Here is a 288,358-nt window from a genome sequence, read left to right as displayed (position 1 = left end):
AGAAGGAAATATGATTCAAATGGATCAACCTAAGATAGACTGCAGTAGCTTTGGAATCTTTTCTGGGCCCGCTATTTTGTTATTGCTATTGTTCTGGGAAATTCCCCCAATCATAGAAGGGTAGATTCATTGTTCAGCTATATAAGAAGGGCTCTAAATACTCCCCAGCAAGTTACCGACATATAGCATTGCTGGACGCCTCTGGCAAATTATTTGCTAAAAGTGTACTGTGCCATCTACAGCAGTGGGTGCAGGATCACATTATTGCTCCGGAACAAGCTGGTTTTAAGAGGAATCACAGTTCTATGGATAACATTGTGGTACTCCAGATGGTAGTGGAAAAATACACCTTTTCTTGTAGCATGCCAGTATATACAGCGTTTATTGATTTCTCCACAGCGTTTGATAGAATTGACCGTCAAACACTGTGGAAGAAGCTGAGGGTCCTGCACCACCTTTTGGGTCTTATTATGGAGATTCATTCAGATACTTGGTGTCAAATTCTGATGGGAGGGTTGCAGGGTTTATCCCAGAATGTTCAAACTTATAATGGTCTTAAGCAAGGTTGCTTGTTGTCCCACCTATTGTTTTCTCTTTATACTTTTGATCTACCAGGCACTTTAAATTGCGTAAGGGGTAACCCGCCTAGAATTGGCGCTTTCTCCATTGACTCACTATTATAGGCCAATGATACAGTCATCATGGATTTACCCCAATTGGCTTGCACTACTGTCTGTTAGCATTGGTACAGTGTGCAGAAGTAAATTTTTTGAAGATTAATATGGCTAAAAAGTAAAGTCTTATTCTTCCGTAAGGAAGGGTGTAGACTAAATAGGAACTTTAATTGGCATTCGGGTTCTGAGAAGCTTGAAATCAAAGATGAGTATCTCTAGCTTGGGAAGGTCTTCTCTAAGAATGGGCGGGACACTGATCATATTAAGCTCTGTGCGAGCAGGGCCCTTTTGCAGACTAATGTCTTGCACAGGTTTTATAAAGCCTGTGGAAGGCAGTATATTTGGCACGTTTTGTCTGTTTATAGGGCCAAACTCCCCACTTCCTTGTATTATGTGTCTGAAGTACTGGACATAAGTTACTGACATTCTTTTGAGGGGATTGAAGGTAGATCTTTTGTCAGATATGGAATATGAACACACTTGCAGCCCCTCACGCTCTATGATTGGAGTTTGGTTTAGTATTGCTCTCATTGGCCACTGTTCTAAGGTGAGGAACTCTCTCTTGAGTGGTGAGGAGGGAACAATACAGGTAGCCTTGAAGGTTGACATTTTGTTCATTTTGACAGAACGGAGTGCATGTTTCAGGTCCTTTGAGCAGGCTAATGAAGCTTGTAGGGCTTATCTGTATGTAATGGGGGAGGGTGTGTGCCCAAGTCTAGTCTAAAGCGCCTGATCAAGGGCTCTGTGTCCCAGATAAGTTTGGCCAGAGATATTAACCCATGTCAGTTAAATCCACGTAATCAGGTAATGCAGGAAAGCAATCTGTGGAGTAAACATCAGCCGTATTTATTATGGAACCTACCACATGGGATCAGAAGGCTGATTCTTTTGCTGAGACTGTATTTGCTCTCTTTATGTATGATCACGGGCATTTGGGACAAAATTCCTAAAAAACACAAATGTGAGCTGTGCCAGCTGCACATTCAGGATTTTAATGTTAGGGTGACATAATATTCGTTGCCACTTTTTAAGGCCACTATTTATGAAATATAATATACATTCTGCTGTGGAGGCCCGCAAATTTATACTATCACCTGTGAATGAAAGGATATGTAATAAGATCTACCAATTTTTTTATCCTTTTTCAAAATCTATTAGGGCCATGGGGTAGGGTTGGTGAGTGTTTTACTCAAATGTCTTGCAAGTCACTAGTAGAACATTTACTAAGGCCCTTGGACATTAGTGGTGGGTGTATATGTATTATCACAATGTTGTCCCTGAATAAATGATTTGGATTTAGATCCATTTATTCATGCTCATTATTCTGTTTAGCAGCTCTTGATGGTGTATTTCTTGTTCGTATCTTTAAATACGTACTTCTGGTGTATTTTAATTGTTTGTATGTATGAGTTAAGGTTGCACTTATAGGAATATATTTTATTTACTGCATATTTTACATTTGTATGCTAAATTGTGCACGTTGCCCTTTTAAAAGGCCTGAAAAGGAAGTTATGGAATATGTTTTTGTATGTTATATTTGTTTTTCTTATTTCCTTTGGTGTCTATTGTCTTTTCTTCTTTTTGGTATTGTACAATGGATATCTTGTGTGCTTTATTTTATATATATTGTATAATGGATTATAATGTTTTTTTGTACTGATGAATGTATTAGGTTAGAGGTTTTATATTTTATATTTTCTAATCGTCATTTTTTTATAAGTATTATCCTTTGTTGTTTTATTATTGCTTTTGTTATGTGGACCTCTGTTGGAGTTCCGAGTCATAATAAATAAATAAATAAATAAATAAATACATGTGAATAAATGAATGTGTTTACAGAAGGAAATCAATTTAGAAAAAGACCTGTAGGAATTAGCAGTTGTGAATACACATTCTAAATTATGGGAGGTTCATGTCAAATTTTGCAAGAAGAAGCCTCATTCCAGGAGTTTGTTTGTGGACATGGTGCTGATTTTAAATTACCAGCTGACTGGAGGGTATTTGCTATTTAACTTTTTTATTTCCTAAGATGTAGCATGTATACAGTATAGATGCTTTGACAATAACACCTTCACACAGACATACATGTAGTATAAGTGATGGAACACAATTAGTTGGAGAAATTTTTGGAGCAATCCTTTTGCCACATGGGAGCTGTTTTAAATGATGAGAAGATTATAAAAGTTTCAACAGGAGTGGTGGACGGTAAGGCAGAGTTCCAACATGAAAGCCTTAATTTGGGTGATCAGTGTATGTGAAAACATTACTAACTAGAGGAGTGATAAGAATGCAGGGTCGGGATCAGTCAGAGATATCAATGATATCAGGAGAGCCCTCAAGCACCCAATGGGGTGGCAAGTTTCATCACTGGGCTATCTCCTCGTCAGACCATTGCTGCAATGTCTTGCAGACCACCCCTACAACCGGGATGGTACTAAACCGAAGGCAATTTGCCAGGTTGGGGTCTGAAACGAGTACTGACTGTGAAAGAGATATGTGGATATGTGTAGGAGAGATTGGGAAAGTTAAAATTAGCTCTGAGCTTTAAACATCACTTTAATGAATCAGGGGAAAGGTTCAGGCCAGGATTAAAAATCATAAGGAGTGCATGCGGGAATAATGTCCCGCTACACTCTTCAGAGGAAAAAAGGTAGTGTACCTAATCCTGTCAAAATATGGTCAACATGTTTCGCACCTTGATGGTCAACAAATGATCCCATGACGCTTCATCAGGACCCAGACTACTACTTCTCCTATTCAAAAATGCAATAAGAAGTGCTAAAATGTCACTTACAGAATGAAGACAAGTTGTCAACGTCAGTTGGTCAATCAGTCGCCCTGCATAATAGTGAAAGGAAAAATGTACATTAGTTCAAAGATAAAAAGGGATGCACAGTGTGGTGCAATCACAGCAAACAAATCCCCAGAGTGCCACAAACGAAAATTAAATATTAAAAGGATTGATTACCATCCCATAGTCGAGAATGAGCTTCCTAGGAACGCGCTAGCCTCAACCAAAGGGGAATTACTGATCCCGACCCTGCATTCTTATCACTCCTCTACCTTTTGGAACAGTGTACCTTTCTATCTTATAAGTTAACCTTGGGAGACTGTACACTGGACCATTAATCTCCCAGTCCCTCTTTTTGTATTAACTTTACTAACTACACACTAGGGGCCAGATGTAGCAAAGGTTTTTACCCATTCTGTGTCTATGGGAAAAAGTGTTCGTACATATGGCCCTAGATGTTATATGTGTTTTCATGCTTGGCCTCCCCGGTCTCTAGCAGCTTGAGATATAGCCATGTTCTAAATTACTTTACTACACAAGTCATGTTCTGAAGACAGGGGTACCTTGGGGGTGCTTCAGCAAACACTCTAATATTAAAGAGATATTAAAGAGACATTTTAAGAAAGGGGAGGGGTATTTGCCCCTTTATAGTAGCCGATTTCAGCCAGCAGCAGCGGGCTGCTTTGCTGTTGTTTGTGTGGTGGCTGACCCCTAGGGTGGGACTTCATCTCCCAGGATCCACCTTACGCATAGGCGGGGTAGCTCGGTGACATCCCTTCTCAACGCTTTTCAACTTGTCAAGGGCCCTGTGCCTAGGTTGGGCCGGGCCACCCTTCCTGGTCTGGGGGTTTGTGGAGTCACAGATTTTATTAGCTTGCTTTTTTTTAATGAGGGAGTCGAGACAATGGGGAAAAGAAAGGCTGTGGCTACAGTTCCAACGAGGGAGGTTATCACAACTCTTGATTCTTTTCTGATGCAAGCTGCAGGTGTTCTGCCTAAAGAAATTGAATTGACTGGTAACTATCATTGGAGCTAGGCAAGGATGACCCATATCCTGTGTGCCACCGGTAGCTATGGCCGGGGGGGGGAAATTCGTCGTCTTATGGAACACCGATGCCTACCTCCACTCTATTCACTATGCATGACTATTCTGTACAATTGGATTTTCCCCACTCCAATGAACTTAATGAACCTCCCGTAAAAAGGAAAAAGGCATGGACTGCAAGGAAAAAATCCCCTGCGTTAACAGTTTCCAAGGGGGCAAGAGTGGATGTGTCAGCTGCTGGGGCAGGCTCCCAGTTTGATTGTGATGTCCAGTGTGCTAGAGTACAGGTAATGTTGAAACTCTCTCTTAAGCCTTTGAAAGACCGGCTATTGAAATTATATTGTCATCTATAGTGGACCAACTCTCTGCTAATTATGCTGGCAGTGGCCACATTCAATTGAGTGAGGTGGTCATCATCCCTCTGGGTGCTCGTGGTCCCAGAGCTTGTACTGCACCCACATTTCCTGTTAGCAGTCAGGCCTGGCAGCAGCCTGTGGTTGGGAGGGTGGGGGACGCGCACTCGCAGATTGGGAGCCAGGGGCCTAATATACATGAGTGCGGCTACTGTCTCTATAAGGGGTGCCCTTATGGAGGGAGGTGGTCAGGGAAGAGGCTGGCAATGTCCCTCAAGTAAGTTCAAGGGGCCTGCTGACTTTGTAGCTCAGGGGAAAAGTAAAGATCATATGAGTCTCCAGTTACCTCCAGCTTACACCCCTTATGTGATTATCCTGGTAAATGTCCCATGATAATTACATATGGGGTGCTTAAGGCCAGACCAGTCTGACTCCACTAAGCATTGATAAGTCCGCAGATTGGCTGTCTACGAACTCCTCACGGATGTATGACATAATGCCACATATTTTGATGACTAGATGAGTGGACTGGATTGGTGTGGCCCCTAAGGTGTTTTCTGGGGACTAGGTTGTTGAATTTTGATGCTGATGGGTTGGTGGCCAGTTCATTGCAGCTACTCCCTCATCTTCTGATCAGCAGACCAGAATTTGTGCCGTCCCCTTAGGTTTCAGTTTTATACCTCGTGGCCTCTCTTTATACAACAAGGGTGGGGGTGAGGTTGTGGGGGGGGGACAGAGAGTTTCAGGGTTCTGTGAGCCAGTCGAGGTATGTTAGTTTCTCTCCTGGGGTTCTCCTCACTAACAGATATGAGATCTTGGAGGGTTTGGAGGGTTGTGATTGACTCTCTGTGAGGCCAGTTATCATGCCCTCTCCCCCCACCGAGCCCTTGGTTCTACTGAGGCAGGGGCCTAGTGCAGCTGTCCACACTGATTCAACAATGGTGAAGATCTTATTGTGGAATATTGCCGGGTTGGGGGGATGGACAAGCCTGTTTCGGTGGATTTGGTGACAAATTTTCATATTATTCATCATCAAGAAATATGGCCAACTGATTTGCATGAATGTCCCGCCAATTCAGGCAGAGCAAAGGGAGGGTTGGTAATGTTTGTAAGCAATGCTTTGGTTGGGAAAATAACTAAACAGTGCACTAGGTCCCCCTGCTCTTAATTTATCTTATTCGCTCTTAACTTAGGCTGGGATCTTTTGTTAATTATTACAACAATGTTTTTGATGGTTCTGCACATCTTGTCATTGATGAATTGGAGAATAGTATCTGAAGCCTTATGAATTCCATACAAAACTCGCTAGAGATTGTTTGGGTATGGGATTTTAATGCTCATTATTGTCCTATGTCTAGGGTTTCAAACTGTGGGCTTAGGGAATGTAGGGAAGACTCCATTACCCATTTTAAGCATGATGTTTATGGTAATGTTCTCAATAAGTTTATTGTTAAATTCAACCTAAGCATGCTGAATGGAGAAGTGGTAATTTGCTACTGACTATTTCAGGCTGAAGTCGACCGACTACTATTGATTACATCTTTAGTTCTGAGATAGTCGGAGGCTATTGGGGGATTTTCGGGCCACATTTTCTGGCTTTAGTGACCATGCTTTAGTGTCTTACAGTTTAAAGGGTATGGATCTGCACTAGATTTCATCCCACCTTGGGAAAGAAAAATGGTTTCACTTTTGAGTGGTCCACAATAAATTGTGCTAACTTTCTCCCATCACTACTGCATGATAATTATGGGGCCTTATCTATTTGTTTGCACCCAGATGCAGATTCCGGTATTGTCAAGGAGACTTTTGGGGGGATTATTAAGGCCATCAGTGGAGCACTGACTGCCCCTGTTAAGACAAAGAAATGTAATGTTGGGGGGGGGGAGGGGGTTGATTCTTCTTGCACAAAGGCTCTTGAAAGACTTCATAAGGCCCTATGCGCGGGGACAGCTCACAGATCAGACAAGTCAGGGTAAAGTACCGGTTAGCAAGGCTGACCCGGGTTACAGAGATAAGGGAGAAGGCTTGGGATGATCTTAATTGAGCAAGTCAGTTAAAGGATTGTGAGACTATTTGGAGTGCTGTGAACTCCCCGTATTACAAAGAAAAATTTGATTACTCTATGGACGTGCATGTCCAGGCTGCGCAATGGGTGGAGCATTTTTCTAATTTGTATTCGTCATTGCAGGAGCACATAGGGGTGATGGTCGCATCTGGCAGTCTGGTGTCTTCTCCGCCCCTGTTGCTTGACCTTGATAAACTGCTTTGAGGGGATCTTATTGGGGTAAGGCACCAAGACCCGATGGTGTACCAGTGGATCTCTTTATGGAGTGCCAGGATCTGTGGGCCTGCTCTTAACTAATGTTTTTAACGCATTTGCAAAAGTTGTATTCCCTGCGACCTGTTTGGAAGCTATTACTGTGATGATTTACAAAAAAGGTAACAGAGCCCTCACAGTGAACTATAGGCACATCTCATTATTGGATTTTACGGTTAAAATCCAAATTTTGCTTCATAGGCTGGAAGAGTGGGCGCAACTAAATAACATCCTTGTTGATGCGCAATACGGTTTCAAAAATGGAATGGGAACCATTGACCAATGTTTGAATTTGAGCTTAGTTATCTTTAAGTACGTTTTGGTCAATCAAGGCGCAGTGTTCATGGCTTTTATAGCCCTATCAGCTGCTTTTGATTGTGTAACCCATTCGAAGCCATGGGACATTATGGTGCTCATTATGACTTAGGCGGGGAAGACCACCGACTGCCATGCTGGCTGCCACTAAAAGACCTCCAGCACAGCAGTCCTCAGACCGCCATATTACGACTGCTGGTGGCTTTCTGCCATTTTCCAGGTGGAAAACTGCCAGCAGTCGTACTGGCGGTCAGAGGTGTAGTGGCGTTTGCACTGCCAACACGCCTGCCGTATTTCAATTCTAAAAACGCGGTGGCGGGACGACCACCTCGACGACCAGGTGACGGTCTGAAAGGAGGAGGGGGCATGTTGTGTGGGCGAGTATGGATTCAGGGTGAAGGGGGGGTGTTGTGTGTGTTTGTGTGTGTGTGTGTGTGTGCGAGTATAAGGGTGTTGGGAGTGTGAGTGAGGGACAGGGTGTGCGTTTGGGTTCATGCATGTATGTGTGGGTAAGTATGGGGTGCAGGGGTGTGCGGGGTTACTACAGTGAGCGGGGTGGGGGTGTTTTGTGTGTGGATTTGGGGGGTGTTGCATGTGCACGTGAGTGTCAGGGTGTGCATGTCTGTGGGTGCGTGTGTGTGTATGCGGGGGGTTAGTCGAGGGATCTGGGATGGGGGTAAGTACATGTATTCGGGGGTTACTACTGGGGGTGGGGGCGTTACTGGGGGGTTCGAATGTTGGAAGGGAAGGGGGCTCTTGGGTAGATGGGAGAGGTCGTTGACCGGTGACAGGAATGCTTATCTCTGGCCTGGCGGTCCAACCACCCTGGCGGTAGGAATGAGAAAGTGGCAGTTTGACACAGGCCAAACTGCCAGCCCGACTTGTAATGGGGGCCTATGTCTGAGATGGCTTTGGAGGAGGCTATTATTTCCTTCATTAGGCATCTGCATACAGGGAGCAAAGCCTCTGTACGTTATGGCAAAGGCAGGGAGTGCATAGACACTTATGAGATTAGGCGGGCATGAGGAAAGGATATATCCTGGACCAGTTTCTTTTTTCCTTGTATACAACCAGGTATGAGGCAGTACTTACCTCTTAGCCCAGAGATATCCCTTGTCTGGACGCCCGTCACTTTCCGATTTTACTCTATGCAGATAATGCTGCTTTAATAGCTAGAATAGGGCAGGCCCTGCAGAGTCTAAGTGTTGACTATGTTAGTTTTATGGATCAACTTGACCTTCAGATTAATGCGAAGAAAATGTTTAGGATGACGTGGGAAGTGTCAAAAAAAGATCTCACGCTTTTATATTAAGAATGTTTGAATTGAAGAGACACCTTCCTTTGCCTCTGGGGCTTTTATTTGACAGCAAAGCGGCATGGAAACCGACGATTGAAAACAGAGCTGCACTGTTAAAAAAATTGTAATGGGGCAACAATGCTTTTGCAAGAAATTAGGTGCAACTCTGGTTAAAGACCTCATGCCTGTCTATGATTTTACGTCTCTTTCAGTGGCCTGCTACGGGACAGGCATATGGGGGATTGTTGAACTGGGTCCGATTCAGAGAGCTGAAAACTCTTTTATTAGACATGTGCTAGCGGTGCCACAAGGGTGTTCCATGTTTTTGTGTCATGAGAAGCTGGGCATGCCCCATATTGAGGATAAAATTAAATTAGCTCCACTATTGCTGTGACGGGCTATCTGGGCAAAATAAACTGTTCCTTTGAATCATTTGATTATAATGGATTGTTTGGCTTTGGATGGGGCCCTTAATATCCCATGACTTGCTTATGTTAAATCGATGTTGGAGCAGATCTATCTCTTAGAGTTGTTCACCTCCCCTAAAATATGTAGCTTATTTTTAAAAAATAGTTTGAAAGAGAAGTTCATGGCTTGGAGGATGTCGGTGCAAGCTGTGACTAATCTGCACAAAATACTGGTTTAATTGTATAGGCATATTTCCTATCAGGAAGGGATTCAACCCTATTTGTGTGAAATACCAAATAGGCAGCACCGCTTTACTCTTACAAGGTTTTGCTTCAATTTCATTCCCCTGATGGTGGGTTTCCCTCCCAAGTGTAATTCGCATACCGATTTAGCTCTCTGCACTTGTGATAGTAGCTCTGTGCAGACAAATTTACATATTATGCCTTTATGTCCTCTGTATCGCACTCCTAGAAAAGAGCTCCTGTGCCCGCTGCTCAAAGCTATGAATCTTTGTCATCCTAAGTCAGCACTGACATTTTAAGAAGATGTTTGCCCAGTTGATCTTTGCCATTGATGTTTTTTAAAGTTAAGAACATGTTTCCGCTTTTTAGCTGTCTCTACATAATTTTATGAACTATTTATTATTAATTGTGTTTTATTTGTGATGTGCTTTTATGCTGTTGAAGTGCAGCGAATAAAGCTTTTCTTGACTTGAACCTTCGAAGGTAATGGACAAATTGGAACCAGTACTTCTGGAGAAGAAGTTATTTGTTAACACAGAATTAGTGTCTATTAGATCAACGGTATACAAAATCGCTTAACATTAGACGTTTTGCTTGCAGAGAAATGTGGAAGTCTACAAGATGCTGAAAACTCAGCATTGCTACTTACGTTCCTGTTGAGAGTAAAAACATTTAAGAATTTACAAAGAACATCTCAGAACTGAAACCCGAGTTAGAATCATTAGAAACCCCTAGTGTTCTGGAAAGTTTAGGTAAAGGATTTTTTACTATAGGCAATCGGCAGGAGAAGGGATTTTAGAAGCAATAATAACACCTACACTAATTTTTGGTGTTTTGTTTCCTAACCTTATTAGGGTTTTACAAAGGCATCAAATGTTATCTTGAAAAGAGAAAGAGCAGAGCGAGAAACAAACTGATAAAGAGGTAATTAGAATTAAATATTCACATCATTCACGAATACAAGAGTTTTAAGGAGTCTGAGAGTTTAAAGAGAATTAGGAAAGACCCCACTGAAGATGCGAGTTAACTTTGAAATATTAATTTGTGAAGAAATTATGATAGTTTGATAACCATCGGCAGGGTGAGGCTGCTGATGTGTTTTGCAATGTTGAGGGAATGAATGCAATAATGAGTAGAATTAACGTGTAGGCTTTAATGAAAAATAAATGTGTTAAAATGCAAGAATAGTTGTAGGCAACCATGTTTATTAGTACTAGGCCTGAATAATTGAATAATTAACATTTTCTGACAAACTGACATGACTAAAGAATGTTGGAGACAGGTAAACATCCAGCAAGTAGTGAAGAGGGTGGTGGGTAAAAATCTAAATCTGATTATAAGAACTCTCTTGGCTGAATCCCCCAGATCAGGGGAAGTCATGGATGCCATGCTCAGAATAAATGTAGCTATTTAAGAATATATGACTATAGCTGCTCAGCCTTCTTTTAAGTACCAGGTTGGATGGTACAGCAAGCCCTGCTATGAGGCTAAGAAATCCCTGAGGAAGGCACTAAGGGGGTCATTTTGATCCTGGCGGTACATGACCGCCAGGGCTAAAATGACGGAAGCACCGCCAACAGGCTGGCGGTGCTTCCTGGTTCATTACCGCAGGGGCCGACGGTTTCCCCACAATGGCCCCGGCGGTTTTCCGCCACAATGGCCCCGGCGGTAGTAATCCGCCAGGGCAGCGCTGCTAGCAGCGCTGCCCAGGGGATTACGAGTCCCCGACCGCCAGCCTTTTCCTGGCGGTTTTAACCGCCAGGAAAAGGCTGGCGGCAAGGGGAGTCGCAGGGCCCCTGGGGGCCCCGCCACTGGCATGGGTAGTGCAGGGGCCCCCTGACAGGGCCCCATGCGGCTTTTCATTTGGAGCCGGCTCCCATGTTGCTGCCCACATCTCCGCTGGGCCGGCGGGCAGAAACTCGGTTTCCGCCCGCCGGCCCAGCGGGGATGTCGAAATGGGCACCGCGGGAGTGCGGCCGCATTGGCGGCCGCACAGCGGTTACAACTTGAGGCCCCAAATGAACATCCAAGAGATAAGACCCATGTAAGAGACGCAAGGGCTCATTACAAAATCACTCTGAGGGCTAGGAAGCAACAGCTTAAGAAGCAGGCCCAGGAGGAATTGGAACGTGCATCGTATTGCAGGCCTGTTCCGGAAGGTTGTAAATAGGGGTTCCATCGAGACAGAAACATCTGAGGGTTTGGGATCTAATATCGCCCCTGAGGTTTGGGTGAGCAATTTTTGTAGGATAGTTTTGGGGGGCCCTCCTGGGGAGAAAATGGGCAAACAGTATGGCCACCCCCAAATGTAGCTATTAGGTTTACACCTGAAGAGGTGAAGGAGGTGTGCAAGGCAGTGCTAGCCATAATGCCCCGGGCCCCAATACTATCCAATGGATCTATACAAACACTGTCCTCAGTTGTGGGCACCTATTCTGCTCAATGTCCTTAATGCAGCAGTTAGTGCAGGAATTCCCACTACCTGGAGATCGGCATGTGTTGTACCCATTTATAAAAAGGGCAATCGAAATGACCCAAAGTCGTATCGTCCAATCTCACTTCTTGAATTCCTCAGCAAATATTTTGGGTCGGATTATCTTAAGGCGTATTGAGGACTGGATGTCTGAAAATGCAATCCTGAGCAGAGTGCAATATGGTTTTAGGGAAGGGCTTGGTACCCAAGAACAATGCTTAAATCTGCTTATGCTGATAGGCAAATACACGCAAGCCAAGAGGGGTACTTTGTATCTTGCTTTTATGGATCTCAGCTGCACCATTGATAAGGTTAATCAGAGTAAGCTGTGGGAAAGGCTAACCCGGTTGGGCATGGATTCCCAAATTGTGGAGCTGCTTTGCTACCTCCACCTAGGAATAAATGCAAATGTGAGGGTTGGGCCTAATGGGGAAGGCACAGATTACTTTGAGCTTAATAGGGGTGTACGCTAGGGGTGTGTTTTGGCTCCTACCCTTTTCCTTCTATACACAAATGGGCTGTACGATTTTTTAGTTGAAAGATGTGAAGATGCCTCTAAAACCAACGGCAAGAGTGTCCCGATATTGATCTATGCTGATGATGTAGTTCTTATGGCCTGCACCATGAATGGACTCCATGAGGCGGTCAAAGCGTACAAAACTTTTATGTCAGCCCTAGATTTAGAGATAAATTGTAATAAATCACATTTTATGGTGTATGGCAAACCACTGAGTAGGGTGGGAGGGCTGAAGATAAATGATCAAGTAATCAGTAAGGTAAAAGAATTTCCCTATCTAGGGGTAAATTTTGATGATAAAGGCACCCGGAAATCCTGTATCTCCAGGAGAGGGATGCTTTTTAATGCCACAGTAGGTGCCACGTTCGAGTTTGCTGCAAGGGTGGGAAATAAACCTATTAAGCCCCTGCTTGAAGTATATAGGTGCAAATGCCTCCCAGTTTTGTTGTTTGGGGCATCGTTTTGGGGCTATAAGGAAAATAGGGCCCCGTGATAGAGGAGAATTGTTTTTGTAGAAGGTTGTTAGGAGTTAGCCAAAACACCTCTGGGTTCAGTTTGCATGCTGAATTGGATTTGGAGTTTATAGAAGATGCCATCAAAATTGCTCCTTTTTTGCTGTGGATTTCTATTTGGACAAATGTGTTTGCTTCTTTAAACAGGGAAATCCTGCAGGATTGTATGCTATGTGATCATGCAAAGGATATTCCCTGGTTGAATTATGTAAGAAAAGTAGCCACTGCACTTGGGTGGTTAGATATGTTTGATGCACCAGAGGGTTTAACTATCTCTGACAAACGTTGGGCAAAGGAGAATTTCTTTAAAATCTCAGGGGCCAAGAGGGAGGAGGAGGAATTAAGGAAAAAAAACAGTGAGGGATTTTATAATGTTAAAGATGGGGGTGGGCCCAGAGGCCTACCTCCTGGAGATAAGAAATTTAAGGGAAAGGACTCTCATTTCATAATTCAGTTTGGGGATAATTAGAAGTAATTTGTGTTTTCTGTTAGGCCACTTTGATCTAAATTCTATAAAATTGTGCCCGTGTGATGGTGTGTCCTTACAGACCCTAATTCATTTTACTCTGTTCTGTGATTTTTATGCACCCTTTAGGCGGTGTTATTTACTCCCCCTGCTGAGGGCTAGGGGTTTTGTGCAATATCGCCAATCTTTTTTGTGGCTGCGTATGGCTTCCGATGTGCTGGTGTGGAGGGGGGTAGGATCCTTTTTAAAGGGAGCTATGAACAGTGTTAATCTTTTTTAAGTGTTTTTATAAACTTTTACCATTATGGAATTATTAATTGAGTAATGACATTTCGAATGTAATTTTTAAATTTCTTAAAATTATTTGTGGTTTTTGAGGTAATACATTTGGTAGTTTAATGCAATTCTTTTTTTAATTTTATTTAAAATTATATTTAAAAGTATTTATTGGTAGTGACTTTTTTTTAATAATTACTGTGAGTGCTATGTGATGTGTTGCCTATTTATTTGTTTTTATGGCTGAAATTTTTTAACCAAATAAAGTGTTTGAAGAAGAAACCAGTTGCTTACAGCTGTCTACAATGTCTATGCCCACCCTTTCACAGGGGGTGTCAATGACAAGTAAGGAATTCAGGGTAGCCATCTGCTTTTACCGTTTCTCCACTACTCTGGCAGATGATATAGATCCTGCAGAAAGTAAATGAGGATGCCCATTGCTCACAGCAGGTCCAAGGAGGGCTATGGGGCCCAGATACCAGTGTGGCAGAAGCCGCTCGTCGTTCTGCTCTTACATCAATTGGCGGTTATCCCTTACTAACCCTGCTATGTGGGACACCCATAGCTCACAGAAAGGACAAGGAGGAGAACGGGGCCTAGATAGCAGCGTGGCAGGAGCCGCTCGTCATTCTGCTATCACGCCAACCGGCACTTAAACCTTACTCACCAACCCTGCTGTGCGGGACATCCTAGCTCACTGCAGGGCCATGAAGAACTACGGGGCCCAGATAGCAGCGCAGCAGGAGCTGCTCATCATTCTGCTCTTGCACCAACTGGTGCTTAAACCTGACTCAGCAGCCCTGCTGTGCTGGATACACGTAGGATATGCCTGGAAAAAGCCCAGGCCAAGGGCAGGTCCGTCAGTACCCGTCAGCAACTGGAAGAGGATGGGCCATCACTTTTCACATGGTAGAGGATTTTCCATCACATTGGTAAGCGTAAAGCTCCAGTGACAGCAGCTGGGGGAAACACTTGAAGGGTTCCTAAAGAAGGCAGTCAGGGCTATTGAGGATGAAGTCCAGCGGGCAAAGTGAAGACTGTTTTTACTCTCATCTTTAACATCTCCTACTAGTTTGATCCCACTGGAGAGAATGTAATGGGGGCTGCACATACAGCCCATTTAGACCTGAGTAGATGTAAGGCAGCCCAATTAGTGGAGAAAGTCTTTAGTTACACTGGTTGCTTTGACCCAGGCAGTACCATCACCGCACTAACTGCACTAACTGCAAAAGCGGTTGGAATTAACCCAGTGTGCTGCAACAGTGGTAGAAAGAATGGCCAAATTGGGAAAAGGAAGAGGGTGGACTTGGGTGCGAAGCCTGAGAGACTATGGGGGTCATTCTGACCCCGGCGGGCGGCGGTTGCCGCCCGCCTGGCGGGAACCGCCATTTGGCCGCACTGCGGTCAAAAGACCGCTGGTGCCATTACAACCTTCCCGCTGGGCCGGCGGGCGCTAACATTGTTAGCGCCCACCGGCCCAGCGGGAAGGAGGCCTGCAACACTGAAGCCGGCTCCGAATGGAGCCGGCGGTGTTGCAGGTGTGCGACGGGTGCAGGGGCCCTGTTAGGGGGCCCCTGCACTGCCCATGCCAGTGGCATCGGCAGTGCAGGGGCCCCCAGGGGCCCCAGGACACCCGTTCCCGCCAGCCTCTTCCTGGCGGTGAAAACCGCCAGAAACAGGTTGGCGGGAAGGGGGTCAGAATCCCCAAGGCAGCCCTGCTTGCAGCGCTGCCCTGGAGGATTCTCCCAGCCGGGGGAAATCCGGCGGGAAACCGCCGGACCCGCATGGGCGACCGCGGCTGTACCGCCGCGGTCGGAATGACGAATGAAGCACCGCCAGCCTGTTGGCGGTGCTTCCGTCATTCGGGAGCCTGGCGGTCTATGACCGCCAGGGTCGGAATGAGGGCCAAAGTATGTCCAACCTTGGTTCACAACCGCAGTTAGGCACGGACACACAAATGGGGGGGGGGTCTATATTTAATACATCAAAGACTTTTAGGGGGTCATTCCGACCCCGGCGGTCAAGGACCGCCGGGGCCGGGGATGCGGGAGCACCGCCAACAGGCTGGCGGTGCCCCGCAGGGCATTCTGACCGCGGCGGTTTGGCCGCGGTCAGACCAGGAAAACCGGCGGTCTCCCGCCGGTTTTCCGCTGCCCTGGGAATCCCCCATGGCGGCGCAGCTTGCTGCGCCGCCATGGGGGATTCCGACCCCCTCACCGCCATCCTGTTCCTGGCGGCTCCGACCACCAGGAACAGGATGGCGGTGAGGGGTGTCGTGGGGCCCCTGGGGACCCCTGCAGTGCCCATGCCAATGGCATGGGCACTGCAGGGGGCCCTGTAAGAGGGCCCCACTTTGTATTTCATTGTCTGCTTTGCAGACACTGAAATACGCGACGGGTGCCACTGCACCCGTCGCACGTACCCACTCCGCCGGCTCCATTCGGAGCCGGCTTCCTCGTGGGGAGGGGTTTCCCGCTGGGCTGGCGGGCGGCCTTCTGGCGGTCGCCCGCCAGCCCAGCGGGAAAGCCAGAATGGCCTCCGCGGTCTTTCGACAGCGGAGCGGCCATATGGCGGCTCCCTCCAGGCGGGCGGCTCCCGCCGCCCGCGGGGGTCAGAATGACCCCCTTAGTGATGACTTGAAGACCTTTCTGGTGGAACAATTTGAGTTGATTTCTTCAAGCTTAGAGAAACTAGAGGCTAATCTTTACTGTTTGGGTTTGGTGTGTTAAGTGGATAAATTAACAAACACTGTCGATGTTAAATGTTGCAGATGAATTGACACCTTTGCATAAATTACCCAGGGATAATCAGGAAAGTAGTGTGTTGAGCAATGGCTCTGTTAGTATAGAGGCAATGCCCGCAAGTATTGGAGACAGTTCTGTTAAAAAACAATTCTAGGCCATCAAGTAATATTGTTAGGACTGTTATTGACAGAAAGGCAGGACTACTGTCAAATGATCTCAGGAGGACTGGGATTAAAGAAGATCTACCACCCTGCAAGGGGGTCAAATCGTCACCCTTCCTCCAACTTCCCCATGAGGATACACCGTATGTTCTGATCTTAACAAAATGTACAAGTTTTGCCCTCAGATACAGTTGAGGATTTTTATAGTTTAAAAAAATAAAACTATGAATTGCTTAACTTCTGTGGGAAGTCATTTTAGTGCATTATATGCTGACCAGTGGCCCAAGGTCATGGGGACAGCTGGGATATTAGGCCATGGTGCCCAGTGGACCCTTGGGGAATCAGAACCCACTGTTTTCAGCTTGGAGGAAACAAGGCGAGACCTCTCTACTCTATAGAGTGGGAAGGAGCGGGGTTTGGATAAAATCTCAGGTGACCTGTACCTCTCGGGAAAGGGACTATGGAGCGTTATTCTTAATCAATGGTTTAATGCCATTTTAAAAGGAACACAGATCCCCGACTATTGGTTGGGAGCGGAGGTGGGCCCAGTATATGAAAAGAGGGATAAAAGCAACTTTGCCAATTAAAGGCCTATTAGTCTCATAGATATAACTCAATAACTGTTTTGCAGGCATGTCTTAGGTAGAATATAGGATTGGAGAAGGGAAACAACATTCTTTCGCCCCTTCAGGCTGATCAGATGTTTAGATTCTTGAATATATTATTAAAATATGTGGTGATCAAACAGAACATATATAAGTGTTCCTCGAGGATTTATGTGCCGCTTTTGACCTTATTCCTAGGTGGAAACTGTGGGAGGTACTAGACCAGCTGGGTGTCCCGAACTACCTTCTGCAGTTCATTATATGAAATGAAATTTAGTTTTACATAGCGCAGTTTATCACACGTGAGGGTCTCGCGGCGCTGTCTGTGGGCACCAGGGGATCAAGTGATTTGCCTAGAATCACAGGATGCTGCGCAGATGCCGAGGTTGGATCCCAGATCTCCAGCTCCCGTGGTGGTCGCTCTGACTGCTGCACTACATCCTCTCCTATAAGGCTCCATCAGATGAATTATGCACAAATAAGATGGGGTCGTAATGGGGAGCCCACTGACCGCATTAAGGTGGACAGGGGGTGAGGCAAGGGTGTGTATTGGCCCGGCCCTATTCACTTTGTATATTAATGGGCAAATTGAGTCCTTGTCTGGCTCTAATAGAGATCTACCTAAGATTGCTGGTTGCCTTGTAGCATCACTTTTGTTTGTGGATGATACATTATGGGTATCAAGAACACCGGTGGGACTTCAGAACTTACTGAACAGATTCTCAGCGGCATGTAAAAACCTTGGGCTAGAGATAAATATCACTAAAACAAAGTTTATAGCATTTAATTTCCATCAATCCTTTAATGGTAAGGTAAAGCCGGATAGAATCTATTTAGAACAAGTTAAAGAATTTGATTATCTAGGAGTAAGGCTTTCTAACACACTAGCATGGACTTCGTATATCACCAAAGTCAGTTTACTCTTCAGCATATCAGCTGCACTCTATTAAGGAGAATGAAAATGCATAGGTTTAGAGCAATTAGTCCCATTATTGAAATATATCAGCCCAAAGGGCTCATTGCTGCACTTTATGGTGCAGACCTATAGGGCATACATAATCTGGGGGATATGGAAAAAGCTGTGAGTGGTTTTATAAGATCAATTGTGGGTCTACCTCGGAATACGCCCTTAACCTCTATTCGCCTGGATTTTAACTTTCGAAATATTGCTCATGCATTTAGATCATTAGCATATTGGCTGCTTGTATGGCATAACAGACCACCACTCCTGTTGCGAGAATCACTGATATTGTGGAGCTTAATTGTAGAGATAGCATCCCCTGGTTGAAACAAGTGAAAACATGGTTAACTACTATTGAAATGGGTGATTTGTGGATTAATCCACACAGCATTAACAAAACCTATTTGATGCTCCTCAAGGAAAGATATTGGGGCCATATACGTGACTCCTGGCTGAATGAAGGTAGCATGGGAGATTTGGCGAGTAGGTTCTTGCCCTTTAAAGATAACGTGCAATATGAGGAATTTATGAGTATGATGGAACCTCCTCAGGCAAAGTTGTTGCACTTAAAATTTAGATATAGCATCATGCCGCTAAATAGCTTCTGCAGTGGTTGGAATGGGTTAAATATCTCCACCATGTGCACACTTTGCCAAGGTAGCTGAGAAACTGAGGAGCATTTTCTATTTTTCACCCATATTATATCAAGATCAGGGGGTCTTGGCTATTGCCAATTTGCCGAACATAAGCATCAAGACAACTGCAGTTTACTATATGAATCCTCAAAAGAGATACGAGAGAATGGTTGGTCTTTGCTTTATCTAGATATCTGATGAATGCTTGGAGAGTCAGATGTATGTTCTTTCAGGCAAAATCACTAAATAAAATAAAACAATGGACAGAGTGTTGACATTTTTCAAACACTGACCTCCAGTAACAGATCTGGGTTTAATCCATTGTTATTTTGCTAGCCACATCACCCCAGTTTGGACCCAGCTGTATGCAAATCAGTCTTGACCCTGTACCCCATGGGAACAGTCCAGCCTGAACTGCCATGTGAGGTCCTCCCTGGACAGGAAACACACATCCTGGGACAGGTTTCAGGGTATCACCCTTCATCAGCCAGGCTAGCTTGAATGTGGCTCAGCGAGCAAGTGACCCACATCTCGGCATACCCTAGCCACTTAGGGCGCACAAAGCAACATCACAAAACAAAATCAAATTATGGACGGAGTGTTGAAACTTTTCAAACACACCCCCAGTGATGGTGAGCAAAAGAATGATGGATTAAACCCAGATCTGTGACTGGGGTGAGTGGTTGAAAAGTTTCAGCACTCTATCCATCATCCTTTTGTGTTGCGTATGTTCTTTCAGCCCACATACATCATATTCCGGCATGTTACTGAGGTGGATGCACTTAGAGTGGCTAGGCCGTATAAATAAATGAAACGTGTTGTAAAATCCCTGTTAGTATTTGTCTGTACTTTCTTTCAAGGATACTGATGAAATGTGTGTTTTATGATATGGTTATTATTACGTTTTTTATATTCTAATTTTTAAAATTTTATTGGGGTTGTGTATGTATTTTATATGTATATATGCCTTTATGTTTTTTATAAAGCTGAATAAAGATACTATTCCTACTACTTCTACTACTACTAAATGAGGCTCTTCTCATCTGGGGTCAGTACAAATAGGAGTCAAGCCTGGCAAAGGTCTTGTAGTGCCCCAGATGTCCTGCCAGGGGAATTTCATGAACCAGCCCCACTAGGAATGCCTTTTAGCACTGTGAAACCACCAACATGCATGCTGTTCCATGCACAGGTACCTTAGACTCACTATACAAGGGATCATTCTCTCAATGAATGAGGTGATCTCCAGAGGTGTCACCTGCTTCCTGGGCTTCTGCCTGATGCCCCATGCCCTCCAGGGTTGTGCACTCTTTCTGAGCCTTACAGATCTCCTCCCTGGTGGGATCACCCTCTACTTGCAATCCAGAAAGTTCAGGTAGGTCTACAAGGAAGTTAATGTCCCCCCATGAAAGCTTGGGCAGCCTCCTCTGGTGCCCCATTCATCTGCACTGTGGGAGTTTTAGATGCTGGTTTCCCACGCACCCTGCCCTTTCCTTTCTTGGCTGCTGTATGGGCCATTCTTCCAGGCTCCCGATTATCTTGATTCCCCTCCTGACAGCCATGGACCTGGTGGTCACAGAAACCCACTCAGGTAACCTCAACTTTTCCAGGTGTCACCTGAGCTCCACTTCCTTCCAGGCAGTGTGCTACGGATCACTTCCTAGCAAACAGTCCATGGGCATGGCAGGGCTCACAGCTACCCTAAGAGAACCACAGGCCCCCTCCCCCATATAAAGGGAATCAGAGCTACAGGGTAGAGGCTCTCCCGGTTTCTGGTGCTACAACTTGGTTGAATGTATTGGGTTTCACTTGCTCTGGGGACAGCAGATAACACTTGACAGCCCACCAAGACCAGGATCAACCAATTGCCTAAGGCTGTCTTGGGGTTTAAGGGCCCTTTCACAGGGGGTGCCAATGACAAGTAAGGGATTCAGGGGAGCCATCTGCTTTTTCCGTTTTTCCACTGGCCTGGCAGGTGAGACAGGTCCTGCAGAAAGCATATGAGGCTATTCTCACGCTGGCTCCTGTGTCCATCACTGCATCCACCCTCTGCCTATTGATGGTGACCCATAGCCTATACTTGGAAGTATTTGAATGCATGTGGGCTTCGGGTACAGTCTCTCTGTCAACTAGGGATGCTATGGTAAGCTCAGCTGTCTCCCCTACACTTACTGGGGCCAACTCCTCTCCAAGCACTACACTGGCCAACCTAGTGGTCTGCACCCTACAGGGGGTTATGCCCTCTTTGGACACTTAGCATCACTTTTGGTGTGCCCATAGATGCAACATTCATAATAACGGGGGACAAACTTCTCAGTGGCCCTATCAACAAAACCTTTTGCTGGTCAGCTTGGAACTGGGATCTTTTCCCCTGAGAACATTTGGGGGCCTTGAATGAACTCCCTCCTATTTTTAACCCTCCCCTTACTTCTTTTGGTGGGAAACCTGACAATCCTTTTGAGAGTCCCCCCTAGATTCCTTCTTGTGGTCCCTGGGACTGATCCTGCTGTCCACTTCCTTAGCAACCTCCCTGGGGTCAGAGACTTTACTATCTACAAGGTGTTGGTGCACCTCTGTAAAAGACTGAACTTAATTGCAATAGCAATCAAATTATACAGCTCTTTGTAATCACTCACTTCACTGCCCTTTCCCCAACCATCCCATGCCTTGCAAACATTATTCACAAAATCCACCCAGTTCTGCTGGGGCAGCTTCTGACTGCCCCTACATTTTTGCCAATACCTCTCAAGGGTGGACCTATATTTCCTGGTCAGGGCCTCCTTTATGTGGGGATACTTCATCCTGATTCCTTTCCTAATTGGAAAGATGCCTCCCGAGGCTGCCCCCAATCGTTTTCATGGACCCTGTGCATCTCGAGGGCAACCTCATAGGCCTTAAACCAACTGTCTATGTCATCTCCCACAACAAAGTTAGGAATTGGATCTTTTGGGATATGGACCCTCTTTTCTCCAATGATGCTACCAATATTGCTGGACTCTGCCTGCTTGTCTCTGATGTCCTGCTACTTGAGATTGAGCTCCTTGGCCATTCTCCTTTCCTCCATGTCCAGACTCTCCCTTGCGATTTTCTTGTCTGATTCCATTTTTACTTTGGCCAGCTGCAATTTAGGCTTCCACTCCGTCTTCCTATTCCCAAGCTCCTTTGGGGACAGGCCCAAGGCAGAAACACTGCTTCATGTTCCATCCTGGACATCATCTGGGGGTTAGCTGTGCTCTCCTTGCAGCTCATTACCCAGGTCTGGTTCCTCCATCTTCTCATCATTCACAATTCTGCCCCCCTCCTCCTCTGGGTCATCCTCCCCTGGGGTGAACTACCCACTTTTATACTTCCTCAAATGCTCTGAGGGCTACATGGAAATCCAGCATGGTAGCCTTACTGCCCACCCTCAGCCCTTTTTCTTTGCAAAGTTTCAGCTGCTCAGTCCTGCTGAGGGTGTCAAAGTTGAACATCTTCATGGTACAAAAAGGGAGGCAAAGAACTTACATTTAGGAGAAAACAACTTTAAGACATATAAGCCTTAGGGTGCTCCTTCTCCAAACGTTTTGTTTTACTCCTCTATATTTTTCTGATCTTGTTTTTGTTGTCTCTAGGTCTCTGTGCACTTTACCACTGGTAACAAGTGCTTAAGTGCATGTACTCACTCCTTAAAACATGGTAACATTGGGTCGTCCTCAATTAGCATATTTAATTTACTTGCAAGTCCCTAGTAAAGTGGTACCATATGTACCCAGGGCCTGTAAATTAAATGCCACTAGTAAGCCTGCAGCTCTTATTGTGCCACCCACTTAAGTAGCCCCTTAAACATGTCTCAGCCTGCCATTAAAGCCTGAGTGTGCAGTTTAAACTGCCCTTACAACCTGGCAAAAACACACCTTTTGCCAGGCACACACCTTCCTCTTCAGAACATATGAGTCACACTTAGGGGAGGCCCCGGACAGCCCAGAGGGCAGGGTGCAATGTATTTGAAAAGTAGGACATGTTCTTTTACATTTTATATATCCTGATAGTGAAAAACTCTTGGATTTAGTTTGCACTATTGCAAGGCCTACCCCTCCCATAGGATAACACTGGAATTACATTATTACATTTAATAAGCTGAAACTTCCAAATGGGACCAGGTAAACAATTCATGCTTGGTGTTTTTAGAATTGTAGTGAAAAAGCTCTTGTATAGTAAAGCTGGACTTTTTTTACAATTTTGAAATTGCCACTTTTGGAAAGTTGTCATTTTTCTGCCTTAGCCATTGAGTACCTGCAGCCTGTCTTTGCGTCATAAGACTGGGTGTAGTTGCCAGCTGGTCTTTGTACATTCCTCCTAGTCAGCCACACACAATAGTGAGCTTAGGTGTGCCTGGATGGGCCATCGCTGGCAGGATGGGAGGGCGGCGTTAAGCACTGCCCCAATTACAACTGAAGAGGATGTGTCTTGCCTTTTCACAAAGAATAGCATACGCACTGTAGTAGTCTGGAGCCACGGCATGGAAGGGAAGGAAACCTGTGCACTCCAAAGGCAATCCTCTAGAAACTTCTCCCACTTCACAGGAGGCACCATGTATAAATATTGGACCTCAGCCACAAACTCTTCAGTACACTTAGCTACTTGAGAAAGACTCTGCCAGGAACAAGGACTGTTGTGCTACTGCAAAGAGTGACATTCTGCTGGACTGCTGCCATAGAGGGCTGCCTGCCCTGCTATGGTGACTTGCTGCCTGGGTGAGAAAGATTAAAGCTGCAACTTGTACTCAGGACCACCAGAGTGACTCCAAGGGCCAAGTCTCTTGTAACTAGCACCTGGACTCTGCAACTGCGCGTCCTACCTGCCAAGTAGTGTCACCCCAATCCTAAACCCTTGGAAGTGGGCCTGATCCTTCATCAGCCAGCCCATCTGTGGATCCAGCAGAACCGATGCATCTCCTCTGCTGCACAAACCCGAGCAGAACTGACACATCACACTTGCTGCGTGGACTTTTCCCAGTGTCAAGACTCTGCATTGCAGCCTCACATCTGAAATTACGCATCTTCTCTGCTGCACAATGCATCCTCAATGCCAGACTTTACATCGCAAACCCTCAGGGGCGGGATCCTTGACAATGATCCAGGACCGTGCATCGCAGCCCCACAGTTATTCTGAACCTACGCAGGCCCCGGCTGCGTGACGCATTTTCGACATGGGACTTGTCAGCACTCCTCTACCAGGATTTAAGATACTGTTGTTCAGAAGACATAACTGGGTCCCTGTAGCTGGCTTGCACTCCATTGCGGTCAGAAGAACTTGTGACTTTGTCTCAGCCCAGCGCAACCAGATATAAACAGTTTGCGCTTTTTGGCGCTATTTCCACTAAAATCTCTAAAATTGCAAATCTCCAGTTCTAATGATTGTATTCTTGTCATTTGGGTCTTGTTTTACTATTTACAATGCATTCTGTTTTTTAAATTTGGTGTGGGATAGTTTTGTGGTGTGTTTTTTCTGTGTTACTGTTTGAAGTATTGAACAAATCCTTTAGAAATTGCTTCTCATGTAAACGTGAGTGCTCTTTGCCAAGCCACCCAAGGGTTGAGCACAGGCTAATTTAGGGTTTGCTTGTGACTTCACCCTGACAAGGATTATGGTTCCTGCTTGAGTATGGTTTCACCTCCTCAACCAGTGAACCAATTTCTTACAACAGAAAATGGAAACCTAAGAGATGTTTAAATAGAGGCCAATTGTGGTGTCAAATTATTTATAAGGGATTTGTGTGTTCTACAAACCACTGTAAGGTACTGCACAAACACAAGTACTGGAACCCGCCTCTGATCATCAATGTGAGAAATTGGGTTGTTGTTTGAATGGGGCATGACCCCATTTGAAGCAACAGCCACAATCCCGGGCAGGGTGAACCACAAAAGTCACTAAATTAACCTGTGCTTAACCCTCAACCTTTGTACAAAAAGCAGTCAGGCTTAACACAGAGGCAATGTGTGAAGTAGTAATGCAGCACACAAACAGTAATAAAGTGAGAATACAACACAAGAAAAATCCCATACCAACTTAGAAAAAAAAGAGTACATTTTAATAAGTTGTTTGGCACCAAACAACAAAATTCCAGTCAGTAAAACCGGAAGTTATACATTTTTTAAAAGCTAGCATCTAAATGATCAAAGCGCCAACCACGGACATCTAGTCGCACAAGACACAAGACAGAGTCAAAGTGGAAAAATATGGTTGACTGCGATGGAATGCAAGTTGAGTACAGGAAGTGGATTGGGCCCGGTTGGTGCTTACCTTCAGAAGAAATGTCAACAAAAAGTCTCTTGAGAAGGTAAAGTTCAGTGGGGCAAGGCTGCAGGTGGTGTCCTAGTAGGAGGCGTCATTGTTGTTGAGTTGCTGGTCGAAGTCGTGATGAAGACTTCTACATTCTGACTTAGGGCCTGATTTAGTGTTTGGTGGAGTGGTAACTCTGTCACAACAGTGACGGATATTCTGTCTGCTGAAATATAATTCCTAATATATCTTAAGGAATTTATATTTGGGCGGACAGGATATCCATCACTGTTGTGACGAAGTAATCCCTCTGCCAAACTCTGAATCAGGCCTCTTTTTTGGAGGTCGGAAATCTCCAGCACGACAAGGCTGTAGCCACTGAGAGTTCCATGAGGCTGGCTACCTCTCTGGCAAAAGACTGCTGAACAGGATTGGCTACTGTGGAGTGCAGGAAAGTACCCTCTCTTTGGCGTTGTTACCCCCACCTTTTGTCTATCAGTGTGTTTGGAACGTTTTCACTGAGATCCTGCTAACCAGGTCCCCAGTGATTGTGCTCTCTCCCTCTAAATTTGGTTGCTTAGGACTTTGCATCCCCCAAAAGTGGCATACTGGTGCCCCCTTATAAGTCCCTAGTATATTTTACCTAGGTACCCAGGGCATTGGGGCACCAGGGGTTCCCCATGTGCTGCAGCATGTATTGTGCCACTCATGGGAGCCCATGTAAAATGTGTCTGCAGGCCTGCCATTGCAGCCTGCGTGAAAAGCTGCATGTAAGCTTTTACTACAGTCTCTGCACCAGGTCACTGTAAGTCACCAATATGGTAGGCTCTCCTAGCCCTGAGGGCAGGTACCTGTGAGTGTGGGCCCCTCTGCTCTATGAACTTCAGCTCCATTGCACTGGACTTCGTAAGTGCGGGGTAGCCATTTTACCCATGTACTGGACACAGATCACTACCTATTTCCAGCTACATAATGGTAACTCCGAACCTGGGCATGCTTGGTATCAAACATGTCCGAATCATACCCCAATACTGTTTCCAGTATTGGCTGTATGATTCCATGCAGTCTGGGGGCTCCTTAGAGGACCCCCAGCATTGCTCCTACTAGTCTTCTGGGGTTTTCTGGATGGCCCGTACTGCTGCCACCCCTCAGACAAGCTTCTGCCCTCCTGCTCCTTGTCCAGCTCAGGCAGAGGAAAGGCAGAACAAAGGATTTCCTGTGGGAGAGAGAGGTAACCCCCCTCCCTTGGAAATAGGGGTTACAAGTCTTTGGAGGGATAGCCTCCCCAAGTCACCGTTATGCTTTGATGGGCACATTTGATGCCCTCCTTGCATAAACTGGATTGCACCAGTCCAGGGATCCCTGGTCCCTGCTCTGGCATCAAACTGAACAAAGGAAAGGAGAGTGACCACTCCCCTGTCCATCACCACCCCAGGGGTGGTGCCCTGAGCTCCTCCAAGTGGCCACTTGACTCTGCCATCACTAAGTCACGTGACATTCAAGTTTAAAAGCACTTGAATTCGATCATTTTAAACCTTTTCTTGTGATCAAGGCACATTTGCCGAAACCGTTACAACTTCAGTTGTGCAGGCCGCCTGTTACTTAGAATAAATGCCTAGGGTTTTTCTGAATTTGGGCTTAGACATTTTTTCCTTCTTGTGGATTTATATGGGCAAGGTGCTCCATCCCTGGCATCCGAAGATGCCCCGCAGGGTTGGGGGCCCCCGACGACGGAGGTGTTTTTTCTGGAATTTATGATGGGGGGCCATGACCTGCTTGCCGGCCTGACCCGGCACTAAACTGGATACATATTGTCATGGAGATGAGAAAGGGATGAGGAAACGATTATTTAACTCTCTCTGCATATTCAGATTCCCTGGCACCTTAAAGGACAATCAAGGCAGCTGCAATTGTTTCAAGGTTTGAAGACTGATATAAGAATATGACTATTATTGTTGCACACGGCCACTTTAATTTGAATTATATGTACCAAAAGAACGTTATGACTTTGATGGTTAAATGCTATTAAGCAACACTGAATGGATTTTATCAGCACTACTGAACATTGGGATACAGTGCAATGAAAATATGAAGTATAAGAACATGTCCGGTGCATCATGGGAGATGTATGATAGTATCACTGAGTCATGTGACATTCGAGTTTAAAAGCAACTGAATGTGATCATTCTAAACCTTTTCCTGTGATAAGGCACATTTGCTAAAATGCGTTCGGACTTCAATTATGCAGGCCACCTGTTACTATCAATATATGCCTGGGGTTATTCTGAATTTGGGCTTCAAGTTTTTTTCTTGTTGTGGATATTTATATATAATGCCTTTACACAAAAAAGTTAAGTATTCTACAAGTAAAATTAAAACTATATATAAATATATATGTATATATATATATACATATATATATATGTGTGTGTGTGTGTTATAATGCTTGTGTTATAAAGCCACTCATTATAATGGTATTCGGTATTCCGTCATATATTCGTCTAGTAGGTACATTATTGAGGTTTCAGACTGACGCAGTGGGAACACTAGGAGGGATGACTCTTAAGGCCCTCAACGAATACCTTGATGACAGGCATCTGAAAGAGGGAGGAATGCTCCCTGTTTTGCATGTATTTGGCTATGGCTGCTAAATGAAGGTGTATAGAAGTATACCCCATGCCTGATTTCTGAAGGTGGAGATAGATGACGATGTCTTGGACTGCAGATGTTAGAGGATCTAACTTTTTGGCAATGCAGTAGTGGATTAAACTTTTCCACTTTGCGGCATAACATGCATGGGGTAGGTCCACAGGACTCATGCAGGATGTTCATGCATTCCTGGGAGGAGACCAAAGTATCGATATTCTAGGTCCTCAGGTCCTAAATTTAGTTGCTTGGAATCTGGATGCCTGATATTTCCACCACTGAAAGGGGTGGGAGAGGCAGAAATACATAAGCAAATATCCCTGACTATTTAATCCTTATTGCATTACCTATGGATCGATGGTGTTGGAAGCTGGACGAAAGTTTGGTCATTTTGCGTTCTCAGGGCAGTGAACACATCTACATTTGGAGTTCCAAAGCGCTTGAAGTACTGGTGCAGGACTTGGAAGTGGAGTTCCCACTCGTGGGCTTGCTGGTTCATCCTGCTTAACACATCTGCTTGATCGTTGTCCACCCCTGGGAAGTACTGTGCCATCAAGTGAAGGCGGTGGTGAAGGGCATAATGCCAGTTTGACTGCGCCAGCAGGGAGAGGAGTAGATAATTAGTTCCCTCCCGATTCTGAAAGTAGTGCATTGTGGTCATACTGTTTGTCCTGATCAGGACAACTCTGCCTCGAATAAGTGGCGGTAAATAGGCTTTGAAGGCTTGACAAACCACCAAAAGCAAAAGATAGTTGATATAGTGGGTCTGCTGTTGTGTAGTCCACACAGCCTGAATTGTGTTGTGGTCAAGGTGAGCTCCCCACCTAGCCTGGGAGGCGTCCGTAGAGGTGGTGACTTGCAGAACGGGGCCTAGGAAAGGCCTGCCCTGCAACAATTTGTTGCTGTTCCACCACTGCATAGAGCGATGGACACTGGCCATTACCAGCAGTAGATTTTGCATCTGACCCTCTGCTTGTGACCAATGTGCAGAGGCACTGTTGTGCGAGGCGCATGTTTAGCCGGTCTTGGGGTACGATAGTGCTGCACGAGGCCATCATGCCCAATAGGCGCATATAAAGCTGTTTCTGAGAGGTGCTGTTGTAGCCGAAAGAGAGGTACAAACTGGCCACGACCCTTTGAGGACTTGGGTAGGTTCTGCAGGGGACTGAATTTAGAATGTCTACTAAAAAGGGTTAGATCTGAAGGGGTTGGAGGTGGAACTTTGCCATGTTTATGGTGGAGCCAACACTGTGAAGAAGTGAGATGCTTGCATGTGTGTGCTGTAGGCACTTCTGTCTGCTTGCAATCTTGATCAGTCAGTTCTCGAGATGCAGAAACACATGGATTCTCCCTCTCTTGAAATGGGCAGCCACCATTGCCAGGCACTTGGCGAAGACCCTGGAGGCAGTGGTGATACACTTATTACGGAATGCAGGGTAGTGCTGGTGAGCAAGATGAAATAGGTGTCCTTGAGGTCTAGCATGGCCATCTACTTGCCTTGCTAGAGTAGAGATATCACATCTTGAAGAGTCACCATGAGGAAATAATAAACATCTGTTTCTAGGCCTGAGAGAGCCATCTTTTTAGGGAAAAATAAATAAAGTGAATAAACCCCTGGATCCTGTTGGTGGGCAGGTACTGGCTCTATGACACCCTTTGGAGGAGCATCTGGGACTCTTTTTGTAGGAGATACAGGTGTTCGTGATGGCGGGGAGAACGTTGGTGGTGTTGTGAAAAGTTTTAGATTCTAGATGGTAGTTGTGCTGAACTATGCCATTCATCCACTAGTCTGATGTGATTTCTTACCACATGGGGGAGGAATTCTTACAGGCTTCCCAAATAGGCGTGGTATAGTCTGGAGGGAGTCACTGCTTAGAGGCCATTTTACCAGAGCTTGCCCATACCTCTATTGTTGTTCCTATATGTGCTTCTACAGTATCCCATAGGAGACTGTTGTTGGTAAGCCAGCTGCTGTCTCTAATATAAAGAAAGGATAGCTGGGTATATTTTATTGCCTGCCCTGTACTTCTGCCTGAGAAAGATGCCTGTAGTGCCCCATAGCCTTGGCTGTGTCGGTGTCTTCTTTGAGCTTCTCCAGCATTTCGTCAACCTGTAGACTGAAGAGGTGTTTACCGTCAAAAGGCAGGTTGAGCAAATGCTGTTGTACTTCTGGTTTAAAACAAGAAACATGAAGCCAGGCATAATGTCTTATAGCTATGCCAGTATTGATGTCGCAGGCTGCACTTTCATCAGCATCTAGGGTACAGTGTATTGTGGCATTTGAAACAGTTTTCGCCTCTGCCATCATTCTTCTCGACTCAGCCTGAATTCCTCTGGGAGATGCTTCTCATTCCAGATCGCCCTATGGTACTGGGAAAGCAAACCAGCAGAGCTGGCGCTCCTCCAGTGAGTAGCTGCTTGCACTGCTACTGTTTAGCGTCCACAAAAAGAAGTTTATGAAGCAGTATATGTCATTTCAATATGGCATCTAATCCCTTTTACTCCTTTGAGTATTCAAACTATCTCCCCGATACTTTTTTTATCAGGATATCCCCTAGACATATAAACAAACTTCTCTGCTATTGCACAATATTCCGTGCCCCTCGATCATTCCTCCATTGAGGGGGTATTTTCTGATCTCCAGTATTGTGCAATGTATCTTTTGGCTATTAAAAGGCTCATGGCAATCAGAAGTCTAGTGCTCTTTTTACCGCCCCATTTGTCTATCAGTACCAGTACCATCAGTTTAGGCTCTGGCAAAATCAGCCTCCCTAGCACCTGTGTTTGGATGACACTTATGTTGCCCCAGTTGTTTTGTATTATTGGGCATTCCCAGATAGTGTGGATGTACCCATGGCCGTTTTGCATCGCAGACAGTGGTGAGTCGAGACTCTGATTCATCTTGTGCAGTCGTGTGGAACTGCAGTATACTGTCTAGGTATTTTAGTTGCATGAGTCTTAATCAGATGGAGATGGTTAGCGTTCTTGGTGCCATTTTTGCCTATGTCCAATCCTCTTCTTCTAGCGTGCCTGTGTCCTTCTGCCATCTTTACCTCAGGGTTTCATAGAATCAAGTGTGTTGTTAACTAATGTATGGTAGATGTGGGTGATGCTTTTTCATATTAATTTAGCTAATATGACTTGTGCTTCCAGTAAATGGTTTTGTGGCAGGATCTGTGTCAGGTGTAATGATGCTTGAAACGTATGTCAAAGTTGCAGGTAGTGATACAATTGAGTGTGGCGCATCACAAATGTGTCTTGTAGGTTTTGAAAGGAGCATATGGTTTTCCCCTCCCACATGTCTCCCAGGTTAGAGATGCCTATGGTATCACAGGCTCAGAATACTTTGCTTATTTGTGTGGGGTAGCCACGTCCCAGTTCACAGCAGGATTTCCTCTGATGGCACCCTGTGCCATTTGATCCAACACAGTGCCAACAGACCAGAAATGTGTGGGCCGTGTGGGAGAGGTTGGCATCTACCCAAGAGATATAGAGTAAGTGAAGGATGCCGCATTATTCTAGTACTCGCATCTCCACGGTTATTGTAGGGTCGTTGCAGTCTACGCAAAGCCAGTCATTTATAGATATTATCCCGCTAGCTCAGTAGTAAGGCCTATTGTCCGAAATTCCTAAGCCCTCGTCACAGGGGTTGAGTACTCATTTGTGATAGGAGATGGATGGTTGGGGTCCGGCCAGAGGATTTTTACCAGTGCCATTTGCAGTCCTTGAAATAACTGGGGTGGCATGGCATATGCAGGGAGATCATTTTAAATAACGGTCCCCTGCCTGCTATAGTTAGAGCGAGACCTTCACATGCGTCCCTGTCGTATCTAGTCCCATCAAATAATGGGGCGATATAAATCCAAAGCCTGTTGCTTTTTCCAGGCTATATACATGCCCAAGTACTTGAGGTGACGGTCCAATCATCGTAATTGAGTGATGGCCCATATATCGTTATGGATTTTGGTCATGGGGATGTAAGCAAACTTTGCCCACCTAACCAGTCCTGAAGCATCTGAACACACTTACAGCATGGGCACCAGACTCAGAAGGGAAGTCTGAAGATTACTAATGTAGACAAGATCATCATCCAGGTATAGCAATACCATCCCTTTGGGGCAGTTCGGCCAAGTAAAGCCAGAAAGTTGTGTGTCCGTTCTAATCCATTCTGCCAGGGGTTCTACAGTTAGGGCGAAAACGAGGGGTGAACTTTGTTTGGTTACTCGTGCAACCTGGAAATTTGGGTAAAGTTCCCCACTGACTCTGACTCGTGCCCATGGTCGGGAATATAGCAGTGACACATATTTACAAGAACGTGGCGCAAATTCACCATTTTCAGTAAGCAGAACATTAACTTACATCTGACCGAATCGAATGTCTCCTAAAAGTCTATCGATAGCAGTACTCTGCGGCTTTTCCAGTCAGCGCTAAGACAGTATTAAGGCGTCTCAAGCAGTTGTGCGTGCTGCGCCCTGGCATAAATCCGTTCTGGTCTAAGTGTATCAACATCGCGAACACACCAACCAGTCACATCACTAGTTTTTTCGCCAGAATTTTGGTTTCTACATTAAGTAAGGATATGGGCCTGTGTGAGTTGCACTGGTCTGAAGATTTCTGAGGCTTGAGAATGACAGAAATCATGACACCTCGTAGGGCAGCTCTCTATGTTCCGGGGCTTCCTGGTACATGTCTAGTAATGGTGCAGTGAGGCGTGAGGAGAACCTTTAAAAAAAATTCCAGTGGGTATCCATTGGGGCCAGGTGTTTTCTCTGTGGATAGTGATTGGATAGCTGCCGAGAGTTTGAATGCCATGAGCGGTTCTTCGGAGCTTTGCCTGTCTGCGTCACCGAGATGTCGCAAGATCAAGTCTCCTACAGTTGGGTGTGATAATTATTGTGCCTGCACGTGCTCGTGCTGCTCCACATGCTGGTGCGCATCGTAGGCGGCACGTTCCTGCCCTTTCATTCTTTTTGGTTTATGATACTGTGTTGCGTGGACAGGGTGATGCTGGGGGCTCAGCATACGGCTTGTTCCCTGTTGGCTAACCAGTGCAGCAGTTTTCTCACTTTATCTCCAACTTCATATATTGAATAACCCCTTGGGCCTTCGCTGCTGTGTCTAATAACTTGTGGCGGAGTGCCACCTCTTCTTTTCTATTCCAATCTAGCCTGGTCACCTCCTGTTACCTCGGATTTCCCTGAGGCCTGCATTATGTCATGTTCTAGCTCTTCTACGTCGCTATGTCTTGTGTTTAGCTGCCATCTAGTAGGATGTTGACTGCACTCTCAGAACAGTTTTCATTTCCTCCCAGAGGGGGAATGGACTCCTGAGTCTTTATTAATGTCTAGCTGTTCCTCAATGTGGTGTTGTAAAAAGTCAGCAAATGAAGCATCTGACAGCGACCAGGCGTTTAGTCTCGAAAGTCTGAAGTGTGGTATTCCTCTGTTGCGTAGGATGATTATGCGGTGGGCAGCTGAGTCTCTTCTTTTTGAGCGGCATCTCCAGTTTCGTGGACCTCCTAGTTTAGGAAGTCATTCGGCGAAGAGAGCAGATGTTGCGATTGAAGCTCTCTGTCAAGAGATTCCCTGGTAGGGGTTCTACGCCTCAGTGACCAAATATCCAACCAGTCCCACATAGCTTGGGGCAGGGGCTCAAAGAAGTGTCTTTCCTTCTTGTATAATTGTCACTTTGGCTGGGGCCATCAGCATATACATGAGCTACATGGCTCTCAGTTTACATTTAACTTCAGAGAATGATTTTTGCTGGTTCTGCATGTGTAGTCTATAATCGGGGTTATGCTGACTATCTATGCAGTCTAGCCCGAGAGGGTCTCCAAAGTCTGCCGTATTACAAAATAGCGTCTCGATCAGCATGGTTAAAAACTCTGGCAATTATCAGTCACAAGGGGGATTCCAGGGGTGGACTTGTCGCTAGGGACCTATGTGCCCTCTCTATAACAAATCATGTTGAAAGTGCATCCATGTCTTAAGCAAGTTTGCAAGAAACACTTTCTGATGGGTGCCCTCCGCTTCCACTTGTATATCAACAAAGCATGGGTTGTTTTATCTTTACTGTCCCTACGCGTCTTCTACTCTGCTTTCAAAGTAGCTTACTTTTCCATTCAAGAAGGTGACATCTATTGTTAGATTGCAAACTGTTTCTTCTGTCGTGGACATGCGTTGCTCAGCTTCTGTAACTATCTGTGACTTTACGCAGGTCTTGGAGGTTCAGTCTCTGCACTAATCCAACCCATCCTAACTCTGGCTGTCCAAAGTGGAGCGCTTCTTGCATATAGCTTGCAAGAGTTTCTCGGGGGTGACTTGCAAGGTGGTGGCCTCTATTGGGGGGGTCAGCATCGCCTGGTACCTTCGGAGTGGAAGTGGCATGTCTATTTTGGTCTTCTAGGTAGTTGTCATTGCTTGAGTTTTCCCCATCCCTGGGGAGTTGTGGGGGTGGGGACATCTGTATTCCGGGAAGATTTCAGGAATTGTTCATTGTACATGTTGCCCCTTCTTTTTCACCACTCCCCTCTGCCATGTGATCATTCCCTCATTAGGGGTGTCATCCACTGTGATCGTGTCTCGCTGCGGCTCTGTTATATATGTGTTGGAGTGAGAGGGCCCCGAAGGCCTCAGCTAGCTTTGTTGCAGCTGGGATGGAGCAAGGGATTCTACAATTCAGCTATGCCAAGGCCGCAAGCCTCTCAGTCCTCTGAGGCTGTTGGCGGTTGCAGCCCATGGTGGGGAGGGAAGAGGGGAGGTGAACCCTGTCCATCTCGGGAGTCTCGGCCTTGTGTGCCCAGTAGTCTCTTCCAGGGCGCTCCATGCTCTGCTCTGAGGAAAAGCCCCCTGAACCCCCCCCCCCAGGGTTAGGGGGGAAGACTTTTTTTCTTTTGGGGTGGGGGAAGCGTAGGTATAGGCATCTCGGGGTGGGAAGGGTGTTCCAGCCACTGGCCTCTGCCCCAAGGCCGGGCCTCACTCTAACTGCTGTCCTCCAATTCAGAGTGCATCCTGCCCCGTGCTGCCCTATGAATCAGTGGGAGATGTGGGGGAATCTCTCTGCAGAGCCCTTCTTCATTTTGTTTCTGTTGCCGCTGTAGTCCCCACCCCTAAGCCCCCCCCCCCCCCCCCCAACACCCAGGCCATGACCTTGAGGGAGCCTACGTTGGTGTCTGGGTCCCCTGGTTTCCTATTCCTTTAGGAGAGCTAGTTTTAGGGGCTTCCCCTGGGACAATAGATGCAGCATCTAATGTCACCAGAATGGATCACAGCGTGGTTGCGCCTCACCTCTACTCGCAGCTTTGGTCATTGGGCCAAGATTCTGGGGCACAGGTTCTCAAAGGCAGCTGTCGGGGCCCCAGAGGGGTTCTCTGAGCCTGGCCACCCTCTTTCCATCGGGTGGTAACTGCTAGATCAGCCACGTTGCTATATATTTGTGTTCACCAGGCAGGAGCATACTCAAGCCGTGACTGCCATCATGCACGGCTAGCTACGCTCCCCACGCCCACTTTCCTGTCAATTATCTAAAGGGGGAGTATGCACAGCTAGAAACTGTGGTGGGAGCTGCCAGCAAATGCTGGTTGATATGAGAGGGTTTGTACTTCTTGACAACAGGGTGACACCCCTAATTTTGATAGGTTCCTTGAAGGTGACTATGGCCTTTAAACATGCACAGAGTAATTGTGTTGCACATAGAGTTCTGGCATCTGTACCAGGAAGTCATTCTCTTCGAGAAGAGAATGACTTCCTGGTACTTACGTTATGGTAAGCAGCTGTCCTCTGAATTACCTCGCAATAGGAGGTAGAGTCTTTTTGGGATGAGGTGGGCCTAGCTGGATACAGATCAGGATCTGTCTTGCCTAGGGGACCGATATTCCAATGGTACCACAGGTGAGGCACATGGTCATATAGTGTGGTGCAGGGGTCTATAACGTGGATTGGGCTACCTTCCCCATATGAAGAATGAGGTTATATCGTTGCAGAGTGGGGAAGTGTGTGGAAGGAGAGATGAATGGAGCAGCAGATGTGGTTGTGGAGAGAGGAGGTTGGTTCCCCTGTACATTAAAAAAAAAAAATGTATAGAAAAAAATCTGTTTTATTTGCATAAATATCACTAACAAAAGTTGCTCTGTTCAGATTCACAACAACTGTGCAGTACTCTTCAGATCCCTGCCCCCACCAATCCCCTATAACACCTGCAGGTCACTGCTTGGGTCCAAACAATCTCTTCCTCAACCTTCCAGGCCACAATGTTACCACCATTTCCTCCAAAGGTTTTCATATTCATACAGACAGCCTGTGGCCACGTATATTGTTTCTTTCATCTTGTCACCCAGTCCATGCCTTTTATCCATGACGCCATGGATGGGGCAGTAGGGAAGTTCTACTGACTAGCTAGGCCCCTCTTTGCCACCACCATTCCCAGGTCCAGTGTTCTATCTCCTGTGAGGCCCACCCACCCCCTACATCATCCAGTATACCCAGCAGTGCAATCCTTGGATGAACCTCAATGTGTGTTCCTATCACCCAAAAAAGGGCAGTCAACACTGTGGTCCAATACCTATATATACATCAGGGCAGGACCACGCCATGTGGGTTCTGGCGCCCATAGCAGGCAGGATTATCACAGGTTCCGGCCCTCCAGTCTGAGAGTTGAGGTATGCCTGATGGCGGCATCTGAACTGCACCAGAGCCTTGCTGGTATTGCTAGTGTACGGGGTGCCATGCATGTGTCCCTCCAATCGGCCTCGACCAATGCTCCCACCCATTCCTCCCACTTCTCCCTCAAGGTGCCCATCAAGTAGGGCAATACTCTGCCTTTTCCCAGATGACCCATAAGCAGCTTTCAATCCAGTGGGTTGTACTCTGGGACATCCTCTACGTCCCTGTGATATTCGCGAATCGCATGCTGGAGTTGGAGATACCGCAAAAAATTGGGAGGTTGGCATTTGGAAGTCTGCACTTAGCTCCTGGAATGATATTATGTGGTCCCCGCTGTCAGACATCATCCAGCTTTGATATCCCTATGTGGTCTCAACCTCTAAAGCCCTCCAGTTTTAAGACATGGTTCAACCACCGGGCAGCCCATGGGGTTTTAATTGGAAAACTGCGATTCCAGACGGTCCATCTCAGGGCTGCTCTCCATACCTGAAACTCCACCTGTGTCACCTCCGGGAGGGAGGCCGTAAATGGTGCTCCGTAAAGGATACTGATCACCCTATTCAAGCTCAGGAGGGACAGCTCACCCTGATAAGCGGGAACACCCCATGCATTGAATCATTGATGGGCAAGAGTAGGCTTGCCCAGTAGTATAGATGAATGTCTGCCATAGCGAGGCCGCCATCGTGGGGACACATTTGCCGAATGACACTCTCTGGGGTTTGCCGGCCCATATAAATCTATGCCCTAAGGCAGTCACAGCTCTGAACCAAGTCCTCAGGATGTGTAGGGAGTAGTTTTGAAGGATATATAGGAGCCTCGGGAGGACCATCATTTTGAATAGTGCTATCCTACTTAGGAGATTAAGGGGGAGCTTGCCCCATTGCGTCTTGTCCTCCCGAGCCCTCCGCGTCACCAGACAAAGATTTAAGCACCGGATAAGGCCCAGTTCCCAGCAGATGTAAATCCCCAGATATTGAAAACTAAGGAGACATACCACGAAGCGGGGATGCCAGATCTTGTCCCGACAGCCACCCCTCAAGAGGACCAGCAGGGGTTTGTCCCAGTTGACCTTTAACCACGAAGCTGCTCCAAAGACATCTGGGATACGGAGTGTCCATGTCTATTTTAAGCTTCAGAAGTTGTGGAGGCTTAAGGAGGTTTCCCCAATAATTTAGAGAGGTAACCCTCACATCACTAAAGGGACAGGGTTTATGTATACACACAAACAAAAGATTCCCTGTAGTGATATTCTTAGTATAAAAACCCTACTCTATGTTGCTGGCGCACACCTAATTTTACCGGGTGTGATATAATGGTAGTCTTATAGCCGATATAAACCTTATTCACAATAAATGTCCTTCTCCATTCTCATTTTGTCTGAATTTTTTTTTACATTCATTTTTATTCTCATATAAATATTTCAACAAAGAAAAAATGCAATCACATTATCACATTAAAATAAAGTAAATGACAGTTTTTTGATTTTATATGAAAGAATGTTTTTATCTGTATACAAATGTTTTTAGAAAACAGGAAAAAAAGACTATTTTTAATGTGATCTGAAATATTTGGGGATTGCATTTTGTATTTATTGCGTTGTTTTAATGAAATCAAGATTTTCTCTATATGCTAGCTGGAGAATCGTCATTTCATTACAAGACTGTAGGCTACCATTATACATGTTTAAAGCTCTCCAGTCCTACACCACTCACATGCTCACTGGTTTAAGACAAAAGGTCACAAATGTGTTAGCACTTGTCCAATCTGCTGCTTTCAGATTGTCTGCAAGAGTTCCACCTACCCAAAACACTTTACTGCCTATTGCCCCTCTAGGAGAATGAGCCACAGACTTGGATAAATCCCTGCTTCATACATCACAGCACTCACTCACAGTGAAATAGTAGCTGTTGAAACCACCCTGTAAGGCTTAACATAAGGAATTGACAGCTGATTCTCATTATCTGGTCGAATTTCCAGCATTATTTGTTCATAAACTCTTATGCAACTCACCACACACAACTTCTTGCAGTCATTACAATATGGGTTAAAGATGTTTTCAGACATGGTTTTGGTCCTCTTCTAAATCTCAAAGTGGACCACATCTGGGGAATAAAATCTATTGCAGACCTGCAATGACCTAACATCCAATACTCTTCTAAAAGCTATTAGACTGAGCAAAGTTGCCAACTTTTATGAAATCTGTCTCCTAGAAAAATAGGAATTATCAGTTTGTGAGATAAACATGCAAAAAATGCGATTAACATTCCATAATGAATTATACCTAGCCCTGGGTGGATACCTAGGCTTTATTCTCTTTATTACTCTGCGTATTAAAGGATCACTACCAATAGCAAAATCATTCACCAAGGAATGCCTAGCCGAAACACCAGATCTGTAATAGTTGCCAGTTCTATAAGACAGGCCTGCCTTGAACAACTGTGCGAAGTAATTCGTCACTTCAACTACCGGAGCCTCCACAGGATCCAGATTCCTATCCAAACACACCTCTTTCTCCATACTCCTGGGTATCTTTTCCTGGTACATGGTGCCCATGACTCATCAAATAGATTTTTAGCCTCTCCTGAAAGGACAGAGTATCTACCAGATCTCCTGAAATCCTCCAGACAAAAAGGTTCAAGTTTCTTTCTAATACTAAAAGATGCCCCCTCTCCTTTCTGCCTTTCTAAAAGACCTGGACTTCTTGGAATCATACGGGGGACTTCCACAGCTAGTTCCATTACTCCGGGGAACTAGACTTGCAAGTTTTAAAATGGATTTACTAGAACAATGCTGCAATGTTCTCTCTGGACTTTCAGTAACACCCTCTGGATCAGTGCGAAAGGAGGAAACACATACCAGTTCTTTCCCTTCCTAATCTGTAGCAAGGTATCCACTGCCAAAGCTTTGGGGTCTGGCTTCCAGCTGTAATACCGATCTACCTGAAGCATCAGTCTGATAGGCAAACAGATCTATCTGAAACAGCCCCCACAGGTTCTAAATCTTTTGGAAATACACTGGACTCAGCTTCCAATCACTGGAGCCCCTCAAAAATCTCAAATTCCACAGTCTGCTGTCTTGTTCCGATAATCCAGGTTTAAGTGCTCTCAAAATAAATTTCTGATTCCAACAAAAATACGAAATTTCCCTGGCTAGATCTGCAAGTTGTTTTGATCTTGCTCCCCCTAGATGATTGATATATGATACTGCAGTGAAATTGTCCATTCAGATCAATACCACACTGTTTATTAGAATGGACCCGAAGCTCACCAAAGTGTTCAGGCCTGCTAACATTTCCAAATAATTTATGGGTAGGGATAGTTCTTCCCTGGACCACTTCCCTCTAGTTTCTATCTGTCCTAACCTTGCACCCCAACCAAGGTTGCTTGCTCTACAGTAAATTCCAGATCATTCCCAAATATAGCCTTGCCATTCCAGCTGTCCATATTGCTCAACCACCACTGAAAGTCCTCTTGAGCCTCCTGAGACAGGGGAATTGTATTTGCTTACCACAGATCTTTCGTTAAACCTAAGCATTTCAGTCTCTGAAGTGCCCTGTAATGTAACGGTCCCGGGAGCAGGTGGCCTGAATGGAAGATGACACAAGTCTTATTACTCTTGCCAAACCCCTCATAGTTACCACTTCCTTTGCTAGAACATGAGCTACCTCATTGATCTTTGACAATTTTTTTCTGAGATGGACAAAGATTTGTCATATTGGTATCTACTTGAAACCCCCAAAACTCCAGGTTCTGTGTAGGAATCATGATTGATTTCTCCACACTGATAATGAACCCTAGTGCCTGTAAGAGATCTAATGACCACTTCATGTGCTTTGGCAACTTTCTCTACTCAGTAACCTGTTGTCTAGATAAATGAGTAAGTGTACTTCTCTCTTTCTCAAGAAAGCAACTACTTAACGCAGAACTTTGGGGAAGCACCAAGGGGCTGATGACAGACCAAAGGGAAGACAGGCAAACTGGTACAGGATACCTACCTCACCAACTGAACCGTAAATATTTTGGTGAATCTAGATCCATAGGGATTGTGAAGTAAGAATCTTTGAGATCCAGCTTCAGAAGCCAGTCTTTTTCGTGTAAAATAGCTTTCAAAAGATGGATCCCTTACATCTTGAAATGCCTGTGAATTAAAAACCTGTTGATTCCTTCAAGTTTATTTCAGGTCGCCAGCACTTGTCCTTCTTCACTAGGAAGACAGTACTTATAAAACCCTTTTCTAAGTCTGTGACCTTGCAAATTGGCACTTTGAGCAACATTTGTGCAACCTCTGTACCTACCAGGGTAATTTTTTCCTTATCTAAGGACTACATCCTTGGCTGACACATTTGGTAAGGAAACTGGCAAACTATTTTGAACCCTTTCACAGTTTGTAACACCCAAGAATCCCTTGTTATGGCAGGCCATTCTTTTTGCAAAAAACACATAACCTTCCTCCTATCTGTGAATGGGAAGAACCAATTGGATGTTAGAGGCTAACCTTGATTACCAGCTCCTAGGAATCAGCCCCAGTTTCCTCCTTGCGGGAAGAAACTGCTGTTTGCATGGAAATTCCTTCCGTAACCCCACTGGTCTTGATGGTAATACTGGGACCTCTGCAGCTAACAGCCAGGCCCCTCCTGTCAGCCCTTCCAAAAATTCTGTTATTGAAGATTCACCTCACGTTAGTTTGTGCCTTACTAAAGGCAGTAAATGTTGAAACATATTTTCCAAGTGTTTTAATAAAACTTCCCCCAAACAGGAGGCTATTTGGGTCCCCTGGTGTTTTTGTTTGCAAGATCACCCAGCTTTGGGTTAATCTTCATCAGGATAGCCCTCCTTCTCTAGGCAATTAAACAGGCATTGGCATTGCAAAGCAGGCATGAGGCCCGCTGGCTCCAGCCTTGGAGAAGCTCCACATCTACAAGCATGCCCTTATAGGAAGCCTCCTCCGCAATATTCAAAATCCCGGCCAACGGACCCAGGGTGTCTAACAATCAGTTTTGGCACTGCTTAAAGCAGGACTCTAGACCTTTACTAAGATCTTTCCAGGACTTAAAAAGTAAAGTCAAGAGTCCAAATTAGGTATTATTCGTGATTTATTATCAAGGAATGGTCTGGGACAATCAGTTCTCATGAGATTCCTCATCTCTATCAAGAGACTTGCGGATACAGAATTTAATAACGGAGGTAATGTGGTCCATAGGCACCAATCCAGTTCTCTTCTGTGAATAATGTGGGTCAGATTGAACATTTCCACACCCCAAGAGTCTTTAACAGCCTTTGAACTTAAAGGCTAGTCTAAATCCTCATCAAGGAAATCAGTTTCCAACATCTACAGAGGATCTAAGACATACTCACCCGCCTCGTCCTCTATTTTGTTGTAATATGAATAGTCATCATCAGTATCAAGATGGCTGTCTCTTGTGCCATGAAGGCCTCTCATTCTCTTTGTGCTGCGGGGACACCTATATCAATTGCGCCTACATTGTCGCTCTTGCTACTTGTGTTGCTATCGACACCATGCTCTTTTGTAGCACTCAGGCTACCCAAGGATTGTTCACGTTCTTTTGCAGCGCTCAGGCTGCCCAAAGAGTGTTCCTCATTCATGAGTTTAGTTTTTTTAGTTGCCTTTCCAACTGTTAAAGGCTCTGAGAAAGAGAAAAAAATCTTCCTCACAGGGGGAAGTTCTTTTCCTTTTTGCAAAGCGGCTTACACCACCTCTTTCAGGGAAGATTTAAATTCTCTGTCGAAAAGTCATCTTAGAATATCCTCACTGAGGTGAGGGTGCGGTATCTCCTGGGTACCGGTCTCAGACATTGTTTCAGAAAAAGGAATTAATTGTGTTATCTTTAAAATATAAAGTAGCTGATCCAAAACCACTCCCTAGCGCCCAGCTGTACGGAAACCATTGGTAGGAGCTCATGTTGCTATTGCAACCTGGTTCGCGCGTTGAATGTGTCTTAAAGACTCAATCCAAGTGAAGATGGCTGCTGTAATGCAGAGTCCTCTTTCTTATGACTCTGCCAAAGCGGGAGACTGGTGACTGAAGGCAGAGGCACTCCTCCTGAAACATGAGAGCGCGCCTCTAATGCCTTCAGAGTGTGCACCGTTCCCGGAAAGCGAGATTGCATTACAGAGCTTGAGACAAGAGTCTTAGTGGCTTGAAAACATATTACCCGGAGGCCGCAAGTAGAAACCTGGGCCCTCCGTAATAATCAGAAATATGAAAGGGCTGTCCCTTTTTCAGTCAGACTGTTTTTTTTTTTTTTTTTTACAATGAAGAAAACTTCACATACTTATAAAAAAAAGGGGAAACCCAACTGTACTAAGCTGAGTTCTGGTGTAGTACCCCCCACCCATTTTTTTTGACTGGTGTCAGTATGTCTTAGACTGTGGTGCACTGGGATCCTACTAACCAGGGCCCCAGTGCCAGTGGTCTCTTCCCTAAATTTGGTTGGTAACTTTTTACACCCACAATTAGCATACTGGTGCACTCATGTAAGTCCCTTGTATATAGTACTTAGGTACCCAGGGCATTGGGACACCAGAGGTCCCCCGTGGGCTGTGTCTGCAGGCCTGCCATTGCAGCCAGCATGAAATGATGCATGCACCTTTCACTTTAGATATAAAGCCTTATATCCGGTCACTGCACTTGGTCACAGTAAGTCACCCCTATGGTAGGCCCTTCAGCCCAAGGGCAAGGTGCATGTTGCTAAGTGTGATGGTATTCCTGCGTGAGCATAGGTGCCCCTCCAAACTGCAGATTCCAATACCTGGGCCTTGTAAGTGTGGGGAAGCCATCTTAAGGTATGTATTGGGCACTGGTCAACACGAGTGGTCCAACCACATAATGAACCTACGCATGTTTGGTATCAAACATGTTAGAATCATGCAAGTGCACTGATTCCAATGCTAGTTGCATGATCCCCTGTGCTCTGGGGGTTCTTTAGCGGATCCCACAGTTCTGTATGTGCAGCCTTACAGGATCTGGCTGCCAGCCCACACTGCTTTTGACCCCAGACACTGTTCTGCCCTCCTGCTGGTGAACCTGGCTCAGGCAGAGGAAGGCAGAACAAAGGATTTCCTACAAGGCAGAGGTGTGAACACCTTACCCTGTGTATTAGGTGTCTAAGGACTGGGGTGGCCTCTGAGTGCCACCAGACTGCTTTGAAGGTCACATTTGGTGCCCTCCTTTCATAATCCAGTTTGCACCAGTTCAGTAACACCAGGTTCCCGCTCTGGTGTGAAACTGCACAAAGGACAGGGTAGTAACCACCCACCCCTGTCCAGCTCCTCCCATACAGAGGTGCACAGAGCTCTACCAAGTGGCCGGTTGATTCTGCCATCTTGAAAACAAGATGGGCAGAGGCCCCTGGGAGCATCTGACTGGTTAGGCCAGGTGGATGACACCATTGACCCCCCTCTGGGTCACTTCAGAGAGTGACCAACCCCCTTTTAGGGTTACTTAAGGGCTGCCTTGAGGGTGAGCCCTCAGATTTGTCAACTTTAGAGACAGTGCCTTTTCCCCTCTGCATCTGGGTCCCCTGGTGTAGGTACTCATGTCTTCTGGGTATCCTCGAGTGGGGGTGCTCTCCAACCTTCCTTTTGTCTGTTGGTTTCCTCGGGGTCCACTGGGAAGGCTCTTGAATACCTTGAACTCCAGCCACTACTCCCTGTGTTAGCCTGTGGGACAACTGGGTGGGTATCAACATTGCACCTGGTCACGGGATACTACCAGTGCTTACCTCTGGTGTTTCTAACTACCCACCACACTTACCTTGGTTGGGTTCACTATTTCGCATTCCACTTTCTTAGTATATGGTTTGCACCCCCAAGTCCCCCCCGGGCCCTGTACATTTTATGCTATTTGTTATTATTTTGTGTATATATTGTGTGTAGGTGTCTCCAGAGGGAGCTACACCAATGCTAGTCTAGACTAGTGCTGTAATAAAGAATCCTTTATTTTTGCAACACTTGTGTGGTTCTTTCTTGTGGGTGAGTTCTGTGCTATTGCAAGTGCTTTACATTCCTCCTGGATAAGCTTCAGCTGCTCGCCTCAGCTACCCCTAATGAGCTCTTACTATCTAGACCCCTATTCACTATCACTAGGGGTTGCCTGTATTCAGTATAGGATGCCATAACATAGATGTACACCATAAACTGAACCAGCCTCCTATACCAACCATATATCGGAAGGGTGAAAGAATATCAACACCGACTTACCTTTGATATGCAAGGCTGTTTCCAATCTGCAAATCTTAAAAATAGATTAGATAAACATCACAAGTTGAGGATAAACAAAACCATTGTACTTAACTGTGCAGGAGCAGCGAAGAAAAGGGGAAGATCCTTAGTGACATGGAGTTATATGTTGTTTGAATATTCTAACTGGAATGTCATCTTTATGATGTATTTATGTTCTTTAAAGGACTACATGTTGGGGTTATTGCATAATGGTAGCCTCTGGCCTTTTAATGAAATTCCAGGCATTTCTCTACCTCTATCATACCAGAGAGAGCATTTCAACACAAACACAAGCTATTCCAATTGGTAGGTGCGCATTGGTTGTATGCTAGAGACTCATGAATGAAACTCTGAAGAATGTAAATGCCCAGAGTTTTCCAGGATGATGTTTTAGTCTTTGGGAAGGACAGTGAAGCACATAAGCAACCTGGGGAAGGTTGTTTCAACAAGAAGCTGAAACAATGACTGAATTTCACTATTACACGTATATTAACACTTACCTAGTAAAACAAGAATATCTAAATACATATCATCGACTGGCAAACGTGAAAACGTTTGAAAATAAACGACACAAATGGAAAATTTGAAAAAAATTTAATTCACTTGTAAAATAAAAAAAAATATTACAATAACGGTTCCTAAATCTTACTGGGAACATATTACCCCTCCTACCAATAAAATTTATTGAACAAATTATACTATGAAAATACAAATTATATCAACTTTATAAAAACAAGATGGAGCAAATCTGGATTTTGAATAGTTAAGAGGGAGAAAGATATATAGTGAGGATAACACAGCCACAGTGTTAAGTAAGTATGTGAAAGATATCTAAAAAAGGAAAAGTGAGTTCATATAACCAAAAGGGGGATACGGTGAGAAGAAAACTGAGAAAATGCGCAAAAGGTCATATATTTGAAAACATTCTGGAGCATGTGTGCTTTACAAATGTCACTGTTTAGCCTGCACATATTTAAACCATTGTTTACCTTCTCAAAGTGCATTTGCAACAATCCAAAATAATTATTCATCTGTTTGGCAAAAAAGCTATTGCTATGTTGCAAACAAAATAGGCTCCTGAATAAATATTAACTGACTTGAATTGTTTCAGGAATGATCCACATTCATATTTCAGTATATTAAAAAGGAGAACGATCCCCAAAACATTTAAAAAAAAAAAAAAAAAAAAAAAAAAAAAAATCACTTAAGTGCATTAAATGATGCAGCTCCATTAAGAGTATTTGCTCAATTGAAATGTGAATTTGAAAACCAAGCACAACCAACAAAGTGTTTCATCTATGTTGCTTACACCAATAACAATTTGCTTTCTTATGAAATTGAGTTCCATAATGTTAGAATTTAAATATTAGATTTGAAAGATTTGTGGCAATTAACGTAAATTAGACACTAAATTGCAAAGCTTCAGTCTCCCACTTCTTAGGTTACAGCTCTGTGCAACTTAACTACCTACAACTTAACTACCTGATCCGTTAAATGGAAAAGGAAAGACATGTTAACTGTCAACCCAGTTATTAGGGTCATGAATAGTAATTTAAAGTACTGCTAAGTCCTAGTCGTATAATCAGGCATCATGTGGTTTTCAGACCGATTTATACATTTCAAATGCAATAACCAAGTAATCAAAAATTTACAGCAACTTGTAAGACTAAAAGTACCTTCCTTCTCTGAAAACTCAATAACTAATATTTTAACAATGACACCAACATCTTTATTTATTAGCCACATGGGTAATGGACAAAAAGATAGGTCTATCAAAATCAAAGTAGACATGTTGCAGCCACAAATATGCTTGTTCAGTGTTACAACTCTTCACACACAATGGTGATTGGTTCCCAGTGGATTCTTGACCTGTGAGGTACTGTAAGGAAAGAAAAAAAAAAAACTTTATACACCACAAAGACCACAGAGAAAAGTACAATGTTCAAAAAAATGATGAGACTAGCTTGTTGAACAAACATGAAACATGGTGAACAAACAGGGTGAACAAAAGCCAAATACACATGGTCTCTACAAGAAACTTGCACAGTCAACAGAAAAAGTCATAAACATGCAGTAAAGTATTGATGGGTAGAACTTGTATGAAACCAAGCGGGTGGAGGAAATCCTTCAATCTAGGATCCAAGGTATGTGGCTATCTTTACTAAAGTTTCCAGACGAAGATCACAAGAAAAGAGATTGCCATGTTTGGAGTAATTTGTACTTCAATGCAGACTGGTCCATGGATGGGCTGTGACATTTGTGGTCAACCTGTTCTCCTGGATGAAGAGGGCCTAGCCATGACAGAAGAGTTCACCTACTCAGACAGTACTGTGAGACATGATGGAGGGGGTAGTGGTGACATCAACAGCTGGATGAACAAGGCCAGGAATGCCTTCTGAATGATGAACATTGTGTGGCGGTAATTTAAAGCAGCACCAACACTGAACCGAGGGTCTGCCAGAGCTGTGTGCTGTTCACACTCTTTTATACATCTGAACGCTGATGAATGAATAAAAACAACTGCACAAAACTAAGCCTTCCAACCACCTGAGAAGAATCATGCATATTTTCTAGACGGAAACCTTCTCCAACTACTAACTTTCTAACTGCTCCTCAGATGCAAGCAAGAGGGCATGGAAATCATCACTGTGAGAAGATGGATAGGACACACCATCAGATAAGAACATCACAAGAACAGCTCTCCAATGGACCCCAGAAAGCACATCTAAGAGAAGTAGGCCAAAGCAGAACTGAAAGGGAACTGTGGAAATAGAAATGAGGACCTTGAACCACAGCTGGGGCACCTTACAGAAACCTGCCCAAGACAGACAGAAGTAGAGGTCCTTCATTGCTGCCCTACATGCTAGCCAGCAACAGGCAGTAAGCAAGTTCCCTGGATCCATCTTCTCGAGTTTGATTTTACCTTTTGTGGCTGGAAACACACACCAGAGACAAAGGGTGTTCAGCACTCAAGAGCTAGGCAAAGCACAGGGGGATGGTTGGTATAGAGAAGTTGAGTCAACCACATGGGGTAGTATATCACCGCCACTTGCATGCTGCAGAGATGATGGTCTGAATTCAAAGGGAGTGCTGCCAGCTCCACGCACAGGGTACCTGAACTTGTGAGATAATTAGTAGACAAAATACTAATTTAGAACCACTTTAAATGTTGAACTATGCAGGGATGGTGACAATTTTCAGGACTTGCTGGATCGGACTGAGAATTCTACAAAGGCATATTTATGTACCTTCGGGTTGGTAGCAGTTCCTGGAAAGACTAATTACAATTTTCACTGCATAAAAACATTAGTAGAGACTGTCAAGTACAATGCATATTATGAGGGTGTCTGTCCCAGAATAAACTTTAGGCTTGGACGAAACTGAAGATTCTGTAACATAAACTATTGCACCACAGTTGGATTCCGACATTTAACAGCTGAGCTTCAGAAAGGCCATTAAAGTCACCAACACCTCTTGCATTCTCTGTAGCATAGGGCAAACTTTAAACATACATTCAGGAGAATTTAGGATCAAAACACAAGTGGGAACAACATCAAAAAACATTTATTTTGTCAGTAGTTTAATCCCACTGCATGAACATGAACTGATTCAAAATTATTTTTATTGCAAATTAAATGTAAGTGTAGGAAAATGGCTCCCTGTTGCAGTTACCCCCCACTTTTTGCCGGATATTGATGCTTACTTGACTGAGAAGTGTGCTGGGACCCTGCTAACCAGGCCCCAGCACCAGTGTTCTTTCACTTAAAATGTACCATTGTTTCCACAATTGGCACATCCCTGGCTCACAGATAAGTCTCTTGTAAAAGGTACCAGTGGTACCAAGGGCCCTGTGACCAAGAAAGGTCCCTAAAGACTGCAGCATGTGCTGTGCCACCCTAAAAGACCCTCACCTAACACAGGCACACTGCCATTGCAGATTGTGTGTGTTGGTGGGGAGAAAAAGGCAAAGTCGACATGCCATCCGCCTCAGGATGCCATGCACTCAAGATACTGCCTGTGGCATAGGTAAGTCACCCTTGTAGCAGGCCTTGCAGCCCTAAGGCAGAGTGCACTATACCACAGGTGAGGGCATAGCTGCATGAGCTATATGCCCCTACAGCGTCTAAGTCCATTCTTAGACATTGTAAGTACAGTGTGGCCATATTTAGTATATGGTCTGGGAGTTTGGCAAAAACGAACTCCACAGCTCCATAATGGCTACACTGAATACTGGGAAGTTTGTTATCAAACTTCTCAGAATATTAAACCCACACTGATGCCAGTGTTGGATTTATTACAAAATACACCCAGAGGGCATCTTAGAAGATGCCCCCTGTAATTTACCCAATCCTTCAGTGCAGGACTGACTGGTCAGTGCCAGTCTGCCACTAAGACGAGTTTCTGCCCCCCTGGGGTGAGAGCCTTTGTGCTCTCTGAGGACAGAAACAAAGCCTACACTGGGTGGTGGTGCTTCTCACCTCCCCCTGCAGGATCTGTAAAACCTGGCAGTGAGACTCAAAGGCTCATGCCTTTTGTTACAGCACCCCAGGGCATCTCAGCTAGTGGAGATGCCCACCCCTCTGGCCACTGCCACCTCTTTTGGCGGCAAGGCTGAAGGAGATAATGAGAAAAACAAGGAGGAGCAACCCACCAGTTAGGACAGCCCCTAAGGTGGCCTGAGCTGAGGCGACTCCTTCATCTTGAGATTGGAGGATTCCCCCAATAGGATTAGGGATGTACCCCCACCCCTCAGGGAGGAGGCACAAGGAGGGTGTAGCCACCCTCCAGGAGAATAGCCATTGGCTCCTGCCATCCTGACCTAAACCCACCCCTAAATTCAGTATTTAGGGGTGACCCAGAACTCAGGAAATCAGATTCCTGCAACCTGAAACAAGAAGGACTGCTGACCTACACGCCTGCAGAGATGACGGAAGACAACTGCTTTGGCCCCAGCCCTACCAGCCTGTCTTCTGAGTTGAAAACCTGCAACCAGCGATGCATCAAACAGGGACCAGCGACCATTGAGGCCTCAGAGGACTGCCATGAATTCCAGGACCAAGAAACACCTGTGAGCAGGGGCTCTGCTTAAACAACCAGCAACTTTCTTGCAACTTTAAAGAACTTCACTCTTCCCGCCAGAAGCGTGAGACTTCACCCTCTGCACCCAGCTTGAGATCCAGAGAAGAAACACCACAGGGAGGACTCCCAGGCGACTGCAACCCCGTGAGTAACCCAAGATGACCCCCCGGACCTCTACAGTGACGTCTGCAGAGAGAATCCAGAGGCTCCCCCTGACCGCGACTGCCTGTAACAAGGGACCCAACGCCTGGTCCAAGCACTGCACCCACAACCCCCAGGACCAGAAGCAACAGAACCTCAGTGCAGCAGTGACCATCAGGCGACCCTCTGCCTAGCCCAGGTGGTGGTTGGCCCGAGAAGCCCCCCTGTGCCTGCCTACATCGCTAGAGTGACTCCCAGTTCCCTCCATTGAAACCAATACAAAACCCGACACCTGCTTTGCACACTGCACCCGGCCGCCCTTGTGCCGCTGAGGGTGTGTTTTGTGTGCCTACTTGTGTCCCCCCAGTGCTCTACAAAACCCCCCTGGTCTGCCCCCGAGGACGCAGGCACTTACCTGCTGGCAGACCGGAACTGGAGCACCCCTGTTCTCATAGGCGCCTATGTGTTTTGGGCACCACTTTGACCTCTGCACCTGACTGGCCCTGAGCTGCTGGTGTGGTAACTTTGGGGTTGCCCTGAACCCCCAATGGTAAGCAGCCTATGCCCAGGAACTGAGACTTGTAAGTGCCTTACTTCACAATCTAACCAATAATTACCTCCCCCAGGAACTGTTGATTTTTGCACTGTCTACTTTTAAAATATCTTTTTGCCATTTTAACAAAAACTGTATATGTTATTGCTCTAATTCAAAGTTCCTAACTTACCTGTGTGGTGTACCTTGCATTTTATGTATTTACTTCAAATCTTGAACTTGTGGTTCTTAAAATAAATTAAGAAAATATATTTTTCTATATTACAACTATTGGCCTGGAGCTAAGTCTTTGAGTGTGTGTTCCTCATTTATTGCCTGTGTGTGTACAACAAATGCTTAACACTACCCTCTGATGAGCCTACTGCTCGACCACACTGCCACAAAATAGAACATTAGAATTATCTAATTGTGCCACTATATTACCTCTAAGGGGAACCCTTGGACTCTGCACACTATCTCTTACTTTGAGATAGTATATACAGAGCCAACTTCCTACAGTGAGCAAATGATAAACGAGCTTTAATAACAAAAGCAATTGTTGATTTAAGCTGCAATCATTTTACTGTGACATGCCAGCAGGTCAAAGAGGGAAATGCTCTCAACTGTTAATATTTACAGAGGCACTGTAACACTAAGTGCTGTCTCACCAGATATGATCAGATGGTTATGTTGGACCATCAGTAGAAGCCTGCATTGACATTTTATGTATACAGTGCATTTACCGACTGATGCTCCTGCTGCTAAAACGTATTTGGCTGGTGGCGGACTTCCAGCATATTATGAGGCTGGCAGACATCTATAGAATCAACCCGTATTACTGTCTTTTAAAACAGAACATTGTAGCAAAGTTGCTTTGATTTTTTTGTCATTTTCTGGACCCTAGTGTTTTGCTGGTTTTATAACTGCGTGCCCTGTAACACTACCATGCAGTGCATACGCTGTGCCACTGAATAGTTATTGTAAAAAAAAAAAAAAAAAAAATGGTTTCCACCAATTGGTGTACTTAAGTTGCTAGTCAGACCTTTGTAAATTGGTGCAGAAATTGTGCAGGAGGCAGCAAAATCAAATTCAATACGTAGATTGCAGCGTATATTAGCACCACATCTTAGCATCACTCACATGTATGATAAAAATCTAGGGACTTAGGGAAAAAAGTAACACATGATAGGGAAACGTTACTTTTCCACATAGGAAACCACATAACATACTCATAAGGTGTGTTTTTGTAAGTCCACAGGACTGGATTAATATATAAAACCATGGCATACTCCATTTAGGGAATTTCTTTTTAAAAAAAGAATCTACTTTTCAAAGTTTAAGTAACTCCGCATTTTCCAGTAACAGGCATGGCTATGAATAAAATAATTATGTTTTATCTTTCGCTTGAGAAAACGCCACAGAAATGATTCAGAGTTGCTCTTCATGTAGTTTCCAAAATCTATTTCAAAAGGTGAAAGTACATTTTTGATAACTTTAGAGGAAAAGTTACTTTAAGAAAACTGGCGTAGATCGCACAAAGTCTGGGAGTACTTCCACCCACTGAAAAACAAATGCTCACAAAGTGATTCCTAAAATGTGTAAGTACCCTTCCGGGGAGAAGCCAGAAGGCAATCCTTAACCCCTTCGCTGTCAGGCCTTTTCCCCCTCCTGTGCCGAGCCTTTTTTTGGCTATTTGGGGCAGTTCGCGCTTAGGCCCTCATAACTTTTTGTCCACATAAGCTAGCCAAGCCAAATTTGCGTCCTTTTTTTCCAACATCCTAGGGATTCTAGAGGTACCCGGACTTTGTGGGTTCCCCTGAAGGAGGCCAAGAAATTAGCCAAAATACAGGGAAAATTTCGTTTTTTTCAAAAAAATTGGAAAAAGGGGCTGCAGAAGAAGGCTTGTGGTTTTTTCCCTGAAAATGGCATCAACAATGGGTTTGCGGTGCTAAAATCACCAGCTTCCCAGCTTTCAGGAACAGGCAGACTTGAATCAGAAAACCCAATTTTTCAACACAAATTTGGCATTTTACTGGGACATACCCCATTTTTTACAATTTTTGGTGCTTTCAGCCTCCTTCCAGTCAGTGACAGAAATGGGTGTGAAACCAATGCTAGATCCCAGAAGCCTAAACATTTCTGAAAAGTAGACAAAATTCTGAATTCAGCAAGGGGTCATTTATGTAGATCCTCAAGGGTTTCCTACAGAAAATAACAACTGAAAAAGAAAAATATTGAAATTGAGGTGAAAAAAACTACAAATTTTCTCTACGTTTTACTCTGTAACTTTTTCCTGCAATGTCAGATTTTCGAAAGCAATATACCGTTACATCTGCTGGACTCCTCTGGTTGCGGGGATATATAGGGCTTGTAGGTTCATGAAGAACCCTAGGTACCCAGAGCCAATAAATGAGCTGCACCCTGCAGTGCATTTTCATTCTATACCGGATATACAGCAATTAATTTGCTGAAATATAAAGAGTGAAAAATAGCTATTAAGAAAGCCTTTGTATTTCCAAAATGGGCACAAGATAAGGTGTTGAGGAGCAGTGGTTATGTGCACATCTCTGAATTCCGGGGTGACCATACTAGCATGTGAATTACAGGGCATTTCTCAAATAGATGTCTTTTTTACACACTCTCTTATATTTGGAAGGAAAAAATGTAGAGAAAGACAAGGTGCAATAACACTTGTTTTGCTAATCTATGTTCCCCCAAGTCTCCTGATAAAAATGATACCTCATTTGTGTGGGTAGGCATAGCGCCCGCGACAGGAAACGCCCCAAAACGCAACGTGGACACATCACATTTTTTTAAAGAAAAAAGAGGTGTTTTTTGCAAAGTGCCTACCTGTAGATTTTGGCCTCTAGCTCAGCCGGCACCTAGGGAAACCTACCAAACCTGTGCATTTTTGAAAACTAGAGACCTAGGGGAATCCGAGATGGGGTGACTTGTGGGGCTCTGACCAGGTTCTGTTACCCAGAATCCTTAGCAAACCTCAAACTTTGGCTAACAAAACACATTTTCCTCAAATTATGGTGACAGAAAGTTCTAGAATCAGAGAGGAGCCACAAATTTCCTTTTACCCAGCGTTCCCCCAAGTCTCCCGATAAAAATTATACCTCACTTGTGTGGGTAGGCCTAGCGCCCGCAACAGGAAATGCCCCAAAACGTAACGTGGACACATCACATTTTTTGAAAGAAAACAGGTGTTTTTTGCAAAGTGCCTACCTGTAGATTTTGGCCTCTAGCTCAGCCGGCACCTAGGGAAACCTACCAAACCTGTGCATTTTTTAAAACTAGAGACCTATGGGAATCCAAGATGGAGTTACTTGTGGGGCTCTGACCAGGTTCTGTTACCCAGAATCCTTTGCAAACCTCAAACTTTGGCTAACAAAACACATTTTCCTCATATTTTGGTGACAGAAAGTTATGGAATCAGAGAGGAGCCACAAATTTCCTTCCACCCAGCGTTCCCCCAAGTCTCCCGATACAAATGATACCTCACTTATGTGGGTAGGCCTAGCGCCCGTGACAGGAAATGCCCCAAAACACAACGTGGACACATCACATTTTTTAAAAGAAAACAGTGCCTACCTGTGGATTTTGGCCTCTAGCTCAGCCGGCCTCAGGGGGGGCAGAAATGGTCTAAATACAATTTGCCCCCCAGGGGAGCGACCCTTGCCTAATGGGTCGCTCCCCATCTCTAAAAAAACAAACCAAGAAACACAAAAAAAAAAAATTGCCCTGGCGCCTAGAGGTTTCTGCCCCCCCCTGGGAGCAGATCGGCCTAATAACAAGGGGGGGGGGGGGCAGAAATGGCCTAAAATAAATTCCCCCCCCCCCCCCGGGCGACCTTGCCTACGGGGGTCGCTCCCCCTGCGTGACATTGGCGCCCAAAAAAAAATCCCCGGTGCCTAGTGGTTTCTGCCCCCTTGGGGGCAGATTGACCTAAAATCGGCCAATCTACCTGTGGATTTTGGCCTCTAGCTCAGCCGGCCTCAGGGGGGGCAGAAATAGTCTAAATACAATTTGTCCCCCAGGGGAGCGACCCTTGCCTAATGGGTCGCTCCCCATCTCTAAAAAAACAAACAAAAAAACACAAAAAAAAATTGCCCTGGCGCCTAGAGGTTTCTGCCCCCCTGGGAGCAGATCGGCCTAATAACAATAGGATTTTGGCCGAAATAGTGGTTTCTGTCCCCCTTGGGGGCAGATTGGCCTCATCATAATAGGCCAATCTGCCCCCAAGGGGGGCAGAAATGGCCTAAATATAATTTTCCCCCTAGGGGAGCGACCCTTGCCTAAGGGGTCGCTCCCCACACCTAAAACAAAAAAATAAACAAAAACAAAAGAAAAAAATATATATATCCCCGGTGCCCCTCTGGGGGTCCCCTTTTTTGCCAGTTTCAACCCCCCCAAAAAAATCCCTGGTGTCTAGTGGGGTTTGGAGGCCCTGTGACAAACAGCGCTCGCTCGCATGCTGATGTCACAGGGGGGGGGTGGGGGGGAGGGGTGAGTCTGGGGTGGAAGGGGAAGGGCTTCCCCTTCCATCCCTGCCTTTGGGGGGGTTGGGTGGGAAGCACACAGAGGGAGCGAGAGCGCTCCCTCTGGGCTGTTTGCTGAGGACGTAATGGTTACGTCCTCGGCACAGCAGCACTGTGCCGAAGGACGTAACCACTACGTCCTCGGCACAGAACCGGTTAAGGAAGATGACTATGTGTTATCATTGAAATATTAGGCACAGCATCAGCCATGGTAGAAGAGGAGCCCAGACACCTGAAAACTGACTAGCAGCCAGCACCTGCTACCGTTCCATTACAGGTGAAGCAGGATGTGAGAACGGCAGTCTACTGCACACAGTGCAAACCTCACGTGGTGTTGGAGGAGTAACACGTCCGGATAAAAAATTAAGCTGCAGCGGAACGAAAACTGGGAGCTGGACTGTCGGTTTCCACTTTTGTTATAATCACAAAAATATAAAAATACAAGTGTTAAAAAAGACAAAAACAACAAAACAAAACATGCTTTTTTACAGCCACCTTTAACTGTGTAATAATAGTATTCATTGACAGCCGCTTATTACTTTTTAAACAAGGACATTAAAATGACAACTGTGCATAAAAGTGAATAATTGATAATTGGTGTGTCCTCTGGTTGCAGGTCTGTGCTTCATTCAACGTTTAAACAATACCTCTGACTGTTCGCAGAGGGAACTAGCCACCTGCTGCAGGTTATTAAATTGAATAGAGCTACAGTATCAAAATGAAGTCCCTACAAACTGTTACATCGAAGTTATGGTTATGATTAGTTATAAGACAGTAATGTGTTTAAAAAAAAACTTTTGAACATCACTTAAAAATATCAACCAGAACTGTTATGAAAAACTACTGAAAATCACAAGTAATGACGTGCTCCATAAGCCGGCCATGCAAACCAGAACTTGCACTCCACATGCAATGCTTCCGACCTCACTAAATTTATACCAATAACTGACAACTAAAATCACTACTTTGTTAAATATTACATAGTCAAACCAATACAAATAAATATTAATACTAGGAGCGTTAATGCTGTTGTGATATGGAATCAACCTATAACTTTGTCATTTATAATTGAATGTACCACATCAAGGGAGAGGTAATGAGCACTGCATTTGATGTACGAGTTATGGTTTGCAAGGCTGTGATGTAAGTTCTGGTTTGCAGCCATAAACTTAACTTGTAAATTTCATTTTTCGGTTTTAATCTGTAACCATTACTGTAATTTGGGGATGTGGCCATGGTAGTGTCAAAAATGGCTGCCTGTCTGTGAAGCTCCGGAGCCTGCGGTCTGAAAACAACACGATCTGTGCCAGAATCCCCATCTAGATGCATCCACCAGATTGGTGGGCATGAGGCTCGGGGGCGTTGACAGCTGGGGCCTTACCATGCCTGTGGCAAATACATCGGGCCGCGTCACCCAGCACAGCCTCGGAGGCCCTACGATGACAGGGGCTGCAGACAAGCCCGAGGCTGAGACTACTGAGTCTCACTGGGCTGCGGCCCTGCCCCCACTTCCCGGAGTTCCACCATGGGGAGGACCTGCCCCTGCTGAACTCATGTGCCTCTGAGACCTGACCTGGCGGTCACCTACTGCCCTGATCACCATATGGCCATTTTGTGGAGGTGGAATGAGATCCCACCGGCGGACTGTTTAGTCAACGTAGCGGTGATTTGAGCCCTCATGACCTTCTGCTGGTGCGCCCATTACCTCCTGGGCCCTAAATGTAGGCTCCCTTCTCCCCACTTTATGCAAGACCTACTAACCCTATTACTGAAACCCAGCAAGGATCCGCACCTTTCCTCCTATGGGCCATTATTTCCTCCTCAACAGATAATAAAACCTTGGCTAAAAGTGTTGGCCACTCGTCTTTCCCTGTTAATGGAACAAATCATCTCCCCAGTACAATCAGGATTCATCCCCCACAGATCCACCTCCTTTAACCCAAGAACACTTTTTTGCTGTACTAAACAGAGTCTCGCCAATGACCCCCATTGATGGCGGCATTGCTAGACACGTTCAACTCCCAAGACGGGCTGTTCCAGAGAGCAACTTTGATGAAATTAGGTCTCCCCCGTCCTTTCATTACGCTGGTTATGCTACTTTACACCAGCCCGAAGGGGTGTCTGAGGGTGAATGGGTCTCTTACCGACCAATTCCCTGTCACTAGGGGAACCAGACAGGGATGCCCTCTCACCCCCTTCTTTTCAAAACTGAGAAGGACCCCTTAGTCCGACACCTACAAGAACAGCATATGCACTGTGGACTTCAACTTTTACATAGTACGCTCCTAGCATCACTTTAAGCTGATGACATATTACTATTTGTCCAGCACCCTGCTGATAATCTCCTCCCGCTGATTCGGGAGATCATATGCTTCGTTAGTCTCTCAGGCCTGCATATCCATTGGGCTAAATCTGAACTTTTCCCACTGACCAAAAGCACGCACCCAACTGACGATGAATATCCCTTGACTTGAACTACAGACTCCACCAAATACCTAGGCTTTCATCTACAATTAGGCAAAGAACAAATATTATGACTCAATTATGGCCCCGGCCATTGATAGACATACATCTCAAGTGGAATAATGGATAGTGCTTTCGCTTTCCATGGCCAGAAGGGTAGCAATAATGAAAATGGTGGTTCTCCCCCGTTTTCTATATCTGTTTTTAAGCATCCCACTAACACAACTCTTCTTCACCTCGCTACGAGGTCTTCTGACACAGCTTTTCTGGGCCGGACACCGACCTTGCGTTAAATGGGACACACTGACCCTCCTTTACAAGCGCGGCAGGCTTGGTTTCCCTAATTTCTATCTCTACTATCTAGCCGCACAATGTCAGTACTCACATCGCTGGTACCACCCAGATACTCGCATACCATATCTTAAACCTGAACGGGGCCAGGCTGGGCAACGATCACTCTCCTCCCTGTTACCTAACGGTATCCTTATTGACCCAATGGATGTCCAGACTCTGTCCGCCACCTGGTGGGCCTAGAAGAATTTCATCACTCCTTAGGGAGTCGCGTTCTTTCCTCCCCTGCCATTCCGCTGTCCTATAACACATGGCTTCTCCTCACGTAAGAAAAACTTGTTAAACATACCCTCCTATTGCATGATCTCCACACAATGAGCAATATTTTCCCAGATGGGCATGTTCTAGCACATGCTGAAGAGACAGTTTCCAGCACACTACATACATGGACCATTTTATATTACAAAGACTAAATAACGTCCTGCGTTCTTGCACACTCATATCCCCTGGCGCCAGCTGAGTTCCCACCTCTCTCACTTATCTCAGATGGCGATGGCAGTCACTTCACTTTCAGGTTACATCGCACACGTCTGGCTTTGAAGCCTGATTCCACTAAATGAGTAAGAAAGGCCTGGAGCACGGATCTTGGCTATCCTATACCTGACAAAGTCTGGGACTTTTGCTGCTCCCAAACAAAATTAGTGTCTGTCAATCACAGGCATAAACTTTTACATTTTAAGTTTTTACACAGAGCATACATCTCCCCCACGAATATTGCCAGATTTGGCCCCCGCATGCTCCTCACATTGCCTCAAATGTCAAACTCCTGACACTGATTTTGTGTATCTTAACTAGCCGTGCCCAGTCATCAGCTATTGGATTTACATTTTCTCCCTCCTTACCACTCACAGCGAGAAATCACTCTCCATTGGGGCAGCAGACACTGTCCCACAGAAGCGGCCTGGCTTAAATCCACGTCCTACTGCGATAAGTTCACTGACAACTGTGCACAACTCAAGCCCTCCCACGTCTAGGCCTAGAGATATTTGGCAACCCATTTGTACAATTCTCCTCTGTAGGAAGCTGGCCCTGTATATACTATATCAAAATGAGATATAGGCCCTCATTCTGACCTTGGCGGTCGGCAGAGAGGCGGCGGTCGGACCGCGAACAGACCGGCGGTATTAAAAATGGCATTCTGACTGCGGCGGTCACCGCCGCGACCGACCGCCACTTCCCCACTCCGACAGCCACGGCGGTCATGACCGACGGGCTGGAGTCTGCGCACTCCGGTCCGGCGGTCGACCCAAGACCGCCAACGGTATCATGACCCTGCTTACCGCCGCGGTTTCTGGCGTTCGGGAACCGCCATGCGAACCATGGCGGTAGGCACTATCGGGGCCAGGGAATTCCTTCCCTGGCACTGATAGGGGTCTCCCACACCCCCCACTGCCCCCCCGAGTCCTCCCCCCACACCCTCCACCCCCCTGCCACCCCCCAGAGGTGGTACGAACCCCCTCCCCACCCCCACCCCGACATGCACATACACGCACCCCGACATGCACACACCCCCAACATGCACATATACACACCCCCTACACACACACATACACAACGGGGACACATACCCGCACACATACATGCCGACATGCGCACCCGCCGAACTACACACATTGCCCATAGGCACAGCAGCACTCCCCGCCCGCATGCACGCACTCACACACCCCCTCTACACACTCACACGCACACCCCCATTCACGCACACATCACACAACACCCCCCCACCCCCTCCCCTCACGGACGATCAACTTACCTTGTGCGTTGGTCCTCCGGGAGGTGACAGGAGCCATGGGGAGGTGACCGCCAACAGAAGACCGCCAACAGAAGACCGCCACACAGAAATGTGGGTCGTAATTCTGTGGGCGGTGTTCTGCTGGCGTGGCGGTGGAGGTTGACCAGTCTCCACTTTCCCGCCGACCGCCAGTGTGGCTGCTGGCGGTTTTCCGGCGGAACGCTCCCAGCGGTCAGAATGCGCACAGCGGCATACCGCCGCGGTCGGCGGTCTTCACCGCGGCGGTAACTCGGCGGTCTTGCGAAAAGACCGCCAAGGTCAGAATGAGGGCCATAGTGTGCCCAGAGTACCGGGGTTCCCCAGAGGCCTAACAGAGGCTAAAGTAGATAATACTAATGCTCTCTTTTGTGGTAGTGTGGTCGAGCAGTTAGGCATTTCAGAGAGTAGTGCAAAGCATTTGTTGTACACACACAGTCAATAGAGGAAGCACACACTCAATGACTTAACTCTAGACCAATGATTTTTATATAGTAAAAATATATTTTCTAATTTATTTTTAGAACCACAAGTCTCAAGTTGCAGGTAAGTACTTCAATAGATTCGTATTTCACACATGTATCAATAGTACTTTCTTTGAAATCAATAAGTTATACAGTTTTTGAATTATTGGCAATAATCTGTTTTAAAAATGGACACTGCAATTTTCAGAAACAGTTCTTGGGGGGGAGGGGGGGGGGGGAAATATCAGTTCGATTTGCAGATAAGTACAACACTTAAAGTTTCAGTCTGCGGGTTTTAGGAATTCCACAGGTTGGGGTTCAAGTTAACCCCAAACACCCACCCACCAGCAACACGGGCCGGCCCGGTGCAGAGGTCAAAGATGAGCAAATTTAACGTGGACTCCTATGGAGACAAAGGGTACTCTGAATCAGGTCTGCCTGCAGGTAAGTACCCGTGGCTCAGAGGGCAGACCAGGGGGGATTAGAGGAACATTGGAGGGGCCACAAATAGGCACCAAACACACACACTCAGCAGCACAGGGCCAGCCGGGTGCAGGGTGCAAACAGGACATCGGGTTTCCAATTCTGGTCTATCAGGGGACCCCGGGGGTCATTCAGAGGCTGCAGGCAACGTCTAGGGGGCCATCTTGGGCAAACCACAGGCTGGACAGGAAGGAGAGCCGCCTGATGAATGTTGCTGCACCGGAGGTCGTGTTCTCTAAGGCCTGGGGGCTGCGGGTGCAGTGTCTTTAGGCATCGGATATCTTCGGCCAGAGCTTCGCGGTCAAGGGGGTCCTTGAGATTCCCTCTGCAGGTTGTGGAGGGGTGGAGAGATCAACCCAGGGTGGGCACCTGCTCGCAATGGCCTGGGGATCCTTTCTAGCTGGGTGGACCACCTGGATACGGGCTGTGGGCGTCAGGTGCAGAGTGGTCAAGACTCAAGCATTCAGAGTGAGGCTGGAGTCCTTGGCTGTTGATTTTTCTTGGACAGAGCCACTGTCCTTGGGAGTTCTTGGCCCTTTTGGATGCAGGGAAGTCCTCTGGGGCTTGGCAGAGGTCGCTGGATGCATCGCTGTTCTTTTGCAGGTTCTTTGAAGCAGGACACAGGCCGGTAGGGCTGGGGCCAAAGCAGTTGTCGTCTTCCTTCTTCTCTGCTGGGTGTTTCGGCTAAGCAGTCCTCCTTCTTGTCAGAACGCCAGGAATCTGGTGGAGCCCTTATATACAATATTTAGGGGCATTACAGGGGTCAGGGCTGTAGCCAATGGCTACTGTCCCTGAGGGTGGGTACACCCTTCTTATGTCCACTTCCTTTGGGGGGGGGTGGGCACATTCCTAACCCTATTGGTCCCTGTCCTCTGAACCAAGATGGAGGATTCTGCAAAGAGGGGGTCACTTCAGCTGGGACCACCTCTAAGGTGTCCGGAGCTGAAGTGGTCACTCCTCCTTGTTTTTCCTAAGTTTCCCACCAAACTGGCCGCCAAAACTGGGGCTTTGTCCCGGGGAGGGCATCTCCACTAGCTGGAGTGCCCTGGTGCACTGTACCACGAGGCTTGAGTCTTTGAGGCTCACCACCAGGTGTTACAGTTCCTGCAGGAGGGAGGTGTGAAACACCTCCACCCAGAGCAGACTTTGTTTCTGGCCTCGGAGAGCTCAAATGGCCTCACCCCATGGGGTCAGAAACTTGTCTGCTAGTGGCAGGTTGGCACAGACCGGTCAGTCCTACACTGTGTGCATTTTTTAATAAATCCCACACTGGCATCAGTGGGGGTTTATTGTGCTGAGAAGTTTGATTCCAAATGTCCCAGTGTTCAGTGAAGCCATTATGGAGCTGTGGAGTTCAAAATGTCAAACTCCCAGACCATATACTTAATATGGCCACACTGCCCTTACAATGTCTAAGAATGGACTTAGACACTATAGGGGCATAGTGCTCATGCAGCTATGCCCTAACCTGTGGTATAGTGCACCCTGCCTTAGGGCTGTAAGGCCTGCTAGAGGGGTGACTTACCTATGCCACAGGCCGTGTTTTGTGGGAATGACACCCTGATGGGTATGCCATGTCGACGTTGCCCTTTTCTTCCCACCAACACACACAATCTGCAATGGCAGTGTGCATGTGTTTGGTGAGGGGTGCCACAACACATGCAGGAGCCCTTAAGGATCTTCCCTTGCCTCAGGGCCCTTGGTACCACTGGTACCTTTTACAAGGGTCTTATCTTTGTGCCAGAGGTGTGCCAAATGTGGAAACAATGATACATTTTTAGGGAAAGAACACTTGTGCTGGGGCCTGGTTAGCAGGATCCCAGCACACATTCAGTCAAGTCGACATCAATATCAGGCTAAAAGTGTGTGTGGGGGGGGGAGGGGGGGGGAGAACTTTCCACAAAGAATTCATAACATCAAGTGAGAGGATCCTTTTTCCATGATTACCCTAGACATATTTTCATTATGTACGTGCACTGAACAGAAGACGGGAGTAGATGCATATATGTACTTTTTTTCGGGACAGACTGATCTCTTTTTTGAGCATGCTAACATGTTGAAACATATGAGGCTCTTCTGCTTAGAATAAAACATATTTTTGTTCGAAAATACTCTATATCTCCAACGCTCTGGAACAGCTATGGGCACCTTCTTCACCCCATCTTTGCAAACTTGTTCCTTGGCTGGTGGGAGGAGCAGGTGGTCTGGACACACACCAATGAGAAATATACCAACCACATCCCCATGTGGATAAGGTGTATTGATGACCATTTTATCATCTGGGAAGGTGACACCAAACCTACGGAAGAGTTCATCAATATGTTACAGTCCAATGATCTGAATTTGAAATTCACTTACAACATAAGTAAAGATCCTAGTGAATTTCTTGACATATCTGTCCATACAGAGAGAAACAGTCTCGAAACATTATTGCATCGAAAGGCTACTGTTCGCAACAGCATATTACATGCAGCAAGCTACCATCCCAGTTAAGTGGAGCATCCCTTATAGGGTGCTCCTAGGAGCATACCACAATTGTAGCAATGAAGGTGTGTACAGGAAAGAACAACAGAACATGATACAATGTTTCAGGGAACGTGGCTAGCAACCAAAAAATCTTAATCAGGCCAGACAAAAAGTTCAAACCCTGAAACATGAGGATGACCTATTTTAAGAAAATCTTAAAAAGTCAGACACTAATAACCCAGCTCACATTTATAACTACCAACAATAGGGGTTCATATAAAACCAGGAACTGTATGAGAAAGCACTGGGATCTTGTGATAACAAACCCATTCATGGGAAGAAGCATACAGGCTTGGCCCAAAATCACCTACAGAAAACCTAAATCTATAAGAGATATGCTTGTTCATAGCTATTCCAATCTGAAGAGAACAGATACTTGGCTCAGTGAGCAAAAGGGCTTTTCCAAACGTGACTCCTGCAAGGCGTGCAAACATAGTAAAAATCTCAAACAGTTTGCACTCCCCACAAGCTGATCTAAGTCCATTACTAAATGTATCACCTGTAGATTGGATTTCTCAGTCTGTGCAAACTAATGTACATTGGGAGCACAAAACTACCTCTTAAGGAGAGGATATTGGAACATCTTTGTGCCATAAAAATGAATGATCCAACTTATCCTGTTGCATGACTTTTGGTGAAAATTCATAACATTGTCAGTGATGTACTCACTTTTTTTTTTGCATAGACAGAGTGGTGAACCAAATCAGATCAGGTGACAGGGAGAGATATTCAAGAGTCCTCAAATCTTATTACATTATTGAGCTGAATACCAAATGGATGGCTGGTGTAAACAGTTACGAGGAATTAGCAATACATATCATACACTAATAGAGTAGTCATACACTCTTTTCGATGTAACTGAGCATATGTTTTTCAAAATCTTCACTCTGAGTATTATTTTTATAGCATACCCCCTACTTTTATTTCATTCTCACACTATTAGCACATTACAACATGTTTTGATATTTATTATGGTGTTCTTGTTTAGTTTGGACTTTGGAAATTTAGAAGTATTCTTGATCAGAGATTTTGCAATAGACATTATCATATTGGATTCTTTCTATTATGTAACTTATATGTCAACAAGGAGTTATTTGATACATGGCAAGTCGAATAGGCAATGCTGAGATATTCACAGCATTGGTGTCTTCTGGCTTACAGTTTGATTGTTTTGATATTGATCATGGCTACAGGTAGATAGGATGTTACCTGAGAGTACATAGGAAGTACATGTATGAGCATTAGCCCAACAAATGACCTGTACTTATATCCACCAATGTATTCATCAGATGTTTTGGATTATGCTCTTTGTGTGAGATATATTGCACTAATGTGATCAATAATTACATGAAAAGCACATTTATTAGAAATGTTGCATTGCGCCTTTTATTATAATCTTGAGATAAATGTGGTAATTCTATAACAGCATATGGTAATACGTAATTCCATCACCTGCTATAAGTTATGATGGTGAACAGAAGTGATTCTTGAGTGTGTAAAGACACTTGTGATAGTAATCATTGGAATACCTGATGTTGACTAATGTGATTTTTAACATTTTTTTTATGAGGATGAATAAGTGTATTTGAACGATATGAGTGACAAGGTACTTACTGCACTTCTTACTTGATTTTATTTTGTACTTTTTATTTTAATTATTGATATTTGTATTGAAAAATGCATTCTCAAATTCCTCTGCTCAACTGAGCAATTTATCAGAATAACAATGGCCATTTTGAGTTATTTATTGTAAAAATGTATGCTTTTATATGTGGTAACATGCTTTGAAAAAGTTATTCAACTATATTTTCAAGCATGTATTTATTATTCTGTGTCCTGCATTCATCGCATACCACTGCATAGTATGTTGTTGCTTTTCATGAACTAATATGTGCATTTTTAGAGGAAATCAACTGTTTTTATTTATTTTGAGAAAGGCTATGGTAGAGAGGTAGGGAATCCACACACCTTATTTCTTTATTTGCTGATGATGTACTGATCTACCTTAGGCAGCCTGTGGTGGCAATGTTGCTGACCCACCTATAAGACCTTGGTAGGATGGAAGGACTATGTACTAACATGAAGAGATTGCTGCTACTCCCTTTAAGGGCATTGAGAACAGTCCTGTAAGGGGACCTGGCCTAGTTAGGAGTACGCTGGGAGACGCAGGCATTCCGTTATCTTGGGGTTATGGTGAGGCATTCAGCCTGAAGTCAGCAGGAATACAGCATTGACCCGCTAGTGTGCGGGATGACAAAATCTGTCCAAATACTCTGCAGTTGTCGATGGCAGGCAGAGACAGCGGTGGCGAAGATACTGTTGTTTCCCAGGTGCTCTAAGAAATCAAAAACGCAATTTGTACATTGTTGCATAGTTTATTTAATACACTTGCCGCCTGATCTTGTTAGTTTGGGCCAAGAAGAGAAGCAGAGTGGCTTTGCCAATACTTAAGCAGGGAGGGTGGGTCTCCCTCACTTTGAACTGTATTATTATGCCTCCAAGATACAGCATGCAGGACTCTCGGTGGACCACAAGGATAACTGGGAAAACAGGCCTTTGCGGGGCACCTATGGAGATCACTCCTTTGATGACACTGTTGATGCGTGCCTCACAAACACCGCAGGAAGTGCCCTACTTGATTTGAAAAGTGGCAGAGCTCTGGGAGCGAGCTGTCACCAGAGTCTTGAAGAGGCTGCCATTTTCTAGGGACCTTTGCTTGTGGATGTTGTTGCCTTTTACCTGCATAAGTGAATCCTTGTCAATGGCTTGATGGAGGGAGGGGAGTTGTGAAACACTGGGGGACCTCTAACCGGGTGATTAGTTTCTTACCTTTGCAGAGGCGCAAGGTGCATTTGCGGTGGGGAATGGAGAATTCCTGCAGAATGCCAAGCTGTCAAACATGTCGTGGTAGATTTGGATGGGCTACCCACGCACTCCCCGACAAATAGACATATTACACCTGTTTTTTACAGTGGGATTGATGAGACATATGGTGACACACTTATATAAAGTGCTTAAAGAGGATAGAATCAGAGCGGTGCCTGCGGCTCGACAGGGGTGGGAGGAGGAGCTTGAGCTGCCCCTATCAGATTTGAGAGACTTGCGAACTAGCGCTTCCAGCACTCTGATGCCTTGTCGGTCTTATGCACTTTATAAATGTCAAATACAAATACAAATTTGAACTAGTGAAAGGGTTTTGTGTAACCCATGTTTCAAGTTAGCACATTTCAACTATGTACATCACACATTATTAACAGCCATCAAACTTAGCAGAATGTATGCTGGCATGAATGCAGACTACCCAAGATGCGGGGGGAAAGGGCTTCTTTTCTACATATGGCTTGGGGATGCTCCAGGGTACAGGGATTCTGGACAACTGTGATTGCGCAACTCTGGGTAGTGACAGGTATAACACTCGAGAAGGCCACCCAGGTGTACCTACTTGGCATTGTCAAAAAACCCTGGAGAGGTAAGATGCATTGGAGGGTTCTACAACTGGCCTTGGTGTTGGCAAAAAGGAGAGTGGCCTTAGATGGATGATCACTGGGCTCCCTTTGCTTCGCATTTGGTGTAAAGATATCACAGAGTGGGGACTGGCAGAGGAGGCTCACATGAAGCCAAATCACCGGGATGATAAGTTGCAGGAGAATTTAGAGATTTGGGCAGTACAACTGGAGAGCATGCACAGGTAAATGGCAGGGGAAGGCGAGCAAGGGTTGCCATTACAAGCTCCAGAACATAATGCTACATAGGATCGGGAAGACACGAGGGTGGTGGGGGAGGTGAACCGGCTGAGCTGGAGTTGAACAGGCTCACGGGTATTTAAGGGTGTACACCCACATTGGTCTGGATTATGGGAACTGATGTATCTGTGTTACTGGGTTACTGATTACTTCATGTTGACACTGATCAAGAGGGAAGCTGGAGCTAAGGCTGAGTACTGGGGCATGTGGCTGGACCACCTCTGACAACTGCAACTGAAAAGAATGTGCATCTACACTTACTGTACCACTGTTTACTGTAATTCCTTTTATGTTATACCATTTATTGTTTTGCAACCCTGGTTTGTCACTGGTAATGTTGCATGCATCCGACACATACTTAATACCTTCTGTGGCCAAGGTTAAGGGCTTGTTCATATATAAATGTCAATAAAGAGAATTAAAAAAACGATTGCAAAGTAAGAACACTGTAACAAATTTAAAATAAAGTGCTTCTCCATGCAGTGCCTAGCACCAGATTACTCGACAATTTAGCATATTTATTTTGCCAATTTATAGTGCACCTTGACCAATGGTGTGCAGTTGGCGGAACGCTATAACTTGTCAAAATATTTTTCCATAATGGATCGGAACTAAGATAATAAATTCACAGGTGTGCTTTACAGCGTGGATTACAGTAGTCTTATTGTAATAAAAGGAATGGTCATATTTTAAAGAACAGGCTTTTAAGAAAAGTTACATTACTGGGCTGAGGTCGGGGGTGTGTGGCTGCACCTCATTCTTAATTCAAGGACAGCGGGCATCTTCTCCATGTTAAACTTCCTCCCAGTCCATAGCTCTTTAATCAACTGTTAATTATCTGAAAGGGTGGTACTAAAGAGACTGAAGACATGATGATGATCTCCTTTGCTAACAAATACCAACACCGAGTTTCCAAACCTCTCTCTCCATCTAAAAAGCTCGAGAATACATTTACGACTTCAAACACATCCAATTCATGTACCTGCCTCCATCAATTTCAATCCAGTTTCTGACGTGGCCAGGAACATCCTTTCAGGGCATTCAAGCCAACTGTTTCATGACCTATTGAAGGCCCACAGTCAAAGACTAAAGACTCCCTTCCAAAATGCTCTTACGAATACAATTGGTATGCTTTCAGAAATCCTAAATCTGTCATCGGCCTTCTCAGTTCAAGCCAGCAAACTTTGGAACTTCCTTCAGATCAAGAACTTGTAAAACAAGTTTGCCTTCCAGAAGACAATAAAAGCTTGAGACCTTAGAGTTGCACCAATCAACAGGGACGTAGCTTGATGAGTAAGACGGAGGGGCTGTGAGCTTCACATTTCTCAACAGTCAAGCTGGTACATAGTGTTAAAACATACGACGCAGGGTGTACGCGAAGGGCTTAAGGGACAGCAGAAAGGGAGAGGAATGAGGATTGGTAGGGGTAACAAGTTTGAGAAAGCACATTATTTTGCGAGATAACCAACATTTTTGAAGTCTTTGAAAATAGAGAGAGAGGGAGAGTGTGTGCGGTTTTGTCTGTGTGTGCACAAATTCTTGGTGAAATCCGACAGACTTCACCATATTCAACTGAAAGCACTTGCACCCAACTATCTGTCACAAATATATTTATTTGGGGGGGCGAACACTCCAAACACACACACCCTCTGCTATGTCCCTGCCAATCAATCCCTGCAACACACCCATCTTCAGCACAATAAGCCACTCTAAAAAATAATGGCCATATATATAGAAGAGCTCCTGGTGAAATCCCATAAAATTACAAAGCTAGCCTGATCGCTCATTGAAACTATAGAGCTACACACTAGGTTTGGTAATTCATCGTTCTGGTATGATGAATAAATTATGCATGAAATATGCACAATCCCTTCTCACACATCTACAAAAAATGGCATACATAACAGCAGAGACAAGTTCACAGTGTCAAACTTTCACCCACCACACCAAACATTCAGGACATACACAACCACACACTTTTCCAAGCTTATAAGTAGGCCCATAATCGCTTCAGACAGAGTGCTTGGATGCCAAGCGCAGGGTAGTTGCATGCTATACAAATGCTAGATAACTTAACATTTACACTCTTGCTCTAAATGGTAAAATAAAAAATCCATCCATTCTGCAACAAACTGATTCTATAACTACCAACTAACCCATTCAGCAATCTTAATTTTCACATCCGCATGACTTCGAATGCACTAGAGGAGTTTACAGAGCCTTCCATGTGCCGGAGAGGTGGAAGAGGAAAGAGATTTATTCTAGCTTATGACAAGTAGTGCTAAATTGCTCTGCATAGGTGGAGATATGAGGAAAGGACTATCAATGCAGCAGGCAATGTTGGTGAGGGTCGTGGGTTGGCAGGGTGGAGCAGTTCCAAGCGATTAGATCTTCGGAGTCTCCAAAAGAATGTCCCAGACACTGGCTATGGTGCAACTACAGACCCCTTTGGCTTCTCGATGAAGCATTCAGCGCTCTGCTTCTGCCCGTTAAGGCCCACTGCCATACCAAAACAGAGGGAGGGGGCTTGACTTTCCAAAGCATGATGATAGTGCACTTTGCGACAAGGAGTGCTAGATTAGCAAGGCGAGTGGTTGTCTTTTTTTTTTTTTTTTTTAAACGTGTTTTTATCGTTTTTCCAACAGCCACAAAGCATGCTGTATAAATAATAGGCTGACATACAGATATGGAGTACAAAGGACATGTTAACGCAATTACAGCATGTGCATTTGGGAGAGACTGTCTTATCTCTCTTGGATCGTTTGTGTATTTCATGGCTGTTGGTATCTGTGAATATATAATGCATCCTTCTCTTCTTTTAGCATAGAAAATGCAATCCTTAGTGGGATAGTATAGTCGCAGCAGAGCCCTTAGCGCGTTCAGCCTGGTCCCCAAGCGTGCAGGATCGTCATCTTATGCCCTCATGTCGCAAGCTGACTTTCACTCCCTCAGCGAGCTTTGAGGGATGGCCAAGACCCATGCCTGGACTGGGCCCTCCAGAAGCTGTCAGAAGGTCCTGAAAAGAATCCGCAGCTGGGGCCAGTTCCCCTCCTACTGAAGTGGCAGATAAAGGCCCCAGCACGTTACAGAGATTCCTCCTCGTTCCTGGAGCTACATGCAGCACGCAACCAAAGGCCGCAGCAGTTGTTCAGGGTGAGTCCACGAGGCAGTCCCTGGCACTCGGACCCAGAAGTCAGCCTCCAAGGGACCAGTGGGTGACACCAGCGAAGGGGCTAAAGGTCAGAGTAACCCCCACTTGCCCGGGCACCAGAGAGGTGCTTCCCCTGGAGAGGAGGTGGCTCCGGTGGCAGCGCAACCCCAAGGGGGGCCAGATACCCATCAATCCCTTCCATCTGTTCAAAGCACAGCAGTGGGTTCCTCTGGGCCAGCCCTGGTACAGGTGGTTGGGCAGGTGGGAAATGCACAGGCCCCTATCCAGGTGAATTCCGTGGACGGGCAAGTTAGTGTTGCAGCACAAGTATGGACACCGGCGATACCCCCCTCGATCCCAACTATCACTGTGCAGTACCCACTATCGACCAGTGCATTGTTCCTTGGCTCCATAGCGCCCATCCTGACACCTCCTACGGCAATTGCCTGGCTCATTTCTGCAGAGACCAAGGAAAAGATTTATAAGGGGATGTAGACATGTTTGACTTGATTAACGCGGGTGTGGTCCCGAGGAAGGCCAGGTTGGGAAAGGAAGGGGAACTCAGACCCCGGAACGTTAGGTTGGAATGTCCTTGAAGAACTGGGTGACAGGATTTTCAATCTATGCAGCAATCTTGACAGAGCGACATCCGTTGCTGGCCCCTCAGCTGTTTGCATACATCCCGCTTATTCATAGTGTGGCTTCAGAATTTCAAGGTTCCTCTTGGCTTCAATACAATGTTAAGTTTAGGCAGACGAAGGCGGTCTGGCCAGAAATGAGATGGGATCAAAGGGAGGATAATCTATGGCACTCTAAATTCACCATGTCCCCCTAAGGGGCAAAAGCAGGGCAGCCCTTTCGGTCAGGTAAAAGTTTGGGGGACAAAAAACTCACCTGCTGGCAATCTAACAAAAAGGAATGCAGTAGGGGCCTGTCTGCAAATATAAACACATCTGCTCCTTCTGAGGGTCTCAAGGGGACCCTGAAAGCAAGTGTTTCAAGAAGCACGGAAAACCAAAGGAGTCACAGCTGCCCAAAAGCAGGCAGCAGCAAACATACCGGCTAGCTTCCTATGCCCATACGTCTTCATGTTCTGGCTCATCAACTTGGCAGGTACAAGAATTCGAAAGACGCCCATGTCCTATACCACGGTTTTAAAGAGTGATTCTGCATACTTTCTAGTGCCCCCCACCCCTACCCAGTCCCTCCTAGGAATCAGTTGCCAGTCCTGAGACAACCGAAGATAGCACATGAAAAAATCATGAAGGAAATGCAGGTAGGGAGGGTGGCGGGCCATTTTCCATCACCCCCTTGTGAGGGCTTGGTTTGTTTACCTCTGAGTCTGGGTCTAGGTCTGGTCTCAAAGAGAGAGCTAGGGATATTTTGCCTAATCCACAATCTTTCCTTCCCAGAATGTGCATTGGTCAATGATGGTTTAGCCAAAGACCTCTGCACTGTGCGGTACACCACTTTTGATGAGACCCTGGGCAAATTCCAGAAGCTAGGTAGAGGGGCCTTAGTGACCAAAGAGACATCGAATCAGCTTTCTGCCTCCTGCCAGTGCACCCGGAAGACACTCGCCTACTGGGGTTCACAACTGAGGGGCAGTATTTCTTGGATCTTTGCATGCCTATGGGATGCTCCATTGCATGCTCGTTTTTTGAGTCATTTAGCAAGTTCCTAAAATGGGCAGTAAAGGATGTGGCGGCCACAGACTGGGCAGTGAACTATCTGGATGACTTTCTGTTTATGGAACCATCAGGCTCGACAAACTGCGAGAAGGCCCTGCTGGGCTTCCAATAGTTGGCCTGAGCCCTTGGGGTGCCAATAGCAGCCGACAAGACGGAGGGCACGGACGACATTTCTGGGCATTGAAATTGACTCAGCAGCGGGCGTGTGCAGGCTCCCGGCAGATAAGGTCGCAGCATTCATAGCATCCACTGGGTCCTGTCTAGAGGGCAGGAAGGTCACATTGCGCGAGTTGGAAGTGTTGGTTGGGCAATTGAATTTTGCATTGCGGGTGACTCCTATGGGGAGGGCCTTTTCAAAGAACATTGCCAGGCATATACCAGGCCAAGCATCACCACACTCGGCTGTTCTCTGAGGTCAATGAGGTCTTGAGGGCCTGGAAGGGTTTTCTGGATAACTTCAATGGCACCCTCCTAAGGCAACAGCAGTTGCGGTCCAGCACTGAGCTTGCTCTGTTCACTGACACAGCGGGCAGAGTGGGTTTCAGGGCAATCTGTGGCACAAGATGGTGCATGCAGCATTGACCAGAAGAATGGAGGGCCTCTGGGCTTACCAGAAACATTCATTACCTACCTAGAGCTCTTTTTCATATTATTGTTGTGCTGCAGATATGGGGGGGGGGGGGGGGGGGGGCAACAGCAGGATAATGTTCTGTTCAGACAGCATGTCGGCGGTCATGGCAATAAATAATCAGAGTGCAAAGTGCCCATTTGTGTTATGCCTGCTTAAGGCCCTTGTCAGCAGTTGCTTGATGCACAACGTGTTCTCAGCAAAGCGTATCCAGAGGGTTAATAACGCAGTAGCTGACACCTTGTCTCATTCTAAGTTGACAGAGTTCAGAGCACTGCGGCCGCAAGCGGACAAGACAATGTCAGTCTTCCCTCAGGAGTTGTGGAAGCTTGTTACGCCATCAATTCAAACCTGATCGCCGCATCCTTGGAGCCCAAGACCAAATGTACGTATGAGTCGGCTTGGCAAGTATACAATGCATCCTTTGAGTCCCCTGTCGCGGCAGGGCATTTTCTCCCCGAGGATATCCTAAAGTTCCCGGTGAAGAAAAGGGAGGGTGGCAAGTCTCTGCACCTAGTACAGAGGCAGCTGTCTGCAATTGCCTTCTTTGCTGGGCTCACATCGGTGACAGACCCGACCAAAGATCCTAGGATGAGGAGGGCTATCATGGGTTGTTAACGCATGAACCTCCTTAAGGAAGACACCATATGGCCTAATGACGCAGCAAGGCTGGCACGAATGGTGGGAGTTTTGCAGGGGGTATGCCGTTCTCACTATGAACTTAGTCTGTTCCGCTTTGCCTACTCGCTAGCCTTTTTTGCAGCATTCAGGATCTCGGAACTAGTAGCATCCTCCAAAGCCAGGCAAGGATCCAGGATCAAACTGACCAACCATTTCCGGACTGATCATTCTCTTCGTGTGAAGGTCCAGAGATCTAAGACAGACCCGCGGGATAAAGGCACCTGGGTGTGTCTAAGTTCAGCCCCAGGGGCTATCTACTGTTCGGTGTGGGTTGGGGCAGGAAGGGGGTGGGGGATTGGGCTGATTGATGACAAGTGGCATACCCCGATATAATATTCTATATGATGTTTTAATGTGTTATACTGGAATTAAAGGGCTACATGTGGGTGATCCCCATAATTCAAGTTGTCACGAGTCTTTTTTTTATAGGAGGAGGGGGCGAGTTGCACGTTGTGCTCACACTATACCTTGGTGATCCCCAGTATCTGGGGGAGGGCCGCCCTTAGTTGGGTCACGGCAGAAAACCTCCCTCACCCCCATCGTGCAGGACCGGCGGAAGTAGCAGGAACAACAAAGAGGCTACAATGGCCTGGAAGCACGTCTTCTGGAGGCGACGGGGGGACCAGACGTGAGACTATTTTTATGGGGGGCTGGAAGCCGGGCCTTGCCCTCCTTGTCCCCTGATCTCAAGAGGTGTCCGTCGTCGCGCTCACCAGAAACGGATCCCACCCACCCGTCCCCCTAGGCTGAAAATAACAGTGATCACTTGAAATATGGACTCTTGGCTGGACTGACCCCTTAGCGGGTGTGATTCTATGGGCAATGGTCTGGCGAGAGATGAGGGCTGACTTGCTGTTGGCCTTTGACTATCTTGCCTGCCCTAGATGCCTGGTTGGAACTTTGTGGGCTACGCCTGTGTTTAGGTACCCCAGCAGGGAAAATGCGCTTTGTGGTGCCCTGGGATTTTATGGAGCACGCCGAAATGTTGTTGTGCCATTGGCGTTATGGTGATGTCCTCTGCTTAAATGCCCAGGTGGTAGTGCGTGTTGGGGCTGTGGTACTGAAAATTCTGGACCCGTGTTATAAACATCATCGTATCACAACGATTTTGGTATCAGCAGACCGAGAATGATTAGAATAGTATGCACAAGCATTGTATTCATATTCGGGTAACGAAATCACCCGAATATCAGAGTTTCCGTCTTGAACCCTCGTGTTCCATTTAAACGACAGCCATTTTGTGATTGCCCTCACATAGGCCAATGTCTAATGCTGAAAACGAGTCTGAAGGACACGTACACCTTTGCTGACTCCTCTGTGACCTGGGCAAGCTGACTCCACTGCCTGAAGCCAAACCTGTTCGGCCAGTTTCTTTCCCAGTGGCCGAATGAGATTAGTATCAAGGCACAACACATCATAAAACCTTTCATCACACACAAACCATGCCTAATCTTACACACACCTGTCCTTGTTTCTCTCTTTATGACTTGCTTTACAAGGAGGAGGTGCCTGTTTATATTGGGGGTCCGTCGATATCTGATGAAAGTACTAAGCCTTTCCGGGTAATTGATTGAGGGCTGGACAAACTGAAATATGGGCTTGTCATTATAAACCTGCTATTTCTTTGTAGTGAAAATATGTGAATTGTCAACTGTAAAATAAGGAATGTTTGCCTAAAGCATAATATTTTGTATAAAAGAGAAGGTTAGCTTTGCAAGAGGAGCAGTCTCCTGAGAATATACACCGTGTTTTACTTCTAGGATACCTGTTACTGGCTGCAGCCAATAAACAAGATCTTTGACTTCACCAAGAAGACTCTGTGTTTCTGTAGTCTGAAACAGGAAGGACTCGAAGTCTTAGGGTGTGTTCCCTGGCACCACTGGGTTCTGAAAAACCCAGTACTTCAGTTGGTGCCCAACGTGGGGCGATTTCAGCGGTACCAGTCCAAGCCAGAGGTTCGTGAGGAGCTTCGTGTGAAAATTCTGGAGGGAGGCCGCCACTTCATCGACCCCTGTATGTCGACGTGGTCCGAAAGTCTTTGCTGCGAGGTTCCCCGCTTCCCGACGGCTACGAAGGACTGCTGCCCTGACTATCGCCCTGTTTTGGACCCTTGATGATTTGGTAGAGCGAAACGATAAACGAGTCTTCTGGTGACGTCATCGATACCTCAGTTAAGTATAAGTGGAGCCTCTCCCAGTCCTTAGTTTGGTTCTTAGTTTGGTATCCCCTTGGGATCTTTGATTTGGAACTTGCAAGTACCAAAGCCGAGGGATTCGTGTATTCACAAGGCTATCGTATTCGATAATCCTTTGAAGTTTGAAGCTAGACTAGAGAGCGAAGATGCCTGGTCTTAGCAGATATGGAAATTTGTTTTGTCTTGGTTATAATAGGGATTCCCGATTGGAGGACTCGTGTCCGGTTCCTCCGATTGGAACTCCAACCTATGAACTATATGTGAAACATGGCATAGGCCCCCTCACATATAATGAAGTATGGATCCGATACACCAGGAAAGATGGTGTTTTAAAATGGCCCCAATATGGTAGTTTTGACACAGAGATTCTGAATAATCTGGAGGTTAAACTTTTCAAGAAGAAAGCCCGGCCGGCGATGTTCGACTCTTTCCGCCTATGGCGTAAGGAAGCCAAACAGAAGGAAATTAAATTAGCAAAGAGAAATAAGAGGGAAGAGGGTATCTCGATAATGCAAGCTGCCATGCAGTTTAAAGATGATGAAGAAGAACAGATGAATGAGCAGTTGCACAGGCAACGTAAATTGGTGACCGATAAATGTTATCCAGTTCTTCCGCTTCTTCAGCAAGATGCAGCAAAAGAACTTGAGAAAGATCCTTTAATGTCACACTTGTTGAGTTCGCCACTCCCTTATGCGCAGAATGCTACAGCACCCCCGCAACCTTTAGCTGTGCAACCTCCGGTTATTGTGCCTCAGGTTCTTTCACAGCCGCCAGCTCCTCTTCAGTTGGCTCCTACTACTATGGCGCAGCCCCTTCAAGGGCCGCCGACTTCGCTACCTGCTCCATCTGTACCTCCTGCCACTTTATGTACTACATCGACTGCCTCTTCTGGTGTTCTTCCCGATACTGCCTCTGCGTCTGCTTCTGCGTCTGCCTTGCCTCTCTGTTTTTCCTCCTGTTCTTTCATCAACTTCTCCTTCTGTCCGACAGAGAATGACAGATACTGTTGCCAGCCTTATATTTCCTCTCTTTGGGTCGTCTGGTGTGACCCCAGATTCGGAGCGTAAGCAGTCGCGTAGTCAACTGCCTAATTCTCAAGAGAGAAATGTTTGACCGTATGGCGCGTAAATGGGTTGTTTACCCTTTAAGATACGATGTAGAGTCTGTTATGGATGTCTTCCGTCAATGGGAAGCACCGAAACAAAGATACGTTTTTGAGAAAATGTGTGCTTTCCTTTGTGAGGAATTAGAAGATAATGATTTGGAAACAAATCCGCCTGATTTGTGCCGTGTACGGTTTGAGTTTGCAAAGGGCACGATTGTGGGTTCGGATGTTGAGACAGCAGTTGCGACGTTGTTGTCCTTTAGGAATAAGGATCCTTCTCAGTCATTGTTCCAACATGACTCCTCTGTTAAAAAAAAAGGTGCGACAGTACCCAATGAGAGAAGTCCCTCCGGTATGGAAGGACGCCGTTGCGGCTGATGTTGCTAATCAAATTGATGCTGTCCCAGCTCATTTTCAGCGTGTTTGGGTACATGTTCCGTGGAAGCGAGCTGAAGTTTTAGCCCTTAAGCAGACTTTGCCTGATCCCAGTAAAAACCCTGCAGGGTATTATAAGGAATTATCACAGACTGAAGACTCATGCATTATGAATTTAGCCGACATAGACATGTTATTTGGGAATGTTGTTCCACAGCCTTTGTGGGGATTGATTCGCCATACAGATCATGCACAAGAGTTAGGTGACTCATGGGCTAATATTAGTGCTGCAAATGATAGACAAGTTGGTGGTGCCAAGCCTGAGCCTTTGGTAGCAGAACTGCCTGCTAGGATCATTACTTACATGAAGACTCTAATGCCTGCGATGCGTGTGAATTGGGATAAATTGTCTGCGTGTAAGCAGAAGAAAGATGAAACAGTGTCTGATTTCTTCACCAGGTTTGAGGAAACGTTTATCGACCACAGTGGTCAAGATATGAGTACAGAAGGTGGTCAACGGTTGTTCGTCGACAAGTTTGTACACAATTTGCTTGCCGAGCTGTGTAAGAAATTGAAGGATTCAGAGAGTTCTTGGGCCGTTTCCTCTTCAGCACAAATATTGGCTACTGCACAGTACTACGAAAATAGGGATAAAGATGAGAAGGATAGAGCAGACAAGAAAACTAAAGAATTAAAGACGAAGGTTCTTTTACAACAGGCGTATCCGCCACGTGGTGGTCAGAGTAACTATCAGCAATCTCAACAGTTCCAGAGAAACTCGCAAAGGTTCGAGTTTTCTCAACCACGTGTTCCTGTAGGTCCCAAACAGTGTTCATATTGTAAAGAAGAGGGTCATTTCAAGTATAGTTGTCCTATTTTGTTACAGCGTACGAATGGTGCTTCTGGCGCAAGAGTCGAGGTGTTCAACAAGCTCCTAGAGGTAGAGGACGTGGAAGTTTTCCCCAGAACACGCGTTCCTTTCCGTCTCAAAACTCAATGAATAGTTTTGACCAGCAACATAACGCTTCTGGTAGGACGGCTCAGTACTATGCTGACGACTACTATGCAGAAGATGAGAACCTGGAAGGTAATAATTGCTAGGACAGCCATAGACGAAGAGAGGGAGTTTTTTTTAGTTCCAGTAGATCAGAATGGACCTTATGTTAAGGTGATTACCTCAGGTGTGTCGGAGCCTTTTCTGTTGGATACTGGTGCTACAAAGAGTTCTAATATGCACTCAAAACTCCCTGGCGCACCTTTGTCTGGCGAGATGAATGTTTCAGTAGGTTTTTCTGGCGCCCCGGTTAGGAACCCGATTTCTAGTCCTAAGTCCCTTTCTGTTGGACCTTGTGAATTGGAAGCACCCCTTATTCTGACGACAGGTTGTGGTGAAAACTTGTTAGGATTGGATTTGTTGAAAAGATTGTATGCGACATTATATTGTTCTCCTTCGGGAGTACAACTTACACTGGGTAGGAAATTGGTCTCTCCAATGTATTTGTCGAAGGATAAACTTCCGACCGAATTGTCGTTTCTTCCTGATATCATTTGGGCTACTGGTCCTAATGACGTGGGTCTGTTGGAAATACCGCCTTATGTTGTGACATTGAAAGCCAATGTTAAATTACCACGCATTCAACAATACAAGATCTCTAGTGAAGGTGAAAAGGCGCTGCTAGCGATCATTTATGATTTAATTGAAAAAGATGTAATTGAAGAGACAAGAGGCAACGTTTGTAATAGTCCTGTTCTGCCTGTTTTGAAACGTACTGACCCCTCTAAGCCACCTGTTTACAGGCTCGTGATTGATCTTAGAGAGGTAAATAAAATAGTTGTGCCACAGTTTCCAGTTGTTCCTAATATCACTGCCATATTGACTATGATTCCAGCTTCCGCCACCTGGTTCTCGGTTATTGACTTAAAGAATGCTTTCTTCAGCATACCGATTGCCGAGGAGAGCAGGGATATTTTTGGCTTCAGTTTAGGAGGCCGAAGTTTCCGCTTCAAACGCGGTCCACAAGGCTACTGTGAAAGTCCATCAATATATAGTCAGGCTTTAAAAACACAGCTTGATGCAATTGTTTTACCTGACGGCGCTACCCTTATTCAGTACGTCGATGATTTGCTAGTCGCTACAGATACTGAAGAGATTTGTAAAGAAGCCACCTTGTCGTTGTTGCGTCATTTATCTGATTTACATAACAAAGTGTCCCTTTCAAAACTGCAATATTGTCGACAAGAAGTGACCTACTTAGGTCATCTCTTATCGAAGGAGGGAAGGAAACTGACCTCAGAAAGAATTCAGGCAATTGCAAAATTGAGTGTGCCAAGGACACAGAGAGAAGTACGTGCTTTCTTGGGCATTACATCATACCGCAGACAATGGATACCAAATTTTTCTTTGCTGGCCAAACCTTTGGTGGCATTGACCTATAAAGATACACCGAACCCCGTTCCGTGGTCTGAAGATTGTCAGAAAAGTTTTTCCGAATTGCGTAATGCATTGTGTTCGGCTCCTGTGTTGGGTACCCCCGACTACAGTAAGCCCTTTACACTGTATGTCCATGAGAAAGAGGGTTGTGCATTGTCAGTGCTGACACAGTCTTTTGGAGACAAGCAGCGCCCATGCGCATATTTTTCGTCAACTTTGGATCCGGTAGCTAAAGCATTGCCGAGTTGCTTGAGAGCCACAGCGGCAGCAGCTGTTTCTATTCGACAGTCTGCTGGGTTAGTGATGAATAATATGTTGATTGTGATGGTTCCACATGCAGTGGACACGTTGTTAAACAGGACCAAGACACAGCATTTAACCAGTGCTCGATTGTCAGGTTACGAGTTGACACTGTTAGCGAGTCATGTGCACATAAAGAGGTGCAATACGTTGAATCCAGCCACATTATTGCCGATTTCAGTAGAGACAGATGATGTTGAACAACATGATTGTTTTCTTAGGACAGAAGAAGAAACGAAAGGGAGAGTAGATCTTAAAGATACTCCTCTTGTAAAGTGTGATGGTACCTTATGGGTGGATGGTTCATGCTTCAAGCTTCCGAATGGTGATACGACTGCAGCATATGCTGTCACAACTTTGCATACGATTGTTGAAGCTGCACGTATACCACATAATTCAGCTCAAGCAGCAGAGCTGATTGCACTTACGAGAGCGTGTGTGTTATCGAAAGGAATGAAAGTGACCATATATACCGACAGCCAGTATGCGTTTGGTGTGGCCCATAGTTTTGGACGATTTTGGAAAGAACGTGGGTTCCTGACTTCGCATGGAGCTAAAATTCAGCATGGTCAGTTGGTGAATGAGCTTCTTGAGTCACTGACCTTGCCATTACAAGTTGCGATTGTGAAATGCAGTGCACACAAGAAGGTTACTGATGATGTCGGTCGTGGCAATGCATTTGCTGACGAAATCGCAAAAGAAACAGCAAAAGATGTGATGAATCGAATGTATGTTGCAGGCCCCGCAAGATGGGTTGGTGACGTTGGAATATGTGAAGATACGATAGAGGGTGTGAAGTCTCTTCAAGCTGAAGCTTCAGAGAAAGAATTGAGTGTGTGGAAAGAGAGTACGGGTAAATTGGATGAAAATGGTTGTTGGGTTGACTTGTCAGAACATCAGCGATGGTTGTTACCCGATGCGTATGTGCTTGCAGTGGTGACAATGGCTCATGGAATGGCCCATATCAGTGTGAAAGGGATTTGTAAGTTGTTGGCTCCAGTATGGCAAAATGCTGGAATTCCTAAATGTGCAGAGAATGTGGTCACGAATTGCATGGTGTGTCTGAAATACAATCCTGGTAGGGGAACCCCAACTCCAGCTGGTCATTTTGCGCCTCCAACGTATCCGTTCGAGGTTTTGCAGCTAGATTTCATCCACATGGAAAGGTGCAACAATCTGAAATACGTACTCGTCGTTGTTTGTGCTTTTTCAAGATGGGTAGAAGCATATCCCTTAAAAGACAACACTGCCTTATCCACAGCTAAAGCCCTTGCCAAAGAATTCTTCCCTAGGTTTGGAATGCCGAGAATGGTCTGGAGTGATAATGGGAGTGAATTTGTGGGTCGAGTGATGAAAACAGTATGTGAAGGGCTAGGTACGCTGCAAATCACCCCCAATCAGCTGGACTAGTAGAGTGCTATAATGGCACGCTAAAACTGAAGTTGGCAAAGATACAAGCGAGCTCTGGTCTTAAATGGCCTGACGCTCTGCCTCTAGCACTCCTATCAACAAGAATAACTGTGCATTCGCGAGTGGGACTTAGTCCCTATGAAATTGTGTTCGGCCGCCCGGCCAACATATGGGGAGTGCCAAGACCAACAAAATTCAGTGAGATCGAACACCCTGTACTGCTTGATTATTTGTATGAATTGACGGCTAAATTGCGTGTTCTACACCAACAGGTTCACGATACTCTGCCTCAGGTCTCTGAAGCTCCAGGACATCTTATCGATCCTGGATCATGGGTGCTGGTCAAGAACTTCCAGCGGACAAAGAATGACCAGCCCCGTTGGACCGGCCCCTACCTCGTCCTTCTCTCAACAAGATCAGCTGTTCGAGTGGAAGGGAAAAAGAACTGAATCCATGGCGTACACTGCAAGAGGGTCCCTTTTCCTCTACCGTACGACCGATGGGACCAGGAGGGGATCGCTGACTCTGAGACTGAGACTGTGCCTCGTTTTTTGCCATTTAGCGATGCACGTGTAAAAGGAACAATTTCTGAACAAGAAAGGGACAATAATTTGCAAGAAGCTGTGCCACCGTCAATTCGATTGAACACTACAGAGCCTGAACTCTTGTTCCAGAACCAGACAGTACCTGGAAAAAGCCGTTATAATTTGAGACCAAGAACTAAGGACAAATAATTTTTTCCCGTTCCTTTGCTATTTTTTTTTTAAAGTGCGGCTCTCTCATCTGAGAAACGTTCTTATTTTTGTTTTTTTTTCTTTTCGAACCGCCATCCGGGTTCAGCTGTAGGGTCGTGGTTGGCCAAGTCTTTGGAGTGCAGCTGAAGACGTTAGGTCGACAGTTCTGGTAGGTCTAAGGGAGTTGCCCTGGACTGACAGAAGCATTCCCTAGCATAGAACACCCTACCACCACGAGCAGCAATTAGAGAGGATGGAGTTTTTCAAGAATGAGAGACCTGCCAGACAGATGGACTTTAAAGCCAGAATGGGTATAATAATGAAAAAGAAACGATTTTTGATATTATGTATTTTCATGTTGCTTAGTGTAATGACGTTTTTTATAGGATATGTTTTATTCTCTTTTCAAGTGACATTTGCACCCATTACTCAGCCCATACCTCCTTCTACTGTTTCCTCGCATTCTTTTCACCCCCTGCCTGAACACGAGTCTGCCAGAAGATTAGAATTTGTCAACAATTCATTCATTCATCTTCTACACCAACACCAATTAGTAGTGAACACAACTAACTGTTGGGTGTGTGGTCTTATGCCTCATACTACTGATAAAGGTATCCCTTATCTGGTCCTGCCTTTCAGCCATAATGGTTCTGTATGGGCATATAGAACGGTGTTCATATACGCGTATGAAGCCAACCCCCTACGTTTTGTGAAAGATAATCCTAAGAATAGTGCTCTAGCTAAGGGTATAGTAGATATGATTAGGGAAGATATTTCCTATGAGACTATCCCGAGAGATGAGACACTAGCATATATTGGATGGAACATAACAGGATATGGAGTTACTCTGAGTGGGAACCAGCGAGCACAGAGATCCTCCCCGATTTGGATTGTACCCCATCAGGGTCACCTATGTCTGCAAGGTAATGGCAAGAATCCCAGAGCTCAGTTAGGGAAAAGTATCTGCACTGAAACATATGTTTTTGCGTCTCAGACTTCTCCTTCCTTCTTAGCAGCTAAGGGTACCTATTTCATCTGCCATAACAGAGCCTATACATGGTTGCCTTCTGACTTCTCAGGCACATGTTTTGTTTCGTTCCTGTTACCTCCCACCTACACGGCCGCGGCAGATTACCATAAGACAAGGATAGTTCGAGGTGTCATAAGTAAAGAAGGCACTACAGGACAAGAATTTTGAGATTTCGCAAAGGGTTTTCTGCCGTTTTGGGGCCCTATGGTTAACAGCAGGAACATAAGGCAATTGACAAGGGTGGTTGAATCCACAGTAGTTGAAACCGCCGGTGCCCTTGGTAATTTGACTGCTGAGCTCCAGTCGGATCGCCTTATGACTCTTCAGAACAGGGTTGCATTAGACGTCATACTTGCAGACCGAGGTGGGGTATGTAAAGTGATCCAATCAAGTTGCTGTGTTTTCATCCCAGATAACGCTCCGACAGTCTACCAGGCCATTTACAAACTGCATAAGATCTCCGAGTCTATTCACGTGGATAAAGGAGATTGGTCATTGATGGGGTGGTTCTGGGAGCTGATATCCGCCTGGGGATGGAAGACTCTGGTAGTCATTGGGATGATCTTAGCCATTCTTTTCCTGTCCTGTCTGTGTGTACAGTGTGCTCCTGCAATATGTGGCCTCTGTGCTACATCGAGTGTAAGGAAACCTGTATCAAGGGACGAGCTAAGTAATAGGATGATGCTACAGCAACATCTCAACGACTTTATGAATATAGACCTGGACTCAGATTAGCGTGAGTATAGGTTATTGCCTATGTAAGGGCAAAAGGAGGGTCTGTGGTACTGAAAATTCTAGACCCATGTTATAAACATCGTCGTATCACAACGATTTTGGTATTAGCAGACCGAGAATGATTAGAATAGTATGCACAAGCATTGTATTCATATTCGGGTAACGAAATCACCCGAATATCAGAGTTTCCGTCTTGAACCCTCGTGTTCCATTTAAACGACAGCCATTTTGTGATTGCCCTCACATAGGCCAATGTCTAATGCTGAAAACGAGTCTGAAGGACACGTACACCTTTGCTGACTCCTCTGTGACCTGGGCAAGCTGACTTCACTGCCTGAAGCCAAACCTGTTCGGCCAGTTTCTTTCCCAGTGGCCGAATGAGATTAGTATCAAGGCACAACACATCATAAAACCTTTCATCACACACAAACCATGCCTAATCTTACACACACCTGTCCCTGTTTCTCTCTTTATGACTTGCTTTATAAGGAGGAGGTGCCCGTTTATATTGGGGGTCCGTCGATATCTGATGAAAGTACTAAGCCTTTCCGGGTAATTGATTGAGGGCTGGACAAACTGAAATATGGGCTTGTCATTATAAACCTGCTATTTCTTTGTAGTGAAAATATGTGAATTGTCAACTGTAAAATAAGGAATGTTTGCCTAAAGCATAATATTTTGTATAAAAGAGAAGGTTAGCTTTGTAAGAGGAGCAGTCTCCTGAGAATATACACCGTGTTGTACTTCTAGGATACCTGTTACTGGCTGCAGCCAATAAACAAGATCTTTGACTTCACCAAGAAGACTCTGTGTTTCTGTAGTCTGAAACAGGAAGGACTCGAAGTCTTAGGGTGTGTTCCCTGGCACCACTGGGTTCTGAAAAACCCAGTACTTCAGGGCCTGCAGGCACAATGCGCACTGCACCATTAGTGGCAAGAGACTGTCTCCACGAGTGCTGTAACCAATCTGCTGCCTACTGTCCTTGTAAACATTTTGAAAAAAGCTCCAAGACATATCCTTCATATTTCATCTGTCAAATTCTGCTGTCCCTTGTGGGGTGGGGGGTCTTTGGACCGATTGATGACAAGTGACATACCCCAATATGATATGCTATATGATGTTTTAATGGGTTATACTGGAATTAAAGGGCTACACGTGGGTCATCCCCATACTTCAAGTTGTCACAAATCTTCTTTCATAGGGGGGTACGAGTTGCACATGGGCGCACACTATGTCCAATCATGAGGAATAGGTTCAACTTGAACAGTGGTGAGGAGGTCTAGTAGCTGGGTACAGTAAGGCCCCAGGGAGGGGCATGACAAGAACATATCTGTAAAATCGGCTGCTGTCATTAAACAAAGAGGGCAACCGGCTCTAGACTGTTAAAAGCATGTGTTGAGTGCAGCAGGGGATAAATAGGTCCTATGAAGGATGAAATCCTGTATCAGTTTGAATTTGGCGTTGCAGAATACCCAGTGCAGAAAGGCTACTGCTTTCGACCACTCTTTTACCCTGGTACCGCCGTCTCCCACTTATCACAAAGTGGCAATAATGATGTTGAGAAATAAGTGAGCAGGGCCTTATAAAACCAAATGAAGTGCCTACGAGACAATCACCATGATGCGAAATGGTATATATTATTAAAAAAAAGGCTGAAACTCTCAGTGGTCTTTAAACATCTGCAAGTTTTCCTTATTCCACAGATCCAATTCAGTCAGCAGCATGCTCAAGCCCTTTGAGTATTAAAATGTCCAGTCTAAATGTGAAAGATTAAACGGCAACAGATGCACATTATACTAGGGGCCACTGGAATTATGGGATTGTGCGGCCACTGCATTTATCGCATCAATATCGATTTGCTGCGTTTGCCACATTATCCATCATCTGCTACATAATACTCATCTTAACAAAAAAGTGTTTCTTGCTCAAACGATTCGAAAGTTACCAAAAACAGATTAACGTGTTGCTGCGCAATCTAAGGCCCTTTTCCCAGGTTGAAAGGCCACCTTTCTGTTGCTTATTGGTATATTTTGGTGTTAAATTGACTGTAACTAATGAGGTGCTACCAATACTCAGAGAGTGTTAACAAATGTAACAAGAATAGGCAAAACCAATTGGCAATGCTTAAGCTACTGGCGTTTCAAATGTGGATGTGTTTTACCATTGAGAAACTAAAAATTAATAACAAGGAGAAACCTAAACATTTCAGGCCGAGCGAGAAAAGTAAACAATTATAAACATAATTTTTTTTTTAAATGCATGCTTAGTTTTAGCTGAAAACATTTAGGTGGATTTTCCAAAGTCTGTGTAATCGGGTTTTAAAACAATATGAATATCCATAGTGTTTTCAGTAGCAGGCTGCAACCTAGAGGCACTATAATACAGAAGTCTCTATTACCCACTACGCTAACCAAATTTCCAGGGTTTAGGCTAAGCTGCGCAATTCTTTATGAAAATTAAAAACTGAGGCTGTGCTCCAGTGAGCACAGTCTTTTTTATTTGAAACTAAAAAACCTATATGACTTGGCAGTGTAAGTTTTTATATCTGGTGCACTAACGATGACTACTGTGAAGGGAGCCAAGATAAGAGATTGTCATGCGACTGAGTGCTCATGGCCCTGCAATGATTTCAAGCGGTCGATCACCTTTGTGCCCCTTAAGAGTTAACATTTTATCTGGGTGGGAGAAGGCTCTGCAGGAGCCAGGTATGTTCAAATTCTTGTCTACTTGTTTATATAGTTGTTCGTATAGCAGCTGGCTGCTGGGGACGCCTCAACTCTGCACAAGAAAATTGAACAACGTGGCAAGAATTAGATTTTTAAAAACCACACAAATAACGTAAAATGTAAAGATTCGATATTTTTCAAGTTCCACAAATGACCTTAAATGTAAGGTAAAAGGCAAAAAGGGCATTCCTAAATTCCAAAGCCAGAGGTTAAAATAATAAGCATAAACAAATTAGGGTAGGGTTAAAAGTCACATTTTTTTGCCTGTGAAATGTAAAGTGAATTCTTAAAGTTGCGTGCTAGATGGGTCCATCATGGACCTTTTATTGCACTCGTGAGCGCAACTTCCTCTGATCATTGTGCGGCATCAAGGAAAACAGAACTGCCTCTCACTGCTTCAGTGTCTGCTCTGGGGAACGCCGGGGCCAATCCGATACTGCAGTCAAAGTGGGTCCTGCACCTTGCTGTAAAATAAAACAAGTATTTGCAATGCAACAGGTCTCACGTATGCTCGCGTTAGAGCTATTAGCGTTGTAAACTCCTAGCCGGACTTTTCCTGCAACATAAATTAATAATGAAAAGTAAAACAGTTTCACATATGCGAGCCGATGGTCACCATGAGCGTGAAGGAGACACAGAAAAGGAAACGGAAGTTTGCTCGCAGTGAAACGTATCGGCAAAAGTGCAATTACCCATGTTACCGGCAAAAGTGCAATTACCCATGTTACCGGCAAAAGTGCAATTACCCATGTAACCAGCAAAAGTGCAATTATCCATGTAACCAGCAAAAGTGCAATTATCCATGTAACCAGCAAAAGTGCAATTATCCATGTAACCAGCAAAAGTGCAATTATCCATGTAACAGGGTTGAAGTCATGCAAAGCGCTCGACTTCTGCCCAGCGAGATCGCGCTGCACAGGAAATGAAAACAAAGTAGTCCAGAAAGCAGGTGAAACCACGGAGCCTCGTATGTTTTCAGTAGTTTACTGGTGCGCTCGAGGAGGGATAAACACTGGAATAGGCAGGACATATGCATGCCTTTCACAAACTGAATCAATCAATTTTTAAAAGGCAAGCCCATGAACTAATGAAAGTGACAGACGTGACATGCGCGTGGTTAGAAGCCCACAGAGAGGTTGCAACATGGTCCAGAGCGCTTGCACGCGCTCGACCCCAAACAGGCAAAGCGCATACCCCTGATTATGGACATGACCACGAGCAGCGCTGATAGAAAGACACCAAGTAGTCTATGCACTATAAGCTGGGTGGTGCAGCTCTGCTTTACTGAACTGAATAGTAAAAATTAATTCCCGGGCCTGTGGGGCAGTACGTCCCCTAACAGAGTGTAGATGGGGAGCTAGTCAATACTGGTTCATTGTAGTTATGTTTACATTTAATTTGATCTGTAATTTAATAATTCTTTTTAGTTTCTGTTTTGATCACTGACTCTTTAAAGAAGGCTTCCCTGCAGTGGAGAGAAGTGGCAACTCAACAAGCAGCTGGTCTGCTCTTTATGCGTACATCACAGACTCTACTCAGAGTGTTGTTCAATGGGGGTGTGCTTGAGTGATGGGCCCGGTCTGTGGCAGTTGCAAACTGGGCAAGGTGTGGGGGACTAACGGGAGAGGGCAGGAGTGACACCCAGAGGTGTGGGCCTCTCTGCACTTGCAAGTGATGACGGTTCAGGAGGTTCCAGCGGGGCAAGAGCCAGCAGCTTTCGGGCAGACATGAACATACACCAAGGCATGAGCAGGACGAGAAGCAACCAAGAGAACGGAGCAGACAGCAGCTATTGAGTGACGCCCCCTGCTGGTGACTGAGCTGCCCGCACAGCCTCAAGCATGTCAACTATCTCTGCAGCGGAGAAAGTGGAGGGATTCATGCGCAAATCTGTGCACAAGGCGCAAGGCGCTCCCAAGGCTCATCACAGTTCTGCAGTCAAAGCTGTCGGATGGAGCTCTCACTGCTACAGCACCTCTGAGTTGAGAGGGGAGTGGGATAAGTGGGTCATGTGTGGGTACAACAAACACGTTAACCCGGACCACATAACAACAGGGGAAGTGTTGTAGTATGGTCTTTGCACAAATCACCAGATGTCAAAGGGCATTAAATGCAGGATTTATTATCCAAGGTTTTAAAAGACACAGAAATCGAGGAGCTCCCTCGCAAGACTCGGGTCCCCTGTCGGCTGTCAAGTAACTCCCGCCATCGACTCACCGGTCTCATCATTGGAATTATCGGCATGTGTTGCGTGGCAATAATTCCACGAGTAACAGGAAGCATCGACAATGGGAATAATAAAGGACGAGGGAAGAAGGAAAAAAAAAAAAAAAAAAAACAGATCTCGGTCTCTGAATGCACAGCAGATGTGACTATATAAGAACAAGATTTACACACTTGTTCACAGCGGAGCTCAGTAAACCATGAGCACTTGCCTCAAGTGCTCCAGATTAAAGAAAAGAGTAGTTCCTGAAAGATGTTAAAATGGTGACCAGTGTATTTATATAATACTTGGTCGCTGCTCTCGGAAATGGCTAACCAATGCAGGCCATGGACAAATGAGGAGAAAGAATAGGAGAGCAACAAAGGAGCCAGCAAATAGGAAGCCTATGGGCAGGCTGAAGCTCACAAAGTATATACAACACGTCTTGAAGAGACTGCGCAAACCATGTCTAGCCAAGACCTAACAATGACATAATAGTGAAGTACAGCTATCACAAAATGTGCCTTATTACGCTGCATAATTTTCCCATTCTTGCCTTATAATTTACTCAAAACTGCCACATAATCTGGCACTCCCTTGCCGCATAATTCCAGTGGCACTGATCATTCTGCACACCTCTGCACTTTATTATTTTGGCACATCGCGTGAGGAAATCTTCAAAATCACTCCTTGGAAACGTAAATCAAGGAATTATTTCAGTGAATTAATTCCTTTACCATAAACCCACATTTTTAGTTGTTGAGCGAGTTTTCCCAGGACATATGTCTCCACATCTAGTGTATGCCACTCAGTTCTGCATTACAATATAGTACACTGCACTACAATCAGATAACAGCAGATACAATCCATTTACTGTTGGTGTTTTCAGACGAGGCAGCCTTCTATTAACTCCTTTACACTAGCATGTGAAATACAGAACATATTATCAGATCTAGCAACATAAAAGTAAAATCCACATATTGAAGATGTGCCTTTAATCTTAAATATCCGGCTATTTACCTACCGGATATTAGTACAATTGGACTCTACAATAACTAGACCTTAACTGATAATGGCAGAGAAATTACAGTTTCCACGGTTGTGTGAAAAAAAAAGAAAAAAAAAAAACACAAAACGTGGCAAAGGCTAGCTTGAACTGAATCCTAGAATTAGAACGACAAGCATACAGGTCATAAATATACTCAAGAGAAGCAGAAGGTGTAAACACTTGAAGTCACATTATTCAGTTACCAGGTCTAGACATGAAGGTACTGCGAGCTGGAAAACGTAAACATGAATTTAGGCGTCGAGCCAAATTGAAGTCTATATAATTATTTACAAAGACACACAGATTATAATTACATTCTGAAAATGTAAACACGACATTTCAGGGTCTGAAACTCAACAAACCAGACAATATCAAAGTTTTTGATAAAATACATGGCTTTCAGACAGCTTGGAGAAACCAAAGGTGCCCAAAACACGTGTATAGTATGTGCCAACTGGACAAGTTCGAATTTCACAAACGTTTGCAAAATATGTAAAAATTACGTGAAATACATTTTTCTGCTAAATGGTACTTTTTCTGCGTGAGGGTAACATCGCACAAAAACGTCACACAAGATACCAGCAGGAGACTAGTTCAAGTGGAGTATGTCTGCCGGGGTAGAAAACATTTTCCACTCTGACCAGTCTCTGGTGGGCAAAAACATTAATGAGAAATGCCACGTTATGCAAACTTCAGGAATTACAGAGGAGTACATGGAACAAACCTTTCACACAGTCCTAGGCGACATGCTATCCGTGAAGGCCACGCCATTGATACTACATATATGGGACAAGCTCATGGAAGTATTCGTTCACATTGTTTTGAAATGATAAGGGGCCACAGCTTGGAGAGAACCCAAGAGGGACTGGAAATGTACTCACATACTACATACAAATTACTAAAAGAACGTAAAGTGAACATACTCCTACGACAAATTGTGCTTTTCCTCTTGAAGCGCGGGAGCTGCTAATGCTGTACTCTCGCAGAAACGCCGTTCTCATAGCCACCTTTGGACCGCATCCTCTCATGATACGCCTCGATCTAGAGAGGGGAAATATAAATTGGACCAAGGGCATTAGTTTGTGTTGCTCTTTAGTGGTGGGTTCCAGCTTTTACAGCACACACACGAAAATTGCTGGTGAATATTTTTCAAGGCTTGTACTCTTTACTAAAAGCAGTTTTCAATGTATTTACAGTTTTGGTATGTATAATAAAAAAAGTCTCTTTCTGTAAAACGAGCATGCTCTTTTTACAGGTAGACATTTCTTAACCTTCAAATTAAAAAGGTATACTTACGCCAAAATACAGACAAGCCCATAATCCACTTAAACTGTTATTACATGTTACAGTCACAATAAAATAAATTACTGTACTTTGGTGTAACCAACCCGGCTATTAACGGCAGCACTATGGTGCTTTGCAAAAATGACACCGTTTTTAACTAAGGTTTGTCACCCACAGATAAAGCTACTTGCAAGTACCGATCCGTGTCCTTGCTCCGCATACAGCTCACGGCTGCCTCCCAAACAACTAAACGGTATTTAGTTGTTAATGCATGTTTCCGCGAGTTCTACTCACCACCTTCTTGCTTCAAAACAACCTTTACAAATATGTTACTGTCAATGTTAAGATTTGTGCAACTACTAGCCCCCACCCCAAAACAAAAACCCAACCCCAAGAATTGATTTTAGTTTAGTTGTCCAATGCAAGGTCTGACGGCTTAAGAGTTCATTCATTCCAGCTGCACTATTATAAATAAAAACAAGCGATAACAAACCTGCATTGTCAAAGCCAATAGTTTTCACTTTCTTATAGCGAAACGCAGTTTTGTATTCGAGCAGACGCAGAGAATGTAGAGGAGTTGTGTGTGGGGGCCAGGGCAGGCAGAGAAAGTTGGATAACCCATACATGGAGTCGACCAATGAAACTGTAGCACAAGGTCAATGAAGGAGGCAGAGGGAAACGTATGGGAAGAGAGGGCTGCAGGAGGGGCGAGGGGGCAAGTGTGGGATAGAGGGCACACCAGTCGGGCAGACAGCCAGGTGTAACAGAAGAGGGCATCAGAGTACTGTGTGGACAGAAATGGATTTAGTGGGGTAGGGGAACTGCGCGCCTGACAGACACCCACAGTGCGCGAAGGGTTAGCAGGTGCGTGGTGCAGCACCCCTGGGCGGTGGGAGGCAGGTGCAGGAGGAGGGGGCACTGTAGTCGTGAGCACAGAGGGCTTTACCCAGCCAGAATCATCAATGTATGGTTACTGCCTGGAGTTGTGTGAAAGAGACAAACTCTGCTGAAATGAAGTACACCCAATGCGAACCCCCGATCGCCGAGTAAGCCACCCCCTATAAACGCTAGGTGACCAGTGACAAGCAGACTGTATAGGCCGCATTGCCTGCACACCTTACACCGAGGCTGCGTACTGGCCATCCCCTGCAAAGTTTGACTGGTCCCACAAAACTTTTGTATGTAATCAGCGTGTGTTTTGCATCAGCGATTTTTTTACTGGTTTTTATTTTACTCTTCATTTTGGAGCAGGCTGTCAGTCTATGGAGGATTTAACAACTGACCTGTCATTTTGTGATGGGAAATAATTGCTACCTCTATTTCAGACCGGAATATTATCCATTGCCACTTTCCCTGTGCCGTGAAGGGTGCAACCTGCCACCCAGAGCACAAAGGCCCCAATAATGTAATTTATATCCACAAGACCTTATCTGGTAATGACCAGCTTGAACTGCACTCCCTGCCTAAGGCCGGGAGACAACAGGGCAATGAAACAATGTACACTTTCTCGTCAGCAAAGGATGATTTAACACTAAAAAGAAAGCTGCCACCCCCACGAGCTCCGTATTTTCACCAGCACTCACAAAACTCTTCCCTTAGAGGTCTAGGGAACTGGTACTGTTAGCCCGTCTGTCCTTATTTGGTCTTTTAACACTTCGCTGCCAGGCCTTTTCCCCTCCTGTGCCAGGCCTTTTTTTTGGCTATTTGGGGCAGTTCGCACTTAGGCCCTCATAACGTTTTCTCCACTTAAGCTACCCATGCCAAATTTGCGTCCTTTTCCCAACATCCTAGGGATTCTAGAGGTACCCAGACTTTGTGGGTTCCCGTGAAGGAGACTAAGAAATTAGCCAAAAGACAGCAAAAATTTTGTTTAAAAAAAGGGAAACTAGGGCTCCAGAAGGCTTGTGGTTTGTCCCCTGAAAATGGCATCAACAAAGGGTGTGCAGTGGTAAAATCACCATCTTCACAGCTTTCAGGAACAGGCAGACATGAATTGGAACACCCCATTTTCAACACAATTTTGACATTTTACTGGGACATACCCCATTTTTACTATTTTTTTTCTTTCAGCATCCTTTCAGTTAGTGACAGAAATGGGTGATAAACCAAAGTTGGATCCCAGAAAGCTAAACATTTCTGAAAAGTAGACGAAATTCTGAATTCAGCAAGGGGTCATTTGTGTAGATTCTACAAGGTTTCCCTACAGAAAATAACAGCTGAAATAAAAGAATATTGAAATGGAGGTGAAAAAAAACAGCCATTTTTCTCCACGTTTTACTCTAACTTTTTCCTGCGATGTCAGATTTTTTAAAGCAATCTACCGTTACGTCTGCTGGATTCTTCTGGTTGTGGGGATATATAGGGCTTGTAGGTTCATCAAGAACCCTAGGTACCCAGAGCCAATAAATGTGCTGCACTTTGCAATGGGTTTTCATTCTATACCGGGTATACAGCAATTAATTTTCTGAAATATAAAAAGTGAAAAATAGGTATCAAGAAAACCTTTGTATTTCCAAAATGGGCACAAGATAAGGTATTGAGAAGCAGTGGTTATTTGGACATCTCTGAATTCTGGGGTGCCCATACTAGCATGTGAATTACAGGGCATTTCTCAAATAGACGTCTTTTTTACACACTGTCTTACATTTGGAAGGAAAAAATGTAGGGAAAGACAAGGGGCAATAACACTTGTTTTGCTATTCTGTGTTCCCCGAAGTCTCCCGATAAAAATGGTACCTTACTTGCGTGGGTAGGCCTAATGCTTGTGACAGGAAACACAAAATGGACACATCACATTTTTACATTGAAATCTGACATGTTCTTTGCAAAGTGCCTAGCTGTAGATTTTGGCCTCTAGCTCAGCCGGCACCTAGGGAAACCCACCAAACCTGTGCATTTTTTACAACAAGACACTTAGGGGAATCCAAGATGGGGTGACATGTGGGGCTCTGACTAGGTTCTGTTAACCAGAATCCTTTGCAAACCTCACAATTTGGCCCAAAAACACTTTTTCCTCTCATTTTGGTAACAGAAAGTTCTGGAATCTGAGAGGAGCCACAAATTTCCTTCCACCCAGCAGCCATCTAGGGAAACCTACCAAACCCAGACATTTCTGAAAACTAGACACCCGAGGGAGTCCAGGGAGGTGTGACTTGCGTGGATCCCCCAGTGTTTTCTTACCCAGAATCCTCAGCAAACCTCAAATTTAGCTACAAAAGTCACATTTTCCCCACATTTCTGTGTGGGATCACCGCACCAGGACAAATTTCATACCACCCAACGTTCCCCTCAGCCTCCCATTAAAAATGTTACCTCATTTGTGTAGGTGGGCCAAGTGCTTGTGAAAGGGAAGAGACAAAAACATGTCGAAATGGAGGGGGAACCAAAGCCGGTCCAAAAGGGCAGTTTGAAGAAAAAAAAAAAAAAAAAAAAGTTAGACTGACAAGTGAAACAGAAATTTTATCGGTATAGATGAGACAATGCTGGGTGGTAGGAATTTTGTGGATTCCTGCAGATTCTGGAAGGTTCCATCACAAAAATGTGGGAAAAATGTGTGATATCCAGCAAAGTTGGAGGTTTGCAGGGCATTGTGGGTAAGAAAATGGAGCGGGGTGCATGTGAAACACACCACCCTGGAATCACCCAGATGTTTAGTTTTCAGATGCGTCTAGGTATGGTGGATTTTTCTACATGGCAGCGTCCCAAAGTCCATAAAGTGCAGCCCGTCACCAATCCAAGTGGGACGCTTTTGAGAGTTAGCCAAACTCTCATGGCCCAAATGTAAAACCAAAACCCCAAATTATCAAATGTCCTCTTGCTTGCTGTGGGATAAGATGTTTTAGTGTGCGGGGAAAAGCTGAAAGACTGTTACCCCCTCCATTTGGGGAGGGGGCATAACCAGGTCCATACTGGTTGGTAGCCACCACCCCACCCCACTTCTTTTTTTTTTTTTTTTTTATTCCCTGGCATCTAGCAGACTTTCTGCCCCCCCTCCCTCCCCAGGGTGTGGATCAGGGGTAATTGCCCCATCTGCCCACTGGTGGGCAGAACAACTTTGGCCCCATTTATTTGAGATGGGGGTATGGCCATACCCCCACCCAATCTTCCCTGATCTCTGGTGGGCTTTCTGCCTCCCTCTTGGGGTAGATGGGTCTTCCAAAAATAGGCCAATCTGCCCCCAAAGGGGGCAGATATGGCCAACAGTAATGTGCCCCCATGGGGAGTGACCCTTACCCAAGGTGCTGCCACCATAAAGAAAACACAAACACACACACAAATCCCTGGTGCCTAAGTGGTTTCTACCCCCCCCGGGGGCAGATCAGCCTAATAGAAATACACCGATCTGCCCCCAAGGGGAGTAGAAATGGCCTAAAATAAATTCTCCCCCCCCCCCAGGGGAACGACCCTTGCCTAAGGGGTCGCTCCCCTTGCGTGAAATAGACGCAAAAAAATAAAGATCCCTGGTGTCTAGTGGTTTAAAAAAATCAGCCGATCAATGGTCTAAATACAATTTGCCCCCCAGCGGAGCAACCCTTGCCTAAGAGGTCGCTCTTCACCTCTAAAACAAAAAAAAGATCCCTGGCGCCTAGAGGTTTCTGCCCCCCCGGGAGCACATCGGCCAAATAACAATAGGCTGATCTGCCCCCAAGGGAGGCAGAAATGGCCTAAAATAAATTTGCCCCCCCCCCGGAGCAACCCTTGCCTAAGGGGTCGCTCCCCTTGCGTGAATTCGCCTTAAAAAAAAAAAAACTCCCTGGTGTCTAGTGGTTTCTGCCCCCCTTAGGGGACGATTGACCTCATCAAAATAGGCTGATCTGCCCCCAAGGGGGGCAGAAATAGGCTAAATATAATTTGCGCCCTAAGGGAGCGACCCTTGCCTAAGGGGTCGCTCCCCACCTCTAAAAAAAAAAAAAAAAAAAAATAAATAAATGATCCCTTGCGTCTAGAGGTTTCTACCCCCCGGGGGCTGATCGGCCTCATAACAGTAGGCCGATCTGCCCCCCCTACTCCCCCGGGGGAGGGGGGGGCAGAAAAGGCCTTGAAAAAAGTTGCCTATTTCAATTCATAAATAAATCCCTGGTGTCTAGTGGGCATTTCAGAAGCCGGATCACTTCACGATCCGGCTTCTGAAATGCTATGAGAGACTTCAAAGGGAAGGAAATTCCTTCCTTCCCTTTGAAGTCTCTCAGGCCCCCATCACATGATCGGAAGAGAAATGCAAAGCATTTCTCTTCCGATCGGGGAGGTGGCCTCTGATGAGGTCAGCACATCATCAGACGTCACTGGGGGGGTTGGGGGTAGAAGGGGAAGGGCTTCCCCTTCCGACCCTGCCTTAGCCCACGGAGGGAGCGCTAGCGCCCCCTCCGTGCTCATGGCTGAGGACGTAATGGTTAGGTCCTCGGCACAGGAGCACTGTGCCGGTGGAAGTAACCATTACGTCCCCAGCACAGAAGGGGTTAATGTTAATTTATAAAGGGACGCGTTATTAGGTTGATGAACCTTTGGACTATGCTTAGAGTGATTCCACCATAAGTCTCTACTCAGTGCAAATACATCATCATAATCAATAGGCATCAACAAAACTCTTTAGTCTCATTAATTGTCACACACCATGAACCATTTGGTCATGAATAACCAAACCATTTTAGTAAAAGTTAGAAGGTTTATTAACCTAAATTAACAATGCTAATATCACGTAAGTCAATCTCAAAATCAACTGATAAACATACACGAATAACACTGGTTGACCAAATCTTCTAAAGAATCTCAATTTAGCTAAGGCATTGACTGTCAAGCATTCTAGAATCACGGTACCAATCAACAACAAGAACTGTGTATTAGAAATAGCATACATTTAGATTCAGCAAATTAACAGTATAAATTCTTTTAGTAATAACTTTAGCATCTCCAGTTTCTCAAAAATCTATCCCTCATATTAGAAAAGCATGTTTGGGCTTCATGCAAAAATATTTTAGTCAAAAACTTAATTTTGAAAACATGTAACTATGGCTCTAACAAAATAGCGGTTGGTACATAACACAACTAAAAATCTACAACCAAGACAATAGTATTTTGTTATACCTCTCCTCATTATGGATAGTCAAGCTGTGATTCTTTTTGTCAGTTGGACATCCGTCTGGTCTTCTCCTTCAGCAAAGGGACAATGAAACGGAATGGCTCAGACACAGGGGTCTCTAAGCAATCTGAACCAATTAAGAAGCAACCTCTAAGGGGCAGCATCAAATCATTTAGCCATCAATCTTCAAAGTTTAAGTTATGAATAAAGTCATCAGGAAATGGTCAGCTCCCAAAACAGAACCTCTACATGGGAAATCAAAGTAGAAAAGGCACGCTTCTTCTTTGTGCAGCCGGGCTAAGTTAGAATCACCTAAAGAACTTCCCACATTATCATTGGTAAGAAAATCGTACGTTTACAGTCAATCCATTAAGAATTAAACACCAAATCCATGATATAACTAAACTGTCTTTCACATGTCAATGATTGGCTCCTCTTCACCTGTTCCCATCACCCGGCTACTCAGGTAACTTTCTTGTATCCATCCGTACTCTTGTCAGTGCGTCCATTGTTGGTTCCTGGGAACATCGCTGTCTCACATATTAAACTATACAATGTAACAAATACTAATACAGAGCATTCTAGCAAGCAGTTCTCAGGAGAAAGTTAAAGAATCCTGCTAACGCTTGTTGAACCCAATGGGAACAATACATCTCTATTTTCTGAACATGCATTATCACGTTTTATTCAGACATTGCAGTTTAATATGACGCTGTGCAAAACTAGGCCCAAACCTCACTAATTTAAGGCCTACAAAACCGCACTAACTTAAGGCCTCAAATCATTAATATAACACACTACTACAATATTTTCTACATATATACTTTGAATAAGTTATTAAAAATATTAAGTATTTGATGACGGCCACTCAAATGGGCATATTTTCTACATATATACTTTGAATAAGTTTTTAAAAATATTATGTATTTGATGGCGGCCACTCAAATGGGCATATTTTTCCAAGTCGCACATTATTTTCTATGTTAACTAAATTATAGGCAAATTCATTAACTCATAATACATAAAATCCATTAGTAATAAATTCAGCGTTCACAGTACTTCTGAATTTCAGAGATTGTTCACCAGCGCTGTTAAGATGTCTGTATGAGACAGGATCTTCGCTCATGGCTTTTATCCTCAAGTTTAAGAACAATCCTTGCGCACTAGAGAAAACCACTGATGCTTACATGAAGAGAAAAAGATAAAGGCCGACAACGAAGGGAGAAAATCATAAAGAAGATCCACACAAAGTAAAGATGTCTACAGTTCTGCTTACAGTAAATTTCACGAAGTCAGATAACTAGACCCAAAATGACCCTTATAGACCAGAATTGTCAACAAGTGACCAAGCATCTCCAAAGGTGCAGGAACTGCAGATACTCTTTCCCAAACTATTTCTGGCCTGTTATGCTCCAAGAAGCCCAATTATTTCGCACAACGACACAATTACACAAGAGGCAGACATATCGTACCCAACTTATCTATGTTGTGCTTCCCTGTGTTCTCTCACTCGTGTGCATCCCTCCACACCACCATGTTGTACTTACTCATGGTGCAGCGCTCTCTCATGAGCGAGACAGAACGTAAACCCAGAGTCAAGTGGGGTCCAGTGCTCTCCTCTGTGGAGTGTAAAATGGCTTTTGATGGAGAAAATAGAACGATGGAGGTTTTGCTCAAATTCATGAAGGGGTAAAGGGGTGGGGAAGTAGAGGGCTGGGACCCAAAAGGCACTCCCTTAAAAATCCAATAGCAGACCGATTAAAAATCGGAGGATAAACATCAAACTTACCAACAGTAATCACAGCGTCATACACAACTTTATTTGGTGCAAATTTCTCCAGCTGATTTGTTTTTTTTTAAATTAGCCAAAGGGGAGTGTCAAAATCTTTAAAGATGTGTGTAAGTGGGCTTGAACTGTGGAGGAATCTTTAATTTTGAACTGAATTGGCTTAAAATACCCCCACAATTTGCTCACACAATCATTCTACGTTTTATATTTTTTGATTCGATCCATGGGCAGAATATAGTACGACAAGGCAAGTTTTTAATTCACCATTTCATTGTTCTTTGTGAAAAGTGCTTCTTGGAGTCCACAGATAATGGTGGAATTACAATTCTTTGGCTTTTTTATTTTCATTTTTAAAGAAGCAGTGAGTGGACTCAGACCAGTAGTATGCCTTGTGTCAAGCAACAATTTCAAGTATTGGTTTGGGCACAATGCTTAGCTACAACCAACTTGTAGTGCCCAGCAGATATTATGCCGTGTCCCATGGTCACATCCTGAGGCCACTAATGTCAAGGGTGCTGAGCATAGGGTGTATTCAACCAACATTGACAATGCCAATAGGTCTCAGCAATCCAAGAGCTATAGGCTTTAGCAATGTTAATGCATCTGTGTTTGGCTCCGAGACTGGCTTTAATAATATACACAATGCATTAACATTGTCAACGCCGATAGTTTTTGGATCCTAATTCCTAGTGGGCCACAATCTCCTTCTATTGGTCCGTCCACGTGCAACATTACAGGATCTGAATCCTTCTCTCAACTTACCACCAAAGAAGCCTGGTCAAAGTGAAATCCGCGTGTTGTCGTGTTTCTCTCGCAAAATGCAGATAAAAAGCTCCAGGCGGCAGAAATCCACACGGTCTCAGGGAACCACTGCCACTGTAGTCAGCAGCAAGCAGCACTAGGGGCGTGATGGGGAGCATGGTGCATGCCCAGAGGAGCACAGGCTCTGTCGCAGACTAGACAAGGGAGTGTTTACACCATGATTTTAGAAGGCAGCCCAGCTTTTTCATGTGGCACCCGCTAAAGAGTACCTCTAAACCCCTCAAATGTGACTTAAGGTGTGCGAGTCAGACACTTCACGTTTGAAAAGTGTCTGGTTAAGAGCACAAACTCAAGTTCCCCCACAGTGTTGGGTTTCTTTTCAGCACTTGACGCTGTGGAGTGTGTTTTTTAGCTGCTCTGATGCACATTTTTTCTTTTGCTTTCAGTGCTTAGCACAATCGATTGTGTTTTTGTCCGAAAAACGGGGAAGACAGGCCCCCATGTACAGCGCTCGTGTTGAGTGCTCAAAAGAAACAAGGGGATGCGCATGGGAGCACGTAGTGGCTGGGAGCACAGGCGCTTGTGTGGAGTGCTGAAAACAAACTAAAAAACTAGTCCCTAAACACTAATCCAAACTTGGTCCCTGGTCTTGGGGGAGCGATAAAGGCAAGTAGAGGCAGGGGAACTGAGGATAACCACCCAAGATGGCAGCAGTGTAAATCTAAAAGCTCCGGACCTAGGTCTTCTAATCAGACAAAGGTGAAATGGGACAAGTGTTCTACAGGCGCGCAGTGTGAGGTATCATTATAATTTTGCCCCTGCTCCTCCTGTAGCAATGGTGGTAACTGAGTGGTCCTGAGGCCTGCGTATGGAACGGAGTGAGTAGACTAAGATAGAGGAAGCAGAGACGTGCCGAGGAGCGCTTTCCCCTGCTTCTGGAAAACACGTAGCACTGGCAGAGACTGCATCCGGGTCCCGGCCAGGGATGTGCAGCAGAGGAGGAGCATGACTAATAGGTGCAGGGAGGTGAGGCAGGTTGTAGGAAACGCATACAGGCCCGCCGGCTCACTATGACCTGGGCCTTATCGCTAATCGGCTGCCGCTACTGCCAGGCAACAATCCCCCGCCCCTCAGTTTGATAAAACTCCCTAGTGCTGCCCTCACTCTGCTGGCTGCACTGGGGCTGGTTAGAGGCCTAATTTATTGACTGAGGCTGATTGGAGGGAAATGGCCAGCCAGTGTAAGAAATGGCACTTTCGCATGCCTCTGCTGCTGTATGGGGCGCGTGACCGCGTAGACCGGAAACTGCAACAGGGCCCTTATTCACCTACTCTTGGAGACTTCAATTGGACCACAATCTCCCAATAAGGATACAATTGGGGGGCAGGGGTGCCCCTGCAGGACCACCTGAGAGGATGCCTGGGCTCTGTGCCTATGAGGGTTTGAATGAGGTTTCACTTTACAAACCAATTGCTGGTGTTAACACGTGGAGCGGTTCCCTTCTTCCCGATATACTCATGTCCCTTCAGACAGCTGCCAGTGAAGGTGGATACTGGTACCCCCCATGGATCTGTGCTACTGCTCAAGGATCCTGATTAGCCTGAGTGAAAGCCCGGAATGTCCCTAAGGACAGGGCCTGTGTGACATCTCCAGGACTGCCCAGAAACTTGAAGGCACCATTGGGGTGACCATGACTGACGCAAGGCCCAATGGGCGCTGTAGGAAAGTACCATCTTTTTTGGCATGGTTACCCCCACTTTTTGCCTGCTGTCAGTGTGTTTTGACTGTGTTCACTGGGATCCTGCTAACCAGGACCCCTGTGACTGTGCTCTCTCCCTCTAAATTTGGTTGCTTAGGACTTAGCACCTTCCACCCCATTAGCATATTGGTGCCCCCCCCCCCCCCAATATAAGTCCCTAGTATATGGTACTTGGGTATCTAGGGCATTGGGGCACCAGGGGCCCCATGGGCTGCAGCACGTATTGAGCCACCCATGGGAGCCCAGGCAAAATGTGTCTGCAGGCCTGCCATTGCAGCCTGCGTGAAAAGGTGCATGCACCCTTTAACTACAGTAACTGGACCAGGTCGCTGTAAGTCATCCCTTTGGCAGGCCCTCCTATCCCAGAGGGCAGGGTGCATGTACCTGTGTGTGAGGACACCCCCACATGAGCAGAGGTGTCCCTACGAACTCCAGCTCCTTTTCCATGGACTTTGTAAGTGCGGGGAAGCCATTTTACCTGTGTTCTGGACACAGGTCACCACTACCTATGTCCAGCTACATAATGGTAACTCGATTCTGGGCATGTTTGGTATCAAACATGTTAGAATCATACCCAAATACTGTTGCCAGTACTGGTTGTATAATTCCATCCACTTGGGGAGCTCCTTAGAGTAACCCCAGCATTGCTCCTGCCTGTCTTCTGGGGTTTTCCGGGCAGCCTGCGCAGCTGCCACCCCTCAGACAGGTTTCTGCCCTCCTGCTGCTTGACTATCTCAAGCAACGGAAGGCAGAACAAAGGATTTCCTTTGGGAGAGGGAGGCAACACCCTCTCCCTTTAGAAATAGGTGTTACAAGGCTTGGGAGGTGTAGCCTTCCCAAGTCACCTGTATGCTTTGAAGGGCACATTTGGTGGCCTCCTTGCATAAACTGGTTTGCACCAGTCCAGGGACCCCCGGTCCTTGCTCTGAAGCGAAACTGGACAATGGAAAGGGAGTCACCACTCCCCTGTCCATCACCACCCCAGGGATGGTGCCCAGAGCTCCTCCGGGTGGCCACTTGATTCTGCTATTGTGGATTAACCCACAAGCAGTACATTCAATCATGGGCAAGGCGCCCACTGAACGTGAGAAGATTCCGTTCTGGATAGCACAAAAAACTAACCAGCTGGAAGCAGTGTGTACCCATACAGGACCCCTAGATAAACATAGAAGTCTCATAATGTGCTTGCCATTCGGAATGGTTCTCTCAGTGGACGACTGCACCACATGGGGTACAGTCTCTGCTGCGATATATACTACCACGCATGGTACCCTAACACTGGCCAACTTACTAGAAGTGTTCAAACAAATTCAAAATGAACACGGGCTGCTCCAGCCCTATATTTGGGGATTAAACTGATGGGCAATTTCAACACAGTCTCCTCAATAATACTTAGTAATATTAAAGGGGAAGCAGTAGCATTGGCTCTATGCCAGTGACTCCGGGAGACTCCACAGTTGGAACAGGAGCATCAACTACCAAAAATAATTTCCGACACCTATACTAGTATAGGACGGGATAGCTTGGGAGTCAAGCAGAAGAAGCCTGAAATTTTGAGTACCAGCCCTAAGGACGGTACTAAACAAGCAAAAAAAGAGGGTTCTAAAAAACACTGGGATAAACAAAAACAAAGACAGACAAATCAGAGAGCAGACTCTCCGTATTTGGAGAGCTACAAAAGAGGATATCATTTCAGAAGTAGAGAAACTTTAAAGGCTTCCGACAGATATACTGATACACGTCCCTCTTGTTCCTTTCAGGACATGCAGAATAGACGGAGTGAGATAGTTGGCCAGTCAGGCAACGCACTGACTATGTAAAACAGAAAAAAAAAAAAACTCACAGCGTTCCTCAGACAAGAAAGAAGGCAAATCCCCACGATAAAAGCCACAATTTAAAAAGAAAAAGGTGGCAGCAATTTCAATAAAACATGCCATCAAAATTGAAAACATTGCTGAGGAACAAGACGTGGGCAGTGATCCTGCTGGACAGCGCAGCAGAAGTCACAATACGTCACCACAGTTTAAAAGATCATCTGGATGTGACAGAAACTAACTACTTTCTGGTAGTCAAGAGCGGGGATGGGCACGTTCTCCTACCCGAGAGGGTTTATGATTTAAATACTCAAATTGAGGGAGACATAAAGCGCACTCAGTGTAATTTTCTGGGAAGAACTGAATTGTGATATCCTATTGGCGGAAAGAGACTAACCACCCGAGTATGTCAGCAAGCTCCCATGTGGGGAAGATGTCATTTTGCCTTCTTTCTCAGATCTTGTTCTGGAAGCGGTAAAAGAAGCCTATGCTGTAGAATGAGCTTTGGCACAGGCACCCGCGATATACCGCCACCACATAGGGTGGGATAAGGATTCCCCTTACCACGTAATACCTATTGGGTCTACACCCCAGCCTCAACCTCAATATCCAGTTAAATACGAGGTTAAAGCCCCAGTGAGGGGGATCCTCACTCAACTCAAGTGCCAGGAAGTAATAGAGCCCTGTGTCTCTGCAATGAATAACCAATTATTCCCTGTTGCGAAACCAGACCATTCATATAAAATAGTCTTACATTACAGACATTTAAACAATTACACATGCACATACGCAATACAAAATACACACAGCAGCAGACTGATTAACAAAACAGTGCGTAAAAAATATAACACAAACCGGTATTTCTAACAGTTTCTTCTGCCAAAACGTAGCACATGAAAGTCAGGACCTGAATGCATTCTCATTTGGCTCACAAAAACATTTTGACATTTGCCCCAGGGCTACAAGAACAGCCCAGATTTGTTTTCTGCCTGTGTAACATCAGTACTGCATGATACTGATCCTGAGACGTTGTCCTATGTGGATGACATCTATCTCACAGATGACAACCTCAACATTTATCTTGACAGGGTCGACAAGATCGTCTTGAGATTTGCGGCCTTAGGCTACAAATTAAAATGTAAGAAAACTAAAATAGCATTTCTCAGTGTATTGTTCCTGGGATACAAGCTATCACATGAGGGCAAGAGCCTGGCCCGCACTTTTTAGAGAAATGCGCTCAGCTTCAACCACCAAATACCATCAGGAAACTGCAGTGACTACTTGGTTTCTTTAACTTTGGCAGAACTTACATTCCAAATTATGCACCACGCATAAAACCACTCTATGATTTAATTTGCCCGATTTTCTCAAGCAGACACTGAACAACTGAATACACACGCATCCTCAGAGGACAGCAGCAAGACATGCTAGGAGCAAAATACTTACACACACGTGACAACAAAACAAATTTGGTCATCAGAATAATTGATGGTGCCATTGGGTCCACCCATGTCACCTTTAATGAGGGCAACACAGTGGCCATAGCATACAAATCACATTTGTACTCAAATGCAGAACAACACTTTGCACCCACAAAAAAATTCTGACTGCAGTACAAATGGCTGTCAATTAAGGAGAGGCCACTTACTCAAAGTAAACGCATTATTTTTGTTACCCTGGTGTCAGCCTTAAAGGCTGTCACCAAAGCAAGCGTTCCTACGCTAAAGCATTACATTCACGTTGGATTCAATGGGCAACCTCTATTTTTCTCCACTATAAAGAGTTAAGTGTTAAAATACGAATACTAAGAAGAAAACTGACTAAGAATCGAGGCTTGAAAGAGTTTATAATATCTGGTCCTGCCATAAATTAATCATATATATCTGGACTCCATGAAACACAACCCATAAAGATGGTGGATGTTAAGGAAAGTATCTCTATATAGATTAATGTGGATATTGTGTATTGGCCCGTTTTGAGGTTTGAATGAAATACTTTGGGAAGCATAAAATTCAGTCCTGAAGAAGGTGGTGAGAAAAGTTTGGAAGCCCACCGAAACCCGTCGACGCTTTACTCTTACTGGACCCAAAGAAGGAGGACTCTATCGAATAAAGAATATTGATATTATCGATAGGTCGACCCCTATCAATATTAGGACAGTGCTATTTTATAGACGATTTTATATGTCTTTTGTCTGTTTCCCCTTTATGTGATTGCACTTTATGTCAATTTTACTATTTTGATGTTTTCATATTTATATGTTTGTTTTGCCACTGTATGTTCTGAGAATGTGCTTGGAACTTGATTAAATATTCAATTTTGATCTGTTGGATTTTTTTAGTTGAATAATAGAGAGATTCATTGTTGGTGTGAGTGAGGTGAGATTGGATTAGCTTGCCCGGTGGGGATTTTTCTATATATTTATTGCTTTACGGTACCCTATTCCCCCCGGTATTTTGTTTACAGGAGGGTCCCCTCTCTATATATATTTTTTTGGCAACCTCCCTGAGTGCAACTGATATCACCTACATCTTTGATCCAAAACTTCAAACACAAGAATGTCTGCAATACGGGCAGGAGCACCCTGCACCTACTAACATCTTGCCTTTTGACAGATATCAAACTGTCATTTACACCGATGGATCAGCACAACCTGCTGTAGGTACAAAACATCAATGCTCAGCCACTTGTGCAGCTGTGAGCGAAGTGATGAAGGATGCTGTTTTCCACCCTCAACATACCTACACGCAGACCCTGGAGGACCGCAACACTCTTTTGGCTGATCTTAAAGCTCTCATCTTGGCACTGAAACATACGGATCCAGGACAGCTCACATTGATTGTGTGATCTGTACTACTGTGTCCAGTCTTACAAGGATTATTCCCATCATTGGCGGTTGAACAGGTTCAGAGACTCAAACTGAACACCATTAAACACACAACTGTGTGTGTGTGTTTGGGGGAAAGGGGGCTGATCTTAAGGATAAGCTACAAGATGCTCATGACGTACATACACTGGGCTTTCAACGTGTAGGCGTGCACGTTGTAGGAAACACTTTGGTTGATGAAGCGGCCAAATCAGCAGTACCTACGGCTTCTGCTGCTGCAGTGACTTGCTCTCACATGAGATTGAATAATGAGATTCAGGCTGCCGTAAAAAGCCTCAGCTGAGGGCATGCCTCTTCCCACAAGAAGACCCTACAAAATATTCCAACCATATCAGTGCACATAATGTTGCCTCCGCGACAATTTCTTGGGTGGGAAATCAAGTGATACAAACAAGACCAGAGATTAGATCTCATCAAAGCAGCATTTGCCAGCAAATAAAGAGCTCCAACATCAAACGCCCACCACAGACATCTACCTTAATTTCCAACAGGCCACTACAATGTGTGTACCTGGACCATTGTGGTCCCTTACAACCTGATGGTGCATACAAATACAACTTAGTCGCTGTTGATTCTTGTTCTAGATTCCTGCAAATGCTGAGTCATATTATTTCAAATTACCACCTCCCAAAATGTGGAAGATTATGCTAACCAACACCAAATGAATCTATTCAGATTCCTTTGTTTCCCGGCCTGCTGTTGAAGGTTATGAATACTGGAAGAGCACTATTGATGTATATAGTGTATGGGGAACACAAGATTGGCAGATTCAGGGTAGGAAAGTTTTGTTTAGAGAATGCCTTATTACTGTCCAAATGAAATTTTTAAATGACAGTTCATAATATAATTTATATAATTTCACACTTTCAAGTCCCGGCGGGTGGTTATTGTGGCCTTTGGACACAAATGGGTGTCAGGCACGTTTTGGAAATTTCTCAGGGGGTTTCACAATTAGCCGGTCAGACCCTCTCTATGTCTCGGGGCAACCCTCATAGTTACCGCATACAGTATGGGAAAACTGTGCCAACAATGGTTACACACTAACACCTTAGCAGAAGATATTAGTCTTCTATCAAAGGAAGTAGACTTGCAGGATTTCTTGCTAGGTCCAAGAAAGCCACGCTCTAAATAATTCCTGTATGCCATATACAACAAGGTCTGGAAACTTTCTCAAATGGAAGTGACTGCACGTTTAAGGCAGATATATAAGGAAAATATGGAAAAGGCTTTAGCTGTTGCTGATAATGACATGAATACTCTGTCCAACAGAATACACACGCTTAATGTTCTGTCTTTTGCAACTGATATCATTCAGAATGACATGTCCCTATTACAACATGGGCAAAGTCAGCTGTATTCCATCATACAGCTGGGTTGGACACTGCAGATTCAGAAAAACAGCCGCGTCCCTTGGAAACACAAACAGTAGTGACTTGTTTGCTGCTTTTAATTTATTCTGGGAGCAACAGAAAATGGCTAAAAAAGGAAGCAAGTTACATCATGCTTAATATAGAAAAGCGGTCTTTTACGTAGCAGAGACACCGTCAACAGTATGGTTATACATGGGGTTATAAAATTTCCACCTTTCGTTTCACAAAATGCTTGAAACATTGTGCTGTGGGCAGACACGTGCGGCTAGGAGATAGCTATGAAAAAGAAGAGTGGGAGTTGCCTTTTGAGTTCAAGTGTCTGAACGGCGACACAGAGGCCTTTCTAAGTGGAAGCGAATGTAAGACTACTGCTAGTCATTCAATGATTTGCAAGCAGGTGTCCCTTCACAGTTTCTGCAATGCAGAGGTCATGACCTTGGCATTCTTTCTGATGGCTACTCCTGTGCCTTTGATTCGTCCAGCATTTCATATGGAATGGAAGTTATGCGGTCTTGAATAATCAGAGTTGCTAAGGAATGAAAACAGGAATTGCCTAAGCAATTTTGGTTTCTCAAATTTTGACTTGTTGTGGACATGTTTTATTTCCCCCAACATAAGAGATAAGAGTAGTAGAAATGTGGTCTCACATTGATACTACTAATGTGAATTTTGACAAGATGATCAGACTAAAGCCACTGTTTTAAAAACAGGAGACGTACACTCTCCAAATATCAAGATCATCTGCCAAGATACAATCCTTTTAAAATACCAACTTCCTCAAGCACTTTGGAGAGCTGGTCTGCAGAATTTGTAATGCCTCGAGCACTGCAGGGATTGTACACTTCTTTAAGGCTGTGGGGTCTGGATTTGTTTCCACCTTCAAGACCGTCTTCAGAGTTATTCCTTCAGCTATCCATTCACTCTTTTCGAGTGTGTTTGGCAGATTTCATGTAACTTTGGTGCTGATTGGCAGAATACTGCTGCTGCTATTCCTAATAGCAGTGGTTTTGCTTTCCCAGCTAAGCAGAGTGATGGAGCTACCACCAGTCGAGCTGTGCCGTGATCGCATGATGCAGTTCTTTGGTGTTCCGTTGCTGGAAGAATTGGAGCATGATTGGTCACTGTCATTCAGATCAGTCCTGTGGTGAGTGCAACCTGTCTTTCATTGCACTTGGTGCCTCTTCAAGTGTCTACCGTCGGTGTGTCTTGCTATACAGCCAGTTCCTCCTTGGTACAAGGAACTGCTGATGTTCCCAATGAGGGTTCATTCACAGTTGTGCCCCCAAGAGACCGAGGTTGATTTGTGAGGTGACTTATGAGCCACTGCTTGTGAACTACTTGGGTCAGACGACATCTGGCACTATGAATGGTGCTGCCTAAGCGGGTGATCCTGCGTCTGAGGCATCTGTGCACTTCTGTTCTGTGGATCCTTCTGCCAATCCTGTGATCGATTTGACATATGCTGATGTGGAGTCCTTCCTGGGCGCACTCCCATTTGATGACTTTGGAGACCTTCTACACGATCATACTGTTGTATAGCCATTTTAGTGGTGTCTTTGGGCAAAATATTTTTGCAACTAGGCCGGCTGCTTGTGCCCTTTAGCCCAGTTACATTTTATTCTGCTCCATTTCTATTATTTCAGATAAGGCCACAATAGTGGTGGTGTTAAATTTTCTTTATATAGTTGCTCCTTCAGCGAGGAAAGCATTATGTTTCTTAGCAAAACCTTCTTTTCACTTTGTGCTTTCCTCAATGCTGCAGCGATATATGGTTGCCGGCACAAGTGGTACACTGCGTTCTTATCTTCACAGAAACACCCACATCCTTACAAGGGGACATTTTATCAGAACATCGGTTGTTTCAGTATAAAAACACTTCTCTGCCCAATGCACGCTAGAGGGAGATTTCAGCCAGATGACCGCAACTGCATGCTGATTGACTTTGCTACAGCTGCTTGCCGAGAATACTGGTTCTCTGGCCTACATGGAGATGGTGTCTCTATAGAAACTAGGCTTCCTTACTCAGGTATAGGGGGATGATGTCTTTCCAGGGGGGAATCCTGAAGGGTAGATTAGGGCTTATCATGCTGAGCTCTAACATAGCTTAGGTAGGAACCACATAGATTACCCATAGTGACAATATGGTGGGACGTTTCCTGTGTTTCACTTTTCTTGTCACCATTTTGCTTCTAGCATGTTTCATCATTCTAATTATTGCATTTTATGCCATTTTATCTAAAACACAGATGTTTCAATAAATCTTATTGAACCATTTTCTGCATCGGTTTGTCTTTGCATGTGTGAGACTAATTTAACTGAGAGAAAAGGATGAGATCTGATACACCATGAGAAGTCATCTTGTTATGCACCCGGTTGCCACAAATCATCCCTGCTCTTGGGCAGAGATGAGGTGCTGCTAGTTGGCTGGAAATGGATTAGGCCAACAGTTGTCACATGGTGTGGGATTAGACTCAGTTCCCCACAATTCAGGTGATTCCGCTGCCCAAATCCAGCAGCCTCATTAGGATAATGAGAGCCCATGTGACATGGCGCCGCCAACGTTTGGTCAGGCACTGATTTTCAGACCCTCCCGAGTATCTGTCTCACTATGTGCTAAAGGCACGTCAATACTATATACGGAGATGTCTGTGAAATTGAGGATTTCCTCCTCAGCTAGGTAGGTAGTACCTATCCGATGCTGTAGGTTGTTCATGCTTGAACTTTAAAAGGAATAATCCCCATTTTAGTGACATTATCCCTGAACAAATATATCCACCATGCGTACCCACGACGGGTGGTAATAGCAGTAAACATGCAACCTCCCCTCACTGCTCATTTGCTAGCAAATGGCCTCACAGCCCAGCAGGGTCATTTAACATTTGGTGTTGAGGCTCATCCAGCCTACAGAACAGAAATATTCTACTCTTGGGTCACCTTTCCAGCAGTTGATGGGAACATTAATACATTTCAGCTGCATACAGCTGCACAATACAGAGCGTATGCATACTTAGAGATACCTCTATCTTTTCAAGACCATAATAACTGCCTTGATGGTACTCTACCACACACAATATATACATTAGGTTAGATCCTCTAAGCAATGATGGTCCTACCTGGCCATATACACACACACTGCATCGTAATGCAGCCACCATGCCGAAAGCTGATGTTTGCCACTTGTATGTTGAGCTTACAACAATATACAAATTGTTAGTACAGTAATTAAAAAAAGGTAGGATATGTACTGATGTGTTTTTCATGTCCTGATAGTGAAATACTGTCAAATTTGGTTTTCACTATTGCAAGGACTATCTCTCCCATAGGTTAACATGAGGACTGCCTTTAAATATATTTTAAGTGGATGTTCCCATTGGGAGCAGATAGAGATTTGGAGTTTGGGGTCTCTGAACTCACAAGTTAAAAATACATATTTTGGTAAAGTTGGTTTTTAGGTTGTCTGTTTGAAAATGCCACTTTAAGAAAGTGGCCATTTTCTTGCTTGACAATTCTGTGCCTCTGCCTGCCTGTAGAATCCACGTCTGGGTCAGACTGACAGTTGGGCTGTTTGTGAATTCCCTCTAGACAGTGCACAAAAGGAGCTGAGAAGTATCCTGCATATCCTGAGGCATCTCCTGAGCTAGAGTGGGGAGGAAGGAGCGGACACCTGAAAGGGCTGCGCCTGTCCTCTCACAATGCAGTCGCCAACCCCCTGGTGTGTGTCTGGTCCAGGGAGGACCTGGCCTGGCAGTCCGGGGTGGACTGTTCCCATGGGGAACAGGGTCAAGACTGATCTGCATATGGCTGGGTCCAAACTGGAAAGGCATGGTGAGCAAAAAAAACTGATGGATTAAACCCAGATCTGTGACTGGGGGAGAATGTTTGATTTGGTCTACATTCCGTCTATCAACTGTTCTTTTTGCATGTGTCACCCCAAGTGGGAAGGGTATGCCCAGACGTCGGTCCTGTGCTCACAATGCCACCAGATTCAAGCTAGCCTGGCTGAAGAGGGGTGATACCCCGAAACCGGTCCCAGGATGCTTGTTTCTGGTCCAGGGAGGACCTGGCCTGGCAGTTCGGGCTGGACTGTTCCCATGGGGAACAGGGTTAAGACTGATGTGCATATGGCTGGGTCCAAACTGGAATGGCATGGTAGCAAAAAAACTGATGGATTAAACCCAGATCTGTGACTGGGGGAGAATGTTTGATTTGGCCTACATTCCGTCCATCAACTGTTCTTTTTGCATGTGTCTGGGGTCAGGCCTGGGAAAGGAAGGATCTTGTGAACAACAGAGACTTTCCTTTGTAGTTTGCCTAATTCAACAGCAGAACTGGGTATAAGTAGTGGACCCAAAACCCCAGACTTTCAGATTACTTCTGGATCAATTGGAACCTCTGCCAAAGAGAAGAGCTTGGTGCTTTGAGAAGGACCTGCCACTCTGCCTGTTGCTTTGCTGTGCTAGCCTGCTGATTCTGCCTGAAGAGGGAAAGAAATAGACTTTGCTTTCTGAAATCCTGCTTGTGAAGTTTCTCCAAGGGCTTGGACTGAGCTTGCCCCCTGTTCTGAAGTCTCAGGGACATCAAAGACTTATTCTGCCAGTGCCTGGGCTCTTCTGCTTACAGTCCTGACTTGCGCACCAGAAGAACTGACACACCGCCCGTCCCGTGGATGAAAATTCAACGCAGCGCCTGCCTCGCGACTAGAGAAATGATGCAGAGTGTGTTCTCAACGCGGACTCTTCGCACAGCGCGTCGAAAATTTCCACGCACGGATTCTGGGCATCAAAATCTGTAAACATCACTGCACGGACCCAAGGCTGCACACCCAAAATCGACGCACGACCTTTGGTGCGAATAAAGAATCGCCGTACAGCCTCACTTGTGAGTAAGGAATCGGCGCATAGCCTGCTTTTCTGACGCTCCGTTGCCCTTGAGGCTTTATTTTTTATGCATACCAGGAACTTTGTGCTAAAACAATGCATCCATTGATTTCTATGGACTTCCTTTATTTTAAAAATTCATTTCTCTACTTGTGTATGTTGGATTGTTGTCGTTCTGGTCTTGTTTGATTTTGGTAAATATTGGCTATTTTTCTAAACTTGTGTGGAGTCCTTATGTGGTGTTTTCACTGTGTTACTGTGTGTGTTTGTACAAATACTTTACACATTGCCTCTGATATAAGACTGACTGCTTGTGCCATGCTACCAAGGGGGTGAGAGCAGGGGTTATCTGAGCTGTTTATCTCCCTTACCCTTACTAGAGAGAGGGTCTCTACTTGGAAAGGGTGTAAAATGACTGCCACCTAGAGACCCCATTTCTAACATCTGGTCTGTATAAACAGACAAAGCAGCATGTCCTTGGCTGTGACATTTGCCAACAAATTAAGGGTTCCACCATCAAACACTCGCCGCAGACACCCCAGTTAGTTCCAAACAAACCTCTGCAGTGTGTATACCTGGAACACTGCAGCCACCTGAAATCAGGTGCATTCAAATAAATTCTATTAACTTTAGATTCTTGCTCCAAATTTCTCTGGGTGTGGCCACAACGATTGGATGACGCTTGCACCGTTATTTAAGATTTGCAAGTCTTCAAAGGAACATATGCAGTAGTTGCATTACACTCGGACCAGGACCCTGCCTTTGACTATAAAGCACACATGGATACCATGGGAACCCTGGGTGTGGCTGTGCATTATTCTACTCCTTATCATCCTGAGGAAAATTTGAAAGTGGAGAGGAAGAACGCTGACATAAAGCAATCCTCAACAGCTAGACTATTAGGCTCAGGTCGCAGTTGGATCTACCCCCTTTAAGGAGTCCAGAGAGCATTAAATAATGTGCCAAGAAGATCTTTGGGTAGCTGTACCACCGATGAAGTCCTACTTGACATCGACATCCAGATGTATGTCCCAGATCTTGATGGTCCATGCAGAGTTGCAGCAGAAACACCATTTGGCATACATTAACATCTCACTGTCTTACAGGAACTCCAAGACTTCTGGGATGAGCTTTCTAATTTATATGCTGCCACTGAAAGAGTGGGGGACCACCCAGCACCCACAGGCTGGATTCCAAAAGTTGGGGATCTGGTTTGAGAAAAGATGCAGTGAAGAAAGAAGTTGGCCCATCATACTGTGCACCGGTGCCAGTCCTTGGAATTCAAGGTACCAGAATGGTGATTTTGCCACCGCTTGCTGGTTGTAAAGACAAATGCTTTGCCTCCGTTGATGAAGTCAAATTGCATCATGTGGCCGATTCTACACAGAAGGGCTTGATGACTCCTGGGTAGTTCCCTATCCCCTCTCACTACCATACAGTAAATTCCTCTTCAAGCATTGAACATCATCCACTTTTTTCCCCTTGGTTGGGAACGGCAGAGAATGAACTTCAGTTGATTCCAATTACCGCTACAAACACAAGAAACGCACAAGATGTAAGTCTACAGTTCTGTACTACTTCTCAGAGCAATGGAGTTGTTTATGATGAACCTCCTTGAGAGGCGTCTACCAGTTCTCTTTAACCTGCTGCGGCTCCTATCGTCACAAAGACTGCTTCAGGGTACTTTGTTGAGATTCACAACGTTTCTTCAGACTCTACTTCTCTTCACGGTATACATAAGCTTTTTCACTGGTTTAAATACATTTATGTGATCCATCATTGGTCCTGTTTGTGGGTTATCCTTGCCTTGTTTGCTCTTTTCTTGTGGACTGGATTTGTCACTTTTTTTCTTCTTGCTTGTACATGAGTATTATCTTCTAGAACGCTCTGCTGTTGAACTGGTAGATGAGGTATTGGAGCCTAATTTGTCTTCCCACAGACCTGTCCCTGGTGAACATTTCTGCTGTTTCAGTTCCATATGAAAAGAGATTCCATATGATAGTTTTGGTCCTACAGAGATTTTTCAAATTGCATATGTCTTTAGGGTTACAATGGACGATGTGATCACACCAGGTGTTGTATCTGATGAAAGGGATGTGAAACAGTTTCTTCAATGCTTTCTGAGCTTGAATATTATACTGTATTTTATAGTGAAGTTATGTACATGATTTCAGCCAATGACTGTGAAATGTTTGACTATGCACACCATTGCCTACATAGTGCTAGTACCCGTGTACAATTTTCAATTACACACAATGGCAACACTGCACAACTAGTGAGTTCCAAAACATACTAACATATTTTTCTGGGTATGATACTTCAGATCCAGTATCTTATTATTTTAAATTATCATCAACAAAAGCAAGACCGCTACTAAGTTAATTTACTCAAATTAATTTGTTTCCAAACTAGCCATTAAAGGCTACAAAATATTGCAAAGAAACAACTGATTTAAAATCAGTTTTGGGGAACAAAAAATTAGCAAATGCAAGTGGCCGAAACACCATCTGCAATATGGTTAAGAAACAGAGTTATCTATTTGCCAAGTTCCACGTTTCAGTTTACATCATGTTTGAAAATTTTCCAGTGGGCAGATTTGAGGCTTTAGGTGAGAGTTCTATAGATGAGGCGTTGGAATTACCTTTCGATTACAAACGTATGAGCTGGGAAAGGAAAGTCTTTCTCAGTGGAAGCGCTTATGAAATTTCTGTAAGCCACTCAATGATTTGTAAACAAGTGACAATGCGTGCAGTATACAATCTGGCATGTTACCTGAAGGCAGTTCCCATCTCCTCGGTTCGCCCAGTGTTTCAATTATTTTTGAACGGAAGTTACTTGATGCTGAATTAAGAAAGCTATTGTGGTATGAGAGCAGTTGTCCCTTAAGTGGGTTCCGTTACTCAAATAGTGATGTGGTGAAGTACCTCCCAACACACGAGATAAGGGTAGCAAGTTTGTTGACTTCCATTCCTACCTTTAATGTTAACTTCATCAAGCTGAGCAGACTAAGAGCACCATTGTTTCAAAAACACGTGGCACTTACATCTGCCTATGAAACCTTCTAATTGCAAGTGGCAAGATCGTCTTCCGAAATCGCTTTTAAACATCAACTTCCAAGGCACTTTGGTGAACTTGTGAATCACCATTATTGCTTCTAATCATTAATGTTTCTAACAACGTAAGTGTTGTACACTTTTCCAAGGTGTTTGGGTCTGGTTTTGTCAGCACCTTCCAGACTGTTTTCTGAGTGAGTCCATCATTTATACACTCCGTGTTTGAGTGTATTTGGAGCATATCACTTGCCTTGTCGTTAATTGGTGTGTTTTGCTACTTCTCTTTCTGTTCCAAAAAGGATGAACCATTTCAAAGCCAAACAGTGATGGAACTACCACAAGTACAACTGTGTGGCAAAAGCATAATACAGTACTTTGGCGTATCTTTGTTGGAGGAACTAAATGAAAACTGGTCTGTCTTTCTGGCAAGTATGGTTCTATTGCGTGTAGCCTGTGTTCCGCTGTCTTTGGTGCTATTCCGACTGTGCCCTGGATATGTGTCTTGCAACGCAAATGGTACTATCTATGGACATGAATCTGCTAATGTTTCTGTTGAAAGCTCATTTATGGAGTTGTCCTTTGAGACTACAATTGCTTCAGGATACCTTTTACGAGCCATCTTTCATGGATTTTGATGCTACGGGTCCAGGATTCCCTGCTTTTAGCTCACCTGCTACAGACTTTGCACAGGATGCTGCTTCACTGGGGGATGCTGAGGCTCTCGATCATGTCTCTTCCTTTGAATTACTCATCGAGGCTCTGGGGGTTGTGATGTCTGCAGGATCCATTGTAGATTCCGTTACTACTGACATCAGGGGCTCTTCCACAGACTTAAGATTGGCCCTTATTTTTCAAGCAAATTGACATGTTTTAATGGGCTCAATGGGCTTTTTGCAATGACATTATATACACATTCCTTGTAGAATATTCTTCTAGAAATATGCTGTACGAGTTGCTTGTTTAGTTAGCCTTTGCATGACATCCAATCAGTACGATCTGCTCAAAGCTAGGAAAACTGTACATGATATTCTAGTCCTTGTGTTACCCCCGTTAAGGAGACAGTTTCTAATATCTAGACACAACATTACATCAGAGCTGTGCTTACAACACAGTATAATGGCAGAGGGCACTCCAGCCACAACCGTCCTGGGATGAATGCTGTGTTCGACATGCAGCTCTGCTGGCACTGATCTACCAGCTCCCAAGAGGATTGCCATCTACAGCGCAGGTCGACTCCTGGTATGGGCTAAGGCTAATCACTTAGATCGGGCCAGGCAGAGGAGCATACCTGCTATGCTCTTAGCATAATCTTAGGGTTGGGTAGGAACCTCTAGAACAAATTTACCAACGGTGGAATTTTCATCATCTTCAAAATGTTTATTAGGCGGTTTACCTTTCTTTGTTTTATCTGCCTAATGCCTAATTGTCATATCATTCGCTTTATGCAAGATTACATTTGTTTCAATAAATGTACTGAAAACTCAGTTTTTGTGTCTTTGGCTGGGAATGCAAGAGTTGTACAACGAAAGGGCGAGAACTGTTTCCATAACTTTGCTGGGGAGTCAGAGTGTCATGTTTAGGTTGCCATAATCACCTTCCACCCTGCTAGGTTCAGGTGAGGCACTGTGAGCTAGGCAGAAATTGGGCAGACAGTTTCTAATGGTGTGGACAGACTCAGTCCTACTATCTTAGTAGAAACCGTATAACAATAGTGCAAAGTTACCATAAAACTGTTGTATCGTATGGTAATTCTGAAACATCTGTAAAAAAACATTTAATTCCTAAATTTAAATGAGTATATACATATACACTTATATTACCTAGTGGCGGCCACCACTAGGTAGTTATAGTTAGGACCATGTTTCCATAGAAAAAGCGTTTTTTGACTTACCTATATCTTTGACACCATTTGTCGAATCTTAACAAAATTTTCCAAAGAAAGTGTGCCAGTGATTCTTGTTGATCACGGAAATTTTCGGGGTGATCCACCAAGCGGGGGCCGAGAAAATAGGGGTGTCAAGAAAGTTGTGTTTGCCATTTAGATAGGACTAAAGCTCAAACCACTGGATGGAATTATACAAATTTGTCAGAAGGCTAGCTTTCGGTACGCAGACTGTGGTGCAAAACCGTTTAGTGGTTTTGAGATACTAAAGGGAAAATACATTCTGACAACGACTTCATGAAAAAAAGACGAGCTTGTGCAGGGAAATGCATAGCTCTGATTGGCTGCCAGCACGACAAACCAGTAAGTGTTGGCAGCCATCTTGGGACTCGACCCACAAAAAAAAGCCAAAAATAAATAAAAACCAAAGGGCCAGTGTAGAGTTACCCTGGCAACCTAGCTCTGGTGTTGGTATTCTGAAGCCCCCAGGCGGGCCAAGTCCCACGGGCATTGTTAATTTAATGCGAGGAGGGTGCTACCTAGCCTCCCCGCAGCCCTGGGGACCGCACTTCCCCAGGGCACTTAAGACAAACAATGCGGGGGAGTGCGCAGCCCTCCCTTTCTCCCTCCAATGGGAACCACCACCTTCCTGGGGCTATAATAAAAAGAATGAAGGGGGTCTGTTTTGGACCCCAAGCCCCGGGGGACCACCACCACCTCCCCGGTGATGTGTAACATTGGAGGGGGGCAAACCAGCCCCCCCATGAAGAGCCAATGATGGCCCTGGGGACCACCACTCACCAGGGCTGGCTATTCTGCTATGTCCTGGGGTGCCCAACCCCGTGACATAGCAGTTTGCTTTTGCTTTGTGGGTGCTGACAGCCCCCACCAAGCAAAAGCAAACAAAGTCTGCTTTCTGACAGAGGAGTTTTCATCTGTCATCACTGCACGCAAATATGCGTGCAGAGAAGACAGATGAAAACATTGCTCCCAGAAGCAGGGAGCTGCTTTCAAAAGCAGCTCCCTGCCTCTGGGAGCAACACTCACTGCTGCAGGATGCGGGGAGCCGACTAAGACCCCGGAGGACTTGAGCCCCTTCACCCCCAGTCCTGTCACTCTCCCTCTTCCATCCCGTAAAGGGATGAGAGAGAGATTGTCATTGCATGGTCTCTCCATGCAATGACTTCAAAGAGTCAGAGTATCAATATGTAGGGTTTGAATGCTACTGTTATGTTTTTATGCAAGGCAGAACAGTCTCTTCTGACCCACTGGCAACGCTCTTGGAATGTCACTCAGCAGGCTGATGGTTCAAAGCCTCAAGGCAGTGAGACCGCTATTTACTAGTGTTTATACTGTTAATCCTTCCTAGTAATGGAACATTCTCGTCTCTTTCCTCTTGAAGTGTTAGAGCTGAATGTCATAGTTATGTCTGGACAAAGCACAGTAAGGAGCACTTGTAGCCTAATGGTTAAGGTCTCAAACCCTCACATTGACAGTTGAGGGTTCTACTCCAGGTATGTCTGATCATTTCCTGCCTTTCATTTCCTTTAAACTTCAAAAGTGTAAGGTTCATACTGAAAGGTGATATCACTCTTTTTAATTTACAAATACATTTTTCTTTTCAATTCGTCCAGAAATCTCATTCTAAGTATATCATCCACCAAATCCTAAAAAACTCTCTCCCTCACTCTTTCTCTTTTTCAATCTTTCTCACACACCCATTCAGACCCTTACGCACTCACAGACCCACTCAGACCCTCGTGCACCCACTCACAGCCCCATTAAGACACTCACACACCCACTGACACCCTCAGCACCCACTCACAGACCTGCACAGACACTGGCGCACCCGCTAAGACACTGATGCATGCACTCTCACAGCCATTCAATGCCCCCAGATACACCTTCTCACACCTATTTTCACATCCAGAGAGACAGGTTGCGGCCAACTCCCGCTGTGCACGGACGAAAGGCCATGAGCAGTGTAGGGTTGGGTGGTTATAGGGGGGGTTGGTCTCAAGGCGTGGCCGATCACCACCGCGAACGGCCGGAGGCTGTATGTGGCGGTGGTTTGAGAGACATAGAATAATGAAAATTACTATATGTTAAAAAAACATGGAAATTCACTGAAAAAAACAAAGGTACAGGGAGGCTACAGTTAGGAAATAGAATTTTACAAAACTGTACAAATTCACTGAAAAAAAAATAAAGGTAATATTTACAGTAACGTTTATGGTGAAAAAAACTGTGCATGGCAGGGGAGCAAATTATACTTACCTTAGGGCACGAGTTATATTTACTCGAGAAAACTCTAGAACAGGTGAATTTCTATTATTTAAGTAAGTTTAAAATGAGAGCCTAACAAACGTCCCAGCAACTTTTTTTTTTTTTGTTAGTGAATATACACACACACACACACACACACACACACATTAAAAAAAACAAAGGTTACAGGGATGTTATAGTTAGGTTCTGACTTTGCACATACAAAAACATAGAAATTCAACAGCTATAGAGTTATCTCAAGTAATAAGAAGATAATTATTACTCGTGGGCAAAGAAACAGATCTGAAATCCACTCCCAGCGGGCGGGACCATTTTTCATGCTCCTGCTTACTGGGAGTGGACTTTATGTTTGCTCTTGCTTAGCAGGAGCTTTGAAATTGCTCCCGCAAATTGAGAGCAAAACACAGGCTTCACTGCTCGTGCTAAAGGTGGCAGGGAAACTGCTATATCCTGGGGGTGGGAACGCCAAAACAGAGGGGGACAGTTCTATGAGATCTCATCATGAGATCAGTCGGATCTGCAGGTCCTCCACGTCTCTGAATATACATTTATGTTTTTACTTTAAGAACTCCAAATCTACTAAACAGATTTGCACCAAATTACACAAAGAGATCCTTCTGGACCAAGATCTAGCTTTCTGCCAAATTTGGTGTAATTCCGTCCAGCGGTTCGGGTTGTAGTACAGTGTAAAATCCCTGTGGGAAATTGCATGGGGAAAATGTTTTTGAGATACTCCTCTTTTTCTTGACCCCCCCACTTGACAAATCACCCTGAAACATTCTAAACAGAAGCTGAATTGCGTGGTGAACTAGTTTTGAAAATTTCATGAAGCTTCATCAAATGGTGCCAAAGTTATAAAAACAAAAAACGCTTTTCATACGGAAACTAGGTCCTAACTATAAATTTATAAATAGCTCTATATCTAAATAATGCTTGTGACACCACTAATCCAATCATAAAATTATACTCAGCCCCCAATGTAATAAAGCATCACAGCTGAGTTCTAATGCCACAATGACTGTTACCACCGGCAGGTTAAAGATGTAGTAACATTACTGCCACTTGAACACTATATTACATTTATTACTCTACAAAAAACGTTTCATGTGAACTTTGTTTTGCAAACACATCAGTCACTAGCAATAAAAAATATTTATGAGCATCAGTCGCCATTCATTAATGCTGCTCCAGTTAAAGTGCGAGACCATGATTTTTTCTGTATTGATAGTCAAACTAGATTTAACTGCTACCTACTTTATATGGCATAACACGTTAAGGACTCAACACTTTAGGCTGCCTACAAATCAGTTTTATCTTCAAACGAATTACAAAATTGTTCTAAGAACACTACTTGAACATGAGAGACATTGATATCAAGTGTCTAAGCAGAGGGTGTATACATTTCAACAAATAATATGAACAAATTACTTACCTTTCAAAACTATCTTTCTAGTGGCTATTCCATCTAACAGCATCTTTCTCACCTTGTGAATAACCCTAGATGCCAAAATGGATCTGGAAGATTTTTTACAGCATAGCCCCCATGCACCTTTAGGTGTCATACTCCAGCTCTACGTATATCTCGTTCTGCCCTGAAGTGATGATCACAGCCACATAGAAGACCCAACCCTGTATAACGATGTTGGTTGCTTTCCTGGCACTGTGCGCCCGAAGACACTAAGCCCAACAATTAAACAGATATACCAGTGTGCGAATCTCTAATTTGGGATCTTTTAGGTGGAGAAAATGACAATTCCACAGAATGGGGAGCAGGGAAGGCAGTGAGAAACCTGCAGTAAGATAGAGTATCCATTAGAAAGAACACTACCAAAGGTAAGTATTTTGTTAACTGATGGATACCTACAGTGGCAGATGCCTCACCTTGTGGATAGATTCCAAAGCAGTACCTCCCGAAGGCGTGGTCCTGCGGAAGGGTTAGGATCAGAAAATCCTGCATGACTGAACGGGCAAAATGCCTTTACTGTTGAACCTCCCTGTCAGGTAAGTAGTGCTTCATGAACATGTGCACCAAAGCCCATATTGCAGCCTGGACATCCAGACCAGAATGGCAAACAAATATCCAGCAAATCCACCAGGTTGATGTGTCATCAGATTTCTGCCAAAGGCTTCGGATCTCAAACTCTCCCAGATCTGTTGGGCCCTCTTTAACTTACCCGAAGACTAGGCGTGATGAGGCCTTGTCAGAGGAACGGCCCAAAAATAGGAAAGGGTTTGCATCTGCGACTTCAAACAAGACTTAAGCAGTTTCTTTAGGTGTTCGACAACATACAACATGGGTTTACATTCACAGATCACCATCTGATTCATACGGGCACACTCCACTCACAATTTGTTAGTTGCCTGAACCTAAACATCAGATAGCTGCCAATATGCCACAGTTAGACCAATAATAGCCAAAACTGTCAAGGGGGACAATTATTATGCCACTGGTACTATTATGACATAAATGGACACAATCGTACCAGAGATAAAACCCATATGATGGGGGCTAGGATACATATTTGGTGGTCCTTGACACTAGGCATAGAGTCCAGGAAGCAACACTGTTTATTATGGAAGGACAATGTCAGACAGACACATATAAATGCAGATGAGGTTCTTCTCTGCTCTGGATCTATACCCTGCTCTCCTCAGTTCTTGGGCTGATTACGCTCCAAACTAACAAATGTTAAATCTGGCTCCTGCAGTCCGATACGTCAGTGGGTCAGCATTGGTTCCTGCTCAGGCTACTGATGCCACTCTTCTTTCACGGTCCAGTGTTCGCACATGTGGTGCAATTGATAGTGCAGGGCACAAAAAGTATTTAATCTTCTTGTATCTTAGATTGAAAGTGGATACAGATGATTATGTAGCAGACCCCCACAGGCCAACAGCGAGTGCTATCATGAGGTCCTTCGATAGGTTTGGCTGGTTGGCACTCTAAGGGTACTGGAATGAACAGTGTTGCCTTCTTTAATATGCACAGATTGACATACTGGCCTTAGCTTTACCTCTGAGAGCTACTTTGAGGGTGCTGTACATGGTTTGCATCTCAAATCAGTGACAGATCGCCAAAGGTCTGTGCGCAATTTGCAATCATTGTATGCAACCTGTCTCTTTGTATCTGGCACAAGAGCCTCATAGACATAGCATCTCTGGTCGACAAACACCCAGTAATGACGAACTGGCTGAAAGATGCCTCACCATCAGTCAAAGAGTGGTCCTAGTAAATGTATTATAAGTTGTCTCCGCGACAGTCAAAGAGTGGGCTTATTAAATTTAACAAATTAAGAGAAATTTTTTTAATGAGCGCTTGGCAGCCTCAAGCTCTCCTGATTTTTTGGGCACCCTAGAGGTAGTTCTTACTGGCTTTCACAATCCACATGAGCATTGAAAATTCGTGAATACTGAAGTGACGACAGTTTTAAACAATAAATACAGAAATAATACCAAGTGCGGTATGGAAAAGAGATGGAGACAGAAAGAAGTTAACGTTATATTTATAGGATAGGCGGTTTAAGTGAAGATACAGGTGCTGAGAATATGACAATGCAGTACGTCTATCAATCTATTGCGATATGGTGCGGTTAGTAAGTCATAAACTGAAAACAACTGTTTGATATGCAGCAGGTCATATAAATTATGAAACATTTTGAAAGCAACCAACTTGTGTGGAATCCGCCATTATAGAACAAACATCTTGGGAGACATGCAAGAACTAAATAATGAATCCTTATAAAAGGACAACTAGCGTCATTTTGATTATAGACAGAAGTAGCGCCCTTCTACATGGAAGGCAGAACAAGGACAAGGGTCGCACAGTGGCCTGTTCACATTACTTTTAATCAGTTGCTGAATATGAGAAGGTTTAGGTTCTGATGTATGGGACTGTTCGTGAAAATATCCGTGCTTTAACAGTACAAGGATTCCAATCGTCATCTCCGGGGTTCACTGCACCCAGACTTACACACACCCCTGTCCTTGTGCAGAACATTAAGGGCCTGATTTTAACCTTGGCGGACGGCGGAGGCCGTCCGCCAAGGTTCCGCCGCCAAATGACCGCACCGCAGTCACAAGACCGCGGCGGCCATTCTAACATTTCCTCTGGGCCGGCGGGCGCTCTCCAAAAGAGCGCCCGCCGGCCCAGAGGAAATGCCCCTGCAACGAGGACGCCGGCTCAGAATTGAGCCGGCGTAGTTGCAGGGGTGCGACGGGTGCAGTTTGCACCCGTCGCGTATTTCAGTGTCTGCATGGCAGACACTGAAATACTTTGCGGGGCCCTCTTATGGGGGCCCCTGCAGTGCCCATGCCATGGGCATGGGCACTGCAGGGGCCCCCAGGGGCCCCGCGGCACCCCCTACCGCCATCCTGTTCCTGGCGGGAGACCCGCCAGGAACAGGATGGCCGTAGGGGGTGTCAGAATCCCCATGGCTGCGGAGCGCGCTCCGCAGCCATGGAGGATTCCCACCAGGCAGCGGAAAGTCGGCGGGAGACCGCCGACTTTCCGCTTCTGACCGCGGCTGAACCGCCGCGGTCAGAATGCTCGTGGGAGCACCGCCAGCCTTTTGGCGGTGCTCCCGTGGTCGATGACCCCCTAAGTCTTCAACAGTGCTACCCCGGCAACAATAACATAGCCTTCCTAAAGGGATCTGGGAACAGTGTTTTAAGGGATTTTGGTTCAAAACATGGGTTATTCTCAATTTGTTCACTTAATGTCAAGAGAACTAGAGGGAACATTTACAGCCTAGTCAGTGAGAAGATACTGCAAATTAGAAATAAGATAAGGGTAGCGTATATTTACCGATCTGTACGACGAGTCCTCATCTCCGAATCCCACATGCGAAGTATGCTGAAAGTTCATAGGCTCTCCAATCATGCTTCGGTCTATTCGCCGACGCCGCTTCTAAAACATAAACGTGCAAAATACTTCATGTGTGTGGCAGGTAGAGGTCCAATTGTATTAAACACTGATTTGATTTTAACGGCAGCTCTTTTTTGAATGCCTTACTGTTAGTGGCTCCTAGCATGAGAACAGGGTTTCGTCAGTCATCGTTACAATTTTTTTTTTCTTTTTTATTTAGAGGTAGGAGCCTTGCTAAGGTCCGAGTGCTACTTCAACATTTATTAAACGAGGATCAGGTAGGAGACCTGTTAATGTGTACCAGAAGGATCAAAAACATTACTTACAATTACCTGTATTAACAAAGCAGACTTAAGGCTTCTTGAAAACACTCAAAGACCACCGACAGGCTTTATAGTTCCTCACACAGAGCAACCAGACAGTGTCCTTGTTGTATGAGGATCTTTGAAAAAATATTAAACACTGTACAGCAGAATGGTTTGTGCGCAGAGGAAAACCACTAAAATAGTTCACACTCGTTTAAATACATGATGAGATAACAATATCGTACTAATCCGAACGAACACGGGAGAAGCAGAAAACAATGTGTTATTTCATTTGACGCATAAGCTGAACAACCTCAGAGGTACATTTCGAAAAGTTTATTAAGAACAAGAGACTAAGTCCAGCAGAGGGTCAAAGCAGATTTCCAAAAAATACGGAGATTGAATCTAGTGAAAATGATCGTCGTTGTTGGAGATACTACCAATTGTATGTGTGCAGGCATGGACCATGTAGGGCGATTTTCAAATCTGCACTCCAAAAATGCAACACATACAATTCAAATACATCAGCTTGTAAATTCAACTACAGAAGAATGCAAGCATATCTCAAAACAGTTACAAAGATAGGCTTAGGTACCAAAGTATCTGCAGAACCCCATATATCCCTCAAACAGGCCAAGAAAGGAGAGCAGGTAAAAACTCAGAAGATATGTATATACTGTAAAGCATGTGTGTGAGTATTAATTTAAACACAAACGTGTGGACTGGCTGGCTCAACCAAGGGTTATTCTGTCTAAATCATATCCGGCAGACCTGTGCATTACTCAAGACGAACCTCAATAGATAGTTTCGGGGAAGTATTGAAATAACCAGGGATGAGGTTGCAAGAGCTTCTAGTATGGCCCTAAAATATCAATACATTTAGGCACCAGAGGGATGAGATTCCAACGCACTATTTATGGCCCTTTGTTTGAAATGCCTTTACGTTGGATATCGGGGTGGATTTTAGGCACTAGATGCTGGAAATAAGCTTGTGGACACATCTGACCAATGCTCGAATAAGAGCGCTGTCCTTATTACAGAAGGCTTTGTAACAATTGATTTTCTCAATCTTCAAAAAAATTAAGTACAGGCAATGTCGGCGGTTCCCAGTATTTGCGATTCTACTGATTCATTTGCTGTAAATAAAATTTAACTTTTACGATTATTCTTGGGCTAAACAGAAGGTACGCAATTACAATATTCTCCTAGATGCTAATCGTAAAATCATACTTCCTAGCAATATTTAACTTGTGATACATACGAAAATGAAATATATACATTAAATCACATATTAAATGAATACGTTGCTATTTATGCTGACTTGTGAGCAACCTAGTATTTTTAACATTTGCATCATGTCATTGTTTTCGTTCTTCAATGGCGCTATTTCAATTGTACCTTGCAATGATTTTAATTGCTCTTGTAATAACAGAAATAAATTATGAGATATAAACGACACAAAAGTGTGTTCTGAAGGTCTCTCTCTAAACACATGAAGGTCATGCCCATAAGCGACAAAAATATCGTTAGCTATGTCCAAGAAATATTTGGTAAACGTGAGTACAACCAGTGGGAATTAGTGCCTGGCACTGCAGCGTACAAACATCTCAGCAGTGAGGCTACCAAGAAAACTTTCCACGATATTCTTTACTAAATTCAACTTTTTGTTGAATCCACTTTCACCTATTCTTTTTTAATTAAGAAACTGCATACAGGGTAAAATGAGTAAATTCCTCATAACACATACTATACAAAGGGTGTACACGCAGATATTATATTTCCCTCTAGGAAACATGATTCAGTGCTACAAAACACAAAGGCCCTGTCTGCACTTAGGTAAATAAGAATCACTGTGTTTGGTGAACTGATCGAACTATATTATATAATAATCACTCTCCTATACCTAAAATGCATAGTTAAGTAATTCCCAAAAATATAAATAAATTATTGTCCACAAACTTATCAGGCCAAGCTTAAAATATTCCATTCATAGACACCAGATCGTGGCATGTTTAAGAGGGAACCCCTTTGTAACCTCCATCAACAGGAACTCATCCATGCCACAGGGCGACTCCCCAACTGTCCATGTGTCTGTATTCCTGCATTTTCGTGCACTGTTACATTGAGCCAGGAGCAACCAAAAGTTGATCATTGGACTTGATCTACTTGGTGAGCTCCAAGTCTTCAGCAAACCCAAGTAGCTAGACACAATGGGTTAGAAACTGGTGTCAGTACAACACCTCTAACAAGACTGTGGTGACTTCTTCCCAGAAGACCTGAATCTCTGTACACTCCCAAATCATATATGGAAATCATCCTTATGTGAGAGACACTTGGAAAAATTAGGAAAATACCTCTGCTACATTTGCAGAGCTTGTCTTTAGCAGAATTCACTCAATGCAAGTAACGCTACTTGCTCTGCCAGAGCGTGGACACTATGGACACTTCTTTCAGAACCATGTTGTCATCTGTCAATAGCTCTAAATTCGGTTCACATTCACCTGCACTTACACCCGCTTCCCTTAACACCTGTAGATGAATAAAAAAAGTTGGGGGCATGAATTATCGGTTTTTGTGAACTCAAGATAATCTTATTACTGCTTAACCTGTCTATGGTAAGTTTCCCCAAGCCTGTGGCATAGCACACAGTTTTAAAATTAAATCCTTTGTATGTCTGATGTGGTGCTTTGTTTATTGCGCAATTTACAACAATTCACATTTCAATTTCATGATGAGGTGCCAGCTGCCAAGACACCAATAATTAATTGGATGAGGAATGCAACCACTGTTATGATTTGGCCCCAAATGGTAAGTTAAAAGATGCAACTGAAGACTTATTTAGGAAATCTTAATAGTGGAGTATCTTATTATCACGACTGGGGAGGCAATTTAAGTGTTTATATACAGGGTGAGGCTATATCTAGTATAAGACAACTGAATGGAACAATCTGAACTATATGAAAACCTCTAACATAGAACTAAGAAGCATTATTGACAATGCGTGAAACAAATCACACTGGTGATGTCAAGCAATGGTGATATTACTTTTGATAAACTTTTTATCAATAAATATTCTCAGGAGTGTTACACAAAACTATCAGCACAATTTACGTTTAGAGCTAGAACAAGTTCCAGATTTTTTTATGGGGTTGAATTACACCACATTTGAAAAGGTGCTTGGGATAGGACCAAAACAATAAATAAAGCTGATGGTACGAGAAATTAGGCTATTGTTTCCACTCAAGCTTGCTCTGCTCCTGCTTCAATAGGCACTGCACAGCAGGGTCCACATCAAGATGTAAGCAACTATTACAGCCTTACTGAAATCTTGGCAAAGAAAGGAGGTCATCTAATATGTTGTTATCAAAGTTAAATACAGATATCAAAATACTGATTGCAGACAAGATTTTTTAAGAGGATAAATAGAGAGATACCTGTGCTGATCAGGGTAAATATATTCCAAACAAATAAAGCAATGAATCTCGGTAGATGCCTTAAGATGATGATTTAAGCAGTTACCTGACAATATAAACCAAAACCTGTCCTGCTGGTTTGAAGATGCGGTGCAAAGGACAATAACCACTGTATGCTTCAACTTCTTTAACCCCTTCGCTGCCAGGCCTTTTCCCCCTCCTGTGCCAGGCCTTTTTTTGCCTATTTGGGGAAGTTCTCGCTTAGGCCCTCATAACTTTTTGTCCACATAAGCTAACCAAGCCAAATTTGCGTCCTTTTTTTCCAACATCCTAGGGATTCTAGAGGTACCCAGACTTTGTGGGTTCCCCTGAAGGAGGCCAAGAAATTAGCAAAAATACAGTGAAAAGTTCGTTTTTTTCAAAAAAATGGGAAAAAGTGGCTGCAGAAGAAGGCTTGTGGTTTTTCCCCTGAAAATGGCATCAACAAAGGGTTTGCGGTGCTAAACTCACCAGCTTCCCAGCTTTCAGGAACAGGCAGACTTGAATCAGAAAACCCAATTTTCCAACACAAATTTGCCATTTTACTGGGACATACCCCATTTTTACAATTTTTTGTGCTTTCAGCCTCCTTCCAGTCAGTGACAGAAATGGGCATGAAACCAATGCTGGATCCCAGAAACCTAAACATTTCTGAAAAGCAGACAAAATTCTGAATTCAGCAAGGGGTCATTTGTGTAGATCCTACAAAAGGTTTCCTACAGAAAATAATAACTGAAAAAGAAAAATATTGAAATTGAGGTGAAAAAAACAAATTTTTCTCTACGTTTTACTCTGTAACTTTTTCCTGCAATGTCAGATTATCAAAAGCAATATACTGTTACGTCTGCTGGACTCCTCTGGTTGCGGGGATATATAGGGCTTGTAGGTTCATCAAGAACTCTAGGTACCGAGAGCCAATAAATGAGCTGTACCCTGCAGTGCGTTTTCATTCTATACCAGGTATACAGCAATTCATTTGCTGAAATATAAAGAGTAAAAAATAGCTATCAAGAAAACCTTTGTATTTCCAAAAAGGGCACAAGATAAGGTGTTGAGGAGCAGTGGTTATTTGCACATCTCTGAATTCCGGGGTGACCATACTAGCATGTGAATTACAGGGCATTTCTCAAATAGAGGTCTTTTTTACACACTCTCCTATATTTGTAAGGAAAAAATGTAGAGAAAGACAAGGGGCAATAACACTTGTTTTGCTAATCTATGTTCCCCCAAGTCTCCCGATAAAAATGATACCTCACTTGTGTGGGTAGGCCTAGCGCCCGCGACAGGAAATGCCCCAAAACGCAACGTGGATACATCCCATTTTTTTTAAAGAAAACAGAGGTGTTTTTTGCAAAGTGCTTACCTGTAGATTTTGGCCTCTAGCTCAGCCGGCACCTAGGGAAACCTACCAAACCTGTGCATTTTTGAAAACTAGACACCTAGGGGAATCTAAGATGGGGTAACTTGTGGGGCTCTGACCATGTTCTGTTACCCAGAATCCTTTGCAAACCTCAAAATGTGGCTAAAAAAACACATTTTCCTCACATTTTGGTGACAAAGTTCTGGAATCGGAGAGGAGCCACAAATTTCCTTCCACCCAGCGTTCCCCTAAGTCTCCCGATAAAAATGATACCTCACTTGTGTGGGTAGGACTAGCGCCCACAAAAGGAAATGTCCCAAAACACAACGTGGACACACCACATTTTTTCATAGAAAGCAGTGCCTACCTGTGGATTTTGGCCTCTAGCTCAGCCGGCACCAGGGGAAACCTAGCAAACCATCGCATTTTTGAAAACTAGAAACCCAGGGGAATCCAAGATGGGGTGACTTGCGGGGCTCTGACCAGGTTATGTTACCCAGAATCCTTTGCAAACATCAAAATTTGGCCGAAAAAACACTTTTTCCTCTCATTTCGGTGACAGAAAGTTCTGGAATCTGAGAGGAGCCACTCATTTCCTTCCACCCAGCGTTCCCCTAAGTCTCTCAATAAAAATGGTACCTCACTTCTGTGGGTAGGCCTAGCGCCCACGAAAGGAAATGGCCCAAAACACAACGTGGACACAACATATTTTTTCACAGAAAACAGAGGTGTTTTTTGCAAAGTGCCTACCTGTGGATTTTGGCCTCTAGCTCAGCCGGCCCCAGGGGGGGCAGAAATGCCCTAAAATAAATTTGACCCCCACCCCCCCACAAACCCCCCCTGCCCAGGAGCGACCCTTGCCTACGGGGTCACTCCCCCTGCGTGACATTGGCGCCAAAAAACAAATCCCCGGTGCCTAGTGGTTTCTGCCCCCTTGGGGGCAGATTGACCTAAAATCGACCAATCTGCCCCAAGGGGGGCAGACATGGTCTACATACAATTTGCCCCCCAGGGGAGCGACCCTTGCCTAATGGGTCGCTCCCCACCTCTAAAAAAACAAACAAAAAAAAAAACAAAAAAAAAAAATTGCCCTGCCGCCTAGAGGTTTCTGCCCCCGGGGGGGGGCAGAAATGGCCTAAAATAATTCCCCCCCCCCAGGGAGCGACCCTTGCCTAAGGGGTCGCTCCCCTTGCGTGAAATTCACGCAAAGAAAAAAAAACTCCCTGGTGTCTAGTGGTTTCTGCCCCCCTTGGGGGCAGATTGGCTTCATCAAAATAGGCCAATCTGCCCCCGGGGGGGGGGGGGGCAGAAATGGCCTAAATATAATTTGCCCCCTAGGGGAGCGACCCTTGCCTAAGGGGTCGCTCCCCACCTAAAAAAAACAAAAAAACATTAAAAAAAAAAATGATCCCTGGTGCCTAGAGGTTTCTGCCGCCTTCACGAAAAATGCCCCCCCCTCCCCCCCCCCCCCGGGAGCGACCCTTGCCCAAGGGGTCGCTCCCTTTTGTCACTTTCTGAAAAGAAAAAAAAATCCCTGGTGTCTAGTGGGGTTTCAAAAGCCGGATTGCAAGCAATCCGGCTTTTGAAACCCTGGGAGAGACTTCAAAGGGAAGGAAATACATTTCCTTCCCTTTGAAGCCCCTCTGGGCCTCCCCCACGTGATTGAAAGAGAAGCAGAGCTTCCAGCGCGATGGGGGAGGCCCCTGTGACAAATCAGCGCGCGCTCGCTGACGTCACAGGGGGGTGGGGGAGGGTCGGGGTGGAAGGGGAAGGTCTTCCCCTTCCATCCCCGCCTTGGGGGGGAGGGGGTTGCACAGGGGGGGCGCGCTAGCGCTCCCCCAAGTTCCTGTGTGCCTTGGACGAGGTCACCTCGTCCAAGGCACACGGGAACTGTCGCCTTGGACGAGGTGACCTCGTCCAAGGCACAGAACGGGTTAAACATTTGTGCATTCACAACTTCCAAGATCACCCTCAATCTGAATTAAATATGAGATCTTTGGGGAAATGGTAAAACTTTGGGCGACAATACCCTTTCTTACGACAGGCCAGATTTTCAATAAGTAAAATGATTAAGTTGACACCTCTACTGTACTTGTTTCTGTGCCTCCAGTTATTGCTACTATAGTCAATATTGAAGATCATAGACAAATTCCAATTTTTCTTTTTTGTTTAAACAAATCAGAGTGTTGCTGGTAATTATAAAAAAATTCTGACTAGAGATTATTAGAGCAGTAATCTTCTGTCGATATTCAGCAGCACAGGTGTAATACAGAGAGCACTGGCTAAATGGAGACCCAGGTGCCACAAAAGAGGTTGCCAGGAACCGGATGATGCACTGTACAGCTCAGACAAGAAGACTAAGTCCATCAGATTGAATTAAGACCAAGATTTGAAAGCTGCCTAAAAATAAAAAGGAGCCAAAATATCCCACATTTCAGAGAAGCCACATAATTTTCTCAATATTAATATTAAATAGGAGTGTGGCTTGAGCTGGCTAGAAATTCTGAAAAGTATTTAAAAATGGAAAGATAACTGGTGAAGAAGATGTGCTACTTACTTAATGAACAGACATTTAAAGATTTCATAGTATGATACCCACCTATTTGGTAAATCCTATCCATACATGAACATTTAAGTAGTGCTAGGGCCAAAATTCCCAAAAATCCCCCAAAAACCTCAAGAGCTTGTACTCATGAAAGGATCACACGATTCCTGAGAATGCAAGAAAAGGAGGTGATCTACAGGATCTGCTTGTCCCCTAGTGAGTAGATATATTTCAACCAAAGACATCACCACATATACCAGGCACAGACATAATCAATGATATGCATTTTGGTTTGGATACTCTTTTCCAGTAAAATACTTGGAAATCTGATATGCTTATCTCTGGCGTGCTAAATAAGCATGTAGATGCCAAGAGAAGAGCCAAGGTCATTGCTCAAGGCCGGGACCAAAACTGTAGAGTTTGAAAACAATAAAAAATTGAGCAAAATAGTCCAGCTTTGATCCTGTTAATGTGGATGGTTCTGCTTGGAAGAAACACTTTCTGGTGCCCCAAGATGCTAGCCAGGAGTGGATGACCAACATGATGAATCTGATTATGGATCCTACTCAACATTATAGATCAGGGACAGCAAAGGCATTACCTAGTGTGGTGACTGTAAAAAACAGGTTTTCCTTTAAGCATGTTTATTTATAGCAGGACCTCTGTGGTGTTCCATGAAGCTCAGCAGCAACTGCCTCCCTAAGGAAACCCACATGAGGCGACAAACCTAAACATTCTATTTAAGGTTGAAAAACTCTCAAAGCAACAACTCATCCCTTTCCTTCAAACATGGGAAAGCTTGCAAATTAACAAAGAAAGTGGTTTTCATCAGGAGATAAAAACATTTTCATATATATTAATGAAATTTAAAGCCATCACTGTACATAAACACTTTACTTTTCATAGTCTCTTAACCATGCAAGACATGTCCTAGATTTCTGAAACTCATGGCACCTATAGTTTCCTTGGGCTACTTCTCTACCAGAGTCCTTCATCCTTGCAGTCAACCCAGCATCTCCAGAATCACCTTCACCACCTATCATGCGATACCCTAATCTCAACATGCAAAACTCTCCCTTCATTTCTCCATCTGTCCTCAACATCCAACCATTGCAGCCATACTGGTCCTCCTCCTCCTCATTTACATCTACTTTGCACGTACCTTTCTTCTGATACAATGGAACTTACCTTAAGTTCATATCTGTCCATTCTCAAGCTCCAGCCACTTGACATTGGCAAGTTTGACTAGGAATGGTCCGTTAGGTTTGACAATGTAACAAATGTTTTCCCGATTTAACGGAGACCCAATCACCCACTCAATCATCTTGCAACCATTTCTACTTGATGTCTTTTTGCTCCTCATCAACATTATTACTTTCTGCCAATTCCTTCAGCTAACAAGGTACCATACATGCTCCACCTTTTTTATCCATCTTACTTAAAAATTGAGTCACAGCAGTCCAATCGTTCACAGTGCTGCGAAACGCCCATACCAAGTCTGTCATAGACTCTTCAGCCTCGATTTCACTTTTAACTGCCAATCCCAATGTCCCTTTTAGCAAACTATTCACCCTTTCCAGTTAACCATTGGATTGGGAGTCCTGATACGTGTAATAGCATATTTTGCTAGAAACTTCTTTATCTGGATGGAGAACAACTGTGTGCCATTATCTGTGACCAGATACAGAGGCACTCCTTCCATCACAAACAACTTCTTCAAGATTCGTATGCTGCTATTTGTGGTAATCTTATTCAAGAAAAACACTTTCAATCACTTGGAATGCATGTCTACAATAACAAGTGCAAATCGTTGCTACCAACATACTAAAATGACCAACAAAGTCCATAAAGTCTTTACCCATGGTGCACCAGGATCCTCAATGTGCTGTACACACATACCCATGTTCAGTATTTTCATATCCTCTTTAATACATTTCAGCCAACCATCTATTCTAGATATTTCTGCCTCCACGCTAGCAACCACAATCTATCTTTAAGCCTTTTTTATTTTAACCATAGTTTGTCCTAAATGACGTTGGTGTGCCAAAGTATTCAATTAATTCACTACACCATAAGGAGGCACAAACCTATCTCCTTTCATCACCACCTGACTGCTATAATATTTCCTTCAACTCGTCCACGATATTGCAGTATGGCCCAGCACTCACTGCTACTAAACTGTTTATATGTTCCGCCTCACATTTTCTTACTTTTTTCATTCTTTCATCCATTTCCACTTCAGCAACCAAATCTGTTTTGGTAATTGCATCATACAACTCTTCAGTAGTTTTCACTGTGTGAACTGCTCCGAACAGACAGGTAATTAAAAGTTCAACTTTAAGGAGCAATTTATTGACTGCTGAGATCTGCATTATCATAGAGATGGTCTTGCTCAGAGCAGGAAATGAACAGTAGACTTGCCATAGCTGGTTTACCCATTTGAAATTTGAGCTGCAAAGTCTTAACTATTAGTTTTGTATCTCACTGGGAAAGAAACAAACTGTATTAATATAGGTGGACAATAATAGCAAGGCACCTTCAATATACGTGCTATAAAATCCTAGAGACTATCAATTGTTTTAATATAGTGATTGGTCTTGAAAAAGGTGGGCTAAAGCTCAAGGACCCACCAAAATGCTGCATCGATACAATAATTTTTTAATTTTTTTTTATTGCATACAGCTGTGTCTAGACCAAATATTTTTTATGCTGTATCTAGTCCAATGGATGATGAACTATATTAAATTTCACTAGTATTTTATGTATATTTTATCAAATATTTATGAGATCCTACATATTGTGGTTGGAGCATAACTGGTTTTTGTTTGAGATTGAAGTTATATATGTTGTTTTGTGTTGGTAACCAAGCATCAACATAGGGTAAGTTTGGATTTTAACAATAAGTCCAGGGGGAGAAAAAAAACATTTGTATTGGTTTGGCTGAACTCTATCGTCTGTGCCTTTATAAAAGGGGTCACTCTCCAAATTGTTGACGGCTGACAATACCAGCGCTATATATACACACACTAGTGGATTCTCAAAATCTGGGTAAGATTCCCCTTGTGATTCAAATCAAACATCATCTCTATGTAAAGATTCTCAATCAGATTCAGCCTACGCTTCAACTACAGCACCCTCTTCTCCAATACCAAGTGTTGAGCACAATAATTCTGTGAAATTTTTATTGATTCCTGTCTTTCTCAATTAACCTGGAGAACAAATGCATTTAGTGTCTACAGTGGCAATGATGCCAGCTCCACCTGGGTTACCTTTTGTAGGTCGACAATGTTCTTTGTAAACTCCAAATAAAGCACATACAATCTGACTGAAATTACTATTCAGAAGCAACCTCCTTAGCTGATTTGTGCAAGGTTCTTACAGTGCTCATGAAATAAAAATTGTCTGTGTAACTCAAATCTGCAGCAATATAGGACTGCAAAGAAGGCTTTCGCCTAATCCTTCTATCCAAGGAAAAGAACTTTTGCCGAAGGGCAATATTTTAAATGTCAGTACAAGTCTGAAGAAAAAAAAAACAGTTTGCCTATAGTTGTTGCACAGAAAGAAAACAAATAAGGTGCCTAATGATAAGGTAGGAGTTGTTTTGATAAGCGCACACACAAGTAAATACCCACCCTCCCTTCTCTGTCTCTGTCTCAATCATGCACATATTCCGATACTCTTGGAAGGGTTAAATAATCTATCCCTTAGGTTTCAGATTTCTACTATAAGAATACTGACACCATTCAGAAATTACTACATTGTAATTATTACATTGGCAGAATCAGAGAGGATACTATCAGAGCTCTGACATAAAGAGAACACTCCCATAATTTCTCAACTTACTGCAGGTCACCAAAAAGGGCAAGTGGATTTTTAATTCGCAGGGCAGGTAGATTCCGAAATATTCCACTCCTTGGATAAGAATATATTTAAAAAATGTTCCCACCCATGAATAATAACATTATAAATGTTTCATTTAGTAGAACATTTAAAGCACAAGCTGGCAATTACATTTCCTAAACTTCTTGAAAACGACAATTAACAGGCCTAAAGTTGCAGAATAACTTGAAATAATTCAAACAACATTTATCCCGGACACATTATCATTTTTATCTGCTCCACACCCAATCAAAATGCAACAACCAATGAATAATATGCAGTAAACATGTTTAACTAGGTGGACTTTGAAAATGGATTCAAACGACCTTACTTATATGTTAGCAGCAGAAAATCACACCTGCGTCCACAGCATCATAAGTCAATAAAATGTGCCCAAGAATGGTGACTCGCTGCCACGAAACCTCAATTTCATAAAACAAGAAGGTCTCCCAGCAAAAGACCAGTAAAATCAGATAATCTTCAAGAGGAATCCAATGAAAATCAACAAGGATCAGTACTCAACTGCACTAATTATACCACTTAAGATAAAATTCAAGTGGAAAATCAGCCACTATGTTGAAACTAGAGCAGGCAAGTGGTAGAACTGCAACAGCTACAAATGGCTCCATGGTATTGGAAAACAAGCAAGAACAGGAAAATTGAAAGAGGGCGCATGATCCCAGGAAGGAACACTGCAACAAAGAAATGATATGGATGTGAAAGAACTGATTTGGAAGGGGAAGTGATCAACAATAAAACTTCAGAAAGCTAAAAAAAATAAGCATAATGAGAGTAGTCTTGGTGGCCACTGTGTTCCATTTATTGATAGAATAGGCACAACTAGGCTTTGAACTACGGCTGGAACGTTTTATTTTTACCTAACATTGCATTTATTGATTTTAAGAATAGAAAAAACACAGATGAGCAATTATTCACAATAATATTCCCACATATGAAGACCCAGAAAAAGGAGATGGGAAAAGGAAAATTCTCCTCTACTAGCCTCTCTCCCCATCCAAGATCGATGGAGTAACCTAACTTGCTTCTCTCTCCTTAAGACCAGTTATCCAGGTTGTGTACCAGTGCTTTCCACTACCAACTCGAATTGTGATATTCTTCCCCATGGCATGCAACACAGTTAGGGTTCGCAGAAAAGGTACTGAGGCCAGAGTTGGGAGTTCCACAGACAGGCCAATAATGGCTGCCACACTGCATCAAATTTCATGGGTTCCCTTTTAGCATTAGTCGTGAGCCACTCCACTGCCAATGTATTCCACAATCCAAAATGCTCCTCTGTAGCATTTGGTAGGTCCCTTTTCTTCCAATATACTGCTTCAGCCAGTTTCGCTGCCTATGAGCACTGCCAAAATTAGCCCTCAATTTGAGTGTGAAATACCCGTGTAGCCTTGTGGACTTAATCCCAACAGCACAACTCAAGGTCCTCTAAAATAGAGAACCTTATCATCTTTACAATCACTTAGTGTACCTCCTTTCAATTTTATTTCTAGCTTGGGGCAGCTCCACCAGATATGCCTGTAGTGTTCGCCCTCTGGCCACAACTCCACAAGCTATTAGGGTTTCATTAGGAAACATACAGTGCATCAGTTTGATAATTGGAACAATCAAAATCTGGGAAAAGAAGCAGCCTTGTCTGGCCCTCTTTGCACTCTTATTATTCTGGCAGTTTGGCCATTCAAGAGCATCCAAGCATAGCAACGATTAGAATTGGTCAGTACCATTTTAAGAAAAGAAGGCCCTACTCCTACCCGTTACAGGACTATTCACAAGAACATCAAATCAACATGGTTGAAAGGTCTGCGTTCAGGTACTCCTGAATAAATGGTAGCTTTTTTCCTCTGGGCTTTTTTGACCAGGTAAAACACCTGTCTTATGTTATGCATTAGCCTATCACTAACAAATCCCGACTACCCAGAATGGACCAAATGTTGTACGAGGTGTTCAAATCTAGCAGTCAGGATTTTCTGTGTAAATCTGAGTCTATGGTGAGCAATGCTATATGTGTGTAAGAGGAGCACTGAGACCCTTGCCAGGTTTAGAAATTTATTTTATGGTGTTTCGTTCATCAAGGTAGTGACTCATTCTGTTGCGGTAATATGATTATATAGTTCTAGTAGCCTGGGAGTCAAGTCCAGGGAAAGTTTGGCAAAATACACATCTGGTCTCAGTGCATTAGTAGAGTTGAAGAAGTGGACTGTTCCGAGGAACTCTTCTTTGCTCACAGAGCGATCTAGATACTCTGCCAGCCCTAGAGTTATCTTGGGCAAAGTGGGCCTGAGAGATGTACAGTTTCTATTACCTTTAGATAATAGGCCTCAGGGCGGTATAGGTTTCTCACAAAACTGTCTAAATTCCTCACTTATGACAGAATGTAGCTCCTTTATTTATGCACATTTATTCTTTTCTCACAACAGTCTACCAAGGTGTGTTCCCACCTATCACTTGTCTCGTAGGATTGCCTCTTTAAGTGGCATATACAGTTTTCAGTTTTCTCTTACTCTTAGTGTCAGTTTTCTCAAGAGTTTCATGAAAGACTTTTCTGTACTCCAGCTTCAAAGTAGTACGTTTGACTCCCGTTTGTTTGTAGTTCTAGCTTAAGTAGTTTGTGTAAATTACAGGGAGTGCAGAATTATTAGGCAAGTTGTATTTTTGAGGATTAATTTTATTATTGAACAGCAACCATGTTCTCAATGAACCCAAAAAACTAATTAATATCAAAGCTGAATATTTTTGGAAGTAGTTTTTAGTTTGTTTTTAGTTTTAGCTATGTTAGGGGGATATCTGTGTGTGCAGGTGACTATTACTGTGCATAATTATTAGGCAACTTAACAAAAAAAAATATATACCCATTTCAATTATTTATTATTACCAGTGAAACCAATATAACATCTCAACATTCACAAATATACATTTCTGACATTCAAACACAAAACAAAAACAAATCAGTGACCAATATAGCCACCTTTCTTTGCAAGGACACTCAAAAGCCTGCCATCCATGGATTCTGTCAGTGTTTTGATCTGTTCACCATCAACATTGCGTGCAGCAGCAACCACAGCCTCCCAGACACAGTTCAGAGAGGTGTACTGTTTTCCCTCCTTGTAAATCTCACATTTGATGATGAACCACAGGTTCTCAATGGGGTTCAGATCAGGTGAACAAGGAGGCCATGTCATTAGATTTCCTTCTTTTATACCCTTTCTTGCCAGCCACGCTGTGGAGTACTTGGACGCGTGTGATTGAGCATTGTCCTGTATGAAAATCATGTTTTTCTTGAAGGATGCAGACTTCTTCCTGTACCACTGCTTGAAGAAGGTGTCTTCCAGGAACTGGCAGTAGGACTGGGAGTTGAGCTTGACTCCATCCTCAACCCGAAAAGGCCCCACAAGCTCATCTTTGATGATACCAGCCCAAACCAGTACTCCACCTCCACCTTGCTGGCGTCTGAGTCGGACTGGAGCTCTCTGCCCTTTACCAATCCAGCCACGGGCCCATCCATCTGGCCCATCAAGACTCACTCTCATTTCATCAGTCCATAAAACCTTAGAAAAATCAGTCTTGAGATATTTCTTGGCCCAGTCTTGACGTTTCAGCTTGTGTGTCTTGTTCAGTGGTGGTCGTCTTTCAGCCTTTCTTACCTTGGCCATGTCTCTGAGTATTGCACACCTTGTGCTTTTGGGCACTCCAGTGATGTTGCAGCTCTGAAATATGGCCAAACTGGTGGCAAGTGGCATCGTGGCAGCTGCACGCTTGACTTTTCTCAGTTCATGGGCAGTTATTTTGCGCCTTGGTTTTTCCACACGCTTCTTGCGACCCTGTTGACTATTTTGAATGAAACGCTTGATTGTTCGATGATCACGCTTCAGAAGCTTTGCAATTTTAAGAGTGCTGCATCCCTCTGCAAGATATCTCACTATTTTTGACTTTTCTGAGCCTGTCTAGTCCTTCTTTTGACCCATTTTGCCAAAGGAAAGGAAGTTGCCTAATAATTATGCACACCTGATATAGGGTGTTGATGTCATTAGACCACACCCCTTCTCATTACAGAGATGCACATCACCTAATATGCTTAATTGGTAGTAGGCTTTTGAGCCTATACAGCTTGGAGTAAGACAACATGCATAAAGAGGATGATGTGGTCAAAATACTCATTTGCCTAATAATTCTGCACTCCCTGTAAAGCTATCAATTTCCCCCTTAAGATAGCATTAAAGGAATCCCATACAACCAGGGGTGACACCTCAGTCTCTCCACTGATGTCAAAACACATCTTGATATGGAGCTCTAGTTCTTACCTAAATACAGCATCTCTCACAGAAGTGGGATGCAGACACCCAATATTTAGAACTATTAGAAATGTAGCTTGGTATGGAACCAAATTAACCCTATCGTCACTGTCTGGTCTGACACTGAAATCCTATATCGCTCTTGAAAAGGTAATGAAATCTCCAAAAATGTTCTGCGCACTTTCTAAAGTACCCTTAACCACTAGGAATTTACAATTTGTATCTTTTGCTACCCTTGCCAACAAAATGTCTACCCCATTGTGTTTTCAGGTTGTTGCTGAATACTGTGCCTCTGATTACTGTCTAGGTTTCATTCTCAATGGATTAGTTTGTCTCAAACACTTCTCTTATCTCTAGCCTTTAGACTGATGTGTTAAGGCCCCATTGCCTGTCTCACCTTAAACCACAACCACCGGCACAGTTATCTAGTACAGTTCTAACTGATCAGTTAACAGATCACAACCCTGACCAATAAAGGGTACATAGTAGTTTCAAGTCATTTTTAGATTACAACTTTCTCCCACATGCATCCTCTGGGCCCTTGATTTCTTATAGACACCCTGTCCATTCAGGCCATTCTTATGTACTGAAGAGCTTTGCCTCGCTTCCCACCTCCTCACTACCATCGTCCTGCAAGAAATTTGGTGCTTTCTGTCGGCTGATGAAGTGAACAAATTTGACATTTTCATAAATAATACCAAAAGGAAAATGTCCATCTATATTGGATGCCTTTGCTAGAGAGTTTATCAGTGACTGACTTAAATGTCATTGTCCTTCATAAGGGTGATTCATGATACAGCTTGAAATAGCTGACAAGTATATTCCTTCTCATCTGACTTGTAATGAAACTTTGACACAACAACTCTAGTCCATTGGTCATGGAATGGTTTCGACTGGGCCACTGTAAGAACTCGAGCCATTCTCATTACAGGATGATCTTCTCCTATAAGGGTGAAGAACATGCCCATCAAATATGCTTCCTGATTGGGGCCCTGCACCCAGTCTGCCAAGCCTTAGATCCTGATATTGTCCTGTGTGGAGTAATTTTCAGGCTCCTCTTACTGTTGTAGGGCCATTTCAGTCATTGCTAAATGTGCTTCGGGTCTTTGGGATAGCCCCATGTTCTTCCCCTCATGGACCACCATAGTCTCCAATTCTACAACCCTGGTGCCCAGAGGATCCACATTTTCCTTGAGCTTATCTAGTTTAAGTGCCAGATCATCTCTAAGGTATTGTATACTTTTAGCCAGGTAGCCTTACCTTATCAAGACTTATCAAATCTCAGTCTTGAAGAAAGTCTTCTCTAAGCTCAGTCTTGAAGATGGCCAAGTCCTTCAGTAATTCAGAAGCCGTAAGTTACATCTTAAGTTGCTGACAGTGGTCCAATGGTCTGGGCCCTGTATGGAGAACCCCTGGCTGCAGACCCCCATCATCGGTGTGAGTGCAAAGAATCCCAGCAGTGTGTTTGTGTTTCTTGTTTCAGACTTTCAACCATTGACTCAATGGTCACTCCCAGCAATGCCTGTTATCTTGGGTGTAGAAGTATAGACCTTGCCAGTGGGGTATCTGAGTAAGGTACTCTAGCAAAAGCATTCAATTTGTATTTCTGGCTATTTCTGGTCACATTGAGCAGTATTCAAGACGATGACATGAGGGGCATGTTATCACAAATAGCCCTTGAAGGTAGTTGAATCTGGCTCCTTCAAAGCTGCCCACTCCACCCAAAAATAAATAACAGACCAGTGTGGTCATGACCCTAGCACATTTTCTTTATTAAGATCACCTTGCCCCACCTCTCTGTCCCATGTTTTCCCACTACAGGTTCACGACGTGGCAGCAGACCCAGCACATCCAGTGCATCTGAACCATCTCCACTGGTCTGAGTGCCACTCACTTCCATATAGAAACCAGCTTAGTTATCGGTCAGGGGAGGAGAGGAAGCTCGAGAGAGTTCACAAATCCCCTGAAGGGATTCACTTCAAGGATGCCATCATTCTTACTCTGTGTATCACTCAGCAGCGAATGACATTTGGAAGCCACCTCTGCCAGGAAAGGGGTCTCTGCTTTGGTGAGGTGTATTAACACACTCAGAGGTCAGTTTCTCATTCCGTCTATAAAATCTCTTCTGTCACGATTCCTGTAGCTTCACCAATGTCAATGGGCATACAGGGTGGTGCACAACCTCAATCACCAGGGCTGGGGAGAGAGTCTCAGACAGGAGTGCCTAACTTGCACCGAATCATGGCAACCGCCTCCCCCCTCTCATCCAACCCTGCCCCCTGGAATTGTTTTTATATGTGACTTTTGTATAGAGCCTAACAAAAGAAGTGGATTCCTGGAGGACTGCATCTGACAGCTTAGGATGGGTGAGGGGGGGATAGCAGTGATCTTGGCAATACAATCTTGTTTAGAGAAGTAAGTTGCAAGCTTAATAGTTTCTCCGAAAGAGTCTGACATAGTTTCAAAAATATATATTTAGGTGTGGAGTTAAATGTTACATGGGGACTTAGATCAAACTCACAACTGAAATGAAAATGTAAGAAATCTTACTATTCCATACAATAGAATTATGGCTGTGCCCAACAGAAAACGATCAGTTAAGGACAGACATCACAATTTGGAATGGCAAACTGAACACTAAGAGTTTGAATAACCCACCAGGACTGAGTGAATGATCAATCTACCTCCCACAGGAGTTCTACAGCTGTTGCTCCCCTAAGAAACAAGCTTAGGAGTGTCTCAAAGACAATTAGCTCATACATTTTTGAGCTATCCCCTCAACAGCACTTTTTCAGAATGTGTATCGGAGCACCTGGACTTTTCATAGATATCCTGGACTGATACCTCCTTGCCTAACCCAGTACACTACCCAGCCTAAATCTCAACACCACTTGGGTGGTCATTTACTTTATGGGTTAGGGCGATAATAGGGACTGTCTGCTCATAAGCACATCCAAGCCCCCAGTTCAGCTCCCTTGTCACTAATCAGAATAGGCGTGATGCTCATGCAAAGCTTGGGTAAGAACTTGAACTGTACTTACTCTCAGTCAGAACTGCTCAGAGAAATAAAGTAGTACTACTTGGGTAGATAAGGTATTAATAGGACTGAAGTAATGGTTCTCCATCTGCCCCAATTGAGCCCCTACTCGCCTGTTGAGGCAGCTATCAACTAGAGCCACTTCTGGAAGACAGAACATCTGCCTCTTCATCGTTTTCCTAGCAGGCTTGAGTTATGAAGTGGTCGCAAGGCACAATGGCACTGGTGTAAACAGATATAGTAATAAGACATTAAGTTTAAACATGCTGTTTTAGAAGGGCACATTTAACACCTGCAGACTCAAAGAGGTGGAAAACAATTATTTTCATCTTGTTTTAAAAAATACAACCGGGAAAGCAATATTTATTAACATAGAATTTCCTTTTACATGAAATCAAAACGTCAATATTTTTTTTAACAGCTTCCAAAGGGGCATCAAAACAGGAACAGGCTGAGTGTCTCTGGACTTTTAGATTTTACACACTTTGAAGAAGGCTGCACCAGTATTGGAAGGGATCCCAACATTGGAACACCAGGGATTTGGAAACAACTCTTAGAAACCATCAAAAGTAACTTTTAAATGGGTAAGAGAGGAAAGAATGAAGACTTCACTGAATGACACTTGGGAGTGTGCATCACCTTCAAGAGAGACTACACTGTCTTCTTTAATGGTCACAGGGCCATCATCTAAATACATCACATCTTCACCAAAGTTTGGCATGAGAAAAGTTAGTAGAACATTAAGGTAGGCAGCATCAAAGCTCCAGTTTTGCCTCAGTTTCCTTAATACTTAGAAATGTTCACTTTGAACAAGAAACCAAAGCCAAGATTTCCAAAGATTTGTGTGCCAGGTTTGTGTCACTTTTTGGCACACACCCAATCTAAAATATATTTTGGTATTTACAAAGTAATGCAAATGTCGATTTGCTATGATTTGTGGAAAAAAGCATTGCAGAGCCTTGTGTTACTTTGCATCGGGTAAGCATTTCATGGGTCTTACCGTGCATCCACCCATGGATTTTGACCAAAGTCAAATTTACAAGATTGTAGACAAGGGTTTGAGCCAAATTGGGTGTCTGCCTGGGGCTGGCGGAACAAGAATATATATCTTAATTTCCTTACAGCATCACACATGCAAAGAGGAAAAAACCTCATAGGAGATTTTTTTGGTATAGGAAGGTACCATCCCCTACACAAAAACTATCTTGACCACAATGCAGATATTCTTGCACTACAGCACAATGGTGCCTGAGTTGGCATTAGGCAGCACAAAGTGCACCAGTGCATGGATAGAGCAGCACTGTGCCTCTTCTTCGTGGATATGCCAGTTCTGCTCTCTCCAGTTCATGCAATGCAGCTATTTTGCTTGCTGCCCTGCATTGTGTAAACTCTTCATAAATTCGGGCCAAAGCTACAGGAATTTAAATGAAGTGCTCCTGAAAACCTGATTAGTTTTTTGAGAGATACAATAGTTCACTGTGAATGGAGCTTGTGCTAGTGCTATATCTCCAAAGAAGATCAGACTCATTTTCAGCTTTTAACCTTACCAACAAATTAGACAATGAATGAAGGGCTAAGAAAAGGGATACACCATGGAATAAGAGTGCTGACGCCGATAATGGAACCTACACATTTAGAAGAAAGACATAAACAACACACCAGGTCACCACCATTTTGCCTTTCAGCCATTCACACAGACTAGGTAAAATGCAGCATCAGCAGACATAGCATAGTGTAAAGAAGTGAGCTTTTAAATGGACTTCACAATCTCCAATATTGGTTGAGTTAGATATATGTTATACCAGAAATCATTCATACAATTTGCCAACATCAGGGTAGTAGACAGCACTATTCAGAATCAATTTATCTTTATAAAGTCAAAAGCTACATTCAAAGTAAAACAAGCACTAGTAAAGCCAACAGGTCTGGCATCTGCATACTTATTGGCGTTACCAATGTGAATTTCCTCTGGTAAATATTCTGTAAAACATATTACAATTCGTTTAAAAATTACCACATATACGAGTAGACGCACATCAATCATGGACAGGTGACCAACTATTAATGGTTTTTGTAACAAACATGGTCCCCAATTTAAACATAGGTTTTATTATACATAAGAACCACAACACACAAACCCACTGTGGCTGACCAAAAAGTCTATACGCATTCTCATTCATGGGTGGCCATTTTGAAACGTTTTCGGATAAGTAAAATATAAAAACCTTTCAAGATTGCCACCCATGTTCATACAAAGCAACAATCTTGCGGTAGTTCACAAGAGCAGTTTCCAAGACAGTGCCCGTAATAAGGGCCCTGTACCAGAGACTGCTGAAGTGCCAGACCCATACACAAACAAACAAAAGGTTATAAAGACTTTGGGTCACCAGTATTTTCTGTGACAGGGGCATTGTTCAATGCAGAATGCAGTCACTGACATAGAAGGTTAACAGTTGATTGAGTAGGCTGACTGTTTGTCATACCATAGTCATAGGAAAAACTGAATGACAACACAAAATCATTGCATGATAAAAGTATATGAATATTTACTCCAGAACTTACTATCTCTAAATATAACTGCTTAGATATAGTATAAAAGTCAATTTCAAATGTTCAAAGTACTATGGAGAGACAGTGGTGGTCTTGTTATTTGGCGGACAGCATTGATAATAAAAGAACAAACACTAACACTATACAGCAGCAAATGAGATGGATGATGTGGCCAACTGCTCTGTAGACAAAAGTGCAGAATAGATAAACACTTCTTTAAACAGTTCAAAACAACTATTATGAAATCTAGCAATTATTTTTAAAATCACAACGTTCATAGCAAACACTTCCGTAAAGTTTCTGTAGGACAACTTACTTACCTTTGGTAACGACTTATCTGGTAGGGACAATATCTAGTTGCCGATTCCCTCCCTAAGAAATTCCGCCACGCGTCAGTCTGGATCCGGAGATTTTTTTTTGAGAAGTAGGTACCTCGGTGCGCCATTAGGTGGTGTCGATTGGCTCTGTGCCGGATATCACATTGCAGGTCCTATATAGGTACCATCCCGGTGTGCTGACGTCAGTTTCTTTTCACGACTTTCCACACCAGAAGGGCCGAGTCATGAAGAACACTGACCACAGGTTTGTAGGAACTAGGGTCCTGAAAGAAATTGTCTCTACCAGATAAGGCATTACCCTAAGGTAAGTAACTTGTCCATCTGATAGAGACATCTAGTTGCAGGTTCCTTACCTTAGAATACATAGATACCCAAGCAATACCATCCCCAGAAGTGGGTCTTCGAACGAAGATCATACTAGAAAGTACAGCAAAAGCGAATGGGCAAAGGGCCGTCTCTACAGACCTGACTGTCAGGCAGAAGTGTTTGGTAAATGTGTGCAGAGATGCCCAGGTTGCCATCTGAAAGATGTCAAGGACTGGAACTCCATGTGCTAATGCAGTGGTTGAAGCTTTAGCTCTTATGTGTGATCAAGGTAGAGCTTTTTGGGTCCCGGGGGTGGAGTCCCTACTCTTCCTTAGAAGGATGCAAGGTGTGTGAAAAGTAGGCAAGGTGATAGACTGGCCTACATGGAAGCACATAACCAATTTTGGCAGAAAGGAGGCCCTAGTGCAAAGCAACACTTTGTCAGGATAGATGGAAAGGTAGGGTGGCTTAGATGACAAAGCATGCAGCTCACTTACCCTTGGGGCAGATGAAATGGCCACAAGGAAGGATGTTTTCAAAGTGAGGAGCCTGAAAGGACAATTGTGGAGAGGCTCGAATGGAGCGTACATCAGGAATGTCGGAACAAAATTGAAATCCCATTGGGGCCTAATGAATGGGAAAGGAGGAAACAAGAGTAAGGGCCTTTAAGGAACCTATTTACAATGGGAGACTTAAACAAAGAAGGTTGGTCAGACAGATAACCTTTGAGACTGCCCATAGCAGAGCCCTGCTGGGCCACAGAAAGCATAAACACGAAAACCTCAGAAAGAGGGGCAGAACGGGGGGGGTCAACAAACTTGTCTGTGCACCATGCCACAAATTTCTTCCAACAACAGGCATATACCGCTCTGGTGGGGGGACGCCTGGCTGCCAGGATTACATTACATACTTCAGCCGGAAGGTCAAAAGCGGTCAACTGCCGCTGCTCAATCTCCACTCAAGAAGACAGAGACTGGACAGTTTTGGGTGTTGCTGCGACAGAAGATCTTCCCTAAGGGGCAGTATGGTCAGAGGATCGATGGCCATGCTTAGTAGCTCTGGATACCAGATTCTTCATGCCCAGTCCATAGTCACAAGGAGTACTTGGGCCCGTTTATTCTTTATCTTCTTGAGAACTCTGGGAAGAAGTGGTATGGGCGGAAAGCTGTACAGAAGGCCTGATTTTCACTCGAGACTAAAAGTGTAGCTGAGCAATTGCTGCCTTGGAAACTCCAACACGCAATACTGCTGACTTTATTCGTTTTCCGCGGAGGTGAACAGATCTAACCAAGGATCTCCACCACTGCTGAAGGAGACCGGATGGAGACACCATTTGTGATTGACAGGTGAGCTCGTCCGCTCTGGCGTTAAAAGAGCCTGCCAGATGTTGAACCACCATAAAATGCCCTGTTCACGCTACATCCAGAGCCGCTTGACAAAGGGTTAACAGCCCAACCCTACCCTGCTTGTTGCAGTACAAGATGCCAGTGGTGTCGTCCATGAACACCTGCACGACCTTCCTTTTGAGAGAAGGAAGAAATGTTTTCAATGCTAGTCTGATCTCCTGGAGCTCCAACAGGTTGATGTGGAGTCCGGACTCTGTTGGAGACCAGATGCCTCTGACCTTCGCCTTTCCCAGGTGGCTGCCCCATCCAAGGAGTGACACATCTGTCACTGTCAGATCCCATGGGGAAGGGACAGGGATCTGCCTATGACCCAATTGCAGTTCATTTACCACCAATACAGATCTCGCACAGTTCCCTTTCTGATCTGGACCACATCTGAGAGTTTGCCCTGCTGCCGCGCCCACTGGAACTTCAGCTCCCTCTGCAGAGCCCACATATGCCACCTGTCATGTCACCAGCAAGATGCAGGAGGCCATGAGGCCCAGCAACTTCAGAGTAATTTCTCACCAAAATCCAGGATAGAGGCTGATACATTGGTATCATAGCCTTAATACCCTGGACTCGCCACTTGGTAGGATAAGCCCAAAACTGCACCACCTTGATGAAAGAGAGCATCTGAGAGCAAGTCGGTGTGACTTTGGCATGTCTATAGTGAATTTCGGCGAATGCAGGAGGTCCGCTGTAGTCTGGAGACGAGAGCCTGGGATTAGTCTGTTGTCGAGGTAAGGGAAGACAAACTCCTGACCTGTGCAGATGAGCTGCGACCACTGCCATCACCTTGGTGAACACCCGAGGGGAGCTGGTAAGGCCAAAGGGGAGCACGAGAACTGAAAGTGCTTATGGCCTACCGTGAACCGCAAGTAACATCTGTAGCCAGGCAGGACAGGAATGCAGAAATACGCATCCTGCAAGTCCACCACTACTATCCAGTCTTCTGGGTCAAGGTCAGATCGAACCTGAGCCAGAGTGAGCATTTTGAACTTCTTCTTGAAGAAGAGATTAAGGGACCGAAGGTCTAGAATAGGGTGGCAGCCCTTGCCCTTGCCCTTTTTGGGTACCAGAAAGTAGCGGGAATAACAGCCATGACCTACTTCTGGCACAGGGACCCTCTCTATGGCTCCCTTGGCCAAGAGAGCCGTAACTTCCTCGTGGAGAAGTGCCAAGTGATCCTCCATCATCCAATCGTAGGATGGTGGCATGGATGGAGAGGTAGTCTCGAAGGGGATGTAGGAGCCCCTTCTGACTATCTGCAAAACCCACCTGTCTGAGGTGCTGGATTGCTAGCAGAGCAGGTAATGGCAAATACTGCTTCTGACTGGTCCTTGCTGGAGAAGAATCAGACTAGGAATGTTTGGAGACAGCTGCAAAGGGTGGGGGCGGCTGACTGGCCAGACAGCTGTCTCCCTGATCCACGAGGACGATGGATCCCATGTCCCTGGCCACACAGAGGGAGGGCAGCATGTGGGGACAGTTGCTGAATGGGAACAGACGTGGTCGGGTGTCATCCTGTGGCCACGAAAGGGGTGAAAAGAATACTGAGGGGAAGAGACAACAGCAAGGCCCAAAGTCCCAGCCATAGCACAGGAATCCTTAAAGTGCTGGAGCGCAGTCTGCTTTCTCTCTGAAGAGATGGGCATATCTATAAGGTTAGCTTGGATCTCCCCCAGAAAGCCAGACATCCTCAACCAGGCGTGACGCCTCAAGGCCACTGTCGAAGCAACCGCTCTGTCCAGTGAACTGGTTGTATCCAGTCCACATTGGATCATGAACACAACTGCTTGGAAAAGTGCAACGCGGGTGTCCTCGAGGACCCGTGGAAGCACCTGAACAACCGTATCCCACAGCGTTTGGGAATAATGACCCAAAAGGAATGCGTCAGGAAACCTGAGTCACCCAGTGTGGGGCGATGGTAGAGGGCAATTTTCGTGTTCACAGGAGCCCCTGTACTGGGTTTGGATCAGGCACCCAGAAGGACATGCGTAAAGTCTTCATTAAAGGGAAGCAGGAGTTCAGAGGATGAAGCCCCAGGCTGAAGGACCTCTGTTATGAGGTTAGTCCTGACTACCACCTAAACAGCTTGAGGTCCAGGACCTCGTTTGCTTTCCGCACCATCACTGAATAAGTAGCTCCCTCCTCCATAGGGAGAGCAGGGGGAGAGAGCATGCCAGCATGTGGGGAGGTGTCCAGTTCACTGGCTTCATCCAGGTCTGTACGCCCGTCCAGCTTCAAGACCTGGTATTCTAAAGGGTCCAGCAAACCCTCCCGTTCCTCAACATAAATCAGCCTCTAGGAATAAGGCTAAGGATCTGTCACAGGGGGCAATGCCCCTGTTGGCACCAGAATCTGTATCATAGGATGCCCACCCGTCTCTGTGTCAGAGCTGACCAGGAGGCTGGGGATGGCGGAGCCTGGGGCACGGGCAGCGCCGGGACCAGAACCGGGGAAGGTGCAATGGGTACGACAGACATCGGTCTGGATCCAGGAATGCATCCATGGGTGCTCCTCAGAGCCGAGGCTGAAGCAGCCGCCAGTGAACCTGAAGGGGCCCCTTCTGACTCCACTGGGCCTAAAGGCTCAACAGCAGAGCCAGACTGTCCAAAAGTGAGGGGCCTCATAAAACTCCTTCAAGTGGGCAGGGCTTGCTCTGGCTCCCTGATACTTGGGGAGGCACAGAGTCGACCCAGGCGCAGGTTCTGCAGAGGGCAGCCTCGATCAACGACGCTCCCACTCCCTTGTCTTGTTGGCCGACGGACAAGGTGAAGTAAAAGAAAGTTTTGCTTTCTTCGACTTCTCTACTTACCCTATTGTCCCAAGGACTGGGAGTGGGACAACAAAGAAGGGTGGACTCCGCAACCAATCCTGAGACCTTCTCGACTAAGACTTATGTGGAGTTGAGCGCCGGAGCCACCATCAGCTTTAGGGACCTCTCCCTCAAAGCTTCTGGATTCATGGCCCAGCACTCGGAGCATGACATCAAGTTGTGGGCGTACTCCAGACACCAAATGCACACGTGGTGCAAATTTGTATCAGACTTCGCACAATGGCAGGATGTTCAGGGATTGAACGCTGTCTTACACAAGGACATCCCTTGACATACCAGTAGTAGAAAACTCAAGAAAGCTTTGACAAAAGTAAAAAAAAAAAGACCAGTCAAAAAGTGACTGAGGGGTTGCTCTTTTTTCGTATCAGCGCTATCTGGCATGGAAAGAAAATAACTGACATCAGAGCACAAGGGTGGCGCCTATATAGGACTTGCGATGTCATATTTGGCGTAGACAACCCCAACGACAGACGTGGAGCCGATCAACGCCACCTAACAGCACGTATGGGTACTGCTTGAGAAAAATCTCTGGCTCCAGACGAACGCCTGGGGGAAATTCTAAAGTACGGAATGTGCATTCAGATGTCTCTATCAGATCACATGTTTATCTACTGCCTCAATCTCATTCATTCATTGCGATAGAGTGTCTATCTGCCTTTTATTTCATGCCAAAACAACAACAAAATTAAAGAAAAGAGGTACATCTGCAGAAAACAGAAGTGTTTTCTACATAGATGTTATTCCCAAACTAATTGTAAACGAGACGCTTCACTTTGTCTATACACACACGTGTATTCAAAAGCACACTACTAGCACATAAAGAGGCAGTCAATAAAAACAACCCAGGAAGCGCAGTCTTGGTAAAACAAACATGCAAGATTTCTGAGTTCTACACTGAAGCGTTTATAAAATATATTGCAAATTTTGCAACTAGGACATAAATGAAGTGAGCATACACCATAGAATGGAAGAGGGAGGAGGGATCTCTTTAGCAGGGTAGGGGAATGGGAGCCACAGACTACTAACAGCGGATGTTTCAACAGTGACACTACACTGTAGAAAGTGTATGTCAGGAGAAGATGAAAGTAAAGAGCACTTGCCATCTTAGAATGGAGCCAGTCACTGGAACATCACCTAAAAGGGAACAACCAGGAAAACTGTACTGCCGTAATAAGAATAAATGTATACAAAAATCACCAAATGCAATGCATTCACAGACACGGGCAATGCCAGTTATGGAGAGAGATTATGGTAACAGTTGTGCACAAAATAATTTGATAATACTGCTCCTAAATGGACAACTGTTTCTACTGAAGAAGGAAGGCCTGCGAGTTCCAGTGACTGCTCTGTCCCACGAGAGGTGAGGTTGGCCGTGTCAGAGAAGCTGCTATCACTACAATGTGGCTTGCACAGGAAAAGGGCGAGCAAGGAAGCTAATGGGACTGTCACAAGCCATGGAGAGGAGCAACCCAGGGCACGGAAGTTACCTGGAGGGCCGTGAACCACATAGAGGTGCTGGGGAAGTGGAGTGGCATAAACAAAATGTTAAAACTGAAAAATAAGTAATTTAAATACAACTTGTGCAAAAAGGAAAAAGTAAACTATCTGTTGGGCGGATGTGCAAAATGTGCACAAGGAAAATGCCACTCAAAGTTAAGGGACCCATTTACTGAAGATGGTAGAACCCCTGCTCCATGCTGTATGCTGTGATGGGTGAAAGCAAAATGTGAACAAGCATTGGCAAACCCAATAGGTCTCACCTATGGGCAAACTATTGGCTTTGTCAGTCCGTCGGGGTGGTAAATGGGAAGGCAGGTAAATTGGTGGAGAGCAGGATGGTGAAAAGAAGAAAAAAAAACGCTATGAAGTGGCCAGGGCTGGCTGCGTCACAACATTTATTTCTTTTGTTTGTTGGGACGGGACAAAGAAATGGACCGGGCAGGTGTGAGGAGTGTAGGAGGCTGGCTCAGTTTATGGTGGGCCCGGGTGCAGAGTAGTTATTGAACCGGGTGTCCCATAAGCTAACACAGGACCGTTGCGGTTGAAATGTTCAGGATTCAGAACCCTACCCAGAGTACACAGAGAAAACCAGTTGGCACAAGGAAGGTTGGATAGTGCTCCCACCTGTGGGTACCCAGAAAGAGTGGATTACCTTGCACCTGGGTGCCCAGGTGCATAGTGGGGAAGTGACGTTGGAAACCTTTGTTGGAGTCAATGGGAGCCTCATTTGTCCAGCTGCTGTTGCGACCTGTGGACCAGGTCGGTGGAACATAAGGACGGATTCTGGAGAAGGAGAACCTGAAAAAGAAGGGAACAGAGTACAGACCACTCAGAGATGTCCAGGCGATGCAGGTAGGCAATGCCGACCCTCGTAGAGGTGAAGTTCCTGCAGGTCAGTGAAGGAAGAAGTCCAGCTGCGGAGTCCAGGGAATGCAGAAAGATCCATGTAGTTGCACATGAGCTGTCCCACGTCGGACATCGGATTGCAGGAGGGTCAGTGGTTAGCAAGACCACCAACAAGCATTGGCAAAAACAAAAGAAGTTGCAGAAAAGTTTGCAGGTTTTTGGGGACCAGCGAGGTCAAAGAGACTCAACCCTTCGAGGGGAGTCAGGGCTGAACCTCAGCATGCCGGCGAGCCAGCAGGAATCGCTGGAGCCCTCATGAGTGACACACAGGCAGAAGGCACAGGGAGTAGCAGGACGTCCTCAGCAGTACAATATAGGAGTCCCAGGCGTTGCAGTGTGGATATTGTTTTTGAAGATGCAGGGTCCTGGAAGCTAGGGCTTCTTGGAACTTGAAGATCTCCTGGAGTAAGAGTCAACAAGCCTTGGTAACAGCAACAGTTGGGTGCACAGGGGTTCCATTCCAGTGGTTACAGCAAGGGCCCACCATCTCCCAAGTTGGCTAGAAGACAAGCTGGACTCTGAAAAGACCACAGATTCACCACCTGTGATGTTGACCCTTTCGATGTCCCGGGGACAGCAGGATTCACCAGTCGTTGGTTGACGTCTTAAGGTGCCTGCTGATGTAGGCGAGTGACTCCTTCATTCCAAGGGAAATTCCTTCTTGTTTCTTGGTGCAGACAGAGTCCTTGTGACCCTGTAGGATGCACAGCCACGGATGTTGCAGAAATCTTGCAGGAGCTGGAGAAACAGTGTTGCAGGGGGAGCCCTCCCACTGGATACAGACTTGTTTTGGGTCCTAAGGCAGACCAGCAGTGGTTACAGAGGCCAGGAGCAGAAGAGTCTTGCAGAGAGTTCCTTTGCAGAGTCTTGCTCGACGTTTCTGGGGACCCACCCTCAGGGGAGCTCTTAAGTAACTCTAAAAGGGGTTTGGACACTATCTGCAGAGACCCACCTATCAGAGGGGGTCAGGGATGTCACCCACCTGGCCTAACCAGTCAGATGCTCCCAGGGGCCTCTAACACATCTTGTTTCCAAGATGGCAAAATCAAGTGACCACCTTGCAGAGCTTAGTGCACCTCCCTAGTGGAGGAACTGGACATGGGGGTGGTCACTTCCTGTCCTTTGTGTCCCCATCCTCCTGGTCAGCTCTGACACAGAGAGCAGGAACAGGGGGTTCCTGTACTGGTGCAAAGTGGTTTATGCAAGGAGAGCACCAAATGTGCCATTCAAAGCAGTCTGGTGGCGCTGAGGGTCCACCCCACCCCAGGCCAGAGACATCCATTTCAAAGGGAGAGCTAGTCACACCTCTGCCCTACAGGAAATCCTTTGTTCTGCCTTCCCCTGCTTGAGTTACACTCATCAGCAGAAGGGCTGAAGAGTGTCTAGGGTCTGCAGTGGTGCAGCCTGGCATGCAGACCCTGAAAGGCTGTACAGGCAGATCTGGGGGATTGTCTAAGGAACTCCAAGAGTACATGGTACAATGCAACTAACACTGGAATCTGAGTAGTTGCATGATTCCAACATGTTTGATACCAAACATGCCTAGGTTCGGAGAAGCCATTATGTAGTTGGATTACTCGTGTTGACCAGTGTCCACTACATACCTTAAGGTGGCTTCCCGTACATACAAAGCCCAGGGAGTGGAGTCTGGTGTTAGTAGGGGCGACTCTGCCCATTCAGGGGTACCCTCACACTCAGGACCATGCAACCTGCTCTTGGGCTTAAGGGCCTACCATAGGGTTGACTTATAGTGTCCAAGTGCAGTGACCGCGACATAAGGTAAGCCTTTAATCTAGAATGAAAGGTGCATGCACCATTTCACGCAGGCTGCAATGGGAGGCCTGCAGACAGTTTGCATGGGCTTCCATGGGTGGCACAATACATGAGGCAGTCCATGGGAGACCCCTGGTGTACGAATGCCCTGGGCACCTGAGTACCATATACCAGGGACTTACATGGGTGCACCAGTATGATAATTGTGGGATGCTACTTTCCTACAGGGAGGAGAAGAAACAGTGACACAGTGGTTGTGGGGTTAGGTGAAACAAGGACTGAGCGGGTGGGGAGGGGGCTAGAAGGAAGGTACAGGACTGAAGGGGGATAAGAAACTGGAAGGGCTGTGGATGAAAGGAGTTAAAAAAACAACAGATACTTCCTCTATTATGTGGCCATTTCACAAGACTACCCAGTTGTGAACTACTGAAAACTGTCAACTACAAAGGCTGTAAAAAAGTGTCAGTCTTGTTAAAAAACCTCGGGCCGCAGGATCAAGCTGAAAGTAAGAGTGCACTGCAGAAATTAGACCAGGCTTCTTGGTTATCGTTGTAGCACACAAAGTACAACTGTTGGACGCATCCACTACGTCTGCCCTGTCATGTACTCTCTCTGCACAAAGCGTTCCTGTTTGTGTACCTTCCCTGCACCACGGGCCGTGTTGTGTACCCAGCCTAGCACCTGCAAACCTTTCGGTACTAAAGGGAAAAAGCAACTGGGGGAGAAGGGGAGGACGGGAGGGAAAAAGCAGCAAGGGGAGAGTGGGAGGGAAAAAGCAGCAAGGAGACAAAAGGAGGGTGGTGAGGGGAAAGCAACACGGGGACAAGGGGAGGGGGGGAAGCAACACGGGGACAAGGGGAGGGAGGGGGGGGAAGCAACACGGGGACAAGGGGAGGGAGGGGGGGGAAGCAACACGGGGACAAGGGGAGGGTGGGGGGGAAGCAACACGGGGACAAGGGGAGGGTGGGGGGGAAGCAACACGGGGACAAGGGGAGGGCAGGGGGGGAAGCAACACTGAGACAAGGGGAGGGCAGGGGGCGAAGCAACACTGAGACAAGGGGAGGGCAGGGGGCGAAGCAACACTGAGACAAGGGGAGGGCAGGGGGCAAAACAACACTGAGACAAGGGGAGGGCGGGGGGAAACAACACTGAGACAAGGGGAGGGCGGGGGGAAACAACACTGAGACAAGGGGAGGGCGGGGGGAAACAACACTGAGACAAGGGGAGGGCGGGGGGAAACAACACTGAGACAAGGGGAGGGCGGGGGGAAACAACACTGAGACAAGGGGAGGGCGGGGGGAAACAACACGGAGACAAGGGGAGGGAGGAAGCAACAGGGGGACAAAGGGAGGGCGGGAGGGAGGAAGCAACAGGGGGACAAAGGGAGGACGGGAGGGAGGAAGCAACAGGGGGACAAGGGGAGAGCGGGAGGGGAAAAGCAAAAACGGGGACAAGGGGAGGGTGGGGGGGAGCAAAACGGGGACAAGGGGAGGGTGGGGGGGAGCAAAACGGGGACAAGGGGAGGGTGGGGGGGAGCAAAACGGGGACAAGGGGAGGGTGGGGGGAGCAAAACGGGGACAAGGGGAGGGTGGGGGGGAGCAAAACGGGGACAAGGGGAGGGTGGGGGGGAGCAAAACGGGGACAAGGGGAGGGTGGGGGGGAGCAAAACGGGGACAAGGGGAGGGTGGGGGGGAGCAAAACGGGGACAAGGGGAGGGTGGGGGGGAGCAAAACGGGGACAAGGGGAGGGTGGGGGGGAGCAAAACGGGGACAAGGGGAGGGTGGGGGGGAGCAAAACGGGGACAAGGGGAGGGTGGGGGGAGCAAAACGGGGACAAGGGGAGGGTGGGGGGAGCAAAACGGGGACAAGGGGAGGGTGGGGGGAGCAAAACGGGGACAAGGGGAGGGTGGGGGGTTGCAAAACGGGGACAAGGGGAGGGTGGGGGAAACAACACAGAGACAAGGGGAGTGTGGGGGAAACAACACAGAGACAAGGGGAGGGTGGGGAGAAACAACACAGAGACAAGGGGAGGGTGGGGAGAAACAACACAGAGACAAGGGGAGGGTGGGGCAAACAACACAGAGACAAGGGGAGGGTGGGGGGAAACAACACAGAGACAAGGGGAGGGTGGGGCAAACAACACAGAGACAAGGGGAGGGTGGGGGGAAACAACACAGAGACAAGGGGAGGGTGGGGGGGAAACAACACAGAGACAAGGGGAGGGTGGGGGGGAAACAACACAGAGACAAGGGGAGGGTGGGGGGGAAACAACACAGAGACAAGGGGAGGGTGGGGGGGAAACAACACAGAGACAAGGGGAGGGTGGGGGGGAAACAACACAGAGACAAGGGGAGGGTGGGGGGGAGCAAAACGGGGACAAGGGGAGGGTGGGGGGAGCAAAACGGGGACAAGGGGAGGGTGGGGGGGAGCAAAACGGGGACAAGGGGAGGGTGGGGGGGAGCAAAACGGGGACAAGGGGAGGGTGGGGGGGAGCAAAACGGGGACAAGGGGAGGGTGGGGGGGAGCAAAACGGGGACAAGGGGAGGGTGGGGGGGGAGCAAAACGGGGACAAGGGGAGGGTGGGGGGGGAGCAAAACGGGGACAAGGGGAGGGTGGGGGGGGAGCAAAACGGGGACAAGGGGAGGGTGGGGGGGGAGCAAAACGGGGACAAGGGGAGGGTGGGGGGGGAGCAAAACGGGGACAAGGGGAGGGTGGGGGGGAGCAAAACGGGGACAAGGGGAGGGTGGGGGGGAGCAAAACGGGGACAAGGGGAGGGTGGGGGGAGCAAAACGGGGACAAGGGGAGGGTGGGGGGGAGCAAAACGGGGACAAGGGGAGGGTGGGGGGGAGCAAAACGGGGACAAGGGGAGGGTGGGGGGGAGCAAAACGGGGACAAGGGGAGGGTGGGGGGGAGCAAAACGGGGACAAGGGGAGGGTGGGGGGAGCAAAACGGGGACAAGGGGAGGGTGGGGGGAGCAAAACGGGGACAAGGGGAGGGTGGGGGGTTGCAAAACGGAGACAAGGGGAGGGTGGGGGAAACAACACAGAGACAAGGGGAGGGTGGGGGAAACAACACAGAGACAAGGGGAGGGTGGGGAGAAACAACACAGAGACAAGGGGAGGGTGGGGAGAAACAACACAGAGACAAGGGGAGGGTGGGGCAAACAACACAGAGACAAGGGGAGGGTGGGGGGAAACAACACAGAGACAAGGGGAGGGTGGGGGGGAAACAACACAGAGACAAGGGGAGGGTGGGGGGAAACAACAGAGACAAGGGGAGGGTGGGGGGAAACAACAGAGACAAGGGGAGGGTGGGGGGGAAACAACACAGAGACAAGGGGAGGGTGGGGGGGAAACAACACAGAGACAAGGGGAGGGTGGGGGAAAGCAACAGGGGGACAAGGGGAGAAGGGAGGGGCAAAAGTAACAAGGGGAGGGCGGGAGGGGGATCAACAGGGGGAGGGCGGGAGGGGGATCAACAGGGGGAGGGCGGGAGGGAGGGAGGGGGATCAACAGGGGGAGGGAGGGAGGGGGATCAACAGGGGGAGGGCGGGAGGGAGGGGGATCAACAGGGGGAGGGCGGGAGGGAGGGAGGGGGATCAACAGGGGGAGGGCGGGAGGGGGATCAACAGGGGGAGGGAGGGAGGGAGATCAACAGGGGGAGGGAGGGAGGGAGATCAACAGGGGGAGGGCGGGAGGGAGATCAACAGGGGGAGGGCGGGAGGGAGGGGGATCAACAGGGGGAGGGCGGGAGGGAGGGGGATCAACAGGGGGAGGGCGGGAGGGAGGGGGATCAACAGGGGGAGGGCGGGAGGGCGGGGGATCAACAGGGGGAGGGCGGGAGGGCGATCAACAGGGGGAGGGCGATCAACAGGGGGAGGGCGGGAGGGCGGGTGGGGGGATCCACAGGGGGAGGGCGGGTGGGGGTATTTACAGGGGGAGGGCGTGAGGGCGGGTGGGGGATGAACAGGGGGAGGGCGGGCAGGTGGGGGATGAACAGGGGGAGGGCGGGCGGGTGGGGGATGAACAGGGGGAGGGCGGGTGGGGGATGAACAGGGGGAGGGCGGGCGGGCGGGTGGGTGGGGGATGAACAGGGGGAGGGCGGGCGGGTGGGGGATGAACAGGGGGAGGGCGGGCGGGTGGGGGATGAACAGGGGGAGGGCAGGCGGGTGGGGGATGAACAGGGGGAGGGCGGGCGGGTGGGGGATGAACAGGGGGCGGGCGGGGTGGCGGATGAACAGGGGGAGGGCGGGCGGGTGGCGGATGAACAGGGGGAGGGCGGGTGGGGGAAGAACAGGGGGAGGGCGGGCGGGTGGGTGGGGGATGAACAGGGGGAGGGCGGGCGGTTGGGGGATGAACAGGGGGAGGGCGGGCGGGTGGGGGATAAACAGGGGGAGGGCGGGAGGGCGGGCGGGTGGGGGAAGAACAGGGGGAGGGCGGGAGGGCGGGCGGGTGGGTGAAGAACAGGGGGAGGGCGGGAGGGCGGGCGGGTGGGGGAAGAACAGGGGGAGGGCGGGAGGGCGGGCGGGTGGGGGAAGAACAGGGGGAGGGCGGGTGGGGGAAGAACAGGGGGCGGGCGGGCGGGTGGGGGAAGAACAGGGGGAGGGCGGGCGGGTGGGTGGGGGAAGAACAGGGGGCGGGCGGGCGGGTGGGGGAAGAACAGGGGGAGGGCGGGCGGGTGGGTGGGGGAAGAACAGGGGGAGGGCGGGCGGGTGGGTGGGGGAAGAACAGGGGGAGGGCGGGCGGGTGGGCGGGGGAAGAACAGGGGGAGGGCGGGCGGGTGGGTGGGGGAAGAACAGGGGGAGGGCGGGCGGGAGGGAGGGTGAAGAACAGGGGGAGGGCGGGTGGGTGGGGGATGAACAGGGGGAGGGCGGGTGGGTGGGGGATGAACAGGGGGAGGGCGGGTGGGTGGGGGATGAACAGGGGGAGGGCGGGCGGGTGGGGGATGAACAGGGGGAGGGCGGGCGGGTGGGGGATGAACAGGGGGAGGGCGGGCGGGTGGGGGATGAACAGGGGGAGGGCGGGCGGGTGGGGGATGAACAGGGGGAGGGCGGGCGGGTGGGGGATGAACAGGGGGAGGGCGGGCGGGTGGGGGAAGAACAGGGGGAGGGCGGGCGGGTGGGGGAAGAACAGGGGGAGGGCGGGCGGGTGGGGGAAGAACAGGGGGAGGGCGGGCGGGTGGGGGATGAACAGGGGGAGGGCGGGCGGGTGGGGGAAGAACAGGGGGAGGGCGGGCGGGTGGGGGAAGAACAGGGGGAGGGCGGGCGGGTGGGGGAAGAACAGGGGGAGGGCGGGCGGTCGGGGGATGAACAGGGGGAGGGCGGGCGGTCGGGTGGGGGATGAACAGGGGGAGGGCGGGCGGGTGGGGGATGAACAGGGGGAGGGCGGGCGGGGGATGAACAGGGGGAGGGCGGGCGGGCGGGGGATGAACAGGGGGAGGGCGGGCGGGCGGGGGATGAACAGGGGGAGGGCGGGCGGCGGGGGATGAACAGGGGGAGGGCGGGCGGCGGGGGATGAACAGGGGGCGGGCGGGTGGGGGATGAACAGGGGGCGGGCGGGTGGGTGTGGGATGAACAGGGGGAGGGCGGGCGGGTGGGGGATGAACAGGGGGAGGGCGGGCGGGTGGGGGATGAACAGGGGGAGGGCGGGCGGGTGGGGGATGAACAGGGGGAGGGCGGGCGGGTGGGGGATGAACAGGGGGAGGGCGGGCGGGTGGGGGATGAACAGGGGGAGGGCGGGCGGGTGGGGGATGAACAGGGGGAGGGCGGGCGGGTGGGGGATGAACAGGGGGAGGGCGGGCGGGTGGGGGATGAACAGGGGGAGGGCGGGCGGGTGGGGGATGAACAGGGGGAGGGCGGGCGGGTGGGGGATGAACAGGGGGAGGGCGGGCGGGTGGGGGATGAACAGGGGGAGGGCGGGCGGGTGGGGGATGAACAGGGGGAGGGCGGGCGGGTGGGGGATGAACAGGGGGAGGGCGGGCGATGGATGAACAGGGGGAGGGGAGAGGGCGGGTGGGGCAATCCAAAGGGGGAGAGGGGGATCCAAAGGGGGAGGGAGGGGGGAGGAGGGGGGAGGTGGGGAGGAAGGGCGGGTGGGGGATGAACAGGGGGCGGGGGGGCGGGTGGGTGATGAACAGGGGGCGGGTGGGTGGATGGGGGATCCAAAGGGGGAGGGGGGGAGGGCGGGTGGGCGATCCAAAGGGGGAGGGGGGGGCGGGTGGGGCGATCCAAAGGGGTAGGGGGGGGCGGGTGGGGCGATCCAAAGGGGGAGGGAGGGCAGATGGGGGGATCCAAAGGGGGAGGGCGGGTGGGGGGATCCAAAGGGGGAGGGCGGGTGGGGGGATCCAAAGGGGGAGGGCGGGAGGGCGGATCCAAAGGGGGAGGGCGGGTGGGGGGATCCACAGGGGGAGGGCGGGAGGGGGAAGAACAGGGGGATGGGGGATGAACAGGGGGATGGGGGATGAACAGGGGGATGGGGGATGAACAGGGGGATGGGGGATGAGCAGGGGGGGATCAACAGGAGGAGGGCGGGTGGGGGATCAACAGGGGGAGGGCGGGAGGACGGGTGGGGGATCAACAGGGGGAGGGGGGGAGGGAGGATCCAGAAGGGGGGAGGGCGGGCGGGTGGGGGATGAACAGGGGGAGGGCGGGCGGGTGGGGGATGAACAGGGGGAGGGCGGGCGGGGGATGAACAGGGGGAGGGCGGGCGGGCGGGGGATGAACAGAGGGCGGGCGGGGGATGAACAGAGGGAGGGCGGGCGGGGGATGAACAGGGGGAGGGCGGGCGGGCGGGGGATGAACAGGGGGAGGGCGGGCGGGCGGGGGATGAACAGGGGGAGGGCGGGCGGGGGATGAACAGGGGGAGGGCGGGCGGGCGGGGGATGAACAGGGGGAGGGCGGGCGGGCGGGGGATGAACAGGGGGAGGGCGGGCGGGGGATGAACAGGGGGAGGGCGGGCGGGGGATGAACAGGGGGAGGGCGGGCGGGGGATGAACAGGGGGAGGGCGGGCGGGGGATGAACAGGGGGAGGGCGGGCGGGGGATGAACAGGGGGGAGGGCGGGCGGGGGATGAACAGGGGGGAGGGCGGGCGGGCGATGAACAGGGGGGAGGGAGGGCGGGCGGGGGATGAACAGGGGGAGGGAGGGCGGGCGGGGGATGAACAGGGGGAGGGCGGGCGGGGGATGAACAGGGGGAGGGCGGGCGGGGGATGAACAGGGGGAGGGCGGGCGGGGGATGAACAGGGGGAGGGCGGGCGGGGGATGAACAGGGGGAGGGCGGGCGGGCGGGGGATGAACAGGGGGAGGGCGGGCGGGCGGGGGATGAACAGGGGGAGGGCGGGCGGGCGGGGGATGAACAGGGGGAGGGCGGGCGGGCGGGGGATGAACAGGGGGAGGGCGGGCGGGGGGGGCGGGGGATGAACAGGGGGAGGGCGGGCGGGGGATGAACAGGGGGAGGGCGGGCAGGCGGGGGATGAACAGGGTGCGGGCGGGCGGGCGATGAACAGGGGGAGGGCGGGCGGGGGATGAACAGGGGGAGGGCGGGCGGGCGGGGGATGAACAGGGGGAGGGCGGGCGGTCGGGGGTTGAACATGGGGAGGGCGGGCGGGGGATGCACAGGGGGAGGGCGGGCGGGCGGGGGATGAACAGGGGGAGGGCGGGTGGGCGGGGGATGAACAGGGGGAGGGCGGGTGGGTGGGGGATGAACAGGGGGAGGGCGGGTGGGTGGGGGATGAACAGGGGGAGGGCGGGTGGGTGGGGGATGAACAGGGGGAGGGCGGGTGGGTGGGGGATGAACAGGGGGAGGGCGGGTGATGGATGAACAGGGGGAGGGGGGGAGGGCGGGTGGGGCGATCCAAAGGGGGAGAGGGGGATCCAAAGGGGGAGGGAGGGGGGAGGAGGGGGGAGGTGGGGAGGAAGGGCGGGTGGGGGATGAACAGGGGGCGGGGGGGCGGGTGGGTGATGAACAGGGGGCGGGTGGGCGGATGGGGGATCCAAAGGGGGAGGGGGGGAGGGCGGGGGATGAACAGGGGGAGGGCGGGCGGGGGATGAACAAGGGGAGGGCGGGCGGGGGATGAACAGGGGGAGGGCGGGCGGGGGATGAACAGGGGGAGGGCGGGCGGGCGGGGATGAACAGGGGGCGGGGATGAACAGGGGGAGGGCGGGCGGGCGGGGATGAACAGGGGGAGGGCGGGCGGGCGATGAACAGGGGGAGGGCGGGCGGGCGATGAACAGGGGGAGGGCGGGCGGGCGATGAACAGGGGGAGGGCGGGCGGGCGATGAACAGGGGGAGGGCGGGCGGGGGATGAATAGGGGGAGGGCGGGCGGGCGGGGGATGAATAGGGGGAGGGCGGGCGGGCGGGGGATGAACAGGGGGAGGGCGGGCGGGCGGGGGATGAACAGGGGGAGGGCGGGCGGGCGGGGGATGAATAGGGGGAGGGCGGGCGGGGGATGAACAGGGGGAGGGCGGGCGGGCGGGGGATGAACAGGGGGGGGCGGGCGGGCGGGGGATGAACAGGGGGAGGGCGGGCGGGGGATGAACAGGGGGAGGGCGGGCGGGCGGGGGATGAACAGGGGGAGGGCGGGCGGGCGGGGGATGAACAGGGTTGGGGGATGAACAGGGGGAGGGCGGGCGGGTGGGGGATGAACAGGGGGAGGGAGGGCCGGGGATCAACAGGGGGAGGGCGGGAGGGAGGGCCGGGGATCAACAGGGGGAGGGCGGGAGGGAGGGCCGGGGATCAACAGGGGGAGGGCGGGAGGGAGGGCCGGGGATCAACAGGGGGAGGGCGGGAGGGAGGGCTGGGGATCAACAGGGGGAGGGCGGGGGATCAATAGGGGGAGGGCGGGAGGGAGGGCGGGGGATCAACAGGGGGAGGGCGGGAGGGAGGGCGGGGGATCAACAGGGGGAGGGCGGGAGGGAGGGCGGGGGATCAACAGGGGGAGGGGGAGGGCGATCAACAGGGGGAGGGGGGGAGGGGGGGAGGGCGGGTGGGCGATCCAAAGGGGGAGGGGGGGAGGGCGGGTGGGGCGATCCATAGGGGGAAAGGGGGAGGGGGGATCCAAAGGGGGAGGGCGGGTGGGGGGATCCAAAGGGGGAGGGAGGGGGGTAGAGGGGGGGAGGGAGGGCAGGTGGGGGGATCCAACAGGGGAGGGCGGGTGTGGGGATCCAAAGGGGGAGGGCAGGTGGGGGGATCCAAAGGGGGAGGGGGGGGAGGGCGGGTGGTTGGGGATTCAAAACAAGGACAAGGGGGAGGGCGGGTGGGTTTTTTCATTCAAAACAGGGACAAGGGGGAGGGCGGGTGGGTGGGGATTCAAAACAGGGACAAGGGGGAGGGCGGGTGGGTGGGGATTCAAAACAGGGACAAGGGGGAGGGCGGGTGGGTGGGGATTCAAAACAGGGACTAGGGGGAGGGCGGGTGGGTGGGGATTCAAAACAGGGACTAGGGGGAGGGCAGGTGGGTGGGGATTCAAAACAGGGACTAGGGGCGGGTGGGGATTCAAAACAGGGACAAGGGGGAGGGCGGGTGGGTGGGGATTCAAAACAGGGACAAGGGGGAGGGCGGGTGGGTGGGGATTCAAAACAGGGACAAGGGGAGGGCGGGTGGGTGGGGATTCAAAACAGGGACAAGGGGGAGGGCGGGTGGGTGGGGATTCAAAACAGGGACAAGGGGGAGGGCGGGTGGGGATTCAAAACAGGGACAAGGGGGAGGGCGGGTGGGTGGGGATTCAAAACAGGGACAAGGGGGAGGGCGGGTGGGTGGGTATTCAAAACAGGGACAAGGGGGAGGGCGGGTGGGTGGGTATTCAAAACAGCGACAAGGGGGAGGGCGGGTGGGTTTTTCATTCAAAACAGCGACAAGGGGAGGGCGGGAGGGAAAAAGGAACAGGGGACAAGGGCAGGGCGTGAAGGAAAAAGGAACAGGGGCAGGGCGGGAGGGGAAAAGCAACAGGGGGCGGGAGGGGAAAAGCAACAGGGGACGGGGCGGAAGGGGAAAAGCAACAGGGGACGGGGCGGGAGGGCAAAAGTAACAGGGGACGGGAGGCGAAAAGCAACAGGGGACGGGAGGGGAAAAGCAACAGGGGACGGGAGGGGAAAAGCAACAGGGGACGGGAGGGAAAAGCAACAGGGGACGGGAGGGGAAAAGCAACAGGGGACGGGAGGGGAAAAGCAACAGGGGACGGGAGGGGAAAAGCAACAGGGGACGGGAGGGGAAAAGCAACAGGGGACGGGAGGGGAAAAGCAACAGGGGACGGGAGGGGAAAAGCAACAGGGGACGGGAGGGGAAAAGCAACAGGGGACGGGAGGGGAAAAGCAACAGGGGACGGGAGGGGAAAAGCAACAGGGGACGGGAGGGGAAAAGCAACATGGGACGGGAGGGGGAAAGCAACAGGGGACGGGAGGGGGAAAGCAACAGGGGACGGGAGGGGAAAAGCAACAGGGGACGGGAGGGGAAAAGCAACAGGGGACGGGAGGGGAAAAGCAACAGGGGACGGGAGGGGAAAAGCAACAGGGGACGGGAGGGGAAAAGCAACAGGGGACGGGAGGGGAAAAGCAACAGGGGACGGGAGGGGAAAAGCAACAGGGGACGGGAGGGGAAAAGCAACAGGGGACGGGAGGGGAAAAGCAACAGGGGACGGGAGGGGAAAAGCAACAGGGGACGGGAGGGGAAAAGCAACAGGGGACGGGAGGGGAAAAGCAACAGGGGACGGGAGGGGAAAAGCAACAGGCGACGGAGGGGAAAAACAACAGGGGGCGGGAGGGGAAAAACAACAGGGGGCGGGAGGGGAAAAGCAACGAGGGACGGGGCGGGAGGGGAAAAGCAACAGGGGACGGGGGGCGGGAGGGGAAAAGCAACAGGGGATAGGGCGGGAGGGGAAAAGCGACGGGGCGGGAGGGGAAGCAACAGGGGACGGAGCGCAGGAGGGGAAAAGCAACAGGGGACGGGGGCGGGAGGGGAAAAAGCAACAGGGGACGGGGCGGGAGGGGAAAAGCGACGGGGCGGGAGGGGAAAAGCAACAAGGGACGGGGCGGGAGGGGAAAAGCAACGAGGGACGGGGGCGGGAGGGGAAAAGCAACAGGGGACGGGGGCGGAAGGGGAAAAGCAACAGGGGACGGGGGCGGGAGGGGAAAAGCAACAGGGGACGGGGGGCGGGAGGGGAAAAGCAACAGGGGACGGGGGGCGGGAGGGGAAAAGCAACAGGGGGCGGGAAGGGAAAAGCAACAGGGGACAAGGGGGGGGAAGTTAGTACTTGGTGCATGCTCTACAAGAAGGAAGAGGATATGAAGTCTGCACATGCTACATAATTAGGCCACAGCAAAGAAAAGTGACAATGAAGCCAAGTAATGGTGAACAATCAGTGCGTTCCAAGCCCCTTGTAGTACAGAATATTTCTCATAAGTGACAGAATAGGGACACAGTCTTAGGCGAGACCTGAAAATAAATAAACCCCACAAACTCAACAGGAAAATTAATACACTGAATACGTAAGGTAGAGGACACTTCCTGTAAGAAATGATTTCAGCATGGCAAAGGCTTTCTGTTAAAAATGGAACATTAATCTGCATAAAGTGTCATCTGGAGTTAAGGCGGCAAGACTTGGATAGATGAGGGGTAGGTTGTACAGCGATGGCGCTATAGCCCTGTGACTTTTGGTGCAGCCCTTTTCTTACTCCACAGGGCCCCCAAAACACCCTCCACAAGTTGTGCAGTGGTGTCTGGGCTCAGGCAAGACCTGCAGCACTTCTTCTGGTCTAGGACATGCTCATATAGCAGAGTTCTTTTGATGTAGCTTGTTTAACTGCCAGAGGAGAACAAGATGGGGGCTGTGAGTCAGCAAAAGGGGACGGGGGGGCGGGAGGGGAAAAGCAACAGGGGGCGGGAGGGGAAAAGCAACAGGGGACAAGGGGGGGCGGGAGGGGAAAAGCAACAGGGGACAAGGAGGGGCGGGAGGGGAAAAGCAACAGGGGACAAGGAGGGGCGGGAGGGGAAAAGCAACAGGGGACAAGGGGGGGGCGGGAGGGGAAAAGCAACAGGGGACGGGGCGGAAGGGGAAAAGCAACAGGGGACGGGAGGGGAAAAGCAACAGGGGACGGGAGGGGAAAAGCAACAGGGGACAGGGGGGCGGGAGGGGAAAAGCAACAGGGGACCGGGGGGGCGGGAGGGGAAAAGCAACAGGGGACAGGGGGGCGGGAGGGGAAAAGCAACAGGGGACAGGGGGGCGGGAGGGGAAAAGCAACAGGGGACAGGGGGCGGAAGGGGAAAAGCAACAGGGGACGGGGGCGGGAGGGGAAAAGCAACAGGGGACGGGGGTGCGGGAGGGGAAAAGCAACAGGGGACGGGGGTGCGGGAGGGGAAAAGCAACAGGGGACGGGGTGCGGGAGGGGAAAAGCGACAGGGGAGGGGAGGGCGGGAGGGGAAAAGCGACAGGGGAGGGCGGGAGGGGAAAAGCGACAGGGGAGGGGAGGGCGGGAGGGGAAAAGCGACAGGGGAGGGGAGGGCGGGAGGGGAAAAGCGACAGGGGAGGGGAGGGCGGGAGGGGAAAAGCGGGAGGGGAGGGCGGGAGGGGAAAAGCAACAGGGGACGGGAGGGCGACAGGGGAGGGCGGGAGGGGAAAAGCGACAGGGGAGGGGAGGGCGGGAGGGGAAAAGCGACAGGGGAGGGGAGGGCGGGAGGGGAAAAGCGACAGGGGAGGGGAGGGCGGGAGGGGAAAAGCGACAGGGGAGGGGAGGGCGGGAGGGGAAAAGCGACAGGGGAGGGGAGGGCGGGAGGGGAAAAGCGACAGGGGACAAGGGGAGGGCGGGAGGGGAAAAGCGACAGGGGACAAGGGGAGGGCGGGAGGGGAAAAGCGACAGGGGACAAGGGGAGGGCGGGAGGGGAAAAGCGACAGGGGACAAGGGGAGGGCGGGAGGGTTAAAACGTCAGGGGACAAGGGGAGGGCGGGAGGGGAAAAGCGTCAGGGGACAAGGGGAGGGCGGGAGGGGAAAAGCGTCAGGGGACAAGGGGAGGGCGGGAGGGGAAAAGCAACAGGGGACAAGGGGGGGCGGGAGAGGAAAAGCAACAGGGGACAAGGGGGGGCGGGAGGGGGAAAAGCAACAGGGGACAAGGGTGGGGGCGGGAGGGGAAAAGCAACAGGGGACAAGGGGGGGCGGTAGGGGAAAAGCAACAGGGGACAAGGGGGGGCGGGAGGGGAAAAGCAACAGGGGACACGGAGGGGCAGGAGGGGAAAAGCAACAGGGGACAAGGGGGGGGGCGGGAGGTTAAAAGCAACAGGGGACAAGGGGGGGGGCGGGAGGGGAAAAGCAACAGGGGACAGGGGGGGCGGGGGCGGGAGGGGAAAAGCAACAGGGGACAAGGGGGGGCGGGAGGGGAAAAGCAACAGGGGACAAGGGGGGGGCGGGAGGGGAAAAGCAACAGGGGACAAGGGGGGGCGGGAGGGGAAAAGCAACAGGGGACAAGGGGGGGCGGGAGGGGAAAAGCAACAGGGGACAAGGGGGGGGGCGGGAGGGGAAAAGCAACAGGGGACAAGGGGGGGGCGGGAGGGGAAAAGCAACAGGGGACAAGGGGGGGGGCGGGAGGGGAAAAGCAACAGGGGACAAGGGGGGGCGGGAGGGGAAAGCAACAGGGGACAAGGGGGGGCGGGAGGGGAAAAGCAACAGGGGACAAGGGGGGGCGGGAGGGGAAAAGCAACAGGGGACAAGGGGGGGCGGGAGGGGAAAAGCAACAGGGGACAAGGGGGGGCGGGAGGGGAAAAGCAACAGGGGACAAGGGGGGGCGGGAGGGGAAAAGCAACAGGGGACAAGGGGGGGCGGGAGGGGAAAAGCAACAGGGGACAAGGGGGGGCGGGAGGGGAAAAGCAACAGGGGACAAGGGGGGGCGGGAGGGGAAAAGCAACAGGGGACAAGGGGGGGGCGGGAGGGGAAAAGCAACAGGGGACAGGGGGGGGCGGGAGGGGAAAAGCAACAGGGGACAAGGGGGGGCGGGAGGGGAAAAGCAACAGGGGACAAGGGGGGGGCGGGAGGGGAAAAGCAACAGGGGACAAGGGGGGGGGCGGGAGGGGAAAGCAACAGGGGACAAGGGGGGGCGGGAGGGGAAAAGCAACAGGGGACAAGGGGGGGGCGGGAGGGGAAAAGCAACAGGGGACAAAGGGGGGGCGGGAGGGGAAAAGCAACAGGGGACAAGGGGGGGGCGGGAGGCGAAAAGCAACAGGGGACAAGGGGGGGGGGGCGGGAGGCGAAAAGCAACAGGGGACAAGAGGGGGGCGGGAGGCGAAAAGCAACAGGGGACAAGGGGGGGCGGGAGGGGAAAAGCAACAGGGGACAAGGGGGGGGCGGGAGGGGAAAAGCAACAGGGGACAAGGGGGGGCGGGAGGGGAAAAGCAACAGGGGACAAGGGGGGGCGGGAGGGGAAAAGCAACAGGGGACAAGGGGGGGCGGGAGGGGAAAAGCAACAGGGGACAAGGGGGGGCGGGAGGGGAAAAGCAACAGGGGACAAGGGGGGGCGGGAGGGGAAAAGCAACAGGGGACAAGGGGGGGGCGGGAGGGGAAAAGCAACAGGGGACAAGGGGGGGGCGGGAGGGGAAAAGCAACAGGGGACAAGGGGGGGGCGGGAGGGGAAAAGCAACAGGGGACAAGGGGGGGCGGGAAGTTAGTACTTGGTGCATGCTCTACAAGAAGGAAGAGGATATGAAGTCGGCACATGCTACATAATTAGGCCACAGCAAAGAAAAGTGACAATGAAGCCAAGTAATGGTGAACAATCAGTGCGTTCCAAGCCCCTTGTAGTACAGAATATTTCTCATAAGTGACAGAATATGGGCACAGTCTTAGGCGAGACCTGAAAATAAATAAACCCCACAAACTCAACAGGAAAATTAATACACTGAATACGTAAGGTAGAGGACACTTCCTGTAAGAAATGATTTCAGCATGGCAAAGGCTTTCTGTTAAAAATGGAACATTAATCTGCATAAAGTGTCATCTGGAGTTAAGGCGGCGAGACTTGGATAGATGAGGGGTAGGTTGTACAGCGATGGCGCTATAGCCCTGTGACTTTTGGTGCATCCCTTTCTTACTCTACAGGGCCCCCAAAACACCCTCCACAAGTTGTGCAGTGGTGTCTGGGCTCAGGCAAGACCTGCAGCACTTCTTCTGGTCTAGGACATGCTCATATAGCAGAGTTCTCTTGATGTAGCTTGTTTAACTGCCAGAGGAGAACAAAATGGGGGCTGTGAGTCATTGAGCTGTATTTGAACGCTTACATTAGAGGCAAACCCTGGAGCATGCAACAGCTGAGGCTACTTCCTCGCCACGTGGGTGGCATTTATCTGGGGGACACCTGACTGTGCAGAGGTGGCTTTGTGCTGCAGACACCTAGGGGGATCCACGAAGTGTGACCCTTGAAGTCGGTTGACTAAGCATGTACTTGGAAGTGAGGGCCTAAAATGAACCCGAAAGATTGTAACACAGGGCAAGCAGTACAGATTTGTTGTGGACATAAGGTGATTTCAATATAGGCATCCACCCTCAAGCATTGATGTTTTACTAATATATACTGCTTTGACTGCCACATACAAGATAAAAATACAACACCTGGGGCTTTTGTGGTGACATTTTCCAGTAGGTGGTACTTTTGGGCATAGCTCTTTTCCAGTAGGTGCTACTTTTGGGCATAGCTGTGTGCCCCCACACCTCTCCCTTGGTGCCACGCAGTGACTGCTGTGTGGCCTGTGTTTGGGCATGTTTAGAGTGGTGGTGGACACACTGTGGACTCTGCATGAACTAGGGGCCCAGATGAGGTCTCAGAATAAGTTCAAAATGTGCATAGGGTGCAGCACTGGAGGGTGCCCCTGTTGCACTAGTACCACGTTGGAACAGGCTAAGGGTACAAAAAGTGACTGTCATGGTATTCGGCCTCTTCACTTGTGATGGCTGGAATGCTCAAATTACACCTGAAGTGTGGGACTTGTATACTTAAAAACATTCAAGCAGCTGGGACACAGTGTCAGAGCAGACTTAATTACAGCGGCGGGGTTATTTAGTTTTTACCTTCATATCCATTATGATAGAGAAGTCCAAGAACAGGAAGCCACTGCAGAATGATGGCACATGGGAAGGTCAACCACAAGTACCTTTGTAATCAGAAATTATGCTAAGATCAATAGAACTTGAGCTGGAACAGTCCAAAGAAATTTGATGACATCCTTGAAGCAATCATGTCATACAAAATGTACTTGATAGCAAAACTGATGGGGTCACTATCAACGTAAAACTGTTACAAACAGACCACAAAACCTAGCAGAGTCACAGTCACAGAATCAACTTTGCCATCACTGTGCCCAGTGGTCCAGGAACTGCAGTCCTTATTAAAAACAAAAAAACAACAAAAAAACTTGAAGCAGTGGAACAACTTGGTCGTAGGGCAAAAAGGGTAGCTCCTGCTGTAATAATGCGCGCTTGACTGGGTTACTGAAAAACTCAGAAGGTGCTGCACCATAAAGGTTTACTGAACAATGGCTACTGCATAATGTTCACAAAGGCGTTGTAGAGAGGGCTCACAGAATCCCAAGTATGTGATTGATCCTGGGGATGCCCCTCAAGCCCTTTGATCGCAAAAACGTTTGAACTATCGGGATTGTGACTGTAATTTACAGAAAGCTTGGGAACATGACCCATCGGAGTATGAGAACGCAAAGATCCATGTTTTCCTGAATGTCATTCTCTATGGTACAGTGACAGCAACATGCCTTTCAAGATGTTCAGACATTGTCATATTCAAACATGACTTTCATGTTGCACTTCTGCTCCCAGAAAACTTAACGATATCTGAGAAGTCCACAACACATTTCTTTAACAAACCGAAGAAAGTGCTGGCTTGGCTGGGAAACAGACTCATTGAACATAGGTTCCAGAAAGTGGGACTGTGCCACATGGGCTCGATCAGGAGGATGTCCTTAGTAGCAGCCAGGGGCAGACCTTCTGTAAAGCAAGCTGCAAAAGAAAGTTTGTCTGATGGAAGAGGTTTTACACAAAAGAGCGGACATCATTCCACTCTGCATCACAATATGGCCATCCCCTAGGGACTCGGATACCGATGATCCATCCAACGAGATGTGGTTGGGCTCTCCCCAATGACTGGCATTAATATTGCCTGAAAGCTGACTAATTGGTTGCAAGGTAATGTGGAAGAAAATGTTTCTGTAGTGTGATTGCACAAAGTTTACTGGTTCACGGATTCCACTCCTCAGACTACGGAGCAAGGGAACAGGGGCCATGGAGAGTAGTTAATTTTTGAAGGTCCTGGGCCAGGCCATACGCTCCAGATGACAAATAACTTTACAGCCACATACACACCATGGGGGTTCCACAGATGAATCACACACTGTTTACTGAGTGTTATGTAGGACATGGCAGGGTAGTTACCCAAACCTCAGCCTGAGGTGGGTGAGTTTAGAAACCAGACACACTATCACACTGAAAGATAACATGAAAATAATAGTTACACAATCTACTAATCTGGCATCACTTAGGGTTCGAAAAGGGAGGAATCTTCTCTCAGCCTTCATACAGGCTCAGGGGTACAACATACTTCTACTTATCATGAATAAGTGCATTACTTGGAATGTCAGGGGGTTGGGGACGCCATTGAAATGCCACAGAGTACGCTGGAGATCCCCGCTATGGTGGGGACCCAACTTTTACAGGTAGCTGCCCTTCGTGTTTTTACCACCTGGGACACCATCGGCATTTCAGTGCTAGAGGATGCCCTTCAAGATGGAATGATGAAATGCTTCTTGACCTGCAATCAGAAAACAATCTCCACCGTTCCCAATTTTTTTCAATATCTCCAACTCAGACACGTTCTTCAACGCGACCTACAGCTAGAGCAGGAGAAATCCCCAAATACTCCTCATTGGAGGCTAAACTGCTCCTAACCAACATTAAGGAATACAAACTCTCAGATATATATCATAGGCTCCTCCTGAATATGCCTGACAACATGACGGGGATGAGGGAGGCGTGGGAGACTGACTTAGACTCCCTAGCTGATGAAGACTGGATAGAGGCTGTTACCGCCCCTAGAAGAGTGACGTTTGTGTCTCAATTTCGACTGAAACAACAAACTGCTACATCGTATATACTTCACCTGGACACGGTTGTACAAAATGGGTCTGATCTCCTCAAGTAATTCTTTGTGGTGTAACCACCCCAATGGGGACTCGCAGCACACTTTCTGGCACTGCCCAATCCTTGCTACCTTCTGAGACCAGGTACTGGGAACCTTAAGTGAGATACTGGGTGGACTGTTACTTGGTACCTCAAGTTAATCTTGCTGCTTTTCAAGGAGGGTTCTGAAGGAAATAGATATCATAGGGCACTTTGAGGCTGGGACTGGCAACAGCAAAATGAAACATAGCTCAAGAATGGAAATTATAGACATCTCAGTCTGTCACTAAGTGGGCCAAAAGCATGGATCACTGCTTGGCCCCAGAATGACCAATATAATGTGAAATTGCCTGAAAAAAATCAAGAAAATTGGTATGGGTGGGTTGACCTTAGAGGTAATATTAGAACCGTGTCCAACGTCACACTGTCCTTACATGGGAATCCACAATCCAGCAGGGGGGGGGGATCTGAATGAACGCCTTGGGATCACCACTCACTGGTCCCTCTGGATGGGAACAAGTGGAGATAATTTATATCCTTGTTAGTGGTATACTACTAAACAAGGTATGTGTTATATATACACTGTACCTTAGGTGAAAACAACTTGGGAGTTACAAAAATCTGTAGAGTTTTTCAAAAAATAATTTGCCATAGAGTGCCTACTTACCTCCTGTGCATAAGTGTTCAAGTTGCATGCCTAGCAGAGACCCATCTCACTGCCAGAGAATTTGCTAAACTACACAGGAAATGGTGGGTGCAGTTATCTGGCACGCCATATTATTCGCCACTCTGATTAGATTCCCACAGGAGGTTCCTTTTGTGGTAGGGATAAAATATATACATACATATATATATATATACATACATATATATATATAAATATATATATATATATATATATATATATATATATATATATATATATATATATATATAAAAAATGTATATATAAAAACACTGAGGGAAGATTTGTGGTTGTGTGGGGGGTAATGGAGGGTGATTCCTTTAAACTCATGAGCCTATATGCACCCAATGGCAAACACTATTTGGAGACCCTCACTCAGTATATGTTTCTGACATGTGACACATGCTGTGTGATGGGTGGCGATTATAATATGGTTACAGATGTCCCAGGAGACAGAGTGGTCTCACCACTGCAGGTCACAGACATCTCACTTTATGCATTTAGTAAAACAATGGGACTTCATAGAACCCTGCAGGGTCATGCCATCAGAGCCACTGACTATTCTTTTCATTCACAGGTACACGAAGTACACACCAGACTGGCCATATTTTTGTCTAGACAGGGTAGTAAGTGGAAGTTGCGTGCTCTCTGATCATAGTCCACTGTTGAGGACACTGGAAACGTTGGGAGGCAGGGCCCAGATTCCTATATGAAGGTTGAACACTGAGTCCATTCTGGATTATGGCTTTCACTCAGAAGTAGGATGCTACATAACTCATTATTTGCAGAAAAATGAGGACTATGTCAATAATACTTCTACAGAAGTGAACTCCTTTATGGTTGTCATTAGAGGGTTGTGTTTCCAGACAGCATATGGAGTTAAAAATGTCGTTATGCGCAAGATCCTAAAGTAAGGGAACTTAAGGAACTTGAAAACATAATGACGAGTGACTCCATTATAAAGTGAACGTAATGTGGCAACCCACAAAGATTAACCCTGGTTGACAGACTTAGTAGAGTTCATTATAAGCAGGACATAAACCAAAAACACCTTTAAGGTGACAGAGAGTTAGTCTGGTTGCTGCGTACCACCTTGGAAAGACAACTGATCTGATGAATAAGACTGGCTAATGGATGGACAATGTATACGTAGTCCGCAATTAATGAAATGTTCAATGAGTACTGCAAGAGATATTCAATCCTTCTGGCTACAGATATAAACAGTGAGGACTATTTTCTGCAAGAATCACATTACCATTTATTCATCTTAGAAGGGTTAGCTGGATCCCAAAAGGCTGCTACGGTACCAGAATGCAGCCTAAAGCAGTGTGTCACATAGCAACAGTAGTGGTGCTTTTGAAATCTAGAAGGGACCCACTACAGGCGTCTTTTTATCCTCCACTTGGAGTATAGATTTTTGGGCATTGTAAACATGCTAATATTGTCACTTCGCCTTTATTTTTTTTAAGGCACTCCTTGTGCAGCTGAAACAACATTTCTTTCTGGAACTCAATGCTCTCCTATCCGACTCTGTATGGGCAGACAAATGCAAGAGAGTTGCAGTGAAGAAAACGGTGTTGTCATTGCAGAAGAAAGAAATGGGAATGTCATCTCTAAAAATGTACTACCTGGGCGCACAATTGGTCTTTCTAGCCAGATGGGTCTGGGACCTGGCTGAACAAGTCACACTAGAAATTACTACATGCCTTGGAGGAGCATCGCCCCTGATCACATTACTAGACATAATCAAAAAACCCACAAGAACTTTGCCATGATCACTTTCAGTTGTCAAATACTGCTGGTACAGATATAAACTGCTCTGGAGGGCGATTTATTTGAAAGTGGAACATATATAATATTTGAGCTTCTCAGGGACGGTGTTCATTTTAGTGCTGGACAGCTTTTTAGCACGCACTGCATTGTTCAGGGCAGTTAAGGCAACAATTTACTTAATTAACTAGAAGTTCCCCTGAGAGTGTCCGCCCACTCAGCAGAATATTCTTTCTAAAACCTACTACACTGCAAGTTTAAATAAACCAGTCATGTGTTTCAGGAAACATTTTACCAGTTGCACTGCTCAAAGTTCTCAAATCTGAATGTTTGTACGAAAACCATCGTCTTCCTACAATTGCAAACCAATTAATTAAATAATAGCTAACTTACCGGCTGCGGTTGTTCCCCAATGCAACAACTAAAACACACAAAGAACTCAGTCATCTTGCGTCTGCAGGCCCAAACGAACCTGCTCCCTTTTCTTCTTAAATCTATTTCTTTTTTCTGTCTTGCTGCTGAGGGTGAACCACAAACGCACACCGGAAGCCACGTGTACAGGAAGAGCCCCAAAGAAGGTGGTTTCTCAAGACAGACTGATGTGGCAACTTCTCAGAAAAAAAACACGGTTTTATTGTGGACTCACAGTATAGCACCAAGAATTCTGCACGCCTGTTAAGAGAAAAAGAAATATGCTTATTAATATTCTAGAAAAGGCACAGGGCATTCATTCAATTGCTGTCGCTTGCTTATACGCAGGCACATAAGAATGAATAGAGCCAAATAAACATGCCTATTCTCACAACCAATGAACTCATCACTCAACATAGTAAACACAAAGTTCTCAGGCAATTGAGTTTTGAAATCACATCAAAGACAAGGAAACGGAACATAATCAAAACAGATGTTAATGCAGTAGCGGTGATGTTCTAATTTGTGAAAGACTGGACTCAGCACTTAATATAACTGAAACAAACCCTTTCTTGAGATATAGTATAGGACATAGGGGTTTAGATATAGTTTGTTTTGCTATTTTTACAGTTGACTAATGTCCCGACTAAACATCTACAATCCATAGACTTTCAATATCCTGCTCGGGCATGGGTAAAAGTCATTCTTCTGTCAGTTCCCAAGGAATCCACCCCTTTGCCTGGTCAGTTCAATATTTAAAGGAAGCATGGGGTAAAAAAATAACTGCATCTGTTCCTTTTTTCTGGAACCCTCTCAGTACTTGAGGCTACCAATGGGCATAGAGCGTTGTAGAGTATAGTGGCATGGAGTGAATTGGCATAAAGTGACGCAGGGTAAAGTGGCACGGGGGTTGCAGAGTAGAGTGGAGTACAGTGGTGCAGGGTAGAGTGGCATAGACTGGTGCAGAGAGGAGTATAGGGCCTTAGAGTTCCGTGGTGTGGAGTGCTGCAGAGTACAGTGGTATGAGTGGAGTGGCGTATGGTGTATTGACTGAAGCAGTGGTGTAGAGCTCCGTGGCATAGAGAGTAGTGTTGCAGAGTAGTGTGTCTTGGAGTTCAGTGGTGCAGAGTGGAGCAGAGTGGCACAGAATCGCTAAGGGTGTGCAGTGTTGTAGAGTGCAGAGGTATAGGGGAACAAAACAAATTGCTTACCTTCGGTAACGCCTTAACAGAAAGTAACGTGTACATCTGATAGAGACTTCTAGCCACATATTCCTTACCTTAGGATACCCAAGCTATACCATCCCCGGAGATGGGTCTGCGGACCGATTTCAGACGAGGAAGTCCTGCAGGAATGAACAGGTGATGTGCCCATCTGAACAGACCTGACTATCCAGGCAGCAGTGCTCCGCAAACACGTACAAGGAGGCCCACGTTGCTGCCTGGCAGTTGTCCAGGACCGGAACACTGCATGATCATGCAGTGATCGCAGCTTTAGCTCTGGTAGAATACGCTCACAAACCCTCAGGGAGCTGCTCGTTGGGCAGGGAGTAGCAGACTTTAATAATCTGGAGATGGTCTGCTTCTGCATGGCCTGTCCTTTCTTCGCTCCAGCATACTCCTTGAAGAGTTGGTGGTCCACCTTGAACTCCTGTTCAATCAAGATGAAACAATAACACTCTTTTCGGGTCCAGACGGTGGAGTCACTCCTCTTCTTTAGAGGGATGTGGAGGAGTGTAAAAAGTAGGCAAAGTGATGGACTGGCTTCCATGAAATGAGTGACCACTTTCGGGAGAAAGGAGGTCCTAGTGCGAAGCACTAGTTTTTTTAGGATGAATGGAAAGGTATGGAGGCTTGGATGTTAAAGCCTAAAGCCTGCTTATGCTTTGGGCAGATGCGATGGCCACAAGGAAAACTGTTTTGATCATAAGGAGCCTGAGGGGACAGTTATGGAGTTGCTTGAAGGGAGCACATCAAAAAAGCTAAAACAAGATAAAGGTCCAACTAAGGCATGATAAATGGCAAAGGAGGAAAAAGATGAACAAGACGTTTTAGAAACCTATGCACAATAAGGTACTTGAAAAAGGATGGCTGTTAAGGCAGCTGCAAAAAAAGCAGATATAGTACAGAGATAGCCTTTAAGAGTACCCAGAGTAGAGCCCTTCTGGGCAAGAGAGAGAATGAAAAACAGAACTCGAGAAAGAGGAGCAGAAAGGGGATCAATTGTTTTTTCTGCACACCATGCCAGACATGTTTTACAACAGCAGGCATATACTATCTTGTTGGAGAGACACCTGGCTGCCAAGATAAAATTACAGACTTCAGGGAAAAAGGTTCAAAGCTATTAACTGTTGCTGCTCTATCTACATGCAAGAAGGCAGAGATTGGGCAAGTTTGGGTGGAAGACCCTCCCATGCTGCAACAGAAGATCATCCCGAATGGGCAGCCTGTCTGTAGGCTCAATGGCCATGCTCAAGAGCCTGTGATACCTGACTCTCCGTGCCCATTCCAAAGCCACAAGAATGACTTGGGCCAGGTGGTTCTTGATCTTCTTCAGAACTCCAGGCAGAAGTGGTATGGACAGAAAGGCGTACCGGAGGCCTATGCTCCACTCAAGAAGAAAAAGAGTCTCTGATTGAGAGCGGCCTTGAAAATCCGAGTGTACAAAATTGCTGACATTGCGCGTTCTCGGCAGAGGCAACCTGATCTAACCAAGGCTCTCCCCACTGCTCTACCTCCAGGTGGAGATGCCGTTCATGATCCGGTAGTAATTGACGGCTGAGTCTGTCTGCCCTGGCATTCAGTGATCCCGCCAGGTATTGAACCACTGGGGATACGCCTTGATATTCCAGCTATGTCCAGAGGTGCAGGGCTTCTTGACAATGGATCCTCAACCTCACCCCTCCCTGCTTATTGCAGTACCACATGGCCGTGGTGTTGTCTGTGAACACCTGCACCAGTCTTCCCTTGATATTGGGGGGGGGGGGGGGGGGGGGTAGGGGTAGAAAGGCTTTCATTGTCAATCGGATCACCCAGAGCTCCTACAGGTTGCTGTGGAGTCAGGAGTCTGCCGTAGACCTGGATCCTCTGATCTCCACCTCTCCCAGATGGCTGCCCCATCTGAGAAGTGACGCATCTGCCACTACTGTCAGATTTCATTAGGGAAGGTTGACACAATCACTGTTTGTTAGCCACCACTGCAAATCTTTTGCAGTTCCCTTTGAGTTTTGGACCATGGCAGAGAGATTTCCCTGATGCTGTGCCCATAGGAACTTCAGGTCCTACTGCAGAGCCTGCATATGCCAGAGAGTATGTGTCACCAACAACATGCAGGAGGCTATGAGTCCCAGCAGCCTCAGAGTCTGTCTCACCGAAATCCAAGATAGAGGCTGAAACATCAGTATCATAGCTTGAATGTCCTAGACAAACGAGTTACTTACCTTCGGTAACGACTTTTCTGGTGGATACATTAGCTACCTGTGGATTCCTCACCTAATGAATACTCCCATGGCGCCAGCATTCGACGGAAATCTTCTTACTAGTCTCTGCACGTCGACGAGGACGTCACTCTAGCCCACGCGACGCCGTCTGACGTCATACAGGCAATAAGAGGTCCTCGACGACGTGCCGACGTCAGTACCAATCATTTTTTACGTGCATGAGAACAACCAGGCAATGCAATGAAAGAGCAAGGCAACATCCCATTACATTGTAAAAATACACAACATTGCATGAATAACTGTAAATCTTTTATATATATATATAACTCTCTCTTTTTTTAAAAATATATATACACATCAAGTATATACACAAAGATATATACATATATACATATATAAATATAATATATACAACATCTATTGCACCCTCAAAGACCAAGAGGAGCGTACTCAAGGATTACTTGGTAAGACCAGAAAGGCAACGGGGAGGCGGGTGGGACCGTGAGGAATCCACAGGTAGCTAATGTATCCACCAGAAAAGTCGTTACCGAAGGTAAGTAACTTGTTCTTCTGATGGATACAACTACCTGTGGATTCCTCACCTAATGAATAGAGTCCCAAAGCAGTACCACGCCCGGCGGTGGGTGCCTAAATGGTCAAACCAAGAAATCCTGCAGCACTGACCGTGCAAAATGGCCGTCCCTTCTAACCTCAGAATCCAAACAGTAATGTTTTGCAAAAGTGTGAAGGGACGACCAAGTTGCGGCCTTGCAGATGTCGACCACAGGAACACCTCTGGCCAAGGCCGAAGTGGCCGACTTAGCTCTGGTGGAATGAGCTCTAATGCCCTCAGGAGGATCCTTCTTTGCCAAAGAGTAACAGATTTTAATGCAAAGAACAACCCACCTGGATAGTGTTCTCTTGTGGACTGCCTTTCCTCTCCTCTTGCCCACGTATCCAATAAACAGCTGATCCTCCAGCCTGAAATCCTTTGTTCTATCAATAAAGAAGCTCAACGCCCTCTTTGGGTCCAGACGGTGCAGTCTTTCTTCCTCTTTGGAAGGATGAGGCGGAGGATAGAACGTGGACAAAGTAATTGCCTGAGCCAAATGGAAAGGTGAAACAACCTTCGGGAGGAAAGCAGCCTTGGTCCTCAACACCACCTTATCCCCATAAAAAGTTGTATAAGGGAGCTTTACTGATAAGGCCTGCAACTCACTCACTCTCCTTGCTGATGTTATAGCTATCAGGAAGACTGTTTTTAAAAACAAATACCTTAAGGGGCAAGAATGCATAGGTTCAAAAGGGGACCCCATAAGGAAAGTCAGAACCAAGGACAAATCCCATTGCGGCATAACGAATGGTTTTGGAGGATATTTATTTAGAAGACCTTTCAAGAATCTGATAACAATAGGGGATTTAAATAAAGATGGTTGGTCTGGAAGACATATGAAGGCTGACAAGGCCGATAAATAACCCTTAATGGTAGCCACTGCACAACCTTTCTGCGCTAGAGACAGAGCAAAAGACAAAACGTCCAATAGATGAGCATGTAAGGGATCAATCTGCCTCTCTCCACACCACTCAACAAATTTAGACCATCTATTAGCGTAGATAGATTTAGTGGAGTGTCGCCTGGCCGCTAATATAACATCCACTACCTCAGGCGGGAGAGAGAAGGAACTCAGGTTGCCCCGTTCAATCTCCAGGCATGTAGGTGCAAACTCTGGAGGTTGGGGTGTAAAACCTGCCCCTGCGACTGCGAGAGGAGGTCTGCCCTGAGAGGGAGACGGAGCGGAGGGCACATTGAGAGTTGGAGAAGGTCGGAGTACCATACCCTCCTTGGCCAATCCGGAGCTATTAGGATGACTAGAGCCCGGTCCTGGCGAATCTTCCTCAATACTCGAGGAATCAAGGGTATGGGAGGAAACGCGTAAAGCAACTGGCCGCACCAGGTTATTTGAAACGCGTCCCCCAAAGCTCCCTGCATCGGATACTGGAGGCTGCAGAATAACGGACAAGTTGCGTTCTCTCGAGTGGCAAACAGATCTACCCGAGGAAACCCCCACCTCTGGAAGATTAAACGGACTTGATCTGGATGGAGACGCCACTCGTGGTCTGCCGAGAATTGGCGACTGAGACTGTCCGCACGCACGTTCAAGACTCCGGCAAGATGGTTTGCTATCAAGCAAATCTGATGGTCCTTTGCCCAGGACCATAGTCGAAGAGCTTCTCTGCAGAGAAGGTACGACCCCACTCCTCCCTGCTTGTTTATGTACCACATCGTGGTAGTATTGCCCGTTAGGACCTGTACCGACTGACCACGAAGGGAAGGGAGGAAGGCCTTGAGAGCCAGACGTACAGCCCGTAACTCTAACAGATTGATGTGAAACATCTGTTCCTCTGGAGACCAAAGGCCTTTGATCTCCAGATCCCCCAGATGAGCTCCCCACCCTAGAGTGGAAGCATCCGTTATGACTGTGGCCACTGGTGGCGACTGCTGGAACGGCTTTCCTTGTGAAAGATTGTTGCTTGCAATCCACCACTTCAAATCCACAGCAGCATCTCTGGAGATCTTGACAGTACTCTCTAGATCCCCTTTGTGTTGAGACCACTGCCTTCGGAGGCACCACTGAAGAGCCCTCATGTGCCAGCGAGCATGCGTGACCAACAGAATGCAGGAGGCAAACAGACGAAGGACCTTGAGGACTGGAACTATCGCTCCATTTCGAAACATTGGAACCAACTCCTGAATATCTTGAATCCGCTGAGGCGGAGGAAAGGCTCGGTTCAATGTTGTATCCAGTACTGCCCCTATGAACAGGAGGCGCTGAGAGGGCTCTAGGTGAGATTTGGGCTTGTTCACCGAAAAACCCAGGTCGAACAACAACTGGGTTGTTGACTGCAGATGATGCGACACAAGCTCCGGGGACTTGGCTTTGATCAACCAGTCGTCCAAGTAAGGGAATACTGCTATCCCCTTCCTTCTGAGTTCTGCCGCAACCACCGACATCACCTTCGTGAAGACTTGAGGTGCTGAAGTAAGACCAAACGGAAGGACCGCAAACTGATAGTGCTGCGATCCCACCACAAACCGGAGATACTTCCTGTGTGACTTGAGTATCGAGATATGAAAGTAAGCATCCTGCAAGTCGACAGACACCATCCAGTCTTCCTTGTTCAACGCCAAAAGCACCTGTGCTAGGGTCAGCATCTTGAACTTTTCCTGCTTGAGGAACCAATTCAAGATCCTCAGGTCCAGGATTGGTCTCAAACGACCATCCTTCTTGGGAATCAGGAAATACCTTGAGTAACATCCTCGACCCCTTTCCTGCTTTGGGACCAACTCCACCGGGCCCTTTGAAAGGAGGGCTTGTACCTCCTGTTCTAGCAACAGGAGGTGTTCTTCTGAACAATAAGAAGGGTGGGGCGGGATGAGGGGCGGGAACTCCCGAAAGGGAAGGGTGTAGCCTTTTCCCACAATACTGAGAACCCAAGTGTCCGTTGTAACAGTCTTCCATTTGGTGAGAAAATGCTGTAATCTTCCCCCTACAGGAGAGGAGTGAGTGGGAAATGGTGGAAGCCTAAGGCTGCTTCCCCTGCTGCACCCCGCCAGAGGATGAGGAAGAGGCAGAGTGCTGCTGAGAGGCTCCTCTGGTACGGACCCTACCTCTCCCTCTAAAAGATCTATAGGGATGGGAAGAGGCAGGTTGCGGATATCTTCCCCGAAAGGAAGAGGAGGAAGAGCCACGCCCAAATCCACGAAACCTCCTGAAAAATCTGGAAGAGGCCGTGGAAGAAGGAGCTTGGAGCCCTAACGACTTAGCCGTGGCCCTGCTCTCCTTAAAACGTTCCAAGGCCGAATCAGCCTTGGCTCCAAACAGTTTGTCCCCATCAAACGGGAGATCCAACAATGTGGACTGTACATCCGCAGAAAAGCCCGAGTTACGGAGCCAGGCCTGCCTCCTTGCCACCACAGTTGTGCCCATTGCTCTGGCTACCGAGTCGGTCGTATCCAGTCCAGTCTGGATAATCTGGGTCGCAGCAGCCTGGGCATTTGAAACAACATCCAAAAGACCCTGGGGAAGCTCTGTAAATGATGAGGAAATGTCATCCATCAGAGCATGAATATACCTCCCCAGGATACAGGTTGCGTTGGTGGCCTTCAACGCCAGACTGCAGGACGAAAAAATCTTCTTGGACTGCGCCTCCAGTTTCTTTGAATCTCTGTCCCCAGGCACCGTCGGGAAAGAACCAGGCGCTGACTTGGATGAACAGGAGGCCTGCACCACCAAGCTCTCCGGCGTAGGGTGCCTAGACAGAAAACCAGGGTCAGTTGGAGCCGCCCGATACCTCCTGGCCACAGCTCTGTGAACTGCTGGGGAAGATGGCGGCCTCTTCCACACCTCTAACACCGGATCCAGCAGAGCGTCATTAAATGGCAAAAGAGGCTCCGCCGCAGCTGAGGCCGGATGTAGCACCTCTGTTAGAAGGTTTTGTTTAGCCTCCACCACCGGCAAAGGCAGGTCCAAAAAACGAGCTGCCTTCCGTACCACTGCGTGAAAGGAAGCAGCCTCCTCAGTATATTCTCCCGGGGACGAAAGATCCCACTCAGGGTAAGTGTCCAGCCCTCTGGCCGACTCCAGACCACGCAGCCCATCACCCGAGTCCTCTAGCTCTCCTTCCTCCAGGGCTCGTTGGTACTCCTGCTCCTCTAATACACGGAGAGCACGTCTCCTCGAATGAAGCCGTTGTTCAATACGCGGAGTCGACAATGCCTCCGCCGAAGTCGAAGATCGGCGCAGATCTTCAAAAGCCACCGACGCCGCGTCCGGCGCCACAGGTAACTTCGGCGCCGACGAAAGAGCAGTCGAAGCAGATGGACCCACCGGAGTCACAGGCCGAAATCCCGACGTCGACGGGATGGAAATCCCCGGGGCCAATCCCTCTGAAGCCACCGGAGCGGCCACCGGCGCCGACACCGGCGCCGAGCCCACGTTCCCAAAAGGGAGAAAGGGCATAAAGGGTGGCGGCCGAAGAGGCGCAGGATCACCCAATGAAAAGGCCAAAGGCCCAGCCGGAGCACCCCCTGGAGCCATCTGTTGGAAGATGGCATACATCGCATTCAAGAATGCGGAACTATCGGCTCCAGGGGTGGGAAAAGCCGGATACTGGGGTGCCTGTCTCGGAGGCGACCCCGACGCCGGCCTCGACGTCTGCGACGCCGGAGATAACACCTGAGGCTCCAATACCTCAATCACCGACGCCTGTCCAGGTGAAGTCGGAGACGCCGGAGAGGGCAACGGCGTCGAAGGATGCGGCGTAACCGTGGGACTGATCTCCCATGTCCTTCGGCGCCGATCCGAAGACCTGGAACGAGTCTCCTTTGAATGACGCCGAGATTCTCTACGGCGCCGGGAGTCTCGATGACGCCGATGTCTTGGCGAAGAAGACTTCTTGTGATGCTTCTCCTTCGATTTCGCCATAAACAGCTTCTCCTCACGTTCCTTGAGGGCCTTTGGATTCATGTGCTGGCATGAATCACAAGTCGAGACGTCGTGGTCGGAGCTCAAACACCAAAGGCAGTCGGAATGAGGATCCGTCACTGACATCTTGCCTCCACACTCATGACAAGGCTTGAATCCAGACTTTCTCTGCGACATTATTACCACAGCGAAAGACTACGCAGCAAAAATACACTGTAACCACAAAAGTAACAGTTGCTCCCTCGAAGATAACCGTTTCGAATGCACGGAAAAAAGGGAACTGACGTCGGCACGTCGTCGAGGACCTCTTATTGCCTGTATGATGTCAGACGGCGTCGCGTGGGCTAGAGTGACGTCCTCGTCGACGTGCAGAGACTAGTAAGAAGATTTCCGTCGAATGCTGGCGCCATGGGAGTATTCATTAGGTGAGGAATCCACAGGTAGTTGTATCCATCAGAATCACTGTTTGGGAGGATAGGCACTGTATCCAGAACAGCTCTGATGAAAGAGCGCCTGAGAGGGTATCCGGTGTGACTTCAGTACGTTGATAATGAACCTCAGCAAATGTAAGAGGTCCGCCGAAGTCTGGATGTGGGAGAAGACAGCCTGAAGCGAGCCCACCTTCAACAGCCAGTCATCAAGATAGGGAACAACTGCACCCTTGATCTCCACCAACACCTGAGAAGTGCTTGTAAGGCCAAAGAGGAGCATGGTGAACTGAAAATGCTCTTAGCCAACCATGAACCGCAGGTAACGCCTGTGGGCAGGCAGGACAGGAATATGGAAGTATGGGTCCTGCAAGTCCAATGCTACCATCCAGTCTCCTGGGTCCACGAAAAACAGGACCTGAGCTAGTGTGAGCATTATGAACTTCTCCCTCTTGTGGAAGTAATTGAGGGGGTGTAGATCTAGGATAGGATGAAGGCCTCCGTCTATTTTTGGCACCAGAAAGTAACAGCAATAGCAATCTAGACCCACTTCTGACACTGGCACCCTCTCTATGGCTCTTTGGCCAAGACAGTAGTTACTTCCTGGCAGAGAAGGGTTAGGTGATTGTCCATCAGCCTGTTGTAAGATGGTGGAATGGGGAGAGGAGTGGTCACGAAAAGGAGGGAGTAGCTTCTTTGGTGAATTTGCAAAATTCACCTGTCCGATGTTATGGACTGCCAGTGGAGCAGGTGATGGTGACTCCTGCCGCCAACTGGATTCCCATGATGGTATGAGGGCAGGTTAGGAGGTTTTGTGTACTGCCCGCTCTGCCATCCATGAAGACTGGGAAGGTAAAGGGAATACACAAAGAGGGACCCCTCTAATATCACAAAAGGAATTTTGAATAAACAATTCACATTGAAAACTAATTGTACATATTAGTCCATATACAACAGAAAGGTCCTAAATTCAACCAAAACGATAAGTCCAAAGTTTATTCAGATTGTGATTACACATTAGACAGTCCAAAATCCAAATAAATTTGTGGTTCCAGCCAACACGTGTTTCGTCTTGGGAAATGTTTATATCCCTAACGACTTCTTCAGGGCTAGAAATCATAAACAAAATACACGAGTTAAGACCAATATGCTTAACCATCAAGTTCGTGATATATGTGTGATAAAGCTCAAGGAAGGTGAAATTTGGATAATATAACCCACTACGTTAAGTGAGAGAAATGAATTCAAGGTAAGTACCTGATAGAAAGCCTAAATACACAAACCCGAAATTTACAAAACATACCGTAAACTCTATAAAAATAATAAACAACTTTTAGTTAGAAACCAGAAACCAGTACATGCCACCATAGTGCACCACCGTGTTCACAAGGCCACTAATTGTTAAACCAAAATACCTTGTTATCCACTAGAGCTTGAACAACCAAGCTATAATGCCAAATGTAATCCGACATGTAACTTATCCAAATGGAGTTTTGATCTGCTGTTAAGAAATAAAGAACACAAGCACTTAAGAAAGCTAGAATTTAACATATTGTGCCATAAAAGTCACCCTGATATGCACAATAAACATGCACAATAGCCCACCAATAATCCATAATATAACAACAGTATACTAGTAAATATCAATAAATTATATATAGTAAATCTTTTTGAAGGAAAGTACCGTTTTAGGGTAGTCTCGCAACAATAATCATTCAATTCCCGACAACAGCATACAGTCAAACTCACCCCGATCTTCAACAAATAGTATCTGTAATCCGAAACCGGCGTCTCCGTGTGCGGACGCTTAGTGAGTGCGTTGACCATGCGCACATGAACACGGAAGTAAATAAACTCCCGGGTTACCACGATCCTTCAAAAAATATAGTATCTGTGATCCGAACACGGCGTCTCTGGTAAAGGGCCAGCTCAAAGCCCTTTAGATGGCCATATAAGAAGGTGACGAGGAGCCAAAAAAAGTCCTAAGGACCTGGCTGTAGACAAACTGTGCTTAATTGGCTCCAGCACCAAATCCATCTTGTCTTCAAAGAGACAGCGATCATCAAAGGGCATGTTTATCAGAGATGACTGGACATCCCCCGAAAAGCCAGTCATCCTCAACCAGGTGTGGCACCTCAAGGCCACTGTCGATGAAACTTCTCTGCCCAGTGGTTGGGTCGTGTCAAGTTCACAATGTATAGTGAACTTAGCTGCATCTCTCCCTTCGGCGACAGCCTGAGAGACTATGGCCTGGGCCTCCTCCGGAACTACAGTCAGAACCTACGCAACCATATCTCACAATGCATGGGAGTAGCGGCCCAAAAGACATGTGGTGTTTACGGATTGCAAAGCCAGGCTGGTGGAAGAAAACGTTTTCCCTAATGTGTCCATCACCTTGAATTTCCTGCCCGGGTTTGCGGGCACGGTAGGGAAATGCGCTAGAATTACATGGGACAAAGAAGACTGGATCATCAAGCTCTCTGGGGTAGGGTGGTGGGTGAGGAAGTTTGGGTACCCTGGAGCAGGGCAGTAGCAATGGGCAATTGTTCTATTCATAGGAGCTCCTGGGGTGGGTTTGGACCATGTCACCAGTAGGAAGATAGTGAAGGTTTTGTTGAACAGGAGTATCGGTTCTGAAGGGGAGACTCCCGGTTGAGCACATCCGTCAAGACATTAGTCTTGACTGCCACAGAGTATAAGCTAAGGTCCAGGACCACAATCATTGCAAAGGACGCTCCCTCCTCCGTAGCCACGGTAGGGGTAGAAAGCATACCAGAATCTGAAGAAATATCCAGTCCACTGGCTTCACCTAGTTTCTCCCACCAGGTCATGATAGTTTCTTCATAATGCTGGTATTCTTCAGGATCCAGCGACCCCTCCCATTTCTCCCAGAGTCCTAGCCCGTAAGAATAGGGCTCAGGCATCGCCCTGGAAATAATGGCTCTAGATGGCACCGGATATGGTGTCCAGCGAACCTCCTCTGTGTCTGAGTAGGGTATCAGAATGGGGGAGGTGCCAGAAGCTTTGGCATCAGTCCGGATCAAGTAACGGATCTTCAGAGCCCTACTGGAGCCAGGGCCAGAGCTGAACCAGAAGTGGCCCATCCCAGGTCTGTGACTGCTCCTGAGACCTTATCCATTGCGGCACCACATGAGGAGTGGCAGGAGCTTGAGGGATTTCTCCCTCAAGGCCTTCCGGTTCATGGCACGGCAGTCAGAGCAGGCCTTGGGGGTCATGGTCACGCTCGAGGCACCACAGGCACACAAGATGCGGGTCCGTCACCAACATCGGTTGATGACAGGTGCCGCAAAGCTTGAAACCAGCCTTCTTAGATGACATTCCTTCTACATTAGGAGGAAATCTTCAAAAGAATTCTATGTCAGGACCGGAGGCTCCGATTATGCTTCTCTTTCTATGCTTTATTTTTCTACAGCAGCCAATAAACAACTTTTATTCCAAAAAATTACATTTCCAAGAAACATATTGATCACATGACCAACCATAGAGTATCTATCATATAAAACCAGATGACACGAAAACCTGCTCCTCTTTCTTTTCTGCTCTGCAGCCAGTTAAGTCATGTTCCTATACTTTTCATGATCTGTAATGTGACTTGCTTGCTGTGTTAGTTTTCATGCGCTTTGTCGCACGCTAATTTATTTACTTATTTTGCCTTACAGAGTATTGTTTTGGGAGCGCTATGGCCTACCCAGGTCGCGAGGCTCTTGCAGACCTGTTTATTTGTGGAGCGGAAGTGGAGCCAATTGTGGCCGCCATCTTGGATGACCGCGATCCTTTCATTCTACTCTCTCTGGACTAGGAACTGCTGTGCGCATGCGTGCTAAGGCTGCGTGTGCAGCTACAGCGGTCGGGAGGATTGGGAGAGCGTTGGGCGGTGCGCTCCATCGCTCAATTTTATTCTGAACTTACCCAAGTTGTTATACTACCTCCTAAAGCAGTTTTTGGTTGCTCCTGACTCCCTGGTGCATCATGGTGTGCCCAGGGAAGTAAAATCAGCATAGGCTCTGCCTAGAATGTTTGGCAGGTATCTCCCTCCAATCTTTACTGCATGCCTCGCCTGCAGGGGTCACACTCCCCTTTGTTTATAGGCTTAAATTGCTGGGTGAATTCTACCTTGAATAAGCATTATGGCCCAATATGATCCTTATGAGGGACATGGAGGCGAAGTTCAAGAGCTGGGTTTTTCATTCGAAGACAGCCTTGTCGAAGCTCTTGATTCTAAATTACAATATTCAGTCAATAAGGCCTTGGATAAGGCTTTAGGCCCTCTGACGTCCCACCTTAAGGGATTTGGCCACCAGCAAGGCTGGCTTCCCCCACTTCTGGCCTCAGAGTCCTCTACGCAAAAGGCCAACCCATCTGGTAGTAAGGCTAAAGGGAAGTCCCAGGGGAAACGTTGGCACTCCGATGCCTTTTAACAATTTTCAGCATCCGTCTTGGCAGACCATGGTTATAGTCATTCACAGCCACAGGCTTCTACGTCAGATGATGTTTTCAAGTATCCAGACACTTTGGGTTCAGATTCCTCTTCTCAGGATTCATCAGATAGCGATCAGGATGACGCTCCGGGCCCTAGTAAGAAAAAGCACCAGGATTGCGGATCGGATCCAGGTCCAAGTCCTCCTTAGGTGCTAACTTTTGATCCCACCGAGATTGTGCACCTCAGGTCTACCAACTGGGTTCCTTTACCAGAGGTTGACACTTATGTCCAATCCCACCTTCGGCAGGGTTTCGACAAGGAGGCAAGAGCGAGGCTTCGTTCTGAATGTCCTCATCCAGATCTAGCGGGGAAAGTTTCACACACTCCAGAAGTGTACCAGACTATGGTTACCTTCATGAAGAAGAGGGCCAAAGACCCGAAGAAGGGTCTTGACAGAGCTTGGTGGTCATGCCAGGACAAGTTACTCGATATGTCAGGACCTCTTACCAAGATCACTGAACTTGGCTTTCAGGCTAAAGAGTCTGGTATAGCTGTAGACCAGGACATCTTGAAAGGTTGGGCGCAGCGTGCAGTCTGCCTGTTAGGTAAGACCAATGTGGCCATGTCGACGGAGAGACAGAGAACTATTCTAATGCACATTGATCTGAAGCTTAATGAACTAGCGTCCTCCGAAGTTGGACCTGTGGCTCAAGGTCTCCTCTTTGGAGGTCCATTTGTGAAAGATTTGGCAAAGTTTACAGCACCTATAATAACTTGGATAAAGCCCATTTGTCATTGAAAAAAGGTTTTTCCCATTACCCTTTTTGGAAGGGCCGGACGATTCAGGGCCCGTTCGTCAGGCCGAGGATTTTACCAGGGCTCCCCGAGAGAAAATTTCAATCGCCCACGCAGCAATTGCAAAGACAGAGTGAACTGATCAAACCTTCTATTCCTCCCGTTCCTGTGGAAGGCGCCAGAGATTCCGCTAACAATGGAACTCCCAGGAGTCAAGTTATTCAGGTGAGCATTTTACCTTGTTCGGAAGTGATATTGGGGGGGGAAGAGGAAGATTCAGCATTTTGTGAGCAATTGGATGCAACTGACCCAGGATTCCTGGGGTTCTAGAATCCGTCCGAGGGTACAAACTGGAATTTTACAGTTCCCGGTTCAAGATTCTCTTCCTCAGGATCTGTATTTTTCCCTACATGATCAGAATCTCAGAACAGAGGAGACTGCCGGACTGCCCCGAAAGGATGCTATCTGCCGGTCCAGTCCTCATCCCCAGGGTTTCATGAGTCCCATTTTCTTGGTCAGCAAGCGGGGAGGGGGAGGGGTCCCGCTTAGTGCTCAATCTACAAAATTTGAACTCTTGGATAGTTTACAGACATTTCAAGATGGAGGGTATCCACCTTCTCAGAGACTTACTACTGGAAGGCGACTGGATGGTCTGTTTGGATCTAAAAGACGCTTATCTGTCGGTTCCTATTTTTGCCCCCCACAGGTGCTTCCTGCAGTTCTTTTGGCAAAGGCAATGTTACGAGTACAAGGTCCTTCCTTTCGGCCTCTCATCAGCCCCATGGTGTTTCACCAAAATGATGAGGCCGGTTGTGGAGGCACTTTGTGCCAAAGATAATCAGTTGATTGTTTACCTTGACGATCTCATTCTGATGGCCCAGGATCCTCTGTCTTGGACAGTTCATCTGTTTCAATCTCTGGGATTTGTACTCAATCAACCGAAGTCCTGTCTAGTACCTGCTAAACGGATGGAATTTTTGGGGTTCCAGACAGACTCAGTCTTATCTCAATTGATTCTCCCTCACCAAAAGATTCAGAACATCAAGAGGGAGTTAAAGTCTGCTTTACAAGCCCAGACAATATCGTTGAGATCAGTGGCTCGGATTGTAGGTCTTTTGACCTCCTCTATCCAGGCAATTTTCCTGGGTCCCCTGCATTACAGTGCTCTTCAATGTCTGAAGATCCAACACCTGCAGAAGGGATTAGCCTATGCAGACAAGATTCAGCTTTCTCAGGAGGCCAGGTTGGAGATAAACTGGTGGTTGCATCACATGGAAGCCTGGAATGGCAGGGCGATTTTTGGCAGTGCCCTGGATGTTATTCTAGAATTTGATGCCAACAGGTGGGGCCAGGGTGCCAGATGCTGTCCCCACTCCACGGGGGGTCATTGGTCAGAGTCTGAACTTCAACTCCATATCAACTGCCTGGCGCTGCTGGCCGGCTCCTTTGCGATCAAGAGCCTGTCCCCTCTCAAGAGCGATTGTTGCATTCTGTTGAGAATGGACAATGTCTCAGCAGTACGTTATGTCAACAGGCTGAGGGGTACGAGGTGTCAGATGCTAGCAGAGATATCCAAGGATCTTTGGCATTACTGTCATCAGCATCGAATCTCGCCCATCGCGGAATATCTGCCAGGGTCCACGAATTCGGTGACAGATTGCTACTCCTGTCATCCTTGGGATTTCAGCGACTGGAGGTTGCATCCTCGGGCCTTTGCTCTAATCAATCATCTGTGGGGTCCATGTTCAGTGGATCTGTTTTCCTCTCGGCTCAATCGTCGAATTCCTGTATTTTTCAGTTATTGTCCGGATCTGGAATAGTTAGCGACAGATGTGTTGTTTGCAGGACTGGTCTACCCTCAGGGGGTATGCATTTCCACCTTTCAGCATGATTCCCAGGGTTCTTGCTCAAATTCGTCATCAGAGGGTGGACCTGGTGTTGGTGACACCTCTGTGGAGGGCTCAACCTTGGCTCCCTTTGATACTGGAGATTTCATTCAATTCTCCTCTCCTTATTCCTCACCGTTAGAACCTGTTGCTGGACCCAGTAGGTCTCCCACATCCTCTGATTCTCTTGGAACAATTGCGGTTAGAGGCATGGAGGGTTCCAGGGGTAGATGAAAATGCCAGGCATTTCGCCAGCAGCTTCCGTGTTCATCGACCAGTCTTTGTCCAATAGTACACACAAGCGATATGCTTTGGCAAGGCGGAGTTGGGTTAATTGGTAGCAAAGGGGATTTGGATCCCTCTCAGCCAGATGTGTGTTTCATAAAAAAAATGTTTTGCTTAGTTAGCTGAGCCTGGGTTAGCCTATAGATCAGTTAATAATTACAGATCTGCTATTTCAGCAGGTCATATCCCGTTCAATGGTAAGCCAGTGGGTGAGGATCCTATAGTGTGCAATTTGCTCAGAGGCATTCGTTTTTCCGCGCCTCCTCAACGAAAATATACTTTCCTATGGGATGTTGATTTGGTACTTCGATTTTTGAGATCTTGGCCTGATAATAAATATTTGTCACGCAAACAGTTGTCGGCCAAGTAGACCATGTTATTATGTCTGATTTCATGTAAACGGGTATCAGATATGAGAGCCTTGGATCTCATTTGTCGATCTTTTTCTCCGGAGGGAGTATCTTTTTCTGTGTCAAGAGGAATAAAAACTAATACGAAGGTGATTTCTTATCAGTGTTTTCCACAGGATTATAAGCTCTGTGTGGTATAATGTCTTAAAGCTTATGGGGAAACTTATCATCACTTTGCAAAAACCTTTTAAACCAGTTTCCTCTGCCACTCTGGCGAGGTGGATGCGTTGGTTACTTTCTGAAGCAGGTATTGATGTTTCAGAGTTTGGAGCTAATTCGGCAAGAGGCGCTATGGCTTTAAAATTCATTGGGTTCTATTTTGAATGAAATCATTAAGGCAGCAGATGGGTCTTCTGAATCTACTTTTAAGGCTTTTTATTACAAACCAATTATGGATACAGCATCAGTGGTGATTGCACAGCTTTGAACAAATATAATCCTGACATAAAATCTAAAACATTTCTAGCTTTCACGTCAAGAATTTTCAATTCTATTAAGGACACGGAGGCGAGGATTATCCCACCCAAAGGAGATGTGTGCCTACATTGTAAGGTCTAAGTATTACAATTCAGGCTCTTTGAAAGTTTCAAGCAAGTATTAAATATATCCCCTCCCGTTATGGCATTTACGTATGTATTTCTTTTGGTGAATAGTTTTTATGGTTTTCTTTTATTTTTAGGAAATGAACAGAAGCAAACTTGAACTTTGCTGGTTGATCGTCTGGGAGTTGTTTTCCTTCGAAATCCTTGGTTTAGGAGTCATGGTACTATGATCTTCGAGATAATCTGGATGAGTCTGGTTCTTGACTTTTGTGTTAAAGATGTTCAGATGTTGGGACTGTTCTTGCAGGTTCCAGGTTGAGACTTTGTTTATATTTGTTGCAAAGAAAGAGGACGGGTTTTCATGTCATCGGGTGTTATATGAGAGATACTCTATGGTTGGTCATGTGATCAATATGTTTCTGGGAAATGTCGTTTTTTGGAATATAAGTTTTTTATTGACTGCTGTAGAAAAATAAAGCATAGAAAGAGAAGCATAATCCTCGCCTCCGTGTCTTTAATAGAATTGAAAATTCTTGACAGGAAACCTAGAAAATTGTAGACTCTCCAAAACATTGAAAACGTTAGCAAAAAAATGACTTGGGGTAGCTCCTTTACAGATCAACGCTGGCTGGCACAGAAAGAAAAGAACCAACATCAGCGCACCTGGATGGAGCCTATACAGGCACCACGAGCATCAAATCTGGCATGGACGATGATGACGCAACATGGAGCCGAACAATGGCACCTACCGGCGCTCAGGGGTACTGCTTAGATCGAATTGGAAGCTAGAAGTCTCTATCAGATTGTCATGGCGTAGAGTGCATTGCCGTGCCGTGGTTTAGAAAGCAGTGGACTGGAGTAGAGTAGAGTACAATGACAGAGTGCAGTGGCGTGGAGTACATCAAAATAGAATTCAGCGGAATACAATCCAGCATAGTAGAATGCAGTGGCATAGATTAGAGGGGTGTGTTGTAGATTGCAGTGGCGTACAGTCTAATGGTATAAAATACAGTGGCGTAGAGTGCAGTGGCACAGCAAGCAGCTGCACAGAGTCCATGCAGTGGCATAGAGTAAAGTAGAGTGGCATACAGTGGCTCAGAGTAGAGTAGCATAGAGTGGTGTAGAGCAAAGTGGCACAGAGCAGAGTGCAGTGGTTTAGCATAGAGTGGAGTGGCATAGGGTGGCATAAAGTGCAGTAGTATATAGTAGATTATCCCAGGTTAGAGTAAAGTGGTGTACAGTAGAGTGGTGCAGGTCAGAGTTCAAATGGTGTAGAGTAATGGCCTAAAGTGGTGTGGAGTGCAGTGGCAGAGTGCAGTGGTGAAGAGTAAATTAGAGTGGCATACAGTGGATTGGCATACAGCGCAGGGGCCCAGGTTGAAGTGGTAAAGAGTAGAGTGCATTGACGCAGAGTAAATTGGCATAGAGTGCAGTGTTGCAGAGTGCCGTAGAGTGGAGTTGTGTAGAGTAGAATGGTGTGGCCTAGCCTGGAGTGGTGTATAGTGCCGTGGTGAAACGTACATTAGTGTAGAGTGGTGTAAAGTACACCAGCAGAGCAGTGCAGAGTAGAGAGGCACAGAGTGAAATGGCATACAGTACAGTGGTGTAGAGTGCAGTGGTGCTTAGTGGAACAGTGGTACAGAGCAGAGTAGAGAGCAGTGGCATGGTGTAAAGGTGGAATAGAATACAGTGCTGTGGTGGAGAGTGGTATAAAGTGGAGTATGCACTGTGTGGCAGCACACTGCCATAAGGGACAACACATTTTAAGTTGAAATGACCATTGCATTAGCACAGACTTAGTTTTACTAATAAACAGACAAACGATTTATGTAAATGGCATCACCTAGTGTATTGATTTGTTTTGATAATATTAAATTATTTGTTTCCAACACTTCAGAATTAACAAAAAGTGTGCTTCATTTTTTTTGCTACTTCTGGTATATTCTGAAATACCTGCACAGTGCATTTAAAAGTTGTTATGTGCTAGAAAAAAACTCTTCCCCCCCCCCCTCTAGTATCCAGCAAGAATGTCAAATAAAGTCTCTTACTTTTAAGTCAGAGAAAGAAAAGGGAACACCAACCTCCCTCGGAAGACAGAGTCTGACATCTGACCTCTTTGAATGACAGCAAATGTGACAAGATAATTATGAGGTTTATAGGCCTGTTTACAGAAAGGAGCACTTGTGGAAGGATATAAGGAGAGGTAGTGTGAAAAGGCTTTCCTCCTTGGAAGGGACAAACTTGACCTGGACATCCTAAAACAAATAAAGCCAACAAATAGAAAGCCAGAAAATGTGAATTACAAATCACAAAGCCAGTGGTGCGCAAAGGGTGGCGTGAATTCCCAGGGAAGCTTTCCGAATGTCCCCAAGATTTGTTTAGCAACCTGCTGTGATGTCTGGAAGACTTTGACCTCAAAAGCTACACTTTAATCCCTCCCCCAGTAGTAGGCAAGAAGGTAATATAGAGAAAAAAAAACTAACAGGGTAGATAGAAATATGTGATAATCTAGATCTGAAACTACTTGTTAAATAACGACATACAAAAAAAAAAAAAAAAAAAAAAACAACAACAGCAAGCACGAGGGAGAATTTTCTTGTAATTCATCTTAACTTTAAAACTGGTGACCCTCGAAGCAATATTGTTTTTACACCTGATGTCTTAGTTGTTTGTATCAAGTTTAGAGTCAGCTCGATTAGGATGATTCATTAGCTTAAAATGTGAATACTTACAATAATAACACATTTACTTGTTTGCTTCTCCTTAAGCAGTTGCAATGGCTAATCTTTGCTTAAAGAAAAACTGTGTTTATATGACAAGTTTTAGTCTGGAAAGATTCCCCAATTCAACGTTCAGCCACAAACGCCAATACACTTATATGACTACTGTGCAAGTATACTATAAGTGTAGGTAAGAAGTGGCCTACCGGCTAAAAAACAGTGTTCTTCTCTGGTTTGTGCACCAGTCAATTACATTTGCATTTTCAGTCAGCAAACAAAAAGGACTGGGGTTGGGGAGATAAATTCTGAAAAACGCATAGCTTAATAGCTACCACAAAAGTTCAGACTACCAGATTGTAAATATAACAATCTTGATTGTGTAGACAGTAATACAGAAAACACAATCATTCAATCTCAGAAGAGACAGCTTAAGCACAATATAACTGAAGGTGGATTCTAATTCTCCATGATTGAAAACACACTCAAATGATAATATAATCCAATGTTGTAAACTAAATTGTTTTTCCTGGTAGTCAACTAGAATTGCTGTACATAGCTTTTTGGAGAACACACCAACATTAAGGAGCACACAATATTGGAATACTAAAACCTGACATCTGAGAACTACTTCATTTTTGACCCACACTCTGATCCTCTCACTCTCTATTTCCTTTCCCATACCCTTTGTTCCTCACACTCGAGCAGAGCCACCTAATGCGGTCTGCTTCGACAAAACCAGAAACAATTAAGTGCAAGAGGGTAGTCTAATTGGGCTATACCTTACGTTCTTCAACCTTGAGTGGGGCGGGCTAACGTCATCTGCTCTAACAAAAGCAGAAATATATTGGAAAAGAACTAGGCGCAACATGCACTGGGATAATGACCACAACGATCACTTAACCATGTAAAAGCGAAACAGAACTGAATATAAAGCGCTTCACGCTGAAACAAAAAAAATGAGCAAGAGAAGTTTAATAATAACGAAGTGAACCTGTTGTCAGAAGCAATAATATTAAAACATACACACATAGAACATTGGCAGTTCTCAAAACAGTAAAGCACTTATCTCTGCTACTGAGCAGCTAAGATAGAGGCAGTCAAGATAGTGTCTTACTGTTTTATGGGAAATATAAGAGCATGAGTGGTGGACGGTGGTTGGGGGAGTGGCGATTTGATTCATGGGAAATGCAGTGTTATGGTTTTACTTTTCTGAAGTTTTCATTGGCTGGTGTTCTGCGTAATGAAGAAGGAGAAAGCATCAGCCACGCCTCCAAGACCTTAACCCCTTGGGGGCCCAGGACGAGGTGGTCTCGTCCTAGTCCTTGGCGCTCAAGCACCACAGTCGTAACCACCTCAGCCTGGTATGGGCCCTCAGGGGAAGCGCTAGCGCTCCCCGTAAGGGCCTCGCACCCCACTCCCATGGGTAGGGTTGGAAGGGGAATCACTTCCCCTTCCACCCCTGCCCCCCCAACACCCCCACCCCGTGACGGCTAATTATGTCAACGTGCGATCGCGTGTTGACCTCACCAGAGACCTCCCCACTGCTTTTGCATTTCTCTTCTGATCACGGGCTGGGGGCAGGAGAGGTATCAAAGTCAAGGCCTTTCCTTTGATGTCTCTCTGAGCATTTCTGCAGCACAATCGTACAACGATTGGGCTGCAGAAATGCCCAATAGACAACAGGAATGTTTTTTTTTTGTTATGTTGTGTTTACCTATAAAGAAAGTGGACCCTTAGGCAAGGGCCGCTCCCCAGGCGGGAAATTTAATATTAGGCCTATTCTGCCCCCGAAGTGGGGAGGTGAGGGGGAGAACCCACTAGACACCAGGGATATATATATATATATATTTTTTTTTTTTTTTTACTTTTACAAATGTGGGGAGTGACCCCTTGGGGGGCAAATTGTATTAGGCTATTTCTGCCCCTCCCGGGGGCAGAATAGCCTATTTTCATTAGACCAATCTGCTCCCAAGAGGGGCAGAAACCACTAGACACCAGGGATTTTTTATTTTTTTACGACAATTCCACTAAAGGGAAGCAACCCCTCAGGCAAGGGTCTCTTCACTGGGGGGCAAATTCATTTTAGGCCATTTTTGTCACCCTTGGGAGCAGATCAGCCTATTTTAATTAGGCCGATCTGCCCTAAGGAAGTCAAAAACCACTAGGCACTTTCCACAAAACAGGTCAGTTTTCTTTGGGAAAATATGATGTGTCCATGCTGAGTTTTGGGGCATTTCCAAAAACGTAGGTCCCTACCGCTTGCAAAAACAGGTAGTTTAGTATTTCATAATTTTGATGTGTCCACATAGTGTTTTGTGGCATTTCCTTTTGCGGGCACTAGGCCTACCCACACAAGTGAGGTACCATTTTTACCAGGAGACCTGGTGGAATGCTGGGTGGAAGGAAATTTGTGGCTCCTCTCAAATTCCAGAATTTTAGGTCACCGAAATATGAGTAAGAAGTGGGTTTTTTTGGCCAAATTTTGAGGTTTGCAAAGGATTCTGTGTTACAGAACCTGGTGAGAGCCCCACTAGTCACCGCATCCTGAATTCCCCTAGGTGTTTAGTTTTGAAATATGCACAGGTTTGGTAGGTTTCCTTAGGTGCCAGCTGAGCTAGAGGTCACAATCCACAGCTAGGCACTTTACAAAAAAAGTCAGTTTTCAATGTAAAAATGTGATGTGTCCATGATGTGTTTCCTGTCGCGGGCGTCAGGCCTACCCACGCAAGTGAGGCACCATTTTTATCGGGAGACTTGGGGGAACCCAGTATAGCAGAGCAAGTGTTATTGCCCCTTGTCTTTCTCTACATTTTTTAATTCCAAATGTAAGACAGTGTGTAAAAAAGGCATCTATTTGAGAAATGCCCTGTAATTCACATGCTAGTATGGGGACCCCGGAATTCAGAGATGTGCAAATAACAACTGGTTCTCAACACCTTATCTTGTGCCCATTTTGGAAGTACAAGGGTTTCCTTGAAACCTGTTTTTCACTCATTATATTTCACCAAATAAATTGCTCTATACAATGAAAACCCATTGCAAGGTGCAGCTCATTTATTGGCTCTGGGCACCTAGGTTTCTGGATGAACCTACAAACTTTATATATCCCCGCAACCAGAAGAGTCCAGCAGACGTAACGGTATATTGCTTTTTAAAATCTGACATCGCAGGAAAAAGTTACAGAATAAAACGTGGAGACAAACGGCTGTTTTCTCACCTCAATTTCAATATTGTTTTTATTTCTGCTGTTATGTTTTGTAGAAAACCTTGTAGGATCTACACAAATGACCCCTTGCGGAATTCAGAGTTTTGTCTACTTTTCAGAAATGTTTAGCTGTCCAGGATCCAGCATTGATTTCACACCAATTTCTGTCACTAACTGGAAGGAGGCTAAAAGCACACAAAAAATTGTAAAAATGGGGTACGTCCCAGTAAAATTCCAAAATTGTGTTGAAAAATGTGGTTTTCTGATTCATCTGCCTGTTCCTGAAAGCTGGGAAGATGGTGATTTTAGCACCAAAAACCCTTTGCTGATGCCATTTTCAGGGAAAAACCACAAGCCGCCTTCTGCAGCCCCTTTATACCCATTTTTTTTTTTTTTTTTTTTTTAAAACAACATTTTCGCTGTATTTTGATTCATTTCTTGGTGTTCCCCAGGGGAACATACAAACTCTGGATACCTCTAGAATCCCTAGGATGTTGGGGAAAAAAGGAGGCAAATTTGGCGTGGGTAGCTTATGTGGGCAAAACATTATGAGAGCCTGAGCGCAAACTGCACCTAAGAGCCAAAAAAAAGGCCTGGCGCTTGAGGGGGGAAAAGGGCTGGCAGTGAAGGGGTTAATAGAATCAAAAAATTATTGACTCAAAGCTAGAACATTTTGTATTATTCTTACGGAGAGAAGACGGTGGTTTTATAGAGGAGGGGATTCCCACAGACGTTGGGAAAGCGGGGAGTCACCTGAATAAGGGAGAAAAACAGGGATTCGCTGGAGCTGTGGGGGGAAATGAAGTCACAAAACAAGGAACATTAAAAAACAAGTTTCTACTTCGCTGTTCCTGCTCAAAGCATTTGAGCAGCTGGAGGTTAGTTATACAATGCCTGGCAGTCTCCACATTTTCTCTTGTGCACAGAAACGATCGACAAATCACTGCAAAGATCACTGAACGGTACAAAGACCAAATGTAACTTGGCACAGCAGGGTCTTTACTTGCGGTCATTACTTAACGAAAGCCACAGTACTGAATACAACTATGTGTAGAGGTGGAGCCGGCATACTGGCCTGCAAAGCAGAAACCGGAGGCTCCAAACGACTAATGCTAATTTGAAATCCTGTAATACCACAGCAATCCTCCTCCAAACAGTGCCAGTCAGTCTTTCAGAAGCCCATCAAGCCACAATCGGACAGCAAGAGACAGTTAAATATTATCGGCTTTACGGATGAAAAGGGATTGAAGGCAGTTTTGCATAGGCCTCAAGGACTTGGGTACAGGACCCATATTGACACGTTGGAAGTCTACAGCAACCAAATGGGAACTGAAAGAGGAAGAACGCAGTTTCTGTTGCTCTACCCAAAACTTAGTCAGCTCTCATTGTCCTTTGTTGGCTTTTAGTCAGCAATGGTCTCGAAGACGGGGCCTTATTTGGCGTTGGGTGATTGCCCCGTCTGCCATATTGGTGTTAACTGCACTCTAAATAAGGCGGAAGGGACATCCGCTGCATTTTGCCCGAAGTTCTACCCAACTTAGAGTAAGGCTATTAGTTATCATTAGCAGTTGCGAGTAAGGCTTATGTTCCAAAGAACCCGAGCAAGTTAAGGATTATTGTGTTTTTAGAAGCTGTTTGTGCAGCAGGAGAATGCAGATAGAGCATCAGAGGAAAATATATTTATTACACCGAGAAAAAGGCGTGTCCATAATTTGCTAGAGGCCACAGGGTGTATGTACTAAGAGACAAACAAAACATATTGCTTTTGCGAAATATCCTAAACATACACAGTTTATTATCAGGACTCCATCCTTTCAGAGCTGCTGTGTTTACAAAAGCCCCGTTTTTAAGACACAAAAAAACAGAATTTGTTTGGACGGTTACATATTTCATTTTAAATTCATGCAAAAGGGTTGAGGCCTTCGTATGAAAGCAGAAACTGGATGAGTTCAAGTACCGTAGATGCACTGCCGCTTCCCACGCCATTAACTCCGTACACCAGCAGGTTAGCCAAAGATGAAGCACAGCTCCTTAATGCGGTTTACTACGAGCTGCCGATCCCATCCCCATCCATGGGAAAATAGACACTGAACGAGAAATGCAGTGCTAGTTACCGTTACGATACTTTTGGAAACCAGGATTCGTGTATAGAAAAGGGTGGCAGGGTTTAAACATGTAAAGGTTTCGTTAATTATTTAACAAAGCGTTTTTCTTCATTTCCTTCATTCTCAGAGCTGGACGCGGTCTGAGCTGAACGAATTTTTCAGTCACTGGCAAACGTGATGTGGCCTGGAATGCAATGTCAGCAAAGGTTAACTGAACACATTTAAAGGCTACGCAAAACCTGTGACTTGGAATAATGTTACACCAACTATGAAGCAAAGCAACAAACAACAATACCCTCTCAAGAGCCACTACTTCTAAAGAACACGGAGCTAGAACTGTCTAATACTAAATAAGCTGCAATCACAACCCAATGGATTAAATCACAACTTTACCATCACCGCATGACAGGACGCCATCTGACACTGGGAAAGAAACGGCTGTACAATCCTTTCAGAAGCGTGAATTGCATATATGCTATAAACTGGCATCTGTGGTGAGCTGTAAATCATGAGCTCGAATCCGGCGCAGCCTCCCCTCCTTCCACATGCCAACAGTAACATCTGTTTACAGCGCCTGAAAACTGATTAAGTGCTACATGACGAACAACAGCTCAAGACTACCGGACCCTCGGGGTAGCAAGACTATCACAAAGGAATGTGTAAAGTACTTTGTTTTTTTCCTCTTTAAATGTGTGTCCTGGACCGACTTTGTTCTGTCACAATCACATTACCTGGGTCATCGACCTTCAACAGTGGTGAAAGTAATTTAAAATTCACGCAGTACTCTATGTCCTACTATCACCTGACCAGCCAAGACTGCTTTAAAAGTTCCGATCTAGAGCACCTGGCATTGTTTCCGATTAACATTTGTCTAATGCACACTGGTCGAGCCCCTCAACCTTAACTGTGAACACAATTCAGACTGGAGTGAAAAGATTAAAAAACGTAAGGGTTCACAAGCGTGGAGAATGTCAAGACTGGCAACCTACATTCTATAACAGTCCGAACACAGAAAACTAAAAGCGTGCTTGCCTGTAATGTACATCCTCCAAAACAAACTCCTTGAGACAGCCCTTTTGCAATGTTATCAATACTGGCTATTACTACTAATTAGTACGCATGTATAGCTTTATGACCCAGGTTCCAATCCTGGCCTCGACACCCGGCCCTATATCGTGCGATTCTGGGCAAAAATCACTTAATCACTAAATTTCACTTGGACTAAATGTGTGTATAACCCAATCCACACTTAATGTACATGATCGTCTCTCAACCCGCTTCACAGTTAGATATCAATACAAACATACATACCTACATACATACGGGAAAAAGGGGTAACTATACTAATGTCAGACAGATTCAAGGTTTGGTGATGCTGATTCATTACGTTATTACATAGGTAGAGTTCTAAAAGTGCTCCATTGGAAAGACTGTTTACATACTGAAAACCTCTACTTTATGGTTAAACTTCCACCTGGATAAAACCACCTTTTAGCACGAAAATCCTTAGAATCCAAAAACTTTCTCTAGCGATTCTTTTCTTTACTCCAAAATCAATGAGGAACATAATCCTTTTTCCTGGTTGCAACCTTATTCCATTAAACAGAATACGATACAAAGCTGGAGTAAGCGGTACCAGTCAATTACTGCATCTTAACAAGGTAATCAGTACCCAGGTTTACTGCATCTTAACAAGGTAATCAGTACCCTGGTCCAGGTCCAACAGTTCTCATTTCAAACCAAATCAAAAGTTGGCGCTCATAAACGCAACTATGTAATAACAGAACACCAACACTTATAATGGACATAGAAGATACATACAATCAATCAATCAATCAATCATTTGTAAAGTGTGCTACTCACCTGCTAGGGTCTCAAGGTGCTGAAAGGAGGAGGGGAGTAGAGTGCTCCTGCTCGAACAACTAGGTCTTGAGGCGTTTCCTGAAGGTCAGCAGGTCCTGGGTCTGTCATAGGTGGATGGGGAGGGAGTTCCAGGTCTTGGTGGGGTAGGAGAAAGATCTTCCGCCGGCTGTAGTTCGGTGGATAAGAAGGACGGTGGCGAGAGCAAGGTTGGCAGAGCGGAGTTGGGAGTGTGGAAAGTGAGTCGCTCGTTGAGGTAGGCGGGGCCAGCGTTGTGGAGTGCTTTATGAGCGTGGATGAGTAGTTTAAAGGTGATCCTCTTGTTGACGGGGAGCCAGTGTAGGTCTCTCAGGTGGGGCTGAGATGTGGTTGTGGCGTGGGATGTCGAGGATGAGGCGTGCAGAGGCGTTCTGTATATGCTGCAGTTTTTTCTGGAGCTTGGTCGTGGTTCCCGCGTAGAATGCGTTGCCGTAGTTCAGTCTGCTGCTGACGTGGGCGTGGTGATAGTCCTTCTTGTTTCGGTGGGGATCCATCTGAAGATCTTGCAGAGCATGCGGAGGGTGTTAAAGCAGGAAGATGAGATAGCGTTGACTTGCTGGGCCATGGTGAGCGCCGAGTCAAGGATGAAACCAAAGTTGCGTGCGTGGTTGGTGGGCGTTGGTGCGGTTCGAAGGGTGGCTTGCCACCAGGAGCCGTCCCATGCGGAGCGGTTGAAACAGAGGATGAGGATCTCCGTCTTGTCTGAGTTCAGTTTTAGGCGGCTCCTCTCCATCCAGTTGGCAATGGCCTCTATTCCATCGTGGAGGTTGGTTTTGGCGGTGGCGGGGTCCTTGATGAGTGAGAGGATCAGCTGGGTGTCATTGGCGTAGGAGATGATGTTGAGGTTGTGGGATCGGACGATGTTGGCGAGCAGTGCCATGTTGATGTTAAAAAGGGTTGGGCTGAGTGAGGATCCTTGGGGAATGCCGCAGATGGTCTTGGTTGCTTCAGAGAGGAAGGCGGACTCTCTGGATTCTGCCGGAGAGGAAGGATGTGATCCAGTCCAGGGCTTTGTGGCGTATCCCCGAGTCATGGAGGCATGTACGGAGGGTGTGGTGACAGACGGTGTCGACGGCCGCCGAGAGGTCTAGGAGGATGAGGGCTGCAGTTTTGCCTTTGTTGAGCATGGTCCTGATGTCGCCGGTTGCGGTGATGAGGGTGGTCTCCGTGCTGTGGTTACTCCGGAATCCAGATTGAGAGGTGTCCAGCGTATTGTTGTCTCCCAGGAAGTGGGTCAGTTGGCCGATGACGACCTTCTTGATAACCTTCGCCGGGAGAGGAGGGAGATGGGTCGATAGTTCTTGAGATCTTCGGGGTCCACTTTGGGTTTCATTAGCAGGGCGTTTACTTTGGCGTGCTTCCAACTCTCCGGGAAGGTGGCGGTCTTGAAGGAGCTGTTGATGATCATACGGAGTTGGGGGGGCGATGATGGGGCTTGCTTTGTTGAAGACGTGGTGAGGGCAGGGTGTCGGAGGGTGATCCGGAGTGGATGGTGCTCATGGTTTTGATAGGGTCCTCGACCTTGATATGGGTCCATGAGAGTAGGAGGTTGATGGGTCTGGGTGCGTTGGGGTTTGTGGTGGCTGTGGTGGTCGAGGTGTTGAAGCTGTTGTGGATGTCCGTGATCTTGCGGTGGAGAGTGAGTCGCAGAGGTCTTGCGGGGGGCAATGGAGCAGGACCTGGGGTTGGCGAGTTCCTTGATGATGCCGAAGAGCTCTTTGCTGTCGTGCGCGTTGTTGTCGATGCGATCCTTGTAGAAGGATCTCTCGGTGGTCCGGATTAGTTGGTGGTGCTCGCGGATGGCTGTCTTGAGGGCGGTGTGGTTGCTCTCTATTGGTTCGTGGCGCCACTTCTTCTCAATTCTTCGGCACTCCCGCTTGGAGGCCTGAAGGTCGGCGGTGAACCAGATGGCCTTAGTGCTGGTGCGGTTGTTGGAGGGTTTCCTGATTGGGGCTAGGGTGTTGGCGCAGTCGTCTATCCACTGTCTGAGGTTGAAGGCGGCTGTGTCGGGGTCGGTGGTGATGGGCGGTGGGGCACGGGCGAGGGTGGAGATCAGCTGGTCTTCAGGGATCTTGTTCCAAACTGCAGCGGGGGGGGGGATCTGTTGTGGGTGGTGGTGTGTGGCGGGTTTCTGGAAGGTGAAGTGGACGCAGTGGTGGTCGGTCCAGTGGAGTTCGGTGGTATGGCTGAAGGTGACGTGGCTGCTGGCGGAGAAGACGGGGTCGAGTGTGTGGCGGGCAGAGTGGGTGGGCATTGTGACAAGTTGTTTGAGACCGAGGTTGGCGAGGTTGTCGATCAAGGTGGTGGAGTTGCTGTCGTTCGAGGTGAAAATTCAGGTCGCTGAGGAGGATGTAGTCAGTAGAGGCAAGGGCGTGGGTGCTGATTAAGTTGGCGATGGAGTCACTGAACTGTGGCCGGGGGGCCTGTAGACGGGGGTTCCTCGGAGGGTGGTGTTGGTGTTGATGTAAATCTGGAAATATATGTGTTCGGTGGCGTCAAGGGCGTCATCAGTGTTGGTCAAGATTCTAACGGTGTTCTTGTAGACTAGGGTGAGCCCTCCTCTGGGTCTGGTGGAGCGCTCTCTGCGGGTGATGTTATAGCCTTCAGGGATGGCTATGGCGATGTCGGGGTTCTGAGGAGGGGGTCATCCAAGTTTTGGTGAGGAAGGAGACGTCCGGGGATAATGAGGTGAGTAGAACCCAAAGTTCCACAGCGTGCTTGTGGATGGAGCGGGTGTTGAGGAGGATGCAGCTGAGGTGGTTGTGTTTGGTTCTGGTGTGGTGTTTGGTGGCTTGGGAGCAGGAGAAGCTGCAGTTCCTGCGGGTGAAGGGTCCGTGGGTGATCTAGTGGCTTGGAAGCAGGAGGCAGAGCGGCCTGTGTTGATGGCGAGGTCGTTGGCACTGTAGCACCGTCGGGTGGCGTGGGGGACACAGGGCCCAGGGGCTCTGGGTGCTGTCCAGGCGCGGATGGGCTTGCCTCTAGCGCGCCAGTGGCGCACCCGCTGCAAGGCCGCACATCAGCGGCCATTAAAAAGGGGAGGTGGGAGGGAGGAGCAGCTGGGAGACGGGAACGGTGGTCGAATGGGGGTGCGAGGGGTGTGGGGCAGCAGGGGACGCAGCGGCGGGAAAGGGAACAGAGAGCAGATAAGAAAGCCGCAAAAGGCAGAAAAAAAGAGAAAAACAGGCAAAAAGGCTCACAGCAAAGGAGTCTGAAAATAGAGATACAGCAGCAAAAGAAAGCACAAAAAGAAAGACAATTACAGGACAGACACACAATACTTACAGCAACCACCAGATACCAGGGATGAGGCGCAGGCGGGTGCCTGCGGGTGGTAGAGGGCCTCGAACTCGCAGCAGCAGTGAGGGTGAGGTAGAGGGCACGGACGCAGTCAGGAGGAGCTGCGCAGCGTAGGGAGTGAAACCCTTCCTAAAATCAGGTCAGGGGTCACTTTTAGCACCGTGCAGTGGATGCTATTAAGAAGGGGAGGAGGGAGGGAGGAGCAGGTGGGAGCAGTGGGCGAATGGGGTGGGGCCGAAGGGGACACGGCAGCAGGAAAGGGAACAGAGAGGGCGGCTAAGAAAGCTGCAAAAGGCAGAAAAAAAAGAGAAAAAAAGGCTCACAGCAAAGGAGTCTGAAAACGGAGATACAGCAGCAAAAGAAGGCACAAAAAGAAAGACAATTGCAGGACAAACACACAATACTTACGGCAACCACTAGACACCAGGGATGAGGCGCAGGCGGGTGCCTGTGGGTGGTGGAGGGCCTCAAACTCGCAGCAGCGAGGGCGGGGTAGAGGGCGCAGACGCAGTCAGGAGGAGCTGCGCAGCGTGAAACCCGACCTAAAATCAGGTCAGAGCCCAACACTACACACATTCCCCGTGTACAAGATAATCTATCCAACTACACATGTGTACTAATGAGAGAAATACAAAAATTGTAAAGAGAAAATAAGGACAACTCGAGAAGAAAATGACCTATTTCCTACAGTGGGATCGCTCTTTCAGACATATTCATCCAGTCTTGCAGGTTTGTTTAATTTGTAACCAGATCTCCCTTGGATGACATCAGAACTTTGATACCTTGGCATTGCTTGTATTTTTCCTAATCAATACCTCGTCTTTCAACATATCTTTTCTCTGAATGCTTGCCTCATTTCGTTCCGTACATTCTTCATCATCTAGCCCTTCCAAGTTCTTGCCCTCCTGCCCATACACCAGAACTTCAACCACTTCTACATTCTTGCATACTGACTACCTGCTCGTGTGCCACACGCTTCCCTCGCTCAACAAGGCAGAACTACACATTACTTTACCTCCTATAAAATTTAGACTCTTGCTTACATTCACACCTTTTTTCTCTCACCCACAATCCTCCTTTCAACACAATGGATTTCACACAATGTGTATCACAATACACCTGGTAAACTGACTGAGCCTCTTTGATGCTCTAACCACTTCAGCTGGCCAATCAACTAATCTTGATTTAAAAATCCAACCCAAATAGTCCTTTGAAAAAACAGTTCGTCTTTTCATTATCTCAAACGTTTTAAGACCTGTAGCTTCAAAGGTAGTAACCCTGTAAGTCACAATCATTTTCTACACCAGAGCTTCCCAATTTAGCCAGTGATACTTAGACAACTGTATAATTCCTTTGTTAATTTGTGCCACATAACCGTTGCCACCAGGGATACAGAGATATGCTCCTGTGCGCTGTACCGTTCCCCTTTAAAACATTTCCCATGTGCTCTGATTTAAACTGTGAACCATAGTCATTAACAGTACACTTGGGTAAGCCTTTTAAGCATACTCTGTTCAAAAATCGGATTAGTACTCCCATATGTGCCTTACTAGTTCCAGCTCAGATAAATTCAAACAAACTAATACAATTATTTACTTCTAATCACCACCATTTCTTGGATTGGGTCCATGATGGTAATCTTTTCCCATAACATATATGGCAACTCGAGAGAAAACAAATGGTGGCCTGAACGTAACTTGTCCCAATCGCTACTCTCTACATAATTCCTTACTATTTGTATAATTTATACATCTAGCTATGGTCAACCAGCACACACTCATAACTCTCGTTTTGGTTGTGAAGACCCCTAAATGTTACCTATGCCAAACATCCAAAATGTTACCTGTCAATTTTTTGTGGGGGTATAACTCGCCCCATCTCATCACATTTGTCATCCAATGAGAGTTAATTTCTTCAAACAATCTCCCTTCATTACAACCAGTGTCCAATTCATATCCCATTCTCATTGTCAATTTGTCAATAGACTACCCCTTACTGTTGTGCAAAGAAGTACCTTAGTTACTGCAGAGCTGACAATATGTTGCCAGTATCTTGGTCCATCTCCATATGGTCTCAATTCAAACCAAATCATAAGTTAGAACTATAAATCTTCTCAAGAACACAAGTAAGTAGTAACAGAGCACCTAAACACAACGGACACAGAAGACACACAGTTTAACACTACAGTTCTCCAAAGTGCGTTGATGTAGAAAAATACATCTTATCAAAACAGAAACACTATTGACTAAGTACAGTAGAGTACGCTCACTTACTGATTCACAACAGCAGCCATTCATCTTCAATATAAGCTCAACATTTTTGAAAGCCAATAAACCATTCATAGAACATTTTGTTAAATACGTTTATATTTATAATAATGTGTCCCTCCTCTTATTTTTCACTTTAGAGTTTCTTAATAGTCACTGCGGTTAAATATAACTTAAGGACAAAAAGGAGTGTATAAACATTTTCAGCCTTAAGCACAATGCACCCACTCTATTGCCTGTTATATTCACAATATGACTGAGGAGCAACGGGACGCCCTATTAAACACATGAGTTTTTATTAAGCTCTTGAACTTTTCAGAGGATGTCTATACTCTGACTAGAGTAGAAAGGTCATGCCAAGTTAGGACACTAATGTGAAATGCCGACCTTCCATGGCAGATGGATGGAAAGCCAAAGAGTGAGCCTCTCGCTCTGTTCAACACTGAATCCTTGAACAGGGGTGTGGAATTTATTAAAATATCTACTTGTCCAGGGGACAGGTTGCTTCTCAAATCTACTTGTCCTGTAAAAAGATCTACTTGTCCCTTTGGTGCCATGTAGTGTGGCGACAAATTATGGCCGCAATTAATAGCCTCTCTGATTATGCCAGGGCTACTACCATAGTAGGGCTTGAATACTTGCAGTTTCAATCCCTACTGTAGCAATTTCCTTATTTTGCCACCTTTCTGCAGATCTGCATACTTGGGCTGGAGGAAGCAGAAAGTAATAGTTCCAGGGCTGGAATGCCTTTAAGTCTGCAAACCTACTAACCTGCATGTTTTAAAGATTTTTACCAGCTTCTCTCTAATATTTTCCCATAATAAGAAAGGTTGGACATTTACTCCTGACAGTGGCAGAATTAGAACTTCTTCCAGGGTTGGGAAGAAAGTGGCTGGAGGGAAAATGAACTTGCAAATGCTCAATAGATTTTCACATGAGCAAATCTACACATCGTATTCACCCATGCTAAAATACAGTTCACAAATATTTTACAGGGGTACGACATATACCATGGGTGCACTTTTGTGACTTTCTTTAAGAATTTGGGGCCACATGTAGGTAGGTTCAGATTTGTGACCTGCAAATTGCGAGTCGCAAATCCGAATGTAGGATGGTGTCCTTGACACCATCTGTGATTCGCAAGGGCTTCGCAAATGCCCACCTCATGAATAATCATGAGGTGGGTCGCAATTTGCGACCCCTTAGCGAATGGTGGCCTGCTGGAGACAGCAGACCACCATGTCTGTGACTGCTTTTCAATAAAGCAGTTTTTTTTTTTTTTTGTAATGCAGCCCGTTTTCCTTAAAGGAAAACGAGATGCATAACAAAAATGAAAAATTAAACGTTTTCGTTTCATTTTTTCAGAGCAGGCAGTGGTCCGCAGGACCACTGCCTGCTCTGAGAAAATTTTTGCAGGGACATTCACAATGGGGAAGGGGTCCCAAGGGGATCCCTTCCCTTTTGCAAAAGTGTTAGCACCCATTTGAAATGGGTGCAAACTGCGATTGGTTTGCGCCCGCGTTCGCGGTCACGAAACAATCCTACATTTCCCTTGCTAGTCGCAATTAGGAAGGGAACACCCCTTACTAATTGCGAGTCGCAAACCCGTTTTGTGATTCGGTAACCAGGTTACTGAATCGCAAAACTGGGCTTGTGCATCGCAGTGTGCTTTTTGCACGTCGCAAACAGCGAAAGTCGCTGTTTGCGACATGCAAAAAGCTACCTACATGTGGGTCTTGGTCCCTAATTAGGTCTGGTGTTAAAAAAGACATTTTGTTTTTATTAAACTTCTATTTCTCTCTCTTTCGGCTGGCTTTACTGTGAGTGATCGTATTCTGCTCTTCCACAAGGAGCATATTGCCACACAAAGTAGTTTTGTTCAGTGTCGGGAACTACAGTGGCAATCAGTGACGTAACGAAACTGGAGGGTGCCCCTTTGCAAAGAACATGGAGGAGCCCCCTCTCCAGACTCACTCAGGGCAGGTGCTGTGCTGAAGGGGCCCCCTGGAGGGCGGCTGCGGGGCCTTTGTTATGCCACTGGTGGCAACGTGTGCTTTTAGAGTTCAGAAACCTTTTAGGGGGGTTTTGCCAGTGTTTGTTACAATGTTGAGGGCCTGGTAGCTCCCACAACAATAAAGTATTACAAAAGCCATGTCAAAACAAGACACGCATTGATGAAACTAAAAGACTTATAAAAATATGTCAGATCAGTTGGCTTTGTCAGTGTTTGTTTATTTTCATGCTTCCCATAATCGTGTTGAAAATGGTTACACTGATTTTCCATTAGAAATATTTTTGGGAAATACTAGCATGCATCAACACATTTTATTAAATGACACTTCATTTGCATAAAACCAGAGAGCTTTCTGGGAGAATTATTCTTAGCCTCTTAGTCTAAACTTTTCAAACATGTGTGTACACGTTTTTTTTTTTTGTACTGGAACCAACGTCAGTAGTGAAGTGTGACCTTAAAACATTTATTTACAGCACTCACCCTAATAATGAAGGCTTTCAAATAATGAACCATAAATACAAGTTCGAACAGCATTATCTTTTGGAAACACATTTGTCAACTGCAGAGAGTTCCACTCTCTGTAAACAGGCAGCCAAAGGGTTTGTGCTGCAGGGGGTTGGGCCTACTTGTCCCAAGGACAAAGTAAACATAAAAACTTGTTGCCCTTGACCCCAAACCAGATGTCCCGGGCGTCGGGCAATAGGAATTCCACATCCCTGTTGAACATCAGTGAATTGAAACCTCCGACTCATAAAGATAGCTGAACCAGGGACAGGTCTATGAATGATACACTAGCTTTTCTATCAGGTGCATAAGACTACCAGTAGCCTATAAGTTTTCCTCCTGCCATCATAAACATTTTCTCTGCTTTGTTGTGAGCCCCCTGTCTAATTCCTGATTTTTTAAGTTAGATAACAGGTTTCGTTTACGCGTAGACAAATACAATTAGCATGATCATGTCTTTCATGTACTGCTGTAACAATTACTATGGCGTTCAAATACTGGAGGCTAAAGAAAGTGATTTACATGTAATATTAGTTCTGTATCATGAGTATCTTCAATAAATGGATGAACACAACGTTTTCTGCTCGTGTTCAAGATCCAGAAACACTTTTGAAACAGTGAGCAAAAGGTGTCCCCAAATAAAGCAAAACATTTGTATTAAAAAACTGTATAAAAAATCATCAAGAAAACGTAAAAATGGGTTTAAGTGACTCATCATTGTTTTCCAAACCAACTTTTAATTTCCATAATTTGAAGAAGAAAAAAAAAAAGACAAACAAAAATGGAGGCGGTAAAGCTGTGCTGTCACCTTAAGGCATCTCATTTCCTTTTGACTGACTGTCTTATGAATTACATTAACTAAAATCCTCATCTCTGATTCCTTTCCAGTGGCTGCTACGGAATGGAGGGAACATGGCTTAGCTATTTATTAATGTAACTTTGCAACAAAGGATACCCATGACAGAGAACTTTTGTTCCGGATAAGTAACTTTGCACGGGATCTTCCTTAATGTTCATGAACATTCAATAGAAAAGCAAGTTTGTCCCTTCCTAGAAGAAGTTGGAGAGCCATAAATAACGTAAGCAAAGAAGCATACCAAGATAGCAAGTACACTGGCGATGCAGGTATACTGAGAAGGCTGAAGCACTTCAAAGTCGGCCTTGGAGCCAAGAACAAGAAGTGAATTACAATTGCTTTTGGACTAATGTTTCATTGTACTTTTACCTTAATTACAACAATGGAAGAACATTTTCAAGGCGATTTATGGAACTCTTGGCCTTCATTTTTTGCAAAATGTAAACTTGCTCTGCCCTGTGACTGTTAAATGGAAAGAAAGGTTGCCCAGTTGCTGTCGAGCTCGAGGAAAATGCTTAGTAAATCTTTAAAAGCTTTTTGGAAACATTAGCTCTTTAGCTGCTAAGACAACGGACCCTATTCCCCCCCCCAGCAGTTCTCACTCTGAGTAAAGAATGAAGAAGTCCGTCTTCGACAAGCATTGAGGTCTAACTTTTCATAAAAAAAGGATATGTGTATGTTGCGATTGCTGTCCATGATGGGCTCTTCAGGAGTAGGTGTTAGTGGAGGGTGATGTTAGGAGAGCAATCCCTGGGACGAGAACGCTTATGGAAGATATCAATTTAGGGTGTGGTTTGAAGACCTTGTATTATCTCATGCAGGTGATTCAGCTTCAGATTGAGGTCAAGCCACTCATTTTGGAATGTGGATCAGAAACATGTGCTCTGGTTAGTAGCGAGTGGCTTTAACGAAGTGTAGGGCAGAGGTTAGACACATAGCTCATGATAGCCATGCTTTCTCAGGCCTGTGCAAAATTCGCATAATTTGTTTCGTGGTATTGTGCGACATTATGGCAAAATTAGAAGAAATGCAAATCCTTCTTTTTGTGCTAGATTTTAGTGCAAAATGCGTCCTCTCATCAAAACTTGTCTCAAGGACACATTTAAATATTAGTATCAAGAACAGCCTCTTCTCACATTCTGTTGTTCCTGTGCGTTTCTGGTAAAATTTTACTGTGAATGGTATGTAATTATGTTGTAGGAAGCTGGCTCTGTATATAATATATGAAAGTGAGATATAGTGTGCACTGAGTCCAGGGGTTCCCCAGAGGCTTGACTGAGGCAATAATAGATAATACTAATGCTCTCTTTGTGGTAGTGTGGTCGAGCAGTTAGGCTTATCATAGGGTAGTTAAGCATTTGTTGTAAACACACAAGCAATAGAAGAAAAACACACTCGATGACTTAACTCCAGACCATTGGTTTTTATATAGAAAAATATATTTCTGTTACTTTACTACTAGAACCACAAGATCCAGTTCGGAAGTAAATACTGTTGCTGGTAAGTACTTAGCGTAGACATCAATGTAACTTTGTTTCACTTAAGTCAAGTAAACAGTTTTCAAGAAAACAGAGAATATCTACTTTAACCTCTTAGCTGCTGGGCCTTTCCACCCCTCCAGTGCTGAGCCCTTTTTTGGCTATTTGGGGTAGTTTGCGCTTAGGCCTTCATAACTTTGTCCACATAAGCTATCCACGCCAAATTTGCGTCCTTTTTTCCCCCAACATCCTAGGGATTCTAAAGGTACCCAGAGTTTCTGGGTTCCCCTGGAGCTGACCAAGAAATTAGCCAAAATACACCTAAAATGTTGTTTTTTTCCCCAAAAATTGGAAAAAAGGGCTGCAGAAGAAGGCTTGTGGTTTTTACCCTGAAAATGGCATCAACAAAGGGTTTGCGGTGCTAAAATCACTATCTTCCCAGCTTTCAGGAACAGGCAGAGTTGAATCAGAAAACCACATTTTCAACACAATTCTGGCATTTTACCAGGACATACTTCATTTGTATACTATTTTTGGTGCTTTCATCCTCCTTCCAGTTAGTGACAGGAATGGGTGTGAAACCAACACTGGAACGCAAAGTGTTCCTGAAAAGTAGACAAAATTCTGAATTCAGCAAGGGGGCATTTGTGTAGATCCTACAAGGGTTTCCTACAGAAAATAACAGCTGAAAAAAAAAAATATTGAAATTGAGCTGAAAAAAACAGCCATTTTTTCCTGCAATGTCAGATTTTTTAAAGCAATATACCGTTACGTGTGCTGGACTCTTCTGGTTGCAGGGAAATATAGGGCTTGTAGGTTCATCAAGATCCCTAGGTACCCAGAGCCAATAAATGAGCTGCACCTTGCAATGGATTTTCATTCTATACCGGGTATACAGCAAATCATTTGCTGAAATATAAAAAGTGAAAAATAGGTATCAAGAAAACCTTTGTATTTCCAAAATGGGCATAAGATAAGGTATTGAGCAGCAGTGGTTATTTGTCCATCTCTGAATTCCGGGGTGCCCATATTAGCATGTGAATTACAGGCCATTTCTCAAATAGACGTCTTTTTTACACACGGTCTTACATTTGGAAGGACAAAATGTAGAGAAAGACACGGGGCAATAACACTTGTGCTATTCTGTGTTCCCCCAAGTCTCCCGATAAAAATGGTACCTCACTTGCGTGGGTAGGCCTAATGCTCGCGACAGGAAAGGCAGTATGGACACATCACATTTTTACATTGAAATCTGATGTGTTTTTTGCAAAGTGCCTAGCTGTGGATTTTGGCCTCTAGGTCAGCCGGCACCAAGGGAAACCTAGCAAACCTGCACATTTTTTAACACTAGACACCTAGGGGAATCCAAGATGGGGTGACTTGTGGGGCTCTGACCAGGTTCTGTTACCCAGAATCCTTTGCAAACCTCAAAATGTGGCCAAAAAAAACACTTTTTACTCACATTTCGGTGACAGAAAGTTCTGGAATCTGAGAAGAGCCACAAATTTCCTTCCACCCAGCGTTCCCTCAAACCTCCCGATAAAAATGATACCTCACTTGTATGGGTAGGCCTAGTGCCCGCGACAGGAAATGCCCCAAAACACAACGTGGACATATCACATTTTCTCAAAGAAAACATAGCTCTTTTTTGCAAAGTGCCTAGCTGTGGATTTTGGCCTCTAGCTCAGCCGGCACCTAGGGAAACCTAGCAAACCTGCACATTTCTGAAAACTAGACACCTAGGGGAATCCAAGATGAGGTGACTTGTGGGGCTCTGATCAGGTTCGGTTACCCAGAATCCTTTGCTAACCTCAATATTTTGAAGGAAAAAAAAAAAAACACTTTTCCCTCACATTTCGGTGATAAAAAGTTCTGGAATCTGAGAGGAGCCACAAATGTCCTTCCACCCAGCATTCCCCCAAGTCTCACGATAAAAATGGTACCTCACTTGTGTGGGTAGGCCTAGTGCCCGCGACAGGAATAGATCACACAACGGTCAATGTTGGTACTTACATGAGGCAACTGTTGACCCTGGGGTGACCCATTCCTTACGCAGGCACTAGGTATAGGCACTCAAGTGGGGTAGTGTTTTTATCAGGACAGGTGAGGAATCACTGGGTGGTGGGAATTTTGTGGATCGCAGCATATTCCTGTAGTTTGTGTGACAGAAATGCAAGGAAAATAGAGTTTTTATTCAACATTTCAGCTCTGCAGGGTATTCTGGGTAAGAAAACTTTGGGGAATCCACACAAGTCACACCTCCGTGGACTCCCCCGGATGTCTAGTTTCCAGAAATGTTTGGGTTTAGTATGTTTCCCTATATAGCTGCTGAACCCAGGACCAAAAACACAGGTGCATGCCTTACAAAACCAGCTTGTTTTGTGATAGATCATTTTGATGTCTCCACAATACAATTTGGGCAGTGGAATTCGGGGCTGAATTAAATTGGGGAGCTCCCAAGAGAGCACCCTCTCTGTGCTTGCCCCCGCATTCAACTGCTCTCTGGGTTGGGCTAACCCACTATTGCCCTGTTGCACAGACTGTGCTTGCGAAGGGACAACAGGACTGCCCTCATCACCTCCCTCACAATTTACTGGAAGAAGTTATCCAATGGGACTCCTCCAACTGATAAGTCACTCCCAGAGTTTGCGCCATTGTCCTATCCCGCAGATGCTGTCTCAGTATCTGCTGTCTCAGTCTCTGATCCTATGTCAGAGCTGTCTTCTATAAACAGAGTGACGTCAGCAGCAGTCATTCATCAAGATGCCATCTCTGCTATTGGGTAAACTGTCGCTCTAAAACACTAGCCTACATAGACAGTCACAAAATTGCTGGTGTGTGATACGTGCAACAGTAGAGGCCACCTTACCTGTGCTTCTTCCCTCAATCAGCACATTCTTTCAAGACACTCAAACACCTTGTCACATACCATTCGTCACAGTCTTTAGCACCTCCTGCGCCCAGTCCAACAATCATTATTGGTGCTCCCACTCCCATGTCCTCCTCCTCGGATTCCCTCATTACCACCCAGCAAACGTGCTCTTCATCTCTCCATAGCCACCCCGCACATACATTTCATTTGTATTATAGCGCAGGTAGTGGCAGACTTTACTAACGTACTCAGCTATTTACATAAAATACAGATTTGCTCTTTGCAGTAGTCATATACACCGTCTGCGCTTCTTTATGGCACTAAAACTGCCACTAGACTAAAGTCTGATCCTTTTGTAGCAGAAACATAATCACAAGACTTACTTGACTTCTTTATTGCTGCCTCAAAACTACAGTTGAAATGCGTCAGTTGAAGTATGTGCACTGCTTTGAAGACGCAAGCTGCAACTGCAAGACAAGTGGTGGCAAATATATATATATATATATATATATATATATCACTTTTATATGTGGGTCTGGTTTTCCTGGGGGTTGATTGCAGCCCCCAGGGAAACCACACATGCACTGACAAAAGTGATATATATATACATATCTCTATATAGATATATCTACCTAAATGGCTATATCTAGAGATATATATCTATATATATATATATATATATATATATATATATATATATATATCTCTCTCTCTCTCTCTCTATATATATATATATATATATATATATATATATATATATATATATAAATAAATATAGAGATCTATCTATAGATATATCCACGTAGACAGACATATCTATCTACATGGATTGATATATAGATTATATTATAATTATATATATATATATATATATATATATATATATATATATATATATATATATATATATATAGATAGATCTGTATATTTTTTTGGTAGTTGTAGTGTTTCCTTGGGGGCCAAAATGGCCCCCAGGAAATCCCTACAACTACAAAAAAAAAAAATTGCCCCCACAGGGGGTCAACCCTACCTATGGACAACCCCCTGTCAATTATTATATATATTTTTTTTAAATTAGCCCCTGGGGGTGGTGCAAACGCCCCCCCCAGGGGGCCCCAACATTGAAATTTTAAAATATGGCCCCACAGGGGGGGGTCGCCCTGCCTACTGGTGACCCCCTGTCAATTTTGTTATATATAAAAAAAAAAATTGGCCCTGGAGGGGGCGCGATTGCACCCCCCCACCCCCCGGGGGCCACAATATTGATATTTAAAAATATGGTTATCCTAGTTTTCCTAGGGGGTGCAACCCTCCCCACTCCTCCCCCCCCCCCCCCCAAGTGAAATCCCTGGTGTCTAGTAGTGGCGTTTCCTGGCCCTCGATCGCAGCACATCAAGGCCAGGAAACACGTTCAGGAAGGCCTTGTATGAAAGGGGAGAGTCTCCCCTTTCATACAAGGCCTTCCCGAAAGTGGGGAAGGCCGTTTGGGGCCGTTTTACCCATCGGAGCAGGAAGCGGCCCTAGGGCCGCTTCCTGCTCCGATGGGGAAAACAACTCTGTCACGTCAGCGCGTCTTGCAGTGCGCTGATGTCACAAAGGGGCGGGTGGTGGGCGGGGGGAGACACAGAAGCTCTTCTGTGTCTCCCAGGGTTTTAAAAAAGAAAATCCTCGGGTGCGATGCACCCGAAGATTTTCTAACACCCTCCCTGGTGTCGCCCACTGGTCGTAACCTGCACGCATTAAAGGGGTTAAAAGTGGACACTGTGCATTTTCTGAACAGTTCCTGGGGGAAAGAAAAGATTGAACAGTTTTAGAGGTAAGTATACGACTTACAGTTCCAGTCTACGGGGTATAGGTAGTCCACCTTTGGGAGTTCAAGTTAACGCCAAACACCCACCACCAGCAACACGGGGTCGATCGGGTGCAGAGGTCAAAGAGGAACCAAATTAACATTGGCTCCTATGGAGACAGGGGGGTACTCGGATCTTGGTCACCCAGCAGGTAAGTACCCGCGACTCAGAGGGCAGACCAAGGGGGGATTAGGAGAGCACTGGAGGGGCCACAAGTAGGTACCAAACAGACAACCTTTGCACCCTGCACCCAGCCGCCTCTGTGCCGCTAACAGGACATCGGGTTTTCAATGCAGATCAATGGGGAGACCCCGGGGGTCACTCAGAGGCTGCAGGCGAGGTCTGGAGGGGTGTCTCGGGCACACCACTGGTCAGATAGGGCAGAGGGCCACCTGCTGGTTGATGCTGCAATGGGGGTCAGGTTCTCCAAGGCATGGGGGCTGCGGGTGCAGTGTGTCCTGTAGGCGTCAGATATCTTCGTCTGGAGTTCGCGGTCAGGGGGTCCTCTGGATTCTCTCTGCAGGCGTCGTCGCATGGGCTTGGAGGGGTTAACCCAGGGCTCTTGTTCCCAATTGCCTGGGGACCCTTTCTTGCTGGGTGGACCACCTGGACAACGGCCGTGGGCGTCGGGTGCACAGGAGTCAGGACTCACGCATCCAGAGTGAGGTGGGAGACCTTTAGAAGAGGTTTTTTCTTTTCTTCTTTGGACAGGGCCGCTGTCCACTGGAGTTCTTGATCCTCTGTGATGCAGGCAGCCCTCTGGAGGTTTTTCAGAGGTTACTGGACTGCAGGGTGTGTCGCCTTTCTTGTGCAGGTTCTTTGAAGCAAGAGACAGGCCAGTAGGGCTGGGACAAGTCAGTTGTTGTCTCCTTTCCTTCTCTGCTGGGGTTTCAGCTATGCAGTCCTCATTCTTCTTATGAGATCGTCAGGAATCTGACTAGTTTGGTTCAGGGAGCCCTTAAATACAAGATTGAGGGGCGTTTTAGGGGTTAGAGGGCAGTAGCCAATGGCCACTGTCCCTGAGGGTGGCTACACTCTCCTTGTGTCCACTCCATTTGGGGAGGGGGGTACATTCCTATCCCTATTGGTCGCTGTCCTCCAAACCAAGATGGAGAATTCTGCAGGGAGGGGGTAATTTCAGCTCTGGACACCTTAGGGGTGGTCCCAGCTGAAATGGTCACTCCTCCTTGTTTTTAAGTTTCCCACTGAACTGGCTGTCCAACGTGGGGGCAGGCATCTCCACTAGCTGGAGTGCCCTGGGGCACTGTAACACAAGGCCTGAGCCTTTGAGGCTCACCGCCAGGTGTTACAGTTCCTGCAGGGGGATGTAGGAAGGTAGCCTCTTTCTAGCCTTGTTACCCCCACTTTTGGCCTGCTTGTGAGTATATGTCAGGGTGTTTTTACTGTCCCACTGGGATCCTGCTAGCCAGGGCCCAGTGCTCATAGTGAAAACCCTATGTTGTCAGTGTGTTTGATATGTGTCACTGGAATCCTGCTAGCCAGGACCCCAGTGCCATATGTTTGTGGCCTATATGTGTTCCCTGTGTGGTGCCTAACTGTATCACTGAGGCTCTGCTAACCAGAACCTCAGCGTTTATGCTCCGTCTGCTTTCTAAATTTGTCACTGCAGGCTAGTGACAAAATTTTCCAATTCTCATTGGCACACTGGTACACCCATATAATTCCCTTGTATATGGTACTTAGGTACCCAGAGTATTGGGGTTCTAGGCATTTCTTTTGCCACCCATAGGGAGCTCAGACAATTCTTACACAGGCCTGCCACTGCAGCCTGAGTGAAATAACGTACACGTTATTTCACAGCCATTTTTCACTGCACATAAGTAACTTATAAGTCACCTATATGTCTAACTCTCACTTGGTGAAGGTTGGGTGCCAAGTTACTTAGTGTGTGGGCACCCTGGCACTAGCCAAGGTGACCCCACATCGTTCATGGCAATTTCCCCGGACTTTGTGAGTGCGGGGACATCATTACACGCGTGCACTATACATAGGTCACTACCTATGTATAGCGTCACAATGGTAACTCCGAATATGGCCATGTAACATGTCTAAGATCATGGAATTGTCACCCCAATACCATTCTGCTATTGGGGTGACAATTCCATGATCCCCCGGGTCTCTAGCACAGAACCCGGGTACTGACAAACTGCCTTTCCAGGGTTTCCACTGCAGCTGCTGCCGCCAACCCCTCAGACAGGATTCTGCCCTCCTGGGGTCTGGGCATCCCCGGCCCAGGAAGGAAGAACAAAGGATTTCCTCTGAGAGAGGGTGTTACACCCGCTCCCTTTGGAAATATATGTGAAGGGCTAGGGAGGAGTAGCCTCCCCCAGCCTCTGGAAATGCTTTGATGGGCACAGATGGTGCCCATCTCTGCATAAGCCAGTCTACACCGGTTCAGGGATCCCCCAGCCCTGTTCTGGTGTGAAACTGGACAAAGGAAAGGGGAGTGACCACTCCCCTGACCAGTACCTCCCAGGGGAGATGCCCAGAGCTCGTCCAGTGTATCCCAGACCTCGGCCATCTTGGCTATAGAGGTGTTGGGGGCACACTGGACTACTCTGAGTGGCCAGTGCCAGCAGGTGAAGTCAGAGACCCCCTCTGATAGGCTCTTAGCTCTCTTGGTAGCCAATCATCCTTTCTTGGTAGCCAAACCTCCTTTTCTGGCTATTTAGGGTCTCTCCTCTGGGGTATTCTTCAGATAATGACTGCAGGAGCTCACCAGAGTTCCTCTGCACTTCCCTCTTCGACTTCTGCCAAGGATCGACTGCTGACTGCTCCAGGACGCCTGCAAAACCGCAACAAATTAGCAAGACGACTACCAGCAACATTGTAGCACCTCATCCTGCTAGCTTTCTCAACTGTTTCCTGGTGGTGCATGTTCTGGGGGCTGTCTGCCTTCACCCTGCACTGGAAGCCAAGACGAAATCTTCCCCCAGCTAACGCAGGCACCAAAAGACTGCATCACCGGTCCTCTGGGCCCCCTCTCATCCTGACGAGCGTGGTCCCTGGAACACTGGAGCTAGATCCAAGTGACCCCCACAGTCCAGTGATCCTTTAGTCCAAGTTTGGTGGAGATAAGTCCTTGCCTCCCCACGCTAGACTGCAAACCTGTGTACTGCGTGACTTGCAGCTGCTCTGGCTTCTGTGCACTTCTCCAAGGATTCCTTTGTGCACAGCCTAGCCTGGGTCCCCAGCACTCCGTCCTGCAGTGCTCAACCCTCGGAGTTGGACTCAGACGTCGTGGGACCCTCCTTTTTGACTCTGAGCCAGCTCCGGTTCACAAATCTTTTAAGTGCCTGCTCCAGTACTTCTGCGGGTGCTGCCTGCTTCTGTGGGGGCTCTCTGAGTTGCTGAGTGCCCCCTCTGTCTCCTCCTCCAAGGGGCGACATCCTGTCCTTCCTGGTCCCCAGCAGCCCCCAAAAACCTCTACTGCGACCCTTGCAGCTAGCAAGGCTTGTTTGCGGTATTTCTGCGTGGGAACACTTCTGCAACCTTCAGCACGCCATGGGACATCTTCCATCCAAAGGAGAAGTTCCTAGCTCTCTTTGCTGTTGCAGAATCCTAGGTTTCTTCCATTCGGAGGCAACCTTCTTGCATCTTCATCCGGGGTTTCCTGGGCTCCTGCCCCCCTGGACATCATCGAGACTCTTGGACTTGGTCCCCTTGCCTTGCAGGTCCTCAGGTCCAGGAATCCGTCTTCAGTGCTTTGCTGGTATTTGTGGTTCTTGCAGAATTCCCCTATCACGACTATTGTGTCCTATTAGGGTAGTAGGTGTACTTTACTCCTACTTTTCAGGGTGTTGGGGTGGGGGTATCTTGGACACCCTGACTGTTTTCTTACAGTCCCAGCAACCCTCTACAAGCTCCCATAGGTCTGGGGTCCATTCGTGATTCGCATTCCACTTTTGGAGTATATGGTTTGTGTTGCCCCTAGACCTATGTTCACCTATTGCATCCTATTGTAATTCTACACTGTTGGCATTACTTTTCTTACTATTACTTACCTGTTTTGGGTTTGTGTACATATAACTTGTGTATATTACTTACCTTCGAACTGAGGGTACTCACAGAGATACTTGTGGCATATTGTCATAAAAATAAAGTACCTTTATTTTTTAGTAACTCTGAGTATTGTGTTTTCTTATGATATTGTGCTATGTGATATAAGTAGTATAGTAGGAGCTTTGCAGGTCTCCTAGTTTAGCCTAAGCTGCTTTGCCATAGCTACCTTCTATCAGCCTAAGCTGCTAGAAACACCTCTATTCTAATAATAAGGGATAACTGGACCTGGCACAGGGTGTAAGTACCACAAGGTACCCACTATAAGCCAGGCCAGCCTCCTAAAGGGGAGGTGTGAAGCACCTCCACCGAGAGCATGCTTCGTTTCTGGCCTCAGAGAGCACAAAGTCTCTCACCCCAGGGGGTCAGAAACTCATCTCTTAGTGGTAGGCTGGCACAGACCAGTCAGTCCTACACTAGAGGATTGGGTAAAATATAGGGGGCATCTCTAAGATGCCCTCCGTGTGCATTTTTTTATAAATCTCACACTGGGATCAGTGGGGTTTATCGTGCTGAGAAGTTGGGTACCAAACTTCCCAGTATTCAGTGCAGTCATTATGGAGAACGGTGGAGTTTGTTTTGACAAACTCCCCGACCATATACTTAATATGGCAACACTGCACTTACAATGTCCAAGAATGGTCTTAGACACAGTAGGGGCATAGTGCTCATGCAGCTATTCCCTCACCTGTGGTATACTGCACCCTGTCTTAGGGCTGTAAGGCCTCCTGCTAGAGGGGTGACTTACCTATGCCACAGGCAGTATTTTGTGGGCATGGCATCCTGAGGGGGATGCCATGTCGACTGCCTTTTTCTCCCCACCCAAACACACACAATCTGCAATGGCAGTGGGCATGGGTTAGGTGAGGGGTTCCTTAGGGTGGCACAACACATGCTGCAGCCCTTAGGGACCCTCCCTGGTCACAGGACCCTTGGTACCACTGGCTCCTTTTACAAGGGACTTACTTGTGTGCCAATTGTGGAAACAATGGTACATTTATAGGGAAAGAACACTGGTGCTGAGGCCTGGTAAGCAGGATCCCAGCACACTCTCAGTCAAGTCAGCATCAATATCAGGTAAAATGTGGGGGGTAACTGCAACAAGGGCCATTTTCCTACATATGTGAAGTGGCATCATGGTGTAATTTCAGGAATTTCGAGTAACAAGAGTAACACAAAATTTCCAGAACTATGCAGGCATGTGTTACGGTTTTCCCGGACCTAGTCTTTCTGTGGGGAGTCAGCTATTGTTTCTTTGGCGCAGCCTGACTAAACTAAGAGTTTGGATGACTGAGGGAGGGTGTCTACTAGCAGGATGTCGGCCTGGTTTCTGACATAATTCAATGACTGACAAGAGCTCATTAACAAGTAGGTTTGTCCTAAACTACTGTCCTGACTAGCTCAATTCATGTAGGCATTATGCAGTCTGGTTCAAGTCCAGAGCAGTGTGTGGGCGATAATGGAAAGACTAGGTTAAGCTAGATGTGTCTTGAGATGGCAGGTGTGGTACCAGAAGTTTCAAGTCTGTCAAGGTGTGGTGAAAATATGGAGTTGATATTCGAAAACTGCACCAAGACTTTCCCATTTGTACTAAATGACACTGTGCTTACCAACACTGCCAACCCACCAACACTGGCACCATGCCCCTATCTCCATGCGCAGAAAATGGAAAAAGCTATCACGGGACCAGTGGAACAACGCTCTTAAACTCACACTTCCAAGAAACGATATCCACTCCAGAACAGGCTACAAAGAACTTCCCCCAGTGGATCAAAGAATTCACTGACAATTGCCCCCGCCAAGCCAGACAAACCCAAAGGACCTGCCAGAAGGGCCAGCTGGTTTACTGCAGAACTGAAACCCACCAAACACAACTGACGGCAACTAGAAAGGAAGTGGTGTGCCAGCAAAGAGACAGTAGACCATACCCCTTCAAGACAGCACTTAAGCAGTACCACCGCCTCCTGAAAGAAACAAAAAGAATGCCCTTGCAGACCGCATAGAAGCCAGCACTAAATCGCTGCAAGGAGCTCTTCACCATCATGAAGGAGTTCTCCATCCCCATAGCCGCCAGGAGCATCATCACTCTCTCCCAAGAAAAGTGTGACACCCTGGCGGACTTCTTCCACAACAAGATCTGTCATCTACAAAAACCTAAAACCACAACCCCCTGCCGCCAACAGCATCAGCCTGCTCACACCTACAAACACAAATCCCAAACACCTGCTCACCCATTGGGACCCTCTCACAACTCAAGCCACTATCTCCATCATGAATTCTGTGCACTCAGGAGCACCCACTGACCCCTATTTTCTTTCTAAAATCTTTCTTTATTGGCATTTATGGTTAAGTACCAGTATGGCACAGTCATACAAATGTGTTTAACACAGCTCACTTGTTGATAACACCTTTAGTATTTTAGGATACAGAGCAAAAAGGATTATCGATAATATAAGTGTTGTACAAATACTTGTCCTATATTTACATTCAACCATACATAATAGCAACGGAGTAAGGAACAAATATAAGGACTTTTTTGAGGGTATTACACAGTAGTATGTGCCTTATGCCCGATCACACAGGAGTAGGAAAAAATAACACTGCATCAACTAAAATATTAATATTAGGGCTTATGAGCGAAACCAGGCACGAAGTAATATGCATACTACCCAACTGCAGCGAAAAGTGTATGTGTGTGAAGGAAGGAAGTGATACTGGGAGACTCAGCCCTGCTTTGTCAGCAACCCAGGAGAACTCCAGATGGGGGTCTTGGTCCCATATAGGTCAGCTCAGCGAGGGGTTACCTTTTACTCGGAAACAACAGTGTATCAAGACTAGGCATCACTAACAATTGTGTGTTATGTAGGGGTTTCCCACTTCTCCAATAGCTTGAGAACATATGCATCCCATAGTGTAGCCATCCCTACTGTCCCTGTACGTTTACATTCCTGGGACATGCATGCCATCTGCCTCTGCAACAGCCCATTTATGTGTCACCTGCAGCCAACAACCAGTCGAGGGGGCTGTGCGGCCTTCCAAGACATTGCAATAAGACGTTGATAATGGGCCATGGCAAGGCCAGCAAATTTCAAACAGCCTTTGGTACATTTTGATCACTTGGTAACCACTAGTAAGCAAAACAAGTGATCTGGCTGCAGCTGCACATCTATCACATTGGAGATATGTTCTATTACTTGCTCCCATTCCCACGCCAGTGCTTGGCATTCCCAAAATATATGTAAAAAAGTTGCGTCAGGATGGCGTGGTGTGAGGTATGTATGGTGTAGGTAGTTGAACTGGGTGAACTTGAGACGTGCATTACATAATACGTGTTTCACCTGTTCCATGGCCATTTCCCAACGTTTAGGCATCAGTGCAATCCCCAGGCATTCCTTCCATCTGTGCCTAATAGGTATAGCGTGTACTGTATTAGATTTCTGCAGGGCCATAGATAGCATAGTGATTGCTTTGATTCCCTGGCCATGAGTCATAATACACTGCAAGCCATTATGTATGATTGGTTCCTCTTGTGTCACGTTCCAAGTATTTCTGATCACTAAGAGAAGTGCATTATAAGCCAGAAATGATCCTCCTCCCAACCTGTAGACATCTTGCAGCTTTTGAAAGCAGCGTAGGACGCCACCTTCAAAGAGGTCACCTACTGTGATTACATCCAAGGAGTCGGGTCATGAATTCTCTCAAGGCCCTCATTCCAAGCACACTCCACAGAGGCAGCTGTGGTGCATACGGTGGTATCACTCGTCTGGCCTGCACATATTTATTCCAAAATAGCTTGGCGCTTCGTGCTAAGGTACCCAGGCCCTCGGTCGGGCCAACCCGTGAGAGCAGCCAGTCCAGGATAGCCAATCCAACCAACTGCTCCTTCATAGCCCTACTCTCACCCATTGGGTCACCTGCCAGCCATTGAGTGGGCCACTGTAACTGTGCTGCTGCAAAGTACAGTTCAAGGACACCCAGACCCCCCCTCCAGCATAGACACTGAAGCATCTGAATAGGAACCCTCATGTGAGCCGTGCCCCACATGAGGTCAGAAACCACCCTGCAGGGTCATGAAAGAACACTTTGTTTAGGACCACTGGGATTGCAGCAAAGATGTATTTAAAAAAAAAAATAAAAAAAAAATCGCAGAAGTATGATCAACTTGGCTATTGAGGTCCATCCCATTGGAAAGAGGAGCACGTGCTTTCATAAAAGAATAGAGACTGGTGCGCCAAGAACAGGATCCTTGTATGATTACCATCACGGAGGTCCTGGTCCTTGTGATACACGTTGATGCCCAAATAAAGTAATGTCTTTAGGTGCCACAGGAGGTGCCGACCCCGGCCCCTCACCATCTGACCGTTGCAACCTGTGCAGGGAGAACATGCAGGACTTAGCCCAATTCACATGGAGTCAGACATCTCACAGAAGAGGTCAAGTAAGCGAAATAACTCCAGCATAACATGCTCATGGTCCCGCAAATAGATCAGCACATCATCTGCATAATACAAGGGTCTTCAAACTGCGGGCCTCAAGTGATCCTGGGGGCAACCAGGTTTCGGCCTAAAGAAGCATTATACTGATAAGTGTTTTGTTTTAGTGAGCGGCGGTAAACCTCTCTGTAATGGGCCATCACCAACATCTTCTGCCATTTATATCCTGGCTGGCTAAAGCTGTCAAAAGGGAAGGGACTTTAAATATTCTTCTAACCTCTCACCCATATTTAAAAAAATCACACTGTGGATACCTTTACATGTTAGTAAATCCTGCCTGACCAGAATAATACGTTTGGTAATCATGTATTTGATTGCCATTTTAAATCGGTAATAGAACTTAAGTGCAATGTTTAAATAAGTCTAGACATATTTTAACATTGCCAGTTACATAAAATAATTGTGAAAAGTTTTGAGGGGGGCCTGAGGATTTTTCTTTTTACACTGGGGGCGTGGCAATAAATAGTTTGAAGACCACTGGCATACAGAGATATCGTATGCCAGGTCGGTCCGACTGCTATGTCCCAGTCGGGGCTTCTTGCTCCCATCAGGGCAGCAAGTGGCTCCATATCCGGGAGTAGGAACGGCCACCCAAAGGTGTCAAAAGCCTTTTCGAAGTCCAGGGAGACCACTACAAGCACGTCTCCAGTCTCCCTAACTGTGCTCATAATATGGCACAAGCATTGAGTATTATGGAAGGTTGTTCTGCAAAGGATAAATTTACACTGTTCGGGGTGTACCAGGGTCGGGAGCAGCTGATTAGCAAGCATCTTACTCAGGATTTTATGATCAATGTTGAGCATTGATAAAGGGTGATAACAGCTTACCTCCAGGAGGTCCCAGCATGGCTTCACCACTTCCCAGCAGCAGGAAGTGCTGATTACAGGTGTGCTCCACCTCTTCACCCCAACATGGGTGATTCAGTTTCAGGCCCCCGGGGTAGGCTCCCACACCAGTCGCTCCAGCAGCACCCCTATCATCCGGGCACCCACCTGGGGAAAGGCGGTACCAGATCTTCGCAGCGGTACAGCGTAGGCATGGGCCTCACCGGGAGTCCACCAGGGCACTGCCTCTGCCACTCAGTCACCTCCCCTAGGAACATATCGGCACATCCCCTGTTCTTTGTGGGAAGAAGGGAAGAGGTAACCACTAAGTACCTGGGGATCTGCTCCCCTTTATCATGCGGGATGCAGGTCAATGGGCCCAGAGGGAGGCAGATCTTCACAGAAAGGCAGCTGCTCCAGCTGCCATCTTGGCCATCTCACTCTACCCAAGTTCGGGAGCAAGACGATAGGTGACAAGCTCAAAAGAGTCCTGAACACCTCCATCACCTCCTTCCCTGAGGATTGGAAACAAGCTGAAGTGACCCCTCCTGAAGAAACTATTTGCCAACCCAGCAGAACCAAAGACATACCAGCCGATCTCCTTGCCTCCCTTTCCAGCTAAGGTTCTTGAGAAGGCAATCAACCAGCAACTCATAGAACACTTGGAACACAACAACCTCCTGGACCACTCTCAATCTGGTTTCCATGCCAACCACAGCGCCGAGACAGCTCTAATCGCAGCCACAATCATCAGGACCCTCCTGGGATCTGGGCGAAATGCCAGCCCTCATCTTCCTGGATCTATAAGCTGCCTTCAACACCGTCTCCCGTCACATCTTGATCAACAGACTCCACCACATCTGAATGCAGGGAGATACCCTCAAATGGGTTGCTTTATACCTCACAGGAAGAACCCAGAGAATTCATCTCCCACCACTGACCTCAGACCCCAAGAAGATCATGTGCAGCAGTCCCCAAGGATCATCCCTCAGCCCCACCTTCCTCAACACATACAAGACCCCCTCCACCACCAGAGGAACCTTCCACAGATGTACGATGAGCATCGCTGACTAGATGAAGGACAACCATCTCAAGCTCAACACAGACAATACTGAAGTCCTCATATTCGGAAACAAAACATCACCATGAAGCAACGCTTGGTTGCCTGCTGAACTCGACTGATACTCTGCCCGATAGACCACTCCCACAACCTCAGCATCATCATGGACTGCAAGCTATATCTACGAACAAACAGATAAACGCAGACTTATCCCCCTACTTTCACACCCTAAGCATGCTGTGCAAGATCCTAAGGTGGCAACCAGTCATCACCAGAAGGACCATCACGCAAGCCCTCATCACCAGAAGGGCAGATTACTGGAACACACTATGTAGAAATCACTGCATGCCTCCTGAAGAGACCACAGACAATACAAAACTCAGCAGCTAGACTCATCCTCAACCGCCGAGACAACTCACATCACACCCCACCTCAAGAAGCTACACTGGCTCCCGATCCGGAAGAGATGTCAGTTCAAGATGTTGACTCATGCATACAAAGCCCTGCACAATGATGGACCAGCATACATCAACAAACGCTTGACCTTCAGCCAACCGACCAGACACCTACGATTCGCCTCCCTATTTCTCGCAGACATCCCCCAGATCTGCTAAGGCAACTGCAGAGGATGTTCCTTCTCACACCTGGCAGCCAAAGCTTGGAATAACCGTCCCCTGCACCATCGCTCCAGAAATTCACGAAAGAACTCAAGACTTGGCTGTTCAAATGAACAGATCACCACGAAGCAGTCAGCAACTCCAGTGACTTGAGATCCTCACTGGTGACTTGCCGCACCTAACAAATCATTAATTGATTGTTTTTTTGCTATAGTAACACAAGATCTTTCTCTCCGCAAGCGAGGTTTGTGTTATTTGCGGCAAGAAGAAAAATCAACTTTGTACCATCACTCAGCACAGAGGAAATGTGTTATTAAGACGTCAAGATATCACAGCTGTCAAAGGGGCACATCGCTATGGCCTCACCTTTGGGTGACAACACAGTGATTTACAAAATCATCCTTGGAGCAACATATTGTAGAATTGCAAATCATGTTTAGGTGACAAATCAATTTTAGATGTAAAACAACTCTTGCATGCAACATTATCCCTGGTGCAAAGTAAAGGGGACTGTAGCATCGCATTTAGGTACACAATCAACCTTGGTGCGACATCAGCAGCTGTGTGAAGACACCAGAGCATAAATGAGGTCTACAAGAAAAAACAGTTGAGTGCAAATTGACCATTGGTGCAATTTAATTAGGAGAGTGGGAAACATTTAATGTGAAAAGGCACATTTAGGTGAACAATGGCTTGCAGGATAACACTTCCACCATGGAGATGCTTAAGCTGAAAAAAACATATTAAGGACGAAAACAAACATTCAGGTACAAAAAACACTTAGTACAAAAAGAGAACTGCATAATAACATGTCACGTTGGGAGCAACTGAGTGTGAAAAACACTTAGGAACACAAATTATATTTACGTGCAAAACTGCGTGAAGGTGCACAGTAACTAAGATTGTAGTATATTTGGACGCTAAATCACATTCAGTTGCTAAATCACAATTGACAGAAAACTGGACACATTTTTAGGGGCATAAACCACATTTAGCTGAAAATAGCAGACACCTCAATTAAGAGCACAAAACATTTGAAGTGCATTATTAGTGTAGAAACAATTGGAGGCGCATAGATCACATTTAGGAACAAAAAAAAATGTTTGAAATTTACTTTTAGATGTAAATCACCAATTCTATTACATCAGTGGACAGTAGCATAAAAACACTTTGAGGTTTAAACTCAAACGTGGCGTGGAAAGACTTTTAAATACATCACTTTGTAGCATAAATACATTTAAATCCACTACTGGCACAAAGTCAGCATGAGAGTTCACATTTAGGATCATAAGAAACAAACAGCTGCTAATAAAAAAAAAAAAAAAAAGAAAAAAAAAAATCATGTGTTCTACATTACTTTCCATTGTTGTGCTCTGATTTTACTTTGCTATAAATTGTAAAGGACAAAAAGAAACCGCTCTGATGAGGAAAACAAAACAAAGCTGTCTCGTCCGGGTTAATTTGAAAACTCATGTTGCCCCGTACTTGGATCCCACAGAGGTACTATTTATTTTCTTGTAGTTATTGTTGTTTATCCTCACAAATTAGACAGTTCAACTGAAATGTAGCTTTACTTTGCTGCTGAAGAGGGTTTTTTTGCCAATCACCAGTGCAAAATATATAACTCCATAGTGCTCCTGTGAGCTGATACAAAATATGACAACCCTTCAATCAAAGAATTGTTCAAGGGAGCTGACGCAAAGCCCAATCATTCTCTATTCGTGTGGATGGCAAGAGCTGTGCATCACCTACAATTCTCTATGCCTCTAGAATGCAAAGGAGCATGAAAAGAAACAAAAACAAGACCTTCCTTTCAGTAAGGTAAGAACACACCTTGATACTTTTGAGACACGTTTTACTGGCATATAAACAGTCTTTGTTAACTTAAGTAGTGCTGACTGGTGTCCGAGTTTCGGTCAAAACGCCAACTTTGGCATCCAAAACTGAAAGCAAAACTAGTCGAAAATAACTTATTGAGCAGGAACACCAAGAAGACAATAACCATGTCAACAAGAATCATAGAAAGAGAGCAGATCTTCATCAGGAGAGATAAATGGCTAAGTTTAAAAATCTGCAGATTCTCCACAGGAAATATTTTTTTGTAACTGATTTTAAGATTCCTAGGCCTTATAGATGCAACACACCTTCTAATTAACCCTGCCCTCGATGAGACCCTTTTGTAATTTTCATCGGAGGTGCCTGAAAAAATGGCAACATTTCTCCTCTTTTAACATACAAACAATGGGAAATGTGCTGTGAAAAAAGTTTTCTTTTTTACTTCCACAAAATGGCAGCAACAAAAGGTTTGTGTGCTAAGGCCGCCCTCTAACGACCATAAAAACAAGCAGAGAGGAAAAATAGTTTCACCAGTGTTTAAAATTCTACGTCAGGACCGGAGACTTCGGATTATGCTTCTCTCTCTTTACTGCAATAAAAAACAGCAGCCAATCAAAACTTCAATAACTCAAAAAACTACATTTCCCATGAAACCATGTAGTCCAATGGCCACCAATCATAGGAATGACCCTTGTATATCTGTGTCTGCAAACATAGTCCTTCCTCTTTCTTTGCTGCTGCAGCCCACAGATTATTCATTTTTCCTTTTCTGTAATTATTGCGACATTTTATTGTAATAGAGTTAAGATCTACTTTAATTCACAGCGTGGAGTGGGCTATGCACGTGTCGCGGTGCTTCGATTTTCTGATTAGCCGTGCTCTCAATCGCTTCTTCGCGATTGTTTTTCACACAGATATTGGAAATTACCCCCCTTTCATAATCGGGGTGGTTATTTCAAGTGCTCACAGAAGGCGGGCGCGACCCACATCTAAGCTTAGGAGTCACATGGACTCCTAGACCGCGATCGCGTGATGAGGACTAGTCCTCTTTTTATGTTAGCGAAGCTAATGCGCTCTCCTCGGTCTCCAGATTCCTATTGGAGCGAGGTGAACGCAGCACGTGTGTTCAGAGACAAGGCTATTTCTAGCTTGTTCTGATCAGTCTATTGATTTCTTGAGCCCTAGAATGCCCGACGGGGTGCTTAAACGAACAAAAGCTTTGCCTTAGGGAATTAGCAGGGGCTCCCTCCACATCTAACGACTTGCTGTGATATTTATCAAACTTTGCACAGTATCTCCCTGCTGGGGCCTCCCCCCCCATTTGAACTCCTTCATACATCTCCTATTAATTATGGCGTACTACGCTGCAGAGGATGAATACTATCAGGATCAGCCTGAAGCAAATGATGATCATCATATGGAGGAAATACTAGTGGAGGCACAGGGGTATTATGTCCAGGACTCAGTTAATCAGGCTCTTATTAACGCATTAAAACCCTTTGCTCAACCCCTTATGAGTTTTGGTCAGCGTGAATCGAGAGGCCGCTTTCTACTTGATTCTGGTTCACAACAAGACCAGTCTTCAGAAATGGGCTTTACCCGAGGAGCCTCAAAGAGACCCACGTCTTCTGCTGATATTTTGGCGCACATGGCTGCCTCCGTGATACAAGATCATGGGTATGGATCTTTTCCTTATTTGGAGATATCTAAGACAGGTCTGGATTCGTCCACCCAGACTGAAGGTCTCCCTTCCTCTGCTTCACATTCCGCTGGTTCGGATCTCGATCAAGAGGAACCTAAACCAACTGGGAAACGCAAACGCAAATCTCATAATGCTCAAGAACGTAGTTCTTCCTCCCGCACTCTTTCCTTTGATCCTGAGAGCATAATCCATACCGTTCTTCGGAATGGATTCCTTGTGCGGAGGTAGCATATTATGTGCAAGATCACCTCAGGAAAGGTTTTGACCAGGATGTGCGAAACACCTTACACTCAGAGTGCCCTCGACCTTCTTTAATGGGTAAAGTGGCTGATACGCCTGATTTAGACCCCAATATGGCGACGTTTATGAAGAGATTTTCCAGAGACCCTAAGAAAGGGCTGGACCGGGCATGGAAAGGATGCCAAGATAAATTATTGGATATCTCAGGTCTAATCACGAAGATCTTAGAATTGGCTGTGGAAGCCAAAGAATCCGATTCCCCCTTGGAACCTCAGACGGTTCTAGAATGGGCTCAATGAGCCAAATGTTTGTTGGGCAACGCAAACTATGCTATGTCAACAGAACGCAGACGTTCCTTTTTTATGCGGATTGACCCTAAGTTACCAGAATTGGCTCCCAATGACACTGGTTCGCTAGCAAATGGTTTACTTTTTGGCAATAAATTAGTCAAGGATTTAGGAAAATACGTTGCCACTTTCTCTGCCCTAGACAAGGCTCAATCCTCTATGAGGAAGATCTTTAACAGAGGCCTTTTTCTCAGGGCCGGAGGCTACAGGGGTCGAGCGTCAGACCACGGATCCCCCAGAGGCTTCTGTCAACAGGGCAAAGTCTATTACTCCAGATCTGGGTTCTATCCAATGAGAGCCCGTAGAGGTAGAGGTCACGGTTTCCGTAACTATAGAGGTGGCATCAACTCCTCCGAAGGAGCTTCCACTGGTAAGATCATTCCGTTTTCAGAAGTCTTTCTGGGGGGGGGGGGGCTGAAGGATCACATTATGGCCTGGGAACGTATCTCTCAAGACCCATGGGTTCTCCAGACAGTGCGGGGATACAGAATAGAATTTTACGCCCCTCCTCTTCAGGTCTCTTCCACAGCCCATCCTTTTTTCCCCCCAGCAGAAAGTTATTTCATGGACAACAAAATAGCACTTCTTCAGAAACGTGCCTTTTTCTTTTCGAATTGACATCCTACAGGCTTTGTCAGTTCTATTTTTTTGCTTCAGAAAAAAGGAGGCAGATCTCGCCTGGTTCTCAATCTCATAGATTTCGATTCATGGGTTGTTTACCGACATTTCAAGATGGAAGGCATCCATCTTTTGAGAGATCTTCTTCCAGAAGGAGACTTCTTAGTGTGTTTAGATCTCAAGGACACGTACCTTACAGTCCCTATATTTGAACCGCACCGCCGTCTTCAATTCTGCTGGCGAGAGCATTGGTACGAATTTGCCGTCCTTCCTTAAGTTTTTTGGTCCGCCCCTTGGTGTTTTACCAAACTCTTAAGACCGGTAGTTCAACTCCTCAGAGAAAGAGGAGTCCTGCTCATTATTTATCTGGACGATATTCTGATCATGGAACAATCGGAAGAGTCAGTCCTTCTTCATCTTTCTTGGACAATTCAAATTATTCGGGACCTGGGTTTCCTTATCAATTCAGACAAGTCAGTGATGACTCCTTCCAGGATCATAGAATTCTTAGGCTTTCAGGTAGATTCCGTCAAGGCCCAATTGTTGTTGCCTCTGACGAAGAGGAGTTCCATCAAGAAAGAATTGAGGAGAGCCCTTGCCTCTCAGACTATATCACTGAAGACCCTTGCGTGTTTAGTGGATCTTTTAGCCTCTTCCATCCAAGCAATATTTCCAGGACCTCTTCATTATTGAGCCTTACAACGACTGAAGATTTTGCATCTTCGCAAAGGCTTATCTTATGCGGAACAGATTGTTCTGTCGGATGAAGCCAGAGTCAAGATCGATTGGTGGTTAGCTCACATGGATGCATGGAGCGGCAGGGCCATCTTTGCATTGAGCCCCGAAGTGATTATAGAGTCGGATGCCAGCCGTTGGGATTGGGGGCTCATTTTGGCTTGATCCAGACAGGTGGCCATTGGTCTCAGGAGGAGTTGAATCTTCATATCAACTGTCTGGAGCTATTGGCGGGAGCATTTGCGATTCACTCCCTATCTCCTCGTCAAGCGAAATGTTGCATTCTTCTTTAGATTGATATACTGCACAGCTGAAATGTTGTCAATCTTCTGGGAGGAACCAGGTCTGTGTTCTAGTGGAAAACGCGAAAGAGTTTTGGCAGTTTTGTCTACAACACCACATTTCAGTGACTGCGGAATATATTCTGGGTCGAGCCAATCTGATTGCAGACTGGAACTCCCGCTTTCTCAGGGATGGAAGCGATTTGAGGATTCAGTTTCCAATCTTCCGCAAATTGAACCTTCAGTGGGGTCCTAGTGTGATAGATCTCTTTGCCACGAGACTCAATGCTCAATTGACTCGATTTTTCAGTTGGAGGCCAGATCCTCAGGTGTCTGGGACAGACGCCTTTCTGCAGTCTTGGGAAATGGGGATTCTTTATGTGTTTCCACCATTTGTCATGATTCAGAGAGTACTCTCTCAGGTGAGGAGACAGAAAGCACAATTAAGTTTAGTCACTCCCATTTGGAAAGCACAACCATGGTTTCCAGTGGCGATGACAATGTTGTGTGCTCATCCAATTGCGATCCCGCCGGATCCTCAACTGCTATTGGACCCAGTGGGGTCTCCACATCCTCTAATATGGACGGGGCAGTTGCCCCTCATGGCGTGGAGAATTTCCGGCAACACTGGCAAGTGTCTGGAGTTTCCGACAGCGCAATGTTTTTCTTGTCCCAATCTTGGGCTCCTTCCACTCACAAAAGATATCAGTCTTCCTGGAATAGATGGGTGTGTTGGTGTACTGAACAAAGTGTTGATCGCTTGGTGTCCTCCATTGCTATGATTATCAATTTTCTTTCCGACTTAGCCACTGAAGGTTTAGCCTATAGAACCACCAACAATTTTAGATCAGCGATCTCATCGGGCCACCCCCACATAGAAGGGAAACCTTTAGGGGAACACCCATTAGTTTGTAAACTCCTTCCTGAAGTCCGAATGGTTAAGCCACCTCAGCCTGGGTATTCTTCCCTTTGGGATGTGGATAAAGTCTTAAAAGTTTTGAAATCTTGGCCGGGCAATGAAGATCTTTCTCGCAAGCAGCTTTCGGCAAAGTTGACTATATTATTGTGTCTTTTGTCCTGTTGGAGGGTATCAGATGTACGAGCACTGGATAGAGCAGGTAGAGTTTTTGCTCCTTCAGGAGTTTCTTTTACTATTTCCAACTGTACAAAGACAGCTTCCGGATGTGATTCTTATCCAGCTTTTCCTCACCATCAAAAATTGTGTATTGTGAAATGTTTAAAAGCTTATGAAGAATGTACTCGTGAAGTCCATATAGATTTTCAAGGACAGTTGTTGATTTCTCTTCAAAAGACTTTTGGCCCTGTCTCTGTTGCTATGCTGGCATAATGGGTCCGATGGATTTTAGAGGAATCTGGCATAGATGTTTCTATGTTCGGAGCGCATTCAGTTAGAGGGGCTATGGCCTCTAAGGCGTTCTCTGTTGGGTCTCGTTTAGAGGACATTATGAGAGCTGCTGATTGGTCCTCAGATTCCACATTACATTTTTTGTATCATAAACAGATTGTAGATGTAGTTACAACAGTTGTGGATCAGCTGTGAACTAGCATAACCCGAAGCCTCTGGTCCTGACATAGAATAAAAATAAAAAAATCTAGCTTCCGCGTCAGGAATTTTCAATTCTATTAAGGACACGGAGACGAGGATTATCCCACCCAGAGAGAAAATACTGTAAAATATTAATTTTCTACTTGAAGTTATGCTATGCATTATGATTAAATGATTGCGTACCTACCCATTATATTGTTTATGCTTTTTACGTCAAGAGAAGGAGGAAATTGGCACATTTCTTTTTTTCTAGGTACGGAAAACGAAGGTGCCTGATCAGTGTATTGGAGACCAACATCGAGTTGAGGTTCGGTATTCATCAAGAGGATAGCTGAGGACATCCCCAGAGTTTCGGTTTGTTCAAGGAGATTCCAGTTCCAAGGAGTCAAGTACTTATTTGGTTTTATTGCAAAGAAAGAGGAAGGACTATGTTTGCAGAGACTGATATACAGGGGTCATCCCTATGATTGGTGGACATTGGACTACATGATTTCATGGGAAATGTCGTTTTTTGAGTTATTGAAGTTTTGATTGGCTGCTGTTTTTTATTGCAGTAAAGAGAGAGAAGCATAATCCTCGCCTCTGTGTCCTTAATAGAACTGAAAATTCTTGATGCGTAAGCTAGAAATGTTTTTATTCCTGAAGTGTCGGTCAATATTTCCTATATTTGTGTTTCCTGTCTATTTGAAATTTGTGAGGCAAAGAGGTGTGAAACTCAAGGGTGAATTCAGAAAGCTCTACATTCCTGAAAACTACTCAGTGATTTATTCTGTGAGGGGTTCTTTGTGTAGATCACTTACCCAAACAAAGTTACTGTTAAAATAAACAAATAGTGAAAGTAAGAAGCAAAAGAGAAATGGTCAACAAGATTTCTATTTGTACGTTTTTGCACTGAAGGCCAATCAACAAAGGTAATACATCAGTCATACTGTTTCAGTCGCAGACATACTGTATCCGTTATCCAAAAAAAGTAGCTACTCCGAGCCAACAACTGAGATACAATTATGCATCACTTTAAATGAAAACCACTCACACGGGTTACAGAAAAAATTGCGCACTTTGGAAATGCAGCCTAGAATCTAAGTTTATGGTAGGGAAGATTTGTACCACCGTAAATTTTGATTTATCCATAATCCTAGGCTATCTTAAGGGGTTTTGTGCACATTAACTTGCAAGTGGAAGTCAAAAATATAAAGACATTGAATAGATAATAACATGCCATACCATTCTGCATTCCCACCTCCTCCCAATAAAAATGGTACCCCGATGTGTGCATTTGGAACATGTGTGGCAAATTCTCCCCACCCCCTACATTCGACACCATACTCCACCTGACCAAGCTCTTAAAACTGCCCCTTCCACCCCCTGCCCTGAGCCCTAATCCCCAGCTCTACCCTGTCCTAATGCATACTGAGCCCTGTCCTAAAACCTGCCCCAAACCCCACCCCAAAACTTACGTTGTCCTAAAAACTACCCAACTACCCAACCTACCCTGCCATACAAACTACCAACCCCCGCCCCACCCTAAACGCTACCCTGCCCTTCCTAAAACCTACCCTGCCCTTTAAACTACCCCGACCTAAACAGTAAAACCTACTGTGTCCTAAAAACTACCCCTCCTTGTCCTAAAAACAACCCGACTCCCACCCTAAACTCTAAAACCTACCCTGCCCTAAAAACTACCCAGAACCTCCACCCTAAAACCTACTTGCCCTGTCATAAAATCCACCCCCTCTGTCCATAAAACTAGCCCAACCCCCATCCTAAACCGCAAAACCTACCCTGTCCTAAAAACTACCCTACCTTGTCCTAAAAACTATCCCAACCCCCCACCCTGAACCCTAAATCTTAGTCTGCCCTGACCTAAAAACTACCCAACCCCCGCCTTCACCCTAAACCCTACCCTGTCTTTAAATTACCCCAACGTCCCCACCCTAAACCATAAAATCTATTCTGTCCTAAAACTACCCTGACCCCACCCTGAACCCTAAAACCGACCCCATCCTGTCCTAACAACTACCCCGACTCTCGGCTTTTGCCCTAAACCCTAAAAGCTATCTTGCCCTGTCCTAAAACCTACACCAACCTGTCGCCCCACCCTAAAACCTACCCTGCCCTGTCCTAAAAACTATCCTGATCCCCCACCTCGGCCTAAACCCTAAAACCTATCCTAAAAACTACTCCAACACCCTACCCCCCACCCTGAACCCTAAAACCTTACCCACCCTGTCCTAAAAACAACCCCAACTTCCTCTCCCCCAAAACCCAGCCCCACTTACCTCTCTCCCCTCTGGTCGCTGCTCCTTCCTGCTCCGCCTGGACTCTTTTCAGTTACCACGCATACGTGTGGTAAAGGCATGCATGTTAAACAGAAGCGTAGTAAACATATTTGCGTAGTAATGGCAGCGTGGTCAATGCACAGCGTTGCATTGACCGCGTTGTTAGTGATGTTTCCCCCAGAACAGGGAAAGTCCAAGAGACTTCAATCATCCTTTCCAAATGGCATTTTGTTTAGGATATGAATCGCTACTGTATTGTGGCCGAAGGTCAGCTGGCAGCCAGAGAAAGCTATCAACCTCAGACATTTCTGCAACCTAGACAAGTTTAGACAACCATGGGTCTTCAGAGTAGTATTGTTTACATGAAGCCCACAACTTCTTACCCAGGCTGTCCTGCAAATGTCAAACTTTAGGTGAAATTGCAGCATTTCCTCATCGTTCCAAAATGGAAAGTTCCAGAACATGCAGGGAACAACAAAAGTACTACCACCCAGTGGTTCCACACGTCCTTCAATAGGAAAGAAAAAAAAAAAAAAAACTTGTGTGGATAGGATTATTGCCTGGGAAAAGGAAAGGTCCAGATTCACATCATGAAAATTTCAAGTATTTTGCTTTAAATTTAGACTGATTCGTGTGATATGAGTAGCTTCAGTGTTTGGTTGCTCACACCCACGGAAACCTACCAACCCTGGGTTTCTCTGAAAAGTAAATATGCTAAGGAAACCAGGATGGTGTGGGCTTTGTGGATCGTAGTCAGTATTACGAGTACGGCGGTCCATGGCCCGCCTTACCTGTGGTGGCAGTCGGACCGTCGCAACCTTGGCAGGTTGACCTTCATCATATTATGATGCTGGCTGTCAGACCTCCAGCACACCACCGCCACCATCCGAGATCCTGACGGGTTGGCAATTACGACTTGCCTTTCCACCGGTGACACTGCCTTGGAATGGCCAGCAGAAGGTAGGGACGGGGCCACAGGTGGGTCCTTGCACTGCCCATGTGTATTGCTACATACACTACGTGCATGCGGCAGCACTACGTGCAAGGTAAACAGTGGTGCAGAGTGTGGACCATTGGCCTCTGCTTTCATTGGCCTTCGCTTCCATTTTGGTTCACGACTCCATTTTGTCGAGTCTGGTTCGGTGCGTAAGGCACTGTTCTGTGTTTTTCCACAAGCTTCGGCAAGCTGAAGGGTGGGGTGTTTTTCTGCTCAATTTCGCTCCATCTGCCTGGTACGAAGGGCGCTATTTACATTCCACGAGCTATCAGTTAGAACAACAGGGGGATGCGCCTGTACACAAGGAGGAATGCAAGCTTCACCTTGGAGTCCTCTCCTGGGAACTTGGCCCGTTCTGAGGAGACGTCTCGAAGGGTGAACAAGGTACCGCCGATTGCACAATTTGTAAAGGAGGGGGTCTTTTTCTAGAAAAGACTCCTGGGCGTTAGTACATACTATAAAAGTTGGGGGCCTGGATGGGCTGGTTTAGGAACTCTCTTCTGGGTTGGACGCAACGCCAGGAGGACTGATTGTCCCGAACAGAGGCTCCCTGTGCTAGCTGATTTGGGTTCCCCAGCTTTGTGTACGGCGGAGGGATGCAGACGCTCTTTTCGGTGAAGCTTTTCAATTTATTAAGTGTATTGTGTGTGCGCGCGTAATGTGTACTTATTCTTGCAGTCATTTTCATGCTATTGAGCATTGAAGTATATTGTGTGTGCGCGCGTAATATGCACTTATTCTTGCAGTCATTTTCATGCTATTGAGCATTGAGGTATATTGTGTGTGCTTGTATTATATGCACTTACTTTTGCAATTATTCACAGAGTGCTTATATCTTTATCATTATTCTCATGTTATTCTCCTGATGTATATATATATATATATATATTAGTGTGGTTTAGTTTTGCTAGCTGAGAACTTGCCCCTTAAATAAACTTGATTATTCTACTTACGAAGGTGTTTGAGAGTGATTGCTTTACATTGTGCCTTAAAATATCCTGAAGTGCATAGTTTTGATATTCTGAAGAGTAAAGCAGCACAAATTGGCGTAGTCGTTTGCAGGATTCTAAAAAAAAAAAAAAAGGGAAAATGCTTAATAAGATCAAAGCGAGCTCAAAAGCAGGTTCTCAGGTAGCAAATCCAGACATAGAAATACCGGGATGGGAAACTGCCCCGTATAAACTTTTAGCTCAGGAATGGTCACGTTGTGCTGGTTTGTGTGAAAATTGGAATGCGTGTATGTTGAATGTGGAACCTGAAGATCTTCTTATATGTTTACGGAAAGTTTCAATTGACAAGGGAAGGGAGGTTTGTGCGTTGGGGAGGCGAGGCTGGATCTTGCTTTCTGCGTACCGAAAGTTGTATGAAAAATGTTTACAGTTACAAAAAGACCACGAGCAGCTGGAGAAGGAGTTAGTAGAAGCCCGAAATTCCTCTACCATGCTAGCTTGTCAAAATAAATTATTAAGTGATAAGTTGGAAATGTACCAACTGGTTGCAGAGAGAACGGCCGTTAGCGTAGCTAAATATAAACACAAGAAACGAAGAGGGAAAGTTAATAAAAAGAAGGTGCATTTAGCTATCTCTCAGGCAGGATTAGCCTTTGACCCTGAATTTTGGGATGGAAACATCTGGGATACATCTGATTTTTCAGATGGGTCCGGGGGCGATGACTGCCAAGATGTTAGACAGGAGAAGACAGAGCGCAGGAATGTTGTCCGTGCGCAGCCCATATATCGGCGAAAGTTACAGCATAGCCCAGCTAATCCTGGAGGGGTGATGTTGGATGCCCTGGAGGATTATACACAGCAAGAACTAAGTGATGTGATAGACAGATTTCGACAGAGGTCTGGGGAAACATTGCTTACGTGGTTGGTGCGGGTGCACGATATGGGGGGCCAGGGGGTCCAATTGGATCACGGCGACGCCCCGAGGCTTTGTATGTTAAGTACAGACCCGGTTATTCAAAATGAGTTTAGAACCTATCCAGGGAATGGTCCCATGACCAATTTGTTAGAGCTAACTGCGCAAGGGTGTGCTCAGAAGTATCCGACAGAGTCAGACTGGCCGCCTAATGATAAACCTTGGTATACTTTGAGAGATGCAGTACAGAGATTGAAGGAAGAAGGGATGAAAACAGCTATCTTTATGGGTAATGCCCATGATTTGATGAATGGAATTTTAAGTGTGTCTGTGCGAAACCGGCTGATTAGGGCCGCTCCTCCTGCATATAAGCATGTCATCATGACTTTGTTAATTAATCAGACGGGTAACCCATTGTCTCAGGTGGTAGAAGCGGTGCGTGAGTTAAGTGATTTAGGAGAATGGGCTAAGCCAGAGAGGAATTCACGGTCTGAGAATCGTACTGATAACAACAGGGTGACAAGGCGAGACATGTTTCAGGCCTTGCTGCGAGATGGGGTGACCAGGAATGAAATTGATGGGATAAGCACCAAGGACATGTGGATAATGTACCGCAAACGCGGTTTGGATAAAAAGGAGGGGAGCAGGAAAGGGAACAAGAAGGATAACAAAGTGGTGAACCAGAGAAAGGCAGGAGGGGAGGAGCGTGAGGGTGAAAAGGGAGAGAGAGAGAGAGAACCCCACCGTAGAGAGAGATCCCCAGAGGACGGAAATTGGGAGGAAGAGCACCGAAGCGCAGAGGGAACCCGGAGCAGGGAGAGAGACCGGGAACTGACAGGTTCTGGGAAAACTCGAGGAAGAGAGTGGGAGAGGGAGCTGGTAAGCTCAGAGAGGTTGCGAAGCAGAGACAGGGAGGAGGAGTTCCCTGAGAATTACAGCAAACTGTATCCAGATTTGACTTGGGCAGACTCTGATGTGCGCAGAGTGAAAATAGATTCGGAAACAGGCCAAACTCCGGTGCAGGGATGGGCTCGCAAAGATAACAGACCTCATGTCAAAGTAGAAATTTATTGGAAACGTGGAAATGTTCAAAAAGTTCGAGCCCTCGTTGACACCGGAGCGGAGGCCACTTTGATTCATGGTAATCCAAGAAAATTCAGGGGACAGTACTTCACCATTACGGGATTGGGTGGAAAAGAAACCCCGGCAGTGCAGATAGTGGTTCCCATGAAAATAGGGGCACTTCCAAAGAGAGAATACACTGTCCTGATTGTGCCCATTCCCGAATACATTATTGGAATTGACATTTTGAAAGGGATGACCCTACATTTGGAAGATGGATGTTATCAATTTGGTTCCAAAAGATTTATATCAATAGCCGCCGCAAGGGTGGGGCTGTTGAAGATTCCTCCGGTAACACTTCCCCAAGCTACTAAGGTGATTCAAATGAAACAGTACAGAATACCGGGAGGACATGAGGAGATTAGCCAGACTATACATGATTTACTAGAGGCCGGGGTAATAGTTCCCATCACCACTGCGTGGAATAATGCCCTCTGGCCTGTTCGTAAAAGTGATAACAGTTGGAGGATTTGCATTGATTATCGCCAATTGAATAAACATACACCTCCTCTGACTGCAGCGGTCCCAGACACCATTACCTTGATTGAGAACATACAGAAACACAGTGGGACTTGGTATGCAACCATTGACATTGCCAATGCCTTCTTTACGATACCAATAGCTACTGAGAGCCAGCCTCAGCTGGCATTCCAGTGGGCGGGGCGTCAGTACACCTTCTGTAGATTACCCATGGGGTATTTACATAGCCCCACTATCTGCCACCGGCTGGTGGCAGAGCATTTGGATGAAGTACCAGTGGTTCCTGGAGTGCAAATTTCTCACTATATAGATGACGTGATGATGCAGGGAGAGACGCAAGAACAGGTGCAAATTCAGCTAGACAGGGTGGTGGAACATTTGCAGAATCAAGGGTGGGAGATTAACCCCGAGAAAGTGCAGGGACCGTCTCAGAGCGTGAAATTTTTGGGCATTCAGTGGAATCAGGGACACAGAGAAGTGTTGCCAAAAGTGAAACAAAAGATTAAGGAATTCGCAGTACCGCGAAATCGGAAGGAAGCCCAGAGTTTTATTGGACTATTCGGGTATTGGAGACAACATATACCCCATTTGTCTCAGATTTTGGCCCCATTGTACAAAGTTACACGAAAGAAAAATGCATTTGAATGGGGAGAGCAGGAGCAGCGCGCGTTTGAATTGGCGAAAGACGCCATTCAGCATGCTTTGGATTTGTGGCCGATTCGAGAGGGAGACATTGAGTTGAATGTGACAGTCCAGGGGCAGTATGCCAATTGGAGTTTATGGCAAAAACAAGGAAGAAAGAGGGTGCCCCTGGGATTTTGGACAAAGAAGTTACCTGAGGCAGGAGAGCGGTATACTCCCTTTGAGAAGCAGCTGCTGGCCTGCTATTGGGCCCTGGTTGATACTGAGCAAATTACACTGGGACACAATGTGATTTTAAGGCCTGAAATTCCCATCATGCAGTGGGTGATGAGTTCCCCAAAAACTCATAGAATTGGACATGCGCAAGAAGCCAGCATTATAAAATGGAAATGGTATGTCCAGGACAGGGCACGAGCGGGTCCAAAAGGGACCGCCGTTTTGCATGAGCAGGTAGCGCAGGCTCCAGTGGAGAATTCCGAAATGTTGCATGATGTACCTTCAGTGTGTGAATCCCCAGTAGGGTGGGGCCAGCCGTTCGCAGACTTGTCTGCAGATGACAAAAAACATGTGTGGTTCACAGATGGTTCAGCAAAATATGTTGGAGCGAAAAGGCACTGGAAGGCAGTGTCCTATAATCCTGTTACCAAGAAGCTTTTGACAACTACAGGACAGGGAAAAAGTAGCCAGTATGCAGAGCTTTATGCTGTGTATCAGGCTTTAAAACAGGAGCTACCCGGAAAATGTCACATTTATACAGATTCCTGGTCTACCGCCAATGGGTTAGCTACTTGGCTTCCCACGTGGCATGCACATCAGTACAAAATCCATAACAAAGAGGTATGGGGGAAGGAGTTATGGCAGGAGATCTGGGAAATGTTACCTCAAAGCACCGTGACTGTCTATCATGTGGACGCTCACTGTCCAACTGATTCATTAGACCGATGGTTCAATTGTCTTGCAGACGATCGAGCCAAGATTCAAGAGGCTGAAGTGGAGGCGCAGAGTTCTGATTTGGTGGGAATGGCTAAATGGGCACACCAGAAATGCGGACATCTTGGAGAAAAGGCTACTCACAGGTGGGCTGAGATTAGAGGGATGCATCTTCCCCTAGATTTGATTAAAACAGCGATCATTGAATGTCCCATTTGTCAGCATGCACAGCACAGACCGGTCCCACAGGTGGTGAGAGGCCAGCTAGGTAGAGGTAAATTGCCAGGACAGATTTGGCAGATTGATTACATTGGACCAATGCCAGTGAGCAGAGGGTGTCAGTATGCCTGCACTGTGGTAGACACTTACTCTGGTTATCTCATAGCCTTTCCCTGCAAGCGCGCAACTCAGCAGAGCACCCTGAAAACACTAGATCTGTTGATTCTGTACTATGGGGTGCCACTCCAGATTCAAAGTGATAACGCCAGCCACTTCAAGGGCAGACTAGTGCAGGACTATTGTGCACAACGCAATATTGAGTGGATTTTTCACATACCTTACTACCCACAAGCAGCGGGACTGATTGAGAGAATGAATGGGTTGCTGAAAGAACAATTGCGTAAACTGAATGATGGGACACTGAAGGGGTGGAGGGATAATTTGTATGATGCTTTGCAAATTTTGAACAACCGACCCCTAACAAATGCCGAGACACCTCTCATGAGAATGCTGACACCTGCTTTACAGATTAATCCGTTTACAACGAGCAATACCATTGTGTATTGGGAAACAGCTCCAGGAGCTTTGGCCCCATATCGAGCTACACCAGAATCTGCAGGACTTGACTTACATGCTTTACACATGCATCGATTGAAACCTAGAGACATCACTCTGATTGAAACTGGGGTGGGAATTCAGATTCCCCCTGAGCATTACGGTCTGATCGCCCCTCGATCCGGGCTTGCCTTGAGGGGCATCCAAGTTTTAGGAGGCGTGATAGATGCAGACTACCAAGGCGAGTTGAAAGTCATTCTTTTGAACAGTGGTGACACAGACCTAGTGGTGCAACCTGGTGATCGCGTTGCCCAAATTGTCATTATGCCGGTTTATGGAGGTGTTGTTAAGAAGGGGAGCGCCCCAGCTCTTCTCACTGTGAGAGGCAAAGGAGGGTTCGGATCTACTGACAAGAACCCAGGGGCCAAGGTGTGGATTGAATCCCCAAATAACCCTCCTCAACCCGCTGATGTCATCGCCACTGGACCAGACAATGTCCTGGTAGTTATGCGACCTGGTCAAGACAAATGGGAACATGTTCCCGCTGACAAAAGCTATCTGCGAGAATGATAATACGTGTTTTGTCCTTTGTTCTTTTCAGATCATCCTGTGGAGTGCCTGTGCCATGAGTGTGGTGTATGGAGCCCGTTCGGGAGACTCCACCGGGGAGCGGGAGGGGCTCATAACCCAAAAATTCAACCGTCAGCCGCAGATGCCAACGCTGCTGCATCAACCGAACAATGTTTGGACTCATCTAGCGCAGGAAGTGTTGAATATATCTCACTTCTGTATGAGTAACATGCAAAGCGTTCAAGATTTGATTACCACTTGTCTAGTGGCAGTGCCCACTCCTGCTGCTGTATTATTACACATCTTTAACAATACAAACCAGGATGGAATGGTGGATGTGAGTGACGTTCGCTCCCATCTGTCACTCTATGAGTACTGCCGTCATTGCCCGGAGGTGGGCAGGCGGTTGTGGAGGAACATGACATCTATACTCACGTTTAACGTCTCAAATGGGGATGTGTGCTATTCATTGACCTGTGATCCTATGAAAATAGGTAAATGTGCTCAGCTCAAATTGGAGAAAAGAGACAAAAACTTAACTGCTGCACAACGGACGTTGTGCCACTCACGGAATGACCTAACCTGTTTGAATGTAAATAATTCGATGTTTTGCCAACATGTGGTGCCTGCTGCCAGCCACATTCAAAATGTTAAGTTGCCTAAAGGTTGGCTCTTTTCTTGTGGTAATCTTTCTTTTACTTATATTCCAGCCAATCTAACCGGAGGGCCTTGTGCCTGGTCACGCTTAGGCTTTCTCATGTTTCCTATGGATACTGCTCTACACCCTCGCTATACCAGAGACACTATTCAATTACCTACGGACTGTGATTCTGAAATTTCATTGCTGTCCAAAACAGAATATGTTAGTTTAGCTGGTTCTATCGTAGGGGTGCCAGGACTTGCAGTATATAATACCAGAGTTATTAATAAACTTGCATGTTTAGTAGTCAAGAATATTAACTATACATCAGCTGCCTTAGCTGAGCTGTTATTAGATGTACAGGGAATTAGAAGAGCTGCTTTGCAGAATCGCGCTGCTATTGATTATTTACTGCTTAAACACAACCATGGCTGCAGTGATTTTGAAGGATTATGTTGCTTCAATTTATCCGACCACTCCATATCAATCAACTCCCACATAGAGGCCCTGCATAAGTTGGTGAAGGGGGTGCAGCAGGATGTTGACAAGGGGTGGTGGGATTGGGCTTTTGGATGGCTGCCTAATTTAGGCCAATGGCGTTATATCTTTGGTGTAATCATTATCATAACAGTTATTTTAATTTCATTATGTTGTTGTATTCAGTGTGTGCCTAACCTTCTATCTCAGTGTCGCCCAAGAGCATTGCCATTTCAGCTTATAGGATATACTTAGTTGTAAGTTGGCCAAATGGTCCAAGGGTGGAAATGTATTGCTACATACACTACGTGCATGCGGCAGCACTACGTGCAAGGTAAACAGTGGTGCAGAGTGTGGACCATTGGCCTCTGCTTTCATTGGCCTTCGCTTCCATTTTGGTTCACGACTCCATTTTGTCGAGTCTGGTTCGGTGCGTAAGGCACTGTTCTGTGTTTTTCCACAAGCTTCGGCAAGCTGAAGGGTGGGGTGTTTTTCTGCTCAATTTCGCTCCATCTGCCTGGTACGAAGGGCGCTATTTACATTCCACGAGCTATCAGTTAGAACAACAGGGGGATGCGCCTGTACACAAGGAGGAATGCAAGCTTCACCTTGGAGTCCTCTCCTGGGAACTTGGCCCGTTCTGAGGAGACGTCTCGAAGGGTGAACAAGGTACCGCCGATTGCACAATTTGTAAAGGAGGGGGTCTTTTTCTAGAAAAGACTCCTGGGCGTTAGTAAATACTATAAAAGTTGGGGGCCTGGATGGGCTGGTTTAGGAACTCTCTTCTGGGTTGGACGCAACGCCAGGAGGACTGATTGTCCCGAACAGAGGCTCCCTGTGCTAGCTGATTTGGGTTCCCCAGCTTTGTGTACGGCGGAGGGATGCAGACGCTCTTTTCGGTGAAGCTTTTCAATTTATTAAGTGTATTGTGTGTGCGCGCGTAATGTGTACTTATTCTTGCAGTCATTTTCATGCTATTGAGCATTGAAGTATATTGTGTGTGCGCGCGTAATATGCACTTATTCTTGCAGTCATTTTCATGCTATTGAGCATTGAGGTATATTGTGTGTGCTTGTATTATATGCACTTACTTTTGCAATTATTCACAGAGTGCTTATATCTTTATCATTATTCTCATGTTATTCTCCTGATGTATATATATATATATTAGTGTGGTTTAGTTTTGCTAGCTGAGAACTTGCCCCTTAAATAAACTTGATTATTCTACTTACGAAGGTGTTTGAGAGTGATTGCTTTACATTGTGCCTTAAAATATCCTGAAGTGCATAGTTTTGATATTCTGAAGAGTAAAGCAGCACACCATGCCACGTGCAGTGCAGAGCCCCCCTTGTCAGCACCCTCGGAATCCGCACTGTCTGACATGGCAGACAGTGCGCGTTTCGAGGGTGCTGGGGGCACAGTCTATGCGACGGTAGTGGCCTCCACTGTCCTTGGGAGCAGAGGCCAATGCCGCCGTACTTTTTCTGCTGGCCATTCTGGCGGAAAGTTCCTAATACGGTGGTGGGACGGGCGCCTCACCACCATCATATTGGCGGTTCGACCGTCAGCATCGTAATGAGGCCCTACGATTCTTTACCCAGAATGCCCTGAAACAAACATTTTTCTAACTTTCCATAAGGGATGGCTACATTATTCAGAAATAACACCCAGGGAAAGGAAACTTACTAACTATACAAATATCTGAAAACTAGTGACCACTGGAAATCCTGGTGTGTGTCACTTGCATGTATCCTACCACTTTCATACCTACAGAGCTGTGCAAATGTCAAAGTATTAGTGAAAAAAACTAAACTTCCTTACATTTGACAGAAAACTCTAGATTTCAGCTAACAGAACAAGTTCTACCTTCCTCCATTTCCCACATTTCTCCTCATCAAAACTTTAACCCACTAGTACTGGATGACTGGTACTGTGTGAGGTCATAGTTGTGTCAGTGTGGTCATCACATGTTTACAGTTTTGGTCTGTTCCTATTAGTGGTAAACCACTCTCATCAAGTGACATGTGGGAATGCAGACTGGTAAGACATTCCCAACTGGCTGGAATTTCGGACATTCACATTGGGAAACTGCCCTTTTGACCCCTATGTTGACATTTCAGGGTATTCTGGGCAAGGAAATGTACCACACAAGTCACACTATCTTGGATTCCCATTGGCCTCTAGTTGTCAGGTTGTTTGAGTTTCCTGGGTGCCAGCCAACCCTGCTCCCAAATGTTGTAGACATCCTCCACAGAAAGTGAGAGGAAAGCTGGTGTATTTAGGTGTAGTTGTGATGTTTGCAGGGGATTTGGGGGTAAGAAAACGTGGTGATATCCATTAAAGTCACATCACTGTTGATTATCCTATGTTTTCAGTTATCAGAAATGCAAATTGTTGGTAGGGTTACCCACATGCTGGGCATCTCCAGGCCCGACTACTTCTAACATCTCTCATTGAAAAGGAGTGGAAGAGTGGAAAGTGGGATTATTTTTGGTACAGTTCTGACAAATGGGTCAGCTGCAAGGGGGTAAACATTAAGACTGTCTAGCGCCCAAGAAAGAAGGGGCAGACCGATGCCATTAAGCAGCCCACCACTCCATTCCTTGTATAACCTTTTACCCTAGTGGTTTACTGGGAATTCTGTTCTGTTGTGGACAGATGGAGGGGTGGGTGGGTGGGGAGGCAGGATGGGGTTGGGACACCCCATTCCACCCTCAAGGAGTCAGAAATACTGTATTTTGCCAAGTGTGGGAGATGCGATTCAATGTCAGGACGAGCTGACCATCCCACTCCATTCAGGCTGATTTAGCCCTGGATGATGGGAATAACTATGCCCTGTGCAGCAAGGGCTGCACTACTTGTAACAGAAAAATGCCCAGTGGTCCAGTGTGTGGATCCCTTCTCAGGAATCACTGTCCTAGGGAGAACCCTCAGTAGGGATTCATTAGGGTGGGGCTAACATTGGAAATGGGGCCAGTTCAAAAGAGTCTTGAGAAACAACGTCTTCTGCAGCTGGAGAAAAGCGGTTCCTCAATGTTGGCCTAGTTTAACTTTTAAGAGAACTGACAAGCAAGAAGTAGATTTTGGACACTCAATAATGAAAGAGCACATCCCACCTAGTAAAGAGATGCTGATGTATGCAGTCCTTTAAAAAGTAGGGGGAAAACCTGCGCCTCCACATGAGGACTGTGTTGACATCAGTTTGTGACAAAATCAGAGAGAAATTCACAAAGGAGAGAACTTTAAAAAAAATCCACTCCTCCTTTAGTGCCGGTTATGATTTCTATTTATGCTATTTCCTGAAGCACTTGCAATCTTATTCTGTCACTGAATGTTAGAAATCAAAGGATTCTCCTGGACTAACTCGGAGACAAATGTTAATATTTATTACACTAAGATGTTAGAACAGTTGCTCTATGGTTTAACTACATTTTTACATATACATGTACTGTAGTAGGCCTGATAATTAATGGCTCCTTGTGTTTTATTGATATAAAATAATAAACTTCTTTAAAATCTGAAGAAAAGACTTCTGCTTCATCATCAATAAATATTGAAGGAAAGATTTACTGTCACAATGAAATTGAGGAACTTTGCAGTAAACTGGCGTGCCTAGAAAGATACGTGACCACCACTATTTCTGTGGCTGTTGAGAAGGTTATAGAATTTTAGGTTGAGATTCCTTGCCACTATCCATTGCAAGATGAAGCTGACATTTACTTTGGATTGGACTAAAGTAGACAAACAATGAAACATGTGGGTGGTCCTGAAACAGCCTTTGTTCTTTCCTAGTAGAAACATTCAGAGTAAGCCCCAACGATTTGTATTGCCTCTTAGAAATGGGCTACTTGAGGACAATACTAATAGAAGCAACCTGGAAAAACACTCCATGTTATAAATTTAACCGGAGTATGGTAAATGTCAGTCTTGGGATATTGATCTGAGTTTTCAGTAACACACATACTAGTACACCAGTCTGTAGCTTTGCCTTGACTCGAGTCTAGAGGAGTTGATAAACAATGCTCAACTTGAGAGTTACAAAGTTGTGTGAAGGTGTGTTAGATGATGATGCGTTGCAAAGAAAAATAAGAATTCATATCTCCAACACTAATGGGTAGATGGTGAAACGGGCTCTGCTCTGTTAAAGAAAGTCCTTTTCATAGTAAAGCTTTCCTTTTGTTGGACACATTAAACCATTTTATGCAAAGAGATTTGTTTAAAGCCTTAATCGTAATTTACGAAGATAGAGAGATTAGCCAATTTGATTAGGGAATTTACTGATTGCTAAGTGTCTTCTATTTTCAAACTGAGCAGCGGAAGAACCAAGCAGTAGGAGTTTTAGATGGTACCGGACCTTGATGTGAATTTGCCCCAACACGCACTGACCAGAAGATCTGGAATTTTGGACCTATTGGCTTTGCCAATGGCGTTTGCCGATGTTGCACAGTATTGGACAAAATAAAAAAAACAAAGAAAAGAAAAAACTCCAATGGAGACTCCTTCACATCATTTTGTAGGTGTGCGCATGCATGGTGACACTATTTTTCCTTTTAAACTGTTCCAAAGTGGAGCCTTACATTTAAAATAATAAAAGAAGGCTAATGAAATGTAACAAGCGCTAAAGCATTTTTGAATAGCAGAGGAGCAGGCAGCAATTGGTTGCTTGGCCATTAAAACACAGGTGGTACAGCGAAATTTAATTTTATTATTAACTCACAACGATAGGGTAAATGAAAGTGACAAGACGTGTTTCGGCCATAGCCTTCCTCGGGGTCAGGATATATAACATGTTCTAAAAGAAAGGATGAATGGATGTCGGGGCAAGGTAGTGGATGGGGGAGCAACAGGCACCGAGTTGGATAAAATAAAAAAATTCAGTGGAGAGGAGTAGGAAATCAGCACATGAAGAAGAGAGCAGAAAGATGCTCAGGGGTGATTGACTGGTAGAAAAACACAAGAGCGAGCAGCACACAAAGGAGTGAGAAACAGAGCGCAAGATACATATTTAGCAAGGGGAAAAGCACACATCAGAGAAAGCTGGAAAACAGATGCACTTTTATGGAGTGCTACATTAAAAAAAATAACAAAAATAAAAAAACCTTAAACATGGGCAGTGGATGGGTACAAGTCAGCCAGATCAAAAGGATGGTAAAGAGGCTATGCTCCAGAGAAGGGACAAATACAAGAAGGGGATGGCAAGCCTTAGGATAAGAAGTAAATGAGAGTTGCAATAAATCTCATCCAATGGTAAGCAGTGGGCTGGCCAGCCCACTGTATGTTCTTGAGAAGCCCACAATGCACCCTTCAGACCTAATAAACATCACCTATGTTTATTTTGTACTAATGGGAAACTTATCTGGGTTCGTCAGAGCGTTGTTAGCGGTCAAAACCCCACTGCTGATCCACTTTCTAAAAGCAGCCTTGGACTGCTAGGCCTGTAGAGACCTTCAATGCCCTTTCATTGCACCTTTGTGGCATGCCTGAATTTAAGGAAACGGAGAAACATTTGCTACTTAATAGCTTGTCATATGACAAAAATCAATTTATTGTTGATCAATTAAAATTGCAAAAAAGGTTTTAAAAAAAACAAAAACCAACACATTAACTCTTACTTACATTTTTATGAGATAAAATGGGTAGTGCCCTTAAGAAAGAAGAAGCTATGAAAGAGACCATGAGAGACGATAGGTTATGCAGCGGTTCAGAAGCCAACTATGCCTCTAGTGCTGAGACCGTTTGTAGATGGTATGTTCAAGGCACATGGCAGTTCACAATTCTGAAGGGTTGTATCCTGGAAATGTATTCCTTTAGGTGTGATTTCTGTCCCTGGCTTTTTGGTGGCATGCCAACCTACAAGCACCCTTTGGTAATGTGGTGCCTATCATAGGGATCAGTCCCTAACATACTACCTTGCAGTAACATACAGCAGAGTTGTGTAGAGACCTTGGGTACACTTCCAAGACTAAATAATGTAAATCTTAACTTTCCTAACATGGATTTTATGTCAAAACAGGAGGTTAGCATTATGCATAAACCTTTTATTCACCATCTCGGAGAAGCTACTTAAAAGCTTTCATAATAGAATCAACACACATCACAATACTATACAAAATAATTTTGAGTCCTATAAGTACAGTCTGACCTCCATTTTCTCCCTCTTTTGTTTGCTGCTTCTGAGCAGATAAAGGATGGTGTTGGTTATTTTATGTGGAAATGGTAATGCTTGTGTATTACAGTTGAGATATTAAGTACAGGTTTGCTTTAGTTACAACCCAATTTATGAGTAGTTTATAATTCTCTTTGTATTGTCACAGTTTTCATATTTAAAAAAAAAAAAAAAAAAAGTAGGTTTGTATACCTTGGTTTAATATGCCACATTAAGTTTACTCTTTTTCAAGTGGTTTTAGTAGTATTTAGTATTTAGTATTTAAGGCTTTCTAAAATAATTATTTCACCTAATCAGTTAAAATTATCATTACTGGCCGCCTCGCGATGAGCTATGATCGAGAAACTTTGTCTGATTCTGGTGCGAGCACTCTCACGCTGACAAACCTGTATAGCTTTGTTTGAAGCATTATGGGTTGTTTTGAGCAGCAATTGGGCTTGTTCTGTGAGCATACAAAATGTAAGCTTGTTCCTACGGGAATTAGACCGTGTTATATCAACTAAACGACCTCCTTCTGAAGGTGTAGGTAGCTGGCTCTGTATGTACTATATCAAAATGAGATCTAGTGTGCACAGAGTCCAGGGGATCCCCAGTGGCTTGACATTGGCAATAATAGAGAATACTAATGCTCCATTTGTGGTAGTGTGGTCGAACAGTTAGTCTTATCAGAGGGTAGTGTGAAGCATTTGTTGTACACACACAAGCAATAGAAGAAACACACACTCAATGACTTAACTATAAAACATATAGAAAAATATGTTTTGTTAATTTATTTCTAGAACCACAAGATTCAGTTTGCAGGTAAGTACATAAAATGTAAGGTACTTTGCATAGTTATACTTAGAAATTTGAATGGAATCAACAATGTATACAGTTTTCATTAAAATGACAAAAAGCTATTTTAAAAGTGGACACTGCAATTTTCAACAGTCCCGGGGGGGAAGAGAGAAAAGATTGTACAGTTTTACAAGTAAGTATTTAACTTCCAGTTCCTATCTCCGTGTTTTAGGTTGTCTGTCGTTGGGGGTTCAAGTTATCCCCAAACACCCACCACCAGCACACGGGGCCGGTCGGGTGCAGAGGTCAAAGAGGTACCAAATTAACGTGGGCTTCTATGGAGACAGGGGGAGGATGGGAGGTGGCTACTCAGAATCCGGTCAGCCAGCAGGTAAGTACCCGTGACATGAAGGGCAGACGAGGGGGGATTATAAAGCACTGGGGGGCCACAAGTAGGCACCACACACACACACCCTCAGCAGAACAGGGGCGGCCGGGTGCAGGGTGCAAACAGGACGTTGGGTTTCCAATGCAAGTCTATGGGGGGACCCCGGGGGTCACTCAGTGGCTGCAGGTGGGGTCCAGGGGTGAGGGGGGCGGGGGTGTCTTTGGCACACCACTGGTCATATAGGATAGAGGGACGGCTGCTGGTCGATGCTGCACCAGGGGTCAGGTTTTTCAAGGCCTGGGGGCTGCGGGTGCAGTGGGTCCTTTGGTGGTCGGACATCTTTGTCCGGAGCACGGGGTCAGGGGGGTCCTCTGGATTCCCCCTGCAGGCATCGTCATGGGAGCTTGGAGGGGTCAACCCAGGCTGGGCTCTTGCTCCCAATCGCCTGGGGACCCTTTCTTGCTGGGTGGACCACCTGGACACGGGCCGTGGGCGTCAAGTGCACAGGGGTCAGGACTCACACATCCGGAATGAGGTGGGAGTCCTTGGTTGAACATTTCTTTTGGACAGAGCTGCTGTCCTCAGGAGTTCTTGGTCCTTTGGGGTGCAGGGCAGCCCTCTGGAGTTGTCAGAGGTCGCTGGGCGTGTCGCTGGTCTGCTTGCAGGTTCTTTGAAGCAGGAGACAGGCCGGTAGGGCTGGGGCCAAAGCAGTTGTTGTCTTCCTTCTTCTCTGCTGGGGTTCTCAGCTCAGCAATCCTTTTTCTTGTAGGTCGCCAGGAACCTCACTAGCTTGGTTCAGGGAGCCCTTAAATACAAGATTTAGGGGCATTTTAGGGTCAGAGGGCAGTAGTCAATGGCTATTGTCCCTGAGGGTGGCTACACCCTCCTTGTGCCCACTCCCTTTGGGGAGGGAAGCACAATCCTATCCCTATTGTTCCCTGTCCTCCAAACCAAGATGGAGGATTCTGCAGAGAGGGGATCACCTCAGATCTGGACACATTAGTGGTGGTCATGGCTGGGGGGGGGGGGGGGGGTCACACCTCTCTGTTTTCCCACCAGACTAACCACTAAAACTTGGGCTTTGTCCGGGGGGGCAGGCATCTCCAGTAGGTGGAGTACCCTGGGGCCCTGTATCCCGAGGTTTGAGCCTTTGAGGCTCACAGCCAGGTGTTACAGTTCCTGCAGGGGGGAAGATGTGAAGCACCTCCACCCAGGACAGTCTTTGTTTATCACCACAGAGTGCAAAAACGCACTCACCCTATGCGGTCAGAAACTCATCTGAAAGTGGTAGGCTGCCACAGACTGGTCAGTCCTACACTAGCAGTTGGGCTGACATACAGGGGGCATCTCTAAGATGCCGTCTGTGTGCATTTCTCAATAAATCCCACACTGGCATCAGTGTGGGTTTATTGTGCTGAGAAGTTGGATACCAACCTTCCCAGTATTCAGTGAAGCCATTCTGGTGCTGTGGAGTTCGTAATGAGAAACTCCCAGACAATATACTTAACATGGCTACACTGCGCTTACAATGTTTAAGAATGGACTTAGAGACTGTAGGGGCATATTGCTCATGCATTATTCCCTCACCTGTGGTACAGTGCACCCTGAGAGGGGTGCCATGTAGACTTTGCCTTTTTCTCCCCACCAGCAGACTCAAGCTGCAAGGCAGTGGGCATGGGCTGAGTAAGGGGTCCCCCAGGATGGCATAATACATGCTGCAGCCCTTACAGAGCTTCCTTGGTACCATGGGTACCTTTTACAAAGGATTTAACTGTGTGCCAGGGCTGTGCCAATTGTGGAAACAAAGGTGCAGTTTTACAGAGAGAACACTGGTGCTGGGGCCTGGTTAGCAGGGTCACAGCACAGTTTCAATCAAAGTTGGCATCAACACTAGGCAAAAAGTGGCGGGTAACCATGCCAACAGTGGCACTTTCCGACAAAAGGAAATAGATGTATTTATGGTTTCCAAGGAAACAAGAGTAGCAAACGCGATTGGTTGACAGTTTCACCTGAGTAACGATGGTTTTCATTCCTGAAGGCACTTTTCTCACAGGAAATGTTAAATTCTTTCCCAATTCCACTTTTCATTATAATTAATGAGATATTATTGAACATTTTAAAAGAAAATGAGTGAAACTAATGGGGAGAGTTCCTCACAGGAGAATTCTCCCAAAAGAATTACAAGGGATTGCACAGGAGGCAGTACAACAAGCTTTACATAAAATAAGGACAAAAGGAATGTGGAGGATGAGGAATATTTTTCCATATCTGATGAAGAGGACTTAAATACAGGTCTTGGCTATAAGTGTTTTAAAAAACAAAAACATACGCAGGACGTATCATCTAATAAAGGAACCTATAGCAGTTCAAGAAATTCTGATGTCCTATGCGGCATGAGTAAAAATCAGTTACACACTGAAATAAATGATCCATTTACGGAGGAAATTGAATCACATGCTGTTAAATCAGATTTGGATGGACAGATTCTTGATTTAGAATATAAAGATGATATGGATATTGATGATGACATCAATTCAAAGCAGAAAAGCAATGACATGAATATAGTAATGGACCCTTTTGGGGAAACGTTGTCCAATACTAAAGAAATTCAGCACCCAAGGGGTAAGGATTGTTGACCTTTGACACATATTAGATTATATTAAGGGAAGAACACGCAGGCCATTAGAGAAAGAGGAAAGGAATATCATGAAAGCTGAATGTTCACAGTCTGTAATTGACAAAGTTACAATGATACCTAATTTGGACACAGAATTAATAAAATGTTTAAGTTAGGGAAGGATCCCAGAAAAGTATTTGAGCAATTTGTTTTCTAGGTAATGCGAACGCTGGATTTCTAAATAAAGAAAAGACAGAAAACTGTCCGGGCATAGTGTCTTCAGAGGGAATCAATATAGACTAATTTCTATCCGCAAAAAGGGAGAGCTCGTGGTAGAGGCCAGAATAATATCCAAATTCAAGGACAAGGTGATTATTAAGAATTTCACAACATTTATCCCTTCAAGTGTGGGAGGAAGGTTGAGATTTTTCAGACACAATTGGGAATTGATAACTCAAGACGCTTGGGTTTTACAAACAGTAGGAGGTTACTATATAGAATTCAATCAAGAACCTTTCCAAATTCTAGAACCAAAGGAATTAGTGTTTCACCAGGACTTGGAAAATATTGTCCAGGAAGAAATGAGGTGTATGCTGCAAAAGAAGGCAATGGAGACAATAGAGGAGGAAGGCAAAGGTTTTGCGAATAACTAATTCCTAGTAGAGAAGAAGGACAAATGGCGGAGACCTGTAATAAATTTGTGAGTCCTGAATCAGTTTGTAACATATCGACATTTTAAAAGGGAAGAGATACATTTATTGAGAGATATTCTACAGAAGCTGGATTGGGTGGTGAAACTGGATCTAAAAGATGCATGTTTCCCAATTCTAGTGGCAGGGGAGAGTCAGACATTTCTACAATTTTGATGGAAGGGACAACTGTATCAGTTTCTTTGTCTCCCATTTGGTTTATTATCGGCTCATTGGTGTTTCACAAAAGTCATGAGACCAGTAATGGGTTATTGGAGTGAGAGAAGAATAAGACTAATCATTTATTTCAGGCCTCGAAAAATTATTTAAAAAATGTTACTAGACCTGCAGTTCAAGTAACTTGAATAATCTACTCGACCTAACTTGTGTACTTGCCCGGTAAACGAGTCTCAAATTGAGTGATCCTAAGCAATCAGTTACAGAGTCGCCTTTTTCTTCATTCTCACATAAGAGTGCACCTTCAAATGTGAGCTCAGTATTTTTGATGTACAAATAAACTATTTTGTTTGATTAAATAGACAAAACGTTTGCTCCATGGATAATGAAAATCTAGCCCACGTATAGGGGTAAATGATACATGACTTGCCTCTTAGTTTACTGATAGCATTGACATTGAGGAAGGAGTGTTTCTTAGTTTATGTTTAAACCCTCACTTTTAATAAATATATTACTAAAGTATGATGTGGTAGCATACTGTCATTTACAGACAGCACATTTCCAAGAAATGTCCAAAAACCTTCCCACTAACTTGCAGCTTTAGTGATAAAACCATATAGAGTATTAACAATAATCAGTGAAAATTAGGTTTCAGAAAACATATTTATCTTCTGCACATCACTAAGAGTTCTGACTTGTTTTCGTCCTTTTAAATTTCATCACACTTAAGTACAAAAAATGGGCTTTCACAACTACTGAAGAATATTTTTAAATGTTTGTACAGTTGACATACTGTGAAATTAAAGACTGTATGGTGTCAGGTTTTCCATAACAAACATTTAAACAACTCTTCTTACAGCAGATCAGAGAAGTTCACCTTACAAAATCCTGGAACTCTGCAGCGAGAACGGAAATTAATTGCAAGACAAACTGACTTTTGGCCTCTGTCTCTCAACACAGAGCAAATGACCACATAAGATTTAAAGGGGACTTTATTGCTCCTTTACTTTCTGACTGAACAGAACACCTGCTCATTGTCAAATGGCCAGAAGGGGGTCGAGGAGGACGTAAAAATAGCTCAACCTCATAAAAAATGACTTTTATTTCAACACTTAGGGATCATAATAAACACAGATAAATCAATATTAGTTTCAACAAAGGAAATAGATTTTTTAATAGATACAAGGGTGAGTCACTTAGAACTTCCAGAGAGGAAACAAAACAAGATAAGTGAGGAAGTGAGATTAAAGCAGAAAAAAAATGTAAAAATGAGGGATTTACCTCAAATTATTGGTCTTCTATCATCTTGCATTCAAGCGTTTTTTCCATGTCCTTTACACTACATGGCGCTACAACGTTTAAAGACGTATGGTTTGAGGAAAGGCCTTTGGTATGGAGAGGTGGTGACTATGACACAGGAAGCACAGGAAGAACTAAATTGGTAGAAGGAGAATTTGGAAGCCTGGAATGGTCAGGCTACCTCCGCTTTACCACCAAACTTTGTGACAGAAACAGATGCGAGCACCTTGGGTTGGGGACTTTGGAATTGGGCAGAAAAGGTAGAACATATAATTTTTGGGGGAGATGCAGGCGGGGTTGTTTGCCCTTCGTTGTTTCAGAAAGAGTTTGATGGGGAGTTCAGTCTTGATGAGGATGGACAACGTGACGGCTGTTACTTATATAAACAGACTGGGAGGAAGCAGATCTAAGAAATTAACAGGATTAGCACAAGAAATATGGGAGTTTTGTTTGGAACACAAGATAGGCTTGAAAGTAGAACATTTTTCAGAGAATGTGAATGTAAAAGCAGATCGGTATTCAAGTAACTTGAGTGATTCCAGCGACTGGAAGTTGAAAATCAATCTCTTCAAGAGGATTCAGAAGCTTTTAGGTCCATTGGAGGTAGATTAGTATGCATCAAGACTAATTTATCAGTTCAAGAGGTACATGAGTTGGAAACCGGGTCCGGGCGCAGTGGCAACAGATGTATTTACCCTGGACTGGTCGAAAGTGAAAGGTTATGCCTTTCTGCCTTTTACAATGATATAGAGAATTTTGGTACAGGTACGGAGGCAGGGATTGTCAGTTGGTATTGGTGAATCCTTTCTGGAAAACTCTGGTGCGGTTTCCAACAGTCGTGGAAATGACAGTGGAAATACCGTAGATGATATGGTCTCACAAGGGACTTCTGATGGGCGCAGAATGAAAAGAACATCCTTTAGTAGAATCAAGTTCTATGAACCTTGTAGTATGGAAAATATTAGGTGTTCTGAAAGATTCACAAGGCTTTCAGGAACAGCTTCAAATTTACTTGATAAATCTTGAGCCCCAGGAACCAGAAAGAAGTATAAAGGAGCATGAAAGTTTGGTTATGTTGGTGCTTGGAGAGGGATTCAGATCCCCTGGAAGTTAATGAGGTAAAGCCAGCAAATATTTTAGCGGATTTGTTTGATAAAGGATTATCTTACAGGACAGTTAATGGTTATAGATCTGCAATTGCAGCTTGTCATTCATTACAACAAGGAATATCAATTGGCAGGAACTCCCCGATATGTACAGTAATGAAAGGGATTTGATTGAAAAGACCACCTAAGGTTAGATACCAGACCTTGTGGGACGTGGATTTAGTATTAAAATTATTTATAGCTTGGCCAGATAATAGGTTTTTGGAAATAAGGGAATTAAGAAGGAAAGTGGCCTCTTTGCCATGTTTGAGTTCTTTACAAGGGTGTCAGATGTGACTGCCTTCGCAATATCACATAGGTATTTTTGACCAGGAGTGAATTTTGAAATTTACAAACAGACTAAGACAATGTCTGAATCCATATTTATTCCAGGTTTGATGAAATTTCAAAGTTGTGTGGTAAGATGTATGAAAGAATATGAGAACAGAGTGTTGGAAAACAGGCAAGTGGTGGATAATAAATTATTTATTTCATATGTAACATCATTTAAGCAGTAGCAAATGCTACAATTACTATTTGGGTTAAAGCTGAGATGCATGAAGCAGGTGTGGATTCGATTAAATTTACAACTCATTCTATAGGACGTGCGTTGGCAAGCAAGTTATGTATGATGGGACTGGAACATTTAGGAGATATTATTACACAGATGTTGAGCATGTTTCTAAATATGCTTTACTAAGCTTTGAACGTGCATAATGCTAGCCTCCTGTCTTGACATAAAATTGCAATTCTTATAGGTTTTACTGAACAAAGAATCAAGATTTTATTAAAGACAAGGGGGCTAGCATTATCCCGCCCACCCATCCCTAACAGATATCAGTTGTATTTCTTTGCACTATTGTATCAAGATATGAGATTTATTACAGTTGATGGTTTCATGTGTTATAAAATATGTATTCTATTGTTGGAGTTTTGCTAGAAATGGTTTAAATGAGAATTCTTATTTTTCTATATAGTCGAGGATAAGGGAATGTCAATTAAGAGGTTCAACTACAGCAATGGAAAGAGGACAAACAAAACAGGGAGAATAAGGAGGACAGGCTGTACTTATGGGACTTAAAGTTCTATTCTATTGTGATGTGTGTTGATTCTACTCTGGAAGCTTTTAAGTGGCTGCTCAGGGGTGGTGAATAAAAGGTATATGCATAATGCTAGCTTCCTTGTCTTTAATAAAATTATGATTCTTTGTTCAATAAAATCTGTAAGAATCACAATTCTCTGCCAAGACATGAACACTCTGCTAAGGCACATCACTTTCTGGCCTTGGTGTAGCCATTTACTTGTCTTATACCACAATTGAAGTCAGAGGTACTTCTTTAGACATTGAGGGCCCCCTGTTAATGTCAAGAACACATTTCCAACATCATGGACACCTGCTGAACGCTGAAAATGTGCTTATTATGCGCTGAATCTACATCTTAAGCCTTCATTAGTACTGATGTTGGGGGGGGGGGAGCATGCAAACTGGCAAAAAAATAATTTTACGATTGGGCGTTGGAGGTCACAATGACTTAGGCTGACCAGAGCTGCTTCATTGCCCTTTTACTACACCGACCTTAGTGCTTAATTTGTGTTTGCATTTCAGGTGGTGGACACCAGCATTCATTTAGGGAAGTGGGACTCATTTTTAATCAAAGAACTTTGGGTCACATGTACGTAGCATTTTGCACGTCGCAAACGGTGAATTGGGCCGTTTGCAACGTGCAAAATGCACTTTGGGGTGTACAGACCCATTTTTGCGTTTCGGTAAACTATTTTCAAAATCTCAAAAAGGGTTTGCGAGTCGCAATTAGGAAGGGGTGCTCCCTTCCTAATTGCGAGTCACAGTCATCGCAGTTAGCACCAGTTTCAAACAGCTGCTAACCAATTCGCAATGGGACCCCTTCCCCTTTGTGAATGGCACCGAATTTTTTTTTTCAGAGAAGGCAGTTGTCCGGAACACAACCTGCTCTGAAAAAATGAAACGAAAACGCTTCATTTTTTGTTTCTGAAGTGCATCTCGCTTTCTTGTAAGGAAAACGGGCTGCATTAAAAAAAAAAAAAAAAAAAAAAAACAGCTTTATTTAAAAGCAGTCACAGAAATGGTGGTCTGCTGTCTCCAGCAGGCCACCATCCCTGGGAGGGCGGCCATTCCCAAGGGGCGCAAATTGCGACCTACCTCATGAATATCCATGAGGTACGTCATTTGCGACAACCTTGCGAATGGCAAACAGTGTCACTGACACTATTGAACATATGGTTTTGTGAGTCGCAAATCCTATATTTTGTACATGTGGCCCTTTGACTAAGACAGAGAAAGGCCAGGCCCTGCGATCATACTCTAATACACATAGCCTAAGGTTGAGAGCTGAATAGCTAACTGGTCCCCCACAATAGGTTAGGTCCTGTAGCCACCCTTGTTGCAGAAGACTAGGTCCTGAGGCCAATTGCTGAAACGCACAGCCAGAGGCAGTGCGCTGCAAGGCTTGGCCATCCAGAATGGATTAGGTACCTGTAGTTAACAGTCAGGCTCTGTGGTCAACCCCACTTTGTATGCCGAAAACCATGTCCTATGGGAGTTGGCTGGCCATGGCAGGTTGGGTGATCATCCCAACTCATACTCAACCCTTAATCGAAAAGCAAATGACCCCAGTAAACCAAGCACTGGCAAAACCAATAGGTCTCACCACTGAGACATATTGGCTTTGCCAATAGTTTTTAGCCAGGTTGCACAGCTAAAAGTCTAAAAATTGTGAGTGCACCATGCATGCACGTCTTCAATATGAAAAAATACAAAAGAGCGCAGGTGGGGGGGAACCGACAAAAGGGGGCAGGTGGGGGGGGGAAACCGACAAAAGGGCGCAGGTGGGGGGAAAACCGACAAAAGGGCGCAGGTGGGGGGAAAACCGACAAAAGGGCGCAGGTGGGGGGAAAACCGACAAAAGGGCGCAGGTGGGGGGAAAACCGACAAAAGGGCGCAGGTGGGGGGGAAAACCGACAAAAGGGCGCAGGTGGGGGGGAAACCGACAAAAGGGCGCAGGTGGGGGGGAAACCGACAAAAGGGCGCAGGTGGGGGGGAAACCGACAAAAGGGCGCAGGTGGGGGGGAAACCGACAAAAGGGCGCAGGTGGGGGGGAAACCGACAAAAGGGCGCAGGTGGGGGGGAAACCGACAAAAGGGCGCAGGTGGGGGGAAACCGACAAAAGGGCGCAGGTGGGGGGGAAACCGACAAAAGGGCGCAGGTGGGGGGGGGGAACCGACAAAAGGGCGCAGGTGGGGGGGGGGAACAGACAAAAGGGCGCAGGTGGGGGGGGGAACCAACAAAAGGGCGCAGGTGGGGGGAGACCAACAAAAGGGCGCAGGTGGGGGGAGACCAACAAAAGGGCGCAGGTGGGGGGAGACCAACAAAAGGGCGCAGGTGGGGGGAGACCAACAAAAGGGCGCAGGTGGGGGGAGACCAACAAAAGGGCGCAGGTGGGGGGAGACCAACAAAAGGGCGCAGGTGGGGGGAGACCAACAAAAGGGCGCAGGTGGGGGGAGACCAACAAAAGGGCGCAGGTGGGGGGAGACCAACAAAAGGGCGCAGGTGGGGGGAGACCAACAAAAGGGCGCAGGTGGGGGGAGACCAACAAAAGGGCGCAGGTGGGGGGAGACCAACAAAAGGGCGCAGGTGGGGGGAGACCAACAAAAGGGCGCAGGTGGGGGGAGACCAACAAAAGGGCGCAGGTGGGGGGAGACCAACAAAAGGGCGCAGGTGGGGGGAGACCAACAAAAGGGCGCAGGTGGGGGGAGACCAACAAAAGGGCGCAGGTGGGGGGAGACCAACAAAAGGGCGCAGGTGGGTGGGACCAACAAAAGGGCGCAGGTGGGTGGGACCAACAAAAGGGCGCAGGTGGGGGGAGACCAACAAAAGGGCGCAGGTGGGTGGGACCAACAAAAGGGCGCAGGTGGGTGGGACCAGTGGGTGGGACCAACAATAGGGCGCAGGGCCAAGAATAGGGGCCAGGTGGGTGGGGACAACAATAAGGCGCGGGTGGGGCCAACAATAGGGCGCAGGTCCAACAATAGGGCGCAGATGGGTGGGACCAACATTAGGGCGCAGGTGGGTGGGACCAACAAAGAGGGCGCAGGTGGGTGGGGGGACCAACACAGAGGGTGCAGGTGGGTGGGGGGACCAACACAGAGGGTGCAGGTGGGGGGGGGGACCAACACAGAGGGTGCAGGTGGGGGGGGGGACCAACACAGAGGGTGCAGGTGGGGGGGGGGGGGCCAACACAGAGGGTGCAGGTGGGGGGGGGACCAACACAGAGGGTGCAGGTGGGGGGGGGACCAACACAGAGGGTGCAGGTGGGGGGTGGACCAACACAGAGGGTGCAGGTGGGGGGTGGACCAACACAGAGGGTGCAGGTGGGGGGTGGACCAACACAGAGGGTGCAGGTGGGGGGTGGACCAACACAGAGGGTGCAGGTGGGGGGTGGACCAACACAGAGGGTGCAGGTGGGGGGTGGACCAACACAGAGGGTGCAGGTGGGGACCAACACAGAGGGTGCAGGTGGGGGGTGGACCAACACAGAGGGTGCAGGTGGGGGGGGGGACCAACACAGAGGGTGCAGGTGGGGGGGGACCAACACAGAGGGTGCAGGTGGGGGGGGGGACCAACACAGAGGGTGCAGGTGGGGGGGGGACCAACACAGAGGGTGCAGGTGGGGGGGTGGACCAACACAGAGGGTGCAGGTGGGGGGTGGACCAACACAGAGGGTGCAGGTGGGGGGTGGACCAACACAGAGGGTGCAGGTGGGGGGTGGACCAACACAGAGGGTGCAGGTGGGGGGTGGACCAACACAGAGGGTGCAGGTGGGGGGTGGACCAACACAGAGGGTGCAGGTGGGGGGTGGACCAACACAGAGGGTGCAGGTGGGGGGTGGACCAACACAGAGGGTGCAGGTGGGGGGTGGACCAACACAGAGGGTGCAGGTGGGGGGTGGACCAACACAGAGGGTGCAGGTGGGGGGTGGACCAACACAGAGGGTGCAGGTGGGGGGGGGGACCAACACAGAGGGTGCAGGTGGGGGGGGGACCAACACAGAGGGTGCAGGTGGGGGGGGACCAACACAGAGGGTGCAGGTGGGGGGGGACCAACACAGAGGGTGCAGGTGGGGGGGGACCAACACAGAGGGTGCAGGTGGGGGGGGGGACCAACACAGAGGGTGCAGGTGGGGGGGGGGACCAACACAGAGGGTGCAGGTGGGGGGGGGACCAACACAGAGGGTGCAGGTGGGGGGGGGACCAACACAGAGGGTGCAGGTGGGGGGGGGACCAACACAGAGGGTGCAGGTGGGGGGGGGGACCAACACAGAGGGTGCAGGTGGGGGGGGGGACCAACACAGAGGGTGCAGGTGGGGGGGGGGGACCAACACAGAGGGTGCAGGTGGGGGGGGGGACCAACACAGAGGGTGCAGGTGGGGGGGGGACCAACACAGAGGGTGCAGGTGGGGGGGGTGGACCAACACAGAGGGTGCAGGTGGGGGGGGGTGGACCAACACAGAGGGTGCAGGTGGGGGGGTGGACCAACACAGAGGGTGCAGGTGGGTGGGGGACCAACACAGAGGGTGCAGGTGGGTGGGGGACCAACACAGAGGGTGCAGGTGGGGGAGAAACAGCCTCAGAGGGTGCAGGTGAGTGGCAGGAAGCCACATGGAGAGCAGTGTGCGGCAGAAAGCCACTGAGCGCAATGTGGAAGGGGTGGGGAGAAGCACATGGGCAATAGAGAGCAATATAGAATGCAGCCGGTGGAGAGAAGTATGTGGTGGAGACAGCTGGAAAACATATGCACTCTAAGTGCTTAGCCCAAAAAAAAATTGTGTTTGAAATACGAGCAGTTGAAGGATGCAAGTAATGGGTGCATTCCCCAGAGAAGGGACAAACACAAGGAAAGGAAGGACAACCCACACAAGCTAATGAATGAAAAGCAAGCAAATGAGATAGACAGTAAAGCCAAGCAATGAGAAGGCTATAAGCCCACATCAAGGTGTCAAAAGCTGTTTTTGCAAACAGACAACATGTGCCCTCTGATAGATGAGACCTAAAAATGAGGCTCTCTATCCTCACTGACATTGCCAATTGCAACTCAGAATTAACAAACCAGAATTCATCAAACTCCATAACCTGGAGCAACATAATTATTCTAAGCACTCAACACAGGTACACCAAATCAGAACTCCAAATGGTTCATATTCTCACTTATCAAGCTAAAGTGAGCACACTTATAATTTATGCCACTGTTGTGCTAGTTGTAGTCTAGTTTGGGCAGACTAGCATTCAAATGATAAATATAATACGATATGCTCTTGGCTGCACAAATGAAAGAAAACACATACCTAAACAACTTTATGATTATACATAGTACTGAATACCCTTGATACGACTCTCGAAGGAGCAAAGTACAGTATTTCAAAGACCTAATAAGGTTTTTTATTACCTACTGGTGGTTGCTAGTTATAGTTAGGACCTAGTTTATATAGAAAAAGCATTTTTTTTTGCTAATAATTTTGGCACCATTTAGTGAATCTTCATGACATTTTCCGAGACAATACAACACTCACTTTAGCGTCTGTCTAGAAAGTTTCAGGGTGATCTGTCAAGCAAGGGCCGAGAAAAATGGAGGATCCCAAAACGCTTTTTCCCCATGCATTTTTCCATAGAGATTTTGAACAGCAATAGCACCCGAACCACTGGACAGAATTACACTAAATTTGGCAGAAAGGTAGCTCTTGGTCCAGAAAGCGTCCTTTTTAGGGTCGAGCTATGCGCATGCAAGACTCTCTGTGTTCAGTAAAGGGCTTGGAGCCCTCCTGTGTTGTTAACTCTATGCACCACCACTGACTGAGCTGCCGGCAGTGACTTGAAAAGGGTGGCTTGACAATACAGAGGCTGCGGGTAGACAACGACGTACTGTAAATTTGAAAATGCCTATGGCATTTTGTTGCATGCTGTTTTCGAAAGAAGTTGAATTGGGCCGTAACATTGTGAGGAATGTATGATTCTATGTCAGGACAGGAAGCTTCGTATTATGCCTTTCCTTCTTTGCTGTTTTTTTACAAGTAGAAAACACAGAAGCCAATCAGAATTTTTTTTTTTTATAAAGACTACATTTCCCATAGTCAAAACGTCATGCCCTCTGTGCCAATGACGGGATTAGCCCTACAAATGCTCGACCTGGTTCCATATTCCTCCTCTTTCTTTGCTACTCCGAGGAGAGAAAATAAGTGAATAGTCGTAATTTATTTATTCTCTACACTACTCATCGATTTTGACAATTGTGCACGGCCGAGCGCTCCGCTCGCCGAGTCGCTGCCGGCACCCGACATGTGCGTCTGGGGGCAGGAGATGACACGCTGCAGTGCATGAGGACAAAACAGTCCTAGTTTTAGCTCACCCTGCACGCGTCTTTGCGCAGCAGGTGGTCCCAAGTGTATATCGGGACGCGAGCTACACACACGGCCTCAGCAAGTTGTGGGCCCCTGCCAGCATCATAATCCAGCTATTTTGGCAGGGATAATGTCTCCCATACGCCCTACGCCAGGGCAAGATCAGGCAATTACAGGGTAACTCCTGAGGGGCATAATCCTACGGTTTGCAAAGCTTTGCAGCTAGGATTCAGTTTAATTCAACTTCACTTGGCCCCCCATAGCGACACATCTACGTTAAAGTGGGCTGCCCGAGCTTGAAATTCATCAACTTTGTTGGCCTACCATTCTACACTGTATTATGGCCTAAAAAGAATTCCCTGACAGTCTGCCCCAGACGGATGAAGACCTTATTCTGGCAGGTCACATTGTGCGACAGAGGCGTCCAGGGCGTGAACAATCAGTGAACAGGGCCCTGGTGGTGGCTCTGCAACCCATTGCGCGCCAACTAAAAATATACGCGCTTTCTGTTTCCCTTTTGACGCAAACCTGCTTGCCCGCCCCACTTGCCCAAGGGGACGAGATTCCACACCCCTCCAACTGGCTACGTGACAAGACCATGGCACGCATTTCCCAGGCTTTCGCCTCAGACCCCGCATACTCCACCCTCAATGCATCCACTAGCTCCGCCCCTCCGGACGACTTTCACCCAGACAGTGACACGGAAGCCTCTTACTCCAGCTCGGACTCTGATGACACGGACTCATTCCGAGCCACCAAGAGTCACAGGCATGACCCACAGGCCCACACCCCTTCCCCTCAGAGCCTATACATCCAGAAGGCTCCACCCTTGATTTTGAACCGAACAATATTGTCCATCCTCACTCTTCCAATTGGCTGCCTCTTCCACCTGTTGCGGAATTCACCCATGACGGGCTTCCTAAGGCTTCCTAAGGCATTTGATGTCCGCAACAGGGTGAAATCAGAGTGTCCCTTTCCTGACATCCCACACAAAGTAGCGGAGACCCTCGAGCTCGACGCTAACCTTGTCAGCTTCCTGAAGCGGTCATCAAAAGACCCTAAGAAAGGGATTGACAGATCCTGGAAGGCCTGCCAGGATAAGTTATTGGACATCTCGGGCCCATTATGCAAGATCCTAGACATGGCTGTGGCGGCCAAACAGTCCGACACCCCTGTCGATCCGGACACTCTGGCAGGCTGGGCTCAATGTGCTCTCTGCCTTTTAGGCAATGCAAATTACACTTTATCAGTGGAGCGCAGAAGATCAGTGTTTATGCGCATAGAACCTAAACTCTCTGAACCGGCACATGCAGAACCCGGAACCCTTGCCAATGGGGTTCTCTTTGGCGAAAAATTTGTGGAAGATCTAGGGTAGTTTGTTCACACTTTTACGACCCTAGACAAAGCACAAACCTCTATCTCAAAAGTGTTAAACCAGTGTCTTTTCGCAAAGGCCGGATGTTACAGAGGGCGACTGCCCAGCCTTTTCGCCAACTGTAACCGCAGCCCTTCCACCTCCTCTGGAGGTCTTGGTTACTACAACCAAAACAAGTATCCCTTCTACCCTGACAGGAACCGGGGAGGTCAGCCCCGTTACAACAGAGGCTCCTACAGAACCCATGCTGAATACAATCCAGGAGCAAATAACCAAGGTGAGCCTAATTTCACCTACGTCTGTAACCTTGGGGGGGCAGGACACGGTTTTTCATGGACACCTGCCCGCTTCTGAGTTTCAGGCTAGAATTTTACAGAGTTCCCCAACAGACTCTATATTCCCCCCTCTCCATTGTTCCCATTCAGATCAGGGGTTTATTCAACAGGAAATAGATCAGCTCTTGCGCAAGGATGCAATATGTCACTGCCTCCTGGACTTTCCCGAATTCTGCAGCAACTTTTTCGTAGTCCCGAAAAAAGGGGGAGGTTCACGTCTGGTCATAAATCTGAAGGATTTCAACGGTTGGCTTCTCTACCGCCATTTCAAAATGGAGAGAATCCACCTTCTGAGGGACATCCTCAAAGAGGGTGACTGGATGGTCCGACTGGATCTGAATGACGCTTATCTCTCGATTCCAATTTGGCATCCTCACCGGAAATTCCTAAAATTTCAAATGGAAGGGCCAGTGGTTTCATTTCACAGTTCTACCTTTTGGCATATCATCTGCTCCTTGGTGCTTCACCAAGGTGCTGCGTCCGGTGGTAGAGGCTCCCCGCTCCAGGGGCGTTTGTCTTATAATTTATTTAGACAACTTCCTCATTATAGCCCAATAGCGTTACACACTCATGGTACGCCTGAATTAGATGGTGCAGTTGTTACAGGATCTAGGCTTCCTTATCAACAAGAAGAAATCTGTCCTTTCACCCTCTCAGTGCATAGAGTTTTTTGGCTTCCAGATCAACTCCCAGTCCTCTCTCTTCCCCCTCAAAAACTAAAGACCGTTCAGAAGGAAATAAAGTCTGTCCTCCTCAAGTCTCATCTCATCTCATCTCCCTCAGATCCCCAGACCGGATTGTAGGTCTCCTGGCATCTTTGATGCAGGCAATCTTTTGTGCCCCTCCTCATTACAGGGCCCTTCAACAATTGAAGATCAGACACCTTCAGAAGGGAGTAGGTTACTCAGATCTCACAGCTCTGAATGCAGAGACCAGAGCCGAACTTCAGTGGTGTCCAGGACACACGTCGGCATGGAATGGCAAGGCCATTTTCGGTTCTCAACCAGATGTAGTACTGGAATCAGATGCCAGTTGGTGGGGCTGGGGCACCAGAATCTCCACCGGGGGTCGATGGTCCTTAGAAGAATCCCAACTGCACATCAATTGCTTAGAGCTGTTAGCCGGGTCCTTCGCAATCCAGGCTTTGGCTCCTCTTTCCAAATGTTGCATTCTGCTGCAGATGGATAATATCTCAGCAGTTTGCTATTTCAACAAACTGGGGGGTGGGGGAGGGGTTATTAGAATGCCCTCCCGTACCTTGACGGAGATAGCAAAGAACTTTTGGCAGTTCTGTCTCCAACACCACATTTCGGTAACAGCAGAATATCTGCCAGGTCAGTGCAATGCAGTGGCAGACTGGAACGCGAGATACCTCAGATACTCCAGCGAATTGAAGATACTACTGGATCCTCTGGCCAAGGCCACAGATGGCTTTCTCCAGCAGAGAGGGGGGGCGGGGGATCTGCAATATGCCTTTTCACCATTTCCCATGACCCCGAGGGTTGCAGCACTAATCCTTTGTCAACAAGCCGATCTGATCATGGTCACTCCTCTCTGTGGAGCACAGCACTGGTTCCCAATTTTGCTGGAAATGTCGCTAGATTGCCCTGTGATGATTCCCTTGTTACCGGATCTTTTGACGGATCCAATAGGCAACAGGCACCCTCTTCTTCAAGAGGAAAGCCTTCAACTCATGGCCTGGCGCATTTCAGGACAAGGTGGTTTGTGCCGAACCTTTTGGAACAAGCTGTTAACTTCATCACCACATCTTGGGCTGACTCCACTCACAAGAGATATACCTCACCATGGCGTAGGTGGATGGGTTGGTGCGACTCACAGAATGTTGATCCATTGGGGGCCCCCCATTGCCTTGATCATCAATTTCTTAGCCGAAATGGCCTCCAATGGTCTTAGTTATTGTTCGGTCAACAATTTCCGGTCAGCCATTTCTGCTGGGCATAACCTTCTGGATGGTAAGCTTATAGGGGAACACCCTCCGGTAAGTAGAGTAATGTAAGGCATTCACCTAGCTAAATCCTCCTATTCCTAAATACTCAGCTCTGTGGGACATCAACATCGTTCTAAAGGTTTTAGAACGTTGGCCATGTAACGCTGACCTGTCTAGAAAGCAGCTCTCAGCCAAATTAATGCTTCTCTTGTGCTTAGTGTCATGCAAAAGAGTATCTGATGTCAAGGCTTTAGATCTCGCTGGTCGTGTGTTTTCACCGGACGGGGTCTCGTTCTCCAATTCGAGACGCACAAAAGCCTTTTCTAAACAGATTTCCGATCCCATTTTTCAGGAAAACCAGAAACTTTGTGTTGTACATTGTCTAAAAGAATACGAGGACCGCAAGTGGGAATTTAGACAGTCTAACAGCGGTCAAAAAACCATTTCACCCAATGTCATCAGCTACATTAGCTCGCTGGGTGAAATGGATTTTGCCAGAAGCAGGCATAGACACATCAATTTATGGTCCACATTCAGTGCGAGGAGCCATCGCCTCAAAGTCTTATGCCTTAGGTTCACAGTTGGAAGACATCATGGAAGCAGGAAATTGGTCAGCTGATTCAACGTTTGAAACATTCTATTACAAACTTATACAAGATGTGGCTTCCTTAGTGTTACAACAGCTTTAAACAAGCATAATACGAAGCCTCCGGTTCGGACATAGAATAAAAAATCTTCTAGCTTACGCGTCAAGAATTTTTGATTCTATTAAGGACACGGTGGCGAGTATTATCCCTCCCATTTATTTAGTTAATCATTCATGTATGTGTTCATTTAATGGTATATACTTTAATACTGTATATTGCAATTTTAATGATGCATCAATGTGATATATTCTTATAAATTGTTTTCCCTCCCAGATTGAGATATTTGCGATAACGAATGATATATCAGAGACTGGAAATTACCAGCTCATCTATTATTATTTTACAGATTCGGAACAGAAGACCGGATGAAGGAATACAGTTTCCCTCGCGGTGCAAGATTTCCAGACCCTGTCGGTCGTCAGTAGTGTTATGGCTGTTAAAAGTATTCTGAATGAACTTGACTTAACTAGGTCAGAGGTTCGTTGTCCATTTCAAGCTCCAGTTAGGCAAAGAATGAGAAGGAATATGGAACCGGTTTGAGCATTTGTAGGGCTAGTCCAGTCACTGGCGCAGGGGACATGACGTTTTGACTAGGGGAAATGTCATCTTAATTTAAAAAATTGTTCTGATTGGCTGGTGTGTTTTTCTACTTGTAATATACAGCAAAGAAGGAAAGGCATAATACTCGCCTCCGTGTCCTTAATAGAATCTAAAATTCTTGACACGTAAACTAGAATTTTTTTTAGTCATGGATTACGTACTTAAAGCATTGTGAGCAGTCAATGTGTTGACACCTGCGTTAAGACGGTCGTAAGATGAGAAGGGATTTAAGGCAGAGCACCCCTGGTAAGCAATAAAGCATAAACTAGTTTTCAACAGCACACTTATCAAGAAAGCATCCCCCAAACCACCAAAGGATGTTTTAGCTGTATCGGTTCCCAAACTACTGTGAGACAGTCATGGGCTGAGGACAGCTGTGAATTCTTCCCACGCATCGTTTCAAAACACGCTAAATAACGCAAAACAGAGTATGATGCATGTATACGTACCACCTATCCGAACTTTGAAGTCTTAGATTGACAGTGGCACAGCACTCAAGGCGCGTGGTATATCTAGGTTACCAAAAGCACAAGCCGCCCTCTTATACTGAATCCGCGAAGTAAAACTAAAAGCTTCAAACCAACGCAATCCTGGCACGCATGCGCCGACAAGGAAGGTGACAGAAAGCCCACAGTTGCGCAAGCGCAACGTCTTAAAGGAATACAAATATAAAAGAGGCAAACACGGAAGCAATTCATCCAAACACGTTTACCGAAAAAATACAGTCGCCAAATTACACTAAGTTCTTCAGTTCAGTGAAAAAAAAGAGAATTAGCTTTGACAATTGCAATATGCATATATAGTTCCATTAAACACTTTCTCAAGATTTTGCTTTATCAATATTGTAAAGATGTTTTCTTTGTACAAAATTATGAGTTTCAATACACTTGTAATACAATGCGTTGGAATTCGCTAAATGTTGCCAGATGTTAATAGTTTTCATGCTGGTTTCTGTGAACTTCAAAGATGGCCACCGCTTTTGATTACGTTTTGTGATGGATACGTAGTCCCATATCAGAGCACACCAACAGTAAAGTACTTTTTCGGAACCAGGATATGAACAATTATCTTGCTTAGGTGGAGTGTCATCTCTAGGGGTGGGCGAGTCAACAAATTAACAGGGAGAGTAGAGCCAGGAGCGTGACTGACCCAGCCTTAAAAAAGGTTGGCATCTAAATCAAACTACGAGCATCATATGAAAATATGATCGTCCTTGAAAATTAAACAAGCAATGGGAATGCCAATAGGTCTTGCTTTAAAGCGTTGTTGTTTGGTAGTGTGAAGCATTACAAGAAAATGCACGTGAATGGATATGCTTTTGCGTGGAAGCTATACGTTGTAGACTAATATTGGTGTAGGTTAAAGGCCATTTGAGAATTGAACTTTGAAGCCAGACCTAAAAATCTAAGTAGGTTAATGACTGTCCTCCTCCCATCTGCTGCCACAGAAAAACACCATAAATTATCTAGTTTTCTAAGACACTTTAATAGCATTGTAATGTCATGCTGTACCCCTAAAAGTTCAAGGTCAGGCAGCTGGATACATAAAGGACCACAGCTGTGTAGAGAGCAGTCACTTTTTTTGTGTCAGCACACAATGTCTGCCCCATCAAAGCATGAACTCCTGACTCCCAACATGTGAGAGGAGCCCAACCCTCTCTATTAATGCTCACTTAATTGTCTGGCAACAGCTGCGCTGCCAGACCAGACCATGAAAATGTGTTTCTTTAGCATGCAGAGGTGTTTTACCCTTATACATCAGATCATTTTTGATAGCGCACACCGTCAACTCATGTATTGGAAGGTGCTCTCACATGTGATAATGAAGAAAAACAAGCATTGGTAATAATAGTTCTGGCTTTAAAGGAATGTTTTATGATAATGTAAAGTAATACAAGAAGATAGTATGGGATTGAATATGTATTTATGTGGAAGCAAATAACTGTACAATAATATTGGTGTAGGTTAAAGGGGCAGGTTACAGCTACACTGTTAAGCCAGACCTAAAAATCCATGTAGGTCACCATACTCATTTGTGACGACCTGAGTGAGTTTGGTACCTGCACATCTTGGTCTTGTCAAATCTGATTCCCTGTTCAATGCAGCCTAATGCCTTCAGTCTGTCTGTGTTGAACCTTGGCTTAGTTCAGGTGTCCTCCATTCCTTCATCAGTCGAGGTATCCCTTACATTTATATTCGCACATCAAATCTTCTGTGGAGCTATCATCTCATATTTTCCCAAACTTCTTGAGGCATCATCTGCCCTCATCAGTTTTTCTTTAGAATGGCATATATTCATTTCCCTCATCCAATCCTGTATTTGTGGATGTGTTGCACTCCCCCATTTCTGTACAATTTCTCTTTTAGCAAAAACGATGTACGATGTGATATGTATGATGTTATATCTGCACTCCCCCATATTCCCAGCACCACTAAGGGTGCCTGCCAGTCTATCCTGCGGCCGTTGATTCCTCTAGTCTGTTCCGTACCCCCTCTCAGAATGGTTAGAGTTTCGGGAAATCCCATAACGTGTGTGAATGAGCCCTTCTGACCATAGGTGCATAGACACTTACTGCCTCCCACCCTGCCTATATTGTGTAGGAGTACCCTGGTATAGTACATCCTCTGTAATAGTTTTAACTATATTAAGGAGAAATGTGCCTGTATCGCTACTTCTCATGGGAATTGCATGGCATCCCTCCAGTAATCATCCTCTTGCTGCCCTATATCTGTATGCAGGTGTGACTGGAATTTATCCAGTTGACCTTGTGTATCTGTATGCAAGTGTGACAGCAATTTATCCAGTTGACCTTGTGCGTTTCTCATCAATGTCCTGTATGTTAGGGAATTTGCCCTTGTGATCATATGTCCATCCAGTAATTGTCTTTCCAAGGGAGAAATCCTTTTTGGTTTCTTGCTTGCGGAGCATTTGTAGATATTTAAATATGTGTAGATATGGATGCTATGTCATATTCATCCCTGAAGTGTTTGAATGGTACTATGCGGTTGCGTTCTGTACACCCTCTAGTGTAGAGAGACCAATCATGTCCCACTTTCAGAAACGCAGTAGTTTATTCAGTGGACCCAGTTTGGTACCTAGTGAAAAGGGGTCTTTGGTGTCAATCGTTTTTCCATCCCATTTCTCCATGTAGCATGCGCCAGGTAGAAACCACTGTTACCGTTGCTGGCGGTACATCTGTCACCAGCTTACCACCCTAGAGGATGTGGAGAACCTTTCTCACCCAGTGCTGCTTAGCCTAATCTAAATTCAGGGTCGTCCAGTGGGGTACATACCAGTTGTTCACTATACTGAGTTGGGCTACCTCATAATATTTTCAAATATTCTGCCGTGCTATAACCCCTTCGTATACAGAGCGTTGGATTGTTAGGAGTACTATTCGCAGTGGGTCTAGCCATATCATGGATCATAGTATCCTATTTAGTGTTTGGAACAAACTATTTGGTGGTGCATATGGACTGTTCTGTAGTATGTATGTGACTATGGGTAAGACAATCACTTTAAAAATCACAGCCCGGCCCATCCTCAAGAGCAGTAGTGCCCTCCAGTGCTTAATATCCATTTCTAGCCTGCTAAGTAGTGGAGCCAGATTGTCATCATAATGTGTTCTTTCATCTTATATTCACAGTCCCAGGTATTTACAAAGGTGGACTGTAATCTTTAGTGGCATGGGTAGGTGCTCTGGCAGTGTCCAACTATCTATTCCGAATATCAGGGACTTCTCCCAATTTATGCCTAGTCCTTAGTATCTCCCATATATCACAAACAATCTCACTCTTGTCAGGGATATCTCTGAGTCCACCAGATAAAGAAGTATATCGTCCGCATATAACGATATTCATCCCATCCACCTGGTTTCCCATCCCCATCCTCATATCTGGGCACCCACCTGTATCCATTCCACTAGGGCCTCTATGGCAAGGGCAAATAACATAAACTATACGGGCAGCCTGTAATGCTCCGCTCTTCATCGTGAATTCCAGATAAAGAATTCCATTTACTTTGAGTCGCTTCCTGGGGTTCATATATAGCAGTTGGCCCGTTTCAAGAAGTTTGGGCCCAATACCATTTTGTTGAGACTAAGATGGGCCATTTCAATGCATGAATGCCTTATTCTGGTCTAACGGTATTATGGCCAAAGGAAACCCATGTAATTTCACAGCCAAAATGCTGTTGTATAGGTGGTGGAGATTAAGGTTTGTGGATCTATGAATCTGGTCTCTTCTGGGTGCACCAGATTTAGGATCAAGCCTCTCAGTCAGTTTTCCAAAATCTTTGCTAGTATTTTGGTGTCTGAGTTGAGGGGCGATATTGACTGGTATGAATCCCACAGGTCCCTGAGTTTTCCTACTATGGGTATGAGTACAATTGTTGCAGAGTCAAGGTCTCCAGGGAGCATTCCTTTATGGTATTCCTCAATGTACCTCTTGAAAAGTGGTGGAACTATCTCACCTGCCATTCTCTTCAGGAATTCCGCTGGGAGGCCACTCTGGCCTGGGGCTTTCCTGACAACTGCACTTCCTTCCCTGTTAGGTTCTCCTCTGATCTTAATGCCCAAGCCACCTGCAGGGGCGCCTGCAGGGACTTCTAAGTCTAAGTGTTTCCTTTCCACCACCTTGCATTGCCTTTCTCTCTTCCTTTTAGCTCCTGCTTCACACCAATATTATCAAGCTCTCTATCGTGGCCTTATAGGCCTCCCATTGAGGAGACCGTCCAGCACTGTATCAGTGTTGTGTTTAAAATAATGTTTGGTGGCCTTGTGCAGGCACTCTATTTCATTTTTGTGGGTAAGGCGCTATACAGCTGTGTAGGAAGCTGGCTCTGTATATGCTATATCGAAATGAGATATAGTATCCACCGAGTCCAGGGGTTTCCCAGAGGCTTAACAGAGTCTAAAGTAGATAATACTAATGCTCTCTTTTGTGGTAGTGTGGTCGAGCAGTTAGGCTTATCAGAGAGTGGTGCAAAGAATGTGTTGTACATGCACAGGCAATAAATGAGTCACGCACTCAGTGACTAACTCCAGGCCAATTGTTTTTATGTAGCAAAAATATATTTTGTTACTTGCAGATACGTACAGTTGTAAGTAGGTATCAAGCATATGCATCAAACATAGTTTGTTTGGATTTAGCAATAAAGCAATTTACAAGTAAGTAGCAGTTCTCTATTTCCAAAGTTGACAGAGCAATCCATAGGACCTGGGGGGAAGTATTAACAGAGAAAACAGGTAAGCACACATCTTACGATTCCAGTTTTTTGGATTTAGGATGTCCACTGGTCAAAGTTTAGGCTGACCCCAAAAGTGCACCACCAGCAGCACAGGGCCGGCTGAGTGCGGAGGTCAAAATTGGCATCAGGTTTGCAATGGAATCCCCTGTGGACTCATGGTGCTTAGAAAAGATCTGCTTGCAGGTAGCTATCTGCATCTTCAGAGAGCAGCCTGGCCTGGACAAGGAAGGATCTTAAAAACACTTGAGACTTGGCTTTGAAGTTTGCCAACTTCAAAGGCAGAAAGGGGTATACGTATTGGACCCATAACCCCAGACTTTTAGAATCTTTCTGGTATTAAGAGGAACCTTTGCCCAGGTGAACAGCTGAAGAGCTGGCGGAAGAGTACTGTCCCTTTGCTGTGTTGCTTTGTTGGACTGGCCTGCAGTTGCTGCTTCTGCCAGAAAAGAGTGCAAAGGATGAACTTTGTTGTGTGTCCTGCTTGAGAAAGTTTTCCAAGGTCTTGGGGTAGAGCTTGCCTCCTGTTGAAAGTCTCAGGGACACCAAAGATTTCAGTTTCCTCGACCTGCAGCACTGGGAACTGTGTGTTTTATGCTGTTCAAGAAGAGAAACCACAGCGACGGTGCCAACAATGCTGCTGGCCTGCACCGTGACCTGCTGACGCCGCATGGAGCCGCACTGCCCCGCTTTGCACTGCGCCCCTGGTCTCACCGATGCCGTCATTGGACGACTTCACCGAGCTGCTACTGGTCATGACCTGCGGACCCCACACTCCGGCATTGCCTGCTCACACCTCAGCCTGGCCTTTCCTGATGACGCAGCTCCTGCTGACATCAGCGCCGCTGCCTGCACAGTGGCCTGTGGACACCGCTCATGGGGAGCATGAAGCACCGTCCCGTCCAGCACCCCAGCCGTGGTCCACCGACGCCAGCACCATCGACTCCAGTGTCGTCACCAGGCATCCCTGCCTGACCTGTGGCCTGTGGACACTGCTCGTGAGGGTCACAAAGCATCGTCCTGCACCGCCGTCTTGGGCTTACCGCGACAGTGCTTCAGCAACAACGACGTCGCTGCCTGCACATGACCTGGTGTCACCGCATGTCGCACTGTCCCGCTTCGCACCACAGCACCGACACTATCCACGGCAGCATGTGACTTCAAGGGCCCAATGACTCCCGCACTGACTCCAGAACCTACACTGCGACGCCGCTATCCAGAACTCATTGCGAGGATCACGACCCCCCGCAAATCCAAAGGTACTGTTTGTTGGTCTTCCTGACACCGTAGCTGGGCTGCGATGCTGCGGCTGGCCTGAATTGTTGGTTTTGTTGATCACGATGCCGTGATAGCCCCAGGTGGAGCTATCGACTTCAAGGACTTGTATTTTTGAGTAAATCTTGCAGAGTTCATATATTTATCACTGTAAGTTGGATTTTTTATCATATTTGGTCTTGTTTTATATAGATGAATATTGGCTATTTTTCTAAAACTGGTGTTGGTGACCTTTTGTAGTGTTTTCAATTATTACTGTGTGTTATGTGCAAATGCTTTACACATTGCTTCTGAGTTCAGCCTGACTGCTTGTGCCAAGCTACCAAGGGGATGAGCAGGGGTTATCTGAGCGGGTCCTTATCCTGACTAGAGTAAAGGTCCCTACTTGAACAGGGTGCAAACCGACTGCCAACTAGAGACCCCATTTCTAACAGCCACCTGCCTAACAGTGCGGGACCGTCGGTCGAATTCCCCAAGTCCAGGGGGCTGCGGGTGCAGGGGTACTTTTGGGCATCAGGTATCTTCATCTGGCTGTCTCGCAGTCAGGGGATTCCTCTGGATTTAGGCTGCAGGCATCATCGTGTTGGCCACGAGGGGTCAACCTATGGTGGACACAAAGTCAGAATCACCTGGGGACCTGCTCTGGACCGATGAGCCGCCTGGACATGGGCCGTGGGCATTGGGTGCAGAGTGGGCAGGACTCACAGATCCGGGGCGGTTCTGGAGTCCTTCTTGGAGTTTCATGTTGACAGGGCCACTCTCCTCAGGAGTTCTTGGTCCTCTGGGGGGCAGGCAGTCCTCTGTGGGTGTGGAGAGGTTGCTGGTCCTGCAGGATGCGTCGCCTTTTGGTAGCAGAGTCCTTGAAGCTGCAGACAGGCCGGTAGGGCTGGGGCCAAGTCAGTTGTCATCTGGAATCTTCACAGCTGGGGGGTCGGCTTAGTAGTCCTTCTTCTTTCTTCTTGTCTTGAGGTTGCCAGGAATCTGGTGGGCTAGGTTAAGGGGAGCCCTTAAATCCTAGATTTAGTGGTGTTACAGGGGTCAAAGGGCAGTAGCCAATGGCTACTGTCCCTGAGGGTGGTTACACCCTTCCTGTCCCCACTCCCTTTGGGGAGGGGGGCACACTCCTAACCCTATTGGTCTCTGTCCTCCAAACCAAGATGAAGGATTCTACAGGGATGGGGTCACATCAGCTCTGGACCCCTTAAGGGTGGTCCTAGCTGGAGTGGTCACCCCTCCCTTTTTTACCTTAATTTTCCAGCCGGACCTGCTGCCAAAAGTGTGGCCTTGTCTGGAGGGCAGGCATCTTCACTAGCTGGAGTGCCCTGGGGCACTGTAACAGGAGGCCTGATCCTTTGAGGCTCACTGCCAAGTATTGCAGTTCCTGCAGGGGGGGAGGTGTGAAGCACCTCCACCCAGGGCAGGCTTTGTTTCTGACTCCAGAGAGCTCAAAGGCTCTCACCCCATGGGGTCAGAAACTAGTCCTTTAGTGGCAGACTGGCGCATACTGGTCAGCCTTACACTAAAGGGTTGGGTAAAATACAGGGAACATCTCTAAGATGCACTCTGTGTGCATTGTACAATAAATCAAACACTGGCATCAGTGAGGGTTTATTGTGCTGAGACATTTGATACCAAACTTTCCATCCTTCAGTGAAGCCATCATGGAGCTGTGGAGTTCGTAACAACAAACTCCCAACCCATGTACTTTATATGGCCACGCTGCACTTACAATGTTTATGAATGGACTTAGACACTGTAGGGCCAAATTGCTAATGCAGCTATGCCTTTACATGTGGTATAGTGCACTCTGCCTTAGGGTTGTAAGGCCTGCTAGAGGGGTGACCTACCTATGCCACAGGCAGTGGTTGGTGGGCATGGCACCCTGAGAGGGATGCTGTGTAGAATTTACCTTTTTCTCTCCACCAGCACACACAATCTGCAATGGCAGTATGCATGTGCTTGGTGAGGGGTTCCTTAGGGTGGCACAATACATGAGGCAGCCCTTAAGGAACCTCCCTGGTCACAGAGCCCTTGGTACCACTGGTACCTTTTACAAGGGACTTAGTTGTGTGCCAGGGGTGTGAAATTGTGGGAGCAATGGTACAGTTTAGGGCAACACACTGGTGCTGGGACCTGGGTAGCAGGATCCCAACACACTCTCAGTAAAGTCAGCATCAATATCAGGCAAACAGTGGGGGTGGGGGAAACCATGCCAAGAGGGACACTTTCCTACAAGCCATTTTTCATTCTCCTGTTCCTCATGGCTTCTGAGTTTCTAATTGGATCCTTACTTCTCACTTTGTACTTTGCCTCTTTGAACTTGCATAGGGTTGAGGTCGGAGTAAAGAAGAAGTCTGTAAGACAGTAGGTGTTGTGTCCTCCTAAATAATAGGAGTAGCTCTTGTAATGTTCTCCAGATGCCCCCCATTTCCAGTGCTCACATGAAGGAATTAAGTTTCCCGGCTTGGGGTTGATATGCCTGTTTGACAGTGGTTCTGCCTTAAGTGTGTTTACATCACCATATTAAAATCCTCTCCTACTATAGACAGGGCCTGTAGCATGTGTCAGCTCTGTGAGTAGGTGGCCCAAATATTGTAGTGTATTCATTTTGCCCTGGCACAAAATATGTATGTTTACAAGCACTATTGTTTGCCAGTCCCCTAGCGCTGTTGTGCAGTGTCCCAAGTAATCTGTCTATTTTCAGGTGATGTATAAAGGTACCGTTTTCCTGATCAGCATTGTTACTTCCCTACAGCCCATAGTGTATCCAGAGTGACTCGCTACTGTGTATTTCCCTATTTAGTATCTCTCATTTGGTACCTTTCATGTGTGTTTCTTGTAGGAAAACTATGCCTGCTACATATGTTGTCAGCACTTTGGTCACTAGGCCTCTTTTGATTTTACTCCCTAATACATTGACATTCTATGTCAGCAGCTTCAGTGCGTTTGTAGTCACTCTCTTTGTTTCAGGTTCCATGCCTATGTCATTTATCTCTGCCAGGTTGTGCATTTCCCTGATAAGCCCTGTGCATCTTGGTATCCTTATCAACTATTTCCCCTACTCCTCCTCTTATCATGCCATGGTCTTTCAACTGACTGCAACCCCAATTTACGCTATGTCTGTTGATCATTTCTGAAATATTAACAATTGTGAGTTGTACTGGTCAGCTGCAATGCGATGCATGGAGCGTGGGCCAGTGGCAAAGCTTTAGTGTGGCTACAAGTCCCCTTTATGGCGCCCACCCTCATGTCATTTGGGTGTTCTGAGTTCTGTGTCTCTCCCACAGATTATCTCCTCAGATGTCATTGACATGACCTTTGGTGGTAGGTTTCTTCATTTAGTCCTCCAGACTCCTCTCCCCCAGACTCCTTATTTCTCTGTCTCTCTGTAGGGTTTCCCAGTGGTTGACAGTTTCCAGGGACCGGTCACTCTGGATCACTCTGGATCTTGGCTACCACTTTAGTCCATTCAAGTTCAGCTTGGTCTTTACTAGGGGCCCCACTGGTGCATTTTTGATTTCTGCTGTGTCTCTTTCGTTCTTGCCATCACTCAACTGGATTTTTATTCTATCAGGTAGAGAGTACCTGTGCCTTTCCAGCCAATCCCGCACCTCTGCGGTGGTTTTAAAAACATAAGGTGTTTGTTTCTCAATTATCCAAAGTTTTGGAGGAAAAAGCAGTGCATATTGGAGTTCCAGTTGTCTTAGGTGTTGCTTAAACCTTATAAAGGCTTTTAGTTGCCTGCACTGTTGCAGTGTAGTCTAGGTAGGTGTTAACATTTCCCCCTTCCATCTGCCAGGGCCCCTGCAGCCATGTCTTTTGTAATATGGTGTCCTTGTCTTGGAAATGTAACAATCTAGCCACAATGGCTCATGGTGCAACCTCAAATTTTGGTGGTCTGCCTGGAACCCTATGATCGTGTTCTACCATGAACCAGTTAGATGTTTTTACTCCCACCACCACCAACAACAGCCAGCTCTCCAGAAATAGTTCCATGGTGGACTCTGCTTTACCTTCCGGTATTCCAATCATCCAGTTATAATTGTGACAAGACCTCCCTTCCCCATCCTAGATTTTCCCGTTAGGGCAGTTATCTTTTTCTCCAATGCCTGTATCCAGGAGATGTGGTCAGACACGTCAGGTTGGGCCTGGGCTAGTGTGTATTCGCCATCCGTCACTCTCTCCACTAATCTTATTGTGATTGGCCCACAAGAGAGCTAGATCCTGTACCAATGTGTCTGTTTTCTACTCTAGGGTAATTTTGGTGTCTTTTATAACTGACTGATGACTGCTGTGTGTGCCTCCATGTCCTGGTCCACTGCTGTTGCCATCTGTGTATATTTTCCCCACTTTAGCTGGGATATGTCCTCCACTTGGAGCTGTTTGACTGTTTTGGGTCTTACCATGACTGCATCATTGCTGATAAAGTGCCTTACGGGCGAGGGGTTGATTAGCCGTCCGTGGTTTCCAGGTTGGAGGGAAGGGCTTGTAGTGGGTTGACAGGGCCGCCAATGGCAGTGATTCCTTCTGTAGTTTTAGATAGGTATTCTCCATTCTCTCTAGACTTCTATCCCCCTAGAGGATCCAGTCAAATCAGGCTCTGTACCCGTCTCAGATAATTCCTGCCACAGTACCTCGTACATGCACACCCTCGCCATTCCGCTACCCCTCCTCTCCTTCTCTCTGCCTGTCGGTTCTCACCTTTCAAATTCTCATCCATCAAAGGGCTTCCCGGCCTCCGGCACTAGGTCTGAATCTGAGGTGCTGCATGGTCCGGGCCCCAGTAATTGTTCCCCTTCTGCTGCTTGTCTGTGCTTCCTTTGCTTCCCTGTCTGGGGCACCTCGTGCACTTCTGTTTTTTAATATTCTATTTGTTGCGTCAGGTGTTGTTCCCCCAAAGTGTCCCCTACCCAACTGAGTGGGTACTGTGTACCATTGCACACTTCTACTTCCTCCCTCCTCAGTCTGAAGATAACTTTGCCACTCTCAAAGGTCCTGATGCTGTGCAGCCCTTCCCTTTGTTTCATCCACTGTGCCACGTTCCAAGCATCACCTCTATCATTGGTTGGGAAGGAATCTCGTAGTTCCTCCGTACAGTGATCTCCTTTGGCCCACCGATGGATCAAATGTGTCTCTTCGCTGCTCCCCGCAGCCATTGCAGTGCGATGGCAGCATGGTCTCTGCCATCTTGGTGCTCCATGATGCTAGTCAGGCACTGTTGTTTGAGCGGTGTAGCTCTCCTCAGCTGGGTTCGTCAGGGCCCCTTAGCTTCACCCCTATCCATTTTGCAAGTGTGGGGCCACTGGGGCCGCAGGATGCTTGTGGTTGTGGGCCTTGGTCTCCGTAGCTCGGCGTTCACACAGCTGTCTTCATACATCCCTAACCATGCCTCCTCTGCTTTGGTTTTAATCTCTGATGCATGATGGTAGGGCACGGATGGCAGGCAGAAGTCACAGTAAGGCGTACCTCATTTTGGGCTTGAAGGTTCAAGGGGACCTTGAGCTGACCTAGAGCCTGGTCTCTGGCTTCAGCCTAGCTCAAGCCTTTAGTGACTCGTCCATCTCTAGTCAGTTCTGCTCATTTTTACTGGAGGGATTAATTTATGGAATTACGATGGACAATTGCTTCTAATTAGAGGAAATTAACTTCCTATCAGTTGTTTCTCTAGGGCATTGTGGAGGAAAAACTAAAGTCTTGCAAAATTAAAAAAATGTTTATTGCAGCTTTGGGAATAGATGTTACTGGTATTCAGGCACAATTCAACAGTTTCACAGTTAAAAGTGCAACATATTGTTAGCTCGGTATTTGTAAAGCACATTACCACCCACTAGGGTATCCTGGCACTGAGCAGGTGTGTGCCTAGCCTTACCTGTGGTAGGTTGGTTAACTGAAAAGCCAGGTCTTCAAGTTCTTGTGGAATTCAAGAAGAGAGGAGGCTCAGACGTTGAGTGGGTGGCTGGTCTATGCTTTAGGAGCAGTGTAAGAGAACATCCGTCTTCCTGATCTGGTTCTGTGGATTTGTGGGATGTGTGTGCGAGTACTACAGAGCAGGGGTGTCTGGGTGGTAGGTAGAAGGAGATGCAGCTGTTCAGCTAAGTGGGGTCTAACTTGTTTAGAGCCTTGAATATGTGTGAGGAGCTTGAAATGAGTGTGTTTGTCTATTGGGAGCCAGTGAAACTCCCAGAGGTGTGGCATGATGTGAGTTCTGTGTGAGAGGTTGAGGATGAGTCTGGCTGCCGGGTTCTGGATGGCTTGTAGTTTTCTAGGGAGTTGCTTGGTTATCTTGGCACAGAGGGTGTTCCTGCAGTCCAACGTGCTGGTGACTAGCGCATGAGTGACCAGGTGTTGCTTGGAAGCCATTTGGAGATCTTCATCAGCATCTTCACACCTTGGAAGCACAAAGCAGTAATGACGTTGACTTGTGTGGTCATATCCAGTTTGCTCTTGATGATTATTCCGAAGTTCCTGTTGTGGGTGCTGGGTGTGGGTCTGAGTTCGGTCAGCCATCAGTTGGGAGTTCCATGGTGAGGTGCTCTTGCCGAAGATCACTACTTCTGTCTTGTTAGGGTTGAGCTTGAGACAACTGTCTTTCATCAGGTTATCAACTTTGGTCATGCAGGCTCTGACTTTCTTTCTTTGGTTGAGGTATTATCCTAGAGTGAGAGTATACATTGCGTATTATTGGCATAGGAGATGATGTTGATGTTGTGTGCATGGATAACGTATGCCAGAGGGATCTTGTATGCTTTGAACTGGGTGGGCCTGAGCAATGAACCTTAAGGCACCCTGCAGATGAGTATTCAGACTTCTGAAGGGCGCCAGGCTGACACCTTGTGTTCTATCTGTAACTCCCACTTAGAACTATAATACATATGCATAGAACATTAACATGTAATCCCCCTTTGTGTACACTGACTAACCCATTTGCTGGTGATAACAGGGCAACCCCTGCACATTGGTCTGCAGTGGCCTTGTACCATAGAGCATGAGCAAAGGAAATAAAGAAAGTTGTGTCCTGGACGTAAGTCAGTCCTGTACAGCGCGTGTTAACTAGCAACCAGTATGCTTGTGTGATAATTGGGACCCGACTTACGAGGTTAAAGAACTCAACAAACTGACAATGCGGTGAGCCTTCACCACGATCAATACCAGGCTCTGCCCTTCTCAGCACCAACGGCACAACTCAGTCTACTTCTAGTGAACAAACAGTTTTCAGCAGTCCAAGGAAGGTGTGGCCCCTCATCATTAAGGACCTAGATTCAAGGCAAACTATGGACTGCTGAGTCACCCATGGGGCAGCGTCACAGTAATTCAGCCCAGCGTTGCTCCACACAATCTCCACAATAAGGCCACAAATGAGCAGTAACAGTTTTTAGTGTAGGCTGGTGCCACCATCTGGCTGTAGTGGTACTGCACCTCTCTGTGACAAAATATCCTTGAATGCACCTGCTCCTTTGTTGCAAATTTTTAGGGTTGAGCCTGCGAGTGCATGTTTGCTCATTTTTAGGGTCGAGCCTGCGGGTGCATGCGCTAGCACATGTATCTCGCTTGCGAGACTGTTGTGTACAGAAAACGATTGGAGCACACCTATTGCACTTCATTTGTTGGTTTTCATGGCACTCTTCTTTACTGCTTTGAAATTTATCAAGGCATGCCTGGCATCATTTCCATTCCTTTGTGTAGAGCAGGGACCAAGCACTGATTGATTCAGCTTAATAAGTGCCAGTCTGTTGCTCCTGATGCGATCGAGGTGCTATTTTGTTTTCTTTAACTTCTAGTGCCCTGCAAACAGAAGGCTTGTGACTGGCAAAAATGTGCCCAGAAGGACAAACAAAATTGCAAAGTTTTATTTTTTAAATCTAACTTTCTTTTATTTTGCCAAGTTGTCTTTTCTCACTTTCCACTCATGTTTTCTTTAGTTTTTGCTTGCAGACCCTCTTCTTAAAAGATGACGATTAACTTGTTTGAAATATTGTAAAGCAGCATTGTTTCTTTATTATGTGTAATTCCCAACCTGTGGCCCGGGGACCCCTGGGGGTCCACAAGACCTCCCCGTGGGTCCACGACTTCTTAGAAAATTAAATAATATTAATAGACTATTAAAGTGAATATAAATAAAGTGGATAAATATACAACTGAAAAGTTTTAAAAAGTACTGTAAATGTCAAGGAATTTGAAAGGTGGAGGAGGTTCAAAACTAAATTAGTATCCTCATATTGATTTGTAGGAGCATTGCAGGTGCATTAAACAGAATATAGTATGGAGAATGTGTGGCTTTAACTGAATCGAGAAAAAGTTCCAACCTTCCTATTAAAATTACATTTTTTATTTGTTTATTTACATCTGTTTCTAAAAAATATTAAATGTGTATGTGTTTGATGAATGCTTGTTTCTGTATTTTGTGTGTATTGTTTTGTGTTTTAAATCATCGTCAATGTTTAGGCCGGGGTCCCGGCTTCCAGTAATGACTCAGTGGGGGTCCCCAGATTCCGATAATGATTCACTCGGGACCCGGGGTTCCAATAATGATAAAGTGGGGGTCCTCAGAAGTAAAAATGCCAGGAACCATTGTTTTAACACATAATTATGCAGTACACCCCAAACCACCTCACTCCAATCCGCCCCACTACAGTCCACCTCACTCCATTCCTCCCAATCCACCCCAATATAATCTGCCCCACTCCAGTTCGCCACAAATAATCAAAAACAATCTGCTCCACTCCAAAACAATCTGCCCCACTCCCATCCAAAACAATCTGCGCCACTCAAATCCAAAACAATATGCCCCACTCCAATCCCAAACAATATGACCCACTGCAATCTGCCCCACTGCAATCTGCTACACTCCAATCCAAAACAATATGCCCCACTCCAATCTGCCTCACTGCAATCCAAGACAATCTGCCCCACTCCAATCTAAAACAGTGTGCCCCACTCCAGTTTACCTCACTCCAATCTG

At 46.4% G+C, this 288,358-nt stretch overlaps 1 protein-coding gene across 1 annotated transcript; it reads right to left on the bottom strand.

The window, feature by feature from the left end:
* Window positions 1–45,173: 45,173 nt before the first annotated feature.
* On the bottom strand, window positions 45,174–273,481 carry LOC138284101 (CDC42 small effector protein 2-B-like). Its single transcript, XM_069222532.1, has 5 exons — window positions 273,330–273,481; window positions 175,320–175,598; window positions 123,773–123,874; window positions 90,056–90,173; window positions 45,174–46,475 (listed from the first exon to the last, which is right to left on the bottom strand). Exons 2-4 carry the CDS (start codon window positions 175,371–175,373, stop codon window positions 90,099–90,101), a joined length of 231 nt encoding a protein of 76 aa, XP_069078633.1. The 5' UTR covers window positions 175,374–175,598; window positions 273,330–273,481; the 3' UTR covers window positions 45,174–46,475; window positions 90,056–90,098.
* Window positions 273,482–288,358: the final 14,877 nt, after the last annotated feature.

This window comes from Pleurodeles waltl, chromosome 3_1, assembly GCF_031143425.1.
Source record: "Pleurodeles waltl isolate 20211129_DDA chromosome 3_1, aPleWal1.hap1.20221129, whole genome shotgun sequence".
Taxonomy (NCBI): Eukaryota; Metazoa; Chordata; class Amphibia; order Caudata; family Salamandridae; genus Pleurodeles; species Pleurodeles waltl.
The sequence above is the reverse complement of the archived record's forward strand: the minus strand, read 5'-3'. Positions and strand labels throughout refer to the sequence as shown.

Excerpts from the sequence above, each read along its gene's own strand:
- LOC138284101 (XM_069222532.1), bottom strand. The coding sequence starts at position 175,373 with ATGACTGAGTTCTTTGTGTGTTTTAGTTGTTGCATTGGGGAACAACCG. Across the intron at positions 123,875-175,319 it reads TTGGGGAACAACCGCAGCCG|AAGCGGCGTCGGCGAATAGA; the intron begins GTAAGTTAGCTA and ends TTTATGTTTTAG. Across the intron at positions 90,174-123,772 it reads AGGACTCGTCGTACAGATCG|ATCGAGGCGTATCATGAGAG; the intron begins GTAAATATACGC and ends TCCCCTCTCTAG.